Source organism: Thermobia domestica, chromosome 9 (genome assembly GCF_964235325.1).
Source record: "Thermobia domestica chromosome 9, izTheDome1.hap1.1, whole genome shotgun sequence".
In the NCBI taxonomy this organism is placed as follows: Eukaryota; Metazoa; Arthropoda; class Insecta; order Zygentoma; family Lepismatidae; genus Thermobia; species Thermobia domestica.
The window spans coordinates 170,684,555-170,972,912 of record NC_137462.1 but is presented as its reverse complement, the minus strand read 5'-3'; the positions used below and the strand labels follow the sequence as shown (position 1 = coordinate 170,972,912).

General features: G+C 35.0%; 2 protein-coding genes across 2 annotated transcripts in view; both read right to left on the bottom strand.

Moving 5' to 3' along the window:
* LOC145695208 (glutamate carboxypeptidase 2-like) overlaps positions 1 to 94,156 on the bottom strand; it is a 120,003-nt gene extending 25,847 nt beyond the window's left edge. Inside the window, exons 1-13 of the mRNA XM_081772194.1 lie at positions 94,061 to 94,156; positions 74,862 to 75,070; positions 54,725 to 54,881; positions 44,458 to 44,578; positions 39,409 to 39,542; positions 34,784 to 34,973; positions 32,343 to 32,433; positions 21,784 to 21,968; positions 20,986 to 21,105; positions 14,905 to 14,987; positions 10,627 to 10,755; positions 5,392 to 5,477; positions 2,280 to 2,370 (exon numbers count right to left, since the gene is read on the bottom strand). Of these exons, the coding sequence (XP_081628320.1) occupies positions 2,280 to 2,370; positions 5,392 to 5,477; positions 10,627 to 10,755; positions 14,905 to 14,987; positions 20,986 to 21,105; positions 21,784 to 21,968; positions 32,343 to 32,433; positions 34,784 to 34,973; positions 39,409 to 39,542; positions 44,458 to 44,578; positions 54,725 to 54,881; positions 74,862 to 75,049 (1,575 nt within the window). The 5' untranslated portion in view covers positions 75,050 to 75,070; positions 94,061 to 94,156. The remainder of the gene's footprint in view (positions 1 to 2,279; positions 2,371 to 5,391; positions 5,478 to 10,626; positions 10,756 to 14,904; positions 14,988 to 20,985; positions 21,106 to 21,783; positions 21,969 to 32,342; positions 32,434 to 34,783; positions 34,974 to 39,408; positions 39,543 to 44,457; positions 44,579 to 54,724; positions 54,882 to 74,861; positions 75,071 to 94,060) is intronic.
* Positions 94,157 to 121,309: 27,153 nt separating this feature from the next.
* On the bottom strand, positions 121,310 to 277,323 carry LOC145695203 (uncharacterized). Its single transcript, XM_081772188.1, has 12 exons — positions 276,758 to 277,323; positions 235,863 to 236,195; positions 227,029 to 227,107; positions 223,442 to 223,647; positions 168,967 to 169,144; positions 147,761 to 147,880; positions 140,584 to 140,644; positions 139,432 to 139,562; positions 129,931 to 129,991; positions 126,160 to 126,290; positions 122,020 to 122,262; positions 121,310 to 121,644 (listed from the first exon to the last, which is right to left on the bottom strand). The coding sequence occupies exons 1-11, from the start codon at positions 276,827 to 276,829 to the stop codon at positions 122,033 to 122,035; spliced, it is 1,602 nt and encodes a 533-aa protein (XP_081628314.1). The 5' UTR covers positions 276,830 to 277,323; the 3' UTR covers positions 121,310 to 121,644; positions 122,020 to 122,032.
* Between the last annotated feature and the right edge of the window lie 11,035 nt (positions 277,324 to 288,358).

The following is a 288,358-nucleotide window of genomic DNA, read 5'->3' as shown; positions in this document are numbered from 1 at the left end:
CAGACACTGACATATGTCAAATCGGATTTTACAGAGCGACAGAACTATACACACACGAGTTTCAGTCCCTCAATTGTTGTATAGCGTAGCAAAGATGTAATGGGCAAAACACCACTGAAAAATACCGGTTTTAGGAAGAATACTTCATGGCTTTCTCCAATGCAACTCTAACATTTATCGCATAGTATGTCAGAGGAGTGTTAGAACAATGATTGTATGATAAAACGGAATACTACTAATGTTAAAATTAAACGTCATGCACAACAACACATGCCACATCATCAACGAAATTGCTTTCAAAAAGGGCGACAGTGAAATTCACAACACCTATACTCAGGAAGATATTGGATTTGGCAGCGTGTAAGAATCTATTACCACAGCGTGTTAACGCCGGGTGATTACACGTGTCCCAATTAAAAGTGAGTCATGGAATTTAGCACAAATTGAGGCTGGAAACTATTTTTTGTACATCAACGAAAAAGCAAGGGTAGAAGGCTGTGCAATATTACTTAGGTGGTGACCGCTGCAAATTTGTTGTTATAATGGACGAAGCATAGATTTATCTGCGAAATGACTAAAGAAAGTTAGGGCCATTACCTTCATAAATGTTCGTGGAAAAGACCGATGTAACTTTGTATGTCAATGCAAAGAAAGTTTCTTGACAGGTTGTTACTAGCTTTTATTGTAGAGGAAATCTTAAGATTTGTAAGATTGAAAAAATGTCAAAAGCAATGCTACTTATTTCCAAGGATATGTCCTATCCTAAGTTTACACAGACAAGATACCAGCCTTGAGAACTGCACAAAGTCAAAACTCCACATCACACGGTCACAATGTCGCCGGCCTTCTACCGAAACATGGGAGCTGCAATAGTATCCATGCTATTCCGTTCGAAGATATTTTTCCCATTAAGATCTCAGATACTAGTACCATGGATTTCTGTGCTTTTGGACTTTATAAACGTCACCTTTCTTTACATCGGGTTCACGCAGCAAATGGCTTCTGAAGAACATGAATAAAAGTTAGAACAACATAACCCTGCATAGCTTGCACGAAATCTACTGCAGTGGAAACTGTGATGTCGTGTAATGGTCCGTACTGGTGGCCATCACACCGAACATGATCGAAAGTTGAGGAGTGGTATATCTTAGGTAAGCAAGAACTTCAACTTGTTAGGATGGAAATGGATCCGTCTTCGTAGAACCATATTTGATTTCAAATAACAAAGCTAAACAAAGCTTGATTTCAAATAACTTTTCTACTGTCCTGTTAGTTTTGTTAGTTTTAACCAATGTTTGTTAGTTTTAACAATTACTTTATTTTTATCACTTTTGAGAACAGAAAGCCACTAGTGTTTCCACAAAGTCTAAATATTATCTCTAGACTAGACAATAAGGAAAAACATATTTATAACTAGTGTATTTAAACATCCTACATCAAAATTCAGGGAACTTACAAGTGTAAATTTTAACTAGAACGACTTTACTTTCTTTGTTAATAAATTATAGGTACATATTGATTATTGAAATCACTCTAATTACTTTAAAATAAAATCTTACACTACAGGAACTCATAACGAACATGTTGCTCTAATGCCTTCTAAAGATTAATCCACTTGAGCATTCGCTACAACTAGGGGCACACCCAGAAATTTTTATTTTAGGGAGTCTAATACTACAAAACACTATGTTTATGTAGTATTGAACTGGTGTTATTCTGCATCCGAGAAAACACATTCTCAACTAGCGATGCCCATTCCCCTGGAGTACTTGATCTAATTCTGCAAATTTACCGTCCCCCTGGAGATTGAAGTTGATTGTGATAAAACGAAAATCACTTGACTTGTAGACTAAATTTTATTCAATTTCAAAAGCATTATTACGGTATAATTAAAAGTTCGATCGTAATATTTCAATGAAAATTTATATTGTCCCAAAAACTCTCATTCGCGCAACCTAAAACCTGCCTGTGGGCACCCTTGACTTCCACCTATATTACCAAAGAAAACATGATCGAATTAAATTGTTAGAGATGTAGTATAAGATCAGTGAGTTACAAAGATGGGACGGGGTCTGGAGTGGGAGGATATCCCATGATTGCGCCCCTGATGCAGACAAAACACAAGTATTAAAAAGAGTTACGAAGGTTCTTTTGGAAGGTCAAGTCCCCGTGGGCCTCCTCCGTGAGTGCGTCCCTAGTTACAACCTTGGGGTTGATCTTCGAGATAACAGAACTTTCACAAAATCACGAAAACTTCTTATCATTACACTCGTACTTACCTCATTTCGAGTAAACCAGTAGTCGATAGACGGAATCCCTGCATAAAAAGCAAACGCTGTGTGATCACTGGCAGATCCTAAATCAAATACCCTACCAAATCAAACAAATTATAATCAATAAAGGATGAGAGGGAACAGTGCAGAGTTTTCACACAATATTAAAGCAATTAAACCCTAAAAATTCACAAATATGAAAGTCATTCATCTTATCTGATAATGATTTCAAATCTTTCAAGACACACTAGGGAGAGTTCCAAAATATTTTTAACTCGTGATTTATTAATGAAACGATACACAATGATATTAATATTTTAACGTAATCCCGTAGTTTTGAAGTAAGTGAATACCTCTTGACTTAGTGAATTCTTCTTGTGTAAAGTCTCTTGACTTGGAAGTACGAGCCACTCTTGCATCAATTGTAGCACTTCTTCGTTGGTCTTAAAAGAATTAAAGTCAATATTTATTTTTATTCATTTATTTACTCGTATTCTTTCGGACCCCATTTACATTGCAAGAAATTAACAGTGAAACAGTGGAAGATGTGCGGAGAATCAGTAGGGCCTCTACTTAAAGACATCGTTACAACGCTTTCTTAGTAAATCTAACAACAACTACTTTAATAACCTGGCCAGAATAGGCAGAGCTTCAAGATTGTTTACCCATAATGCTTAGTGTCCAGCCACGCTATCTTACATACTCTATTCAAATAATGTGAGGGATCTTAGAGGAAAGGCCTGAATGTCATATCATCCAATGCCACATTCTTCCTGTTTTATCATCACACGTTAGGTTTCTAAAGTACTTTTGCTGTCCAAGAAAAATGTATCAGTGTATTTGATCAAAGATTCAAAATTGTCTGAAGAATAAATGTTTCCAACTTGTTTCCAGAACTTTGTCAACAGGATCCTTTATGTCTCATATCGTTTCTGCAACTGCAATTACGAACGAATTTCTTAACTTTTCATCATGATACCAATCCAATTATCTATATAAAACTACCAAAATGAGTAATTCTAAAACTTGAAATCAATAGTTTGAGCGCCCTCATGCTTTTAGGATGAGCCCATTGGGTCATCTCCTGATTATGGAACTGCATCCTATATTCATGTTTTCTTGTCATTAAAAACAATTGAACAAATTTTAATACAAGATTCTTTGCCCAAATCAGCGTTATTTTACTTAGCTAACTTGATCTACTCCTTAAATAGTTATTGAGAAGTCAGCATATAGAATGTAGGTATACGCTTTTACTTAAGTTTATATCAGCTACATATTGTTTTATAACGAAATTTATTTTCATTAAATGCATTAGTAGAAACTGAATAATAAACACCCAGAAATCATCCCATCCCACATAGCACTGAGTCACCCCTTAGATGTTAATCCTGGGATATTGATATGTCCACGGGATGATCCATTGTTACCAGTGGACATCCTATGGACAACCCATGCAAATTCAGACGGCCTCTTAAATCCCAGAAACAAGATTTCTTGTGGGATATTTCTTGGCTCGTTGCGGGATAATCACAGGACGACTTTTGGATACCCACATATAGTCCCGTAACGGGAACGTCCCATTGACATTCAAGGGAAATTCAACTGGATATTTGAGCTCCTCCGTGGCTAAGCGGTTAGCGTACGCGCCTTTGGCGTGGGAGAACCTGGTTCGATTCCCGGCGGGAGCTCATGTGGTTAGGATTCCACGTTAATCAGTAGGTCCACGTCTCATATAGCCTCGCTGCTGAAAGGGACGATAAACTCAAAATCAACAACAACAACATCAAGTGGATATTTCTATTATCCTTGAAGTATCTAGTGTGAGAGCCACATCCCATTGAAATTCAAGGGAAATTCTGCGAATATTTCTATTATCCCTGAAGTATCTACTATGACAAATACATCCCGTTGAAATCCAAGGGAAATTTAGTGGACATTTGCATTATCCTTAACGTTCTTACTGTGACAGGTATATTATACTGAAGTCCAAGGGAAATTCTAGGGATATTTCCATTATCCTTAAAATTTCTACTGTGACAAATACATTCCATTGAGATCCAAGAAAACTCCCGTGAACATTTGCATTATCCTTAATGTTCCTACTATCGCAGGCTCACCTTATTGAAACCCAAGGGAAGCCCAGTGAATATTTAAATTATCCTTAAATTTCGTACTATGTCAGACACTCTCATTGAAATCAAAGGGAAGTCTTGAGGATATTTCCATTATTTTATAAATATCTACTGCGACTCTGAATGATGCGTTATTAGACATCCCACGGACATGTTACGCTATGTGGGATATAATAGACGTTTATACTCAAATTTCTTAGGGAGCGCGGTGGCTCAGTGGTAGAGCATTCACCTCCGGTGTTTGGGGTCATTGGTTCGATCCCAGCTCGCGCCGTGTGAACTTTGTGGTGGACAAACCTCGTGGGCTTTGTCAGGGTTCTCCCGTTTCCTTCCACTTTCTTCATTCCACCATTTCATTCATTTCTCATCATCACCGTCTCCTTTAGCCTTCCGGAGACGGTGTATTCCGCAAATGATTATGCCCACAGAGTTGTACACCTATGGACAGGGTATGTCAGAAGGTCTTATCAGTACGTTTGGTACTTCAATAGCAACTCATCTGATGTTGATGTCCAGGAGTGCGTTTTGATCAGCGCTGATGTGCGAATTTCCATTCCTCGGAACAGTGGCACCAACAATGATTAGCACCAAATACTTAATGTGTAACGTCTTGCACAGTTCGACGGAACAACCATCCGACCTCTCTCAGACCAACAAGAAGTCTTCTCTTGAACTCCCTTAACTGTACGAACTGAGTTCATCTATGCCGTTCTGGTTTGTCTTCAAAGTTCACTACCAATTTGACGCATAATAGAGACTTGGCCACTCCTTTGGCACATCACTAACTGCTACAAAGACATTGGACTTTGTATTGTCAGTACTCGTTTCCTATTACATCCGCAGCGTGGAGCTGGTGGTAGTCGCGTACACGTGTTTATACTAGTAGCCGATACGAATATGTTATTTTTATGTCACTTCTGGATGTTTATATGTTTTACGTTCTACTACAGTATATGTACTAGCAAGGAATTTGGAACACTTACTTCGGTTCACTATCAGAAGAATGTGCTATCGTGTCCTCTCTCCAATATTCATAAAGAGATACTTTATCATCTAACGGTGACGGTACCTGAAAGAAAATCTTAAGTGAATATCTTAAGTGTTTAAAAGTCACATTTGGTTAGATTCTAACATCATATAGAGCCTCTAACTTAGATAGTATTAAATATTGTGTGAATCAGACTTTGTAATAAAAGTAGCATAATTATACAAGAAGTTGCATGTTAGGTTCATATTCAAAAGCTAGTTTAGCCAATCTGAGCAAGATTTCTACTTAGGCCTTCGTATTGAATGCATTGTGGATCACTGGTGTTTGGTTGAAAAGTATTAAATTCTCACTGGTCCACTTATTCTGATTGTTAATGATTGTATGAATTTCGGTCTTCATTCTATTTCAGTTTGTCGGAACTCCAAATTGTGACAGTGTAAAAAGCAAAGAAACTACAACGTTTGGCGACAGAGGTATCCTGAGCACAATTGTATCAACAAAAGTTAAACAAAACAGAATAAAATATACGTGCTATTCGAAAAAAATATGTATCTGGCCTGATTTTAGATAAGGAAGAGTAAGGAGAGTAGATCACTTAAATACTGAAATATTCGTAAGAAAATTTAGATCAGAAAGCCAGTAATCGAAGAAAAGTAGAGAAGAAAAATTGAATGCAGACTACAAAAGTTCTTCACGTCGAAAGATATCAGTCAACCTGAAAAGCTGGTTAGACCACCAATGTTGATTGATTAGTTGGTAAGAACAACAATGATGAAAGATTTGCTCCAGTTTGGTATACCTGAATATAACTCAATCGATAGAAATGAGAATACTTAAGTGAATGTGTAGAGTAACCAAGAAAAACAGAATCATTATCAGACATAGAACCCCTACATTTTCTGACGTTAGTCAGTTTTCCGCTTTGACACTTTGTTTTCAATTTCTAACAAAACAACCATTCTCATCTTTTTCGTAGAACATTAAATTTCCCACATTTTTTATGTTATAAAGGATTTGTAAACCTTTTCAGTACGAAAATACAGAAGAAAAATATGCTAAATTGTGATTTTCTAAACTTAGGAAAAATAAAACTCGCTAGTTTTGCATTTTATGACTATTTCTCAACATTGCTTCAATTTCTGGTATGATGAAATAATGTACAGAAATTGAAAAAAGATACAATTTTGAACTTTTGGGTTCATATGCCACATCAATATCATGACTTTCTCCAACAGATGTAAGTCTCCGATGCCTTCATTTTCTTTGATAAAATTGAACCGATCATGGACATATCTTCATCCCAGTGTCATTTTCGTTTAGATCAGTCTCAGGAGATTTTTAGGCATGCCTAGGACAATGCTTGAATATATCAGAGCACTTCAATCCATCTCATTTTGCAGCTTGATTCCTTATGTTTGAAAGAAATTAGTTGAAGTAAAGGTTCTAGAGTTACATTTTTGTTTTTGTACTCAGGATCAGTATTTGTGTGCTATACGTCTAGATCCAATCTAAAATATTACTGTATTTTCTCTTCTCAACAATGCCTGGACTTTATGGTAGGTGAGAAATACATGACACTGTGCTGCGTCTCGTGTAGGTGTCCTACTTGCGTTTCGTCACTGAATTTGTGAATAATTGGTAGCAGAGATAATCCAGTATCTCTACCGTACAAAGTGATGAGAAATCTTTCAGCTGTTTCAACAATTTGGTTTGCTATAATTTCTGACTGTCTGAAGATGCTTACTGTTTTAGATAAATCAGGGCGTTTCTGATAATAACTGCTGAATTTCTTCTTCCCTCGTCCAAACAGGGTGGATATTGTATCATACCCGGTGAAAACATGAAGAAAACGAATATCTTGTAGGGCATATTTGAACGAATGCCCTACAAGATTGGCGAATACAAACCACTAAATCCATTAACTCCCTCATTCTTCTGGAGATGTGTATTCTGATGAGAAGTTAGTGCTGTCAGCAATATCAGAAAATTTTCGTCTTCACCTATGATGGTAACCGTACCAAAGTATGTGGCCCTTAATATTACAGATTTTACTAATATCTCATAGGCGTCTTCTACTGCCTATTTCACATCGATATCCTTTGTTGCCATTTCAGTCATTGATATCCAAATATTTTTGTTACTGTCGTTGATTTAAAAAATCTTGTGACATTGTCATTATGGTTGTTTGCGAAAACATGAATTTGATAGACCAGTGTAGTGAAGCAAGACGTGATCGTTCTACTGCTTAGGTGCTTTGTTGAATGGTTTCAATAGATAACTATCAAACACTATATGTTACTGAACCCAAAATCTCTTTGTACATAGCCCACAGAAGTTTCAAAATTAGCATTTGCTGTCTTCATATTACCTTATGTAGAAGATATCAACCATCAATTACTGTACATTTTCTGCTTCCGAAGTGGACTTCTTTTTCTGTGGAAGTGAATTCCGCATACAACACAGTTTTTTGTACCCGTGCACAAACCTTCTTCAGTAAAGAGAACCATTGGATTCGGTACAAGTTCATACATAAATCTCTAGGATCTTCATCATGCTGTTTGGTAATGGAGACAGGTTGGAAAAGAGTTGTGGATCAATTGTAATTGATATGCCTGTAATTTTCAGAGCACATGTGATTGAGACAATAGTTACAACCTTATTCTTTCACTTTCAAGTTTACATCTTCAAAATTTCCAACCACCATTTCTTTTTTCATGCAAGTAATTCCAATTTCTTGAGCTAATTGACATCATGGAACTGTATTGTGGAACGGTGAATATTCAGTGAACCAACCACTGGGCTTTTCAATATCAGGGTTATCCCTGCTTACACTGAAAGGGCTCATATCTACTTGTTCAAAAGTTATTTCAGTGAGAGAGTTAATTGTTGAGATATGTATTTCAAATATAGTCCATCGAGCAAGCACATTATAAGTAATAGCTCACGACAAGTCAGACAATAACTCTTCATGGATCTCAATAACGTCTCTCTATGGTGATGCCTGACCAGATTTCAGGCTAGAATTTTTCAAAGGCGAATTGTAAAATAGCTACATGCCGTGAATGTGTAAAGTTCCTTTGGATCCATACTGTATTTTATGCTTTTTATATCCTGATAGCACAGGTATACAATCTTAGCATAGTAGGAATGACCTGCTGTATGGAAGTAGGGTACATTTCTTTTGCGGTTTCGAGGTGTAGGTTCCGATCCATCCGTTCTGCTTGAATAAAGTTTACCAATAGGGCACTCATGCGGAACTACTGTACCCATAGCTTAGCAATTGGTCCAAGATTTTCAATTGTGTCAAATATACATATATTTGAACTGATGGTGCAGTATGCCATACTGCATCTTTATGTTCCCTCACATAAAATAGTGTTACCTCTCTCTTGAGAGAATTTCGTTTCTTTCTCCCAGCGATTTCTGGGAATTTTTACACTACGGAACTCTATGATAAAAACGAATACGAGGGATTATACGGAAGTTCTATATTTGGGAAAGTATAAAGTTTAAAAAAAGACACTTTGTAACATGCAAATTGTGGCAAATTTAGTGCTCTACAAAGAAGGTAAGATTGATTTTTTAGACGGCACTTGGGGGGGGGGGGTAAAGAATTATAGCATAAAAATTGACTAACGTCAGAAAATGTAGCGGTTTTACAGACCTCGTAGAGTTAGCACGGAGTCTGGGCGGTTAAGTGCCTAGGTACATACAACATACCCAAAAATAAAGTTTTTATAATTTTTTCCAAACTACGCCCCCTTTTTTTCAGTATCTGCCGAATACACTACTAATCTTCAACTCGACAGAGAGTTGTACTGCACAATAAAAGACGGTGCGTGTCACATTTTATCCAGCTATCATCTCTTAATCCACTGCGGAAGAGACGCCTTTTACCACTATATCAATCGATAGATCATATCAAGCTGAACAAAATGATAGGCTTAAAGGATAAATTTTTAGGAGTAGTTTTCGAGAAAATTAACCAAATGTAATTTTTTGTATTTCTAAAAACTGTGTCGTTTGTTTCCAATAATTATTGACAATTCTTACTCTACTGAAGCAAATTGTATTTATTACTGTTTATCTTCCATTAACGGTGACACACATGCTCCTAATAGTTACGTATATATGTCGTGTAAATTAATGCTCAAAAATTGAATAAAGTTGTACAATAAATTATTTTAAATTTAAGCATTTAATTTGTTCATTTCTAACAGTCCGTAAGGTTATAACAAAGTTTCCCTTATTTTCACACGCACATATATTAATACAAAAAATAAGGTGGTAACCCAAAGTACTAGAAGACTAATTTTATGAAATGATATCCTGGTTACATCTGAAGTGCATTGTCTAGAAACAATTCAGACGCCTAGTATCAAAAACCGCCATTTTTTATATATTTTTAAAGCGAAATTGAGTTATATATCGCTTGTCTTGTCTTGTCTTGATCCTCTCTCGACAAATAAAGTTTTAGAGTCGCAGCTTAATCAAGCCAGGGTCCACTATATCACTGGTTATTGTTTTAAAATAAAAATGTATCACAAAATGGCCCATCCAATATGGACGATTAGCCGGTCAACAGTTATCTTGTTTTTTCAACGTATATTATGTATATAAGGAAGAAAAGTGGCGCCAAACACAGTGAAAATATTTGTAACACAGTAAAGATTGTAATAAAATGGAAATTGTACTAAAGTAAGAATTGTTTAAATTTAAAACGTTAATAAAAAAGGACAGCAAAGCTCCCAGCTACTTTATAGAATGGCATTCGTCTTAACTTCCCCTATATCGCTTGTTATACGAGGTATGTTTGATCTAAAGGAATTCCATGGAAACACAATTTTGTTTAAAAGCTTAATATTCTATACTGAAAAACTATTTCAAATATAGGACTTCGAGGATATGGAACTTTTCTGCACGTTTTGCAAGATTCCTCGAAACTAAGCGAAACTGATGTGGTGGATTTTGATACTGGGCGCCTCAGTTATTGTGTTTCAAGATTAAGTGTTGTGCTCATAAGGAGATTTAAACTAATAGAAAATCAGACTTTAAAAAACAGGTGAAAATTTTCTACCTTGTCATGAAATTTCTTCTAGTCCGCGAATATTTATATAAAAGTTGTAGCCATTAATTAAAGTATCTTATTTTTAACAGAAAAAAGGCCAGAAAAGGAAGAATATAACATACTAGTTATATGAAGCTACATATTTAGGTATACTGTACTTACAATTTTAGTGGCGTCCACGAACATATCTTTAAGAAGTGGTGACGCTGATGGCTCGAGGGATGGTCCTGCAGCACATGTGTCTGTATTTACATATGCAACAGCCCGATCAGACAGTTTTTTCTCGTGTTCCTGGAAGGAAAATAGTATATTGACAAAAATCACCCATATCTCTATGTGTAAAAGAAGTCCTGAGTGAGTGTGTGACTAACTGACTAATCAACCTCCAGGCCAAACCGTTTAAACTACAAACTTGAAATTCGGGCAGAACCATATGAGAGAGGTAAAGTTAAAGATAAAGAGAAAGAGAGAGATAGTAGATAGATATAACTCTCTCAGGAAACAAACCACACAAGGTAGACAAAAGTAAATTTTTTACTGGATATCACAAGTGACAAGTAGAGATCTACAGAGTATCCTAACACAAGATGGTGTGACGAAATTAGGTGTCAGTTTGAATATCTTGGAAACGAATTTTCCAAGATAGATGGTTGTCAAAAAGTATTGTAAAGACCTTAATCCAGCAATGGATCAACAATTGCTGATAATGGTATGTATGCGTTTCAAATGAAAATAATCCTCACCACTACACTCACGTGATCACAGTCCTCGTTCTTCATATGTGAGCATTTAAGATTAAGAAATAAACAGTTACATTTTGTTCTGAGAGATCATATTTTCAAGCCTGTACTATAAGAATTCCTAAAACCAAAGGTAGTTAAACCAAAATTTACTGTTCCTGGTAACTGGCTAAAATTTACTGATATGTTTGGGTATAACAAACGGTTCTGCGAACTCGAAATATTTTAACAACTGGTTCTAGCGAACCGGCTGAATAGCACCACTGGGCAGAACATAGGATATGTGACGTAAGTTGTCATTAAGAAAGGATTTTTGGACATGCTAAGAGGAAGCGAGAAAATATGGGGTAGTAAATATTATATTAAAATGTCAATAACTTCGAATCTCTGAAGGTTAGTGACACGAATTCGGTATATTATTTATTATTTTAAATAATTATACAGGCATTTCTGAGCCTTCTGATATTTCACCTAGAAGAGAAGAAAATGGAGATTACAATTATTATAATAAGACGTCTATAATATCTCGGAGTCTCTTAAGGTTAAATATATGAAATTTGGTATTTGCGTTTTTCATTCAAAATAATTAGAAACATGTTTCAGTGTTCCCTTTTTAAATATTTGACCTAGAAGGTAGGAAAATAGGGACAAGAAGAAAAGGGGAGATTATAATTATTATAATAGGATGTCTATATTTTGGAATCTTTTAAAATTAAAAAATGGTAATTAGTTTTTTCATTTAAAATAATACATTTCAGAGTTTTTATGTGGTTGTCCTAAAAAGGGTATGGGTTGCATTTACTATAATAAGATGTCCATATTTCCGAGACCCTTAAAATTAGACATGAAATTTGGTATTTAGACTTTTCACTTAAAATAATTGAACACTTTTCTCAGCGTTTTTAGTTGTTTGGTCTAGCAAAAAGAATAAAAAGGGAAAGGGACGGTTCACTAAGATACCAAGACCAGACGTTCGAATTTTGTGTTGAGATGAATTCTATAAAGATGCAGTAGAATGCCTAGATGCCGGAAGGATATTGTTGGCAATAACACGTGGCAGTATTTGCTAGTACTATGTATTTAAAAACAAGAATTTTAGAAAAAAAACGAAAAAGGGATCAAAAGATTGACATCTTGCCCAATAAATAGTTTTTGGATCAGGAGCCACAAATGTTTTTTAACTTCCCCTAAATCGAATTTTAGTATTATATATATATATATATATATATATATATATATATATATATATATATATATATATATATATATATATATATGGAATAAGCACATTATACTGAGTTAACTGATAGTTTGGGTTTGGCTATATTATATGTAGTTCTCCAGATATAAGGCTTAGAAGAAAATTTTTGATTGAAATGTATCGGATCTTTTGATCCAACAAGTTATTCTCGTTTCACAGCGTCAAACTACAGTAGACTTCCAAACCATGGGAATTAAATACTCAAACTTGAAGTAGTACATTTACCTAATGTTTGTAATAGATTAATAATATGACAGCATGTGTTCCTCGGACGCTGAAACCATATCAGAAAGCTATTAATCTTTATGACTTACTGATTTTGCTCAATGGAGGTAAAGCTTGAAACCGGAAATCATTAACTTGAACCACTTCTGGTTTGAATAGATGGTAAAGTGAAGAAATAGAAAATATTCTTGGGAAGCTGAATCGATTGCAAAAAAACTGCATCTCGATACCTCTTATCGTTTTTTTCTCTACGGAAATCAGTATTGAAACCGAAAGTAGTAGTAAATTTCAACCGTTTCTGATTTTGGTAGAGTGTTGCGGGTTGTGATGGTATATTCTCTTGACACCTTTAATCGATTGTAGAATATATCTTGTCGCTTGTATTGACATTTTTTGTTCCATGGTAATTAATGTTGAAACCGGAAGTGATTTATTTGAACCACTTCTCGGTTTGAATACAGGAATAATAGAAAATGCGGAACCTATTGTTTGAAAGTTGAATCAATTGCAAAAAAAAAAAAAAAAAAAAAAAAAAATCGAATCTCAATAACACAGTTTTTTCTCTACTCAAAATCAGTAGTGAAACCGGAAGTAACAGTAAATTTCAACCACTTCCGGTTTTAGTAGATTGTACAGGATAATCAGTTTATATACAGACTAATTTGTCATACTGTTTAACTGTAAAAATGAACTAATTCATGAACAATTAGAATTATAAGCAAAAAAGTTTTGTCTGTAAGATATGTATACATTATATACAGGGTGTTAATGAACTATACCGACAAACTTTAAGAGGTGATTCCTCATATCAAAATAAGAGAAAAAGTTCATATGGATCTATGGCGAAAAGTGCATCGTTTCAGAGTTAGGGCTGTCCAAAATCGCGAAAAAGCTAAATTTTAATAGGCTTTTGCTTCGAATTCCAGAAACTGTGGATGGTAGTTCTTATCAGCGTAAAGGAAGACAGGCATTCACAATCGAAAAGTGCATATTTCATAATTACCAATAGTTGTAGAGGGTATTCCCCACAGGGTATAATTCTCAGATATGTTTTCAATAGAGTTTTCAGATATACCCTGATTTCAAGAAGGGTCCAAAGTAGGCAGGAGATAAACCTTCCCAACAGTGGACATCGTGTTAGGAATCGGCAGCTCCATGTTTCTTTGTGTTCGGAATAACGTGTGATGATATGTATTTCGTGACGGTATATTTCACGTTTTCTTCACTTATAAGTGTGAAAGAAAACATCGCACCATGAGTTTTCCCGAGAACGAGAGACCATGCTGCTGACGATCCTTAACACTTTCGACATCGCGCCAAAGGATTCCGTGTTCACTACTATCAAGACTTATCGTTTGCCTAATTTGGACCAAGCATAAAGTCAGAGCATATCTCTAAATTCGGTTGATGGCATGTCTGGGAATTTCATCCTGCAGGAATAATCTGTACACCCATTGAACATCAATGAAATATACATTTTTGGATTGTGTATGCGTGACTTCCTTTAAGCTGATAAGGACCACCATCCACAGTCTTTCGAACTTGAAGCAGAGCCTCTTGAAATTTGACTTTTTCGCGAATTTGGACGGCCCTAGCTCTGAAACTATGCACTTTTCGTCATAGGTCCATATGAACTTTTTGTCTTGTTTTGATGTGAGGAATCACCTCTTAAAGTTTGTCAGCATAGTTCATTAACACCCTGTATATGATAGAAACGTAGTAATAGAGAAATACTATTGTGCATGGCAGCCGCATTGGCGTTTGGCTTTAAGTAGTGCTGTCACTTCGTCTAATCCGCTTACAGTAACGTTGCCAACGCTCTGTCAGATTCAGCTTATATGCGGAATGTTCTTAGTGTTACGAGAACACTGCCAATATGTCTCTATATTCGCCCATTCTAAATCAGATTCTTCACTGAAGCTTTAGCAATAGAATGTCATTAGCTCATTGGTTTATGCCACGCGATAATTCAGCTGCCGTCAAGTATGGAAATGATCTGCCATATAAAACAGAAATACTAATCTGTGTATTAAGAAGACTGTAATTGGACCAAATTACATAATATTATAACCAGGTTTAAATTTTAGGAAACTTCTCTGAATTTCTATAGACCTAGTGTCACTGACAATGCGGGTACATGTATATATGTTTAACTATGTCCTGAATTTCCTTTTCGTAAGCTCTAATTAAAAATTAAGAATCAGTTACTATTACCTCTACCCATTCGGTTGATCCAATCAGAGCAAACTCTTCGGCTCCCCAACTGCAGAAAACAAGAGTTCGTCGTGGTCTCCACCCTACAACAAGCGAATGTGGTTTCAAAATGTATTTCAGATTCATTATAATTACAATTTTTATGTCTACAATATATATATCCCGTCTTGCTTTCATCTTCTGCGTATGCTTAATACAGTTAAGGCTTAGAGATACAATATGGAGATAAAATTCTGCTACGCTTCGGCGCCGTGACTCTCTCAGAAGAGAGGCATTAGACGTAGCTACTGGGTGTGTCTGTGCAGTCTAATAAAGTAGTTTGATTCTTTTTTGTTTTCAATTGTTATTCGTTCTGAATTTTGTTACCTCTAATTCTTAATTCACCGAAATAGCATTCTAGTTAGTATCTGCTTTTAGTGCCCTTAAAACCAAACAAAAGGAACCCGTTAGAATGTCATAGTCAGTATGTGAGAGGGAGTTTTAATTACCTTTATGCGCATCCATATAAAAAGTTTTGCTTTAATTCCATTTGTGCTTACTAGTGGTGGGTTTTCTTCAAAACACGGTTTCGATTTTCTCCAAAAACCGGTTAGATTTTCAACCCTATCCGGTTTCAGTTTTCTTCAAAACTGGTTCCGGTTATTTCCAAACTTGGTTCTACTTCTGACCGGAATAGTGTTTCCTTGTTCTCCAGAAACCGTTTCCGTTTCCACAGAAATAGCTTTATGTTTTCCAAAAGTTTTCACCGTAACCAGTTAAAACCAAACCGGTTTTGAAGAAAACTGAAACCGGTTTCGGTGAAAAACCGAACCGGTTTAGTAGAAAACCGAACTGTCGTTTTTCGGGATTTCGGTTTTTCTAGAAACCTGTTTCCGGTTTCTTATTAAAACCGGTTTTGCCCATCCCTAGCGCTTAGCCATGTGTAAAGTACTGGCTACGTCTATGAAAGAAATGAAATCTTTAAGTTTTACGTCCCACGGTTATGCCGGTTAGGCTAAAGGAGACGGTGATGATGAGTAATGAATGAAATGGTGGAATGAAGAAAGTGGGAGGAAACGGGAGAGCCCCGAGAAAACCCACGCACACGGTGTTTGTGCACCACAAAGTTCACTTGGCGGGGGCAGGGATCGAACCCGGGACCCCAAGCACCAGAGGTGAACGCTCTACCACTGAGCCACCGCGGCCCCGTCTATGAAAGAGTTCATGCTGAGGAGTAGTAAGAATTGCATGTTCTCATTATTATTTCCAAGTCTTGTCTCGGTACAACTTTTCGTACAATCCTAACACTTAGAATAGAAATGATCATTTCATTTCCTTTAACCTTACTAATAATAGTTTTATCAACTTTTAATTGTTTTAAAGCAATAATTGGTTTTCTTGATACTTTCTACTTTACTTAAAAAAGATATTGGTACTAATTATGTCAATCAACTTCTCAAATAAAAAGTTACTTTTTCGACATCTTTGTCTAATTCTTCGACACTTTTACACTCTGATAAAAAAAAACGCAAGGACAAGAATTAATGTAGCTAAGTTCTCAAACGAAGAATACTTTGAAGATACATGTATTTTTTCGGTACTAAGATTTAATTGCATTGCATGTGAGAATATTTTCCTGGCGCATGAATGAGTGGTCCCGCGTAGCGTAGTCGCTAACGCTCTCGCCTTTGGTGCGTGGAGTCCGGGTTCGATTTCCGGTGGGGACACTCGGTCGAGAAAGTGTAAAATACTTTTTCAGGTATGTCATCCCGAGTGAGGTTTTCTTGGGTGTTCCTAATTCACACTAAGCAAAGGTCACGGTATACCTCACATAACAGTCCCAGCTTGTGACCTTCTTTCCTCTTCTTTTCTTGCCCCCCTTAATTTCCAGGGTAGTGTGATCGTCAAGGGACATCACTCTTCATACATGACAAGTTAACAAGGAAATAGATACCGAAAGCCCAGAAATCTAATTCTTAATCATAATAGCAGCTGAATGATTAACAGTTTTGTCTTTTCTGTGGGGAAATTGAGGTCAGTTCAAATAAAAGTATGTGATTCGAAATCCTCACGTTAAATAAATAAATGGAATCTTTAAGTTTAACGTCCCACGATTATGCCCTTTAGGTTAAGGGAGATGGTTAATTAAAGCAAGTGAATGATGATGGAAGAATTGGTGAAATGAAAATGTGGAAGGAAACGGCTGTACCCCGAGAAACGATGTTCTCTATCACAAACTTACTTGGCCGGGAGTCGAACAAGGGACCCTCGCACCGGAGATAGACCTTCTACAACTGAGTCACCATTTCCCCAATCCTGACGGTAAACAGAAGATAGATCTCATATGCCTTAGTGACTTTTTTAAAAAGAAAAGGCATTAGAAACCTAATAAAGAAACAAACAAAAACAAAACCAAGAATCTAGCATCATTCCTGTTTGTGCAATAGAAACCATATTTAATCACTCTTTAGTGTGGATTAATTTTCATTTCTTTTTCTTTCCTTTTTTCTAACCTCTGAATGTATTTAGAGATGTACGACAAACACAATAACATTAAGCGATAAATACAAATAACATTAATATAACCTTGCAGAACACTTGATGTGAAATATATAGATCCGCCAGAAAGTTATTGGGATAAATCAGTTGTCATAAGAAGTCAGTTTCTCGACTCTTGCTGGCGCGTTAGAGAAAGACCAAAAGTATTTTATAACTCAATTTCGTTACAAGTGAATAAAATATTGATTACTTACGCCAAGAAAATGTTCTATGAACTTTCTTTTCCAGGATTTAAAGAAGTAAGTTTCGAACTCAATATTCTTTTCTAAATCAAAATCTATGATAATAAATATTGGCAAGCTAGCCTTTATTCTCTAGAATTATTTTCAAATTTAAAAAATAGAGAAAGCCAGATATAATTAAATATTTTCTACCTCATCTTTTGAAATAAATCACAGAGCACCATTCTGAGCCAATAAGAATATGGGTAGCTATATCTTCTTTGCTCAGAGATCACTAATGTCCGCTCTATGAAGTAAGAAATTTCATTCTACTTTCGGTTGAAGATATCTGAAACCATCATATAGCGTATTCTATATCTTCATTTGTCGGGAACAATCTCCTCGACTTTAGTTGTTGTTTTATTTTTCCCTAACAACTAGCAGCAGGGTGCAAAATCATCACAGTCGAAGTGGAATGCTTCTACATAGAGAGCTCACATATTTGAACTAGGGATGGGAAAGCCGGTTTCAAGAAAAAACGAAATCCAAAAAACCGACATTTCGTTTTTTCCAAAACCGGTTCGGTTTTTTACCGAAACCGGTTTCGGTTTCCTCCAAAAACTGGTTCGGTTTTTCACCAAAACTGGTTTCGGTGAAAACCTTTGGAAAACACATAAAGTTGTGGAAACGGAATCGGTTTCTGGAGAACAACGAAAACTATTCTGGTCATAAATAGAACCAATTTTGGAAAAACCCGGAACCGGTTTTGAAGAAAACCGAAACCGGATTCGGTGAAATACCGAACCGGTTTCGGATAAAACCAAAACCGGTTTTGGAGAAATCCGAAACCGGTTTCGGTGAAACAGTTTTTTTAAAATCTCAAAAACCGGTTTTCCTAAAACCGAAAACCGGTTTTTGTGTCCACCACTAATTTGAACGCACACGATTATTAAACCATGTGGATTGAGGGGTACCGATAACTATAATTCGCACATTAATTAAATATGAAATACAGATATATGTTATGTATGGTTACTGTAATCAGTCTGAAAAACTCTGACAATAGTGTCGTTTTATTCATCTCCGGTGACAGTTGTAGGGGATATTTTATTCCAAAATATTAAGTAGGGTAAATTCCCTTCATTCCCTCGAGGATTTCGCACCTTGCTTCCCAGCTCTATAGAACTCAATTACTTAGTGGCAAAGAGCTAAAGATTTATTATATAAACCATGTTAGTTTGTGAAAAGTTCAACATTCCTAAAACTATATGAGACGGGATCTAAACCAGTACTCGGGTTTGTATTTGATGGAAGTGCCTCTAACGGAAATCGTGCCCAAGATCATGTGCTCAAAAAGCACGAAGGAAAAACAATTTGAGAAACATCGGGCCTGTAGGTTTCCTCTCCTTTTCTACCACGGTCTCCATTTAACCAATTTTTCTATCATCATTCGCTTACGTTTATTATACAACTTCTTTTTACCTAAAAGGCATAACAGTGGAAAGTTAAACTAAAAATCCATTTCGTTTTCTTTCATGGGCACTAATGACCATATGCGCACCACCCAATTTTTCGAATTTCCTCACATAATGTTCAATTTAATGAATTGATTCTTTCGTTTCTTGCTTCTTTCTTTTTTTTTAACATAGTTGTTTATTTTCTGTGACCAGGAAATAATGTGATGTTCAAAAATATTATACACCTTCATTTCAGTGAAGAAAGAAGTATTAAGTACTGAAAACGAAATTTAACATAAATGAAATTTTAAGCTTTCAGCACCCTCTAAAATTCAAGTTTTGGTAAGTTTTAATTTGATGAATATATACAGTTATCGTTGGACCTCATGAATATGATGGCTTACTTCCGTTATCAATAAGGTCGACACTTTTCTTCACAAATCGCAATGTTATCACTGGATTCGTTATTAGTTACTAATTCTTACATTTCTACTTCCGTCCGGTATTGTGGATAGTTATCACTGGATTCGTTCATGGTTACTAAGCCATGTATTTCTGCTTCTGTCAGCTTTTGCGGATAGTCGTCAAGGGATTTATTTGCAGTTTGGCTACTGGATTCTTCTATTTCTGGTTCAATAAGATATCGCGGATAACGAAATTTACTGCTAGATGCCATTAAGTTTAACAATTCTGAAACAGATTCCTCCAGCTACCATACATTGGTAGAGAACTTCAATAGTAGTACTGACTCAAACTATTGAGTTGTCTTTTTTCTAGATGCTATTCAAGGATAAGAACCGCAATTCTATTAGGTTTCTAAGATATGATTCTACGTGGTCGCGAAGCATAGGCGGCGCTACAGTGGGTGCAACTGCACCGACATTTAACTTCGATTTTCAGATTTCCTACAATAATCCTTCCTATTTTGTATATTTATTGTTTCCTATGTTTGGATATATTTGAGTAACTTCTTAAGTCTTTCATAAGTTACTTGCTATTATACCGTGTTTTTCTAGTTATTATTTTTGAGTAAAACTTAGGGATTATTTTGGAGATCTTAAGGCTCAATAGTGCAGAGCGTTCTGGCAACAATGTTACGATGTGTTGTCCGATCCTAGCCTGCACCCACATTACCAAAATCTTGGCGCCGCCTGTGTATTGAAGTGTACGTAAGGAATAAAAGTGAGTGGGAACGCGGGTGATGTTCTTCCTGAACTTATCTTCCAGAAACTATCTATGGCGTCCCTCCACTTTCTAAATAATTACAATGGACAAAGATAGACACGGAGGACGGCGTGACGTCATGAGTACCCCTGAGGTCAAGTAATATAAAACTATATTTTCGGTATACAAACAATAGCTGCCCTCAGCACTACGAGAGTTGCGTACCTGATACGAGAGTGTGAAAGAATTCAGAGAATATATTATTATGGCTTCAGCAATGACTTAATTCACGTAATTCAATTTTTGTCATTCTATGAGAAATCAAATTTAAAATTGTAATAAATTTATAGTACAATTAGAAATCTTAGTTTACAAAATTGTTTCTCAATCTTATCAACTCCAATTAAACGAATTGAATTTTTCTTGGCGATGTGATTCTAGTAATAAGTTTCCTCAAGCTACCTGCCAGGGAAAACTTACTACGGTAGATCCACCACTATTGCTTGCAAATGGAAAAGACTCCAAGTGATTATATTCTACATTTCTGAAAAATAAAGATGATTATTGACCAAGAACAGTCTTATTACATGAGCAAATTATCATCATTATCATTATTATAATAAAGGTGGAGGAAAGGTATAACATAGTATTTATCAAAGTTACCTCGTAGTTATCTTCTTTCCTTATGTATCTAACGTATATCTAACCTATGTAATTAACACATTTGGTTTGTGACATCATACCAGTCATATTTTGATTACCTTCTTTTTTCAGTTGGCCAAGAATACGCACTGTTTCCAAAAGTTGTGCGGTACCACTGGAAGGATCAACGGCACCGAATCCCCATGCATCTCGATGATTACCTTGTATAACATATCTATCTAGAATAAAGCAATAAAAAAAACGTAATTTTCGAAAAGATAAACCACTATTTTCTATCTTCTTACTTTCGTATATTAGACATTCTAACATTGTAAGAAATAATTTTTGTTTACAAAAATAATGCGTATTAATTTCACATTTATACTGAAGCATTAACATAGCCTACTTACTGTATTGTATTCTTTCCTTTTTTAAAAAAAGAAATACAATTACGCCTAAATTCTTCCGTTAAATACTGTGAATAGGCTATCAACAGTGGGTTACATGATTTATAACAGACAAATCATAAGTTCGATGCCGTTGGCTGGCCATCTTGTTTGTCTTTATCTGAGCAAATACTAAAATAATACTATCCATTAAATCAAGAATCCTAATTCTATAAATATATGAAAATACTAGAAAATGCTACAGAAATAGTATTTTAAAAGTACCTTTAAACCAGTGATGATTCCAGGGAGTGGCTCGGAGAGAGAATTTTCCTCCGAAGCTGAGAAATGTTCTCCCTTCCCAGCCAAATCTCTGATCGTGCTCAATAAGGATTACCAATATTATCACAGTATTACTTTAATCCCCAGTGTATTGAAAACACCCCGAGAGAAATTATCTAAAATCATCACTGTCTTTATCTATCCAATCTCAAGCAATTTTAAAATAGAAAGTGAATACATGGTTCTTACCTGGTTCTGTAGCTCCATCTATTCTACCAATTACATTATAACTCTTAACTTTTCGTAATTCGTTATTTACTGAGAGACGCACGGAATATCGAGGATGATCGGAATTGAAGCCAGGACCAGTATTATAAGTTATATTTGGAAATCCACCTTCCCAGCCTTTGGGAGCTTTATGACCACCAAGAATACTGAAAATAAATAGGAAATTTATTAGTTTTAGTATGGATCGTTTTGTAGTGCATCTACTGTGTATGCTACGTTGGTTGTTGTTTACGTGGTAATAAGTAATGCAAGCAAATCTAACATATAGTAAATCTGACGTAGTAAGATTAACTTATATTAGTAAGTTTGTAATGCAGTTTCTGTTAAATTTTAAGGTTAATATAAGATGTATGCTTGATATAAGTTCAAAGAGAAAATCAACAGTCATTGGCCACCAGAAAAACAGATAAGATCTCCGGTAGGCATATGCTTACAGGTATAACGATATCAGACCACCCGTCCCACGCATTTTTCTCAGTTTGAAATGCACGTAGACATTTCAAACAAAGTGACATAGTGGCAGTTTTCGACAAGATAATCCACTATGTCACAAGGCCAGGAGTGTGATGGAGTGGTTCGAGGAACACAGCGGCGAGTTCCAAGTGATGTGGTGGCCCCCAACTCGCCGGATCTGAACCCAATCGAACACATCTAGTATTTGATTGAACGTAACGTCAGAGTGCATCGCCTCCCTCCCCGGAATTTACAGGTATTTGCTGATCTGTGTATGCACATGTGGTGCCAACTCTCTCCAGTGACCTACCAAGGATCATTGCGTCCATGTCAAGACGCGTCACCGTTGTTATTCGTGCCAAAGGTGGACATACTGACAATTAGGTAGATAATCATAATGTTCTGGCTGGCGTATATTTTAACTCGTATATTTTGTCTCGACTCGAATTTCGAGGAGTTTCGTCTCGAATTTGAGTCGAGTCGAGACAAAACATATTTTCGAGTCGAGACAGGCTTAATCTCGACTCGATTCGACTCGTGCGCATCCCTAGGCTTGATTGTATTCATGTGGATTACGAGAGTAGTAAGTTTGAAGATTTGGAATGCATTTAAAACAAAGTAAGCGATTCGGAAAATTTGGGCTCTAACTTCACATGAGCCCCAAGTTATTTGTCCAGAATATATATATATATATATATATATATATATATATATATATATATTTTGCCCGTGTTTTATTTTGTTTGGTCGGATTGGGCTTATAACTTTAGGCGTTTAGGTTATTAAGATGCTTGAGACATCGCGTATAAAGTTTTCTAAAAAAAATTTAGTTGCCTTTGTCTTGAGTACTGACGAGCAAGCGTGAAACCAAGACCATGGTGGACTTGGTCGTAATCTTGGTACGTAATCGTATACGAGGAATCCTGTACTTTCATATCTTAATACGTCATTTTATATTCTACGTATCGTACGTGTTATGTTCTATTAAGAAAGTGTAATAAAAAGAAATTTGCTTTATAAACATAAATATTATTCATACTTATAAATTACTGATTCATACATATTGCGATGGTTGATTCTCAGTTCTAAGTTCGAGAATGCATATGTTCCGAGTATCAAAATAATAATAAAGTATCTAGTTAAATACAAGAGATGCCTTTAAAGAGAACTATACGCAGATATTTTTATTACTATCTGTAATAGTGGTACGCTTAATCAAACGTTTGCTAATTTATACTATTTTTTCTTTTTTTCTTTTTTCTTTTTAGTTCTTTGAATGATATTTACAATAGAAACGAAACTTGTGCTCACTAATTTAGAAAATAACTAACAAACCAGTTACTAAAAACCCAAATATACAATGTCTTCTTTCTCTTCATGTAATTCAATTTTGAAAATCGTTTCTTTTTTTCAAAACATTTTGTTTAGTGCTGTCCAATTTCCGGATATCCAGGTTTCAGTATTTCATTATCCGAAATCCGTTTTCGGTTCTTGACATTTCACTATCCGAAATCGGAATTTCGGTTTCTGATATTTCATTATCGGAAATCCGGATTTCAATTTCAGTTAAAATTCGATATCTATTATAGAATTTTCCAAAATCCGGATTTTGGATATCTGAATTTTTTAACAGCATCAATTTTGTCTAAGTAGTTATAAGCTTTGATCACATAAATTCACTTTTCTGCAAAACAATTAATATACTTAAATAAACTGAATAAAGCATTAACTTTACAATTGCAACGGTTATATATGGTAAACTAACCAATGAATAAAACACTGCTGTAAATTACTACGTACATAATTGAATTGCGTCAAACCTTGAAGACTTATGTCCAAATAATTTTTATATCCATCCATTCTTTACTTGTTACATAAGCCTTTTGTGTATACATGGATAATATACCTGTGTTTGATGGAGAAAGCCCCAGGTTTGATTCCCAGTGGGGTCTCAAGCATACAGTCTTCTAACTAGTCTCCGTTATATTATTATTATTATTATTATTATTATTATTATTATTATTATTATTATTATCAACAATTCATTGTAATTTTTAAGCCAATGTACTTATCCACATTATACAGTATATAGGAAAAGCAATAAGAAGGCAATCATTCTTTTTCTCAGTTCGGTTGCTTCAAAAGATTACGTTGAGCACTTCTTCGTGTTTATGGGGGAGTACTCGAATCCCTCTGAACCCCCTTGCTACGCCCATGGCTTAACCTGACAAAACGAAACGAGATACAGAATTATGAATTTGAAGTTTCAAGCTTTTTCCTATTTTTCGCCTATTTATAAAAGTATCAAGACTCTCGCAGGTAGGTAATGTTTTTGCTCGAGTCTTGGCAGTTTTGGTCATGTTCTTGCACATTTAGTCTTCGGTTTGGTCTTGCATAAGCATCCTCAGTCCAGTGGCGTAAATAGGCTAGTGCAAAAGGGGAAGTGCTCCGAGTCCAACGCGGTCAGCGTGTCCGCCGGTATCGTCGTGAACAAATGAAAATAGTAACTATATGACCTACATTTTAATGGTTCTGGGTGACCACGCCCAACCATTGCCAAATGTGATTTAAATATCGTAGAAATTAATAATAACGTAATACTGGGTCACAACCCCTGACAAGATATGTAGAAAATGGCAACATTGCATCTTTCTTCAGCATTCTTCACCTAACACTGTTTCAAAGGCAGTCAAAATCTTCAAACTTGCTACACTCTTGTCGACACAAAGTATATCCAATTCCAGTAAACATATTTGTCAGACCTGTCATATTAGTGAAGTTAGTCCCGACAAAAGAAGCACAAAAATCGCTTTTTAATAAATGTAATAGCCCAAATGCTAAAACTTGCTGACCCCATCAGCCCAAACGAAGTACTATCCAACCCAATGAAAACCTCGTCTGGCCCAAACATTTCGGAGGCTAATGTAAAGTTGGCTCCTCAAACTTTGTGAACTCCAAACTGTGTTTCAAATATACACCAAATCTTGAAGCTTCCTACGCTGCTAGTCGATGTAGAGTGCTGCTAATTCCAATAAATGTATTTATCAATCTTGTCATTTAAGGGAAGTTAGAGCCGACAAAAAAGTAGGAAAATCACTTTTTAATAAATGTAATAGCACATATCTCGGAAACTATAGTAGCCCAAACGCTGAAAGTTTTTGACCCAATCAACCCAAACGAAGTACTATTCAGCCCAATAATAATCTCGTCTGGCCCAAACACTTGGGAGGCTAACTTGAAATTGGTCACTCAAATTTTGTGAATCCGTAACTCTGTTTCTGACACAGATCAAATCTTGAAACTTGCTCTGCTAGTCACAAAATGTATAGCCAATTCCAATAAACGTATTTGTCATGCCTGATATATTACTGAAGTTAGCCCTGAGAAAAAAACAGGAAAATCGTTTTTTAATCAACGTAATAGCATATATATCGGAAACTGTAACAATCCAAACGCTAAAAGTTGCTGACCCAATCAGCCCCAATAAAAATCTCGTCTGGCCCAAACACTTGGGGGGCCAACGTGACCTTGGCCTCTCATATTTTGTGAAGGTCTAACTCCTTTACAAATATAGCTTAAATCTTGAAATATGCTACACTGCTAGTCGATATAGAGTGCTGCCAATTCTAATAAACGGATTTATCAAGCCTGTCATATAAGCGAAGTTAGCACCGACAAAAGAAGCAGAAAAATAACTTTTTAATAAATATAATAGCCCATATATCGGAAACTATAATAGCCCAAACGTTAAAAGTTCCTGACCCAATCAGCCCAACTGAAGTACTATCCAGACCAGTAAAAATCTCGTATGGCCCAAACACTTTTGGTTTAACGTGAAATAAACCCCCCAAACTTTGTGAAGCTGTAGCTTTGTTTCCAGAGTAATCGAAACAATAAAGTTGCTAGCCCAAACAGCCTAAAGGAAGTAAAGTTCCTGCCTCTCTGGCCCAATAAAAAACTCGTGTAGCCTAAACATTTCGGGGGCTAACTTCACACAGGCAGTTGTAACTGTTACGATTACAGTAATCTTCTTCGAAAATTATTTAGAAATTTTGTCTCATGATTATCTGTAACATTTGTCTTCGAGTCAATTATTGGTACATCTAAAGACTTTTCACATTGTGGATCTCTTAATTTAAATGTTTGATCGTCACTTGCTGAAACTAATAGGGATGCGCACGAGACAAGATTTGTGACTGTCTCGTCTCGAAAATGTGCTGTAAAAGTGATGTCTCGACTCGAAAAATGTATATTTCCCTATTGGAAGAGCTGTGTCTCGACTCGAATTTTGTCGGGTAAATCCTGTCTCGACTGGTCTCGTGCGCATCCCTAGAAACTAATCCGGAACTAATTTCGCAGGCAAAATATTTTCAATCAATCCTTTGATTAATCATGTTCTACAATATCAAAATTGCGTCTGCCTGGAACAGGAGTCCAACATATCTCAGCCATACTAACGAAGAAACCTTTAGGCTTATTTTCGAAAACTATTCCATTTTTCTCTGAAGTCATGAGGTTATCGATACACGTATCAGGTGCTTCATTAACATATTTTCTAGAAGTATGAGCAAATCAGAATAAGTGTTATCACTCAAAGAAACTGATATGGACTCATCGACACAGCATGTTTGGTTTGGTTCTTCTACCACACTTTTTCATATAAATCAAATCCTTATGTAAAGATATTTGAATGCTATTGTAGAACTTATCTATTTGTTTCTTTATCAAACTAGCCATGGATTCTTCCAGTTGAATCGTCATCTGATGTGCTAATAATTGCAATAAACTTTGCAACTGTTAATTAGCAGGAATAGGTTCAGATACATTAATTGTCCTCTGCAAGATGTATTTTTATCTAGTTCGACTACACATGTTTTATTAGATAGACTTGTAGTATTTTTTTTTAATCAACTGAAATGGAGTATGCTTACTTTAAGCTTCTGGAGAACTCTACAATCGATTGTTCCGGCACCGTTCACAACGATGATTTCATGTATCCTTATATGGAAATAATATACTTTTTTAGTCGTTGTAATTTTTCCCAAGTCTTCTTTAGTTTATGCATTTATAAAAATGAAATATTCCTTACAGATTAATTTATTCTGCAATATTGTATTTACACATCAACTCGTTATTAAGAAGTTTTGCTAAAAGTTTTTTTTCTAATAATTTAATTGGTGTTCCAAATTATTAAAAGAATGTGAATCAATTGATGTCTATATGTGTGACGTCCTTCATAATACAGAGCAGTCTTTCTTCCAGACATGTTTTTGGGGGGCACTGACCCCGGAGCTCTGACAGTGTTCCCCCGGATGAGACCAAAATAATACGTCTATAATATAATAGTAAATAAAATAGTACCAGCAGTACCCCCCCCCCCCTTGGAAAATTTTGTCTGAAAGAATGACTGATACAGAGTATCTTACAAATAGGTTTACACTATTTGAATGTTAATTCCTGAGAAGAACTAATTGTATTAATGATATACAGAGTAAAGGCCAATCTATGGACCTTTTTGCCAAAGCCAACAGTATATCAAATATTTACTATATATACAATGGCAGTAGCAGTAGCAACTTAACAGTAATTCTTCAAGGGAAGCAAAAAAAAAAAAAAATAATAAGGAGTAGATACAAATACATCTAAACAAAATAACGGAAAACTTATTCAATCATCCGGTAAACAGAGATGGTAATTGAAATATGCACATGAAAATGGAAAAGTGATCGGATATTGCCTACACAACTGCAAATTACTCTTTTTTTAAAATATAAATCAATTGTAAATATTTAATCTTATGCACAGGAACAAAGTATTTTATTACAAAGTCGCATAACTTTATTTGGGTTCATAAACTGCCTACAAAAGGAAGATCTCTTCTAATTCTTTTTTCGGTTGGCAAAGTTCCCAAAATAGCTGACACGTTCCTTCGTTGAATAGCTATACTAATTCGTTGTATTAGAAATGCTCTTGCTTGGGTATCTCCCGATTTTAGCGATATGCGTTGGCCAACTTCATTGATGAAATTTAGCCCTTCTTGTCCCCATGAACCACTTGATTCAATTGCTATTGTCACAAACCAATATTTGTCCAATAGATTGATGTATTTATTTCTTTTGTCGACCTCTCTTCGTGCTACTACGAGTCCTGCTCGAGTCAATGTATCTGAAATATTTGAGGGAACATAAGTATCTGCAGAGGTGAAATCCCACACAAGTGACTTCCCTTTTTTCCATGGCACTAACGTCATTCCGTCAGGCCGTTTTCCGTCATTGCGAGTGCATCCGTTTGTTCTCTCACTGATTGAACGCCTGCTGAAATGAGAGCTCTATTAGAATAATGTCATTTACACTGGTATGTCGTGAAATCCTGCCAGCACTGTTTTTACATGACAAGCCATGCAATCCTTTTCTATCTACATGGTCGTTACATGCGGAGCAACGGTGTGGCTCGCAGATGTCTACTCCTAAACGTAGAGCAGTGGCTACTCAAAAACTCTCGTTAGATAGATGTTATCCCAGAGGAGGTGAAGGTAAAGCTTGAAGCCATGTTCCGTTTTCAGGTGATGTGACAGCAAGAAGCCTGGCTTTATCTTCGAGGTTATCTATCAGTTGAACTTAGTAGTGAAGCTATATGATGCTTTATTATAGGTTCATCCCAGGCTGACTGGATATTTCTTCTTCCGAGTGCTGGGGGATCTAATCTTACTTAATCAGTCCATTTGGCCATGCAGTCCTGCACATCTTCATCCGTGTTTATATAGACTTCCCGCTTTAGCAGAGATCCTATTAATTGTTGAGAGCCATAGGTTGAAGCTATGAAAGATGGAATAGCAATATCTACGCCGCGACGTATGCCAAGACCTCCATTTCCAACTGGTAAAGAAGCTTGTAGCCATGCTTTGTCGTCTAAGGAACAGTTGAAAATTGATTCTAATCCAGTTTTTAATTTTTCATCGAACTTCTCTAGTAAGTCATTTTCTCGCCAACAAGGAGAACATCGGAGGAAGTACAATAACCTTGGAGTTGAAAGTGATGCTCGTAGTATATAATATGCAGAATGGGCTGAATCTTTGGCTAATCAGGAAAAAATTAAATCTAATTTGGAGATCTTTTCTGATAATATTTTGTTCCGTGCATCGGCCGAAATGGTAGCGCCTAACAATTCACCATTAGATGATGTTAGAAGCTGAATTCTTGGGCTGATTCATTAAAACTCTGATAGGATCATCTGTGGCGCCCAGAAAATTCACTTCGCATTTGAAATAATTCAAAAATAAGCCAATGGTTGATGCATTAGTTCGAATATTGTTTAATGTTATTAAGAAGTTATTTTTATATATATATAAAAAACCAACAACCACTGACAGTAATTCTCTTATTCTTCTTTTGTTCCACTAGTACAGAATAAAGAACACTTTTTGCTCCTTTAATATGTAACGATATCGTCATAGGCTTTGGGCATTCCCTTGAAGAACAAAAGATTTTGATACAGTTTTTCTCGTCTCTTTGATTTGATGGACTCACGTACTTTTGGTATAAATTCGACACGATACCAGCCTGTTAATGTAAGGCCACGTAGCAAATAATCAACAATCATTACCCCTTCAACTTTCCAGAAGACTGTACCTATCATCTACACAGCTGAAGTCTTGCATGAAATTACTCGTGTTTTCGTGTTGGTGACGATAGATGTTTCATACTGTGGAGTTCTTCTTGGTGTGAGGTTCAGCTGATGGATGCAGGTTACCCGCACTGTAACTATTCTGTACCAAAAGGCTTTAGGAAAGAGGAAAGATAAATTCTTAGCTTCAACTCTTACGCGGTGGCCAAGAACAGCTAGAATCACCTTCCAGAGACTTAAATATTCAGTTAAAATAGAATCGATGCTGTGATGAAATATGTCTATGTCAACAATGTTAATCGATATCTTACTCTTGTTCCAGCAGATCTCACAATGTGTGATTATTTCTGTTCCTTCAGTTGCCCTAGCCTCATTGAATGGTGTTTTTTTTTTTTTTAATTTAGTTATTAGAGTATTATATCTGCGCAAAGCATTCTGTTCAACGTAAATCCTTCTAAACTAAGAAAGGAAGACACTTGAATAAGGTGTAAAACTTTGTATTCATTTGCTTAAGTCATATGGGTAAGCTTCTGTTACAACAATATTGCAAGCTTATGAATATATTATTGTAATAATGGTAGTGTTTTCGCTGTTTTGTATGAAAGTTTAGAGATTTTTCCAACGCCAATGCCATATGAAACGTGGACCTATTTTTAGAGTGGAGTCCGATTTACTGCAGTGTGTTCCGTATTCTGTACCGGAAATAGAAGGCGGGACCACTTACTGCAAAGGAGCACACTGTAGGCACTAGATCAGAGTAGGTAGTTGGTGAACAACCTTTTTGATTTGCGGGCTACCTGTCATTACAGAAATCACTGATGGTCTACTTACTTTAATATGTACCAGCAATGACTAATTATAATGAACAGGAGGGTCATAACCTTGTTTACTATTAAGGTAGAGGGCGCAACGAAGAAAAAAATATTGCTGTTTTCTTTTTTCTTCCACTCTGCCCCGCACTCCATATGATGCATAATCAAGAATCTCATAGATTCACCATATTGACATAAAGGACAATGTGTTACCTCACAAAAAATACTAAATCTAAAAATAAACTTTACTAAAAAAAATAATGGGTAGAAAAATATTTTGTTTCATAGAAAGGAATAGGATTATCTTTCTTTTTCTTCCTTTCTTTTTTTTATGTAAATTTGTGTTGGATAACATCGTGTCCGTGGGTTTTCTCGGAGTAACTCCGTTTCCTCCCACTTTCTCACTCCACCAATTCTTCCATCATCATTCAGTTGATTTAATTATCGTCTCCCTTAGCCTAAAGAACATAATCGTGGGAGTTAAACCGAAATATTAAATTAATTTTTTTAAAATAGATACTTAAATTTAAAACATTTTATTACTCAAAACAGACATAAAATGATTGCAGAGTATAGAGGTTCCTATTTAAAGCGGTATTCATTAAAGCTGTACAACTCTAGTAATAGATTTTATACTGGTTACTGTTTAACAGGATTTATTCACTGAAATTACTCGCATTCGATAGTGTAAAAATGAAATGAAATCTTTAAATTTTACGTCCCACGCTTATGCCGGTTAGGCTAAAGGAGACGGTGATGATGAGAGATGACTGAAAGGGTGGAATGAAGAAGGTGGGAGGAAACGGGAGAACCCCGAGAAAACCCACGAGCACGGTTTGTCTACACGGCGCAAGCTGGGATCGAACCAGGGACCCCAAGCACCGGAGGTGAATGCTCTACCACTGAGCCACCGCGCCCCCTACATTGGATACTGTAAGAACAGACCATTCCGAGCTATCTCTCATAGTCTGCCGGTCGATGCGCTGGTCACTCTTGGTATAATATTAATGAGTACAAGAAAAAATACTAATTCAATATCTGAATAGATACAATAATAACGTATAAGATACAGTTACGATATTCAAAGTTCTGTGAAGCTTTACTTTAAAACAGTGATGGCAAATTTATAACACAGTGCGGGCTTGGCCAAATAAGAACCACATTTGGGGCCGTTTTCTTTCCATCCTCCCTGAAGTATGGTTCACTCAATGTGCGTAACTCATACATTTTATGAGTCTTCATTGGATTCTTTGTATACTGCATCTTGTTCCATGTGTCTAGGGTCAATTAGGACCTAAGCAACATATTACATTTTAAAGTATATGAAATTGCATTTTTTTAAAAAAAATCAGAGCAGCACCGACGAGTCTGCCTTGCAGAACGAGCTTGGTAACCAAACGACTAAAAAAATAAAAAAAAATAAAAAATAGTTTTACAGGTAAAAGTCAATCATACACATTTTCACTTTTATTCCAGACCCAGATGAAATATAGGGCTACTCGCGGGCCCCTATTTGACCATCACTGTTTTAAACTAAGGTAGATAGTATAGTATTATTCTTAGGATGGTCGTTTACCCCGATTTTATTCTTCGGAAATGTTATTTTAACAGAAAAACAATGGTTTTGCTTACCTTAAAAATTTCAGAGCATCCTCGTAGCCAATTGGCTGTGACGGGATTTTAGGTAAATTTGCTTCCTCAATGTTTATTCTATACGCTCCTTCTGGAAAGAAAAAACTGCAAAATTAACTCTAGTTTAATATAAATTAGAAAAATTATGATGTTTGACAGTCGAATAGGCGCTAGTATTAATACAATTTCTTGCAAAGTAAATTTTTAGACATACAGTTAAATTTAAGCTTACATATAAAAATTTAATATCTAATCAATTCTTATAACGTATCTAATCTAATTTATATCAACGCAGGATATGTCCTTAATCGTACGGAAAACAAGAGTTCGACAAAATGTAAAAGTTATATGATGAAGACGATCTGAGTGATATTATAATAATTTTAGACAGGATTTCTACTTGTGGAATCGAACCTTCAATTTTCTCAACATAAAATAACTCCAAAGGCAGCTTTGACTTAAGTCTTCATCTTGGCGAAATTAAAATACCGCTAATTTTAAAGTAATTATGTGGTATCTTCAAATAGATAAAATATAATCTAAATGTGGAACAAGAGCTCCTTAGACAATATTATTTTACATGAGAAACCGTTATCACGACTCACTTATCTGCTTTCGATTTCGAGCCATTTTGAAAATCGGCATTTATTTTCGCGTTTCTAAACAGCTGAAAACGGAAATCCGCTAGGTGACTTGTGATAACGGTACCTCACGCAAAATAATATTGTCTAGGGCGCTCTTGTTCCATATTTCAATTATCTTTTATCTATTTGAAGATATCACATAATTACTGTAAAATTAGCGGTATTTTAATTTCGCCGGGATGAAGACTCTTAACGTCCGAATACTGATGTTTTCAATGTCTGGATACGAATTTGTTCTTAAATAGTAAGATGTGCAGTTTAACTTAGTTATTTTATATTTTGAGTTCCCTACCACTAGAGAATGAGTGTGTAAACCATGGGGCTACATCTTAACGTGAGATTATAATCACTTATATTCCCGCTGGGAATCGAAACCAGGTCTCTCAGACCAAAGGCAAGGACGTCAATAGTTTTGTGACAAGCAAGTTTATGTAAGGTTTGAATTCATCTGTATGTTCGGTTTTTTTTTTTTTTTTAGTTATTTTCGTTTTCCTTATATTCTAAGTCAATGATTGTATGCATAATCAGCCTTTCATTACTATTATTGGCTACTATTGGCTGGTATTATATTGTAGAGCTCAAAGTTGAGTTAGGCTCACCGTACGAAGTGGATTTGAACAAGTAAATGGTGTATGTAAGTTCCTGAAATCGCTCCCTAAGTTTCATGAAATGATTATAGTTATCACGGGTCGACATTAAATGCATGACTTAAATATATAAAGAATAACGGCTTGTGTCCGTTACTGTATATAAAATGTAGAGGTTCTTGGCAGCTGGCAGGCATACATGTCGCTCGTCTTGTACTGTTAACAATCATTGTGCGGTGTTCTGGCCATATTATTCAAGATTGCTACTAAATATTTCGTACCTGGTATTTTGCATTATGTGCTTGTGGTTTCTGAATAGTTTCTATATCTGTAAACTCCGTCGTTAATGTGAATTTTGTCCGTATATGGAAAGAGTTATCATCGTCTGTCGAGAAAACCTGCCCTCTTCCGCCTATTGAACGTTCTCATACGAGGCGTGAAGTCGGTTATAGATAAAAAGATATATTAGTTTACTTCCACATTAAATTTACCGTTATTAAGTTTAGCTTAACTATGTAGTGTTAGTATATCGATTTATATTAGTATAAAAACAAGAATATACAATAAAGAAGATGGATCATATGCCTGTTTAGTGCAATTGATGTGAAACTTTGAAACAAGAGCCAAAGATTTAAACATGACCAAAATAATTCTTTTCAAATTGCAAGTTTCTAATCTTATCTAAACCAGGTTTTAATTAAAATTGCAATATTTTAACATATCACGCAAAATAGAGTTTATCAACTTTTCCAACGAGCATATGTATAAGTCCCGGGTTCGATTCCCGGCGAGGTCACTCGGTCGAAAAAGTGTAAAACGCTTTTTCAGGCCAACCACCCTGAATGAGGTTTCCCTGGGTTTTCCTCATTCACACCAGGCAAATGCCAGGGCGGTACCTAACTTATAGGTCCCAGGTCGCTTCCTTCCTTCCTCAATCCTTTTTTCCTTCTCTTTCCCCGGATTATGTGCTCGCCGAGGGACGTCATCCCTCAAAACTTGATGGGCTAAATAGCCTTAGATGCCGAAAGCCCAGAAATCTAAATCCTAAATTCTAAATCTCGAGCATATGTTTAAAATAAAATTGCATAAAAATAAAATTGTGCAAAAATAAAATTGTATAAAATAAAATATGTTACTTATGATGTATTAGCAGTAGTAATGTTAACCAGTCAAATACTTGCATGCTTTCGAACTCAGAAGATATGCTTACCAATGGATGGCCAATAAGGTGTTAAAGGGTCTCCTTGCCCCATGAAAATAGAACCACGCTGCATACCACTTCCTGGCAGCCATAATGTTTTGGGATAGATTGCCTCTGAGTTTAATCCTTCGAGAGCAACATCAGCTGGGTCACTATAAAATATCACCCCCTTGGCTCCTCTTTCATAAGCATTCTGCACCTACCAATACAGATATATACACAACGTTCGAAAGAAAAATCTTCTTTAATAGTTGAACATAGTGTAGGACACTGAATCAAATAACGGAGTCGAACAATAAACAGAATCAAAAGATTAGACTAGCAGTAATGTGAAAAGACCTAGGCTTTCAAATATTAATTATTGATATTATTTCTCCATTAATATATACCGTAATTAATTAACTATAACATAGATGAAACATAATATTGCCGAAATGTTCTTGCAATATTTCAGTGACTTCACAACTATGACTTTTAAAATATATAACAAACATTGTGTTGTAGAAATCTCCTAGACAAACATTATATTTGACTTAAATTTTCGATATTAATATAAACATTGTACACTAAAGAATGAAACAGCGAGTATGCACCACTTACAAAGTAATTAAGACCAACTATAGAGTTTAGAGGAATAAATATATGAACTAAAAAAATACTAAAATCTGAGCAGGTGCGTAGTTACATTTTGGCTTTCATTTTGGTAACACTGAAAGAATACCTAGTCTAGAAATATTCATGATTGCACATGATTGCAGAAACACAAAATGCCTGCCTGCCAAAATGTGGAAAGGTAGTTTCAAAATACATGATATTGTTAATGTGGTATAAATGTAATTTGCAGGTCGAATTACGTCCAGGAACAAAGTTTGAATCTTAAACATTTTTTAAAAAGATATATTTATCGTATTCTTGGATGCAATTGATACAAATAAAATTTCTGCTAAGTATCGAAAACAACTGTATTCGGGGATTAATTTCTTTTCGTTGCAAATATGTGTCTTTAATTTTATCTGTCTTAATTTTCTAGTTTAACGTCCTATGATTATTACCCTTAGGCTAAAGGAGACGAATGGTTAAGGAAAATTAATGGAAACGGATTATTAACGAAATAATTTGTGGAATGAGAATGTGGGAGCAAAGGGAGAATCTCAAGAAAACATACGGACACAATTTTGTCACCCCCAGACTTACATACCCTGGGATCGAACCAAGGACCCCTCGTACCAGAAATGAGCGCTCACATACCGAACCAGTGTGCTTCTGTGACCTGAACAACCAGTTTAAAGGAAAGAATTTGATTTAATAGCTTCGATTTCAAATATTAACTGGAGATATAGTGGCTCAATAGTAAAGTTATTAAGTACTGTTTGACACTAGGACGAACAATATCGTCTGTGGAACATTTCTCGGAGCTTCTTTTATTTCTTCGCACTTTCATATTTTATGAATTGTTTCCTCATCATCCACCTGCATTTACCACCTGTCTCTGTTAGAATTCAGAGCATAACAGCGGAATGCTAATCTAAATGTTTGATTTATTTCCAAATGCTGTTTTAACCCTTTTGCATGTACGAATGATGGAAATACTAGAGAAATCATTTCATCAAACAGTTTGAATGCTAGTATAAAAATAGGCAAGCATAAGCACTAATTCAAGTAATTCAAATTTATAATTGATTACAGTGTATTATAGATAATAATATTTAAGTGCATATTTTATTAATATAGATTCAAATCAATAGTATATTGCTCACATAGTATCAAATTAATGGAGAAAGTACATATATTAAGTACATATATGTGGACGCAAAATGTTTATCATTGTGTGAAATTATCATGATTTGTTTTTTAAAAAAATGCGTCCCCCTCCAATTGAGAAGCTGTGTAAATAAGATAGCGTTTAATTGAACCTCGTGGAAAGATTAGTAACCATTGATATTGATTTGTATTATTAGACTAACGTCAGTATATGGAGAGTTATTACGCTAAGTAAAAACATTAATGTATATATGTGTAATGTGCTTTGGCTAGACAAATGGAGTTTCATTGTTGTTTGCAAATTGTCTGTTTAATCTCATTTATCATATATTTCGGTTAATATCTAGAACCTGAGTATTGTAGGTGATCATAGATGCTCGTACAATTACGTACAGCGCAAAGAAAAGTCAATAAATCTTAAAATTTAAAAAGTATGTATTAAGTACATTGTCATCTACTTTACCTATTTAGACATTATTTCTCTGTCAACGTGGTGAATTAAGTTTTCTTTATTTCAATTTATTGCACACTACTGGAGGGAAAATATTGAGTTATAAGCAGTATGACTGCCATTATTATGAAAAATCATACAGCAATAGACATATGCTAATTAATAATATGCATTTTTCATATTCAGTACATAAATAAACTATTTCAAAGGAATAAAACTATCGATTGCATCAGATTGGCAATAAACAACATACATTTTAGCGCCCATAAAATGAGTTTTTATTGATTTTTCTCAAAATCTACGCATGAGAGTTCATTTTGAAGCATGTTATTTTGCCTTGCTTGATGTTACCTATCGACTGTTATATACGTATCTCATCTTTGGACAATGTTTCACTTTAATAGAAATTGAAGTTGTAGAGTTAATTATAATTTTGTGCTTTTTCTAATTAACCATACCATGTTCTGTCGTCTTGCTAGCATCATAATAAAGAGGTTGGTAAGGGTATATTTCAGCATCAATTTCACCTTAGTAAGTAGCCCAATACTTTTACAGCATCAATTTCATCTTAATAAGTAGCGTAATACTTTTACAGCATCAATTTCACCTTAATAAGTAGCGCAATACATTTACAGCATCAATTTCACCTTAGTAAGTAGCCCAATACTTTTACAGCATCAATTTCAACTTAATAAGTAGCGCAATATATTTACAGCATCAATTTCACCTTAATAAGTAGCGCAATACATTTACAGCATCAATATCACCTTAATAAGTAGCGCAATACATTTACAGCATCAATTTCACCTTAGTAAGTAGCCCAATACTTTTACAGCATCAATTTCAACTTAATAAGTAGCGCAATACATTTACAGCATCAATTTCACCTTAATAAGTAGCGCAATACATTTACAGCATCAATTTCACCTTAATAAGTAGCGTAATACATTTACAGCATCAATTCACTTTAGTAATTTCACCTTCCTAGCCGCAATGGTTTAGTGGTAGAGCATTCACCTCTAGTGCATAGGGTTCTTGGTTTGATCTCAACTCGAGCATTGTAGTGGACAAACATCGTTTGCGTGGGTTTTCTCGAGATTCTTCTGCTTTATTCCACTTTCTTCATTCCACCACTTCATTCATTTCTCATCATCACCGTCTCCTTTACCCTAACTGGCATAACAGTGCAACGTGAAACAAAGATTTCATTTCATTTCCTTTGTGGTAATAAAGAAGACGAAGTTAATGAAGATTATAAAATAGAAAACTTACGGAAGAATAAAGAAATTAACATTTACGAAAGAATTTTAAAATTTACAAGAAACTTTACAACGGTATGTTGTATGTTGTATATTTCATTATTATGTTGTACTATTATCTATCTGTACTGATCTTAGGAATAACATCAGAGGTGCAATAACGGAGCAGATTTTGTAGAAAGGCAGAAAAGGAAATTGTAATGAGTATTATTGTTCCTTAGTTACGGTATTGAATTAAATAAATACAAGGATGATAGATTGAAGATTAGGAAGTTCTCAGAACAATTGATGTTAAAGGAATTATAAGTTTGTATCCTGAACACTAAGCGAAGGTAAAAATAAATAATATTTACGTTTTAATGTTCTTTTATATATATTGTGGCTCAAGTGATATTTATTAAGAACCACGGGAAAGGAACAAAATATAAGATTATTGTTCCAACTTGCCTTGGAATAAAAAAGAAAGTTTCCAAGTTATGAAGGAATAAAGAAATCTACAGACTTGCGCGATAATAAAGAAATTTATGTGGGAATAAAGAAATTTAACAACTTACGTGGAATAAAGAAATTTACAAATTTATATCGGAATAAAGAAATTTAACAACTTACGTGGAATAAAGAAATTTACAAATTTATATCGGAATAAAGAAATTTAGAAACTTTCGAAGGAGTAAAGAAGTTAGAAACTTACATACAATAAAGAAATTTACAAATTTACGAGATAATAGAAAAATTTACAACCTCAGTGCAAATAAAGAAATTTTGGGAAGGAAGAAATTTACGAACACCCTTACATACAACTGAAAAACACTAACATTCTTTCAGCTTAGCTGTAGTTGAAAAGAAACATTTGTAAGCATGTAGGCAACGTGTGTGACTTTCACTTTTCAGACTTCTAGAGATTGTATGTTGCTAGTAGTGTCAAGGTGTACTGTTAGTTCTCAATTAAATATGTCCCAATTTGAAACGTAAGTCCAGACAAAATGTAAACTTCTACCTTAGTCTGTGAATTGTGTAAAAATTAATAAAAAACAGAACAAACTAAAATTATGTGGCTTGGAACTGAAGATGTTAAAATGTATGCTAAACACGACTACATTCTCACCAAACTTGCTACTGATACAAATGATACGATGAAACAGTTTGTCCTTTGAGTACTATACCTTATTTCCACGATAAATTCGTCCATAGCGACAAAGGCATATCTTCCCACTGACGTTGACGCCCAACTCGTCCAATTGGTTGAAGTCTTCTACACGTGCGTAATTCACATACACCAATTGCCCCACAACAGTTCCTAGTTTCAAAATCAAATTTTCGTATGAAATTTTGTCATTATTATCAAATGGACAAAAGAAAGAAGAAGAGATTAATCTTGGATTTACATATTTGTTTTATGAATATGTTGAATATACTGTATACGAAACTTATGGGCAAGCGTGTTATACCAAGAACATAACCATAGTGGCACAAAAGATAATTTACTATTATTACTTGCAATAAAAGACGTAATAGCTATATAGGAGAACATACATTTCATTTACATACCCTTATTTACATACCCTCATTTACATAAGAGTATAGAGCTTTTTAAAGTCCAGTAAATGACCATGATTTTTTATACAAGACTGGATATGTGTGGCTTTTGTATCTTCTGTGATGAAATACCTAATTAAATTATGAAGATCCATACCTTAATTTTTTGTCACCATGGAGACAAATGAATGAGAAAAGAAATAATTTAACATTACACTAATTATGAGCTTTAATATTTTATCAATGAAATATTATTGGTTATATTCACCGTTCGACGTACGTGCATATGTTCCGTGTAATATTGACGAAATGATGCACGTTCTGCCATCTGTTGTTTTCCCTCATGAACGAAAACGCATGTCACTCAAGAGCAGACAGCAATATGCTGCCATCTGTTGGTTCCCTTCTTATTACATGAAATTATGTTCAAGTTTTTGTGACACTGCCAAAATTGTTGCTTTGCTGATTTAAAATTACCGCTTCTCGCAGCGGCTGATGTGTATTTAACTCCCGGCTTAAGGGGTTAAAACGCAGTTTACGGTCGTAAATTTATCCAAAGAATTTTGACACCTAACAATGACTAAAATATATTTTGGACATTATGATGATTGCAAAATACTAATTCTATTTTGTTTTGGACACCGCGTAATAAAGGCGCAAGTGACAGAAATAGATACAGAAACTGTAAATGTAATAATGGTACCTAAATTAAGCAAAATGTTATATTTAATGACATACAATTTAGCTCCTGGCTAGCACGTGTTCTTTATAAGAAGTTTAGTTAGCCAAAAACTTTCCTTGTGTCCAGGGACGTACGCAGGGGGTGGGTCCTGGGGGTCCGGCCCCTCCCCGAAATTTCTACTTTTGTGTAAATTTAGCCTAATTTTAGGGGCAATTTTAGGAATTTTAATATAAAATACCCTCATATTGAGTTTGGACCCCTCCCGAAATAAATTCCTGTGTACGCTACTACGTGTGTACGTCTAAGAGACTCAAAATCCCAAGAACTGCTTGATGGATCAGTATCAATTTTGGCTATAATGTAGAGCAGCGTTTCCCAACCGGTGTGCCGCGGCACACTGGTGTGTCGCCAAAGGACCGCTGGTATGCCACGAGCAAATCGAAACAAAATTATTAAATCCATAGCAACCAAATTGCAAGACAGAAAAAAAATGAACATTTTTGTATTTCACACTATGAATTTCTACCATGGAAAAAAATTACTGTAATTGTAATATATTATTCTACATCTATTACTGTGTAGCAGACAGTATTTCGTCTCGTACACATTTTCACGGTTAGCTGCTATCTTACGCTTCAATTGAGAGCCACACTAACACCGAGAAATGGAAGCACTTGTACGGTACGCGTCAAGTGAACGTTCGTAGAACACTCATTAGCACGTGAATGACAGAACAACACTTTGTTCAACAGGTGTGTTTTGACTTCGACGCATCGTAAGCTGTGTGATTGCAATAATATATACCGGTTTTGGTTAAAACAGCAAAGTTAAAAGTACAAGACATTTGTTTTTTCGTTCGTTATTTAGTGATCTTCGTTCTTAGTGAAAGGCTGGAAGTTTTCGAAAAAGAAGGCGTATTTTTAAAAAATTGAGTCCTGTATTTCATTGCAATTGTTTTCTATTTTAAAATTAGAATAAAAAAATAACCATAATGAATTATCGTAAGGAAAAACCAGTGATCGAGCTTTCATCTATGAGAAGGAGATCAGTAATCACAGAAAAAAATACCATGATATTTTATATTTGCAAATAATAATAATATCTACGAGTGTGCCGCGAGAATTCAAGTTACACCCGTAGTGTGCCGCAAGTTGAATAAGGTTGGGAAACGCTGATGTAGAGGGTCGAAAGTTAACTATCGAGTTTGTTCACGGAGGTGGTCCATTCAATTCCCTCAAGCCATGGATAATCAAAATTACTTCCACATATTCCTATGGGAATATTTATGTGGGTTAGTATAATGCTCTGGGTGAAAAATACTAATATTAATATGTCCGTGGAATACAACGCTAAAATGAAACTACTTAAATATATTTCTTTTTCTACTGGACAAGATGCTATATTTAAGCCTAGACTGTTAAAAATTTAGCTTTTTATGGAGTTTGGCTTACCAAAAGCCAAACCAAGCTCATTGGCGTGGTGTACATTGGAACACTGTTACTTGGTCGTTAGTAATGTGACGTCGCACTTATCCTCAAGAGGTTCTTCCTGGTTTTCACCAACAGAATAACCTGTGTGTGCCCCACACTTCTAAATCAACATTGTGAAATGTATTTCTCCAACTATGAGTAGGTTTAAATTTGGAAGTGCCCTAACCATTCAGTTGCACGGAAGAACTTATTAAAATATTCTTGTAGTCAGTTACATAAATTTTTAATTTATCCGTTCTTGGCTTGACAAAGGCGAAAGTCAGAAAAGAATAATTTCACCCATACCTCACACATACTCTATGGTTTATTCATATGAAGTAGTGTTGGGAAGTAACGTAACGCAAGTAACGCGTTACTCGTAACGCGTTACTTTTTAAGTAACGTTTCCTAGTAACGCGTTACATTTTTCCAAAGTAACTGTAACGGTAACGCGTTACAAATTTTTAAGTAACGTGCCTAGTTTGTGTTACTTTTTTCGCGTTACATTTGGGATGAGTAACTACAATATATGTATATATTTTTTCGGAAACAAATGTTTTTCCTGTAAGTGAATTTCTCAGAATGAAACAATCGAGCATGAACTACGCATGTCAGTGACCGATAATCACAGACACACAGAGAAACAGATAAATTTGTAGTGCCACTTGCTTTTTTTTGAAGATGAGGACAGCCTTTGGGAAATCACGTGTACTGATTGCAAGCACCTGGAAGATTTTGAGGTAGATTTTGACAGCTCCAAATCAATGCATTCGGTGAGGGAACTAGGAGTGCAATGATACCGGTAGTCTATTTTACTTTAATTGGTGTTGTTTTTATAAAGATGGAAAACGAAAATATTTTACTGTTCGAACATTTGAAAGAACACTTTTTTCTTAAGAGCTGAGAATGATGGTGGACAGAATTTAAAAGTAAAGTGTCTGAAGTGCCCCGGCGGAAAATATTTATCAACAACTAGGGTGCCATAATTAACGATTTACAGTAAGGGGTTAATATGAATAAACTGTTTTGATGAGCAGACCTACTTTATTACTAGACAATAGTTTGCTGATGATATGTAATATTGGAGCTCTTTCAGATCAGTTTGCTTATCCTAGAGTCCCGTTGATTATAGAGTAGTGTAATGTTTCTCTATATTCTTTATTTTTAATTTTACATAACAACATTGTTATTATTATATAATTAGTTTAGCAGAATAATTATAAGCAACCATTTTTTCTAACGCATAGGGATGAGCACGAGTCAAGCTAAAGCTCGACTCGACTCGAATTCAAATCGAGTTTCGAATCAAGTCTAGGGTAATATCCTCGAGTCGAGTTCCGAGACGATTCAGTTTTTCGCGTCGAGTTTCGAGCCCAGTCGAGTTTGATAAATGGCTCGTTCGTTTTAAGACGTCTTGAAATCATGGCCTGATTACACTGGAAAACGAAAGCCATGAGAAATGTAAGCTAAACAGTAATATGGAATACTTTTAGTGTTGTTCACGAGATGGGACACTACTTGCATCTCGTCTCGTCTCGATAACGAGACCACAAGATATTTTTTTATAACAAGCTCGGCTCGGTTTGGCAGGGATGAGCCATTTGCTCGGTTCGGCTCAATGAGCCGAGGGCACTAGCCGAGTCAGTTGGGTGAGCTGTTGGCTCGGCTTACTTCTCGGTTCTGGTCGATAGTGAATGAACTGTGAGCCAAGCTGCTCGAGTCGTTGACAATTCTAAACCCGGGCCGAGCAGTTTTGAAGATATTTGGCCAGTGCCCTATAAGTTTTAACAGTATTCGGCTCGAGCCCGAATACTCAACCTAGACCCTCAACCCAAATTCAGAAGCTCGTGAACAATGTCCTTGACTCCTAGACTTCACGACTACCGAGGTTGGCAATCAACTATCTTTTTAGTATTTAAATACAAACCGCCTACCTTGCTTTTTATATACAGTATAATAATAATAATAATAATAATAATAATAATAATAATAATAATAATAATAATAATAATAATAATAATAATAATAATAATAATAATAATAGCGGTAGTAATAGTAGTACGGAAAATTGAAGTTATATTTTTTTCACATTTTTAAAGTTTCGGACGTAAAAGTAACGCGTTAGTAACGCGTTACATTTTAAGAGAAAGTAAAGTAACTTGTAAGGCGTTACATTTTTACAAGTAACTTACCCAACACTGATATGAAGTATCAAAGTTAAACTATAAGCACATGTAGTTGTATATACGATGTGAAACCTCTGTATTTATTAAGTCATGCAGTTTGTTTCTTACGTTACCAAGATGCTAGTTTTCTTTGCAGTTTTTTTTTTTTTTTGCCAAAATATGTTGGTAAGTAATGCGATATCTCAAATTGTAATTTTTTTTAAAAAAGTAGTCTTTATTGAACCCAAAGATTTCGGAAATTAATCATGAAAATAATGAATATCCATACATAAAATAGTAGCGTTCACATCTTAAACCAGTATCGCTATATGCATATATACTGTAGTTTCCAAAAGTTACCTTTCGGGGAATATCCATTAAATGCATGGACGAAGCTCTGATCCAAATCTTTGGCGAAAAGATCTTTCTCAACATGAGATGTTTCAAACACAATTTTCCCTTGTTCATTCAGTAACATCACCTGCAAACAAACATTGTGAAATCTGACTTTATAAAGTACCTAAACAACTTTAAAAATTACATGACAGTAGAGTGACAATTTCGTACAAGTTAAACCAAAAAGTAGACAGGTATACTCGAAGAAATAGATATTTTCACTTTAGTTTAAGTATATTTGCTGAGAATAGTAAATCTACTCCTGGCATAACCGCCGGTGGAAATTCGTTTCTTACATAGTCGTCTTTGATATGCACTCACTTATTTTAACCCTAGTATAACATTTTAATGGATTCACACTTGTAGCATTACATTTGTAAACAAGAAATACTGGTTTCCTACTTTCTGAGAAATTCTTCCAACAATGGAATTTAATACCCTACGCAATCCTTTTTATATGCACTTACCAACTTTAACCGTAAAATTACCGTTATTATGACGGACTATTGTTAATCAGTAATATTTAATCCACTCTACTAAACTACTCTAACTTACTCTATAATCCTATTTAACATACGCTATCTCACTAACCTAATCTACTCTATTAACCTAACCTAATGTACTTTACTAATCCAACCTAGTCTTCCCTATTCTACTTAAGTAACTTACCCTACTAACAACTTAAACTATTCTACTGACCTAAATTTATATGTATTACTAACCTAACACCCTACTCTATTAACCCAACTTAAAACCATAAAAGTGAATTCTTTTTTGACTACCTATTCTCAATCTAATTATATCATGAGGGACGTCCTAGAGGGTATGGTGGCGGGAAAGAGAGGGAGGGGGCGAAGGAGACTACAATTAATGGATGATATTAAAACAGAAAGATCATACGCGAAGACGAAAAGGTTAGCGAAGGACCGTGGAGCATGGAAGCTTCTCAGCTGCGGCAAGTGACCTGCCAATAAAGGCAGAATACCTATGATGATGATTCTCAATCTCACTTAACCCTTTCCGGATCCTGGCTTTTTGGGCTATTTTTTAGACTTTCAGTCAAGCAGCTACTGTATCGTCACTATTTATCCTAGGATCATGGTTCATACCTCATTCTCTTCAGAATAGAGCTGGCTTTCGAGTGGTACCACTTGCATTCTCATACCATATACCAGAAGCGGGGAAAAAATGTCAAAGTGAAAATTTCGGAGGGAAATTTTTTTTCTCGAACTTTGGCCCCCTTGGACCCCTCCTGTGTGATCGTAGCCATCAAAAAAAATCTGATAAATAGTACTTGGTATACTAAATGTGTGTGCCAAATTTCAAGTTTCTATCTTGAATAGTAAGGGCGGGATAATTTTTATCAAAAATTCCTACAATGCCCCAAAGTACCATAAAACACTATGATCTCAGGGGGAAAAAAATCCTGAGACATCCCTAATTACCCTAGGACTATAATCCGCCAATCATTCTCTTCAGAATAAAACTCTTTCAGGCGGTACCATTCACATGTCTCCACCATGTATCTAAGGCGGGAAATTCCTGAAAAAGGGATTTTTGGGGGCAAATTTTCCTTTTTTCAACTTTTGTTCCTCTGGACCCCCCTGTTTTTACGCAGAAATCGGAAAAAAACTTCTGGTAAATACTACTCGGTGGACTGAATGTTTGTGCAAAATTTCAATCTTCTACGTGAAAAAATAGGCCCGCCAGAAAAAATTTCCCTACCATGCCCCACTTTTACCCTATACAGAAGTATATTTGGATAAAAATTCACTGAGACGGCCCTAATTACCCTAGAATAATAATTCGACCGTTGTTCTCTTCAGAATGGAACTGCCTTTCAGACGGTATGACTCACGTGGTCCTATCATGTATGTAAGGCGGGAAAATGACGAAAAAAGGGATTTTTGGGGTAAAAAATCCCTATTTTTACTCCTTTGCCCCTCTGGTTCCCCCCTGTTTTAGCACTGACATCGGAACAAAAAATCTGGTAAATACTACTCGGTGAACTGAATGTTTGTGCAAAATTTCAATCTTCTACGTGAAAAAATAGGCCCGCCAGAAAAATTTCCCTACCATGCCCCACTTTTACCCTATACAGAAGTATATTTGGATAAAAATTCCCTGAGACATCCCTAAGTAACCTAGGATAATAATTCGACCGTCGTTCTCTTCAGAATGGAACTGCCTTTCAGACGGTATGACTCACGTGGTCCTACCATGTATGTAAGGAGGGAAAATGACGAAAAACGGGATTTTTGGGGTAAAAAATCCATATTTTTACCCCTTTTCCCCTCTGGTTCCCCCCCCCTGTTTTAGCACTGACATCGGAACAAAAAATCTGGTAAATACTACTCCATGGACTGAATGTTTGTGCAAAATTTCAATCTTCTACGTAGAAAAATAAGCCCGCCAAAAAATATTGAACATACGCTTAGAAAATGAGAAAAGAAATTTTTGACTTATGACGTCATCACCTCCTATGTCTGGACGCAGAACGGTCTGAAACCATACGTAATGTCTTCTGCAAGGCCTCTGGACTTGGAAAACAAACAAAAAAAAAAACCGGACGAAAAAGCTCAAATAGAAGAGAAATAACGCAATGTACCATGAAAAGTGCATATGGTACAAATTGTACCATAGGATCCCGAAGATATTACAGAAGAGTGGACACACAATAGGATCTGAAACTTTCAATATATAAAAATAGTGATGTATTGAAGATCTTAACTGGGGTGTGTACGAAGCTCTTAGGGTTTCATTTTAAAAGCGATTTGTGTCCCATTATTTTCTCGTATCTATATGTTAAAGACTTTTTTGCTGCCAACCCTAATTTGCCTCTGAATGAGAAAAATTGATCGACGAACTCGGTATTATCATGCTGTTCTATGAAGGTTGAAAAATGATTCGAGACAGGAAAATTGAAACGGGAAAAATGGAAAAGGAAAATTTCTCCAGAACCATGCCCTAACACAATACATACAGTTATTCTTCCTTATAACTGATCGGGGGTTATTTTGTCTTGTCTTGTCTTCTTCACCGTAACTGGTGTTGGTTGATCTGAAGATCTAGATGCACCCCTGAAATACTGTGCAACAAATGTGCTTACTGCTTGATGTTATTACTGATTTTATTAAGAATGATTGATGTAATAATTTTATTTTTTTTTAACTTTTTTTTTTATAGATTAATTCCTGTGTTCTGTAGAAATTAAATCATAGCTAGTATGGCCTTCCAGTTTTTTGATCCGAGAATACTTTTGTATGAGAAAGGTGAGTGACCCAGATGAAGATATAATTTGTTCAGTAGAGTTGGTCTTATATTCTGAAAGGATTCACATTCAAATATGTGATTTAAGGTTCCAATCCCCTTGTCACACCAACAATGATATGTCAATTTTTTCCTAATTTGATATAATTTAGTAGGAATCAAGGCAGTGCTAAATATGAGTCGATAATAAATTATACCTTCTCTTCTTGACCATAGTATTAGGTTTTTTAAATTATTATAGTTGTTGATTTTATTAATTTCCCAGTATAATTTTCCAGCTTTTGATTCAGTATTGGATGACCACTTACGAGATTCTTCTGTGATATATTTATTTATCAGATATTTGAAAGTAACTGGAGCCAACTTAATGTTTGAGATCTTTCCTTCTTTACAAGCTCGTTTAGCAGCTGAGTCAATAATGTTTAGATTATTATCTATGTCTTCGTGAGCTTTTACTGAAAATGAATGTTATCTTGAACTCATTTGTGACCATGGTTGAGTATAAAGATTTAATGTTTAAAATTGTCCACGATGTGTATTTATTCCAATGGGTGGCTTGTAAAGATAATAACACACTTAAAGAGTCTGTGCATATAGGCAAGTTTTTGATATTGTTTCTTTTGATGTAAAGTAGCGCTTGACGTATTGCGAATGCTTCTCCTTCGTATATGGATGTAAACGTTGGTAGTTTAAATTTTTCCAAGATTTTTTGTTCAGGAATGTAAAAAGCCGCTCCAACATGTAAGTTCGGATATTTTGATGCGTCCGTATAAATTAATAGCGAATTCTTATCTATAGAATTCAAAGTATTTTTCCAAATATTTTTATATATAGATTTTCTAAAGTCTGGATGGTGAATTTTTAAGAAGTTAGGAATTTTAGGTGTTATTATAGTTAAGTTAGTCTGATAATTCCAAACATAACAACTGATTGCTGGAACCTTATGAATGTAACTGCCTATGAATTTTAAATTGCAATATGCTTGAAAAAACCAGTTTTTTTTCTTTTTGTAAGGGATATTCCTTTTCCTCAAAAGAATATCTAAGTCCTGGAGTTTTTTAATTATTGGTGAACATGATTTTCCCATTGTGTTTAAAATAAAGTGAAGTGCTTTTTCCATTATAAGTAGATTCAAAGGTGTGCAACCAATTTCGTTGAGTAAGGCCTGTTTTGGGCAAAATGAAGGTTGCGCAAATATCAACTTTGCTAAAGAGTAGAAATTTTGTTCCAATTTATTTATTTGAGTTTGATTGAGCGTCGTGAAGATAATGCCATAAAACACCTTTGCTTGAAATCCTTGTTTTAAAATCGTAACCAAAGAAGAAGGATTTATGCCCCACTTTTTGGATGATAGACAACTTAACAACTTATGGTATTTCATAGCTTCTTCTTGCAGATATGTAATATGATTTGTCCAAGTTAGTTTTTTGTCCAAGGTTATGCCAAGGTATTTAAAAGAGTTTACTGAATTAATTCTCGTTTGGTGAATTTGTAAATTGTATTGGTTATAGTTTCTCTTTCTATTAAATATTGCGAATTTAGTTTTGTTCCAATTGAGGTTGAAACCGTTTTGGGTCATCCAATTATTTATTGATGTTAAGTGATGTTCCAGTGTAGATATGCCTTCATTTATGTTCTTGGATTGCATGGTTAATAGTATGTCATCAGCAAAGCTTATTATTTGACAGGGTGACCAATCTTTAGCCATTAAATCTAAAATGTAAATATTAAATAAGATGGGACTAAGCTTACTGCCTTGAAGTAGTCCCAAAGACGTTTCTCGAGAAGGAGAGTAGGTATTTTTAATTTTAATAAATATTTTCCTGTTGATTAGTGAATTGTGAATAATCCTGATCATTTTTCCGGGAATTTTTATGTGGTGTAACTTCTGTATTAATATATCTAAATTCACATTATCGTATGCACCTTGTATGTCTAGGGAGACTGCTCGGAGATGTTGTCTTGAATAAAAAGATTTGTAGATGTCGATGATGAAAAGAGACAGAGCATCTAACGTTGAATAATTCTTCCTGAATCCTGTTGTTAGGCGGGAAGATTTGATTGTGTTCTAGATACCATATAAGTCGATTGAGGATTAGGTTCTCAAAAATTTTCAAAGAGCACGTTAATAGCGCTATTGGTCGAAAGTTGTTAGATTGTTCTGTAGAATTGGGTTTCGGAATAGGAATTATTAGAATTTTCTTCTATTGTGAAGGTATGAATCCAAAGTTCCAGATATTGTTGTAATAATTCAATAAACTCTGTAAGCCAGAAGTAGGTAGGTGTTTATAATGGTTAAAACTTATTCCATCAATGCCTGGCGTTGTGTTTTTCTTTATATTGTTAAGTACTAACTGTAATTCCTAGTAAGGAAAAGTCTTTATCTAGTATGGAATTAGTATTACCAAATAAATATTTCGTAAGTTGTAATCTGTCATTATTAACCGTACATGGCGTAAGTTTCATGTGAAACTTTTCATACCATACTCCGTCAAAAACTGATAAAAATTTGTTGGCTTCAGTTTGATTATACTTAAATTGCTTCCAGAATTTCCAAATTTTGTATGAATTAGTTCTGTCAGACAGTGAATTACAAAATTCTTGCCAATGCTGTCGTTTGATGTTGTTTATTATTAATTTAGAATACGCCTTTTGTTCTTGATATTTTCTAAAATTATCTAAGGATTTGGTTTTGATGAAATTTTTAAAGTGCAAAATGCATTTGTTAATATTTTTTGACATTCTGCACTCCACCACCCAGGCTTTAAATTTTGTTGACGGAGATTAGTCTTTCTATTATCTTCGAGTTTATTTTTATTTATATGCTTTTCTACTAATGTTGCTGATGATGCAGATTTCTTTATTAACTTAAATATTTTCGAATCCGACGTGAGATTAAGGCAATTATCCTGAATTGTTTTATTATAGACAGTCCAGTTAATCGCTTGTGATACATGCTGTAATTTAGAGTTGAAACTAAACGTATTATCTGAAGTAGAAGAAGTACAATACCTAGTCTTACGAGTTTTGAAAATAATCGGAAAGTGATCACTATGACATGGATGATGATACGTAGTCCATTCTGTCTCTATGTAGTGATTAACTCTTGACAAAGTTAAGTCAGGTGCGCTAAATGAATTGTATTGAACTCTTGTGGGAGAGCCATTGTTTAAGAAAGTAAAAGGCGAGTTGTTTAGTATATTAAGGAAGAGGCGGCCAGCCGCATCAGTTCTATTTGCTCCCCAAATTTTATGAGATACATTAAAATCTCCTCCAATATAATCAATTTGAGGGTGATTGAGGAGTAAGGATTCCCAGAAAGATACATCTACTTTAACTTCTGGAGGAATATATATATTAACCAGTTTTATATCATTAAGTTGTATTCCCATATACTGGATGTGACTATGATGAGGAGGTAACGATAAATTAAATAGTTGATAAGACAAGTGATTTTTAATACCAATAGTGATCCCTCCATGAGAGTCTTGTCTGATGTGATTCAGATATTTATAGCCTGTAATTTGTAACGGAATTCGCGGGTTACACCAAGTTTCTTGAAGAAGAATTAGATCAGGGTGGAACACATTAATCAAAAATTTTAGATGATGAATTTTTCCATAAATGCTTTGTGGATTCCATTGTAAAATGGTTAGCTGTCTAACATTTGCCATTTTCATGAAGATGATAAGTATTTGAGCGAAAATGCTTAAACAATAACTATTTTTATATTTTTGTTTTGGAAAAATCCTACGTAATGACAAACTTTTTTTTAACTGAGAGAAGAAATTTCTTTCATGAATGCAATGAGTTCTGTGTTGTCGAGTTTAGAATCATACTTGTTCTGGAGTAGTGTCTGGAATATCGTTGGGAAACGTTGCATGACAATATTTAGTTGTGCTGAATTAGTTCGTAAAAATTCCTTTAACTCATCGTCTTCTTCAGAATTTTGTGTGTCGTCTATCGAAGTAGAACGTTTTGATTTATGTGCGCTGTTACTAAATGAGAAGAGTTGAGTTGTTTCCTTATTAACATTAATAGTGCTAGCTAATTCCTGTTTTGGGTTAGACGTACGACTGAATGGTCTTCTTGCTGACAGCGAATCTGGTTCCTTGCTTGTGGATGAAAATAAGCTTCTATCTTTTCTAATAGGGAGTGATTTTTGCAACCAAGATTTAGGAGAACAAGCTTGTTCCGTAACTGTATTTAAATCTGTTTTTATTGGCTGTTTCCTAGCTGTAGGGTTTTTTGAAAAAAACCCTATGACCCTGTTGGAATAAGTATTTTCATTTAAATTTTTCCGTTTCTTCTCTGGTGGACTACTTGTAATGTCCTCCCTTGATTTATCTGACGGTTTTGAAAAGTTCCTAGAGACAACAGTTGAATATGTATAAAAATTGGTACCAGAATCTACTGATGTTTTAAAAGACTTATTTGAATATCCGGGTGGATTTTGGGATAGCCCTACTTGTGAGAAGTTTTGAGCTAAAGGTGGCGGTCGTTTTATCATCAAATTAGCTTCGTTGAACTATATTTTCTCCTTCGCCATTAAAGTCATAATTTGTTGTTATCGAAGTCTTTCTGGACATTGATTGAAGTCCGCTCTATGATTATTACCACAGTTAACGCATTTTGTTGGATTTGTACAAGTGTCTGGAGAATGTGGTTGGCCACATTTTACACAAGTTAATTTTTTGGAATGACAATTGGTCCTTCTATGTCCGTACCTGTAACATCCCATGTTGCAATGTTTGGTGGTGGGAATATAAAGGTGAACATCTCTTTTTAAATAATACAATTTGACTTCGTTTGGAAGGAGTTGGGAGTCGAACGTTAGGATGATGGTAGAAGTAGGTTGTAAGACATCATGATTATCCTTTCTATGGATACGCCTTACTGAAGTTACAGGAATGTCACTTTGTATATCATTTAGTAAATCATCCGTAGAGATGTCAGTATCTATGCCATAGATTACCCCTGTTGAATATAGTAAGTGATTGGGTATAAATGCCTCCCATTTGTTTGTAGTTAGTATAGGATGAGTGAGGAAATTATTTGCTTCGGCACCAGATCGAAACTTGACTTTGATTAAGTTGCGTCCTATTTTGTCAATTACTTCTATACCCGGTATTTCTGCATAGTAAATTTGTCTACTTATTGACATTATATGTCTTTTACCCAATTCTTCAAAATTGGAACGAATGAAAACAATATAAGGAGCTAAGTGATGATCATTATATTTATTTACTTCTACTTGGCGTAGCATTAGTGTGGGGATTTGTTATATGTTTGTCATTATCGGTTAATGACTGGGTTACTGGCAAAGAAATCATGCTAGTCTGTAAAGTTTCTTTCTCCTTAGTATTACCGGTATTTGTATTTGTAGATTCTACTTCCATTGTGGAACAATCTGTGGTTTTTGATACATCTAAAGTCTCTGAGTTGGAAGTTTCCATCATGGCGCCTTTAAATTCCATGTGCTAGAACATGCATACAATCGAGGTTTATGTTACACATTATATACGTTATTTTGTAGCTACTGAAGTTGAAAATTGATAATAAAGAGAGATATTTACAAAACACCTGAATGTGATAGTATTTACACACTTGAAAGAATTAAAAACGATCTCACCTATCTGGTACAATAATCCTAGTTTAATAGTTCAGGAATGTTCTAGTAACGTTGATCACTACACTCTACACTAGGCGAATGTATTGTCTGTGATTTACGTTTTACTTCACTCCACAGTTTTATGATAACAAGGAGTCAATAAATCTTGTTACACGTAACACACAATGTCTAACACTTCTCATTAAATGTTTTCACTTTCAGTTCATTTTCTGGGGAATTGCACTCCTCCATATACACTCGACGCCATGTTCAAGCTCAATTCCCGGGGTTATTTGTAATACCCATGATTGCATATAGGCTATATATTACTCAATATTTGTCACAGACTGTTTATATTTTTTTTCTTCGACGACGATTTCAATATCAACAATGTTATGTTAATAATATCAACTGAGCCTTCGTGATGGAGTTCATAATTTAAACATTTATTTGGCAAACATAGATATTTGATAGAGTGAGTATTTGTGAACAGTCTTGTGGCACCCTTCCTACGTGTTTCTGATAATCATTTAAGAGTAGTTATTAGCAACGCACACACAGACAAGTATTACGAAGATCATATAAGTGCGTATGCAAGAAAACGTATTATACACCTTCTACAGATTTTCACTGGTAAAGAAACGTTCCTATATTCAGTCGTAAAAGAGATAGAGCACAAAACTCATATTTCATTTCCTTTAACTCGAAGTAGTCTAAGGTCAGCAAGTTTTTGTATATTGGATAATTAAATTAGCACCATCTTAGAAAGATAGGCTCAAATATATAGATAAGGTAACATTATCCAACTTCGTTCTTAAATTTCTTTGCTCAGTACGGGATCTGAATAGAGATGCAAACTGTTAACCATGTCCAGAGTTCTGTCCTCTCGCATTATTACAATTGCAATATAATATGGCTGTCAGTGGTAAAAACCACTGGTCCGAATTGGGACGCGGCGTAAGCCGGTATGATCACCAGTACTAAATTAAGATGCTAAAAATCGCACTAGCCGTAGAAATTTAAAAATAAACTTTACTATATTGAACTATACCTAAACCAGGTCTATGCATAAAAGTATACTGATGGTAACTTATGTTTAAAATTCGACCACTAGATAGAACTCGATACATTGCTTTAACTCACCTGCATAAATCAAACCGCCAAGTCTAAAGAACATTAGAGCAGGACAAAAAAATTTCAGAAACTATTATTTAGTTATTTTGGGCTAGGAAATATTTAGACTGTTTCATATATTCAAAAATGCCATTGCAACTTATTGACTAGATTTTGATTATTATACTAGTGTTAATGTTACGTAACAAAATAAATCAAGCTGGGAATAAATCTTACCTTATTTGGTTTTTTGGGATTTGGAAATGATAGTAACACCTTATATGGAACCATTTCTGCTGAATCTAAACCATAGAAAAGAAATCTGTCTTTAATCATATGAGCAAGATCCTCGTCTCTTTGGGATCCAGCAAGATGTGGAAATCGTGATAACTCCCTGGAAAATAGTATATTAAATATTTAGCACAAATAACATAAGCATGGTCGCATTTTACACTAGACGAATATGAAATAAAATTTATAATATCGTCACTGTACTTGTATTCCTGCTAGATCAGCTGCTTTCATTAAAAAAAAAAAAAAGTCTTCGAAAAGCGACAATCAAAATCCATTTGCGTTCAAAAACTTGCTGAAACTCCTACCTCAAAGAAGTTTATAATCCTCAACTTCCTCTACAAACTAAATGTTTATGTTAAAATACTACAGCGGAATTCACTATTGTATTAAAATACTTACATAATGTGAAAGTAAAATACTTACATAATCTATGTACTCAAATAATCTAAATTTAAATTTAAGTCACAGATAATAGTATAATTAATCTCGTATTACTTTCATTATGCTGCTTACCGAAGTACCGTAATTTTAACAGTGTTTGGAAAACACTGTTTGTACACTTTGTGTCTGAAACGTTTCTTCTGTCTTGAAGAGATACGTTATCATGTTTATGTAATTTATAAAAATATGATTCTTATAATCTAGAGTTCAATTAAGTTGTTGCAACATTATTGTAGGACAACAGATCAACAGGATTTGACTCATGATTGTGACCATAAAACATGCTGCCTGTATACCTGTTTTATATAATTTGAAAACTTATAGTATTTTTATTAATTATTATTCTTATAATAAAACTAAGACGCTTCAGTCTAGCAGTTACGTTCCTAATAGTTCAGAGTCAGGCTAAGAGTTGTCGCTAGCTACTCTATCTGTACCTGATGCCAATAGGTGTCACTAGTATCCAGGATATTTTGAAACGCCGAAGGCTTGCGGGGAACAAGTACTCTTCATTACCTGAAGCTGAGTTACGGCATTCTCAACTTGGAGCTCAAAATAATGCATAAATTTCGCAACAACCCAATACATGGCAAGGAAACAGGAGACAAGTTTGTCAAATATCTTAATAGATTCGATCCTAGTTGACTGATTTATATTAAATTTTGGATAAGGTAGATATTCACTACTATTGCAAAAGTCTGATAAATGATAAATGAAAAGGTACTATTATTTAGCCAATGCATGCAATGCATGCGGAGCCAATGCATGCTACGTACAGGGTGGTCCGGAAGTGGGAGTACCCCCCTTTAGTTTCAACAGTATAGTGTTAATTATAGTAAAATGTCTGTACACAGTTACCTTGAAGTCTTAAGAGTCTTAAGAGTCATAAACATCGGTATGATCACCACCCATGTCGTAATCAGGTGCATTCTGCGCCAAGTTCTCGCTGATGTTTTTTGCGGAGATACTCCGGAGTCACGAGGGTGAAGGCGTGTTCCACAGTTGCTCGTAATTCCTGCGTTGTGTGATAACGAACGTTTCTTACTTGTTGCTTTATAAAACCTCAGAGAGCATTGTCTAGTGTCGTCAGATCGGGACTTCTTGGAGGCCAGGCAAAGGGAGCTGGTGAAGATGCACAACCTCTTCCAGTCCAGCGGCCAGGAAACGTCTGATTCAGGTAATTGCGCACGTGAATCGCGAAGTGCGCTGGTGCTCCATCCTGCTGTGTCACAACAGTGTCTTTGATACCATTTTCTTCCAGTTGAGGCACCAACCACTCATTAAGCATCTCCAGGTAAGAATGTCCAGGTCTCCAGGTAAGAAAACATAAATTAGGGGTACGCCCACTTCCGGACCACGCTGTACATTGAAGCACTTGACCAGGAGAACAAATTAACCAGAAAGGACAGGGAGAATTGAGGCAACGGAATGAAACCTTCTGGGTGTCGTTTGATAAAGCTTTTGATTTCCTTACAAGATTAACGATGTTCGAGTCCATTCCAAAGCTGAGAGAATGGATAGTCATTGATGAACTTACTAGAGGCTGAAAATATACCAAAGAGTACGACCTCTTTCTGCCAGTTATGGAACATATATGGCAGAGCTTCCGAACTTGAGTGTCTAGTAGTAGTTTAAAGTGTATTCCCAAATCTTTTGCCGTAAATTCGGAATTTACAAAAGAATTAAATACTTATGATACAATAATAGTAAACTTCCTTCTTTTCATTCACTTAATTAACTGCATGGTCGAGATTTTGGTTTCTAGAATTTTGTGGGAATAACATTAAACACCTTCATTAGGTGTTTCCAACCTTAATTCAATACACTGATGCTACCCTCGGGGTTGTTTTATCTTTTCGAGTCTTCACACTCCAGCGTATTGTAAGAGTGCGATATTGTCAACATTTTTCCTTCAGCTTGTTTCTTTATCCGCAAGGAGTATAACTATTTTACTATTTGAAAGTGCTATACAGTTTACGGAAATCTCCAGAAATGACAGATTTGTTTTTAGAAAGAGACTATGGCAGTTTATGAAACAGGAGATGAAGAGGAACAGACAAGTTATGTGTATGGAACTTCAAGAGTGACAAAATAATGATCAAGTAGTGCGTCTGATACGTCTGTTTCATGATGTCACGTAGTAATAAGAATACGAAATCAAGGCTGTATAATGAACAGTACCTAAAAATGGGTTTCACGTGTTTTAGCGGTGAAGGATATCATATACTACCAGTAAGATTGATGTGTAGAGATTTTTTTAATGCGGTAATGATACCGAATAAATTACTGCACCATATTTCAACAAACACAAACGTTTACCTGGAGAAAGTATTGATTATTTCGAAGTAGTTCTGACTTTGTGAGACAAAAAATAAAATAGAGTGCTGAGTAAAAAATTCTTTTGCGCCCTCCAGCACTTTTGAACTTCAACTTATTAAGTAGGATGAACTGGCAGATCTAACGAACAGCACTTTAAAACTTCAGTAGCAAGAATCAGGTTTATGTAACTTCTGGATTCTACTCAGAAAGATTTTTTCTTACCTATCTAAGTGAAAGAGCTCTTGTGAGGTGCAGGTAGCCAGAGCCGAAACTAAGGTTACCAAAGAACACCAACACAAATAAAAAGAAATATAACAGGTGGAGTGGCTGGGAATAATCAAATCTAAAGTAAAATTTACATAAAATGCAAATTTCAGGTAACTGTATAGTTACGTCCCTTCTTGGAGATGAAGGTAATCTCCTGTAAGAGCCGCCACTGCCACATGTAAATTCGGTAGAGCATGAATAATTTCAGTTAATAAGAACAACAGATCTCAGGGTTATCTGTGCAACAGTCATGGCCTTGAAGTTACTATAGTGAGTTTATAAAAAAAATAGAAAAAGGTAAAAAAAAAAAACAACTTTAAATTAACAGGTAGCAGCCTGTTTTAAAACTCACTATCTCATGACTGTAAGCAATGGTTCTCTGAGCATAATACTCTCTGGGCCCCATTCAGAGAGCTGGTCAGACATACATACAACAAGAGAAAATGCTTCCTTGTCTCACACTCCTGAAACAGAACATTTTTAATTAGTAGTAGGTACTCACCCTGCAGCAAATTGAGATGAAGACAAATTCTGGTTAGAGATGGCGGTTTATTTTCATAATAATTGAACATCAAGATGAGTGCTGATGTTTGTCAACACTCCAATACACTTTGACACACAAACTTCCTTCTGTAGTGCACTACTAAACACATACACTAATTGATAGATTATTAGATATACAACACTTCTTTCTTTTCACTTTATAAGAAGAATTTTACAGAGGGGAGGACGAAACTTGATATTTGAGGTCTGGTTGACCTCAGAGAAAGAGAAAAAAATGAGAGGAAAATTTATATACAAATTTCTTTTACTCCTCATTTAGCGAGTTCACAGCCTCTGACAGTCTCAGAGAGGAGAAATTACTATCACACACATTTTTTGTTTGAAAACAACACATTACTGCAGATACATTTTAAAGGAAACAAAATTGAACTAATCAAATATCCTCATAGGTTCACTACACTGTTCCTGTAGCTGATAGGACACTCACGCAACAGTTCTCGCTCGAAGTTACCATGTCCTTTCACATTCCCATTCCACTGCAGAGGATAGCAGGTTCTTTACAATGTTTGATACGCCGGATGGCGAATTATCTAGATGCGGACATGTTGTATGTCCGTGAAAACAAGCAAATACCAATTGCTTGGAACCTTGTTCAAAATGTCCAAGGAAGGCACTGTGTTAGTGACGTAACAGGCCTTTTTAAAATATCTCAACTAGAGATATTGAAGGTTTACTTTTCCACTGTCACACTGGAAGTGTAAATGCTTCCCCATACTAAAGGTGGTGTTTTTGACAAGATGTCTACTTAGTTCTTCTCATACGAGTACTGGTAGCACTATGTCGTAAAAAAAATTTTTTTTTGATTTTTAAAAAATAACTTCCATTACAAATTGTCACTAATAAGTACGACTTAGTTTTCACTACTTCAGATATATGTGCACTGTTCAACAAATATCGTAAGTCACAATAGAAGGTGATATGCAGAATCAAAGTTCACAACACACACGAGTTTCCGAATACATGTCGGTCATGTATTTCTCAACAGGAATCTCCACGGGGACCGCTGTCCACACGTCTCCTGGGTTATAACTAACCGATAACTAAGGAAGTATAGAGGACTTCCTTCCGTCGATTTAACATGTGTTCTCTCCCAGCGCTATAAACGAACTACCTCTTGTTCACCACCGAACAAGTATATTTACTCCACAAAACTTCAGAAAAAGAAGGACTCGCTCCTTCTTGGTTCTTGCAACAAAAGGTTTGTTGCCCCAGGCAAATCTTCTGGGTGGTCTTTTGCAGAAATCCTACGAAAACCTGCCACTGTCTGCACGTTCTTTCCCGCAGTTCTTTGACAGGTGCTGCCATTGCTTCCAACTGTGGTCATTTTTGATAGCTTCTGCTAACCCCAGAAGTCTATGAAGTTTTCAAAACACATAATTGTTTTCACATATAAACAGTATTATGAATAATAGAAGACCAGGTTATCATACACAAAAATAAAGTAAAATACACATAGAATACATAGTTATAACTGACATAAACTGTCATCTCTCTCGGAACTGGAAATAAGCCCATTTTCCTGCGGCTGCCTTTCAAAACGTCTGCTACTAATTGGCATCCATGTTTGTAAGGAGAGAGAAAAAGGAAACATCTTTGGTTATTATTAATTTTGACAATTTCAAGATCCAAATGTCTTGTACGAAAGGGATACACGTTGACTAAAATAGTCATGAATTTTGAACGGTATTTCCAAGAACGATTTGAGCGTAATACGTTAATATTAATATTTTACATAGAAAAATGAGTCAAAATAATGTAAACATTTTAAACTGGTGTTGCATCTTGGGTAAAACTAATAGGTGCGCTCGCAGACGGTACCGGCTATGGGTGAAAGGGGGGTGGAAGTGACGCTTGAGCTCGCTGCTATCCAAAATCACACCTATAGAAATCCAAAACTCACATGTTGACGCTAAAATTTTTACAACTTTTTCAACAATAGAAGTTGTGCGTCTGTTACCACTATTTCCAAATCAGTGTTGTTTCACTAAGAAGTGAGTAGGATCCTTCCTGTGTATAATAAGTCTTATTCTGTCCCTCATATAGTGATTTCTTGAAACGGTGAGTTGTGAGGGACCTCCCATCTAGTATGCTAGGCGACGATGAGTCGGGAGAGAAAGAAAAAAAATTCTCTGTCAGCGCTAGCTCCGTCTTCCATGATTCTAAAATCAATGCATGATTCCCATAGAATATGCCTATTTCTTCATTAATTAATCCAACGTAGAGTATCTTAATATCATTCTTCCTTCATCCCCATGTATACTATATATTATACAGTAACCCAGTAATTAGATGCAAGCGTAAAATACAATATAATTAGCCTCTAAAGGAAATAACACAAATGACTGAATAAATACAATATAATACAATATTGTATTAATATTTCCGTACTACGCTCGGTGTTTTAAACATCTTTAATCATACTAACAGAATAATATTCACTATGCATACTAATTAATAAGCAATTAATTTGATCACAAATTAAGCTATTTACATATTGATATGTAAATGTACCCCTCATCTGCATATTCATATGCAGATGATGGAGAAGGACATTGGCCTTCTACACTCTCATCGTTTTGATGCAGTTTTCCACCCCACATTCACGTGAATGTGTGTGTGCGATTTTTTATGATTAATATAAAAAATAGTTACATGTAGTAGTCTGAAAATTTTAGGTGAGAAAATGTGTGTAAATTTATTTTCCATCTAACCCGATATACGACAGATTTTTAACGGTCACCAACTCAATGAGAGTCATTGAATTATTACGTGAAAATTCAACTTTTCAATATTATTGTGAACTAGCATCAATTACCCGCTGTGCTGGGTTAAATTAAGATAAATACTAATATGTTCCGTTACTCAGTGATTTTTTACTATTGCTAAAGCTCTCTGTGATATCGGTCATTTTCGATCATTTTTATATTTCTCTCCCCTCCTCTCCCCCTTATTGCATGGCTGATTTTAGATTTAAACGGCCGGAACTATCACTGTTCATCACAGCGACCTCGAAAATCATGGATTCGACACTGATATTGGTCATTTTCGATCATTTATATATATATCCTTCCTTCCTTCCTTTCCCTCAAGTTGCAGTGCTGAATTTGGATTTAAACGGGATCGGATGTGTCACTGTTCATCTCAATAACCCGAAAAACTATGTATTCGACACATATCGGTCATTTTTGATCATTTATAAATGTATCTTACCAGGCGCGTATCCAAGGGGGATCTAGGAGGCCGGACCCCTGAATTTTTACTGTCCTCTTAAAATTTTTACGGTAGGCTTGCAAATGAACTAAAATATGTTGATGAACTATAATATGGTTGGGTCGGGCCCTCCTACATTTTTGGTCCGATACTGGCCTGTCTGCATACTGGCCTGTCTCTCCCCCTCCCCTCCTCCTCTAAGTTGCACCGTCAAAATGATATAATAAAAATCATCCCAGGCCCAAACTTCATCTATGTTGAAAATTTGATCGAGTTCGGTTGGGTGGTTCAAGAGATTAAGAGTTACAAACTTAGTCATTCAATTTTATAATATAGATATGTAAACGTAAGATTTTGTATCTGTGAAAAAGGTGTTTAATGTATACCTGAGAAATCCCCTTTAAAAATTAACTTTTCTTTAAAATAAACCATCATTGTTCCAATAGAATCTTTATTATTACATAATTAATGTCAGTGAAAGAGTGTCGTGTAAGATTGTGTGCACTAATAGGGTGTCGCCGTAATGAAAGGTTTGGAAAGCACCGGTGTATGGTTTTGGCCCTATTACAACAGCCGTGTCTGCTTTGTAATACTATTACTAAAAGTTCTCTTTAACCGTTGATCATTGAAAAGAAACACGAAAAAATTGGCCGCAATAACAAGTTGCTCTCATTTCCTTGTGAGTAATCCATTGCTTTGGGATATTATGTGCCATAAGTCGCGTAACAAACGATGCTTTGAAACAAAAAGTGGAAGGCATTGTGAATTTAACTATGAAAGTATAAAAAAATACTGATATGCATATGCATTCGAAACAATTACAAGTAGCCTTTAATTTCTTTCATGCATGAGGTTATACAATATTGCTCTTTTAAAACCAAATGCTTCAAAAAAAAGCAATTTAAACGAGCCTATTACCTGCAAACCGTAGGGGGAAAGTAATTATTTAATAGTATGTTACATTACCTTTACGTATTATTTTAAGAGTAGACTGGTTGCTTAAAATAGTTCTGAGATTATCTCTGAAATTATGTCTATCTTTATTTTGAAAGTATAAATATTTTTGAAACTAGTACAAGAATTTCCTGATTCTGACCATGAGTTACAAGGTAATAGCTAAAGCTAATGTTAGGAGGAATGGCTGCCTTCAGCCAGGAATGTAAACCCCCTTATCGTTCTTGAAGTACTATCCTCAGTACCCCTGTGCGGTAACGGATTCGATTCCCGATTTACACTCAGTCGAAAAAGTGTAAAAGCTTTTTCACTCCAGCAATCCTGAGTGAGGTCCTCTTCATTCACATGAGGCAAATGCCGGGATGGTACCTAACATATAGCTCCCAGACCGCTTCCTTCCCTCCCTTCCGCCAAGAGACGTCATTCTTTATACGTGACGGGCTAACATGGCCATAGATTCCGAAAGCCCAGAAATCTAATCCCCTCCCTACTATACCAGATGTGGAGCTGCAATTTAAAGTGGAATCCGAACCACCGTAGTGTGTTCAACATGTCAAGGCCTTTCCACCTGGAATAGAACTCGAAACTGTGCACTTAAAAAGATGCGCGCTATCCACTAGATCAGCGGGAAGTACGTAAACTAATTAGTGCTGCGGAGATTATTTGAATAAACCTTGTTCTGTTATTCAAATATTCATCCGAAAGAGCAATTAGTCGAACAATTCTTCATTATTCGAATAACGACTCTAATAATTATCCGTTATCTGAATAGTTATTCCAACAATTATTCGAGTAACGAATTTTATTCCAATAACGAATATTTAAAGATTCGATTTTTTTCGAATTCTAACAGCACTACCTAATACATATTCTTATTTGTTAACTAGTTTAAAATTTCGACTATTTCTTTTCTCATCGCCCTCAAAATGTCAATGATTCAATATGAATCATAGCTTTGCCTTCTGGATACTTCTGCTTGAATCATGTGTCTATTTTGGCTAACTTGGGACCCACAGCACTCAAATCAAGATAGTCTGCGTGAGACTCAAGTTAAAATGCATGAAATACCTATAGGACAGGCGGTAACCCGCCCAAAAATGTAGGGGGGCCGGTAGAATTTAGGGGGCCGATCTAACTATATTATAATTCATCACTAAATTATAGTTCATTTGCAAACCTACCGTGAAAATTTTAGAGGGGCCAGTAAAAATTTAGGGAGGCCCGGCCCCCATAGACCCCCCTGGATACGGGTATGTTACAGGATCTGTAAGGTTTAAGCCTTAATTACTCTGGTGAAGAAGAAAACTTACACTCTGGTAGTAATCTGTCAGATCCCAATTGTTTCTTTCACGAACATTGAATTTTATTTTATCCAGTGCTTTAGTTGTTTTGACATTTCCAAGGAAGTCGTAATTTTACATAGATACTCCAACATATATTTGTAAAGTGTCATCTCTGTACTTAAAATAATGTAATTTCATTCTTGTTTGAAGATGAGCTACCCGCAGACGGCAACAACTTCTCTAAGGTGAATGGAATCTGTTACGTCGTTTTGAGAGTTCTATGTAATACACATATATAATTGCGGGAACTAAATATATATATATATATATATATATATATATATATATATATATATATATATATATATATATATATATATATATATATATATATATATATATATATATATATATAAATCGAGTTTGCCAAACACTGCGTTCTATTGTACGTACGTCATTCTACGTACCAATAGAAAACAGTAACGTTTACACTCTGGTGGGATATCCCAGACCCCAAGTAACTCTTATTGCAAAAAGTCACGCCAAAACATGAGAGTAGATAAGAAACCAGCAGCATGTATGACAGCTTTTAAATTTAGAGAGGACTAAATGACTACTGGGATCTGTGAGACCCCACCAGAGTAGTAACGGTTAATTATGTGTCATTTTGAAACTGAGTACTATCCCCTACTCGTTCTTTCTTATCTCATGGTCTCACTGAAAATAAAAGAACCACAATCTATGATAACAGTACTCCCGATGGGCTTCTTCTCCCTATTTAAGATCGGTTTAAAAGATATATTTCTCTCCAGATCTTTCAACGTGTTGGCGTAATTTGTTTTGAAGTGCCGTGTTGCTTCCCACCCTGTTGGAATTATTTGGAACCATACAGAAACAATTCTCTTACAATTTTTTAAAACAAAAATGTTTTCAAGTGAGAGCTTTAGAATATAAATAATATCAGTTCGATCTCCGATTCACTATGGACTCACTTTAGTTAAGCTGTTCACGTCTTATATAAGCTCCGTGCTTAAAGGCATATTACTTTTTTTTTTTTAACTTTTATGTGAAAGGATTCAAGAAATGGTTGAGCGTATTTATACATACAGTCTAGTCTATCTATCTGTTTTCAGGTTTATAAGCTGCTACATTCCGTTTTAAAGAGTTTAGTTTACCAAAAACTCTGTCCGTGTGTCCGTCCGGGAGACACATAATTTCAAGACTATTTAATAGATCACCATCAATTTTGACCAAGATGTAGAAGATCAAAAGTTAGAAATGAAGTTTGTTGGTAGAGGTGATCCATCCAGTTGAACCGAACTCAATTCCTAATTTTATATATCTCGTTTGTACTAGTATACAACCCAATAGACTGAAATAGTCTGACGTCACATCGGTATCGTTGCTATGGTGATCGTAGTTTTATTTTCTAAACAACATGGCCTTAGAACCTAAGTACAAAGCGAAAATAGTGACGTGTTAACTTCCGGATTACAAACATCAGAGTAAAAGAAACACTTGTATATGTTTTTAAAAGATTCCAATGAATGAAACCACGGAAACATAGAAAAAGCAAGCAATTAGGTAAATACTATGTTAAAAATATGTCAAGCGTTGGAAGTGAAATGTTTCCCCTAATATCGCAGATTTTGTGTTTTATGCATTTGGATGTTACGTTAAGTGTCAAAATATATTTAGCTTATTTATTATCGGACATTAAATTTAAATAATTCTGGAAAATTTTTATTTAGTACCATCGGTATCACACATTACATTCCAAACGTGTAGGTCTACAAAAAAGTGTTTAAAACTTATGCTGAATCCCTCATAATTGGATGTTTCCTCGCTATTATATTTTTAAGGTAAGTAGGAAATATAAGGGAAGATCCGATGCATGTTAACCGACCAGAAATTGGTCCAGATTGAAAATTCTCAGAGCATATATGGTTACAAGCTCCGTGTTTTTTTTTTGGGGGGGGGGGATTAATTGTTTCTTTATTTTGTAGCGACTGTAACTATGTACTCATATTTTAAAGGGTGGGCGTAAAATATCTGAATATGCCAATATAATTAACATCAAGGATTTCAAAGTAGACTATTATTTTTTCTTGCAGACCAGACAAATCAAGTATTTGTTCTATTTTCATTGTGCTGACAGCTCATCAGTCTGTACCTTACGAGTATTTGCATTGCGTGTAGTTGCTTTTGTTTATTGTGCATTACCTGGTAATGGCGTTGGCATTACGTATGCAATTTCTATCTTATCACATTACCTAGAAATGTGCCCCCTGTAGAAAAAGGTTCCTTATATGTTACTTCGTTAATTACTAGATTTCACTCGTAAATTTTCTAAATAGTGGACCCATATTCTTAACCTGTATCTTTTCCTGTCAACTTTACTTTGTCCTCAAAATATTCTAAAATTATTATTAAATGTGTGTTCTTATTAACAGTATAGGCCTACTTCATAGTATTTCTATCGCTTCATGCATTTGTTTAGAAAACAACATGGCGATCGCCATGGTAACAAAGAGGAAATGACGACATCACTATTTCAGTCTATTACACCTTACGTCAGGTTGGTTGTATACCATTTAGTTACTTTTAATATAACCAAACTCCTTCACGTGGCGTACATTGTGACTTACCGGTATTTTCTCTGGATTTTTAGAACAGATTCGTATATAAGTCGCGACTAGTCTAGAATGACATGCTCCAACTTTATTGCTGTTTTCTTCAGCATATCGTATAACTTGTAGTTTAAAACAAGAATTGAAGTTAATTCTTTTGCTTCTCATTCTTTCTTTAAAAGAACTACTAACTATGAGGTTCATCCCATAAATAATGCACATTAATTTTTATTTACGAGTATTTATATTTTAATTTTTAATAATAACCTTTTACAAGCCTTCAATGTAGTCTCCGTGTTTTTCAATAACGGAGTCATAATATCCCGAAATCTTTATTGAATTGCTCGGATAATGGTGGTAGGAAGCTCTCTTAAAGATGGAAAACGCACGTCCGCCCATAGGTTGTTTTAACTTTGGGAATATATCGAAGCATGATGCACTCGTCTAGACTATAGGGAGCATGAAGTAACACCTCCCAATCATATTCACGTACCTTCCCACTTAGGATATTTCCAAACTGCGGGCGAGCGTTGTCATGATGAAAATAAATGGCTCTGCCTCGAGTAAATGAGGTCGGGCTTTGTGCACTTTTCCGCGTAGTTTTTGCAGGAAGTCAGTTAGCACACTGTTCTCACGCTTCTTCCATATGTAACTCTATTTGTTATGATTCTTTGGTGATCTAGACAAAAACCATTTGTTTGATGATTGATTTAGCTCGTTGATATTTTGTTGGTCGTGGGGAAATTGATCTCTCCACTTGTTGGACTCCTAGGTTATGCTCAAGCTCATACTACTACTTCGAAAAAGAGTTGCCCAATAAGACACAGTACTACGGTCTACTGTTATATCGCCGTAAACTTCGCACAAAACGCTGTGGATGTCCATCGAACTTTTGCCACGTAAGATTTCAATCTTAACGTATGACTTTTGATCATCAACAGACAAAGCACACCAAACACGTGCAGCCTCAAATTCCAAGACTGTCACAGCCAGAATAGGCACATTATAGTACTCGCAAGCACACGTTTTACATCTTAATGAACTGAAGCTCAACTGGCATAAGGTTTACTGTGATTACATCAACAACTAAACAGTGTTAGCAACCCATGTCATTGTTTATGTAATGACCCTCGTACCTGCACTCAATTGAATGATAACCATCATTAACCCAACAACAATGATGAATCATGCTTCAAGTATACCCGTACCAAGTAAGTATTGTTGTGATGCCAGATACCGGTATTCATATTTCTTGTTATTTTCATGTGTAAGTCACATATTTAACTTATACAGTTCGGTCTAAAAATATCCCTACCTACATGTTTTCTTGAAAAGCTTTGTTCGTGACTTTAATGAGAGGCTATTTACTGATATTATGTAATATATCTTCATGTTATTGTTTTACAATATAGTTTACATTAGTTAACATGAAAATTAACAATGTTTTAAAAAATCTGAACTCTTTCTGGCAATGATGTAACAAGTTTCTTACATGTACCTCGCTCGATTTCCTTACATGAACATTTTTTCCATTATTTCTGTTCTGTTACCACAAAGTACTTGCACAATTTAGAAGACATAATAGAAACAAATTTTCGATGGGGTTCATATCAGGTGAATTAGCCGGCCACCATAACATCTGAATACCTAATTCTAACTACACTGTTGGATTGTCCTAGATCGGTGGCACGATGCATTGTCATCTTAAAAAATGAATGGCCCAATGTTTAAACCACTGAAATGGTTCCTACTTTTATTCAAAAGCTCCTTCTTTTGTATCTCACAGTATAATAAACCATCGTTTGGACCTGTGCAAACTAATTCTTCGTACACATTTGAAACACGTTCCTCCCCATAGAATTACACTTTCACTAAAAATTTTTGTCTTCATGATGCACTCTTGTATTAACATTTCTTGCGGCTCCATCCACAGTTTTACACCACTATCATGACCGAAAACGTTGGATTTCTTCTCATTTGAGAAAAGTACCGCTTTCCATTCATCAACTCTCCACTTTACAAAGACATATCCGTGAGTTCTTCCTATCCTTCAGGAGCTTCTGTGTCAAACGAGACTTCCTTACAGGCTGTTTCTTTTAAATATTCATGTGCGACTATTTGGTGTAAAATATTTCCACTTAAGTCCTCCCTTATCTTCGCAGCAACCTACCTTTCACTTAATTTTCTCTCTTGCTTCGCAATCCTTTGAGATTGCCCTGCACAATCTTGGATTTGCCTTTTCTTTAAATCTACACCGATGCCATAGACTTACAACTCAAGTTTCTGTTTGACGTTTTAAAACATTACGCAGTGTTTTGTGGTCAATGTCTAACCTTCTTGCGATTTCTCTATTCGATGTTTCTTGTGACTTCAGTCCCAAAATCAGACTGTAAAAACTTGTTAACACTAGTGAAGAGTGGTAAGACAGCTTGCATGAATAGCAAATAAATCTCCGTCATAGGGTCAGTAAAAACTTTTTTAATATTTTAAACCTTGCTTGTGACTCGTCAGATGATAAAAAGAAGGACTTCAAGGCAACATACTGTTTCAAAGCCCTTTCAACCGCTACTTCCAATGTCAGCCATCGAACAGAAACAGGATTTAGGATTTTTCTGTATTCTACATCACAAAATGAGCAGAACTCGTCCAGGAGTCCCTTCCTTTTAGTGCTGTGTTCAAACCAATAGAATAAATCCACCCCAAAATCCTCAATATCAAAACCAAGAACAGACCCAAACTCTGACATAGCTTTACAGGCCGTATTGTGCAGACTGTGGCAAGGGCATTCCATAAAAAAACACATGAGCATTTTCCCCCAAACTCTTGTTTTGATTGAGTTAGATTTCCCAACATTTACGCTGGTGTTGTCAACAGAGAACCCACTCTTCATTCTGTGTACCAAACTGGTATGGGAAAATGGAGCTAAAGCGCCGTTCAAAATACAGGAAGTCTTAGTTCTGGCACACGTATAGTTCTTAGCAATATTACTATCAGCAAAAATTTGCCTAATAGCAGTAGTTAGGTGATCAGAAAAAGAAAGCGGGATGTTTTCTTGCACCATCAAATGTACCATTTTTACTTCGGTATTAATTACTTTGTCATCCTTAGACTTGGCAAAATTAAGTTTAGGCGGTTTTTTAAGAGAAGAAGCCAACTTTGCATGGATTGAACTTTCAATATACCGTATTATATGTTTTCTCCCTTGGTGGGCACAGCTGACTTCGGCACACTGTACACTTAAAAAAACAGTCTTTACCAGGGGCAGGGTGTTCAAAAGGCCAATCAGTAGTCCTTTCTTTTTGGAATCTGGTTTTATGTTTAAAAGAGCCCGCGTGTTTGCTTATTTTACTTTTGTTTTGAAGGGTCTTCTTACTTTTTGATTCATTTCCACTGATGTCGGTGTCGTCCATATTCATTGTTTAGGTTAGTCCTACTTTCTGAATTAACCACAAATTCTAACTTCTTATAACTGAAGTTAATGAAACAGAAACAAGGCCTACTAATTAAAATAAAAGACTATTAGCAGCACACAAAAAACATTTGCATTGAAACAGGTCACTAAGCGATGTAAACAGCACAGTCACGTAAACATAATGGAGACAGGATGTAGTTCACTGACTGCTGCAGTGGAAGGCAGCATTGCAAGATCTACTGAGTTTGCAGGAGATCTCCTGAATTTTAGACAATCTACTGCTCTACTGCAATTAAGCACGAAAAATTAAGAATCTCCTGCTTTTTCTAACTTCGAGAATTATTTTTGAGTTAATTTTGCTTTTATTAAAATAAGAAAGTATGAAAATGCTCTGAAAACGTTCGCAAAAATCTTGGGAATCTTGAACTAATAAGACATTCGGTCGTTTTCCGTTGAACTGATGTGAATTTCCAACCTTGTCCGTAATAAGTATTAAAGAGAATATAGTAATAGAGCGCGCGTGTCCATATGAAAACCATTATTCACTTTAAGTCGGGAGTGGAAGGCACTGTTGCCACACTTGGTACAATTGTACCAAATTCAGCCCTTTTTGTCATTCGTCGGCCCGTTGGTACTACGGTGGCATTTTCAGCCCCTTTTGTGAAAAAGTTGGTACAATTCTACCCAATTCAGCACCATTTAACAAATACATGTCACATTTTCAAAAATGTCAGTAAGACTTTCCCTACATCTCTTTCTTTTGATGTCTTTCATGGAAGGTTCTAGGACCCTGGACCGGTTTTACATTTTTTACAAATGTCAGTTAACTTACCTTATATTCTTCTTACAGTCTATTATCCTTCTTTGGTCATGAAATAAGCGAGAATAAGGTACAATAACAGTGGTCGGCATGAAAATGCTCCCACGAGGGTGAAAGGGTGTGCCGGATAGATTTCGAGAAGCTGATTACGAATATCTCATCGAGAAAGTTCCAGCACGTAAGTTTTTTTTTTTTTTTTTTTGGCGGGGTCCTGTTTCCACAATTGACAGAAAAATCGTATTTTTCGTATTTAATATGTGTTTTCCGTGTTTGGAGTGCATAATTCTGAATTTTTACGAGGGTGAAAGGCTGTACCGGATAGATTCGAGAAGCTGATTACGAATATCTCATCGAGAAAGTTCCAGCACGTAAGTTTTTTTTTTTTTTTTTTTGGCGGGGTCCTGTTTCCACAATTGACAGAAAAATCGTATTTTTCGTATTTAATATGTGTTTTCCGTGTTTGGAGTGCATAATTCTGAATTTCTATCTTAATCCAAGAGCTGTTACTAGGCTATATCCCAGGAACATTCTTTTCTCTAGCTCACGACCCCCCAGAAACGTACCTCCTCCCCTTGAGTTGCAAAGATTTATTGTTCCACACTGCATACACTAAAACCTAGGCGTTATTGACGGAGAAAGATTTCGTAATCAACTTGCGATCTTTCGTCGGCTCCCTTTTGTCTAGACGACAGACAGATTGTTGAAAAAAAGGCGCCAAGACATACGCCACGTTGCCGCGTGAAACAAATATTTAAGTTTCGAGTTGATCTTTGTGTTAGAAGGTGGTGTTACGCTGTGTCTGTGTATACTGTAGGTGAAAAATATTTCTGCGTGAAATATTGGCGTTTGTGTTAAACGAACATGCCTAGAACTTGCAACAACTCGACAGATTCATTCTGCTACATATGTGGGGAAGTGATTTTCAAGGGTCAAACTAGGCCATTGTCACCGTTCCTGAAGACAGTCTACCATCTGTACTTCGGGTGTAAAATCGACGACCAGGATCGCGTTTGGGATCCGAAATAAAGTTGCAACTCGTGTGCGGGTACTCGCACAGGATGGTTGAAAGGTACACATAAGTCGATGCTGTTCGCCGTACCTATGGTTTAGTGCGAGCCCCGTGATCATGTTTCAGACTGTTACTTCTGCCTGACTAATATAAAATGTTCCTCAAAAAACATGAAGCATAAAATACAGTATCCTAACTTGGATTCCGCGAGGAGACCTGTGAAACATGATGTTTGTCTGCCTGTACCCGTACCACCAGACTCATACACCCTGTGCAGTGTTTCATCCGATGAAGAACCTGCTGCTTGTGAGGATGTTGCACAATCTTTGAATACACAGTCAGATCCCAATTACGCTCCAGTGCCTGACACTAATGAACCACATGTGATAAGTCAGGAAGAGCTGAATGATCTGATCAGAAACTTAAACCTTCCCAAGTCTAAGGTTCTGTTGCTTGCATCACGACTTCAACAATGGAGTCTACTAAACCAAGATGTGAATATATCGATGTATAGGAAAAGAAAAGTGAACCTAGTTCCTAATTTTACAAAGGATAGTGATTTGGTGTATTGCAGTGACATTCCATCGCTTATGGGACAACTGAAGTTGAACTACAACACTGAAGATTAGAGGCTATTTGTAGATTCCTCTAGGATAAGTCTCAAGGCAGTGTTACTACACAATGGCAATGAAAAGCCAGCCATCCCTATTGCTCATGCTGTACATATGAAAGAAACATACGAGAACATGCGAAACCTATTGCAGAAAATAAAGTACGAACATTTCCAGTGGTCTGTATGCGCTGACCTCAAGGTTATTGCCATCCTCACCGGCTTACAAGGAGGTTACACAAACACTTCTGCTTCTTGTGTCATTGGGATAGTCGAGCCAAAGATCAGTACACCATCACAAAATGGCCGCCAAGGAAGCAACTGGTTCCAGGCGAGTTGAACGTGGCTAATGAACGTCTTGTGGATCCGGAGAAAATATTCTTACCACCCCTTCATATCAAATTAGTGCTCATGAAGGTCTTCGTCAAGGCCCTGAACCGGGATGGTGAAGCATTTAATCATCTCAGAAAACTATTCCCAAGACTCAGCGAGGCCAAGGTGAAAGAAGGTGTTTTTACGGGACCTAAAATCAGAGACGTTTTAAAGGATACTACATTTTCTTCTAAGCTTAATGAGGTGGAAAGTGAGGCTTGGGAGGCCTTTCGAGAAGTGTGCAGTAACTTTTTAGGGAATCATAAGTCACCTGATTACAAAGGCATTGTGGGCAGGTTAATTACTTCATTTCGTAACATGGGATGCAATATGTCCCTAAATTTACACTTCCTGCATTGCCACCTGGACTTCTTCCCTGAAATGTACAGCTTAGGGGAGGTCTCTGACGAACACGGAGAAAGGTTTCATCAGCAAATAGCTACCATGGAAAGGCGCTACAGTGGTAAATGGAGTGTGAATATGTTGGCAGACTTCTGTTGGAATGTGACACGCGAGACACCCTGTAGTAATTACAAGAGGAGTAGGAAAACCAAGTGACACGTAAGTGTTAAACTTTTAACTTTTTATGCAATTTTATCTGCATGATTTATATTGATATTTAAATTATAACGTGCAAATAATTATGGGTAGAGAATAGCACCTTTGGGCGGATATTGAAACCCCCCTCCTCCCTGAAAACTGTACGTCCTGGAGAAAAACGGGTTATGGATTCGAACTCAGGACCTCGAAACGTATAGGAATCACCTATTTTCGTTCGTGGAAGCGAAAAAAATGTTTCATTTTGCCGACCAGTGTAATTTATATTTTAATATATTATTATAACGTACTGTTTACACACGAACTCGGAGCTGATTGATTTGTTCCTAGTTTTATATTTTTTCATATATGGCAATAATACTTTTTTGGTTTATTGGTCACTTTGAAATAGAGGAGCGTTTGGTTTCGTTACAATACGTACCGAAGATGATAACTGTTTTCCCTTTTAATTTGCGGCCTCTGTTATACTTCGTACGGTACTTCCAAGGTTGTTCGGGTTCCTCCTATTTAGATGTTTTTAAAAAATAATTTTTAAAAAGAGCACTTTTTTTCATTTGCTCTCTTGGAAGAGGGGGTGGGAGTGTTCTAGAACTTAACCTCTTTTAGTTTCGTGTTATAGGGTCAGGGGCGGATCCAGGGGGGGATCGTCCCCCCAGAAGAGGAAATTTTCTTATTTTATATATATAAATAAAACCCATCCCAAAGTTTGGAGCCCTTAAAAGTAGCAGTATGTCAACCCACCGTTCCCCTAGAAGTCGGTCCTGGATCCGCCCCTGTATAGGGTCACTGGTATAAAATAATGAATTCAGCCCTTTTTGTTTCAATTTGGTACTATTTTTCAGCCCACTTCAGAGATAGGACTGTGGCAACACTGGTGGAAGGTGACGGTCTGTTCCTATGGATGAGGAACAGGTACAAACTATTATTGTAGTTCATTGTATAATTTATTTCAGCCCAAAAATAAATTAGGTGAAATTTCACCGGTATTTTTTTTTTTTTTAAAGAAAAGGTCTGTTAAGCTGTTACTTTCCCCCCTTCCCCATTTCGTCTATGCGGGAGTTTGCTACTTCGTTGCGCGAGAGCAGGAGTGAACGTCGAAATGCGGGAGTTGGTAGGTCTGCTCTGCCTCCTAGTAAATAGCTGATTCAAAAATGGCGGGAACCGTACAATGGCGCCATTTAGGGCAAACACTTTGGGACTTCAAACATATTTCTGCCATATAGTTCCCACACAGTACACTAAATGTCATGTCTTTGATCTAAATACGCTTCAGTTCTCTATTTAATGAATATTTCCGAGCATTGAAAACATTGTAGATTAAATACATTTTTCCCCTAAACGAACACACAACACAGAAAATAAGTTCTACAAATCCAGATGTCAGTATAAACACGTACAAACGATTTAAGAGTAAAATGCCGTTACCCAGTTACCAAAACAGACCCTGTAGAAACGCAAACTTGAACGAAAATTTTATTGAAAGATACCTTTCAATCAAAATTCATAGTGGGGATATTTTTCTGGACCAAACTCTCTCTATACATGCATACATACATATATTGAAAAAAGAGCGTCACATACACGCGAGTATATGGTAAATGGATTAAATTAAGAAATAATAGAAAACTTACCAAAGATTTTTTCGAAGATTTGTAGTGTTAACTTCAGTCAGCAGTTTTTTGACAAAATAGGGATCCTTCATGGCTTCTGGCTTGCTCTCAGACTGGGCTAGCGCAAAACAACCAACAGTAATTCCAATTGCTAGTCCAAGAACAAGAAGCAGGAAAGAAATACAAGCCACAGTCTTCTTCTTTAGCATACTGCAGAGACTCACAACCTACTATGGATTAAAAACAACAAAGAACAAATGAGAAAAATACATTTTATTTATTACACCACTTCATATCATTTAATAATTTTTTTTTTTAGATATCTCATTGTTTCACATAAGCGAGAGCGGTCAATTCAACTTCACATTAGATAAGGAAGTATACTACCATTACTAAGAATTTAAAACTTACATGTAGCATGAACTTCAACTAACCACTTACTTTTTTTATATAATAGGCTATAAGAATTACTGTACTGTTAATAAAATAATTCGTCTAATACAGTGTTCCTTCTTTCCCTTCAACTTCTACTTTACAAGGGTCACTACGAAAGCTTTGAGATGTGAAATAACTTACATACTTAAAATCAATTTAACACTAACATTTTCTCAAAGTATTCACCATTACACTGTACACACTTTTGCATACTCGCAAACCACTTTTCGAAGCAGTGTTGCCAGTCTTTTTCTTCAAGTGTTGAAAGTTCATTCTCGTAAGCCACTACAGCTTCCTCAGGGCTGCAAAATCTCTTCCCACGCATGCGATCTTTGATCCTGGGGAACAAAAAAAAAAAAACAGGGCCAGGTCAGGGCTATACGGCGGATGAGTCATAAGTTTGACCTCCGTAGATTCTAAAATCTGAATTGTGATGTTGGCCGTGTGTGCGGACGCGTTGTCATGATGAAGCAGGATCCCACGCAATCCAGTTCTTGGACGCCGTTCCCGAAGCTTCTGGAACACTTTTGTTAGGCAAACAGTGGTGTACCACTGAGCAGTAACAGTCCTTTGTTCTTCAAGTGGAACAGCTGCAACATGACCAGATTTGGAGAAGAAAGTTGCGACCATCTTCTTCCCCACACTTCGCGGTCGCTTCACTTTCGTGGGTGGATTTTCGTCTGGAAAGATCCAAACTGTAGATTGGCGTTTATTTTCAGGGTCAAATTGATAGATTCAGGTCTCATCACCAATAATAATGTCAGAGACGCGTCGAGAATTGCCTCCATCTTGCAAGCATTTCTTCACTCCATTCCACACGCATGTGCTTCTGCTGTTCAGTCAAAGTGTGAGGCACCCAACGAGATCAAACCTTCCTGAGCCGAAGATGATCATGAAGAATTTTTGTTACTGCTGGCGATCCAATGTTCACTGTAGATTCAATGTCCTTGAAAGTTGTTCGAGGATTTTCTCGAATCATTTGTTCCACAGCGGCAATGTTTTCATCTGACACAGCTGTTGTCGGACGTCCAGCTCCATTCTAGACAGCCGAATATTGCTCACATCAACAAACAATTGAAGGCGATACGGCCACGCCGATAAGCGAGGCGAGTTGAAACTTGCTTCGCTTCTTCGCTCTGGATACCACTACCGAACGCAATTGTTGGAATTCAAATACTGTGCGACAACAATGCGTATCTCAAAACTTTCGTAGTGACCCTCGTATACCATACTATTCTGCCCAATAAAGCAATTTCTTTTTTATAATGTTTTGCCAATTTTCTTTGTTTTTAATAAAGAAAAGGATGATGTTCTCAAAGTAACTCGTTTATGTATAGTGTGTATTTTTCTATCTATGTTCACGCATAACTTCAACATAGATGCACTGATTTTAATTATTCTTTTTTAAAGCATGTTTGAAAGAGCATCCTTTCCCAGTAGTCTTCAGATCAAGATATAATATTAATCTTTAGAGTTAGCCCATGGAACATCTGAATGGATGTAGTATGAAAACCGTAATTAATCGATTTTAATATGTGTATGTCCACGCAAAACTTGAACATAGGTGCACCGATTTTAATGATTCTTCTTTTATTTTACGAAACACGCTTTCTTGGTGAAAGCGTGTTTCTTGGTGAAACACGTAAATTTCATTATTATCTAACAATAGTCTTATGGAAGTGGCGGATTCACAGGGGAGGCGCTGGGAACGACCACCCCCTGCACGATTATCCGAGCCCGAACAACCGAGTTCCCACTTAACCGAGGTGGTCCTGAAAGAAAAGAAGTGCTGAAGCGCATGAATCCAGCAACACAACTAGGCTAGTTTTCACCCGCGGCAAGAACTCGGGTTTCCTTTTCCGGAGTAGATTGCTTTTTAAGAGAAAGAGCACAGATTTAATGTATATCAAATTTTCATGTTATATCAATAATTTCCTTTAGTACGCTTAATCACTTATTACAGTATAGTGCATACAGCTCTATGTTTCTGTAGAAGCAGACTATACTTTACTTACATTTCTTAGCATTTCTCAAGAACAGGTAATTGCAGTCTGCTGTCCCAGATTCAGTGAAAGAAGGATGCAACAATTTGTTTACCGGAGGTCTTAGGTCAAATACGGAAAATAAACAAGCGCCGTCGGATCACTCTTCATCAAGACAATGCGAGCATTCACATCTTGTCTAACAAACAACTATTTGAACAATCAAAAAATCGAATCGATGGGTCATCCGCCGTACAGTCCTGATTTCGCACCCAATAACTTCTTCTTCCCGAATGTCAAGAATAAATTGCGTGGACAACGATTTTCGTCGGCGGAAGAAGCCGTTGATGACCTCAAAACCCATTTTATGGAGGTGTCTCAAGAAAATTGGAAAAGATTCTCTGGCAAATGGTTCGAACGAATGCAAAAGGGTATTGATCATAAAGGAGAATATTTCGAAAAAACAATAAATCAATTTTCAATGACAAATTACTGTTTTTTCATTGTTAGGTTCAAAATATAAATAGTGACCCTCGTATGAAATGAAATCGTTGAGTTTTACGTTGCACGGTTATGCCGGTTAGGCTAAAGGAGACGGTGATGATGAGTAATAAATGAAATGATGGAATGAAGAAAGTGGGAGACCCTCGTATAGAGTGTGTGATGGTTAGGAAGAAAAATAATAATAATAAAGAACCAGTTTATTGTAAGAATTAGAGCTGCAGGCCGAAGGCTCGGAGGGAAACAAGTAGTTTAAATAAGGAATAAACGTATTCTTCGGAATTTATGGAAAGAAATTGAGACAAGTGATTAAATTTTAAACAAATGTTTGTTTATAGCCATATTTGTATTTGATTGTTGTAATAAACTATGTACAGTATTATTCAATCATTCTTCTAGTTGATAAAATCAGTTTGTCATTTTTAGTCTCTCTTTAAAAAAAATTGAAATTGTTGAGCTAGAACGGAATGTGTTATATATCGTTATTTGTCTTTTCATAGGTGCTATTTATCAGTTTAATGTGTTTTCACGGCAGACCCGCCTTCACCGTTTAAAAAAAAAAAAAAAAAAAAAAAAAAAAAAAAAAAAAACGCTGCAAGAACTATCTGAGTGAGCTGTACAAATCAACGAAGAGTAATTCTAATAATTATTATTATTTTGCTCATAGTACATTCCTCATTTACCAAATTAAATGCTGTATTTAAAGACAAACCTTGAATATCTAGTGAAGATTCGCTTTAACGACTCCATTGAAACCACACTCAACTAAGAATTTCTTGCTCATTTCATACTTACTACTGTAACTTGAAGAATCAATTCTGTACATAAGTACGTATGATTTAACTAATTTCTTACTTGTCATTAATTAATCTCTTTGAAATGGTCGTAGATCCGAGAAAATAATGTATTCTCCCCTTATTTCTTTCCTATTCCTTCAGATAATTCTATTTTACTTAAGAGCAAAATTTTTTAATTTGTCGAAAATGATCCTAATAATTTTTTTGTTTCATAAATGGAGATTCATTAATCATTTTAATCTCATTAACAAAAATGTATTTTTACTCGCTTATCTCAGAGAAAAAAATGTACAAAAGTATTTTCTATGAGGGCAGTAAATATAGTTCACAGTTGAGAATTTGAGTAATCTGAGTAGAGTACTTCAGGGAATCGTTCGTATAGTAGATGTTATTTATTTCTTTCATTTAAAATATTTATTCCTCTATTTAATGTGCAATTTTATTACTAAAATATCAAGAAGCGTATTCAATGCAATCGTTAAAAAAGTTTTACTGCAACTACCCTAAAAATTAACAGATTTTCATTAAACGTGGTATGTGTCTGCTTTGAAACTTTCCTGTAAAGCCTCTTTCTTGGGATTCAGTCAGGACAAAGGGGTGAATCCACTTCATCTTAAAGATATAGAAATAAAATAATTATACATTTATTACAAATCATCGGATTTACATGCAGAGGATGTTTTTTTTTTAACTTCCCGATACATACATTTGGAGTTGACATCATTCAGGGGCAAGGATGACGCGATTTCATCTCCAAGTTAAGAATATGTTTTACGATAACTTAAAAAATAATTCATGAAACTGCGTACGTTCCCTTGGAAGTTTAAAAACTAGTACTTCTACTAGTTGAAGTTCGTTATGGATAAGAGAGTGAAAATCTCCTGCTTAAAGGAAAAGAAATGCTCGTTTTTACACTGCAAAGCACCACTAGTATTTTGGTTTTCTATTTGAAATTCGAGCCGGAAACGAATAAAATTGTGTTAGAAATGGTAGGAAAAAGAGGAACAATTTTAGATATTATTAAGAAGAGAGAGAGAAACTGATTGGGACATTGGATAAGAAAGAACTCTATCATAAGGGATGTTATAAAAAGTATGGTGGTAAGAAAGAGAGAGAGGGGGCGAAGGAGACTACAATTAATGAACGATATCCAACAGAGAAATCGTCCATGAAGACGAAGAGGTTAGCAGAAGACCGTGGAGCATGAAAGCTTCTCAGTTGCAGCAAGTGACCTGCCAACAATGGCAGAATACCTACGATGATGATAGATATCTTCAAATCACATAATGCGCAGTCGATCTCGAGAATATGATTTGATCAGTAAGTGTTTTAATTTTATTCAATAATTTTTGAGTTCAATTTTTTAATAACTTTATCATCATATTTTGCATCTCTTTTAGTACGTTTTAAATTTTTACAGAGGACTAACTTTCTACATAATTAAATTAATTTACTCTAACTTACTTTATTTTCAAAGTTAATATGAGTGCATTTAGGTTAGATAGATTTCTTCTACAATTATTAAATTTAGTACATATACTTAAAAATGGTATTTAATAAAAATATGTAATCTCTATCACTTGTTTTACTAAAACATATTTATTAATACTTTTTTAAAAAAATGAGCATTAAATTTTATGAGGCAACGTAGGACGAAACGCAATCGTGGGTGCAATCTTGAATTTACTATATACAGTTTAATGTAGGGAAATTTTAGGCAAATAAGGTGTTTGTTTTCTTCTTTATTAGTAGCACACTAAGACGTGGTCCTATCTCATCCTGTTATATTTTCTTGCCAAACACACACACACACACAATTACATTTCTGCATTTTAGCTCTCCTCTTGAGTCATCTTCGCGAAGCTTCAAAATGAGTGTTATCGACTAATCTCTCTCTCTCTTCCTCTACGTAAAAAATTCAATTAAATCTAACAACCTGTGAAGCGAGTAGTGAAATCTTCTGGTCGTTCCCGATTATAAGATAAAATTTAGATGAAATTCCTTCTTTGAGCCAGAAATGCCGGGAGCAAACATTACGGCTGCTAATAAGACCTAGAATAAAAACGATAAGAGATATCGAGAAGCGTTTTTTTTTTTTTTTTTCTTTTTGGTAATTAATTCAGCGTTCCAAAGATAGGTTCTATCTTTTCCGTTAAAGTCTATTGAAATCGGAAGTGATACAAACGAATCGCTTCTGGTTTTAACGTCAATCTCCATGGAATAAAATTATAATAGATAGCAGCAAACGGTTTTCTTGAAATCGATTCCATGTTTCAAGGAAACTTAGTATTACTACCAGTAACAAAGTTGTGAAAACAGAAGTGGTTGAAATTTACTAGTACTTCCTGTTTCAATAATGATTTACATAAAATAAAAACAGTAAGATAAATCGAGAAACGATTCTTCCCAGTCTATTCAGCGTCTCAAGAAGAGGTTAAATGTTTTTCGTTAATTATATATTGAAACCGGAGTTGCTAGAAATAAACCATTTCCGGCTTCAACATTGATCGACATAGAAAAACACGGTATAGGTAGAGACCAGTGTTTTAATAAGTTTCATTTCCTACGTTAATTCTTCATTCAAACCGGAAATGGTAGAAATCAACCGTTTCTGGTTTCAACCTTAATCGCCATAGACAGTGGCAAGCAATTTTTGAATCGATTCAGCATCTCAAGTGAACATACCATGACCACATATAACACTGTACCAAAACCGGAAATGGCTGAAATTTACTAATATTCTACTTTCAGTTTCAATATTGATTTACATAGAGCAGAAATCAAAAGAGATAGCAAGAACTTTTTTTTTTAATCGATTCAACGTCTCGAGAATAGGTTGTATCCTTTCCTTTAACCCTCGAGACAAAATGGAGGTGGTAGAAATCTTCCATTTGTCGTTTCAACCATTTTTATCATAGAAGAAAAACCTTTTTTTTTTTAACAAATAGCGAGAAATAGTTTTTCTTTTTTTTCAATACGCTGCTGAAGTCGTCTGCTGTAAATTTTACTGGGCTCAGCCATATTGGTTACAAACTGTTGTTAGGGTGGTTGTTAAGGCAGTTTCAATGGCGTCGTATGCAGCACTTGTGAATCGTAAAATATGAAATTAAAATTATGAAAAACACCGAAAATTTTCACGAATAGCAGTGAATATATTTACTCTATGCGTATAGGAAGCCTAAATTTATCATACGTAATATGAAACAAAATGAGTCTACATTTTAATTACTGTAACATCCAATAGCTTGCTGGACAACAAGTGACAATCCCAAGCAAATACATGAGCGCCACTTAATAATAATTTTAGATTGAGTTTAATTAAAATTATTGAAAATTGTTATGCTATATACTTTTGTCATATTGTTTGTTTAGTTTCAGTGATAATGTTTCATATGGAAGAAACTTGATTTTTAAAAATTAGTGATCAGATATTCGGAGCTAATCAGTACAGAGCTAGAATAACCAATGCATTTTAGAACATACAATTACTAATACTTAATCTCAGAAACTTAGCATCCCTCCGTGGAAATAATTTCCTAATTTATTCTTCATTCTTTTGTTAGAGGGTACTAATTACCTGCTTGGTGCTGGTAAAGTTGAAAAGCGTCACCAGAAATAATTATTTAAAAGGTATAATTCTCTACTATGTACTATCCTATCTAATATCCTAATGTTTTTTTATATAATTATTTTCTTTGCGTCTGCCACGAACTGCGTACAGATTTGTCTTGACTTGATTTTTAGTTTAACGTCCCTTCCAGCAGCGGGGCTATATGAGACGTGGACCTACAGATTAACATGGAATCCGAACCACATGAACTCCCGCCGGGAATCGAACCCGGGTCTCCCACGCCAAAGGCGCGTATGCTAACCGCTTAGCCACGGAGGAGCTCCTGCGTACAGATTTGTAACATGTCAGCATACACATGTTTACTTGACGTAACACTACATCTATGATGATTCAGGGGAGCTTGAAACTCCGTCGCATGTAAAGGTAGAATTGTAGGGAGCAGGCGGATCAGTGAAATTGCGTACGCGTGCAAAGAAAGTCAGGTACAAAATGCATACCCCAGCCTGGGCTAGTAATCACTACAAACGGATTTGCATTTCAATTTCTTAGTGACCATGACACATTTTTAATGCTGTTTCAATGTTCTCCCTTTACATAAATAATTTTCTTGTGCAGAACTATTTTTGTAGATTAGACGTAAATTTCCAAACAATTATCCCGTATTTTTCATGTGCACATGTAGCGTAAATCAATAGGATGGAACAATTTAAAGTTATGCCAAAAGAAATTACACAAATTAACAAGTCTAGTTTAAACTTTACTATATTGGCTGTACTCTACTCTTATCAACATTCATATGCGGTGAGGTACGGTTAGGTTAACTTGTGCTTACTTAAATGTAGTTGTCTTACATATATGTGTAACGCCAATTTACTAATTTTAAAATCATCCATTGCCTGCAAATATCAGTTGTATCAAGAGTTTAAAATTTTAACATATGTGCTACCACAAGAGTAAAATTGTTATTGAACTTGCGCTGGTGAGGCTTAGAAAGAGCGGAGGCAGGCGACATACTCAATACTGGGACAGACACTGTTTGAAGATTATAGTATGTCTTTAAACGTGTGATTCAATTATCAGTTTACTAAGAAACGATATTACAGTGTTCTGAGTATTAATAAATATTATACAGTTAGCGAAATTAGTCTAAAATGTCACAAACAAACGAAAAGGCATGGAAAGGGAGCTTTTGGTAAAAATATGTGAATTTTAATTTCTTTCTGGCAGAATATACAAGGAGAGAAAGTGTCCTTCAAAAAGATTCAGATAAATCTGATCTCCCAATAAATAATTAATCATTATATCGCTTCTTGTACGGTGTGGCTTTGTTATTGTTTCTTTTTAATATATTATATACAGTAGTGCAATATTTCTAATTTCATTCTTGGGAAAACGAAAAAAATGCATGTATCTCTTAAACTGTTATGGTTATCGAAAGCTAAACAAACCATTTTCAGAGGCGAGTACCACGTAAACTTTTTTTTATAGCCCGCTCAAAGTTGATTTGTTTGTAATTAGTTAGCTAAACGAGAAGTGGAAATGACGTTTACTTCACCAGCGTATCGATTTAGCGTTTCAAGAAAGGATTTCATCTTCTCCTGTATCTCTCTACTAAGACCGAAAGTAGTAGGAACTTAGTACTTAATAGGTTTTGTCTCTCATTATCCTTCTATTGAAGTCGGAAACTATAATTCTGTTTCAATATTGAACTTGCATTGGGAAGATCATTACCAGCCATTCTGAACAGGCGACTGGGTAGTAAGATAGATGAGGGGTTAGAAGAAGATCAGTTTGGATTCCGGAAAGGAAAAGGCACTAGAGATGCTATTGGATTGATTAGCATTATATCAAAAAGAATTCTTGATGTAAAAGAAGAGTTATGTTTGTGCTTCATCGACTGGCGAAAAGCTTTCGACCGAGTCAATTGGACGAAACTTCTGAAAATGCTTAAAGAAATCGGAATCAACTAGAGAGATCGACGACTCATTCAAAACCTGTACACAGGACATCGAGTGAAGTTGCGCTTGAATGAAAGAGAAACCAATAGTGTGGAGATTGGAAGAGGAGTCAGACAAGGATGTAGTTTGTCGCCTCAATTATTCCTCTAACATTTACAGTGAATGTTTAATGAAGGAAACATTAATGGGAATTGAGATTTTAAGATTGGAGGGCAGATCATTAACAAGATCAGGTATGCAGATGATACGGTTATAATAGCTAAAACCGAAGGAGAACTACAGGAGATGATTGACAAAATAGTTGACACTGGAAAAATGTATGGAATGGACATTAACATCGAAAAGTCGAAAGTCATGAGAATATTGCATGGAAACACGCCCTTACGGATCAGAGTAGAACAAAGAGAACTTGAAAAGGTCGATAATTTCAAGTATCTGGGAAGTATTTTGACGAGAGACGCTTACTGCGCCAAAGAGATCAGATCAAGAATTGCCATAGCTAAAGAAGCATTCAACAAGAAAAGATCACTTTTAACTACCAGGCTCAATATTGAACTTAAGAAGAAGTTTGTCAAATGCTATATATGGAGCATTGGACTGTATGGTTCAGAGACTTGGACATTGCGGAAGTTAGAGAAGAAATATTTAGAGAGTTTGAAATGTGGTGTTGGAGGAAAATGGAGAAGATAAAATGGACGGACAGAGCAACAAACGAAGATGTTTTAAAACGGATAAGGAAGAAGAGGACACTTCTAGCCATCATCCTTCGTAGAAAGGCCAATTGGATTGGACACATCTTGCAAAGAAATTGTCTTCTTCATACCGCCATAGAAGGAAAGATGGAAGGGAAGTGAGGAATAGGAAGAAGAAGAACACAGCTGATCGATTATTTGAAAGATAGGAGAAAAGATTGGGAGTTAAAAGAGGAAGCTGAAGATCGAGGAAAGTGTAAGAAACATTTCCTGGTCCAAATCTAAAATTGAAAAAACTGCCGAAAGGCAGAATACTTAACAATAATAATAATAATAATAATAATAATAATAATAATAATAATAATAATAATAATAATAATAATAATAATAATAATAATAATAATAATAATAATAATAATAGTAGCAATGATGACGTTTGAATGTCTACCATAATTTTACAAACGTGAAACGAAACTCACTCACTATATCTACAGGGGCTTCCCAACTGAGAAACGAAACTCACTTATTATGTCGACATTAGTTTTACAACTGTGAATCGAAACGCCTTTACTATTACTATTAGTATTAGTATTATTATCTTATTTGTAAAAAATAAACATGTCAGTGCATCACAGTAATTTCTAATAGTTAACAGTCACGCTAATAAATGTCGTTTGTTGCGCTGCCTGAATGTCTAATGGCAATAGATTTCGTTAGCTTGCAGGCAGTTTGTTGATCTGAAACTGTGACGTATGGCGATTTGCATTGCAGCTTGGAAACTAGATTGTTACAATTTAATTATTCGGAAAACGAACAAGGATCGTAACCATTTATATTTGAGAATTAATATTTGTGTGTTTCTACAGTAATATTTTGTAATGATTTAATTTAAAGTTAGTTTATTGTTTCAATTTGCTTATTTGAAAATCGACAATAATAGTTTGAACGTACTTCGCTGTTTATTATTAGGACAAGGGCCATAACCATATATTTAGATTTGAACATTAATATTTGCTGGTTGGTTGATTAGAGTTTAGAATCCTATTCAGTTGCGAGGCTATATAAGACGTGGACCTACAACTTAACGTTGTGTTTTGAAACACATGAGCTCTCATCGGGAACCAAATATGGGTTTCCAGCGCCAAAGACCCCTTACGCTAACAATATAGGCACGATGAACCTGCGTTAATATTTATATAACCACATGTTAGATAATGCGCGAACTCAATAATAATAATAATAATAATAATAATAATAATAATAATAATAATAATAATAATAATAATAATAATAATAATAATAATAATAATAATAATAATAAATTCGTTAAATGTAAACAATCAGTACTTTTAATTATTAAGCACAATTTTTACCTATAGTGTACAGCTTGTAATCCGGTACATTATATTCGAACCGAAATCCGGTTTAATATAGCACCAGTCTCAAAAAATAAATATATCGTTGTTTTCTCACGCTTTTTTATTTACTAACATGAATAATTTCCGTGTATGGCGAATACCTGAGTTTGCTACCTTCAAGATATTGTCGTTGCTTAATTACCTTGAACTGGTTGCCATGCGTGTGAATTGAGTGACATTGCCTTGCCACATGCGTTGTGATCTTCCAACTGTAACTTCAATAATCAAAAAGTGCATTGTCCTCTGGAGTTTCTATGACAAGTAATTCATGTATAAAGTGGATAATTATTCAAGGTTTAAGTTTGTGACCTCAAGCCTTTTTAAGAATATATTCATTTATCCAAATAACATGAAATTTTGTATTTCAATATTAAATTAGGAGCTATTTTACTGATTAAATGTAATGCGTGTTTTACAACGTAAAAATAATAGATTTATTTTCCCGTAACAGCCATCTTCCTGCCTATTCATGAAGTCCCATTTGGAACGTTTTCATACTTTTCTCGTACTTCGTTACTTTGGAAGATTGCATTTACTGACGCTTGAAATATTGTCGTTTTCTTAGAGCGTATATTTTACTGGACGATAATGTTATAATGAGAAAATCTGTTTATTAGCACACACGCTTAGGTACAAATTTTATAATACATTAGCACTTTGAAATTCTAGAAGCATTTGTATCCCACCCAGGTTCATTGTATGATGCGACTTTTGGAACATTTTGTTTCGAGTCTTTGCTACTTCTTTTAATAATCGATTGTTTGATTCTTTGGAGTTTAGCATACCTAATCAGCAACGAAGTTATCTGAGACGTGAGTGTATACGTTGTATTCAAAGATATACTCCCACCGGTATTTTAATTCCGGTCTTCCAAACCAGCGGAGAGAACGTTGAACGTTTCACTACCGTGTTTACTTTATTGTCAACTATCCATAGGTTTTCTCAGGGTACTCCCGATTCCTCTCACTTCCTCATCCCACTAATTCTTCCATCATTATTCACTTGCCTTAATCATCACCTCCCTGAGGCTAAAGGGCATAATCGTGGGTCGTTGAACTGAAATATTTCATTTCATTTCATTTTATTGTCAACTAGTGAAGTGTACGTTCTTGCCCGACAAAAGATAAGAAAAATCGAAACAAATTGAAACGTTATATACAGCTTCTCGAGTTTTGGCTCGAGAAATCCATTAAGGAGAGCTCAAATCCTATAAACTGTAAGTCACATTGAATTCTTGAAATAAATAGAGTCTACATATAGTATTGTTCAAAAAATCTTGGCCACCTACCTTGCTTTAAAAACCCATGTTAACACTTTAACTCTAATTGAAAATCTCATTTTTCTAATAATAAAATCCACATTTGTTTGATTTACTTTAAATTGTAAGTAAGAGTGCAAGGTTTTCCAAAGATATATAAAAGACCAGATTCTTTTGAACAGGACTGTATATTTTTTTTCTGTATCAAAAGGCCCTTATACAAGAGTTCGTGCTTCCATACTTAATGATTCGGAAGAAACGTAATAATTACTATAGTTCTCTCTAGTTCTTTGCGGGGTTAATAACTTAATTAATTCATTAAAGTTAATTCGATAATTTAATTTAGTGTATCATGCGATTTTGGTGTACTGAGTCCCGAGTTCAATACCCGGTGGGAGAGCATTGAAATTTTAATACAATGCAGTGGTTCGGATTCCATTTTAAACTGTTTGTCCACGTCTCATATACCCTCAGTGTTGGAAAGGAACGATAAACTTCAATAAAGAATAACATTAAATATTTGGTATGTTTTGTGGTCATATGAAAAATCGTAGCTTCATATACAATCAACATATAATGAACCCTCTCCTCCATATCTCCATATTGAATTTAATCCATCCCATCACGTGAAATTTCCAAAATGGTTGCATGTGAGTGAAGTGCAACATGTAGAACTCCAATGTCGTTTGACTAGGGGAACCAGATTTGATTCCCGGTGGAGACTCATATGGTTCGGATTTTACGTTAAGCTGAAGACCTCGTCTCATATTGCTTTGTTGCTGAAAAAGAAACCTTCAAACTAGTTCGTTTAGAGCATGATGCTTGACAGTTTTCTTAGAATTCTCTCATTTTGTTTAACTTTTTCTTTTATTATGATAGCGATTCTTTCATAATAATCTATTTTTTATTTATCATCTATCACATCTAACACTACAATGACAGTCATTCCTGTAAGACCGTTTCGGTCACTTTCAGTGGTGCTGCTTTCAAATTTAGCTCCTTTCTTACGCTTACATTTTTTCTTTCTTTCTTTCTTCCTTGAGTTCCCTCGTGACTAAGTAGTAGTTAACGTACGCACTTTTGGCGTGGAAGACTCGGGTTCGATTTCCTACGGGAGCTCATGTGGATCGGATCCCACGTTAAGCTGTAGGTCCACGTCTCATATAGCCTCGGTGCTGAAAGGGACGCTAAACTGAAAAGCAAAAAAAAGTATGTCTTTTTTTGTTTAATAGAACTTTAGTTATGAATTAAAAAGGTTATTACAACAGCAATCTCATCATTTACATTTTTATGACAAAAAATAATGTTTAATAATAGTTTTGTTTTCATGTATTTTTACTCTAAATAGATTTTTTTTCTTCGAAAATTTGACTAGGTAAAAATCATAATTTTGATGGAGCATAACTCGGGAACCAAAGACACGTGCTGTGCACCTGCATTCAAAGTTCGTCAGTCTACCATCATGCCAAATTTTGTCAAGTGCTGTTGAGTTTCAACGGTTGCGTACGATTTACACTATCCTTGTGACATACGTAGTTATATATTTATTAGAAGTATATAATGTAGGACGAAAGTGTAGGTACACAAAAGCAAATCCTTTGTGATTTGTGCAATTTAAGAGTGTGTGTGATACCTCCAGAACTTACTTATGTGTTCTCAAAATGCTTATACAACGTTAAAATGAAGAATTCAATTGCAATCACACACACCCTCAAATAAGATAAGCAAACCTGGCAGTTAGACATTCATTAATAACTACCTCCATAAACCTGAGTCATAATGTCAAATCTGAGAAGAATGTCCTAGATTTGAACACATGATCTCTTAATCGTATATTTGAGTAATGGGTAAATTTGGATAGTAATTAAGAAACTATATGAACAAAAATGAGTTAAGAAGTGAATACACGGGCAAATTCAAAATGTGAGGGAACTACACTAAAATACTATTTGCTGAAGGACGTGCTGTGCCAAGAGTAGCATAAATCACAATTTAACATTTCAACTGCTTCGTAATGTCGCCATAGTTTTGATTCAGAGGCCTAGTGACCCATCGGTGGGTCACACACCAATTTCACGTTGGTACCTACGTAGCACCGGTGGGTTAACTTTTATTCAGTTGTATATTATGATCATATAATTTTCGCTGGCCTGTAAATCAGTCTGTTCAAATTGGATTCCGAATATGTAACACTCCAGGCCGCTCATGCAATTTATTCCTGTATGTGTCGACAGTTAATGTTCCATTTTAGATTCAGGAGTGGTTGCACAACTTCAAAGTAAGTGCTCGCCCTCCTTACCGGGAAGGATGCAGGGACGGCACTAAGGGTGGGCGAGGGTGGGCGACCGCCCACCCGATGAATGGCCTTGCCCACCCATCCGCCCACCCCAACAAAAGTAAAATGATGAAGGTGACATCCTGTACTTCAAAAGCAACAGGTATTACTATTGATTGTAATGTAATAGGTTCTGGGACCCTGTTTAACTCTGCAATGAACAACGATTTTATTTACAAACATAATTCCAGATACAGCTGAACGCCAATTTACACTGGAATAAGCAGTCTTCACCCTAAAAGGGAACATTTCCTCTCAATTGAGAAAATTGAACCACCTGCACGCGTCATTATGGACGTGATGTCGATTGAAACGTTATGAGGAGGAAAAGCAATGCAAAATTACCTCCGTTTGTCAGTTTACTGAAATGATGGATCGTTTCAAAATTGCTTTTCATGAAATTCACAAATTAGCCGTAATTGCTGTCACCATTCCTGTATCTAGGTCACCATGTGAACGTTCTTTCTCGTGTCTTAGACGGGTTAAAACATATCTACACTCTGTAAAGAAAAAATAGCGACACCTCAATTCTCAAGGTAACTGATACAGAAAACCATAGTTGCAACCCGCTAGAAAAGAAATAGAAGGAAACAAACAGTGGGATAGTTTATTTGCGTTATATGTGATACTTGTGGTATACAACGGCGCTTGCTAATTTTTTATGTATTAGTAATATTCTCTTCAGATGGCAAGGAGAGCACCTCGCAAGTTATTGTAGGAAGAATTCTGCTTTGAATTTGAGATGTGTAGGTCCAGGTAAATAGTATTTTGTGATTGTTTATTGGTTTCTCAATGTTTGGACAGTGTCAAGTGGCAGTATCCTTGTCGTGCAGTGCTGTTTTTGTTTGATATTGTTGATATATATATGGACTGTAAACAAATAAGGTGGGTAAGAAATGTGATTTATCGCCATGTGAACAAGGCATAATTCTTACTTTGTTCAGCTACAGTAAATCTCGAAGGGAGATGGGTGGAATACTCAAAATCCATCACTTGACGGCAGGAAGAGTAATTCACAAGCAAAGACAGCATAACAATCGTCTTTTCGTCAACAATGTGATACAGAAAAGAAAGCATCAACCACAGCAAATGGCCAAATAAAATCAATAGCATTGCATAATGAAGGAATGAGTTCCCGACAACTCGCTTCTCTAATTTGAGATGACCTGGGAACTGCAGTTACTCGTACAGCTGTATTGTCTTTACTGTATGAAGAGGATATTACGAAGAAGAACCTGAAACTGACAAAATCAGAGGGCATCAACACGTAGGTGTGGGAGCCGATATGCAACTTGGACTTAAGGCAACTGGAAACACGTCAATTTCTCCGCCAAAAAGAAGTTTAGAATAGTGGCAAACGATTATAGTGTGAAGTTGTGGATACGCACGAGCGTGGAACTTGACAAGGATTGCGTGTAAGAGTTGCAAATATTCACTCACTGAGTGATGGCGTGGCTTTGCTTCACCGCTAAAGGTGTCAAAACGATTGATATATGTGAAGGGTCAGTTGATGTACGAAAATATCTTCAAATTCTGATAAGTAAAGTTTTTACAACAGTTAAAGATTTCTTTTGTGAAGCAAATATGGACTATTTCGTTTTCCAGGACGATAATGCTTCATGTCACCGAGCGAAAATCGTTAATACGTGATTCAAGAATATAAGTATTCAGAGACGCATGTGTCTTCCAAACTCACTTGACATGAATCCAATCGAAAATGTGTGAATCAATATGAGCAGAAGATTGAATAGACAATTATCTCGAATAGAATTGAAATCACGGAACAGGTATTCCGGATGTGATTCTACGAAATCGACGCTGGATTTTGCAATAACCTTGTTACCAACATGCCTGGATGATTCGCTACACTGCAGAAAGCCCCTGTTGGACATACAAAATACTAGTTTGCTGTATTGTACTTCCTGATGTTTGTACATAATATATCTTACGCTTAATATATTATTTTTTTTGTTTTGTCTGCTCTTGTTGACCTTTCTTATTTTTATGTGTTACTCTTTCTACAAACGATCTGGTACAAAACACACGTAGCTACTTACACATGCATATAAATTAATTATATTAATCTCAATAACCTAAATAGTAGCCCCGCGTAGCGTAGTCGCTATCTCTCTCGCGTTCGGTGCGAGCGGTCCCGGGTTAGATTCCCGGTGGGGCACTCGGTCGAAAAATTGTAAAAAAAAAAACGCTTTTTCAGGCCAGCCACCCTGAACGAGCTTTTCCTGGGTTTTCCTCATTCACACCAGGCAAATGCTGGGGTGGTACCTAACTTATAGGTCCCAGGCCGCTTCCTTCCTTCCCCAATCCTTTCTTCTTTCCCTCTTCCCGGATAGTGTGATCCCCGAGGAACATCATCCCTCAAACGTGACGGGCCTAAAGGGCTAAATGGCCTTAGATCCGAAAGCCCAGAAATCTAAATCCCCCCTCAATAACCCAAATATCTGGCGCAAGTATTAAGGATGAACTGCTCATTGAGAATATGCATTGTAGTGTCATCAGGAATTCATGTAAAAAATAGTTTGGTTAATGTATTTTGTGAAAATCATATCCGAGCAAGTGTCTTTACAGAGTGTAAGAAATCGAACTGTCGCCTAAGCGATCTTTGTTTCCTTTCAGTAGAAAGAAAACTTGTAATGATTATTGCTGTAGAGAATGTGGTAAAATCATTCGATGTTGGACATAACAATCAACGCAATGTACTCCATTAAAGTGCAAGTATAAAAGTTTATTGTAAGCTTGTTCGTACCATGTGATCAGCTCTTCACAGGCCCGTAACCAGCCCGGTGAAAGTTAGGGGGGGCCCGATCCAAAAATATTATAGTTCATCACAACATTATAGTTCATTTGCAAGCCTGTGAAAATTTTAGAAGGGACCAGTAAAAATTTAGGGGGGGCAGATCCCCCTCATCCCTCCTGGATACGGGCCTGGCCCTTCATAGTTTAAAATACATTGTTGTTTCTGTGGATTATGATAAAGTTTTGTTAATTGCTATTTACTTTTTTATACAATTTATAATTGTTTTATTATTTTTTTTCAACTTGAGTTTCAATTTCAAGGATTTCTGTGTAAGGTATGATCAAACAATTATGCTGTCGAATTCCCCTATTCTTTTAGTAACATAAATCTTTGCTGTTGCATATAGATAGAGATCACGTCAAAAAATCTAATGTGCACAAATTAAGGATATACGAGAAAAAATATAAATGATTTATATTTTTTCTCTTGCTTTTTTGTAATAAATGCTTCAAAAATAAATGTTTGCAATAGCCTATTTTATTCTTGTTTTACTTTACTTACTTATTGTGTATTTTATGATATTAACGAAAGGTAGAGTATTATCTGTTAGTCTGTGTTGTTTGAACCTTCTTTTATTTCTATGCATTCATGTGCATTCTTGGAGGGAGAGAAGGTAAAGCTGTCTTGAACTTCATCGACTACACAGTACACACCGTTACTATTATTAAAAAAAAAAAAAAAAAAAAAAAACTGGAAGTATAGGTACTGTGTCTGCTACGCAGAATTCGGTAGGTCGAGCATATAGCCACGAACTCCCGCAGCCCATCCTAAATTCTGCATTTCTTCAGTCCCACCAGGCGAATGCCAGAATTGTACCTTCTATAAGGCCAAGACAGCTGTTTCCCACATCCTTGTCCCTCCCCTATTTCGGTCTGAGCCTTAGCTAACTAAAGATTTTAAAGATTGAAACTTAATTATTGTCAAAAAAATGTCTACAGTTCTTATTTTCATTGTCCGCCCACCCAGAAACTAGGTCCGCCTTTTTCCGCCCACCCCATCAAACGTTTCTGGCGCCGTCCCTGGAAGGATGCCTGGAAGTTACACTGTATATGAAGGTATGCTAAACACTATAGGACAAAGGCATATTGTCGCTAATAATTCGCACTAATGTTCATATATAAACAGGAGCGAAGAACAAATTACAAAAAATAATAAAAATCATTATGGAAAAAATTAACTATTTACCTAAATGATTCTCAAAATAAATTATATTCAAACTAAATAAAGATCGTGAAAAAACAACTCACCTTCTACTAGGCAAGGATCAGATTGGAAATTGAAAAAAGGCGCTTGGCTGCGAGTAAAGAAACACAAGTTCTTTGAACGTGTTTTTGGCTTACTGTGCAATTAAATGTAAATTCTTGAAACAATAATGTAAGGTGCCGTTAAACTGATTACACCCAGAAGACTACATACAATATATGTGTTGTTATTGTTGTTATTTCTTTTCGTACGCACCTGTGATGATCTCAAGCGATAATAAAGGAGTCTTTTTTGCGTGTGATTTTTCCGAAGTCTTCCGGCAGCGCGTTCCCTGAAGAAGAGGCTTTTAGAAAGATCGTAACCAAAATGACCCTCACATGATCCAAGAGGTCTTTTTTGGCCAAGCGGAGCAAGAAAAGAAAAGAACTGTTGTTACATTTGAAGGAGAAAACAAATACTAGTGAAAACGCATATATGAAGGTCGTCTTCGAGAAACAGTAAACGTCGTTTGAAATAAGAATCATTTCGGTGAGATACGAAAGAAGTAAAGGAAAATAACATGAAATGATTGATTTTCGGACGCCAGGAAAGCAATCATTGGTGTCTGGAAAGAAGAATTCTGGGCCACATACATGTTTTTGTGAGAGATCGCACGTTTCGCGGGACCACAGAGGTTACAATTTCGGTCCATGTTCCAAAGTTCTAACAAATGTGTAACGACAGAAAATGGCCCATCAAACTGTTTGAGGAAAATAAACAGATGCATTCACGCTGAGAACAGACAAACCTCACACCAACCTCCTAACATAAATTGAGACATCTTTGAGATTACTTTCCAAACATGTATGTTTACTCGTATATGTCATGAATCTCTGCAATGTCTGTTATTAGCTCCTGCTATTGCTCCATTTCTCTTTACTGAAGCGATGATGTGTTTTGTACTTCTCTAACACGTTCAAACAAGAAAGCTACTATTTGTCATTAAGCAATTAATTATATGTAGTTTTTTTTCTTTTTGAAGTACACACAATTAATTACATATACTTCAAAAGACAGAAAAATCACATACGAATTCTTTAAATAGGTCTTGCGAAGATCCACATAAACATTCTTAGCTTCCACAAATCGTAGAGCTTTACGTTTTCTACTTTCGAATAGAATGTAACTAATAGTACGGTACGTTCTTAGCAGCCTGAAAAGAGATTCGTTAGCAACTTAGGATTTGGATTGCTTATGAGAGCGTTCATAGGTTTTCTTTTACAACTTCAAAGGACGCTTTTCGGCTCTAATATCAACACTTACCTAGTAAAATAAACAATGTAATAACCATAAGTAATGAAATAATCAACTCATAACTTTGCAAGTTGCCGTCCTAGCAATAGAGTACAACCAAAATTTCAGCAGATTTCATGAAAATTGTCTAATCAAAATTGTTTAAAATATGTTACTCAATTTCAATAACTAAGGTAAACTGAAGATTTGAATGATTTTTTTTTTTTCATTTGCGAAAGAGTGCAGAAGAATGCAATGTTCAGAAATATCACAATCGGTGATAGTCCCTTGGGTCCATATTTCCATTAAATCTGTAATTTGTTGAAATTTACTTGCAGCTATAAGGTAAACCTAGACTTTACAGCTAAAGTATTATAGCAGTGTAAGTTGAATCTATTCATGTGTAGAACATATTCCATGCATATTATATTCAACAGCCTCCGCATTACTTCCTGTATTCATTAATAATAATTTGATTGTTACTGTATCTCATGAAAAACTTCGTGGGTGACTTAGTTGCGTGCTGTTCACTACTAGAACACACACTTTTGGTGTCAATGGTTTCTGGTTCGATTCCAGGAGATGTGAATACATGGCCGTTTATATTGTTGAGTTGATTTTAGTTTAGCGTCCCGTTCAGCAGCGAGGCTATATGAGACGTGGACCTACTGATTAACGTGGAATCCGAACCACATGAGCTCCCGCCGGGAATCGAACCCGGGACTCCCGCGCCAAAGGCGCGTACGCTAACCGCTTAGCCACGGAGGAGCTCGCCGTTTATATTGTATCTATGGGTTTCCTTTCCTCAACACATACAAGGCCATCTGTTTTTTTATTTATTTTATTTTATAATGCAAAACAGTCAGACACTACCAATCTCAATTTTTCACGTGCTATCACTTTCATTAGTCAAAATGTTCTACAGATCACTCTATGTTTGTTCCCTTCATAAACATATATATATATATGAGTGTGTGTGTGTGTGTGTGTGTGTGTGTGTGTGTGTGTGTGTGTGTGTGTGTGTAATGTTTTAAGCGTGTGTAAACATCACTATTCTTATATTTTCAAAATTAATTAAAATTATCTTAATTTTGTGTTGGTATTACATGAAGAAATTATGTATTATTACTATTTTAATCACTGAAGGCTGGAAGGAAACTCTTGCATAGACCCTATATAATTTCCAAATTTTGAAATCTTTAGTTTATTAATATGAAGTTCACTTATATTTTCTTTTTCTGACTTCTTTTTGCAGTAACACTCTATCTAAGAGGAGCGCTTATGGTTCGCGTACCACAGTTTGAGAGAGGTCGAGTTAGTTTATTGAGATAAAATAAGTTACCTAAAAAATGTTTTCTTTGTGCTTTAATGGAATCAAGCCAACAGCGATAATAAGAATAAACACTTAAAAATTCTAATAGCTTGGAATGCTGGAATTAAATAGATATCACGAAGAATGATTATTTCTTATTAGAAGAACTGCTTATTCTAATCACACTTGTCACTATAAATTGTAATGCACTTTATATTTAATGCGTAATTTTTAATATTTATTTTTACATGTTTGTGGATTTTTTTCAGTGTTCCTTCGTTAATCCCGTTCATATACACAAGCCTAGAGGTCACACCGAGATCAAAAAGATTACTATGCAATTCTCCAGGGGATGTTTTGGATTTTTTTTAAAAAGGAAATAATTTACTGTACGGCGAAATGTTGTTTATATTTCATATATCAATATATCATTAACACTGCAAACAGGCATACGTTATTCCTCTTCTAAAAATTCACAACGTGTAATTTACAGATGGGGTAAAAAAAATTCGGAGTCGTTTTCTTTAAAAAGGGAAAACCTTCAGGCGATTTTGTTTATTTAAAAAAATATTTCATTCGGAATCCTATAATAAGAATATCTGGAAAATTACAGAAAGAGGCTTTTTTTTCGGAAATTGTTCAAACGAATATGTTCAAGAGTCGTAAATTCATTTACAATCTTATGTTATGAGGTGCCATTTAAGTTGGAAAATGCTAAAGGGAAGTAGCTTGCTTGTGGAGTACTTTATAGATTTATTTAAAAATGCTTTAGATGATTTTGTTCGAATTAAAAAAAAAATGAGTATTCGTATCTACCTAAGGTTCGGTTTTCTTAAAAAGAAAAAAAGTCAGAAAGGGTTGTTTACTAATAGAGTGAGGTTTGTCTGAGTAATATTCACGAAAACACTTTTTTTTTTAATTCTCATAAATACATAAATACTTTATTTTCAATTCTATATTCTTTCTTCAAAAAAAAAAAAAAAATAGAAAAGTGATGGGGTAATTCTTTCGGAAAAGCTATTACATCTACCTACTGATGAATTGAGTTCTATTGCCGAGATTTGAAAACCAGCTCTAGTAATTCTATCCGCATCATAAATAAATATTTCGTTAGTAATTCTACAATGACGTAATTTTAATTCGTATTTCATAAATAAATATTTAATCCACAATCTTAGAGTGTAACACCATTCACATTTTCTTTCAAAATTCCAGGACAGTATATCATTGGGTATGATTTTGCTGCCTAAGTAAACTGAATGTTTGTAAGAAAAGTGAATAGCTTATGAAAATACTGTACTTCATAATGTTGCTACAATAATATAATCTTACATTCTGTATTCTGGGAACGTGAACAAAATTTTGGAACTGATTTTCGTATTACAACATTCTTCAGTAACCCATGCATAATAGAAAAGACGAGTATTAGTATTTACAGTACGTTCAGTTGTAAGACTTCTGAAAAATCTGCGATTTTTTCTCTAACTTAGGCCTACATCAGTTTAGAGAATGCACTTGAAACGCTGAGACATTATACTTTCATTGTATTTCAAAATGACAAAACTGAAAACGTGTTGTGTAATAGTATACTCATTGATTTATACTGAATACTGCGTGTTTGCTAGTATTTATTATTTCTTTCCGTAAGTTCCAGTTAGATATTGTTAACATTTTTGGTAGTTATAAGCTCGACCGTTTTCAAAAGCATAGCTTAAACCTTTCCTTACACCTCCATTACATTCATGAACTAAAGTAAAAATATGTTGAACTATAAAAATAGTAGGTGGGTATATGCAGTATACTCCCATGCACCCTCCATTACATCTTTGATATGTTCAAAGTGTTAGATTTTCCTAAAATACTCTTGCAATACTAGTGTTTCAAGGCCTGTATGACACGGGAGCATTTTTCGGAAGATTTCTCATAGCAAAACTCTTATCGTCACTCTATTGTGTCGAAGAATTTGTTAAGTGGTTGCAAAATAATGTACATGGTAATTCAAAAGCCCCCTGAGATAGGGTAGATCTGTTATTATCAGAGTTACAATAAAATGTAAGAGGGGAAACCGTCTCCAAATATGTTTTCAATCTAAAGTGAAGGATTTTTTTAAATCGGTCGAGCTATTTGGGCTGTACGCTCTTTATTTGCCCAATGGTAAATGAAAATGCAACGTTGCCATTTACCTGGAATTCGGGGAGGGAAGGATTGGTCGAGAGGTTTACAAATTATGTATGAGTATGGTGAATGGGGGCATGTTTGAAATGGGGGCTGACCATTGACACGTTAGCGTAACAGATAATAACTTCATTCACTTATAGTGTGGATGCATGCAAATGGCAACATTTCATTTTGATTTAACATTGGGCGCTTAAGGATTATATAGCGCAAACGGCTAGTCCGATTTAAAAAAAAAAAAAAAAAAAAAACTTTAGATTGAAAGCGTCATATTTGGAGACGGTTTCTTCTCTTACATTTTGTTGTAACTCTTATAATAATAGAGTTACCGTATGTCAGTGGGCTATTGAGATACTTTGTATATCATTTAGTGCATTGACGGACTGTAAAAGATTAGAAAAATGTTAGGATAATATCGACCAAAGTTAAAATATCATCAGGAGATGGAAACTAAAATGTGTCAAAATTTAGGGTCTAAAAGTTGATTTTAGGGAAAGAATAAATGACTGACAAGATCATGAGATGAAAACATCATTGTTTTGTTTTCCTTGTCTGTTATTTGAAAGGAGTTAACGGTGGACCTGAAAAGTGTAATATATATATATTGATTGATTGATTTTTAGTTTTACGTCCCGTTCAGCAGCGAGGCCATATGAGACGTGGACCTACTGATTAACGTGGAATCCGAACCACATGAGCTCCCGTCGGGAATCGAACCCGGGTCTCCCGCGCTATATATATATATATATATATATATATATAATATACATATATATATATATAAATGTAAAGAAACGTGAGAATTGTAAGAAACACATTACACTGAATACTGAATTTAACTAGTGTGAGCACCAGGAGCGCGGGAGATCTACCAGATCCGGATTTTCTCTCAAAACTTCATAATTCGACATACATTTGTGCACTTTCACAATAAAACTATAGCTGTTTAGTGTAGAAATGATTGATGTAACCTAAAGACTTGATATTACACTTTGTATTATTTCTTTCCATATGAAAACAACCTGTTATCTTTTTCTGAGAATATACCTAGGTAGATGACAGAACTTAGTAATTACTTATCGTTTTTCGGGACCGGGTTACATAAACGTAGTTACTGCTAGTACTGGACCTCCCATTCCCCCCGAAACTTTAGACCCACCCTCATAAAATTTTCTGCGTGCGCATCTGGTAACCACGACAAATTTTCTATATCAATTTGTTCGAATTATTATTTCTATTACGGTTCATAATCTTAAAAAAAAAAGCCACATTCGCTCATTTTTGATTGATTACATCAAATTTTGGGTGTTTTAATATTCGTATGTTTCCATTACGAGTCCGAAAATTCAGGCAATTATCATGTTTTAAATGGTTTGGTTGAGTTCATGAAATGTCCTGACATCCTCTTTTGTCTACTGAGTAGTACATGCTACGTACGAATTCAATCTACAGTAGGGAAGTATTGAACACATTACAGTAATTTCATTTTTAAACTGTAAATCTTGTCATATGTAGTCTAATCTCTAAAAGAGAACTTAAATACAAAATAAATATCGTGAAATGTCTTGAAATAATACATGCGCAAAGCGGTCGTAATAACAAGTAATAATTGGGTACATTGCATGTTGCGTGTTCTGTTAAGAGTTTAAAACGTAATTCAAGTATACGAGACAGCAGACGTTTCGAGTCTAATGCAGATACCATTAATGTATCGTCGTGAAATTCATGATGAATCCGTCGAAAGACATTGGAGTTTATCAGGCCGGTAGCCAGCCCAAAAATGTAGGGGGGCCCGGCTGAAGTTAGGGGGGCCCGATCCAACCATATTATAGTTTACCATCGTATTTAGTGTTGCCACGAGACGAGACATTTTTCGTGTCTCGTCTCGTCTAGTCTCGTAAACGAGACGAGACACTAGACGGGACAGAACCCTCTTAGACGAGACACGAGACTAGATGGGACGTCTCGTGAAATGTCTCGTCTCGTCTCGTGTCTCGAAAATGAAAACGCTGGCGGGAATGGACAAGATTGAAATTGCCAGTGGTCATATAGATTGCAAAAGGAAAATCCCCTTTGTGAGAAAACATGTTGAAAAGCCTTCATAGAAAAGTGTCCTCTGTCTATTGAATGAAACAATCGTGATACATGAGCTTCCAGGAATATCATCCTTAACCCGTAACTGCTGTTGTGGGTCTCACAGACCCGTGAAGAAAATTTTACGTTGCGTAGTACTACTTTCTAACACGTGAGCGTTGTTGTCTTCCGAGTAGCTGCATATCAGTGTGAACTGAGACTGGTGGCAGAACAGTTATGATTGTTTAACCTTGCAGTTAGATCTACACGTTGTGGGTGGGTCTGTGTGACCCACAACAGTGGCAGCGTAACTTTTTTCATTTTGCTGTGCAATCTATTTTAGTGATATTATTTGCTGTTTATGCAATGGAGAGGGAAGCAAACGCACGAAGTATTTCAGTGACAGATCCACGATTTCAATCGTACATTCAATCTGTTATAGACGAAGTTAGTGATATTTCTGATAACGATCCAGATTATGTTATCTCACATGTCCCAAAGAAAGGTAAAGCAGTAATTTTGGTATCATCCATGCACTATACGAGGGAGAATGTGGACGAACTACCAGAAATAATAAGTTATTACAACATGACGAAAGGTGGAGTGGACTCTTTAGATGAAAAATGCAGTGTCTATTCAACTAGTCGCCGAACACAAAGATGGACCATGGCTATATTTTTCGCATCCTGGATATTGCAAGGGTGAATGTTTTTATTTTGTTCTCTGCATTCCCACAAACTAAGACACTTTCCAGATTAGACTTTATGAAAGCTGTTGCTCGTGAACTTGTCCAGCTCAACATCAAAAACAGACTGTCAAACCCTCACATGAGCTTGGAGTTACGAACATCCATGTGGAGAGTTCTTGGTATTACCGAACAAGAATCACACCAACAAGCCAGGGAGGAAAGCAGATTGGAAAAAAGGAAGAGACGTCAATTCTGTGGCTCAGCAAAAGACAGGAAAACACAATACCAGTGTGTGCCATGTTTCATACCTTTTTGCTTAGAATGCGCCAATACAATGTGAACTCCACGTCTGAATCTTGTGAAAAAATTAACAAAAAAGTGCAGACATGTTTACCTCCTCAAGTTTTAGTTATTATGGAGTGAATTGTGTATGTATTGTAATATTTCTTTTTTTGAACACTATTCCGACAAAAGAATACGATTGTTCTGTCACAACCAGCATTGTTGTGCACAGAAAAAAATATAATTGTTTAACTACTTTATTACAAACAAAAAAAAAAGAGCCATTGTAAAGTCGATGGCCACCCCCCAAAAAATCCTGAAACGGTGAGGCAGATGTCAAAACAGGAAAACATGTGTGTCATCATTTCAAAAGTATAATGATTGGAAGTAAAAATATTTGTCTCAGGGTCCTCCACAATGTCCCAGGCGGGGTCATGTTCAAATTGTTCAAATGGCAAGGGAGGTCAAGTAGCACATCGTTTAAAGCTGTTATTAAATGAAAGCAGAAAGAACAAGTATGGACGCTCTACCATAATACTGTGCAAACATCTTGCATTTTAGTTGTTCTTACTGTAACCGGGTTTTAGTTTATTTTCACTTTAATTCATGTACTCAACGGAAAGAAAGGAAATGCCCCTACTGTGAGATTCTGCTCTTTGAGCCCAATAATATCTAAATAAAGAAAAAATAATAATAATAAAATAAAAGCAAATTAAGACATAAAGAAAAGAAACGACAACATTTGACATCTTTGAGTATAGAACTGACTAGTTAACATATAATGTACTTCCACGAACATAAATAAGTAGAGGTTGGAGCCATCAGAAGTAAAGACTCTTACCTCTACTTATTTATGTTTATGACTGCACAACAGTGGTACTTATGCTCGTTATCTGGTTTATCAATTATAAAATGATTCAAACGAAAGAATTCCTTGCACCAGGAAGAGTAAATACGTACAAATGTCTCAGAATGAAAACAAGTGCCGATTGCAAAATGGAAAGTGAACGTGCTCAGAAAATCGAAATGAAGATGTACATTTTGACCGGCCGCCATTTTACACAGGGTAATTTTAGAGGATCGAGACTTGTTCCGTGTTCTTTTATTTCTCAACAGCTTTATTTGACCATATTTGCCATTTGAAAATTTTGAATACGACCCCGTCTGGAACCTTGTGGAGGACCCTGGGACAAACATTTTTACTTTCAATCATTGTACTTTTGAAAAGATGACACACATCTTTTTCTTTTTTGACATCTGTCTTATCGTTTCAGTTTTTTTTTTCTTTCTTTGGAGGGTGGCCATAGACTCTACAATGACATTTTTGCTGACAGTTTGACCGGCCGCCATTTTGCACAGGGTAATTTCAGAGAGTTGGGACTTGTTCGTCTTCTTTCATTTCCCAAGAAGTTTCGAACGATATACTACTTGACCCCCTTACCTTTTGTAATTTTTGAGTTGGATCCCGCCTGGGACTCTGCGGGTGGCCCTGGGACAACAATGTTTGCTTTGATACATTGTACTTTTATAATGATGAAAAACGTGTTTTCCAGTTTTGGCATCTGTCTCATCGTTTGCGATTTCAAGGGGTGGAAATGGATTTTCTGGACACCCTCTATATTCATATAACTCGCACAGTATATGCATTCGGAAAATTTTTATTACAGTTTTGTAATAGGCGTCATTAGTGCTTTCGATTGGTATATAAACCATCTTCCACTTCGATATATAATCTCCCTCTCTTCCCTTGTTAGTTGTATCTTGATTAGCATGGTGCAGCCTGCTACATTTTACTTTCGTTTCCATGGTATGCTGCTATATTTTTACGAGACAAGACGAGACAAAAAGAGACAAACGAGACGAGACGGGACAGAAACCCTCGAGACGAGACACGAGGCGGGACGAGCACATTTTTTCGTCCCGTCTCGTCTCGTGGCAACACTAATCGTATTATAGTTCATTTGCAAGCCTACCGTGAACATTATAGGGGGCCAGCGAAAATTTAGGGAGGTCCGGCCCCCCCAGATCCCCATGGATACGGGCCTGGAGTTCATGAACCTTCCAGCACACAACAAAACTTGTGAAATCCATAGCAAATATTTCGATGCCCATTTCAGAAACTGAAAGTTATTTTACCATATCAGATAATATAAAAACATTTAAAGAAATACTATAATTTAGAATTGTCTCAATGTATTACCTATAGTATCAATAGAGAAAAATGGTAAAAATTAGACTTCAACATAGTTGTTGGTTAGTTGGCTACCCCAAAGAACAGCAGAATTGACTTCATATAGGAATGGAATGGGTCATTTTTTTAATGAATGGCTACTTTTTATTATGTATAAGTATATATGGCTACTTCATTGATTTTATTGTTTTACTTATTTAGAACACTGAAAGAATTCTAGGATTAGGATTTTCTAACTGTTCTGAACTACCGAAAAACTATGTCACCAGACGCCACTGTATAGAAAGTGAACCATTTACATTGGTACGTCCTTGCAATTCTAAAACTAATAGTCAAATAATACTAAAATCTTGTACCATGCAAATAACTGCAGAAGGACATTGTTTGACATATTCTATTCTATCACAAGGTTGACAGTGTTGCCAACTCATCATAAAGTTACATTTTCTCAAACGGCACTAGTCAGGTTACTACGCATTTCAAGTTAACACGTTAAACGAACACTTACAATACCAAGCTAATTATGCAGCATTGCAAACTGACATTACAGTCTCACAAACATCGGAAAACAAATTTTGGAAGGTACTACAACAGTAATAATGCAAGTTTACGAACGAGGTAAAGCACATCTAAAGTACCTTAGTGTCGAATACTGCTTTCATCATATGACGTGTTTCGAACAAGTAGAAACAAAGTTACAAAAAATTGAAAATTTGAATTTATTCAAAGAATATACTTTATTTTTACAAAGTGTTTTGATAAGTATCACATCCAATTATGAACCGTGGACGCTTTTCAAATAGGCATTAAGATCATAAAGTGATGTATTTGTCGGAACTTTTAAAGCAATTTTTTATTCACTTTTCCTCTATAACATTATTGCAACGCTTTTAGTAGATTTAATCACAAGTTCTCAGAATTACATAATTTAAGCAGTGTTTCAAACTTTACCAATGTTTACCAAATCTTCAAAGCGGTTTGAGTTATCGATTTGCTCTATATAACATTATGATTTTCACATCCACTGAAGCTGGATGAGAGACTTATTTAAGCAGTGTTTCGAAATAAAGGATTTTTTAAAAAAAATTTCAGTCCTTTTTAGCTTTGTTCATATGCACTCAAAATTATCCATATCATGATCATAGAATCAGAACTAAAGTACTTCAGATGTGCGTTGTCTCGTCCATCTCACTTGCGTTCTTACTGTGGATATTATTATTATTATATGGATATTTGTGATACGGTAGGGTACTTAATTTGCAACACTGAATAACAAATGAGATATTGTAAGATTTCGTTGAACATGTAGATTTGAAATATATAATAACATGACGTAATACTATTTGAAAAATAATAAAATTTTATGTTGGAATGACAACAGTTCACCTAACGGTATAACAACGTACGTCAAACAACTCTCTGCAGATATTTGAATTGTACGAAGTGTCATTGTTTCTTGTCTATTAGTTTGAAAATTGCAGAGATGTATCAAGATAAGTGATCCACCTTGTATATTTAATGTTTGGACAATATTTTAGTTAAGCAGAATTTTAAGTGTAAAAGATATACTAATATACTATATGTCTCGTTAACCGTATTGTTGTCGTCGTGCTAGGTCGTAATGAAGAACTGAATGGAGTTATATTTTAGTATCAGTTTCATTTCAGCAAATGTCGTGGTTCTAGTACGTCTACTTCTAGATTTGTGAAGAAATTCTCCCCCAAGTTCTTGAAAAATACAAACGGGCTTTTAACACTCCCGCATATTATATGTTCAGCTCAATAATATATATATTTCTCACCTTTGGACTTTTCTTTTGTTAAATGCTAGTCAAATATTGTAGAATTAATGAATTATTTATGAAATCGAAAAATGAACTTTTGTGATGCTAATTCATTCGTTACTAATAAATAATGATTGACAACTTTTATTTTGCTGAAATAAATCGTTATTTATGTATTGCATTTGTCCCAAATTACACCGTTAACTAACGGATTCTATTTATTGTTCTTATTTCCCTAACGATCACACAGATATTCTACCTCATTACGCAATAACCGTATAATACGTTGTAAATTATTTTCCTCTAATCATTCGGAAAGTTTACTCTACTTGATAGAATTGTGTACTTTTTCCGATTAGATTTTGTTAAATGTCTACAACTGTGTTGCTCATATTTCGTTACTAACCTTACAATATAATATATTCCCTTTTCATTCTTCGAAACACAGTATTGATCAATTATAAAGTTAAATTTTACGTACAGTACGATATCTCCTTTTTTCTAAGTGCCAGGAAAAGTTGGTTTGCTGCTGAACTGACAAGGAAAGGACATGAACCTGTCATCCGGGCATCCGAATCAATGAGTCCATTCGATAAACATGACAAAGATATGTTCATGCACAAAAAATTAGGGACAACGGAATAAGTCCCTGGCGTCCATTAACCATGTTAGTATAAAGAAAATCATAGACTCACAGTGAACTGCATCAACATCGTTCATTGGAAAGTCATGGTTTATAGTTCATTCTTTTCAGCATGAAACAAGCTTTCCAGAAGTGCTATGTATTGGGGCCCATAATCAGTGATGAAAATTTTCCGATTCATAAAAACATACTCCACTTATTCCTACATCGTTGTTTAGCCGTGATGTGAGGTGGGAAATTTTCTTCTATATTTTCCGGAAAATTTTCCGTTCTTAATTATCAGTGATCAAGTAACAATTCCTCAGTATTCATAAAATTGATTGAATTCATGTATAGAAATGTTAAAAATTGAAAGATCGTTTAAAGAATCTCAAAGTTTGCATGGCTGAGACAATTTTCAGTACTATGTAAGAACAAGTGAAACAATTTTTCATGAATCGAAAAATGGTCTGTCCTGTAAAGTGATGAAAATTTTCCGGAAAATTTTGAAACGGGAAATTTTCCGATTCATAAAAACATACTCCACTTATTCCTACATTCTTAATTAGCCGTGATGTGAGGTGGAAAATTTTCTTCTATATTTTTCCGGAAAACTGTCCGTTCTTAAATATCAGTGATCAAGTAACAGTTCCTCAGTATTCATAAAATTGATTGAAATCATGTATAGAAATGTTAAAAAGTAAAAGATCGTTTAAAGAATCTGGAAATTTTCATGGTTGAGACAATTTTCAATACTATGTAGGAACAAGTGAAAACATTTTTCATGAATCGAAATATTTTCTGTCTTGTATGGAAAAATTGAAGAACTTTTTATGAGTCGGAAAATTTTCATCATTTTGAAGCAAAAAGTAAAACAACTTTTTGTAAATCGGAAAGTTTTATTGCTCTGTAGAAACAAGTGAAAGGAATTTTCATAATCCGACAATTTTGGATATTAAGTATAGTGATGTTTGGTGGAAAATTTTCCACTATATTTAACAGCACATTCAGCTATAAAATTCAATTCCTGTAGAGGAAAGTCAGACAGCAACAAATTATAATTTTTCCAATTAGCTTTCGGTAACCAGAAAATTTTCTAATATTTCAAGTTGGGAAGTAAGTGTTTCTCTCTCTCTCTCTCTCTCTGTCTGAGTGTGTGTGTGTGTGTAAAGTGCAAGGAACATACATAGAGTTCGTAGAGTACAAATATCCCATTCCAATATTTAAAATGTAACAAGAAATTGAAAAGAAGCCTTTGTGAATTTATCAATTTCAGAAACAGAAAATTCCACTACTTTTTCACATGTAGGCCTGCCTATGTAATGAAATAACTACATAAAAGTTCCGTATGAAGATTATTTTTGTAACAGAAAATAAGAAAAAAATGATTTTATTGTGTTTAACACTCGGAAATCTTAATTTTAATATTGGAATTTTGTATAATCAACATCCTAGAACAGATATATATATATATATATATATATATATATATATATATATATATATATATATATATATATATATATATATATATATATATATATATATATATATATATATATTAGAAATATGTTTTTTATTTTGTAAATTAAAATGAAATTACTTGTTACTTTTAGAACGTAGCGCTAATAGTGCTGCTTTTTATGTTTCTTTTATTATTTTATTGGAAGAACAACTACACAAATCAGCTTCCTTATTAGTTATATTTCACTTTCTCTTCTGAATAAATATATGAATAAATAAATGTTTATTTCCAGAAAATGGTCAGTATTTCCTTTCATGAGTTACTTAAACTCGAATTTTGGGTAGTCAAAAATTTACAGTAGGCACTTCATATTATATCTACTTATTTATAAATGTTGCAATATGTAAATCTATAAAAGTAGTAAAGCTATGAGAAAACCGTCTTATGCGTATTAAACTGACGAAATCTTATATTGTAAGATCAAAGGTGGATTCTGAGGGAAGAACGCATTGAAGTTTTTGAAACATTCTTGAAATGAAGAATCATTAGAATTTCACTTCATGAAACTTTTTAAGACAATATTTATTGCCAATAAATTTTAGGGCTATACAACGATATATTAATAAGTGGAGTAGGCTTTTATAAATCGGAAAATATTCATGACTTTTAGTAAATTAAAATTTTAAACAATAGAATGGGGTATTTGTACTCTACGAACTCGGTGTATGTTCTCTGCATTTTGCATACACACACACACACACACACACACACACACACACACACACACACACACACACACACACACACACACACACACACACACACACATACATACACACACACATAAAGAGAGAGAGAGAGAGAGAGAAAGAGAGAGAGAAAAAGAGAGAGAGAGAGAAAGAGAGAGCGAGAGAGGAGTTGAATTGATTTGACTTTGAGTTTAACGTCCCTTTCAGCAGCGAGACTATATAAGACGGGACCAACTGATTAACGTGGAATCTGAACTACATGAGCTCCCGCTGGGAATCGAAACAAGGTTTTCCATACCAAAGGCGCATATGCTAACCGCTTAGTAACGAAGGAGCTCACAGAGAAAGAGAGAGAGAGAGAAACACTGTGTAAAATTTTACTTCCCAACTTGAAATATTAGAAAATTTTCAGGTTCCCGAAAGCTAATTGGAAAATTATGATTTGTTCCTGACTAACTTTCCTCTACAGAAACTCAATTTTGTAGCTGAATGTACAGTTAAGTATAGTGGAAAATTTTCCACCGAACATCATTATACATAATATCCAAAATTGTAAGGGTTATGAAAAGTTTTTTTCTACTTGTTTCTACATCGTGATGAAAATTTTCCCATCTATGAAAATTCCTTTCATTTGTTTCTACAGAGCAATAAAACTTTCCGATTCACAGAAAGTTGTTTTACTTTTTGCTTCAAAATGATGAAAATTTTCCGACTCATAAAAAGTTCTTCAATTTTTCCATACAAGACAGAAAATATTTCGATTCATGAAAAATTGTTTCATTTGCTCCTACATAGCATAGTACTGAAAATTGTCTGAGCCATGAAAATTTTCAGATTCTACTTTTTAATATTTATGTACATGAATTCAACCAATTTTATGATTGCTGAGGAATTGTTACTTGATTACTGATATTTTTTAGAACGGAAAATTTTGCGGAAGAATATAGCGGAACGGAAAATTTCCGCGGAAAATTTTCCATCTCACATCACTACCCATAATATACTTGAACAGGGAAGATTGGGAGAATGTAGGGAAAATTCTCTCTAGAAATTCCTACCATCAAGTTTGGACTCCTCTGGAGTGGCTCCGGGTAGAAGCACACTATCCAAATGTACTTCTGAAAACACTATAGGTGTTAGGAAATGAGTGTACCAAGTTTTGTATTGATAGACGGAATAGATATGAGGGAAAAATGTGTATTGTTATATTAGCTTTTTTCTTTTATCTATTCCATCTATCAATACAAAACTTAGTATACACATTTCCTAACCCCTATATATTTTTAGAGATACATTTGGATTGTGTGCTTTTACCCAGGGCTACTCCATAGAGCTCCAAAGTTGATGGGAGGGATTTCTAGAGAGAATTTTCCTTACATTCTCGCAATTTTCCCTGTTCAAGTACCTTATAGACCCAAATACATATCACCTCTGGAAAGCTTGTTTCATGCTGAAAAGAATGAACTATAAGCCATGACTTTCCAATGAACAGTGTTGATGCAATAGCTATTTCACTGCGAGTCTACGATTTTCTTTATACTAACATTGTTAATGGGCCCCAGGGATTTACTCCGTTGTCCATGGCACCTAATTTTTTGTGCATGAACTTATCTTTGTTACATTTATCGAATGATCTAGGTTTGATTAGGATATTCGAATGACATGTTCCTGTCCTTTCCTTAGTTTATTCATACTTTTTTTTTCGGAAATAAGTTTTAACGATTTTGTTATGTTCATAAATAAAAAAATATCTTAACAATCCTCAAACTTTGCGTAATTCTTTTCCTTGGAAGAAAAATCCAGAAAGAATGGTTTATTTTGGTGGTGTGAATTGTTTCTGAAGATCCTTGTGGTTACCAGTTATAACTATTTTCTTTGTGTATCACAAATATTTCGCTAAAAATAATATAATATTGTATAATTCATTTTTTGAAAGAAAAATACAAGAAAGTTATTTATGTTTTTAAACGATTTTCTCGAAAATTACTTTAGGGATTTAAAACAATAAATATGACTTAATTAACTATCTTCAAATCTGACAGAACTAATTTTTCTTAAGAGGGCGCGGGGCCTCAGCGTTCACCTCCGCTGCTTGGGATCCCTGGTTCGATCCCAGCTCGTGCCGTGTGGACTTTGTGGTGGACAAACACCGTGCTCGTGGGTTTTCTCGGGGTTCTCCCGTTTCCTCCCACTTTCTTCATTCCACCATTTCACTCATCTCTCATCATCGCCGTCTCCTTTAGCCTACCGGCGTAACCGTGGGACGTAAAACTTAAAGATTTCATTTCACTTTTTTAAATTTTTCTTAACAGAATTTCAGAAAAAGAAGTTTACTGCGTGGAAATTTTGAGCGATTTTGTTGAAAAAACTCTAAAAACGCTCTTTTTTATTTCATAAATAAGTATTTATTAACAATTTTACCTCGAATAACATACGAGGGCTGATGAACAGAGACAGACTGATTGTTGTATCCCAGTTTTCTTTGTTGCCGAATGCCGGCACGTTTTACAGTTGAAAAAATTGTGTTTCATGTATACTCTCACTATTATAGGTGGCAGCATTGTCGTATTGGAAGGTTGGGAGTAATCCGCCGATAGACACTGCTTCCATTTCGCCTCACAACGTGCTGTGTATATGCATACAATGGAAGTTTACACGAGAAGAACAGTATGGAGCAATAAAGCTTTGTTTTCGCTTGAACCATACAGGTTCTGAAACAAACGAAAGGCTCAAGCAAGCTTGTTCCGGAGTCAACAGTCGTGGTACCCAACGGACACAAACACGGGACATATGGAGGTAATCGTGCATTATTGAAAAAAAAAAGAAGAAAGAAAGAAAGAAAGAAAGAAAATCACTACCATATGAAATTCCCGACACTTCACTTAGTTTACGTATTGGTGTCCTTCGATCGTCACGGACAATCACAGCAGCAGTATTGATGATTCTTTCTGTCACAACAGAAGCCGAAACGCCAGGTCTACCTTGCTAACGCATGAAACTCGTCTTTCTTTGAATTCTTTGAACCACCGAAACACTGTTCCTCGAGTAATGCACTTTCACCGTAAGCTTGCTTGAGCTTTTCGTATGTTTCAGAAGCTGTATGGTTCAAGCGAAAACAAAATTTTATTGCTCCATACTGTTCTCGTGTAACTTCCATTATATGCATATATATAGCACGTTGTGAGGCGAAATAGGAGCAGTATCTAAACGCAGCGGATTACTCCCAACCTACCGATACACTAGCGCCGGCATTCGGTAACAAAGGAAACTGCGGTACAATAATCAATCTGTTTTTGTTGATCAACCCTCCTACAAGAAATGCTAATGTGTTACTTTTGGAAAAGATTCTATAAATCTTCTGCTACAGTTTTGTTCATATTCCATAAACAAATAATTAATTATCAACAGAAAAATGTTTCACATTTCATTTCTCTTAAAATAATCCTGAAATAATAAGCTTTTGTAGGACAGTTTTCTGGAAAACAGTTCTAGAAATGTTGTTCATATTTCATAAATGAATATTCATAAATATAGCAAAGGATTTTTTTTTAAAAAAAATGTAACTTCACGAAGAACTGCTTACTGAAAAAAATGAAAGGTTTGTTTGTATATACAATTATCGTGAAAATGGTTCTAATAATTTTCTTCAAATCTGATAAATAAATACTTTATTTATTTATGTAGTTCCAAAATTGATGTGGTCTCGATTAGTTGCTGGTGCAAAGTGCCCAACTGAGAAAGAATTTTTCCGTATTTGTATTCTTTGGCGTGTAATGTCCCTTATCAGCATTAGATTTCTATAAGATGCACACTTAAAGTTTAACGTTGGATACAGAACCACATACATTCATAACGGTAGAATCAACACCTCATGTACCAGAAATGATAACATTACCGTAATTATCACGAATTACTACGCAATTTACGCTTTTGGGAAACATTGTCCCCGAGTTTTCTGGGGCTTCTCTCATTGTCTCCTCTTCAAGCGTCAACAAAGAGCTCGATCAAAAGCATAATATTGTGGTTCTCAATACTCTGCTAAAGTCGTCTTCTGTGAATTTTACTGGGCGCAGCCATATTGGTTACAAACAAACTGTTGCTAGGGTAGTTGTTAAGGCAGGTTTAATAGCGTCGTTTGCAGCACTTGTGAGTCTTGCGAACGATTAACCTAAAATTATGAAAAAAGGTTAAATTGCATAAGAAAACCATATAAATATGCTTTACTACAACAGGAACAATGGGGTTCAGTTTAATTAAAATTATTGAAAATTGTTATGCTAAAAGGTTTTGTTATATTGTTTGTTCAGCTTCAGTGAAAATGTTTAATATGGAAGAAAGTTGATTTTTTAAAATTAGGAATCAGATATTCGGAGCAAAAGAGTACAGCGCTAGAATAAGAAATGCATTTTAGAACTGTACAATACTTGATCTCAGAAACTTAACATCTCTTCGTGAAAATAGTTTCCTAATTTATTCTTCACTCTTTTGTTAGCGGATGTTCATTCCCTGCTTGGTACTGGTAAAGTTGAAAGGCGTCACCAGAAATAATTATTTAAAAAGCAAAATTCTCTAACTGTGATATCTAATGTCCTAACGTTATCTGAATTATTATTTTCTTTGCGTCTACCATGAACGACGTACAGAATTGCAACATGCCAGCATACACATATATTAAAACCCATAAGGAAAACACGTACCAACTTACGCTGGCACTTCACGTAACAGTGTATGATGCTTCAGGGCAGCTTGAAGCTCGAGAGCCCGTAAGGATGCATCTGTAGGGAGCAGGCGGATCAGTGAAGTTGGCTACGCGTGTAAAGAGAGACAGGTACGAAAAGCGTACAACCTGGACTAGTAATCATTACAAGTGGATCTGCATTTCAATTTCTTAGTAACCATGACACTTTTTAACGCCATTTTTATGTTCTCTCTCTACATATGTTTTCTTGCACAGAACTATTTTCGTAGATTAACATATTTTAGACGTAAATTTTCAAATAATAATAATAATAATAATAATAATAATAATAATAATAATAATAATAATAATAATAATAATAATAATAATAATAATAATAATAATAATAATAATCCCGTATTGCTCATGCGCACATAGCGTATATTGATAGGATTTAACAATTATAGTTTATATCAAACGAAATGAGACAATCTAACAAGTCCGGTTTAAACTTTACTATATTGCCTGTACTGTACTCTTACAACATTCATATGCGGTAAGGTACTGTTAAGTTAGCTTGTGCTTACTTAAATGCAGTTGTCTTACATATATGTGTAACGTCGATTTGCCAATTTTAAAATCATCCATTGCCTGCAAATCTCAGTTGTACGAAGAATTCAAATTCTTACACATATATGTTACCGCAAGGGTACAATTGTTATCAAACTTGCGCTGGTAAGTCTTGGAAAGAGAGGAGGCAGTCGAGTATCACACTCCATGTTGGGGCAGGCACTATTCGAAAATCATACTATATCTTTAAACGTGTGTATCAGTTATCAGTTTACTAATAAACGATACTACAGTATTAAACAGCGAAATTAGCCTAAAGGTGTCACAAACAAACAAATTTTAAAAAAGGCAGAGCAAAGGGAGCTTTTGGTAAAAAAAAAAAAAAAAAAAAAAAGTGTATTTTAATTTCTTTCTGGCAGAATTGCGAAGAGAGAATGTGTCCTTCAAAAAGATGAGATATATCTGTTCGCTTAATAAATAATTAATCATTGTATCGCTTGTTGCACTGTGTGGCTTTGTTATTGTTTCTTTTTAATATATTATATAGTACAATATTTCTAAGTTGAATTTGATTTGATTTATTAATAATTCTGCAGTCAATATTGCATATACTCTTTAACTGTTACGGTTATATCCGAGAGCGAAACAAATCCTTTTCAGAGGCGAGTACCTCGTAAACTTCTTTACATAACCCGCTCAAAGATGATTTGTTTGTAACCAGCTAGCTAAGCAGTAAGCGGAAATGACGTTTTCTGCACCTACGTATAGACTGAAATAGTGTGACGTCACATCCGTCTCGTTGCCATAGTGATCGTAGTTTTATTTTCTAGACATGGCCTAAAAACCTAAGTACAAAGCGAAAAACAGTGACGTGTTAACGTCCGGATTGCAAACATTAGAATAAAAGAAACAGTTGTATTTGTTAAAAAAAAGAAAAAAAAAAAGAAATCCAATGAATAAAACTACGAAAACATAGAAAAAGCAAGCAATTAGGTAAACAATATGTTAAAATATGTCAAGCGTTGAAAGTGAAACATTTCCCTTGACATCGCAGACTTTGTGATTTATACATTTGGAGGTTAAGTGTCAAAATATATTTAGCTTATTTACTATGGAATATTAAATTTAGATAATTCTGGAAAATGTTTATTTAGTATCATCAGTATCACACATTACATTTCAAACGTGTAGGTCGACACAAATAGTATTTAAAACGTAGGCTGAACCACTCATAATTGGATGTTTTCTTGTTATACTGTCAGTATATATTTTTAAGGTAAATAGGAAATATAAGGAAAGATCTAATGCGTGTTTTAACCGATCAGAAATTGGTCCAGATTGAAAATTCTCACAAGGGAACATCTTATATTGATAGTAGCATTGTCCAATCAAACAATGTGCAATCGATAGAGAAGTGAAGAAAAGTGAGAAATCCAAAGTTTTACGGGCCGACACCCAAAAACACAGGAGATACAGAGGAAAGAAGAATCTAGAATCATGTGAAGATAGCAATTCAAAAGATACACTGACACAGAAAGAACTTCAAAATGATTCAGTAATCAAAATGGTATTTACACAACAGTATAGTAAACGAACATTGTACCCACAGATATGCTCAATAACATCATATGTAATGCAGTGTTGCCAACTGAGCACAAAATGAAGTTTTGTTAAATGGAACAGAACACAAATTATAGCATGTAGAAAATCTAATTATGATTAGAACCATACCTGTGAAGTCATGATGTTATATAGTTTGTTTATTTTGTAGCCACTCTAACTATGCAGGGCGTAACACAGCTAAATATGCCAAATAAATAACATTATTTTCAAAGTAGACAATCATTTTTCCTTGTAGACAAATCGTATGAGTTTTTACGTTGCGAATAGTTGCTTTTGTTCATTGTGCATTACGTGGTAATGGCGCTGGCATTATTTATCCAATTTCTATCTTATCAGATTACCTAGACATATGGCCACTGCAGAAAAAGGTTCCTTATATGTTACTTCGTTAATTACTATATTTCACTCGTAAATTTTCTAAATAGTGGACCCATAATCTAAATCTGTAATTTTTCCTACCAACTTTGTCTTCAAAACATTCTAAAATTCTTATTAAATGTGTGTTGTTATTAACAGTATACTTCATAGTATTGCTATTGCTTCATGCATTTTAGAAAAAAAAATAACATGGCGATCACCACTGTAACGAAGAGAGAATGACGACATCACTATTTCAGTCTTTATAACAGAGCTGCTGCCATGTTTTATGGTTGGGCAGGAACATACGCTCTTTTGTGTGTCCGTCATACAATAACACGGCTCGTAGTTTGAAATAAGGTGAACAATGATTTATCCGAGCATACATTCCCAATCATAAAGCGGTCCATGTTACATGTTCGCGGCACCATCGGCGTCGTGCTAAAGCGCGATAGTCCCTTACCTGTAAAACCCGACCTCGTATGTTCATTGAGTTGAGTTCATTTCGCGTTTCACGTCCCGTTCAGCAGCGAGGCTATATGAGACGTGCACCTACTGATTAACATGGAATCCGAACCACATGAGCTCTCGCCGGGAATCGAACCCATGTCTCCCACGTCAAAGGTACGTATACTAACCGCTTAGCTTACAAACGAGCTCTCGTATGTTCATGTCACGTAACTCGAGGCTGAATGTGATTGTCAACACAAAATGTGGGAAGTGCTGCTTGAGTTCCTCCATCACTTGCATCGCAATCACATGACGTTTCTGATTGGCAATCCCCTTTAATACTCGCCGGGACCTGTCACTGAAGATTTTCTTCTGACCACTGTTCCTCTTTGCCGATATGGTTTTGCCGTGAGTTTGCAGGCCATCATCAGCTTGAACACTGTCCCTCGCAACATAACAAACACACTTCCAATTTCGTAACACTCGCACCATGCATGAACAATTTGGCCTCTTTGAAAATCAGAGAAGTCACCGGTCTTACATTCTTATCGTCTTCTCAGTTCACTGCACACTGCTCTTCTACTACTCTTCAGATAGTACAGAGTTTTCCTTAACACAACACCACTAACAACTCGATCGCCGTCTGGCCGTTACTCTAACTTGTTTCCAACTCCAGATTATCCTGTTAAATTAATAAGTATATATTTTAACTAATGATTTTATTAAAATAAAGACTTCTGTTTGTCATTTATTATCTGATTTGTATTAGAAAATTATGCTGACAGGTAACTCTATATATGTTTTTCAAATAAGTTTAAATAATCAAATTATAACCAGTAAGATATACTGAGAATCGGATCTGAAGAACAATATGAGAATAGGAATATTTTCTCTTAAGTAGGGAATTCTACCTCTAGATGAAAATAACAGCTAACTACATACAAAATGTTACGTTAATTGTAAATAGGCCACTGTTTAAATTCACGGTTTATGAATTTAAAGACCATTTAAGTTCATGGTATACGAATTTAAAGATTTCATTTCAAATCATTGAACGTACAGTAGAGGTAATTACCTAGGAGAGAATTTCCCTATTCTTTATTATGCTTTTTCAAAATTGCCAGTTATTTTAAATCTAACTCTAATTTATCTTCGTTTCCAATTTAGCTCATAGACTATTTTAAAGCTATTTTAAAAATAATTTTTAAAGAAATATTTCATATCATATTCTGTAGATACCAAACTAGTTGAGCACAAAGTTGAGCACAAAGCTAAGAAAAAGTCAATAATTCGTCAGAATTAGCAGTTGTAATGTGTACGAAACATTTATTGATCATAGGTGTATGATTTAAATTCAGAAATCATTTTTCTCTGAGAAAAAATCTGTTGTCAGTATTATTTTGAATAAATTGTTCCTTTAAAATAGTTTTCTTTACGTACGTTACACTACCGAAAGTTATAAGAAAAGCAGTGTCAAAAAGAATCAATTATTTGTTCACCATGCGTATAGAAGCATTGAGATACTGTAGATACTGCTGTAAAGTAATTAGTGTTAATTACTATCTGAGAATACAATAATTATATTATCTAAACTGAGATCGCATGACTACAATGTTCCTACGTCTTAAAAACAGGAAGTCTTTGACCCAGCTGTTCTAGGGAAGTCCTAATATGACTGTTTCAACTGAAATCCTCATATTCTAAGTTCTTTATTATTTTCTCATGGGTAATCATCTACAGAGCAGTCGTAACGTAGTCGAGAAGATGCCTACTTACCAACTAAGCGTTACGTCTTTTTCTTCTCTTCTCGATCTGTATCTGCCTTGTAAGTACATTTTTACCTTCAGTTTTCCATGTAAAGAGTTCACAGCACAAGAGAATCAAGTCCAGTTACCAAATTTGTGAGGAAAACCGTTTAAATATATGGAAAAGTGAACACTGTTTTTTACATTATAAGAGTTATTTACAATATCTGAACATGGACATTTTAAGTTGCAAAAGGAGCTTCAAATAGAGATTTTAAAGATATAATAAGTCCAAAATGATCAAAAAGCGGACTTAATTGCCTTGTGCACTGAATGTGTATATGGTTACACTGTCTCTTTGGTAGTAAACTTTATGAATACACGTTTTCGCTGTTAATGTTATATACTCTGGACGTTTTGGTTATCGATGTTCTGGTTGCCGACGTTTTGGGCGTTGATATTGTGGGTATCAACTAATGTACCATCGATATTTTGGCGTTTGTGTTTTGATGTGGCACCGTTCAATTTGATTCAGGTTTTTAGAATCCACTGCTAAATGGGTACCTGAGTAAACCTGGGGTATAAAGGCAGCCAGAGAGTGGTGCTTGCTACTGCATCATCTCGTAAATGAAATGAAATGAAATCTTTCAGTTTAACGTCCCACACTTATGCCCGTTAGGCTAAGGGAGACAAATTATTAACACAAGTGAATGATGATGGAAGTAATAATGGAGTAAAAATGTGGAAAGAAATGGGAGTGCCTCGGAAAAATCCACTGTCACGATTTTGTCCACCACAAATTTACTTGCCCGAGAATAGAACTAGGGACCCCACACACCAAAGGTAAGCGCTCTACCACTCTTTTCTAAAAAGTTAACTGATCTACCGAACGTTCCTCAGTAACTTAATTACCTAATTATCACTATGTTTTACTTGATTTTTACTTTTTCTTACATTAATCTATAAGGAACAGGGACACAAACACACAAACATCGAGGACAGTTAATATTCCAAAGGCTCTCCCACCGCGAAGCGAACCCAGGACGACGTACATCAAAGGCGCACACGCACGCTAGCCACTAGAGCAGCCAGGACAGCTCCACTGACCCACCGTGTCCCTCTACATCATTTCATGTATGTGCTGAAGTCTTGAAAGTGTGGAGCCTTATAGAGTATTCACCTGTCCTTAGACCTCTTATGGCCTTTACCTTTAGCAGTTTAAGTGTTATGTGTATACAGTATGTTTTATGCACACTTAATCTATTACTGGAAGCCATGTGCATATATGTTATATACACTTCACATGTTATTCAATAGGCCAGTGAACACTGCTGATCCCGGAGTAAAACATCTGACTTTGGAGCTGGGGGTTTAAAGTGTCAATCAACGAAAGACTTGTTTCACAGGAATTTGATAACAAAAGTGGGAATTTTCATTCTCATTCAACCCATGTAAGGTTGAGATTAAGTGAGGTAGTACAGCCGAGAGGGACATAAGACTTGAGTGAAGCTCAGACGTTCTTAAGTAATTTGAAGGTGAGACCGAGGCTGAGAAGTTTAGAAGAAACTACAAGCTATGGTTCGTAGTTGTAAATTATTGAAAAGACTCAACCTTTCATTACGTATTTTAATTAAGACTCTAGGAGCTCATAAAATCTTACAGATTATTATTTGCTAGCTATAAAATATAATATTCTATCATTATAATCATAAAGCTGCAGCCATCCGTTGCAGAAAGTTGATAGAACACCACAGCAAAAAAGTTAATTGTTTCAGAGATATACGGATTTCTCCATCAATATGTAATGTAGTTGTGTACAGTTAAAGCTTTGGGGAATATTTCAATTTCTAACAAACTCTCCAGTCGATCAGGGGCCGCGGTGGCTCAGTGGTAGAGCGTTCACCTCTGGTGCATGGGGTCCCGGGTTCAAACCCTGCTCCCGCCAAGTGAACTTTGTGGTGGACAAACACCGTGTGCGTGGGTTTTCTCGGGGTTCTCCCGTTTCCTCCCACTTTCTTCATTCCACCATTTCATTCATTTCTCATAATCACCGTCTCCTTTAGCCTAACCGGCATAACCGTGGGACGTAAAACTCAAAAATTTCATTTCATTTTTTCTCCAGTCGATCACCATCACATACAGATAAATACAATTTACACAGATACAAAAAAAGAAAAGAAGAAAAAACTTTCCAAACATCAAGTAATTTGTATTAACTGGCAAATCATCTGGCGCAAACTGAGAAACTACGGTCCACAGCTAATCTCTTCGTCTTGATATAGCAATTATTTGTATTAATACTGTACATTAATTATAACGTATTTTTCCCTTCCTCTTTTTCCTTGTATCACATTTTTCAAAATACTGCTCCTTCTCAGTCAATTTCCTAACTAGTGTTTCTTCCTCTTTTCAAATACGTTTCATATTGTTCTTTTCTTCTTTTACTCTTCCAGCACTTCCTCATTGGTTCTTCCATTAACTTACCTTATACTCTTTATTCTTCTCCACATTCACATTTCGAAAGCTTTTAATCTTTATCCGGCGTATTGACCATATTTTTACAGTATACAATACTCCACACGAAAAATAATATGAGTCTTTTCTTAACTCTTTTATTCAAGGATCCACAACATAAACTTTTCTTTTTCTAAATGCTTGTTCCGCCATTCGTATCATTTTTATTTTACATTCGCGTTTCATCAAGAGCACCTATTCTAGAGATGCTCCGTGCTCGAGAAGAAAAGAGACAAAATAGAAAATAAAAGAAGAAAAGAATAAATTCTAATTTGTCGCCGTATTTCTTAAAAATATAATATATTATCCAGTTTGTAAAAGAAAGAGAGATAAAGAAAACATTTTTAAAAAAAAAACTTCATTTCCATTCAAAAACCCTAAAACTACGTTTTCAGCAGGGTCAATTTTCAAAATTATTCGTGAGGACTCCTGATCCTCCGTTAAGACTGGGTGGTATTCCCATACCCATAGATCCCTGATTGCAAACTGTTAATTAGAGTACCTTCGCTGATTTTCGAAACCCTTACCCGGCGCTCCTACACTTCATGCTTTTACCATAGCGAGTAGAAGAGTATAAAAATGAATATAAAAAAATATTTTTATACTTCTACTCGCTATGCTTTTACTAATAAACCTTGTGCTTACATTTGCATCTTCTATATTTTTTTAAGGTAAACAACAATCTCTATAAATGATAATTTGTTTGTTCCGTATTACTTTGTAAATACAAATAATCTACAGTTTTCTAAAGTGTAATATTCTTCATTGTTTTTCCGCTAATAAAAGAAATAAGGAGAAATATGAACGTGAGTATATAACTGTTGGGGCCTATAATGTTAATATGAGTAAGTCTTTCCGATGTCTATTTCGTAAAAATGCTACTTCAATGCATTTTGTTAGATGAGCGGATAAGAAGGGCAGTAATCTAAATTATATATAACAAACACAATAAATATATTTCATGAAATTTAATTATAACAAATAATGCAATAAATACATAAATTAATTTTAGGAATACTTTGGTTATAAATACTCCAAATTGCAACAAACAACACACAAAAGTGAGTGATTTTTTTTTATTGCTTTTCATTCATGTATCTTCTTCAACATACTGTAGTTACCTCATATAACTTCCTCTTGATCTATATATTATTTAAAATATGAAAAGATGAATATGTTAGGTCACAAGCTATCGTACAGTCTTTATATTTTATGACGGATATGGGATGCGGGTATATATTTGCACAACCGATAATCTCCAGAATTAGAGATTAACCAACACTTAGTTTGCTGTAAAAAAAAAAAAAAAAAATGCAGAAAAATCGTAATATTAATTAATCCAAAACTTTTCGTATCATGACATTTACATCCACTCGTTTTTACAGTTGTACTTAGAAAATGCACATCGGTTGTTTGATGCTATTTTATTTCTCACATGTTTTGGCTATTCTTAAATAAGCTCTAAAATACAAATTCCCAAAAATGATTTCTTCACTGCCAGAGAAAAACACAGATTACTTGCATACTATCATTTTTTTTGTTTCTTTGTCTATTCTTTGCATCACAGGGAAAGGAACAATAAATAATAAACTATAATAATAGTAACAAATAATAACAAACAACAAATAAATTAATAAATATACTTTTTAAATAAATAAATTTAACCTAAGAGAGTTTGTTATCCTCTCCGATTCTTTTTCGTCGTTGATTCAGACGTGCTGCTCTCTAGCGTTGACGACTCGCTAGTGGAGGTGCTCATCATCTCTGTGACCACTTTGTTCACCTCGCAATTTCTACCTGTGAATCCTTCAGGGCACAAACACCGGTAGTTGCCATCTTCTTCTGTCAAACTCACACATGTTGCTCCATTCTCACAAATTCCTTCGTGGTTCTCACAATAGGTCAATTCTAAACAAATAAACCAAAGAAATTTTTAATATCAATTCCACAGAATAAATATTACATCGAATAAAAATTTGGAATACTCATTTCTATCATAAAGAAATTAAGTAAAATATTTCACAGCTTTACTATTTTGCTAAAATATGATTTTATTTATTTATTTATTTATTATTTTATTTTAGAATTTTGTTTGAATTTGTCTTACTTCTATTTAAAATCTGTTCTATCAATGAATTCTACAATCACGCAGTAAGGGTCAAATTGATTACTTTACCATTTTTGCTAAAATCACTTTTTTAGCTTTTAATTTTATTATTATTATTTTAGTTTAAGATTAATATTCCAAGATTATGCACCGAGGCCAAGGGAGACGGTGATGATGAGATGTGTGATAATGGTGGAAAGATGAAAGTAGGAGGAAATGGAAGAACCCTGAAACAACCATGCATACATACCACAAGCCCACTTGGTGGGAGCTGAATCGAGTTTTTACAATGTTATTGAGTAAAATTTACTTCTATTTGGTACTTGTTTTGTTAAGTAAAGCATATAGCCGATTACTATAACCAAGGGTAAAAGTGAATCTGAAAAGGTAGGGAAAGCATGACGTCACACCATCCCTCCTGCATATCTTCGCCCATTTGTATTTTTAGGAAGTGGAGGAACGCCATATACATATTTGGAAGTATAGGAACGACGACCTCCGCGTTCTCTTTCACTTTTATCCCTGACTATAACAATATTGTTAAAATATGAAAATTTATGTTGGGATCTTGGAAATTTGTTTAGTAAAATTTAGTTTTATTTGTTATCTGTTTTTTGTCAAGAAATTTTGTTTTCATGAGCTAAAACCATACTAAAGAATATTACTTCAAAATTTTGCTAGAATAGAAATATTCAAGGGCTTGATGAAAGGTAATGGTAATACTATTATAATTCGTAAATGGCTTTATATACAAAAGAACGAGTTTCTGGAAAAAGGAGACCTTTTTCAAAGAAATGATATCGAGCCAATTGATACTCAGAAAACCAAGATAATCGTTTCGAATATCGAAGTCCAACAACTATGCAAAGAGCAAACGGCAAGAAAGGATTGCACACAAACAGGAGCAAATAGTGCTCGGTGCTTTTGTATAATAAATGATATCAAAATACCTGCTACATCCTGAATTCAATACAAACTGTTAAGAAAATGATTCGGAAACATCGGTTATTCAATAAACAACTACTGAAGAAAATGTAATTGTAAGAAACTTCTTAGTAAGTAAACTAATTCTAATTTCTAAAGCTTTAAAGCTCCTACCAGCGTTTGTAATGGTACTGCTGAGTGCTGACGTGGCTTCTATTGAATAGCATTCTGATACTAGATTGAATGGCAGCTGTGATATACTTAACCGGACGGCTTAGTTCATTTCCGCATAATGAAGATTTTCAGATACCGCAATCAAAGTATTGAATTACATGAATCTATTAAACATAAATTTTAAAATATTTGTCCACGCTAGTTCACTTTTAAATAGGCTGATGTATCTCGAACCGGTTAGGAATATAACGTAATTAGGAATCATATACAACAATATACAAATCACCAGATATATATTCTGGCATAACTTTATCTAACGAGACTTGAATGAAAGTAGGTAAATATTGCCATCAAAAATAGTTGTAATAACTTTCAATTTTCATTCTGTTAAGTAAATTTGCATTTTTTTAAAAAATAATATAATGTGATCCGAAAGGAAACAATATGATGCCTAACTCTTTCGACATATGTTTTAGTTCATTTAAGTATTGTTTCGATTGTTATCTTATTTAATATAATTCTAATAATTATTTCATTGCACAAGAAATAGCGCATTATTTTATTAAATTTATATTTAATTTAATCCATTGAATGCGTTTCAGTTAATGCTAATCCTACCTCATTCACTGTTGTTAAACGGTTTGAATATTAATGAAAAGTTTTTAATATATTTAACTTAAGATTGGTAATATCTTATTCTTGTAACTGTTAGTTTGAGTGCTTTCCCGTAATCTATATATTACTTTCATTTATTGTGGCTTGTTATAATTTCATGTTACAATAAAACATCTAGTAACGATTTCTATTTTAAATTTTCTGATATTATGATTAAAGTTTAATTTTGGAGCCCGAATTTTGCATTATGATTTTTCGTTATAAACTAACATATTTTTTATCTTTATAGTTCCTTATCTGATGAAGTGAATCTAAAATATATTATATCCCGCGACCTTAGTTAATAATAATAAATATACATAATTTGTTAATTTGTAGTGGCAATATTCAAGAAGAAAAAAGGCAATTAGTTGTTACGAAGAATATAGACAAGGAGTAAAATGAATAAATATCAAATAATATACGATAAACAATGAAAAATAATATGAATAATGAAAAATTATTGGTGAATATGACATAAACAAGTTTCTTGTATGTTATTCATACATACATATAGCAAAGTTAAGAAAATAAAATAATTTATGTAATATGATATGAAGATATATGATATACGAGGCTCAAGTAATATATCGGAACTATATAACGTAAACTATGTTTGTCCAGAGAATTAGGTGTCATGTATGGTCCAGAGATTATTTACAAAATTGGAATGAACATTTAGAACTACAATTGATATATTTCTCATTAATTTGAGAGTCATTATATTATAATAAGAAATAATTAAATATTTTAGACTGCCTCATACGTTTGACATATACCAAAGGAAAAGAAGTATGAAAAGAAAGTACAAATTGTTTGTTATACGAGCACGTATATGGCGCGTTCAGTGTATAAGGGAATCAAGTCCGCTTTTGGTCATATTGTATATATTCCATCCTTTAACATCTCTCTGTGAATCTCTTTTCAGAGGTTAAAAGATCCATGTCCAAATATTGTAAATGACTCATTAAAAAAAAAAAAAAAAAAAACAGTGTAAGAGTATCATACAAATTTTATGTCTCTTTCGCTCACAAAATGGATTTAATTTCCTTGCGCTCTGAACGCTCCATATAACTGCTGTTTGCCTCTGTTACAATTAAATAGTTTTGCACTATGAAGTTAATAAATAATTTGAAAAAATGTATAATATTGAAATATAGAACCAAGTAATGCTGAATATAATTTTTGTTAAACAGGAAGCAATATAAAATATATTAACAGACTGAAAGTTTTTGTATTTATAATCGGAAAATTATTGTATAATAGAAGTCACATATTGTTGTCTTATACTATGAAGTTTGATTCACGACACTATCATTCAAAGATCTTTGTATAAGTTAAAATTTAGTACAAAATAAGCCTTGGTTTGACATAATTAACACATGCATATTTTGTCACTTTTCACATACCTTTAACCCAATCATTTTTATTAATTCTGTGCAGTTTAGGATACTATTTATTATTTCTTACATTGGTATTTTAGTGTTCTCTCACGGCATAGTAAAGTTCATGGACACTTTTGATGATGTCTTGCGTGTGCGGTACAAAATATTTCTTTCGTTACTATAAACATATATTTTATGATACGAGTCTCAACACTTGCCTAAAATCTATCTATTATTAGGTTAGTCACGCAGTAGATACTTGTAAATATCAGGAATCATGCACTAGGGAAACCTCCAAATTTTGTATGGAACAATGATCCTTCATCTATTTTATCTTTGATATATTTTATTTAAAATGTTTATTGCTCATATAATCTACAGTACAATATACTTAATCATATGTTAATTCATATTTATATTTACGTTAACGCATATTTAAATTATTAATAAGGTATACTATATATATATATAGTACACAAATACAAAAAATATTTTTAAGTTATCCATGCAGAAAAGTACTATAATTTACGAAAATAAATAATTTATAAAATTAAATCATACCTTGATCACAGAGAATGCCTCCCCAGCCAGGTTCACAGTTGCACTCCCAAGGTCTTGTACAGTTTCCATGAACGCAACCTGGGTAAGGATAGCACTGTTCACATGTATCTCCCCACCAGCCTACTTTGCACCTAAAAAATTAAAAATGTATATATACAGAGTACTTATGAATAATTTTAATAAATAATATGTTTATGTACCTATAACTTTCAGATATTTTTCATTGATATTTACTTGACAGGATCCACGTGCACTTCAAGTAGTATTAACTAATTTTCTCGAAATTCTTTCTGTAATAATCGTTATCCCGCTCTTGTTAACCATTTTGAACTACGAAGTTAATAAAAAAGTATCAAGATAGAAACACTTAAATGGCAGAACTTTCAAACCAGTATTAAATATTTTTTTCCTATTTTAAAATTGTTCTCTTGATATTTTATTCGGCATTACACATGCTATTGAAATGCGTTTACTTCAATATTTGTAATATATCTTTAACACATCATAATTGCATCATAAATAAAACTCCATAAAACATTGTATACTGTAAAGATCTTCAGATAATAATTTACAAATTATCAATTTAAGTTTTCCTGTAACAGATTTTAAACGGAAATAAGAATTGTATGTCTAAAAATACATATTTATCTCAGTTACAACCCGGCATAATATAGTTTTCAGGTTAGTTGGGAACACTATGAAACTTCTAAAATAATATTGTAACTTCCTGGTGCTACAAGAAACATGTCTGGATTGCCGGACAGCTTCTAATTTAAGTGGTATGGCTCCTAGCGTTGTCATATTTGTATTTCTTCATATAAATATACTACATTTTGATTCAAGTAAACCCTTCATAACCTTAACATCAAAAGATTTCTTCTTTTCGGAAATCTATCCTGGTACCACGTGCACTAATGACATAAGAGCTAATCATAAGGAAATTAGGCGAGAATATTAAAACATAAAATAACGAGATCGATGAGTTAATTTGTAATATCGTTTGTTTTATGATATATTACACTATTCACAAAAATAATACCGTATGCATATGATTCTTCCCGTTTATCATTCTTTCTATTATTATAACAGTCATCAATAATTTGTATTAACCATTCTTATACATCAGCATAGTAATTTAAATATAAGCAGTTATTTTTAAGTTTTCCACTATATTTTATTTTGTTTAATGAAATATGACTAATGAGTCTTTTTATACTAAATACAAATAATTTGGCTTCTACTACATTATATGATGGTAGAAACAATCATTTTGTACGGAGTCGTACTGATCTAGCATATTTTAACGTAATATTGTCTCAATATGTCCCTTAGCAATGTGTGGATTTAAATACATCATATTGACCAATACTTACAATGCATTATCATCGACGTTACCTGAACTTCAAAACTTATTTTCACTGAAAAAAAATTAAAATTTGAAGAAAATTATATGGATATTTGGCGCGTTTAGTGCACAAAGAAATCAAGCCCGCTTTTAGCCATTTTCGGCCTTTTTCATCTTTAAGATCTTTATCAGAGGCTTCTTTAAGAGCAAGGGATCCATGTCCAGACATTGTAAATAATTCTTATACTGTTAACTCATATAATGTAATAAGACAGTAATAACTTTCCATGTACTTAAGCGTATCATACGAACTTTTTTGTCTCTTTTTCTCATAACTTTGGTACTTGAACTTGATTCCATTGTACTCTGAATGTCCCATATATGAATCTGTTTAGTAAATTTTATATGATTGTCAATCTTGTAGTTAGCATCAAATTTTCGAACAGGCAATAAAGTTAAAGGGATCGTGTTTTATACCATTATTCGGCATAATACGGAGATTTCCGAGGGCCTGATTTCCACCCTGATAATTATAATAAACGTACTGCTTAAGAATAAGAAGCTTCTTGAAGAGCACTGTTGTACTAAATCATTTAGTAGCTATTTAACAAATCGAATTGTAAAATTGTATTAATTTTTAATTTTCTCGATATTCTAAAATGTATAAATATATGTAGAAGGATTTAGCCAAGAAATAAAACCAGGAAAATAATGCAGATTAAACGAAAAGAAAATCTCACTAAATTTTACCACATTACAAATTTTGGTTTCTTTCCATTTTCCGCGTTAATTTAATAAATTAGTTTAAAATTGCCTTCACATTTGTTTTATTGCCCTCAATTACTTTTCTAGGTGGCAACAAATTCATAAATTGAAAAACTAATATTGTACGTACTTCCGAAATATAAAGTGAAGAAATAATCTTCAAAGTGCTTTTGTTAACTTAACCCTGAAAACCATGCGCGGATATACAGTATTAAATATACTCTCTCTCTCTCTCTCTCTCTGTATATATATATATATATATATATATATATATATATATATATATATATATATATATATATATATATATATATATATATATATATATATGGTAGTAAATTAAGCTTATAGCATAGTGACTTTAACTCTAAATTTTAATTCCTAATGAAAATTCACGTGTTTCGGGTTCAATATTAAGTTGTGTTCATGTCTCATATACCTCACTGCTGAAAGGGAAGATAGACTCCATTCAAACCAAATTATGTAATCTAAATTTTATATTAACAATTCGTATAGAAAATACTTTGTTTTGCTCTTGAAGTGAATATTGTTAGAAGTTAATATAACTAGAAATTACCAGTATAGCGTTCCGTATAGATTTATTAGTATAATTATATTTTCCTCGTGTTATTCTCGAAATCCTTTTTTTTAAAGATAGATACTTCCATATTTAGTATAAAAATTTACTATTTATATATTATTAACTTATGAACTAGAGTTACAATATTTAATTGATACAAAATAAAATAAGTTAAAGTAGCCAAAAAAGGAAGTAAGTAAAATTAGAAGTTTAAAATTTTGTACCCTTAACTCGAGAAAAAAAATGAAAATGTATTTTCTAATATAAAACAATCAACTAAAACTCACACAGTGTTGCATGTGTAATTTTTAATTCAGGATTTCTATATTAGGAATAATTTGATCATGTTTAGCAGTTTGTTTAATAGTAGTTTGTAGTTATCTCGAAGTTAAGCAGTATTATATATATATATATATATATATATATATATATATATATATATATATATACTATTGAGATATTATGTTTATGTTAAATGATACAGTATATGAAAATTTGATCATAATCACTGGACTTCGTTAGCATAGCCAGAAACTCGAACATGGCGTTATATCAAATGAAGCAATGAGATGTGAAAAACTGTCAGAGGTCTAAACTACATACTTTCTTATATAATATTATTTGTTTAACTAAACACAGGCTAACATACTTGATATAGTTTTCGAAAATAATTAAAATGAGATTCTATAAGATGAAGAAAAATATAACACAGAACAAACTTAGAAATGTTATTACCAGATATTCATATTTTCTTTAATCTTTAGAGGAAACTGTCAGTAAAATTTACATGATACTTGAATGCAAAATGGTGGCAGGGTATCTCAGTTGTAGAACGCTTACCTCTGAAGCGTGGGGTCCCTGGTTCGATCCCTGGTCAAGTAAGTTTATGGTAAACAACATCGTGTCCATATGTTTTTTAGTTATAGTCCAATTTCCTCTCACATTATCATTCCACCAATTGTTTCATCATCATTCACTTGCCTTAATCATCCCTCTTCCTTAGTCTAAAGTGCATAATCGTGGGACGTTAAACTGAAAGACTTCATTTAATTTTGAATGTGAATATGAACGTGAAACTTACCTGCATTCTCCTGGTTTTCTGCAATAACCTCTTTCCTTATGACAATTGTCCGCACAGATGGCTGTAAAGAATATTTACCAATCCATTAATATACAAGTTATACATAGATATAGCGCTTAACGTAAGTTCATACCAGAGGTGATGCCTGCAGTTACATTATACTTAGGTATAAGTAAAATGGAAGTAACAATAGTTTTCTCTTAAGGGAAAGGGAGACAGGAAAAATATGTTTGGGAAACTTAATTCATATGCAAAAGAAGGAAATATAATAGAAAGTAAGAGTTGCTCCTTTCTTTGTAATACTATAACTGAATCAGGACCTATATACTATTTTTGTTAGTCTACGTTTTCTATTATAAAATATACAGTATGTGATGTTTAAAATTAGAAATATATGAAAAATTAATGTTATAATGGGAAAAAGTAACCAAAATTAAGCGCTTATATATATATATTTGTGTGTGTGTGTGTGTGTGTGTGTGTGTGTGTGTGTTTTAATACGTTTGATTCGCATTGTTGAAAAAATGATAATACTTGATCTAGGTGATATGGAACCTTTGCTAACTGTGATGAGTGTAAGTTAGTAACATGCAAGAAGAAAACAACTCCGTAGTTATTTTACTAGAGCCTAGCAGGATTGCAGAACTTTCTGTGACATGTCCACTGACCTAATCTTCTTAATCCTTTGTGTCTAACCTTGTAAGACCAAGATGCTTCAAGGTTAATGACCAATGTTAAGGCTTAATAAATATTCCGAGACTTTACCACATATATGATCAAACCCCGCCCTGCCCCATCTCCCTTAAAATCTCCCTAAATTATGTGTTATCTTATAGTAAAACCTTACATGTCTCCAAATATATATTTTGTTGTTTGAATTCAGTTTTGTAGTATGAAAAAGGTTTTTCATAATGTTCAAAATGCAACTACGGAACAATCTTGATCACTTAATCATTCATGTTCGAAAATGTAAATGAATTTGTGTATTACTTGCAAAAGAATTTTGAAAAATTTAATTTGAAAAACAAAACTTCATGTATATAAATTTTGATTTCTTAGGCAAACAGAATAATATATTGAAAACTACTATAGAAAGTGTCTACGTATAATTATTTATTTATTGCTTTGGAACTTAAGCAAATATAAATTGGATCTTCTATTACAATAGGGTCTACTGATTTTTTTAAATTTTTGGAACTAATATTTTTTTCCAGTGTAGTGAAGCAAAGAGAAGGCATGACAGTCGGGATTTAAATGGGGTTAATTTATATGTCATTTATTAGTATTATAAATAAAGAGAGAGATTGTTCATATATATATATATATATATATATGTATTGTATGGGAATTGTGTCCAATTTCGCAGTATATTTTATATTTTGATGTATATTATCAATTAGAAAGTTAGGAAATAATAACAGACTAGATTATTTGATATGTTCATTCTAACAGAGAAACACATACATGTGTTGTATTTTTTCTTTTAGAAATATAGTAATTTTGTCTTGAATTACAGACTACGATTGGTCCTTATTTCACAGTAGTCTTTCTTTATTTTGCAGTAAACTTTTCTAATTTCGCGACATGATATTTTTGTTACTGATTTTATGATATATGATATGTTTTACATACTTAAGATAATTACAAAAAAATTTACTTATGCACAGGGTTCCCAAATCTTCCGGTTTAGCCGGGTAGTCCCGAATTTATATAATCTATCCTACCCCCCCACACACACACAAATTACTCAAAATTTCTAACATCTCGGCTTTTCTACAACGCATAAGTTAATATCATTCACACGAATATTATAAAACTCCCGGTTTTATATTAGTCATTGATTCTCAACTAACAGGAATAACCTCCTATCTGTCATTATTTTAAGTGAGAAATGAATAAAGTATTTTACACAAATGTTTATCTTCCCCACAGTCTCCCTATCACTTTCTCCTTACTATAAAATGTACTTATAACTTTAAATATACTACATATAGGGCTATGTGCAAGATTTAGAGTGCAAATTCAAGAATTGTTTGAAGTTTGACAATATGAGCATTCAATGATTACCGCCTGGTCTTCCCCACCATCCCATCCTTCCTTTACTTAGCAAACCTGTTAAATGTCCTAATAATAATAATAATTTTAAAAATATTTATAAGCGTTTATAGACTTCATATTTCCGCAACAAAAATCCGACAATTGTACATGCTGTATTTGAAATGTTACCTGTGAAAGAGCTATCAGCAAAACACATTGCCCGCTTTAATTCGTTCCGTATCTTAAAAAAAGACTTACCGAATGTAAGCCTGTAACGTGCTTCCAAGTATGGCTACGGAAATCTTGAGTATTCCATTAACAATCTTTGCCATTTCTCCTCTATATTTGCATAGGAACAATATACTCTTTAGTCTAGGTACATATACCTGGTGAAATGAGGAGCTGCATATCAGGTCCTAATACACAGAAAAATGACATACTTTTTATATTTTATCTATTTTCTTAGAAATGCTCCAGATGACAGAGAAGGAAAATATTCCTCCATATAACGAAATATATGTCTCCAATTGTCAATAATGAGAAACACATCCTCAATCTTTCATAAGTTTGTAATTTTATGAGGTAGTGCGAGATTAGTGGTACTGCGAAATTAGGTATACTAGCGACACTGCATAAGGGAGAAATATAGAAAGAGACCTATTTTCCATCAACAGATTTCGGTAGGTACTTTGAAATTTACAATGCCATCTCAAATAATACTCGAAAATATTATTTCAGAATCTTTTTTTTTAAAATAAATAACGCCTTGAAATTCGTTTCTGCGGCAATATGAGAGATCTCTAATTACATTTCTACAACTTCGATAAACTTCGTATCCACTTACAATTTCACTCATAATGAAGCCTCCTATTTTTCCTCCACGAATATACGTTATGTATTTGCTTACAGCAATATTGCAAATAAAAGAAGATACTCTTATATTACAATTTTCCATGGAAAAAAGTTTGGTGGACTTCCTTAGTAATTTTGGGACTTACGAACCAGTGGCGAAGCGTGCTGTAAAAAACTGGGTAGATAGACACACACACACACACACACACACACACACATATATATATATATATATATATATATATATATATATATATATATATATATATATATATATATATATATATATATATATATATATATATATATATATATATATATATATATATATATATATATATATATATATATATATATATATATATATATATATATATATATATATATATATATATATATATATATATATATATATATATGTGTGTGTGTGTGTGTGTGTGTGTGTAAGGTGTATTTGCTTTTTACTTCGTACTGTATAAAGGATGCTGATATACACTAATCACTATTCCAAGTAAGATGACCCTTGATAATTCATAAATATAGTATTAATGTTTGAGTTTTCAATATTCTTTGCAATAAACGCTTACTCTGTTCCTTTAAGTATAAAATTTTATAATTAATGAAATTTGGTGTATGGTATTTCTTTTTCCGAAGTATAGATTTCTGAATGGTACCACATTTGCTAGAAATGGGGCATTAGTTCCCCATACCCTCTTTAGGGATAGTCATTTCTAAATACCTTAGAAATGAGCTGTAAAGTAAAACCAAAAGAAAAAAACGATAGTAGTAAAACACCTTACAACATCTAACCTAATATCAAATAGGGCCTACCTTACCTAATACCTTACAGTCTTGTAAATGAGCTCCATACCCTGTTGTTCATTTCGGCGAAAATATTAATAGCTCTTTCTTTGAATTCAAAGCTTCCACACAAAGTTCTTTATTGTAAGTAGCCGTAATTCAGAGTGTCCGTAATTCAGGAAGTGATCATAATTTGTCATGCTGTTCGTTAAGTAAGTTTTCACTCTTTTCAGGCACTCAATGAATATTTTCAAAAAACTGAAGTTGATGGAATTCTCAATACCATATTTAGCAGCTGTCTCCCTGATATACGCTTTGAAGTTCATTACTGAGAATATATTTCAAGTATTCGGGAAGAGAAATGTGTTGGTTACTATTGGAACATAACTTGATAAGTTCATTCTTAAACTGATCTGAGCAAAAAGTGTTAGGAAAGGTGGATATCAAGTCATTCCGTTTGCCGTATGGAAGAATTTGTTGATATATACTAAACTTTCTATAATTTATTAGTTCTACAATGACCAGATTTTTGTATTTTTCAAATCTTTCATCTGCACAATTATTGAGCGAAAAATCTAATATAAATAAAATTGAGTTTGTGTGTTTATCTTTGTGTATGTGTGCGGCCCGGCGATCAGACGAGTGGACCGAGTTACCAAAATTTGGTCACGGGTACCTTGGTCTAGGCACCAAACCAAGTAGGGATGCGCTTGAGTCGAGACATGTCTCGAATCTCGACTCGACTCGACTCGAATTCGAGTCGAGATTCGAGTCGAGACACACTTTGTAAAATTCGAGACGAGTCGAGACAAACGTATTTCTCGACTCGAATTTTCGAGTCGAGACACGAGTCGAGTCGAGACGGCTCTTAAAAATCTCGACTCGACTCGAATGTCTCGAAAATCTTTCTATAATTTTTAATATTATTTTGAAGAAAGTATTCACTCAGAAACAGCCTTGAAACCAATTCCAGCTTTTATTCCTTTAGAAAGGTACAGAACGCATAAAATTAATAGTTAATCTTTAAAGATCAAGATTTAATTTTCAGCTCAATTCAGTTAATTAGAACTGATAGTTAATGTCGTTGTATTTGGTTGTACTGCAAATATAATGATAATAATAATAATAATTGATTATCTAGTTTGTATAAAACTATTATCCGTAGTCTAAATCTAGTTTGTATAAAACTATTGCGATAGAGTGAACTTCATAAATTCTCTGAATGAGCAGTTGGTAGTCTATAGTAATTTAGCATAGTTATAATTATTGTGTTTTCCTTCCCATGAACGCAATAGGGTTACGTAACTTCTGGATTATTCACTTGCCCAACTATTCTGACGCTTTAATATGTTGCAGCATATCACGAGCTACGAATAATATATAATGTAACATTTGTTGTACATCACATATTATGATACGAGACTATTTTACATAGTATATCTTATCTAATATAAATAAAATAAAGAGTTTGTTTGTGTGTTTGTTTGTCTGTCTGTGCGACCTGGGGACCAGACGAGTGGACCGAGAGTTCCCAAAATTTGGTCACGGGTACCTTAGTCCAGGCCCCAGATCAAGACGAAGCGTTTTTTTTTAAATTTCGAACCAGGAGGGTCTCGTGGGGGACGTTTACTGGGACCGACCTGGGGACCAGACAAGGTGACCGAGACTTACCAAATTTTGGTCACGGATACCTTGGTCCAGGTCCCAGTCTAAGGCGAAGCGTTTTTGTCAAAATTGGAACCAGGGGGTCTCAGGGGGGCGTTTAGCGAGACATGTAGTAAAAGTAATCCAAATTGATCGACATTAGTGTCAAATCCATAGTTTTCACGGTCGCTGAGATCAATGGTGACACTTCCATCAGCGATGACTTGCAACCTAACCGGCATAACCGTGGGACGTAAAACTCAAAGATTTCACTTCATTTTTTCCCTCGAAAGCGATATCTTTCAAAATTATTTATTGTTAGATATTGTAAATTTACGGTATCTATTTTAGTGGACGGGAAATTTTGCATCTAATCGGATAATTTCATGGCTTCTAACAGGAATTCGCAGTTACGAAATTTGCATCACTGTCTTTTGAAAGGATGCCTAGAAAAAAAACTACTAGAAAATAACTGAAAACACAAAATGGATTTGATAGCCAAATTCACGTCATCTTGGTGCGTCATCATTTTTCTTTAAATATTTGTATTTAGTATTAGATTAGAGTTTAGTGTCCCTTTCAGCATCAAGGCTATATGAGACGTGAACTTACAAATTAACGTGGGTTCAGAACCACAGGAGTTCCCATCGGAAATCGAACCTAGGTCTCCCGCACCAAAGACGCGTACGCTAATCATATGGACAAGGGTGTTCGATATTTAGTAATGTGTACATAAAGTTGTGAAATTGCGCTTGTATAATGGAATGCAATTCCTTCTACTGACATAAACCTTCACAATACTTAGCTGGACAAAGTATCTTTAAAAAGAAAATGTCACTCTTTATGTTTCAGTTCCTGGTTCGACTGAAGGATGGAACAAATTGCAATGAGCGTTTTTGGATCCTACTTTGTGTAGTTGATTCATCATAAACTTGGTATTTGATACGGATATGAACTATTACACTTATTTGGTGTTTATTTCTAAATAATAAGTCCTAATACAATTTCATAAAGTTGTAATTCTTCTTTAGTTTGTATCACTTTACACAATGACAAATCCAAAAGGTGTGTTGTATCGGTGCAGTACCAGTTTTTCACGTTTTTCAAAATGTTCCAAAACCCAAAGAATAATCTTTAATTTCTGATATTTTAGTCGTCACAAATTACAATTTTATAATGTAGTCAATGTTTATAATTACTGGGCAGTTGGGCGTTTAAACTAATGACATCATAATAAAGTCAAAACCCTAATTTTGAGTTGAATTGATTCTGATTTTAACGTCCCGTTCAGCAGCGAGGCTATGTGAGACGTGGACCTACTGATTAATGTGGAATCCGAACCTCATGAACTCCCACCGGGAATCAAGCCCAGGTTTCCCACGCCAAAGGCAAGTATGCTAACCGTTAGCCACGAAGGAGCTCCACCATAATTTTAGTGGGCGATAAGAAATATCTCGCCAGTGCTTTTACAATAAATAAAATTTTATAAGTATTAAAGAATAGTGGTAAGAGATTTTATAATAACGATTTTATTTATGAGATATGAGTATTTTGAAAAAAAAAACTAAAGAATAGGTTGGCGGAACCACAAAAGACTCGTAAAATAAACTTTCTTATAAATACATACGCACCTTACTCAACTTTTATAATTGCTATGCTTACGTTCTCCATAAAAACAGAAATTCTCTTTTAGTGATACTTTACACAAGATCATGAAGTGGGTTCAAATTTAATTAAAGGCAAAATACAGTACAATAATCCACAAATATTGCCTCAAGTGAGTTTAAAGATTTCTAAACACTAGTGCGAAACCGGGCTCTGCCGTTGCGATCAATTTACAGGTCTTGAGACGAAAGTAAGAAGGGTCTTACGCACACAGTAAGTAAAAACAATTAATATGCCGGTAACTTTCCCCCAAATGGGTGTATCTTAAAACTAACCTCACCATTATTTTTCTAATTAAATTCTAGCCCGAAATTATGTATCATATTACCCTATTCCCATTTTGAAAACTTGACCTTAATTCAAAATGGCGGATTTCAAGATGGCTGCCATCAAGGTCATATCTACCATACGACTTCCCCCCAGGACTTATATGTATCCACATGGTTTTTCTTCACTTTTCTTCATTAACGCTCCGTTTACAAAGGGTAGTAAGGGACTTCTGTGGTAATCTCTAATAACCACATCACAACTCTTAAAAGTTATTTAAAAAAATAGAAAACATGCACCATGGCAAAAATTTGTCATCACAAGTAATGATGCATACATGCCTTCTATCAGCAAAAAAAGTTTCATTGAAATTGGAGCCGGACATTTGAGTGATGTCGCTTGTGGAATGTGATTGAACGTGACGTCAGAACACATCGCCCCCCTTCCCGGAATTTACGGGAATTAGGTGACCTGAGTGAGCACATGTGGTGCCAGCTCTCTCCAGCGACCTATCAAGGATCATTGCGTGTATGCCAAGACGTGTCGCCGTTTTTATCCATGCCAAAAGTCGACATACTGACAATTAGGTAGGTAGTCATGATGGTCTGGCTGATGTGTGCGTATATTTTAACTCGTACATTTTGTCTCGACTCGAATTTCGAGACGTCTCGACTCGAATTCGAGTCGAGTCGAGACAGAGACTGTCGAGTCGAGACACGAGTCGAGACAGAAACATATTTTCGAGTCGAGACACGAGTCGAGACAACATTTTCTCGAGACGAGTCGAGACAGACTTAAATCTCGACTCGACTCGACTCGAATGCATCCCTAAAACCAAGACGAAGCGTTTTTTTTAAAAAAATCGAACCAGGTGGTTTCAGTGGGGGGCGTCTACCGGGACATATAAAAGTACTTGTCACTCTCGCGTAAAACATAAAAGTGATACAATTGCCAATACGTCTCAACTTTTCGTTAGGGAGGTCTTTTTTTTTTCTGATGTGGGAGACACATAATGTTCTTCAAGGGTACGTTATAACAGTTTAACATTTTATAGAGGGAGATCGAAAGATGGTTTACAATAAAAACAAATAAGAAGAAATAGCGGTCTGTTTCTTTCACTTACAAATCCAGCTTAAAATAAACAAGATAGGCAACCCTCTAAACGTAGACAAAACAGCAAATGTCTTTTCGCAAATACTACTACACAGCTCGAGTCTTTGGATTTCAACTTCTCACGTGGCTTTTCTCCTACGCTTCTATAGGTTGATGCAAGTTAAATGGATGCAGCAGAGAAATAATGTTCAAGGTTTCGCGAGACACTTTGTTTTCTGTCTTTCATATGGAAGTATTTAAAACAAAAGCTCAGAATAAATTATAGGAAATTTTAAGTTCAGAATCTTTAAATTACAAAATTTTAAGTTAGTAGTTTAGGCTTAATGGCTTAATACATATAAAATTCTAAAGGGTAGATGCTGTCTACCCTGTCTCCCCTCAAGCCTCACCACTGTTACGAACTCTAACTGGGTTTTTGAAAATCATTCTTGTCTTCTTCCTTATTATCTTGTTCACATTGCATATGTTAGTGGAACTTCCTGGTCACCAAACATTAATTACGTTTTCTATCTATCCTTTCAACTTCAGCAACTAAGAGGTCCATTTGCTTTCATGTGCAAACACTTTAAATTTTATATATATATATATATATATATATATATATATATATATATATATATATATATATATATATATATATATATATATATATATATATATCTTTAGAGCTTATGATATTTTGTAACATCACGATGAGATTCACATTGGCAAAGTATATATACATTGTACTTCACCCTGCTGAATAGCATTTATACTATGCAGTTTATAAAGTATTGAGTACTATATTGAACGTTCGAATATTTAATTTTTCAACGATTTTTAGGATCTATTAAATGTATTACTGTTCTAGCTTCAGAAGACTAAAATTTCGTATCATACGTATTAATTTTTGGAGCAAATAACAGTCTGTTATGTTGAGAAAGGAAAATTTTTATTTAAATAACATTGGCATATGTCAAATTTTAATTTTATTGTTAGAAGTGTGAGTTTATTTTTTTTAAAATAGAAAGATTCACTAGAAAAGAAAAACTAAATCCAAGAAGAATGGAAAAAAATCATCTTTTTAATTTCTCGAATATTATGGGTCCTAGTGTTTTATTTGATTTTAATAATTGTACTTACGTGTCTGGCATAACAATCCAGTCCATCCATCGTAGCAGCGGCATTCCAGAGGCTTAGAGCAAAATCCATGCTGACAACCTGGCAACACTTGACAGTCAGCACATGTATCTCCTGCCCAACCCAGACGACATCTGATGATAAAGCAAAAAATTATAAAATACTGTTTTTATATTAATATATAAAATTTTGTTATACGGTTATTAGAAATTCCTCATCTAAAAATTGTAGGTTAAATCTTGCCTACATTATATGCTGTGTACAAATATTGTATATTATAACTCAATAGCTCAGGAATGTTCTAAAACTTTGAATCGACTTTGTACATCGAATGTCTCAAATTTCACTTCTATTCTTGATTAGATGTAAGGTTGTTAAGATATTGCTTTTCAAATCTTTATGTTACAATGCAAATGGAATAAGATTTTTTAAATAATATTTTTATTTACTTAGTAATTTAATGAAGTCATATAAATCAATTCAAATAATATCCTAGTTTTCATAAGAACGCAAAGAACTGCATTACCTGAAGTCATCAACAACTTCTGCGATACAGTTTTTTTTTTTTTTTTTTGGCTTACTTCTCACTGTTGTAATTCAAAATGATATGTATTGTATTTTTGGTAGTACGTTTCTATCTTATACGAGAATTACCCTACAGTTAAAGAATGCTTCATATATTACAGGCTATCGTGCACTTTAATCAACCTTATGATATAAACTCGAATTTATAAAATGTGACCTATATTTTAACTCTGCACATAGGTACCGGTATAGTTCTAAGTCCTTGAAATTGTGGAACTTCGAACATTATTAAGCAATAACAGTTACTGTTGTTTAAGTTTCTGTACTTCTATACGTAATGTGTTTCTTCCATCAATATTTGATTATTTGAACAATCAGTTATATTCATAATAGTATTGATTGATATAGAAGCATATTTAGGAAGGAAAGAAGCGTATCCATTGAAATTCCACAATCCAGAACCAATTTATAATAGTTTCCAAGACTACAATAGTTGACATTGATGAATGTTATTAGTATATTTGTATATTTCATCTTCAAATAATAATGAAACAGTAACTATTCAGGTATAGTTATTGTTATTGAATATTATACAGTTTCTCATGTCATTAACAAGGAATATGTTCTTACCTGCATTCACCTGGATATTCACAGTAGCCTCGAGTAGAGTGGCAATCAGACTTGCAGATGGCTGCAAAATAATTATTCATTTTTATTGAATGTTGTAAACAAAAATTTTAATAAAAATAGAATAATAAATTGTTATGTGATACCAGTCTTGTACTAAAAGCCCCGTCTCCCATCTTGTCTTTCAAAAAACATCACTCTTATCTACAAGCGAGAATAACACAAATAAATGTGAAGTTTCTTTGGCTGTTTAAGACTTAGATTTCAAACCAAAATATTTAATTGACTTTCGCACAGTTGTGAGTGTAGCATCTTCTAAAGCAAGTAAGGAGCTAATTAATTTATTAAGACTATATATAATTACCAAGAAAATTGTCTCGATAATATTAATTTAACCTGTACTACAGTAATATATATATATATATATATATATATATATATATATATATATATATATATATATATATAATAAAAGAATAACGGGATCATAGACAACCATACGTAAACTGATCAAGCATTCCGCTCTAGGCAGAATGATCTTGTTTCGGTCAATGTGTCACTTTGTCTCCAAAATATCACAGAAGACGCATACTCGTATTGTTTAGGAAATGCATAAACTGTATTTTACAAAATCTAGTTTAAAATAGATCTTCTAAATATCAGAGACCTTATCTATAGTTTTGACAAATTTGATATTGGATTTCTCTGTAATATGTTTCATGAACAAATTAGAAAATTACTTGAGCTTACTGGAAAAAGTACTCATCTCGTTAATGTAGAATATAAATACTTTAAACCGATTGCACTTTTCTTCTGCAACTTAAAATAATCCTGATCTTGTACACTCCGCATAAAAAAAAATGCGACACCTAACGCCGTGCAGCTAGGCCACCCAATATACACCTTCTTATCCCATAATCGTGTCTGGTAGAGAGGCCCCTTCCTCTCCTCCTTTCTTCTCTCCCATACTAAAATTAGCTAATAACATGAACGCAATTCTAATTTCAAACTACACATGTATTTGTATCGATAAAATGCAATAAAAAAAACTGAGACGAAACAAGATTCATAAGTTAATTTAGGCAGAAACTGAAACACACACAATAAAAAATTGAAACTAATGAATGTCTATTACACAGAGGTTCAGAAATGAGTCAGAGAGAGAAAAAGAGAGACAAGGCGAGAGAGTAAGAAAAAGAAAAGGGAGAACAAATAAAAATGTGGAATTTTAAACTTAGCAAGAAAAGAACCAAACATTATAAAGTTCCGTTACCATAAATCCAACAGTTACATAGAAATAACGTTTGCTTTTGTATTTTTTTCAGGACTCTTCGAACATATAGAGGATGCTTGAAACATTCATTAAGTCTCTTTCATAAAGGATAGCATATGCAATTTCCAGTAGAATTATAGATCTCACATACACATCTAAGATAATGTCAACAGTTTAACACATATGCTTTGTTTCTGCATGGTTCGCTTGTAAATTCGGTAGTGTTCATTGGACGTACTGATGCAAACTACATTCTAATAAACCCAGTAGGTAGCGTAGGTCATATCTTCCATTTCAGACTACTAATGCAAAGTGAAAAAAAAAGATAAAAGAAAAGAAAACAAAAAGGAAGAAAGATAAAATTGAATGAGTGCTATTTTACTGGTAAAATTTTATCAGAAACATCCTATATTAAAAGTCCAAACCGTATCATAATGAAAAGTTACAAATGTTGAAATTTAAAATTGGATGTTCCTTATACATGTAGCAGACCTTGCATGTTTCAAACTTCAGCGTGAATAAATCACATTGAATTATAAGATGGAAACAAATTCGTGTCGAACTAGTATAAATGAAAGTTTGTTTTCAAATAACCAAAGAGATTATCATTTTCTAGTCTTTTCCGAAGATTTATCTGTACCGAACATCCAGCATCACTTTCATCTCTTGCGAATATAAGGTTGTAATTTGCACAGAGAGAATGAAGACGCTAGAAATAAAACGGATCATAGTGTCAGTCGGATGATGTTGGTTAGCTTATGGACCACAACTGGATCGAGGATTCAAACCCATAGTGACCCTGTAATTCGACTGAGACTCGGTAACACAGATGATAAAAAAGATATTTTGCTTATTCCCTTGCGTTTAAACAATATTTCTTTCAGAGCTGACTATAACTGGAGATGTTATGTCCAGAGCACGAAAAGCTCGACGCTGAAGTTGCCAGTTAATTACATTCTCCAGACCAAGTCTATCATTCTCTTGCTCCGTTTTAACTTTGGAACACGCACACGCAGATGGAGTGCGTATGTACGTGAGAGAGAGGGGGGAGAAATGAAAGATGCAACGACAGGATAGGGAAACGACAAGAAAGAGAAAGAGAGAGAGATAGGAACGAATATAAATATGAAACATACTTATCATTAAAGTGTATGATAAAGAACGCACACACTGTTTATTCGAATTTTCGCCAGTGATGCTTTGTAAGTTCTCCAACAGAAGATAAATCTCTGTTTGCAGCCATTATTTTATGCGAAAAAGTTATACTGCCTGGTGGGGAATCGAACCTAGATTTTCTGCTTGGAAGTCTGGTATTTTACCACTACACCACCGATTGCTTTAGCCAAACTTTGTTAAACAAATGCTGTAATATTTATTTCTGAGAACGATAACACGAAAAGTGTTTACTGCAGATCAATGAAGTGTTTCGAATGTCCTGGTAAATCCCTTGCCCTTTCCCAACCAACATTCGTAAATCGTCTCTATCATGACAAAGGTGTTTGCTTCCACATTCTTAAGCATTGCACGTATAATATGAGAAATCGATTCTTCACTATCGCTTTGTAAAAAATGCAAGTTTGGTATGAACATGACTTGAACCCATGCTGGATACCTTTACTAATCGTAACTCCATTACGTTACCGCTACACTACCATGCCACCTGAAGCTAGAAGGCAAATATTACTTACTTTAGCCTTGATTATTAAAACGATCAAGCTTCTTGCTGTAAGGTTATTTGCACCTAAGTGCACAACAAAATTTATTTATTCGACGACCTAGAGAGAAATTAGTGCCCACTAATAAGGAAACCACATTCAATCCAGGAAAAAAATACAGAAATAAAAACATATTATGCAGTAACTTCGCCGTGCAAATTCAAAAGAATGCCAATAATAATAATAATAATAATAATAATAATAATAATAATAATAATAATAATAATAATAATAATAATAATAACCTATATTGTAAAATTGAAAGTGACTGTGACTTAGTCTCTTGAACCACCCGACCGATCTCGATCAAATATTCAACATTGATAATGTTCGTACCTGGGAGTATTTTTATCTATTCGTTTTGATGGTGTTACTGAGGGTAGGGGGAGGATGGAAAATTATAAAAAAGAAAACTTAATAAGTCTTGAATCAAACGACCGACGTGGATGAAATTTTCAACATAGATTACGTTTGTGCAGTGGAATGCTTTTAATCATTGCAGGACGGGAAGATATAGAAAAAACAATTTAAATTAAAATAAAAGTGACTATGTTAATGAGTTAATATGTCTTGAACCATCGAACAGATTTGCATCAAATTTTCAACATGGATGAAGTTCGAGCCTGGAATGATTTTCATCATATCACTTTGACGGTAAAACTTAGGGGTGTGGAGGGTAGGGGAAGATATATAAAAATAAATAAAACATTATGTCTTGAACAACGCGACCTATCTCGATCATTTTTTTAACATAGATGAGGTTCGGGCCTGATATGTTTTTTTATTATTTCACTTTGACGTTAGAAATTAGAGAAGGGGAATGCGAAAGGGATATATCTATCTATCTATCTATCTATCTATATATATATATATATATATATATATATATATATATATATATATATATATATATATATATATAATTTCACAACTCTTGAACCACCGTACCAATCTCGATAAAATTTTCAACCCAGGTGAAGTACGAACCCGAGATGGATTTCCTCATATCATTTTGATGGTGTAACTAATTGAAGGGGGAAGGATAGCAATATTTAAAAGATAACGAAAAATGGCCGATATTAGTACTGAATCTATAATTTTTGGAGTCGCTAAGATGAACAGTGACACATCTTATGCCGTTTAAATTCAAATCCAGCCCGCAACATGGAGGACGGGGAGACATATAAAATGTTCAAAATATCATTATGAAATATAATTGGACTCTAAATGTCATTGTGAAATTCATAGTTTTCCGGGTGGATGAGATGAACAATTGCACTGAAGATGCCATGCTCCGCAACATGGGAAGGGGAGAGGATATATAAAACTCATCGAAAATGACCGATATCAAAGAGCGCTTTAGTAATAGCAAAAAGTGACAATAACGGATCATATTATTAATTTCTCAATTTAGTCCAGCAAAGCGGACAATTGATAATAATAATAATAATAATAATAATAATAATAATAATTATTATTATTATTATTATTATTATTATTATTATTGGCATACTTTTGAGCTTGCACGACGACATTAATTCATAATATGTTTTTATTTCTGTAATTTTTCCTGGATTGTATTTTGTTTCCTTTATTAGTGGGCACAAGTTTCTCTCGAGGTCGTCGAATAAATTAATTTTGTTGTGCACTTAGGTGCAAACAAACTTACGGGAAGAAGCTTGATCGTTTTAATAATCAAGGCTAAAGTAAGTAATATTTGCCTTCTAGCTTCAGGTGGCATGGTAGTGTAGCGATAACGTAATGGAGTTACGATTAGTAAAGGTATCCAGCATGGGTTCAAGTCATGTTCATACCAAACTTGCATTTTTTACAAAGCGATAGTGAAGAATCGATTTCTCATATTACACGTGCAATGCTTAAGAATGTGGAAGCAAACACCTTTGTCATGATAGAGACGATTTACGAATGTTGGTTGGGAAAGGGCAAGGGATTTACCAGGACATTCGAAACACTTCATTGATCTGCAGTAAACACTTTTCGTGTTATCGTTCTCAGAAATAAATATTACAGCATTTGTTTAACAAAGTTTGGCTAAAGCAATCGGTGGTGTAGTGGTAAAATACCAGACTTCCAAGCAGAAAATCTAGGTTCGATTCCCCACCAGGCAGTATAACTTTTTCGCATAAAATAATGGCTGCAAACAGAGATTTATCTTCTGTTGGAGAACTTACAAAGCATCACTGGCGAAAATTCGAATAAACAGTGTGTGCGTTCTTTATCATACACTTTAATGATAAGTATGTTTCATATTTATATTCGTTCCTATCTCTCTCTCTTTCTCTTTCTTGTCGTTTCCCTATCCTGTCGTTGCATCTTTCATTTCTCCCCCTCTCTCTCACGTACATACGCACTCCATCTGCGTGTGCGTGTTCCAAAGTTAAAACGGAGCAAGAGAACGATAGGCTTGGTCTGGAGAATGTAATTAACTGGCAACTTCAGCGTCGAGCTTTTCGTGCTCTGGACATAACATCTCCAGTTATAGTCAGCTCTGAAAGAAATACTGTTTAAACGCAAGGGAATAAGCAAAATATCTTTTTTATCATCTGTGTTACCGAGTCTCAGTCGAATTACAGGGTCACTATGGGTTTGAATCCTCGATCCAGTTGTGGTCCATAAGCTAACCAACATCATCCGACTGATACTATGATCCGTTTTAGCTCTAAGCGTCTTCATTCTCTCTGTGCAAATTATAACCTTATATTCGCAAGAGGTGTAAGTCATGCTGGATGTTCGGTACAGATAAATCTTCGGAAAAGACTAGAAAATGATAACCTCTTTGGTTATTTGAAAACAAACTTTCATTTATACTAGTTCGACAAGAATTTGTTTCCATCTTATAATTCAATGTGATTTATTCACGTTGAAATTTGAGACATACAAGGTCTGTTACATCTATAAGGAACATGCAATTTTCCATTTCAACATTTGTAACTTTTCATTATGATACGGTTTGGATTTTTAATATAGGATATTTCTGATAAAATTTTACCAGTAAAATAGCACTCATTCAATTTTATCTTTCTTCCTTTTTGTTTTCTTTTCTTTTATCTTTTTTTTCACTTTGCATTAGTAGTCTAGAATGGAAGATATGACCTACGCTACCTACTGGGTTTATTAGAATGTAGTTTGCATCAGTACGTCAAATGAACACTACCGAATTTACAACCGAACCACACAGAAACAAAACATGTGTGTTAAACTGTTGACATTATCTTAGATGTGTATGTGAGATCTATAATTCTACTGGAAATTGCATATGCTATCCTTTATGAAAGAGACTTAATGAATGTTTCAAGCATCCTCTATATGTTCGAAGAGTCCTGAAAAAAAATACAAAAGCAAACGTTATTTCTATTTAACTGTTGGATTTATGGTAACGGAACTTTATAATGTTTGGTTCTTTTCTTGCTAAGCTTAAAATTCCACATTTTTATTTCTTCTCCCTTTCACTTTTCTTCTTCTCTCGCCTTCTCTCTCTCTCTCTCTCTCTCTTTCTCTTTCTCTCTCTCTCTCTCTCTCTCTCTCTCCCTCTGGCTCGTTTCTGAACCTCTGTGTAATAGACATTCATTGGTTTCAATTTTTCATTGTGTGTGTTTCAGTTTCTCCCTAAATCAACTTATGAATCTTGTTTCGTCTCGGTTTTGTTGTTTCATTTTATCGATACAAATACATGTGTAGTTTGAAATTAGAATTGCGTTCATGTTGTTAGCTAATTTAAGTATGGGAGAGAAGAAAGGAGGAGAGGAAGGGGCCTCTCTACCAGACACGATTATGGGATAAGAAGGTATATATTGGGTGGCCTAGCTGCACGGCGTTAGGTGTCGCAATTTTTTTGATGCGGAGTGTACAATCCTTGTTTCCAATATGTGCGTCTTCAAAATAAAAATAGAGAGCCACTTTTAATTCAAATCGTACCAGTCACCAAAGTCTAAAATCTCAAAATCACTAAGTGCTATATTTCTTGTATTTTATCAATACTATGAAGTTGTACTCTAAAATTACGAGTTGTACTCCAAAATTACTAAAATAAAAATATATATCGCCAACTCTGTTTTGCTGCTCATACACAGAACAGATGATACAATCTTCTTCCCCATTATTGTTCATTTATTATTCATAATGTATAATAACTAGCATAGTAATTACAAATGTTTATTGTATAATAACTCACGCTCAGAGCAGAATAATCCATCCCAGCCTCTTTCACAAATGCATTCAAAGCTGGAGTTGCAATATCCATGTTGACATCCCGGAAGAGCTATGCATTTATCACATTTCTCTCCGTAGAAACCTAAAAAGAGAAAACAGAATCATAAATAAAATCATTGTTTCAAAAAACAACAATAAGATTCAATGTTGCATACGTAAGTTATGTTTCCTTCTTTCTTTCTTTTTTTCTATTTTTCTTTCTATTTTTTATAAATTTATTAGATATAAGCTCCTCGTGAGTAAATAGTTAACGTTATCGTCTTTAGTGTGGGAGATAGGACTCGATTCCAGGTGGGAACATAATCGTTCGGATTCCTCGTTAAGACATTTATCCAAGCTGTATGTATTCTCGGTGCTGGCTAAAAATGGATGCTAAAAAAAAGAAAAAAGAAAAGAAAAAGAAAAAGAAAACTCCTAGACGTTAAATAATGTTCGTATAATAAATACTTGCACTTTTGCCAAATCTCATGCCGATGCAACGTTCATCAAACTGTCAGCAAATGCGTAAAATAAAAAAGAGAGAAAAACCGTCTTGTCATTTACAAATTTTATTGGGCAATAATTTCTCGCATAATAAACACATTGAGACTCTTTTCCCCGGCACTCGATTCTCGTAACCCAGAGTCAAGACTTTTGTGCTTTACAGGGCCCAAATCCGAAGTTATCGCTAGAATTGACCACGAGACCAGAAGTTCATCGTCTCGTCTCAAAAACAAGATGAGAAATACATTTAAAAAAAAATCAAGACAAGATGAGAAACAAGACAATTTCCGTCTCATTTTTGAGATAATGATCGAAACGAAGCGGGAAATTTTACAACTCTCGTAGACAAAACTATTTCACCAAGTCTTAGATCTCAAACATATTTTAGTGTTATATAATTCATAGTATATAAAAAAAACTATAAATAGATAAAATGATTATAAGGACACAATGAAGTGCATTTATCAACGTTTAAAGATACACAAGTCATTACACAATATACTCAAATAATAAATATGGTTTTAAATAGTGTTATATCACATCTTTTGTGGGGCTTTCATCACGCGAAAGGATTCTGACAACTAACTAACTCGATGGTCTATGGTTCAATACAGGGTTCAGAAAAGCTGTCCATTGACTTCTGTCCTTAGCCAAATGGATTCAGTTTCTATTTTGTATTTCTATTTCTGAGAGATTCATAATAATGTTGTCCTTCTATCTGCGTATAGGTCTTCCTAATGGTCGTTTTCCGATTGGATTTCCAATTAAAACTTTTGAAAGTGTTCCTACTTTCTTCCATTCTGGGTACACCTGCCCACTTGATCCTCCTAGACTTGATGACCCTAACAATGTCTGGTAAATGGTATACATTATATAGTTAATCGTTATTAAGTTTCCGCCATTCCCCATTCCCGTTTCTCTTAGGTCTGAATATTCGTGTCAGAATTTTATTTTCAAATACTTTCAGTCTGTATTCTTGCCTCAGAGCGAACGACCATATTTCACAGAGTTCTAACAACTTCTAGATTAAATTTAAAAGAGATGAATTTTGTACATAAGTTTATAAAACGAGACGAGAACAATTTTTCGAGAATCGGGACGTAACAAGAAAGATTTTTCTTGAACAGAGACGAGACTTGTACAAAATTTACAAGAACAGACTAGAAAACTTTATTGCTTGTCTCGTCTCGTCTCGTGAGTAACACTAGCTAGAAATCTGAACAAAAAAAAATTGATTGAAACATTTGACAAACTAACAAACGGAAGAACCAACTTGAGACTTCCATTATTCTTTTCAGCTCCGAACTATGGTTCTTAAGAGGAGAAAATGAAATCTTTAATTTCATATCTTACTATCCTACTATCCTTTGTGGTAAAGGATATGGATAAATCAATTAAAGTGAGTAATCACTTGCCATTCAAATAATAATATTTCAGTTCTTATGTATTTTTGTGTATTTAACTCGAAAACAAAATAACCTAAATTTTATAGCTAAATATGATTTACTATTTGCTGAATGTTTATTTAAAAAATCATTTAGATAAGTTATTTTCTTTATTGTTGTAGGAACTACACCATGTTTTAAGTCACTAAATTAAGTTATTCATCAATATGATCTATGAGAATACACACGACTCCCTGATTTTTAAAAAGAATCTCATACATTAAGAATTAACCACAAACTGTTAAAAAAAAAGTAACTCCTTCGTCTAAGTTCTTGGAAAGTATACTTTGATAAGGCTGTGTTGTAAATATATATATATATATATATATATATATATATATATATATATATATATATATATATATATATATATATATATATATATATATAGACGAAATGAAACTGTAGAAGGAAATGAAGAACCGGGTTTTTCAGAATTTAGAATATCTATCCGACAAACCTTCTTGTTCAATACTGGAAGAACATATTTTGGTGTTGAGGAAATTTTTTTCTTCGCACAAAAAATAATGTTAAGGACCAGTAACAAACTGTGCATATATACTGTAACAGCTATATACGTATGCACACACACACACACACACACACACACACACACACACACACAATTGAAATTCGGAAACAACAACCATTTCCGTTAAGTGTAAGTATGTTTCTTTCTTTTCTATATGTAGTTAGAAGACTGAATATCATTTAAATAATGAATGAATGGACCCATTTACTCTTATCTCTTTTAAGAAATGTCATTCATTTTGACATTGAAGAATAGTACTAGATAATTTTCCAAATGAGCAATTCTTACATGAAATGCAGAACTACCAGAAAACCGTACCATGATTATTAAAGATATTATTAAATATCTTTCTCTGGACTTTATGGGAATACAAAGACAATATAAATACAATGATATATACATCAATGTATAAAAGTAACTCATTTGATGTGTTTCCGGCTGAAAAATCTTCATTATTTTTGTTTATCATCACTGACATGTTTTTTCTCCTTCAAATCTGTATATTACTTCGATTCATTATACTAGCTTATGTCTTATTACATTCTTCTTCTCAAATACCAGCATTTCCGGCCAGGCTACATATAACCGTCAGCATATAACGGTTTGATTCTTCCTGTTTCTGTGTATCTCTGAAGACAAATAGAATGTCAATGGACACAAACAAGCAAACTATTTTCAGTAAATTCGTTGTGAGCGTCTTTCATGTCAATGTTGAATTTGCATTGTAAACGATAATTTAAAGTATTCTTGGATGTAAGAGAAAGAAGCATTTAGGAAGAAGCAAATTTTATTTTATAGATCCGTAAATAAAGAATTAGTTTTAAAGACTCGCAAAATGTTTCGTATGGAGTATTATATTGTATGGGGCAGTAACATATATATCACACAAAAATAATGAAAAAGCCTGGAGGCTTTCGAAATGTGAGTGTGGAGAAGGAGAAGAGAATTAGCTAGGTTGGATGGAAAACGATAAGGATGTGTTTGGAGTCATAAGGAAAGAGAGAAAGAAAAGAGGAATTGAAATTGGTTGGAACATTGGCTGAGAAAAAAAAAAGGTGTCATAAGGGTCATGCTAGAAGATACTGTGGCAGGAGAAAGGAAAGGGCGAAAGAGGCTAGAGTTGATGGATGGTACTAAAACCGAAAATTCCTATTTGAAGATGAGCTGAAGACCATAATAAAATATGGAAGCTTCTTAGTATGCGACAAGTGACCTTCCAACAACGGATAATACATATGATGATGATGATGGGTCTAAGCAATATCGCTAAGGCATTTGAAATGAAACTCTCAGATTACAGTCAAAATAAATATTGTTATTTGGATCTTTCTCAAAAATAGAAACATAAAATCATTTACATACACACATACCGGTATTAAATGTAAACATATTAATGATACTTACTGAAGCATTTATCATTTCTTCAATTCTTGTATTAAAGTAAAAGATTTACTACAAAAAAAAAAAAAAAGTCTGGCCAATTACGTTCGATATTTTGCGTTAAAGAACATGGATTTGTTATTCTCTTGCATATATTCAGTATGATGGATGAATGAGAGTGAATAAGCTTTAGTGGACAGTTAGACAGAGGGAACTTTAGGTACGGGAGAATGAGAAACTCCATTAAATTGGAATTAGCATCAGCAAGTTTCCCTATGCAGAAATTAGTATATGTTTGAAGTGCATTCCATTAATCTCCTCTTACTGCTAACAAGCAAAGAGTTATTTGGTGAATCACTTTAATCACATCAAGTCGAATCTGATGTTTGTCAGCACTTCTAGAGCTAAAATACCTTAGGGAATATCATAATAGAATAACATAAGTAGGAACACATGAGCTCGACCTCCAAGTAACCTCTCAGGAGACGCGTTTAGCTTGTAGCAACAACCTGCTTGAGGCTCAAGGAAGCTAAACTTCATCCAGACAAAAGAAGCGTAATCTCTCTACTGGTTACGTCGGTAAAAGAAATCAAGTCTTTTCTTTAATTGCATATATACTAAATTCTACAAGAATTTTTATGTTTTTATCTATGTAATTATAACCAGGAGTAGATCTCAGATTTAATCAAATGACTCTAGGCACGTCTATGTCTTCTTCGTTGTAAAATATGATGAAGTGCTATTTTAGTCCGAGTAAATTCTGTATTTCAAGAGGAGCAATAGTCGCCACTATAATGTTTCTTGAATTCATGCTTCTTTGCTACTAAATTATTGCTACAAAATTTTGAAATATGAGTTCGTATTTACAAACGAAGACTCTATAATGGGTTTTAAGAACATCTAATATATATATACTTTTTCCCCGTTTGTATTTTTTTCTTGGAACACCGGAGAATATTATGAAATAAAAGATACGGACCCCCGCACTAAACTTTCTCCCTCTCGCTTATTAAATTGAATCATTTCAAGCTGCAGTTCTCTCGTAAACGTTTATTTACGAAATAGGAACAATATTATAATAGGCGCTTTCTAAAAAACCGTATCGAAGGAAACATCCCTAACAGCAAACCACCTTTTGAGGACTTTTTATGAGAAATTATTCACGCCATATTGTAAGATTCTAAAGCAAATGTTTATTTATAAAAAAAAAATAAAAAAAAGTGCCAACAAAATTGTGTAAATCATTCTTGAGAAAATTATCCGTAAAGAGTATCCCCAAAAATGAACTACCACATGTGGAGTTTTTCATGCAAAATGATTTATACCGCATTATAGATTATTTGTTAATTAAGAATTCATTAATGAAGCAATACTAAACCAACTGGACAGTTTTTTTAACAAAATGCCCGAAAAACAACTCCTCTTCAAGGGTAAACTATCCTTTGTGAACTTTTTAATTTAAAAAAGATTATTCTATAGTGTAGATTTCTTAATGGAATATACAGGGCGTTTCAAAACAACAACGACAACGTTTGGGAGGTGATTTCTGACACCAAGATAAGACAAAAAGTATAGACCAACCTGGATGTACAAATGCTTCCTTTCGGAGTTATAGGCTGTTGAAAATGTGAAAAAATGAACTCTAAAGGTCCATAGCTCCAACACTATCGGACCTACCGTAGTCAAGTCAAGACTTTACAAAGGAACTAATATGTGGTCTATCCAAACATACATGCTTCAGAATTCTGCAGTACTTCTGCAACAATTTTTATAGAGGTAGTTAGTGAGTACCGTACTTCAGATTATATGCCCGTAACCAACTGCCTGTACAAAAATTGTTGCGTGGGTATCTTAGGATTCTGAAACATGTATTTTTGGATATAGCACATATTAGTTCCTAAGTGAAATCTTGACCCGACTACGGTAGGTCCCGTAGTTTTAGAGCTGTGGACCTTTAAAGTTAATTTTTTTCATGTTTTCGGCAGCCTATAACTCCGAAAGGAAGCATTTGTGCACCCAGGTTGGTCTATACTTTTCGTCTTATTTTGGTATCCCCTCCCAAAACGTTGTTGCTGTTGTTTTGAAACACCCTGTATATTTATGAAAATTATTTAATGAAAAATGATTTATACCATATTTCAGGTTTGTTAATTGAATATTTATTTATGAAATATGAAAAAAATTGCCTCCCCAAGAAAACTCACCACCCCTAAGAGCAAACTACCTATTATGGGTTTTTCCTATGAGAAATGACTTAAACAATATTATAGGATTGTTAATGAAGTATTGGATTATGGAAAATAAACAGTGCTAAAGCTTTTTTTTTTCTTTACTCTTCACTAAACTACAACTACTTTTGTGTAGGAAGGAAACTTTTAAGAAAAAATGAAGAATGGTATAAAAACCTGAAGTTTAAAAGTTGGTTTCGATAAAATGAACGGTCTGAACGGACAAACGAACAAACAGATACAGAAAAGCCACTTTTTTGGTTTGTAGGGGTTCTGAGACGTGCAAATCTTTTGAAATCTCGATTTCGATTTTTCCCCACTATCACCATACTTTGTTTTGTGCTACCATCACTAGAAAGTAAAAATCGAAAATGCTCGTAGACAACAACATGCAGCGAATTTTAGAGAGTTGTTTGTAGGAGATATATTTACCGTACCCAACCCTACAGGGAATATACTGCAATCTATAGTATTAGTATATTGCACGACGGAGGACGCTATGCATTTTTGAAATGAAAAATGAAATGAACTCTTTAAATTTTACGTTCCACGGTTATGCCGGTTAGGCTAAAAGAGACGGTGATGATGAGAAATGAATGAAATTAAGAAAGTTGGAGGAAACGGGAGGACCCTGAGAAAACCTGTGAGCGCGGTGTTTGTTCACCACAAAGTCCACATGGCGCGAGCTAAGATCGAACCAGGGACCCCAAGCATCAGAGGTGAACGCTCTACCACTGAGCCACCGCGCGCCCTAGGTAATTTTTTAAAATGTTGGTAAGAGCAGGAATCGAACCAATCGTTCCACGCGTCAGAGGCACACTTTCTACCACTTACCCTTGGTGACTCATAATGAAAGGGATTTTTAAAAAGCCGGTACTTCTAGGCGTACACCTTGTCTCAAAAAGGTTGAGCGCATTCTTTATTGGTGTTTTGAGGCAAAAATTTTCTAAGTCCAGCTTCGGGTATCTTCGGGAAAAAGTAAGCCAGGTTCGAACCTCCAAGCCAGCCTTTGCAATCGGGAAAAAGTTTGCAGATGTGTTTTTCTTCTTTTAAATATAATAAGACTTGTTACCAAGTGTTTAAAAAAGCAACATTGATTGAAATACTTAATGATACAATATTTCGAAACCTTGCACATGCTTGTTTGTCATTTAGCTCTCTATACGTAATGGAGCATTTAAATACGTTAAAGAATCTTTCCATATGTAAAAGAATGCTCAAAGTTAAGAAATAGAACATAATTATCGCCTGAGTACTAAAATAAAAGTCAAAGTAGAACAGAAACAGCGTTTGTCATGGATATGAATGTCATAATTATCTTGAGATCCGTTATACATCGCTAGAAGGTTAGCTCTAGAAGTCCTTGTGTTAGCTCATTGGTAAGCTGTCGGATTTCAAATCATAAGGTTGTGAGTTCGAATCCCATCTGGGTCAATACTTTTTTTAAAATTATATTTTCCGCAATGCATGAAAAATTATATAAAATAATTATATTAAAATACATAAGTTGTTTATATATAACATAATAATTGCAGAACATAGTAATTATTATGTTTAAAATATAACATCTGAGATAATTTTCACAGTAGGTCGGTATTATATATGAGGATGTAAATACAAGTTAAGAAACTCGTTCAATAGCAATAAATAAATCATGTAGTGTATTTATTTGCAGCTATTTGTCATATAGAGAGTAATTCTCAACATTCATAATATAGAATGTCATTTATGTTCTTGAAAAGTTATTCGATGCATAAACAGAGGGTATAAACAGAGAATCCAAAGTCGGAACGCTCGCAAAAAAATTCATGAACCCCAAAGGTCACGTGAGCAGACTGGAATTGTCCTTATGAAGCATGCCACAGCAGAAAGTCTTTACATAGATTTTCAATTCAATTCCTGATATATGCTTTTGCAATGTGGAAGTCGTGATGCCTTGAGTCGCCCTCTCTCTCTCGCTCGCTCGCTCGCTCACTCTCTATTTATACAGAATATAAAAGTGGATTTATGTGTGTGTTTCAACATAATTCTGATATATCTAGAGCAATTTTAACTATATTTCTTACAGTCTGGAAAAAGAGTACTGTCGGGATACATATCAAAAATGCTAGAAACGGGTCGATATTATTATTGAATCCATAGTTTCGTGGCCGCTTAGGTGAATAGCTCTACTTTCAATTCAAGTCCAATTAAGCTCCCATTAGCACCCAGGGTGGTTACGTAGCGACATAAAGATATCGAAATCAACTGATATTAGAATCGAATCATAAGTTTTCAGCGCCGCTAACAGTGCAGCATTTCCCATTAGTCCACATTAGTTCCATTGCCTAGAGGGCAACATATTTGCAGAGTGCAAATTTTAAAACTTGAATAATATTTTAATTTTTTCCGTATGAAAAAGTTAAAAATCATGAGCAAATATACTAACACCAACGTAAAATGTTATTTCACGAACAATCCTCTTTTACTATTCTAATATGTTTAATAATAGCGTAAGAAATGTAATAGTAATTCAGAACATGTTTCACAGTTGTTATTTTTTCTTACATAGTTGTAGCTGTAGCATGTAGTGAGTGGAATTTAACTGTAATAAATTCACTAATTAACCATATTCGAATTAAGTTTTATTTTTAAGTTCGGAATGAAGGGGCGGAGAAATATGGAGTTATTGGGGGCACCGAGCTTTTCTACATTTTATTTTCAAGATCTCCATTTTTCTTTTGTCATTTGTTCCTAATAAAAAAAGTTCAGTCACTTTTAGATTGTCATAGGATAGTAGGAGTTGGATTTTGGGATGCAGCCTGTGAGATTCTAGAGGAGCTAACTGCTTGAAAAAATATTTTTGAATCATCTGTAACATATGAAATAAGGATATGTATCATAAAAAATTGAAAGTAACTATGTCTGCGTAATCATCACGGTCAAATTGCAAAGTCAAATGAATTGACGTTTGGTATATAATCAGGCTCCAATCCCAACTGGGAAGTTGTCATACGCGTGTCACTTTCATTATAATACATATCCTTAGGGGGAGTAGAAGTCCGAATTCTTGCGAAAAATTTAGTATCTCACAAGCCGTTCAACTGAGAGCTGAAATTCAGCATATAACTCTTTATTAAAAATAAAGAGAATATGCCCTGGCATTTTTTTAAATTGTCTTTTATGAGCGGGGGGACGGGGGTGCATTTTCTATATATTGGAAATTGGTAGTGGGTTGATTTGTAAAAATAATCGAAAACGATTGATATTAGTTGAGAAAAAAATTGAGTAATGCAAACTAAAGTTCTTTTTGAATTTTATACCCACTGCTTTCTATTTATAATTGCTGAAGCTGGTGTTTAATATATGGAGCGTTCCGAGCATAAGGCAATCAAGCCATAAAGTTAGAGAAAAATGGCCATAAAATTTGTATTCTAAACTTAATTACATGGGCATTTCCAATTAGTACGGCATGCTTAATTATATAGAAAATTAGTTTCTCTCTCTCTCTTTTTTTTTTTTTTTTTTTTTTACGTTGGTCTACTTTTCCTTGATTCGAAACTTTTAAATTTCACCCTATTTTCTACTGAAATGTGTCTGTAAGGCAACGAAGGAATACTTACATATGGTAAATTTAAATTCATTTTAATTCGGAAGATGAGAAACACTTTGCCATTATATATCGTAAAGGTCAGACCCACCAGTATTGTAACAAAGAGGTGCTTGAGCCAATGACGGTAGAAATTCAAACTCCGATAAGTGATAATTTCACAGTCTTGTTTTATTACAAGTGTAATCTCTTTAGTCAATGGAGAGGAGGACGTGGGTCATCGGTCAGAGTTGATGTCGATGGGTTTTGGTGGGTCGGAGTTGGTCGCAATGGTTCAGAGTGGTTCATAGTTGGTGGTGGGTCAGAGTGGATCACGATGGTTGATGGGTCAGAGTGGGCAAATGGGTCATTTGGGTGGTGGGTCATAGTGGGTTATGGTGGATCGTGGATCAAATTTTCATTGACCCACACCATCTCTGGTTAAAATTGTACTAAAGATAAGAGGCACCGAAGATGCATGTCGGCTATTATGCTCAAATTTTGCGCATGGATAGTACTCCACCAGAAAGCAATAAATCTGAAACGGTTCACGGTATGACCTCCTAGAACTCGAGATGTAGGGGTTTGTCTGATTGGCTAAATTAAGACGTCAATGATTTATCCTTCAACAACCAAGCTTTTTATGATCGTTTCCGTGGGGAAGTCAGAAGAACACGTGCCTAGTAATCGTAATATTGATAGTTCGCGTCCACCCCGGGGTATTTGTTTTGTGTTTTTTTGTTTCACCTAAATATAAACAAATCACACATATAGGCATTTTAACATATTTTGGGAGAGTAATTTTGTGGTTCGTTGGCGTTTCATCGCGTCTCTGCCGCTGGTAGTAAAGTTTTCAATATGGAACTTGGGCCATCACGGATCGTCGCTGCGGGGCCACCAATTTCTGGCGAGAGGTTAATAGTTGACCATCTGTAGTCCACCGACGCTTACAGCTTAGGGTAATGAACGATGTCCTTGCCTTGTAGACTTCATGACTACCGACGTCGGCAGTCAACTAGCTTTTAGTATTCCTTTACTAACCATCTATCGTTCATGTTTGTACACGGTGTTGTCATAATAATAATAATAATAATAATAATAATAATAATAATAATAATAATAATAATAATAATAATAATAATAATTATTATTATTATTATTATTATTATTATTATTATTATTATTATTATTATTATTATTATTTGTAGTAACAGTAGTATAATTGATGATAGAATAATTATTGTCTATGTATTGTCTAGGTAGGACTACACACAGGATTTGGCTCGTTTTGGTTCGACTTGACTCTAATCCGAGTCGAGTTGGAAGATATTTTTCGCGCCGAGTCCAAGAGTAGACCTCAAAGATGTCTGTTTCGAGTCGAGTCGAGTTTCAAAGAAAAGTCGTTCGTGCCCATCCCTACTAATGAGAGCTTAATCGGAGTTAAGCGAAATTGAAAGTCTCACTATTTATCTAAGCGACCCCGAAAACTATGAATCTAATATCGATCATTTTCTAGCAATCTTTAATATGTATCCCCCTCCCATTCACCATAGGTAACCCGACAGCACTCTTTTTGAAACTATAAGAAATGTGGTTAAAATTACTTTAGGCCAGTGGTTCTCAATCTAATTCCTATCACGATCCCCTTTTATCACACGCTCTTGCCAGCGACCCTTTTATAATTTGTTTTATAATAAGCTTGTGTGGGATTTTTAACATACCTATTTCTATAATAGTAGAATCCATTTTTTTTGTTTATAGTGAACAGTGCCATGGAAAATCATTGCCTGGGGCGAGAGTATAGTACGATGTCACCGTATATATGAGTGACGTCGACAGACTAGCTACGAAGCGCCACCATGGTTGGCACGAAGCTCAATAACATTTTCAAAATAAACCCTACCTTTCCTTAATTTTGAGCACATTTTATTACGTTTTTCCTTCTATTTTACACATGTGCACATGCACTTTCCTAACTTGAGTAACACACTTCCTCCGAAATGTGTGGCCCCTCTTTTCGGCGCCCGGCACTGACAGTGGATACAGTAACTGTAATATCTATATTCCCAACGACGAAGGTGCTGGTTCAAGATGGATGTTAAACTCCTTCATTGAAGAGGCCATTAACGTATCCGATCTAAGCCCACAACTTCTTGACCAAATAATAGAATGATCATGCGACAAGTCTTTGCAACTGGTTTTCTGTAACGAAGACTTGGACAAGTTCTGCCTGATGAGGAGAGAAGAATATCCTGGTCTGGTGATTGCTGCTTTAAAAGTAATAATTCCATTTGCTATATCATACTTGTGCGAAAGTGTTTTTTGTTTTTCATGGTAAACATTAAAACAAAGATAAGAAATCGCTTATCAGTTGAAAACGGCTTGATAATATTCGTTATGAAGATTGAACCGGGCATTGCTGCACTAGTGAAATTACACCATGCTTAGGTATCTCATTAGGTTTTAATTTTAATTGTATTTCAATGTGCAGCTTTTGTTTCATGTGTATTTTTCTAGTATTTCTATATACAGTTCTCATTAGTTTTATATCATACCTCTTTGATTTAAATTCATTTTTAAACAACTCTACTAACTAACTAACTCTATGGCCTATGGAACCCGGAGGTTCAGTGCCGCGTTCACAAAAGCTCTACACTGACTTCTATCCTTAGCCAATTGGATCCAGTTTCCACTTTGTATTCTTATCTCAGCGAGATCCATCTTAATATTGTCCTCCCATCTGCCCCTAGGTCTTCCTAATGGTCGTTTTCCGTTCGGTCTTCCAGTCAAGACTTTCAAAGCGTTTCTACTTTCTTCCATTCTAGCTACCTGACCTGCCCACCTAAGCCTCCTAGACTTGACGACCCTAACAATGTTGGGTAACCGTATAAATTATGTAGTTCCTCGTTATGAAGTTTCCGCCATTCCCCATTCCCGTTCCTCTTGGGTCCGAATATTCGTCTAAGGATCTTGTTCTCAAATACTTTCAGTCTATGTTCTTCCCTCAGAGTAAGCGACCATGTTTCGCAACCATACAGAACAACAGGCATGATTATCGTTTTGTATATTTTAAGCTTCAAATTTCTCGACAGAATTCGCGACGACAAGAGACTTTGAACCGAATAGTAACACGAATTCTACACCCTTTGAAAATGTTCAGTAGACTTATTTTTTATTGTTCTTTACAGTGTGTATAAAAAATAAAAGTATGCCTATCAGAACAAAATTAAAAATATTTAAAAATAATTTCTGGTATTAGATTCTAACTATATTTGTCTCTTCCGCCTATCTTCGCGATCCCCTAGGGGCCGCGACTCCCAGGTTGAGAAACCCTGCTCTAGGCATACATGAGTTATGATGGAACATACATACATACACTTTTATATGTATAAATGCAGATAAGAGAGAGTTGAGAGACAGCGATTAAGGAATTACCGCTCTCAATCTCTTCCCTTTACTTTTGCGATTCGTGAATTTCTTACGTGACAGTTTGGGGCTAGCTAGTTTTTTGTCTTGAACCACGATCCGATTTTCGATATGCTCTACCTAAATGCTGTAATGCGAATATTGAGAAGTTATCTGCGATGAAAGTAGCTGCAAATAAATGCATTACATAACTTATTTATTGCTATTACACGATTTTTTAAATTTGTATTCAATATTCACACATAACACACCGACGTTCTGTGAATACCTCAGATGTTATATTTTAAAGATAAGAATTACTTATGTCGTGAAATGATATGAATATATATATTCAACTGATATATACAACTGATGATATGAATATATATATTCAACTCATATATACAACTGATGATATGAAAATATATATACAACTGATGAATTGTAATGTAACTATTTTACATAATTTTCATGCATTGAGGAAAGTAGAATATTATAAAGGAATCTCACCTGAACGGGTATCGAACTCACGATTTAAACGCTCGGTGGTGTACCACTGAGCTAATATGACCGCTTTTCGGAAGCTGCTTCTGAAATATAACTGAGCTCATACGTAAATGCTCTTTTCCGTATGGAAATCACAATGACGAAACGAGAGTGTGAATACATAGTCTCGAAATATTGTATCATTAAGTATTTCAATCAATGTTACTTTTTTCTACACTTAATACCATTTCAACATGTCTTATTATATTTAACAGAAGGAAAAACATATCTGTACATCTTTTCCCGATTACTAAGGTTGGCTTTGGAGGTTCGAACCAGCAGCTTTAGTTTACTGTTTTCCGAAGACACCCGAAGTTGGACTTCGAAAGTGTTCGTCTCAAAACAGCTATAATCATATCGCTCAATCTGTTTGGTATATGGTATATGTTTTTATACGTGTAAAGTCAGTATAACAATTCATTTTTTAAACAGCTTTTCGTATGTATTAATATTCCTTTATAAAAACTGTTTTTATTATTATTATTACGGCGCACCATTTTCAGATTTCTTTCGCGAGTCGTTGACCAAGTCGTTCGCCACCAGCGTTGCCAGCGTTGCTCGGAATTATTCCAAAACCTGATCGAACTTATGCTAGATTCGGTCAAATTATGCTAGATCCTCATAATTACTAATTCAGGAGTTTAAAAAAAAACAAAGTTGAGATACGATAACGTAACTTAAAATACACAGAGAGCAAGAATGCATGGATAGAACTCAATACTTCACGCACCAAAATTTTAACTCAACTAAATTACTGCAGTCGTTGCCAAACTCAATGGCGTATATATCGTATAAATGAATGCAAAGTTTTTGTTTACATATTTTGAAAGAAAATTACTTCGCAGCATAAGCGGAGTTGGGAATCGTCTGCTGGGGGAGGGGGCAGATTTTTGGTCGGTCTCGAAGCTGTCATTTCAGGAATAAATATGATCATGAAGTCAGAAGTAAAGATGGTGAAGTTGTCAAAAAGTTGGGGGGAGAATGGCCCCCATAGCTCCGCCCATGCCTCGGAGTTAAAGGATTAGAAAACCCTGGGTGGAGCCACAAAAAAAAAAAAAAAAAGCCCAAAGCCGTTCCGAACTTACTTAGGAAAATAAGACTGCCTGTATGGTTTACCGAGTGTATGAATCAATGGAAGAGGATACATTTCTGCCGTTCTTTTTCTTCCCACGACCAACTTCTCCAGGTTTTACGGCTTTTTGATAACTTGCTGAAATTGTGCTAGATTTGGGCAGGATGCTAAAAGCAAGATGCTAGGTGCTAAAGACATGCAAATTATGCTAGATCTAGCATCATTATGCTAGATCTGGCAACGCTGTTCCCCACAATAGGCGTGTCGTGCAAGTAACCAATCACACGTCAGGTACTAGCTTTTACCTATTGCTTTCTTCTCACAGCTCAGAACATTGGTAACTATGGATAGACGTACAGCAGTAATTACTTTATGGGAGTTGGAAGGTTATTCTGCAACTGCAGCTAGCAGGCGAGTAGGTGTCCCGGCCTCTACAGGAAGGCAATGGATTCGGAAATATGGTGCTACAGGTCAGACTGGTAATTTACGATCTCCTGGTCGTCCGCATGTGTCAACCGAAGCCCAAGATGCGAGATTAGTAAACGAAGCCCGGTTAGACCCACTAAGGACGTCTAGACAGATAAGGGAAGCTTCTCTCTTTCCTGGTAGTAAGCATACAGCTCTGCGAAGGCTTCGTCATGCTGGGTTACGTGGCCGTGTTGCTGCCGTGAAGGAAAAACTCTCAGACGACCACAAAATTTACCGTCTCGCGTTTGCACAGGCGAATGTGGGTCTCAATTGGGAAAACGTAGTTTTCTCAGATGAATCCATATTCACAACATCAAAGGAGGGACGCCGTTTTGTGTATCGTCCGAGAGGCACCCGATATGACCATGGATATGTGGCTGCTTGCAATCGCAGTGGCCATGTATCTATTTTATGTTGGGGTTGGATTTCCAGTCGCGGAGCAGGACAGCTTCATAGAATTGAAGGACATCTGGACAATGCTCAGTACTTAGACATTATCAGTAATATCATGGTGCCATCTGTTTCAGCCTGATGGTGTAATTCAGTTCCAGCAATACCAGTCGCCAATACATACTTCCCGTGTGGTTCAGGAATGGTTCGCAGGGCACCCTGAGATTGATTTAATCGACTGGCCGCCTCGTGGAGCAGACCTCAATCTCATGGAAAATATGTGAGCAGAAGTGAAGCGTACTCTAAGGGAAAGTTGGCCTGAGGCAGATCCACCAAGAACTCAGGATGACCTGTGGCATCTTGTTTCCGAAGCATGGCTGGAGGTAGGGGAAGGAGATAGATTTGTCACCCATGTAATAGATTCCATGCCCAGAAGAATGGAGCGTGTAATAAATTCAGAAGGGTCTTGGACACAATATTAATGACCCCGCCTTAACTCCCGAAAACAGCCCTTTTCAGGGCTACCTAAACGCTTCTGAAAATATTTCTAGAAGTAAACCACTCCTTGTATCCGATTTCTGTGCAATCCTACTAACAAAAGAATGATAATTAGCTGTAGGCTTTGAACTCAAGACCTCTTCAGTGGCAAGTCCGTACTCTACCAGTGAGCTAACATGAACACGCAAATCTAACCTGAAGAAACACGACTTTCAATTTCTGGTATTCGATGACAATGATGCTCATATACTTTGCAAATGTTGTATTCAACTTGGGATATTCTGCAACACACACACACACATAAACAGAGAGAGAGAGAGAGAGAGAGAGAGAAAGAGAGAGAGAGAGAGAGAGAGAGAGATGAATACACAAAAGCATATTCAACGTATTCGAATGAGACTCTAAGTAACAACATTCCGTTCTAAAGAGAATTTGTGTTTCTTCCCGTGACGTTAAGGGGATCGGGAAAAGCTATGTGTCTTGAAGCAGGATACGACTTTGGATACTCTGTTTATACACTTTCTATATCCGTAGGAATATACTGTATTTCACGAATATAAATAACATACTGTAATGAGAATATTGAGAAGTTAAATCTGTATGACAAATAGCTGCAAATAAATACACTACATAACTTATTTATTGCTATTAAACGATTTTCCTAACTTGTATTTAACATTCTCATATATAATAACGACCTACTGTGAAAATTATCTCAGATGTTATATTTTAAACATAATAATTACTATGTTCTGCAATTATTATGTTATATATAAACAACTTATGTATTTTAATATAATTATTTTATATAATTTTTCATGCATTGCGGAAAATATAATTTTAAAAAAAGTATTGACCCAGATGGGATTCGAACTCACAACCTTATGATTTGAAATCCGACAGCTTACCAATGAGCTAACACAAGGACTTCTAGAGCTAACCTTCTAGCGATTTATAACGGATCTCAAGATAATTATGACATTCATATCCATGACAAACGCTGTTTCTGTTCTACTTTGACTTTTATTTTAGTACTCAGGCGATAATTATGTTCTATTTCTTAACTTTGAGCATTCTTTTACATATGGAAAGATTCTGTAACGTATTTAAATGCTCCATTACGTATAGAGAGCTAAATGACAAACAAGCATGTGCAAGGTTTCGAAATATTGTATCATTAAGTATTTCAATCAATGTTGCTTTTTTAAACACTTGGTAACAAGTCTTATTATATTTAAAAGAAGAAAAACACATCTGCAAACTTTTTCCCGATTGCAAAGGCTGGCTTGGAGGTTCGAACCTGGCTTACTTTTCCCCGAAGATACCCGAAGCTGGACTTAGAAAATTTTTGCCTCAAAACACCAATAAAGAATGCGCTCAACCTTTTTGAGACAAGGTGTACATTGTATTTGTCCAGAGCACTAAAATGTATTTAATATGTCTAAAACGCCAGTAGCATGTGACGCAGATTACAAAACTTACTCGACACCAGGCAACACCTAATAATCACCGTGTGCAAACGCCAGTTTCACAATTACAGCTGTTCTGTGGCGGTAACAGCGGAAAAGAGTAGGGGTAGAGAAACTATCTGTAGTCTTTGGACATATGTATACATACATACAACGCCTGTAAGAACAGGGTTTTGGGAGAAGGGGACATATCTGCAGCAGCAGGTTGGCGACTCCATCTCCATGTTTTGTGGCATACTGCCAATGTATGAAACAGGAGGGATTACGCATAGTTCTTACGGAATCCGGATAATTATCCAGCCAATAGGTGCACAACATTTTTCTCCGTGATTCCAAAATTGTGCCTTATGAACCAAAAGAATATATCTAATTTGAATAGTAATATTGTTACAATAATAATAATATGATAATAAAAGTACTGCAAACTTTGCTCCTTCCTGCGAAAAATCCTACGGACATCCGTAGTTGTACCTACCATTGTTTAGTTTTCTTCAGTCATTCTTCTATTATTAGACCCTATTATTTAGAAAGTCTTCAGCTCTGTGTCACTTAAGTTCAGTAGACAAAATTATTTCTTTTATTTGATAACTGTCGCAATCACATAAAGTTTTACACTGCACAAACTACTAAAGACACGCATTTTCCAGCATACAATCGCATGGTATAGGATCGAAGGAGTGACCTTTCATGCCAGAGATGACAGCTGTGCTGCGAATTGGTTAGAACTGTATATGTGAAATTTACTTTGGTTTCTGATATTGATAATGATAGTAAGTTTTTAGAAGCGAAACAAAAAATTGATTCTAATCTTCTATCAAGGAATCTGCTCACAAACCTATTTCCAGAAACTATAATCATCATCATAGGTATTCTGCCATTATTCGCAGGTCACTTGCTGGAACTGAGAAGCTTCCATGCTCCATGGTCTTCCGCTAACCTCTTCGTTCTCACTTATGATTTCTCTGTTTTGATATCGTCCATTAATTGTAGTCTCCATCGCCCTCACTCTCTCTTTCCAGCCACCGTATCCTCTAGCACGTCCCTCATGATACAATTCCTTCTTACCCAATGTCTCACCCAGTTCCTCTTTCTTTTCTTAATTATAACTAAAGTGTTCTTTACTCCCCCGCCATTTCTAACACTTCTCCTGACCAAGTTAATTCTTTCCATTCTTCTCCACACCCACATTTCGAAAGCTTCAAGTCGTTTTTCATCATTTTTGCGTAATGTCCATGTTTCTGACCCATACAGCACAATACTCCACATGAAATAACTAATATTTTGACTACAAAATTATGTCTTTGAGCTTTACGTCCCACAGTTAGGCCTTCTAGAATAAAGGAGACGGATAATTAATGAAAATTAATAATTATTACGAATGAATTAGTTGAATGAGAATGTGGGAGGCAACGGCAGAATCTAGAGAAAACCCATGAACACAATGCTATTCATCTCAAACTCACATGACTTGAGATCGAAACAGTGATTCCTCGCCCAAGAGGTGCGAGCTCTACCACTAAGCCAACGTGTCACCGTTTTGACTACGAGAACTTTCCTGTCCTTTTTGTTCGATTCAAGCGAAAGCCATCCTCATAATAATGTTAGCATCAATATGGGAGGCCACTTGCTGAGAATGACATGTCTCCAACGTTGTACTACGCTCAGAAACTAACTCCTATATCTTAAGAAGAAAGCATCTATATCTCTAGTTATTTTCATTGTACTGTACCTTTCATCACACAACTCGGAAAAATAATTTCTTCTCAAATAGTGTGCCCTAGCCACTTTTTCTTTTCAATCTGTGAAAGACTCCTCTTCCTAACTTTCTCCCAACACTTTGTCGTTGCTTTTGAATCGCGTCTAACTACTTTTCTCCATTCTTCATTACACCATAATTTCGAATATTCCTGGTGTGGGCCATTTTTCACTGCTGTTGCGTAACGTTCACGTTTTTGCTTCGCATAATACGATATAATCAATACACCAAACAAATCGGCTTTTAACTCTATTCAAGGATCCACAATTTACACTCTTCTCCTTGTTAAGGGTTCTTTCGGTATCCCAATACCGTTTTATATCAGTATTATCATATACCGCGGACGATACTTTTAATCTCTTCCTCCACCTGCACTTTATTCCTCTTCGTCTTTGATATTTAATGCAAGTTAATAACACAAACACAATTTTAATAACATGGTACTGCACTCAATAGTTTCGGTTATCTGCTGAAAAAAAAAATTCCATTCGTTTCCTAAGGTGTGCATTTGCAAACTTTCATGTAATCTAAATTCTTGGATGCGAGAAAAACATTTCTACAAAATTTTAAGGTTCTACGATTTATAGTTTCAGAGATCAGGAGAATGTAAAAAGAACATTTAAGCCCTCCATCACTCCTAAGGATATGCCATTTCCAATAATTCGTTTTATTTATAGCCTAAGAGGCAAAGAAAACATTTATCTAAAATTTCTACGTTCTATACCCTGTATTTTCGGAGATCTGTTGAATAGCAAAAGTTATTCAAGGCCCTCACCATATCCCCTTAGGATATACAATTGTCAAAACCTTGCCTTATTTACAGTGTGAGATGTTAAAGGAACATCTATAACTTATAGTTACTTCAGATCTGGTGAACGGCGAAAAGAAATATTTAAGCCTTCCATGCCCTCTTAGGAAAACCAATTCAAAAAATCTCGTCCTACTTGCAACTTAAATATACGTCCCGAAAACAAGACATCTGATCACTGTTTCAAAATTTATATTTGAATATAATACTGCTGTTATTGAAGAAAACATTGTGACAGAAAGAAACTACATTTTAATAACCAAATTACTGATATTATTTTCCACTAATGTCAGTGCTGTGCTTTTGTGTGGACTAATTGTTAGAGTTCTAGGCTTAGATGTGTGTGGGTCGGGGTTCAATACTCAAGAATAGTAATCAATTATCGGTTTCGAACCTGCATAGTGAGGCAATGGGTAACTATGTAAAAGATAGTGTTGTGGAACCCTATGTAAAATCAGTTATAACGACAGTGAGGGGCAATGTGCTGATCAAACATTGCCGAAGTGAGCGACCAATACCCTTCTAGGTTTGGTGCCATGGAATTTATTTGTTTACAATAATTCCGTCAAATAATAAGTAATGCTTTAAGCAACCTACTTCTACACCTCTTTTTTATCTGAAAAGAGGTAAAACGATAATTTCCGTTTGATCATTTCTGGACAGTAAAACAGAAAATAATGTAAGTCATGATGGACAGAATTGGAATAAGCCTCCGAATCTTACGATTATGAAGCGAGTATGTATCTTTATTTACACCTGTGTTTCCTGTCAATTTCGGTCAGTTGTTTTGATCAGATTTCTAAAGCATTTGTGGCACAGTTCATATGATATAACTGTGTGTTTGTTACTTGGTAAATCTCTTTTTCTTCCGATCCTAATAGTTGTTAATTACTCACAGACGTTCATCTATGTCAGTTGGTGAATGAAGAAAGACTCTGTTGGCATGGAATTTCCCACGAACAAAAGGTGAATGCCCTTACGAGATGTTTCATGACACACAAACACACATCTTGCATTCAAAAGAATCAACTTGAAAAATACTTCGGCGGAAGAAAAAAACACAAAAGTAGCTGTCATCTCAATTCAAACACAAAGACGTTTCGTGTAAACAATGACTTACCAAGTTTGCATCTGCATTCTCCAGGTCTTTTACAGTATCCTTGCAACGGGTCGCATCCCTTCTTGCAGATTGGAACATCGCATAAATCACCGGCCCATCCTGGTAGACATTTCACCTCACCATCGTCATCACATGTGTAATGGCTGTTCTCCGCTTGATTAGAAGGTAACTCACAAGCCTGTAATTAAAAAAAAAAAAAAAAAAATGATCAATACAAAGGATAAGAATGCTTCCTTTGACATTCATGCTTATCACAAAAACGGCGGAAACATTATCGTGTACTTGCATAAAATAAGTAATTATAAAATTGTTTATTTGGGGTCTAATGTTCCCTATCAGCTCTAAGAACTGAACATTCAATTCAACATGAATCCGAATGATTTGCACTACCAGCCCTTCCTGTTGGTCTAGGGGCTAGCGCGCGCAATTTTCAACCCGTTCGATTTCCGATCATGGGTTCCATTTCCGGTGGGAGACATTGCGATGTTTCGGATCCCATCTTAAATTATAGGTTCGCATTTCATATAATCTCAGCGGTAAAAAATAAAAAAAAAAAATTGAGACACTAAACTTTAACAAACAAAACATTTGCATTACCAATGGAAACTCGATTCTTTCGCACAACTAACAAAAATGTAACAATCACACCTTTCCCCCCTAGCTAGCTGAGATTGACATATCTAGATAATCATTATTTGGATAATAGATTTAAATTGATCCGATAATTGATAATACAACAGATTATAAATAACAGATTATATCCAATGTATATCTAATTGCAATACGTTTTATGATGCCCCTCTTCGGGTACTACCTAGATATAAGGAACATCTGAGCAGGAAAAGGGCAGTGCGTATGTAGCCTATGAAGAATAACGTATTCTCCGTACAGATTTCTGTAGTAAAGATAAGGATTCCGTATATTTTTACAATATACCACTGTCCGGATAACGGATTTTTCTCAGTGTAGACGCCTATGACTTTCAGTGCGAAAGATGAATGAGGCCGGATTTTAAACCTGTCTTTGGAACGTTGACTACATTGTTATCTCGGACTGTTTTTCCCTTTATTCCTGCAGACGGACAAACGAACGGATAGACAGACACAAACGTTCTATAGAATTTCCCATACTAATACATATAATAGTTTGGAAGGCTGATAAACGGATACTGATATGTATTTTGCTCTTCCGCAATTCCGAATAAATTACTCAACACACTCACGAAAACAAATCGCAGATTTCACTAACAGATTCTCCGTTAGGGTTATAAAAATAACTGACACTAATATCGCTACAGAAGTAGAACAGTCTTAACACTTTTTTTTTTTTTTACCCTACTTCTCTTTATTTTCATTTCTTTGTTTATTTTGAAGAGCACGTATTGGGCACTCAATGTGAGTTCCGTAATTACTATACACGCAATGACTGAAATTATACCTTGTCATCAACAGGAAGAAATAAGGAAAGAAAAACTCACAAAAACCTTGCGGCGTTAAAAAAAATAAATACTCGTCAAAAAGATGGTTTAGAAGTTTCTAATGTTAGTTCAATTTCATGTGTTAAATAGAGCTTAAGAGAGGGTGTTCCTTTTCTTATTATTGGTTCTTGGGTCTTGTCTTCTGTCTAATTTAAAATAAAGGAAATAGGAGTCTCTGATTTCAGCGTTACCAAGGAATTAATAGGAAACAATTTGTTGCCCACGCCCAAAAAAAATCAGGTTCTACTACTGGTTAGGTACTGCAAATAGACGGACTTCTAAGGCACAATGTTTCTCATCTCATGACTTTTCTCACTATTGTGCTAGCTGATATTAGCACGTTTCCTTTTCTATATATGTGTTCCTAGTAGTAAATTATACATTTAGAAAATCAATTCATTTAATTTGAGTGAAGTGTAGGTGGCACTGGTCCATTAGTAGACCACTGTTATTTTCTTTTGTTTTCACCAAATTGTGACTAGTTTATCTTATAAATACGCTTTGCATGCAACAACATTATTAATGCTTAAGAATAATGTGAAGCGATTGAATATATTCAAAATGTAGGTGTGGAGAAAAATTCAGAAATTCTCCTAACTGGAACGGTAAAGCAATGAAAAAGTTATGATATAATTTGGCAAGAAATTGTCTTTTAGGGATATAATATAGTAGTGCTGAGCTGTAGCAGTAACACGGTGCTACTTATTATTGCCAATTTTGAGATCGCTTATACACTACTTACTTAACCTAATTCCATCAATTTAATGTTTTGATAATGGTGTGCTTTTTTAATTTTGTTTCTTCGTACTTTGCAATGACGATAGGATTGGAGGGTCTTGTGATTGTAAAACAAAGTTGATTTATAGAGATCGAAAAGTACTTTCTGAATATATGTGTTTTCTATGCGACTCTTTGTATATATATGTAGAGGACTAGAGATTGCCATAAGAGTGATTTCGAATTTTCGTTCTACTTGCAAAATACGGATAATTTTCTAGATCAATGATTTCCTCAGAAATGGCTTTAACGATTTTATACACATGTTTTGGAAATAAATATTTTAATAATAGCATTTTAGTAATAGCATGGCACTATCTGTTCTTCACGGAAAAGTCTGAAAGTGGTAATGAATATTTCATTAACACTCCTTAGAGTTTGGGATAAATCTTCTCCTTTGAATAGATCTAGAAACTATATTACACTGCTAGGAAGGCTTGTTTTGAACGAATTTTAAAGATTTCCTACATCGTTTATATATTTCATAAATAATAAGACAGGTGCGATGAGAGTAAAGAAAAATATAGTATAGCCTATATAATTAACTATCTTTTCTATGACAATCATCAATTTCATTAAATTAGTTTTATCAAAGTTGAATCCCTAGCTAAATTATTTTATCTAAGCTGAAAACGGTATTCTGACTTTATTTCGTGTAAGCCAATTCTAAATAAGACTGAAGATAGAACTGCTGAACAAAATATATTGGAACTGAATTGAATTAATATTAAAAACCATATCAGAGAGCACCAGAGAGATAGTGTAGTGAAGAATGGTCTATACTGTGAAGGCTGATCTAGCGTAATATGTGCATACACCAACTGCACCAGATTCAAGCCCCGTTGCTATGGACCCCACATTAATAGTAGGTACTGTTCTTCATAATCTCTGTGCTGCATACGGACATAAAACAGAAAACCATACTTCACTTAGTGTTAAATATCATTAATATAATTTCAGTCTAAATTCAAATTTCATGTAACCTGAGTGTCGTAAAGACATTTTTTCAAATATGCAATCTAGCTTACGTAGGTAGCTAGGTAGACCTATAGTGTCAGTTGGTGAATAAGATATTTGTGACAAAACCAAATTTTAGTAAATAAATATGATGTTAATAACCAGATAAAATTATTAACCCCAGTAAAGTTTTATTTACATATTTATTTCGTAAATTTAATATTTATCATCTTGTTGTATTTTATATGTTTGTATTGTACAGTCCGCAGCAAAAAAACCCGCAACATGAGCATGTAAGTTTATTGTGAAACTACGTCTAACAGCCCAGGGAATCAACATAACGTCTAAGTGGCACGAATCACGCCAGAAGAAACATCGACGTCTTCCCCTGCGCACTTATGTTGGAGCAAAAGACTTCGACGTATTTTCAATAAAATTAAATATCCATGTTGCAGTTCTTTTTTTTTTTTTTTTTTTTTTTGCTGCGGACTGTACATGTTACATAATAATGCGATTAAATATATAAGCTTGTTTTACGTAACATCGTCTTTGTATGTAAATATTTTGCTCCAAGTAGCTTTTAATCTATTTACCTCACGATGCTAACATTGCTAAAATCAATATTGTAAAGGTTAATGGGAGTCTTGAACCCGGATCGATAACTTAAAAAAATAAATCCCTTACCCTTAAGTGTTCATGTTGCAATTTAAAGAAAACTGAACACAGTGTATGCAAAACAGAAAATCTCAAAACACAAAGAGTAAGGTTTCAGGTTATGTCAAGGAAGGGGCGAGGAAGATTGTCCACCGGTATAAAACTTTCATGTCTTTTAGTAGTATATTAATAGTTATTTTTGTAGTTATTTTAAAATTAAGGTACTTGTAATTTTTTAAAAATATTTTACATGAAAATGTATAACACTATAACATATTTGAAAACTAACAAGAAAATTTATCATTCATTTACTTTTTCCTAACCTAATGATTTCTCTTGGATTGCTCTTGTCGAGAGAGCATCGGCATATCAGATTTTATCATGGGCATTTTGAACTTAAATCGGTCTTCACGATGCACATATCTGTGATATGAGTTCTCAAAGTATTATTAATTTATCGTGTATTTCATATTCCTTATAAAATTTAGCATTTTTAACAACAGGTCCAGAAGGTTGTAGGTTCCCTAGATTTGGGTTAGGGTCTGAGATTTTTCTTCCAAATTTGTCATTCTTCAGCTTCCTGCTTTAACTCCCAATCAGGGCCGTATTTACACAAGAACCAACATGAGCTATAGTTCGGGCCAGCAAGTTTTGGAGATAGGTAAATATTCTCGGACCTGATATTGCCCGAAAAATGTATTATTTTCTATTTTTATTTGTATATTATTAAATGATATATTAATGTTAGAATATTACGGTATTTATGTATTATTTTATTACTGTGTGTAGTACGTTTTATTTTCTTTTTTTTTCAGCTCACTGTCTCAAATTTTCTGTGGCATTTTTAAAAATAAATGTTAAATACAGTTCTACTCAGAATGTTTCCTTCTATTTCTCAAATCATTAATCAATTGCTTTTTTTCTTCTTCGTACTCATCGCTTTCCTTCCATCTTTCTACGTCAATAATTAATACCGTTTAGGAAAGGGATCAGGAATTTTTTGTCATTCCACAACTATTCGCAATTTATCCGCTATCCGCAAAGGATTTTTAAAAAAATATCCACAAAAAACTTTGTAGACTTACGTTGACGTGGGTATTCGAGAATATATCCGCGAATCCGCATCTGCACAGTCCTTTGCCTATAACTGCTCCAGAGGTAGAAAGTTTGCCACTGAGATCCTTTAAACCCCCTTCCCTCACATAAAAAAGCATTACGTTAGTAACATCAAGAGCTCATCCATTGAACACTTTTAATATCCACTGGTTATTTATTGAACTCTATAGCACTTCAGGGGATACGGTGGCTCAGAAGTAAAGCGTTCACCTCTGGTACATGGGGTCCCTGGTTCGATCCCATCTCGCGCCAAGTGGGCTTTGTGGTGGACAAACACCGTGTGCATAGATTTTCTCAGGGTTCTCCCGTTTCCTCCCCCTTTCTTCATTCTGCCATTTTCGTTCATTTCTCATAAACACTGTCTCCTTTAGCCTAGTCAGCATAAATGTCGAACATAAAGCTCAAAGATTTCATGAATAGTGTTCAGTGTTATTTTACTGAATATATGTTTGATTCGTTCCTGAATATGTTGAAATATGCTGCGTATGTACCCCTAAAGATTAAAACCACAGATATGTTCTCCAAGTTATATAGTTTACAGTGCTCTATTACTGATCTGTCCCTGATGATATGATTGGTATTGAGTAGATAAATAATGTCCCATTATTTTATAATGGTTTACCTGGTTTTTCGAATAAATTTGAATACTTCGAGCATTCGTTATTCAAGTTTGAATAACGAATAATTATTTATACAATTTTTCGAATATTGAAAACGGACATTCGAATAACGGCAAAGAAATTTTTCGAATAACTAACAAATGTTCCAAATAATTTTAACAGCATTATTTTAGAAAAAAAATGTTGTAATTGGGCGTTATAAAAAACACGAGAAGAATTGCTATTTTCAGATTATTTTACAGAAGACACTAAAACAAAAAATTCTGAAATAAATTAGGGTCATTCGGAAGCAAAAATCAAATAATTTATGGCGTAAATTATAATAGAACGATTGGAGGGGAGGAAAGTGATGACAAAAGGAAAAAAATGAAAAATCACCAACCTGTTTTTTCCACTTTGGTATATAACGAGCTGGCAACACTGTTGGCAAAACACAAGCACAACATATTAGGAATAAATACGTCTTCATGAGTGCAACGTGATGTATTGTGAAAGACAAATTAAAATAACCACCGATGCCTGGCTTCTTCCTGTGGACGACGACTGAGTGACTGAATGACCGCGCGACGAATACTTCTTCGGATGGCCTCGAATGAAGCGTGACAAGGCAAAGGCAGGCAATACTTCCAACTGTTGTTGTTCACTCTCCTCCTATCTGACCGCACTGTCGACTGCTGAGGACTTTCAACCTAACTGTTCCTACAACCTACTTCATCACTTACTTCATCTGAGCGTTTGTGTTTGCTTTTCTGCATCTTCTTGTGCAAAATTAGCAGCACAATCGGCTTCCTCTAGTTTTTTCGTAAGAATTGATGGCTCTGTTTTACACTTCGCCCTTCAGAATTCCAAAATTGCACCATATATCATTGAATGATGTTTCCATAGCAATTAGGATTGTAAAATATGCCGAAGACACTTCAGTTGAGTTGAGTTTGATTTTTTGAGTTTAACGTTCATTTCAGTAGCGAGGCTATATGAGACGAGACCTACTGGTTAAGGTGGAATCCAAAAAAAATGAACTGCTATCGGGAATTGAACCCTGGTCTCCCACGCCAAAGGCGTGTACGCTAACCGTTTAGCCACGAATGAGCTCGAAAACACGTTAGCATTTGTTACAGGTTTCGACAGCACTTGGATAGGTGGTCATTGAAAACGCTAGATAGTGTTGATAGGATTCGCAATGTGCTGATCACACACATCTCGTGATGTAAATGAAATACTTCAGTTTAACGTCCCATGTCTATGCGCTTTAAGCTAACGCAGACGATGATTAAGGCAAGTGAATAATGATGGAATAATTTGTAAAATGAGAATGTGGGAGGAAATGGGAGTACTCCGAGAAAATCCACTGATACGATGTTGTACACCACAAATTTACTTGACCGGGAAACGAACCAGAGACCCCACGCACCAGAGGTAAGCTCTCTATTATTGAACCACGTGGTCTTCTCGATTTAAAAATTGCTGACTAGTTTGCCTATGCCCTTCGGGATTTAATGCCAGAGAATTCGTTTTAGTTACGACCTTTTACTCTTATTCGCAAAAAACTATAGTTTATGTTTATGACAGGTATATGTGCTGAAGAGGGCGACAAAGTATCTTAATATGCAACCAAAACAAATAAACAAACGCAATCGTCTACTCAAAGATTTTTAAACAATGAATAGTCTAATCCTTGAATTCCAGTGTTCCTTCTGGAAACGAATTATTGGTTGATTGTTTAGAAGTAACACCCCTTTTCAGCACAGAGGCTGAGATCCGAACCAATAGTTATTTTCTTTTTATCCGAGGCTTAGAATCCCTGCAGGCTTAGAATCCCCCGGGACCACTGGACGTTTAACCGTCAAAATGTTAGATTGCATTTTACAGAAGCCTCCACCGTCCCCTTTAGAGCATAGGATTGCGATATTTATTAAAGATCCCGTCAGAGAATCAAAGTTTTCTAGACGCCAACCGAGATGTTTTCATGTGTATAAATTTAATTCATGATCTCCCTACAGAACATGTTGTAGTGGAGACTTTGACTCAAATCACTAGCAATGAAAATAATGAAAACAATACGTTAATTTGCGTATGTTTGTTTGTAGAGTTCTTTTCTTATTCTAACAATATACTACTGGACACTAAAAATGCAACGTCAAAAAGGAGGCATTAAATTGACCACTTATTTACAGATTGGAAAGAAAAAGATTAATAGAACTCCACGATTCATCACATGAACCAACCCCCTCTGGAAACGGTAGACGGAAGCAAGCCAGAAAGTCATAGTTCAGTAATGACCAAGGTGACTAGAATTTTTACTTCCAAAAACGGGACGCATACGAATCGGCGACAGGGGAGGCGGGAGGTAAATATCTGACTTCCAGATTGTATTTTGGGACTCAGCAGTGTTTTCAATTTACACGCAAGTAAGAGTGATAATCCAGCGTTTCTAACTTAAGTATTACCCAACAATACTTTTAACTATTTGAACACTCAGAACTCCCACACAATTTCCACTTGAACATTCAGAAGTTACGGACACGGCTGAACATTGCCAATGAGTGTTGGTATGGAAGAGTGTAGAATTTGCATTTACTATTTATACTTTGAATAATAATTATGGGACACCTGGGTCATTTTTTGCTTAAAAACGGGACATTTACGCGTCCCGTTTGAGAATCAGAAAAAAATGGGACAACGGTTGGAAAAAAGGGGTTGTCCCGACTAAAACGGGACGTCTGGTCACCTTGGTAATGACCGAATGTTGATGTGAACACTGGAACCCTCATTCGGGGTTGTTGCGCAATGATCAGTGTTCCCTCGAAAATTTGTACTTTGTCTGCTAGAGTGGGGCATTTTTGCACAGCTCTCACTGCTGCAGCTCCATTTGACTCCACATCGTTCGACTATGTGGATACAATAGTGCCACGAACGTCATGTATACTGTATAGAGGCAAATGGCACGATCTAATTTCCGGAAAATTCATGCTTCTGTTTACAGCGTCATTGAGGCTACATGTATATTTAGCGGTACCTTGGCAATAGATTTGACTATGGCTACATTCTGCATCACTATACTTCTACGGTACTGGTCATTAAGGTATGGGATATTCGATTCCATGTCTCCTAGCGTCTAATACACACTGACTGGTTCTTGTAAAGTCAACGGTACACAAGGTCTGTTGACTCAGTCCGATCCGGCTGTAGTCCGCGATCACTTCAGTCCTGTATGGAGCTATTTTCTAACAGGAAAATACGCGACTGCTTCTGGGAAGCAACTTCTCACACTTATTGAATGGACAGAATAGTCCACTACTTCCTTGGCTGGATCGCTCACGCGATCCCTCGCCAATTGAACACTTCTCGTGCATTATTAGCAAAATCTCGCACAGTAAAGATATCCGCCAACAACAGCTGAAAAGGTTCTGCAACATGTTATAGACATATCGGTTGTCATATCCCAGAAGGATGTCTGAAGTATCATGCTCTCTACATCTTGTAATATCACAAGAATTAAGGATGGCCATGGTGGAACCAAGGGATACTAACCACTGAACTTTCTGCTGTGCCCTCACTGTGCTTTCACACGTCCTACAGAGCAATAAATATAATTATATCACACTTGTACCTTAAGCTATCTACCTGCCGCATTTGGAGCTGCTGCCCTTTTCCTTCTTGATACTGCATTATTTTTGTAGAGCAGTGTAGATTTAAATCAATGTAGTGTAGATACTATAGATTTAAAAATCGGTATATACAGGGTGGGCCATTTTAATTAATCCACGGAAATATCTGAAAAATGATAAAACATAGAAGAAATGTTTCAAGTACACGTTATATATTGCTAAGGGGGAAACCCAATTCCGCCAAAAGTACCCCTCCTTGCCCCCCCTAAATGGGGGTAACGGGGGGTAATTTTGAAATGTCAAATGGGAACATGGGTCAAGTAATACCTCGTTCGAAAGGTCTTGGAAAACTAAGTAACGCTGTACCAAAAGATGTTTCATATTCTACACCGGTTTCAAAATGGCCGCCATAATATGGTTCGGAAACTCCAGTACCCGTATTTCAATTTTGTTCCATTCATTTACCTTCCATGGTTTTCATACTACGGGTACTGGAGTTTCCGAACCATATCATGGCGGCCATTTTGAAACTGGTGCACAATATGAAACATCTTTTGGTACAGTGTTACTTAGTTTTCCAAGACCTTTCGAACGAGGTATTACTTGACCCATGTTCCCATTTGACATTTCAAAGTTACCCCCCGTTACCCCTATTTAGGGGGGGCGGGGAGGGGTACTTTTGGTGGAATTGGGTTTCCCCCTTAGCAATATATAACGTGTACTTCAAAAATTTCTTTTATGTTTTATCATTTTTCAGATATTTCCGTGGATTAATTAAAATGGCCCACCCTGTATAAATTAAATGAACCAGTGGCGGATCCAGAAATTATTTCGGGGGCGGGGCTGGAACAAAATGATTTAGAAAAACAGTGGAACTCATTTTTACTACTCAAATTTGATAGCAATATATAATACACTTGCATATAGTTAAAAATAGGCTAGTTCATGAAACCAAAGAAGTGGCATTATCTGATATTCTACTTCATCTATTTAAAAAGTTTATTTTATTAATATTATTACATTGTTCAATGTATCTCACTGAAATGCTTTTTCTGTATTCTTAATGAGCTAGGATTAAAAAGAAACCTTCGGGAGATACATAAATTATTTTGTAACAAAGAATACATATCACAAACTTCACGTCAAAATAGAACTAAAAAATACAAAATTGATATATCTTTGTTTCAGTCATACAGAACTTGCAATCTTCATGAATGTTTCTGAGCGAAGAAATCCACTACTTCAGACACATCAATTGTAACATCTTTGTAAATATTCATTAGGGCTAACCTACTAAGTCTGTCTTGACTAGTAATGGGCAGTGGGAATATTACCGGTGGGAAGGAAAATAAAAATTGGGAATATTCCCGGGTTTTTTCCCTGGCATATAAATTCCCGGGAAGAAATTTATTTTCATTTCTTTATTTTATTTTCTAAATTATAAGAACTATATGACTAATTACTATATTTTTATTTATTATCATTTACTACCAGGTTTTAAATAATTTCTAGGTTAAAATATTGAAATTTGTTGACTGTATTTTTATAATAGCTAATAATATGTTTTTTTTTTTTAATTTCCATTTCCATTTGTACTATAAAGTAGCAAAACACTAATTTAAAATGAAAAGGAACAACTCAGTAAAGTAATCTAGAAATTCTGTGGAGATAGAGTTGAGGTACTATCAATACATTCCGAATCACCGTTAGTCTGTCCGTTGACTCAGAGCTTCTGAATAGGTACTCAGGATTCTCTTACATGTGAATTAACTAGGGATGGTACCGAGACCGAGACCGAGACGGCCTTTTACATACCGAGACGAGACCGAGACCGAGACGGCCTTTTATCTACCGAGACGAGACCGACACCGAGACGGAGCTCTATAAATCGAGACGAGACCGAGACGAGACTTAGGTCAGTCTCGAAAGTCTCGGTCTCGTCTCGAATATTGATTTAGACAACTGTTAAGATTGACCTTTACTCAAAATTTCTTTCGTTGCTGTATTAGATAATATTGGAACAGTTGACTAATGTTCAGTGGCGTATTTAGGGGATGGCTATCGGACTGAAGCCCCTCCCGAAATAGATTTGTGATCATTTTTTCGCATTGCACGTACAAAAAAAATATTTCTTACTCGTTCTCAAGCCTCTCCCGAAACAAAATCCACTGCTGATGTGTATAGTCATCTCTGTCTCTCTCTCTCCCTCTCTCCCTCTCTCAATATATATATATACCAGCAAATCCAGGATATGATCGAGGGAGGGACAAAACCATAGTTTGACATTTTATCCAGTGTAAAGAAAGAAGCAGGATTGAAGCCCATTTTATACAGTGTGTAGCTGAGCGTCAAGGGGAGGTATAACCCCTTTAACACTCCCCTTGGATCCTCGCCTGTATATCATATCTAATATAAGCAAAAGGAAGAGTTTGTTTGTCTGCGTGCCTGTCTTTCTGATTGCCTGTGTGCGGCCTGGGGACCAGACGAGAGTCCAAGAGTTACGAAATTTGGGATGACAAGTATCGTGTCCCAGGCCTCAGACCAAGAAGAAGCGTTTTTTTTTTTTAATTTTGAATCAGGAGGGGCGTTTACCGGGACATGTAAAAGTAGTAGAACATGACCGATATTAGTGTCGAATACATAGTTTTCGCAGTCGCTGAGATCAATGATGATACTTCCATTAGCGATGACTTTCAAAGTCAGCTACCAGTGCATGCGGGCCGTGGTTCACTTGCGTGGGAGGGGAGTACCGAGACGTAAAAAATATACAAAATGACCGATATTAGTGTCAAATAGTTTTCGCGTTTTCTGAGATCAATGGTGAAACTCCGATCGCATTAACCTCCAAATTCACCCCATTCAGCTGCGGGCCAGAGTTCACAGGAGGGATACCGAGGCATGTAAAAGTAATCCAAAATGGCCGATATTAGTGTCAAATGTATAGTTTTTGCGGTCGCTGAGATCAATGGTGTCACTTCCATTAGCGATGACTTTCAAATTCAGCTACCAGTGTATGCGGGCCGGGGTTCACCTGCTGGGGACGGGGTACCGAGACATGTAAAAATAATACAAAATGACCGATATTAGTGTCAAATACATAGTTTTCGCGGTTGCTGAGATAGTGATACTCCCACAGGCCTTGACTACCAAATACTGGTCCCATGCGAAAAATGGGTATTTCATCTAGTTATATATAATAGTCATATATATTAAAAATGCTGAATTTTTTTAACATGCTGTGTGAAATATAGAAGGGGAAATTCTTCCAGAAACTCTGAAATACCACTAGATAAACAAGCAATGTTGCTAACGCAACATAAAGTTGTAATTTCTCAAATTGCACTACGTTTGATATTACATATATCTGTTCAGTTAATTTAGTTTAGTGCGTGGGTTTTCCGGGGTTTTCCCGTTTCCTCCCACTTTCTTCATTCCACCATTTCATTAATCTCTCATCATCACAGTCTCCTTTAGCCTAACCGGCATAACCGTGGGACGTAAAACTCAAAAAATTCATTTCATTTTTTAATTGAGTTTAACGCCTCTTTCAGCAGTGAGGTTATATGAGACTGAACCTACTGATTAACGTTGAATGTAAACCACATGAGCTCCCGCCGGTAATCTAACCCGGGTCTCTCACGCCATAGGCTAACTGCTTAGCCACGAAAGAGCTCTACATATTTCTAATTTAGATATTAAATTAAACCACAAAAGCACATATATTATTCAGTGTAACAAAGGACAATACATATCACTAACATCAACATTTTGGAGATCTCTAATAACTCAAATGGCAGGATCATTATAACATTAGTGTTCAGTAGTTTTAATTAGGCCTACAACAAGTCGCAGTTACATTATTTTAAGCAGTGTTGGGAACTTAAATAAATTGCTAAATATTATTATAAATATAGTGCAAATAACGTAGCTAAAGTGCAAAATATTTTTAAATTACTCGTAATTTGTTTTATGGTGCAAGAATGTTTTCAAAACACGATGTTTTTCATAGTCTTTCGGCTACTTATAATGTTAATGTCAAAGTTTTCGTTCCAGCAATACAGGTAAAAGCAAATTGTAACTGAAATTAAACGTAACTGACAACTTTTCAGTAGCACTAGTTGTTCTCCCTACGCCTTAGGCCTGGTGTATTTTTTAGATTAAAACACTGCTTTATTAAAGTTTTAATTACACCCTAACTGCATTTCATTTGTTATAGTTTGACCACCGACCACCTCAAACTCGATCCATACCATATAGCTATATGCAATTATTCAAAGACTTACAGTTGATTTTTGGTTTGTTTTGTTTTAGTTTAACGTCTCACGATTATGCTAGGACGGCTAAAGGAGACGTGGAGTTACTGATCATAGTGGAATCCGAAAAACTTCGGCCGTTGAACATTACCGCCACCGGGAATCGAACTCGGGACCATGCGAACCAAAATCAAGCGTACTAGCCATTACAGCAAATGGAGGTTCTTACATTATGTTGATTTAAATAATTGAGTCAGTGTTGCCAGATCCGAAGATCAAAAAGTAGCGTGTCTGTGCTCCAAAAGTAGAGGATATGAACTATTTGTAGCCCAAATATATAGAAATGAATTATTTGGAAACTAATGACTGGCAAGACGAAATTATGATCGATAGACGAAAACAATTTTAGATTGGATACCACGTGACAAAAACAGCCTAGGAAATGTCCGCATACAAGAAATTGTGACAAAATCAGGAACCACTGGGAAGTAACCTGGAAAAGAATTACCCAAGATAGATAGTTGTAGAGAAAACTTGGGAGGACTTCATCCAGCAGTGGATTGATAATGCTTGATTATGATGATGGTGATGATTTTATATCGAGACCTCAGAGGTAAACTAAACCAAGTCATAATTTCGTAATTTTACAGAAGAAGCGAAAAACCGGTTCTTTAACTAAGATCTATAATACTGTTTTTCAAAGTATACTAAGTAGTTACAAAGTAGTAAGATGGCTTTAGACTTACATTATTACACCACTAGAAAGAACATAATCTATTAAAAAAAAGTATTCTAACTCAATTTGAACAAAAAGTGACTTAACATAGTCTACCACTAATGTTCAGATATATATATATATATATATATATATATATATATATATGACTATTTAATACTTCATGTTGCTGCAAAACTACGAAAATGAATACAAAAGAAAAGTAGAAAGTTAAGAATCACTTGTTTTGGCGAGAGAGAGAAAATAGATACAGCTAGCTCGAATTACCTATATACTTATATAATATATATGTATGTTCATGTTTCGCAAGTAATTTTCAATCAATATAAAATTTCAACGTAATGAACGCACGATTGGTTTTCTCGAATAAAGATCACATGCACCGCTAAGAGCTCAGGAATAAGCTTAATCTATGTTACGGCAGTGGATATACGTAGGCGTATGTAATGCATTACAACTTTAGGAACTTGTATAAGAAACAGAATGTACTTAAATTTAGACGCGAACTATGTGAAACATCTGACTTTGAATCTAACTTGTTTCGTGATGCAACCCGAGGCCACACATAGCAAAGATGAGTGCCGTAGCTCCTACCACAAAGTTCAGGAATTTCGTGTTATAAGGTGTCAATTAAACACGTAGATGTGAAACGGTAATAAAGCATTTGATCAATTTTAAACAAAATATATTGTAGTAATAATTTACCCTATTTGTTCTGATAATGAACGTTCTATTATGTTTTTAAAATGACAGTCAAAACAGAATGTATTGGATAATAAATGAGAAATTGTAAAATTTAAATTTCGGTTCGATTAAATACATTCATGCTGCTATGTGTTGCGTTATCCGTTAGAATGTATTGAACAATTCTTATTCTAAAGAAGGAAATAAACTACTGTATAGTACTGAAGTTAATTTAATAGAGTTTAATTGTATAGGCAGTACTGAGGCCATATGAGAAAGTCTTTTGCTGAAAGTGAAATATGGGTTACTATTAGAATTTTGTCCCAGATATGATATACCCACTGACGATTGAAACTGTAACACACGCATGGAAGGCATCATCGCTAGCAAATTACCTCTGAACAAGTACACCATACTATAATTCTATAATTCTAAGTCAAGAATAAGGCCAAAAATAAGAAGCAGAAACGACAGACTTTACAATAATAATACTTTTAAAATGTTAACTTCACCTTTTTATTTCGAGACTTTCGAGACGAGACCGAGACGAGACCGAGATTTGGCCCTCGAGACCGAGACCGAGATCGAGACAAGCATTTGTTGACCGAGACGAGACCGAGACCGAGACGGCGATTTTTGACTCGAGACGAGACCGAGACCGAGACAGCTATTTTTAAACCGAGACGAGACCGAGACTGTACAAAGTCTCGTCTCGTCTCGTCTCGATACCATCCCTAGAATTAACGCATGAAATATCGAGATATGGGTAGGAGGAAAGGTCGTGTGTGTCAATGTTACGTCCAAAATTCTGAAGATAAGTCAGTATCTTGCAAATATTGTGGACTAATATATATGCGCAAATGTTGATAAAATGGTGAGACATGTGTTTTCTGGCTGTTGTCCAACTTAATTTGTTTATAACATTTAAAAATTTAATATATTTATAACATCAGTAGTAGAGTCAACTTTAGAAAATCCACTTACATATAAATATAAACTGTTTAGTTCTATAAAATTATGTACACTTCCCATACCAAATATTTTTCAACATATTTACTCCCATAAAATACATTGTAAGTAAATATACATTTGTGCGTACTCTCTAAACATAATAAAATAACATAATAACGTTCAGAATATACATTTTAAAGAATCCTCTGGAGACAACAGTAATAAATATACTATGATTTAAAAAAAAGGAATTTGATTTTTTAATGAATAGAGTAATAGAATGCAAGTTTCTTTCGTTTACACATAAATTCCTGGAATATTCCCATTTTTGGGAATTTTCCCTGGGAATATTCCCAAAAAATATATTCCCGGGAATTTACCCATCACTAGTCTTCACCCATCGTTGTTCTCAAACAGAAAAACTTCTTTCTGCAGAACATGTTGTTACTGGTAAAACATATAGAAGATGTAGCAGTTGTTTTATGTTAGAAAACAAATCACAAGATGGATTTTGATAAACTCCAATGTTCCCGCCACTTCACTTTTTAGTTCAATTTCACTTCCACATAGATCATCACGGTAAATTTGTGAGGATTTCACAACGTTTTCTTCATGTAATTGTGCCGTAAATGCTGGAATCAAATTAAACAAGCATCACTTAATAGTTACGCAACCCGAATTTTGTTTTACGGATATGAATCCATATTTCTCTTCTTGAGTTGTATTTATGAACTTTTTCTTAGCACTACTAAAAACTAGTGATTTGTCTGGTTTTCGGCAGACTAACACTCTAGGCTCTTTTCCTTTGTCTGCGTTAATGTTTTCTAGCATGACCTAAACATGAATGTTAGCAAAAATCAAATTAGCTTAAAATTATTAGTTATACTTTTCTTTTTCCTTTTTTCAATTTGTGCAATTGTAATTGCTCAATGTGTTTCTATGGTAGTCTTTGAACCTACTTGTATGTACGAGACAGACCAGTTTTTAAGATACGAGGTCTGACAATTAAGTTCGCGAACTTGTTCCTTAAAATGTGCTACATACTAGTGTGATCGCCTTCAAAAGACTCCCCTTGGGGAGCTATACACTGATGCCAGCGCCTACTTCACCCTCCGAAGCATTTTTGGAACTTCATTTCTGGAATGGCCTTGACAGGTGCCGTTGTATTAACCTTAATATTATCAATATCATTAAAATGCCTCCCATTCAAGACTATTTTGATCCTTGGGCAAAAAGTCATTGAGGGCGAGATCAGGTGAGTACGGCGGGTAGTCTACCACAATTATTTGCTTTCTTGTTAAAAACTTTTGTATGGATAGTGCCATGTGGGAAAGTGTATTGTCATGATGAAGAAGCTATGAGTTTGTAGAGAAAAGTTCTGATCGTTTGCATCTCACATTCTTACGCAATCTTTCCAATACTATCAAATAGTACACTTGGTTGATTGTTTGACCTCGTGACACAAACTCATGTTTTATGATCTTATGGATGTAAAAGAAGTTATTAACTTGGTTTTGATTTGTGGTGTTGATTCCCTAACTTTTTCGGTCGTGGGAACACAGCTGTTATCCATTGAGCACTTTGTCGCAGGGCCATACGCGAATACCCAGGTTTCATTACCTTTGATTATTCCGTCCTAAACTTCGTCCCACCTTTCTAACAAGTCTAGGCACATTTCCTCCCTGCTTTGCTTTTATTCATTGGAGGTTTTTTTTTTTTTTTTTTTTTTGATCATTTTGGCACACACTTTGCGCATAGAATTTTCCGCACAGTTCCTCTATCAATGTTGACTTCGTCTACTATGCATCGCACAGCCAGTCTCCGATTTGATGAACTTTGGCAATGTTTTTGTCTGTTCTACACGCTACCGCACCGGTCACCCTGCCCTCTCGTCATCAGTTACTTGTTCCCTCCCCTCCGAAAAATGTTTAACCTTTTTGTATACTACAGTTTTCTTCATGGCATTCTCGCCATACGCCTGCTCTAATATTTCCTGTAATAACACGCGCGCAAGCACAAACAACAATACACGTTAGTCAGTACGAAACTGTCACGGGTCAACGTGAACACTGCTTGAGACACTGAAATAATAGGCTTCTGGAAAAATACCTAATTGTTTGTATAGTGCTGCCCATAATCACACACTGTTGCAAGTTCGCGAACTTAATTATCAGACCTCGTATGAAGTTACATCTGAAGAGAATATAATAATTACTATTGCTATGAAGCACATAATAATTTATCTAAAGTAAGTATCAGAACTGGAAAATTATGATTACTAACATAATGCATTACTAATAAGCAGGGCCCGGATCTTGTTGACAAGTCAACTTTTTTCTGTTACGCATAGCACAAGGCAAGTTCAAATAAAACCATTATCCATCAACTCTTAGTTTTAAAAATATATTTTTTTAGGGTCAACTTTTGGTCACTTTTTGCCGTTTTGAAGTTTCAGGTCAATTTTTAATATTTTAAGGTAACTTTTAGGTCACTTATGGTCTTTTTATTCTTTTTCTTCTACATAAGGAAATCTTAAAATAAAACTGTTTACGGATTTACAAACACGAAGTTAAATGACCTTTTTTCCTGCTTCCTGATTATTGGGGTGGAAAAACTGCATTCCTAACAAGTTAATGTAGCTGGTTGATGAGGGCTGGTGGTTCGTAAGTGGCCAAAGCAGATGGTTGTAGGTTGTCTACCACAAAGGATATGACTACGTGAATAACTAAGAGTGATAATCCAGCGTTTCTAACTTAAGTATTACCCAACAATACTTTTAACTATTTGAACACTCAGAACTCCCACACAATTTCCACTTGAACATTCAGAAGTTACGGACACGGCTGAACATTGCCAATGAGTGTTGGTATGGAAGAGTGTAGAATTTGCATTTATTATTTATACGTACAAAGATTTTAAATAGGGTTTTTATCTATTATCCTGGTGTATACAATCTACACTTGCGAACTTTTATTCTTTAAGTATGCTTCCTAGTTTCAACTTGAGAGTGAATTGATGCTTTCAGTATGTAGAATGCCGAGGCCTAAACCATCTACAACTTCTCATTTAAGACAGATTGTTTCTGAATTTGGTGTGGATGCTTTTAGTACTGACGGTACAATATTACTTTGCAAGGTATGTGAAGTAAAAGTGGCAGCAGAGAAAAGATACACTATGCAAAAGCATATTAGAAGAGAAAAACATTTACGCGCAGTTGAAAACAAAAATAGAACCAAGTGTTCGCAGTTGTTACTTGTGGAGAGTGCTTCGAATAGTAAAGGCAAATCCTCAGTTTTCAAAAGAGTTGTGTGAAGTTTTTGTCTTCAAATATTCCTCTTTGGAAACTCAATAATGTGAAATTGCGGGATTTCCTGGAGCGTCATACAGGTCGTTCCATTCCAGACGAAACGAATCTTAGGAAATATTACATGCCAAAGTGTAACGAGGACACAATAAGAAAAATAAGAGAGGAACTTTGGACTCAGAAAATTTTTGTTTCTATAGACAGACTAGTGATGTGAAGGAACGCTATATAGTCAATATTATTGTTGGGGCAATGAAAGCCGACGAACCTAGCAAAATATTTTTGCTAACTGGTGAAGTGTTGGAATCTGTCAACCATTTTACAATATGTAGACTTTTCGATAAATCGATATCCCTACTTTGGCCTGAAGGTGTCCAGCATGACCATGTTGTTTTTGTATCAGATGCTGCTCCGTGTATAATTAAGGCTGCTAATTCAATAAAATCGTAACAATGTTTACAATTATCTACTGCAATGCTGAATAAAGTATGAGCTAAATTTTCTGACGATAGCAAAGTTCCAGAGTTAGTTTGTTGTATCACAGCTTATAAAATGTTTATATGTTGTTTAACTGGATATAGGCCTATATATCTGTAATTCAAATATGAAATGCTTAGCTATTTACTAAATTGGCGAAAGTTTAGTTTTAATATTATTGCTTTTTTTTTTTTTTAACCAAAGACACAAATGATCAATTGACTGCAACTAACTGAAACAAAACTTTTGAAAATGAGTGTAAACGGTAATTAAAATCCAATAGATATTCAAAAAAATGTCAGTGTTTTAATGAAATAAACGTTTAAAAAACTGCAAGTTTTAAGGTCAACTTTTGTGAATTTTAGGGTCATTTTACAGGAATTTTAGTGTCATTTTATAGGTAACTTTTTAGAAAATTTTAGGTCAACAAAATCCGGGCCCTGCTAATAAGTAGTTTATTCTCGGTATCTTGATCAAGGAAGAAGTTTAAGTATTCATCCAAATACAGGATTAGCCTAAAAGAAATATATAAGTTGTACTATGTATAAAATGTTATGTATTTTTTTTAGCAAAAAAAAATACCTGTGGTACATAAGTACATACTTGAAGTTTAGCGGCTGACAGTTTTTCTTTTGTTTCAATGACGGATGTGTGACGTAAGCGGCCTTGCCCTCGAACTTGACCTTGAGTTGAGTTGATTTTGAGTTTAACGCCCCGACAGCTCAAGGCCGTTCAGCAGCGAGGCTATATGAGACGTGGATCTACTGATTAACGTGGAATCCGAACCACATGAGCTCGAACCCGGGTCTACCACGCCAAAGGCGCGTACGCTAACCGCTTAGCCACGAAGGAGCTCCGAACTTGACCTTGACGTGGCTTGGAGGAATGTAGCGAGTCAAATTGAGAAGGCGTTCTGTGTTATGGAATACTCCAAGACAAATTCAGTTACTGTTACTGTAGTGCAACGTCATTTTAGGACAAAGTATTTGAAACAACCATCCACACGGCAGTTCATTTATGACTTTGAAGAAACAGGTTGTCTGTGTAGGAAGAAATCCACGGGAAGACCTCCAGTGTCAAATGAAATAGTTGAGCGCGTTCGTGCGAGCTACGCTTGCAGTCCAAGGAAATCAACGACACGTGAAAGAAAGGAACTTATCCCTCAAAAGACTGTCTGGAACATTCTACGCAAACGTCTCAAGTTCTATCCATATTGATTGCAATTACTGCAAAGTCTCAGTGAAAGTGACAAACAGCAACGTTTAGAGTTTTGTGTGTTCATACAAAATCTTTCTAAAGAAAAAAGATGACTCCTTCAGTTGCTTTCATTTGGGGACGAATCAACCTTTCACATTAGTGGTGTCGTAAACAAATCTAACTTGCGTATATAGGGAAGTGAAATCCCTTACGAGATTGTGGAGCAGATTAGGGACTCCCCAAAGGTTAATGTGTTTTGTGCTGAATCGCCCAAAAGGGTGTATGGAACCGTTCTTTATCCAAGAAGAATCAGTTACTGGAAGAACGTACTTGTATATGTTGCAACTTTGGTTGATGCCACAACCTGAAGAAGATAGTGACAATTTCATATTTGTGCAGGATGGAGCCCCACCACACTGACATTCCGGTGTAAGGAGTTACCTTGACGAAGTTCTTCCTAGGCTTTGGATTGGCCGTTCAACTGCTGAGAAAATGGCTATGACTCAATGGCCGCCACGAAGTCCAGACCTCATACCGTGTGATTACTTTCTGTGATGTTTAATAAAAGATAAAGTGCATGTTCCCCGCCTAACTCAGAGTCTGGCGCAACTGAAAGAACGAATCAGAGATGCTGTTGCATTGGTGGACAGTCAGACTTCGATGTATGTTTGGGAAGAATTGGACTACAGACTAGATGTTTCCCGTGTAACCAAAGGATCACACATAGAACATCTGTAGTTGTACCACAAAACTTCCAGATGTACCCTACAGCTCATTTAAGTTATGTTACCATGTCATTAACGGGATGATCTACCTTTTCTCGGCACAAAAATTTTTATATTGGACCTTATGGGGAGAACATGGCTACCGAATTTCCTCAGTTTCTAAGGAACTAGGTATCTCTAATGGGAAAGAAAAATTTTGCAGCATTCTACAGAAGTTTATTAACGGGTTGAAATACTTAAATTGTATATTTGTCTGCTAGTTTAGCAGAAATAAATTATTAAAAAATAAATAAATTAGTTTCTTTTTATACAAATTATAATATGTCTAACTTTGGAACCAATTATGGTAGAAAGACCAACTTTTTTTTGTTTTATTCCTTGAGAAGAAACGACTCTAATAGTTTTAATCACAACCATATCTGATACGCCAATTAAAAAATAGTATTTTAATATAAGTATTAAAGTCCACCTGTCAAGAAGTTTGACGAGGGTAAGGCATCCGCGCCCACCCTTTTCTTTTGTTTTCTTCCCGAGAGATATGAAGGGGCCGTTTTCACAGCATGTGTCAATGCGAATGTAAATATCCTGTCCTCACTTTCAATAGCCCAAGTTCGGCCACATTCTCTCTCTTTTTTTCTCTCTCTCTTTCGAGGAGGTGTTTCTAGTTTCTACCCTGTAAGAAAATTATAGATATGTAGAGAAAATGGTGATCAATTATTTCTGATAGCCAGATGATAGACAAGCATTCTAAAATGCCTTGGAATTCCAAAAATGTATCGACCATAACTTTACCATCTGTTTATTTTCAGAAGGCAAAAGTTATATTATTATTATTATTATTATTATTATTATTATTATTATTATTATTATTATTATCTCAAGAACAGCAACAGGATAATATTCCAAAAAGATGTCTCAAAAGTATCAAAGTTCTGAACAATTTTTACAGCTGTAGTGGAGAAATGAAGTTATTTAGGACATTTATTATTTTGTTTATTTCTAACGACAACTAAAAAGTTTATGTACATTGTGCAAAATTAATTTAACTTGCAAAAGAATCTTTTGTAATGAAATTTAACGAGTTAGTTTTTGTGTGATCTGATGAGACTTCAATTGAGACTCCCCCACCTCGCTCCCCTATATCACTTCGTTTGACATTTCAAAGAAAATATTTTTCATTACTGTTTGTTTTTGTCATCTCAGGAAATATTTCTAGTTCTGCCTCAGAAAATATGTTGTATGTAAAGAAAGGATGAATATTTTCGAGAGTACATTAGTAAATCAAAGAGTTAAAAAAAAAAAAAAAAAAAACTTTTGGCACAGGGCAACAAGAGACAGCTTTCCTTGAAAAATTGAAACGGCTATCGTTTGTACTTTTTTCTGGATCATGCTGGCGTTCACATTGAAGTAAGGCAATTTTGAACCAAATTTGGTTTCATTTCTGACTTTCGTGTGTGTGTGTGTGTGTGTGTGTGTGTGTGTGTGTGTGTGTCATACGTATTGGGACAGTTTTGAATGAACAGTGCGGGACACATTTTAAGCAAGGTTTAAATTGGTTAAATCGGTGTCTATAAGATGAACTAAATCAAAATTAGCGAACAGAATGCTATTTGGTCTATTTATTGAGATTTGAGGGTCCTTCAGACCGAGTCCAGAACATTAACTTCAGGCAGTTTCCGGGCAAACCAAACTAAAAATCGAATTCTAATAATTCAGACTTGATAGCATATTGTTTTCAACCACATTGAGTGATATATATTAGCAATTAGTTCTCTACGGTAAAAAGTAGCCCTCTGAAGCGGACCACCATAATTATCCTTTGGCTCATATTATTGTTTGCTCAAACCTTCCCTACCCTTGTTTAAATCTACCTCCCAAGGGAATATATTTGAACGATATCCCTTATGGGCTTACGTCTCATCGAAAATTTGAAAAAGTTCTCCATTCTCTGGTCACATTGGTATATCATATTCAGCACATTGATGCACTTGTATAAGAAAATTTACTGAGTGTGAAGGAGAAAATAAGAATTTCGGGAAATTTATTGTTCAAATGCCCTCCGCCCTCTACTCTAAATGTATTACTTATGGTATGTGGCCATAGGGTAGCTAGAAGTTATGCCGAGCTCCTTCTTGGCTAAGCGGTTAGCGTACGCGCCTTTGGCGTGGGAGACCCGGGTTCGATTCCCGGCAGGAGCTCAGGTGGTTCGGATTCCACGTTAATCAGTAGGTCCACGTCTCATATAGCCTCGCTGCTGAACGGGACGCTAAACTAAAATCAACTCAACTAGAAGTTATGCCATTCAACTTACATAAGGACCACTATAGTTGCGTGCCTCCCAGGCTTGATAAACTAAAATAAACATTGATTATGGACTAACACTCTTTTAGCATGAAACGATTCAGTTCTAGAAATTAAGAATTTTTGAGAGGTTCAAACGGCGTCTTTTCAAATTTTCAATTTGGTCATTCAGGTTAACGAACTCATCCAAGATCATTGTACAAATCAGTTTGTGTACCAAGTTGTTTTTTTTTTTCATTGAAATCAAGGCTGTTAGCTCGTTCACAAGAAAAAATCATATTTGATATATGGGGGCGTGAGTGCACAAGGAATTCAAATCCCACATTTTTATTTTTTTTGATACAAGTGTCACGAAAAAGCATTGAAATATGTCCCTTTTTAATACGAAGATAGTGCAAACTCTCTGCCGGTGGTTAACCCAGCCGGTGATGTAGGGGAAAAGCGGCCGCCTGCTATGCCGCACTGAGTAGGTTGAGTGTGGGTTCAAATCCCGCTTATGCCGATCATCCTGGCTGAGGTTTTCCTCAATTTCACCAGGCGAATGCCGGGGTCGTACCTTCTCTAAAACGGACAGGACCACGACCACTTTCTTTTCCGATGTGACCTCGAAATTGGAGGCCCGACCCCTTCCTATTGTCTTCTCGTTCACAAATAAATAAGAAGTAAATAAATTGAATCCCTTGTACACTGAAGGTACATTTATCAAACATCTGATTTTCAACTCTTTAGGATAAACGATAAGACTAACTGACAGTGCGTAGTCTTAGCGGGGTAAGCGCGGAAAACGAAAAAGTCAAAGAAAACAGGGCTTTGCTCCCTTGTCCCCATATAACAATGCACAGTATGGACACCGTTCCAAATGGGTCTTACAGGAGTTATCATGGCAACATTTTTGTATAAGACAATTGGTGTGTGTCGTCTGCATGGTTGTCTGGGGACAAAAAAGGGCAAACATGTTTTTCAATAAATAAATAAATAAATAAAAGAAAACGTGCATTTTTCAATTCCCATATCCTCGTCCTAAGAAGGCGCTTAGCGCAACGGGCCTAAACTTTAAATGCTTTGAAAGTTTGTTCTTTTTTGCGTATCCTGCTTCTTGTTTCAACTCCCTAGGACAGTGATGATTTCAGGGGTGATTCTGGGGGGGGGGGATTCTCCCAAGAGCTACGAAATTCACCCTCGAGTGCTTGAGATCTTCGCAGAAATTTCTGTGGAGCACGCAATTTTTAATCGGTTTTGCCCTGTGCGTGGTGCCTCCGGAGGAAATGATCTGAAATTAACACTGCTATAGGATAATTGGAGATTGGCTTACAGTGCTTAGTCTTAGCGAAGTAAGCACGAGAAACCAGAAATATCACAAAAAAACAGGGCTTTTGCTCCGCTGTTCCCCCGTGAAAATGCACGGTTTACACACAATACAGGTTGGATCTAACAGGGCTATTTAGAGAACGTCTTATAGAGCATTTGGTGTGCAGTGTTGTCTGCGGACAAGGAGGCAAAACCGTGTTTTTCATTAAAAAATTGAGTATTTTAAATTTCCCTCGCCCCCTCAGGAGACGCTTCTTCAATGAGACCGTATCCTGCCTCTTTCTCCCATTCTCTAGGCTCTAGGCCAATTAGGACTGACAGGCATTTGATTAAGTCCATTACCTGGTTGCCTAGTAATTAGCCATCATATTGGCTGCCATATTGGATTTAGACAATGTTCTCTCATGTTACCATGTAAAATATGACTTGTCGTGATGAAAGCTACCAGAAAAAGTAGGTTTCGTTTACTCCTAAGGAAGTACGCTACATCCTAGAGTAATGCGTGCATATACGCATTTGTAACTTTGTACAGTTAATCGTTAGACAACAGTGTTGCCAGGTTGTAAGGTTTCTAAGTGGCAATAAACAATGCCATATTTAAATTCATCGGCCTCAGAAACCTATAGTTTGACACCAAAATTATCTTTCTAAGTGCCTTGGTTCACGATCTCTCTCTCTTATATATATATATATATATATATATATATATATATATATATATAGAGAGAGAGAGAGAGAGAGAGAGAGAGAGAGATTTACGTAGGGCGGTGGCCATATTGGAAAATGACGGCTACCAGGAAAACACCACAAATTTGAAATATATTCCCAAGACATTATTTTTAAAAGAACTTAGGGGACATTTTTTTACGGACACCTATATATGGAGGCCAGGACTCATTGTCGGAATCCTGTGGGGGCACCCCTCTGTCCCCCTTCCCTTCGCCACTACTGTATGCTATAATATTTGTCCGGAAGGGAAAAGTTCCCAAAATAACAGCGTTTTCTGATATATACTGTTCTTCCCGCGCACTCTAGAATGCATCTTGATGAACTTCCAGAGGTAACGGGAAAAAGAGGATACTTCACACCACATTGTCCAGTCTCTTAGTATGGAACCATTGAGGGAGACAAACTCTATAAAGCTAACAGTATTTGGCAGCTGACAGGTAATCTCAGAAACTGGTCGAGAACCTGTTTCATTCAGACATCCATCCCCTTCCCCCTCCATTTCACCAACCCCCGCCCTTTCCGCGGCCAAGCTTAGAGTGGGGCGTGACTTACCCTCGTCAAACTTTGACAGGTGGAATTTAATACTTATATTAAAATACTATTTTTTAATTGGCGTATCAGATATGGTTGTGATTAAAACTATTAGAGTCGTTTCTTCTCAAGGAATAAAACAAAAAAAAAGTTGATCTTTCTACCATAATTGGTTCCAAAGTTAGACATATTATAATTTGTATAAAAAGAAACTAATTTATTTATTTTTTAATAATTTATTTCTGCTAAACTAGCAGACAAATATACAATTTAAGTATTTCAACCCGTTAATGAACTTCTGTAGAATGCTGCAAAATTTTTCTTTCCCATTAGACACACCTAGTTCCTTAGAAACTGAGGAAATTCGGTAGCCATGTTTTCCCCATAAGGTCCAATATAAAAATTTTTGTGCCGAGAAAAGGTAGATCATCCCGTTAAAACTCTTCATTTGGAATACCACTAAAGTTGTCTATTTCTTTTAGGTTAACCCTGTACCTTATTCTATACTTATTATATGCCACTTAAAAGATATATTAGTAGTGTTACAAGCATCAAATACTTAATATATGGAATTTATGTACTACTGATAAAAAGCAAACGTTTCAGTCGGTCTGTCTGTGCGTCAGTGTTGAATTCAGGCATGTTCAAGGGAGGGCTGAGCCCCCCTAGAATATATATGCGATCTCTTACAATATCTATAATTACACATGCATTGAAATATTTGATTTGTTCTGTTTACTTTTTTTCGGAAATAAAAGTCTTAAAAACAAGGACTCTTTTAAAAAGAAAATTAGTTTATTCTTTTGCCTAACCTAATTGTTCTATCAAATCGCGTTCTCGTATGAAGTCGAAGTTAGGTTTAAATCAGATACAGACGCACACAAACGGTTTACAACGTTAGTTAGTGAAAAAAAATACAATATGTTGGTTATTGCAACCGACCAGACAATAACAAGTCGCGAATTCTGTTGCGATAGATTTCTGCTGCTTTGTTGCAATCTGGAACACAGACCCCTTAAATTTTTATTGCCCCCCCCCCTTGTACAAAAGTCTGAATTCAACACTGCTGTGCGTCTAGGTAATTCCTAATTGCATATAGTCATTAAATGCATGACTATATGCTATTGCTTGCTATTCAATCAGCACTGAGTAGCTACAATTTAACCTACAGTATAAACAAGACTAGAACAATAATTCCGATTACTTTTTCGTTAACACTGGATCTATTCAAATCTGTGTTCTTTTCTTTATTCTGTTTGTGTAAGTAATAGCAAGTTATGACTTGATTTAAGTGATTGGAGTTAAACGTTCCTTTTTAATATATGTAATATAATAGGGCCTACAATTTAACATAAGGCACAAGTTGCATGTGACTTAGTTAAGGCTCAAACCCAAGACCTCCTCAACCCATAAGTAGCCACTGGAAAATCTCAATCTTATATATAAAAGAGAACGCACAAATCCTTTGTTACCTCATCACGCTAATACGGCTGAACCAATTTATTTTATTTTTGGGGGGTTATTAGGATTTGGACCCTAGATGGTTTTTATCATATCACTTTAATTTTTAATTACCAGTGTCTTGAGATAATTGACCATTCAAGTGTCCATAACGTACAAATCCTTTGTTAGTTCATCATAGGTAAAAATAAACGTATTTATATGCAACCCGCATGACCGTGTCACTCGGTGGGTTAACATAAATGACAGGCGATATAATGTTAACATTTACTGCAATCTACTATGGTTTTTATCATATCACTTGAAAGCGAAAACTTCCGGGGTGACCGCAGCGAAGCGGGGCGGGTTAACATAAATGACAGGCGATATAATGTTAACATTTAATGCAATCTTCTATGGTTTTTATCATATCACTTGAAAGCGAAAAAGTAAAAATTATCTAATTAACAAAGTTTATTGCGTTCCGGGGTGACCGCAGCGAAGCGGGGTGAACGCTGCTAGTCTTATATATAAAAGAGAACGCACAAATCCTTTGTTCCCTCATCACGCTAATACGGCTGAACCAATTTCTTTCATTTTTGGGAGGTTATTAGGATTTGGACCCTAGATGGTTTTTATCATATCACTTTAATTTTTAATTACCAGTGTCTTGAGATAATTGACCATTCAAGTGTCCATAACGTACAAATCCTTTGTTAGTTCATCATAGGTAAAAATAAACGTATTTATATGCAACCCGCATGACCGTGTCACTCGGCGGGTTAACATAAATGACAGGCGATATAATGTTAACATTTACTGCAATCTACTATGGTTTTTATCATATCACTTGAAAGCGAAAAAGTAAAAATTATCTAAGTAACAAAGTTTATTGCGTTCCGGGGTGACCGCAGCGAAGCGGGGCGGGTTAACATAAATGACAGGCGATATAATGTTAACATTTACTGCAATCTTCTATGGTTTTTATCATATCACTTGAAAGCGAAAAAGTAAAAATTATCTAAGTAACAAAGTTTATTGCGTTCCGGGGTGACCGCAGCGAAGCGGGGTGAACGCTGCTAGTTAGATATAAATAAGATATTTAAGTATATTGGAATAGAAGTGTACGAAATAGGTTTTTATTATGAATGTAAATTAACCTTCTTCGAACTGTATTTGAAACGCAATAAACAAATACTAAAATTAGTGCTTACTTTGAGTTCTGCTTTTGTTTTTTCGGTCTCATTTAATATTCTGAACGTGTGTATATAATACAGGCTTCTGTCATGTTCATTTTACTTATGCGCAAATGTTTGAAAGTTTCCTCCTTGACAGACGATTGTATCGCCCTAGTGATCTAATAAAGGGGATCTAAAGGCTCATGCTAATGAGCGTTTCAAAGAAAGAAAGATTCTCACCTTTGAAAGGTATTAACAATAAAAGCTAGTTTTGCAGTCATAAATCCATGATTGGAATTCTCGTTATAGTCACAATATAAACTTCTGCTGTCCTAAATGACTATGCAGGAATTAGTTGTTTTACATATTGTATTTCACAATACTTCTGTGATGACACACAAGACCTAGTTCCTGGTTGACTTTCGATTTTTCTTCTTTTTTATGTAGATATATTTATATTTTGTTTATTTAGGTTCTCTCTCTATTAGACTAAGATGTTCACAGTGTGGTGTTTAGGGTTTTAATGAAACGTGGCTATTTTAATCCAATTAATGGTAATAAAATAACAGATTCAATCTACTTGTTCGATGGCCCATATTAAATTATAAATAATAGATGGAAGATTTTTTAAATAAATACCCCAGCAGCACAGACAGTGGGCCAAACAGTGGGAAATGGTAGGCGAATCAACTGCCAACGTTGGCACTACATTGCAATTGGTCGCTTTGCCGAACATTTGCCAACATAGCCCCCCCCCCTGAAAAACAAGTACAATGGAGACTGGAAGTGTGAGGTCGAAACTGTTGAATAAATGGTTCGTTGGTCAATTGAAACTTTAAACTATGTTCGGCCTAGTAACGTTATTATAGCAATTACCAATTCCCAATTATCCCGATCATTATCCTACATAGGGCCAAAGAAAAGTAATTCATTTCTTCCTGCCACCAAGAAGTTGTCATCCACTCGCCCATAATTTCGTTACGCAAGAACCAAAACCATAACATAAAACTCAAGAGAACTGGAAGCTCTTTATATGAAGGCAGCTCCCTAGTTTTCTTCATTTCTCATTTTTTCTATCTTTTTTTAATTATTATTATTTTTTTATTTCGTTATCTGTACCCAATAAAAAAAGGTGAAGTCATGTCTTAATAAAATAAGGGTTTAAATTCAGGAGAAGTCCAAGGGAACTAAGTTCTGCATCAATTGTATAGGGGTGCAATCCTATACAATTAGGATTCCCTTATCTCCCTTACTAAATCGCTCAGTTAAAATTAAAACATAACTTAAATATGTATATATAACATACAAAAATACGTGGCTCACTTGTCAGTAATAAAGCGCTCGCCGCTAGTACGTGGGGTCCATGGTCCAATTTAAATTTGCGGCAAGTGGGCTTTGTGGTTAACAAACGCTCTGTGCGTGGGTTTTCTTGGGGTTATCCCAATTCCTCCGACTTCCTTCATTCTATTAACATCAACTATCTTACTATTTCCGTTCATAATCACATACTGTTAAGCTCAAAACAAATAAAATAAATAAAAGTAAATGAAGCAAGCAATGCAGACCTTCAAAATATACGTAAAAGCGTTAACGAATATCATGCGGATAATAAGGGTGAGATGAAAAACAAATTAAATGAACTTTTAGTTTAACGGCTCATGATTATACCCGTTAGAGTAATGAAGACGGATGATTAATGAAAGTGAATGATTTTGAAATTAAATTTTTGATCTTCCACACTGGGAATCGAGCCTAGGGCCACGTGCACAAAAGGCAGAGGTGCTAGTCATTATTATTATTATTATTATTATTATTATTATTATTATTATTATTATTATTATTATTATTATTATTATTATTATTATTAAAAAGTTCGTCCCAGCCGGTGGTAATTCAAGAACACGAACACAGAAATATCGAGGACAGTTAAAAATCTCGACCATGCTCTTTAGAAGGACTTGAACCTCCAATGGATTGCGCCTCTTGCTCTGAAGCCGAACGCGCGAGAGCATTCAGCTATTGCCACAAGTTAAGTCATAAGACCAGCGGGGGGACTGTCAGGCCGAGATGTTTGATAGCTACTTTCATCAAGATTTTCATTATTATAAATATTCATCGTATTGAAATGAAAGAAATGCTTGTCCTTATCGGTGGTCCAATGCCTGCCTGTCGGTTTGATGTAGTTAAGCAGTATGAGGCGCTAAGCTGAAGGAACGCATCAGCCAGCAGTCATCAAAACCCATCGGAGGTTCGTATCCCTCTGCAAAGCATGGGTGCATTTTTAACTGTCTTTAAAGTTTCTGTGAACTTGTTCTTTCGCATTGGATTTAGTAGAAAAGACAAAAAACTAACTATCAAGAGTAATGAGTCGACTGAGCGAATTAAAGAAAAAAAGAGGTAGCACGTATGCCTTTGATTCATGTGGTCCAGGGTTAGATTTCTGGTAAGAGAACATTAAAAATTTAAAACTATTATGGTGGTTGAATTAGATCTTAAACCGTAGATCCACGTCCACATAGCCTCGGTGCTGAAATGGGGCGCTAAACCTCAATTAAAAAAACGGAACAAAGAAATAATTCAGCCTTTTTTGAATGTAACAATAACTTCTCAGCAAAAATTAGATAGAATTAACATTGATAAATCCCAGAATCGAACCAAGATCCCTCAGAGTTTAAAAAACTGGATTTTAACATTCATATATAAATCATCCCACGGACTTCTACCGTTGGAAAAGAGTAATAAATGACGTAATCTTTGGATGTGCAGTACATAAGAGATGCATTGTGCAGTGGCCTTGCATTGCTCATGCAGTCAGCAATACAAGTAAAAGAAGTTTACATCTGTGAGGATGCGGGCAATGCCTTCGACCGTTAAGTTGACTCGCCCTACCTTGAAGACAAAAACTGTGCAAGGTCAATAACATACACGAGGGGATCCCTTCCCAGGGTTTCCAGCCCATCGAATAAAAGACCAAATAATTTAATTTGCAAAAGGAAATCCTTTCATCCGGAGAAAAAAAAAATGCGGATGTCATTCTACTGAAAGAAAAAAAGTATCGGTCAGTAAAGAATCCGGATTTACAGTTTGAGAGTCAAAAGAATACACTTTAATTAAATACACTCGAAGAAAGAAATCTCCGATTTCTTAAGCGATTATTTTACTTTTTTACCTTTTTAACGAATAATTACACGTCATGACTCAATGGTAGAGTATTGACGTTCTGGTGTAAGGGTAACTGATTATCGGAATTCTACCGTTTGTTGGCACCATAAGCGTAGCCAGAACTTCTCACATGGGTCTGAACAGAGATAATGAAAGCCCACCCTCTTCCTCTTCCTATGAAATTCTCAAGTAGTAATTTTATTGGACCTGCACTGAAATTAAATCAAATACTATTTCAATGAATTGAAAAATTACAGATAAAATTTTACAATTAGACTGCTAAAGAAAGAAAGAATAAAAACATTTTAACCCATCTACCGGAAATGTAATATATTGTTGATGTTTTTGAGAAAGTTTTATTAGATTGTGTAAATGTAGACCTACATCAGGCACAGTCATGTACTCCTATGCCTGACACTTCATCTTCATTCCATATTTTCATAAAATTCATATATTATTCATAGTCAGTGGCGTATTTAAGGGGTGGGCTTCCGGGCTTAAGCACCTCCAAAAATTTTATTTACTTTTTTAAAGTAAATGAAATATCTTGTTGAATTTTCAGATTTTCAGGAATAAAGTTAGGAAAGCCCCTCGAAACAAAATTGTGAATACGCCACTGTCTGCCACCATACACTCTAGCACGCCTTTCTAGCTACAGTTTCTTATTAGCCAATGTCCCAATCATTTTCTCTTCTTTGAAGTCAACAATACTTCAATACAATATATTTTATTAGTTCCTAAAAAATTAAGAGAAATTTCTAAACACCAAATACCAAAGTTGTATTAAATTGTTTTTTTTTTTTTAAAACTCAATAGTATGAAAAGTAGCCACAATAAAGTACTTAAGGCACTTCCTTTCCACTGGTAGATTCCAAAATAAGATATGTTCTCAACCTTTTTTTGATTTAAAATTGATAGTGTTAAGATGAAAAACTTCAACTCCCTACTCGTCTAAAATGCAATGTTAATTCAACCGAACCCTATATCGACAAATTTTCTTCAATTTTTACGTGGAAATAGTAGGCCGCATTTATTTAACTTTACCTTTCATTTTCATGTAACACATTACTTATAAAAGACAACAAAAATTTCTGATACCCTTATTTCTAATTTATACATTACCAATTAAATTTCATCACTCTATGCTTAAATTTTAAGTCTTCCTAGCCTCCAATTACACTTGGACAATACTTCTTTACTATTCCATTTTAATTTTTCCAAGTTCGATTTAACTAAAGGTATCACATATCACAGGTTACAAGGTCTGATAAGGTTATTTTCCGTTATCAGACAAGACAGTTAATAAATGATGAAAATTGTTTGATAAATGTATATTGTTACGTAACAATGTGACAGTTTTGTAATGGTGTGTTGTCATAACAAATTAACAATACAAGACTTCATATTTTTCATCTTCTGAAAATTTCACTTCCATAAGAACAAAGGAAGATGAGCGAAATATTTTATATATATATATATATATATTCTTTCAAACAACGCACTCTGATTCATCCCTGGCCTAGACGACCTAGGATTGAATATAATTCACGAGTATATAGGCCTATGTCTTTGTTTTTCTGTATATTTGGTTGGTATATTCTATAAGTACAAGAATTTTGGAGTAACGCTAACAAAACACAAATAGAGTGATACACTCAAATTTAGATTTTTATTTTGCTGGTAAAGTCACTACAAATATAAATCCCGGGGGAGAAGAGGAGGACGCCCCGGGCCACCAACAGCAAACCAAGTTTTTATTTCAGAAGATAGTTATTTCGAAGGAAAGCAAACAGGAGAAGCAATAAATTGGAAACTTGAAGAGCTTCTGAAACATGCCTCATATGCTTATGTGAGGAGTAGTCCCGTAGTGGAGGAGGAGACTTCACTAGACCTGTAAATAATTGTAAATATTTGTACATTTGTAATATATTTGTAAATATTATTGTGGAATATTTATAAATAATGTATATTATCTGTAATATTTGTAAATAATGTACATATGTAGTTACGAGAATGTATATAGTACTTGTAAATATTTGTACTACATGTAAATATATTTGTACATATGTAAAATATTATATTATTATATTTGTTGAAATTATTAGTAAATAAAACTAGTTTAACACGTTGTGGTTTATAGATGACAATAATTGAAGCTGAATGATAATTAGTTGGCTGCAACAGTGGTATTAAGTAGTAGTTCTAAGGGTTAATCCACTTATTTTGTACGAACTATTCGTACATAGTATGACAAGCTTGGAAAACAAAAAATCAAACTGCAGCATTCAATACTATACATTTTGGTAGTGGTGCTTGTGGTAATCATGAAACTTTGTGAGAGTGCAAAACTTTTAGGCTGTAATAGAAAATAAAACCGGTATATGTCGTTATTTGGTGAAGTTTTGCATCCCTTTACAGCACGGATATAAGCATCTCGGACAAAATATTACAAAGTATCGGCATTCAAGGGGTGTTGTGGAAAGTGACCTAGCATAACAATATGCTTGTGGGTACCACGAATGTGTGTATTGTAAGTTATTTGACAGTTTGGGGCTAGTAAAACGTGCATGCTGATGCGGTATCTTTCCATTATAGGTTGAACCATGGGCCGAAAAAAAACATGTGACCGAGTGGCAAAAGGAAGACACTATCTTCGAGCGTTAACATAAACATACCCTGTGAGAGGTGGCGCAGTTCGTTGAGGTGTCCAAATTCACGGTCAATACTGTCCATACGGAGTGGGGGACGTCTGGCAGAAAACAATCCTCTCAGAGCATCAGTGGCAGGAAACCCACTATGTCCGATCGCGACCGTAGACGTCTAGGGAGATTAGCTACCTCTAAACGGTTCCAAATCTGACAAAAGCTGCTGCAGGAATACAATGCAGGACCTAGTTGTTAGGAGTAAGCGAACACTGCGACGACAACTGCATGGTGTAGGCATATTCAATCGCATTGGCAGGATACGCCCAAGACTGACTGCCATACAGAAGAATAATCCCCAGTCGTGGACGAGGGAACACCACCACTGAAGTAGAGACGAGTGGCGAAAAACAGTGTGAGCAAAGGGCTCTGCAGAAGGGAGTGGTAGTGTCATGTTGTGGGAGTGTATTTCAAGTTCTGCTGTAGGTCCTTGACATAGGTGCTCAACTGCATGGAGGCTGTGGATTACGTGTCCGCTCTGGATACTGAGGTGTTGCCATTAGTCTAGTTCCTGCTAGATGGTTACATCACAGAGTCCTAGTATCAAAACTATAACTGCTCTGTTCACCAAGCCAGGTTTATACAGTAATGGTTCACTTGGACATCCCGCTTCTCACCTGGACTGCGAATTCACTTATTTCAACATTATCGAGAAAATTTGGGGAATATTGGAACGAACTATGAAGAGAAAACATCAACATCTCCCCACGTTGGCCGCTCTGCAGGACCAGTTGGTCAGGGAATGGATCAAACTGGACTTAAACGTTATACTCTCCCAAGAAAGTACACACTTTATAATTTTTTGTCCTGGGTGCTTATGAAACGTGGACCTACAGTGTCACAGTTAAGTTTCTATTCTATTCTATTCTATTCTATTCTATTCTATTCTATTCTATTCTATTCTATTTATCGACCCTTGTAGGTGATTATGTAATATAATCGCAGCCATAAAGCCCAGTCGACTTCTTCAGTAAGATTGTTTCAAGTTACAATTGATATAAATGTATCAGTATAGAGATGGCCCATGCACGTGGACAATTAGCCTGTTCTAACTGATATAATTGTAAACTAATACTTGTAAAAATAGTATGGGGTAGAGGCGCCGAACATAGTTACGTTATACTATATACTATATGTCAAGGATTGCTATCTAAAGATTAAATTGTTTAAATATTAAAAGTGAAAAAAAAAGTGAGAGCTTGACACTCATATAGGCTTACTTATGTCTGGCGGCCATCTTGATCTCCCATGTTAAGTTTTATTGTGCATAGTAATTTCTCTTTCTTTTTAAAAATGGTATGAATGTTTGATTAGAATATTATCTTTTAGCGTCCTTTTTCATCACAGACTATACAAGACATGATTCTACAATGTCATATTCTAAGTTTCTAAGCAAGTTTATTGTATATAGTAATTCCCAGTTCTTTACATTATGTGAATATTTGATTGTAATATAGTCTTTTAGCATGACTTGGGTAATCATAATTCAGAGGACTGCTTCTGGGTTGCTATAATAATAGACTGAGCTTACATAGATTCAGTTTCACAGTAGTGTTGTTCTGTCTACTTTATAGTATTTTTTAAGACTTTATTCAATATGCTGTGTATAGATAGTGGTTCAAGACAGTATCGTTTAAACATACATACAGAAAAGTAAAGACCTTAGGATGGTAATTGGTGGTACTCCCTACACAAGGGAAGAGATGTAATAGGGGGTATACCTACCTAGTATTTTTACCTAGTCTACCGTATTCTTGCCTTAAATTCCCAAAAGAACCAGGTATACGAGTATGGGTATACGTTATATTTTTGAAAACTTTCTTGAGTACATCCAAATATTTTAGCATTATATCCCTAATCAAAACCAGGCCCGTAACCGGTATTTTGTTAAGGGGGGACACAGACAAATTCTTTCTTTGATTGTCTCAAACATATAAGCTTTCTTAATCGAGTTATCAACACGCTTTCCGCACTCCGCACTCCGTACGCATGTTTCAGGGTTTAGTTCTCGTTAGAGAATCAAGATTTTCGGCGCTGAGACAGTTTAAGAGCTGCTTACAAAAAGAATTCACGGATTCCAGTTCAGAATACTAGAAAATAACGGCTTAGTAATTACAGTTATTTTTATAATAATAATCGTCATCATCTATATTTGATTTTACGTTCAGTAAGAACCGTTTTTTTTTATTGGCATAAGAAAATATTCTCCGAAGTAAATGTTCTTACAGAATCCCGTGAATAAATAGCCTGTTGTATGATTATTCGGTCTTAAAACCTGTTGGGATAATGAACTAAGAAAAATATTGAATAACATTTAATATTTGTACATACCTGACCAATATTTTTAGTCAACCAAATTTAGTTTTTCAGTCCCTAGGAATTACAAAAACAAAAACAATTACCGGATTCGTCCAATTTCCAGTGCTGTTTCCCATAAAAATTGCAGGAAAATTTTTATGAATCAACTGTCCTATACACAGTAGCTAGGGCTTCCAGGTTTTAATCCCTTACCGAAATTTTATTTACTGTTTTAAATTAAATGAAATATCTTGCAGAATTTCACATTTCCAGAAATAAAGTTGGCAAAGCCCCTCCTGAAACAAAATCATAAATACGCCACTGTTCGTAGTCATTTGTTCGCATTCATCATCCATCGTATTAGTATTCATGGCATGATGGTGGGATATGAACTATTTCATAAAGATTGCTAAGTACAACTTTTTTTTTTTTCAAATACAAAAACTTAATACGTGCTACCTCTAGAAAGGCTCAACGTATGATATAAAGGTAACCAAGAAAGTTCTCTCGCTTTTTCACCTTCGAACATCTATATGTCAACTAAGACGTACCTGAAAGATAAAAATTAGTCCCCATCAGCATCGACGTCCTTCTGTCAACGTTCAAAATGGATTTCATCGCGGTAGGACTTCGTGGGCCTTGAAGCGAAGAAGGTATCAAGCACATTTTGCACCTCCACTAGGGATTTGAACTGGCATCATCTAAGATGATTGTCCAAGGAATGGAACAGATAATAATCGGACGGTGCAATGTCCGGGGAGTATGGCGTATGCAATAGTGTTTCTCATCCAAGGCGTAGAATAGCTACGTGAGGCTTAGCGTTGTCCTGTAACAGGAATACCCCTTTGCAAATCAGAAGTTCTGGCTCCAGAGTGTTGAGTTTTTCTTGAACACAGTTCAACTGCTGACAGTACACAGTTGTATTGATGCTCTGACCAACTAGTAGCAGTTCCTGATGCACGATGCCGCGAGGAGGACTTTCTTCTGGTGCAGTGCTGGTTTTGGCTGTTTTGGAACCAGTTCATAGGATGCTAACCAATGATGACGGCGCCGTGGAGCTTCGTACAGGACTCACTTCTCATCGCATGTCAACGCCCTGTCCAGATATGGCTTCTTCCTCAGACAAGACAGCAAAGAAACACAGGTGTCTGTTCACGTTGCCTTCTGGCCCGGAGTCAAATCATGTGGGACCCGTCGACCCAACTTGTGGTATTTCTCAAGTTGATGGAGGTGCTGCCGAATAGTTTCTCGACTCGCACTGAATTGTAGTCCCAGTTCCTCACATGTCTGGCCACTGTTCGCCTCAATTGCTGCCTGAAGATCTTCATTTTGTACATGTGTTGGTCTTTCTGCACGTGGTGCGTCTTCGAGTGTTTCGTCACCTTCCTTAAACTTGTTAAACCACCGCTGGACTTTCCGCGTAGTCACGAGACCCTTACCAAAGACCTGGCGTGTCTTCCTCCCCGCTGCAGTGGCGTTTGATTCTAGTTTGAACTCGTACAGTATACACGCCCTTATGACGTTCTGTGGGGACTCCATGCTCACTCTGTCCTTACGCAAGTTCACGGTGTAAGTGAACTGCCACAACCAGGTAGTATGTTGGATATACCCATATCAACAACTGACCTTCGCCGTATCTCCATTCGAATTCAACTCACAGTGTGAGGACCAACTGAACACAGACCTTCATAAAAAAAATTGATAGAACTTTCTTGGTTACCTTTATATAAAGTAGGAAACTCGTTCAACAGAGTTCTCATGTGTGAGTGAATGAATGAAAGAGTGCAAACTCACGAAGCATTTTAATAATGGATGGATCCATTTTCTTTATTTCCTTTTTTTTTTTACTTTAGTCATTTCCTCTAAAATACTAAGATACCTGTAAGATATTCATAATAACTGAAATGACATAATAAGAAAGTAACTTTTGCTAAGTTTTCCATTAATCTACGTATCTATTCACGTCAGAAGCAAAGTATTGTCGGTAACAGCTTTTACTGCTCCTCTCGCTTCTTTCCTTTCGTTGCACAGCAAACAGATTAACTTCGAACAGAGAAAGAATGAAAGTGAGACACAGACACGTTGCAGTTTTAGTATATACAATGAATGGAATAGAATGGACTGTCATAATCAAACCAGCCGATGGAAAATTATTGTAGCTGAATTTTTGAACTTTTCAGCATATTAAAAAAAAATCTTCGTGAGGCCTTACTAAGCAAGGAGTGCTATCACACCCACAATTTTGGCAACACGTTGAAGGATGATTATAAATAAAAGTTTAGGTGCACGAAATACGACTAGTTCGAAGGAATAGCATAGATATGAATTAGGGATGCACAATTCCGGAATTTTTACTTTTCGGAATCCGCAAAATAAAATCGAAAAAATCCAGATTTCGGAAAATTCCAAAATTCGGAAAAATCCGGATTTCGGAAAAATTCCAGAATTTTTCCGAATCCGGATTTTTTCCGAACTCCGGAAAGTGAAATTTCCGCCAGATTCTGGAAATTATTTTCCATCCCTAGTATGAACCAAATCCACACCATTCTAAAATAAACTACAACGAAAAAGCGTAAACAACTTTTCTTTCCTGGTGTAACAAAACATTAACAATATTTCGTTAAATTTCTTGGATTACGGATTATCAATTTATGTGTCGGTGCGTTCCTAACCAAATCGAAACACAAAATTCAGTTGCCCTTTTGTAGCCAAACGGCTAAAGTGTATGGTTTGGGGAAAGGTAACACTACTTTGGGGAAAGAATGGTCAATTTGGGGCAATTGCGCTAAAGGACTTCGGGGAGCAGGGGTCGTTGTTACCACGATATATCTATTTCATTAAAAAAGAAACTAGCTGAACCTGCGCTCTCTACGCAGCGCGTCATTCACATATGAACATTAATCTCCTTAACATTCCTCACAACATCTGTACATGTCCCGTACAGACACAAGTGAAGGACGTCTTGATAAAATTCAGCAAGGGGTACCGTAAAAGATTGCCACCATTTTTTCGATTTTTAAAAAATATCTTGAACCATTTGCAAGATTTAAGCCTACTTCCAGTTGGAGTTTTTAATTCATGTATGATCAGTGTTTTCTTCCTTCTTGCATGCAGTATGTAATAAGCAATACACAAACAATTAATTATAATGTCAGTGATATATATGTTCATTGAGCAAAAGACTCCAAACAATAAAGATTCGTCTTAACCTGGAGAAATGTCATCCTTCATTTTTCAGTATCATTTGGTCATTAAACAAACGCCTGAGAGATATACAACCTCTGTATACAACTATATTGTGTTGGAATGTATAACTCATAGGATATCATGCTTTACTTTTAAAAATTTCAGCACTTCCAGTGTACCCCAAAAAATGTAAAATGAAGAAGAAGAAATAACGGCCTTTTCTAAATATTCAATTAGAACTGGACAATCTACACAAAATTTAAAATCGACCCGAAAAAACGGCATGTGTCTACCACTTGTTGTTTCCGAGATCTTATTATCGAAAGGATGGAGACAAATATATAAACTTTTCTTTGGAGACAGACATATAAACCTAGCATTTTAATATATACCGTAGATGTTATTTATATCATATCTAAAAATTGTTTCCAAGAAAAACATTTCAAAATGATTTATTGAAGGAATAGAAACGGAGATATTTTAATACTAAAGTAACAGAATTGTTATGATGACTAAAAACAGAAGCTTTCTTGAGATGTAGGTGGCAGCACTGGCGCATGCAGTGATATAATTAGCGATAAAGCTTTCTTTCCCTTCTTCTTAGCATGGCTCTACATTTGATAAAATGTCGGAAGCAGTTTGCGTTCTTTTCTTTCCAGTGTCTTGTTTTCTTTATTTATTTCAAGTTTTCATTCATTCATTTGGCTTCTTTTGTCATTCCGTTATTTTAACTTCAATGCAACTGAAGCTTTTCACAACGACTGGCTTTAGCTATTCAGCGTAAAGAATTAATATTGTATAATTAACATTACGAAAGAAAGCATATATATATATATATATATATATATATATATATATATATATATATATGCATAATTCATGTAGAACAAATTAGCATCTTTGTTGAACTTTCTTCGGCTCCTTGGAAGGTCTTTGTATACTTTTTGAAAAGCTCTTTGAATAGAAGATATTGAACAAAAATGGATTCGAGAAACCTTATTTTGCTGTTTAAAAAAAAAAAACTGTTGTAAAGGAAAATGTCTTTTATTATTTTCCAATTCAAATCCTTGATATCGACACATTTGCTAAATCTACCAATAATTTCACACAACAAGAGTGGAGGTCATAAAATCAATGATATAACTTTATCAATTCTCAATTATACCTCCAAAGGCTCAGCACTTCTTAGACAAATCGGCACACAAAAGCAATTGTTCACGAACACTAGTAGAACTAATACGTAACGTATTGATTCTATATTTCACTGAGGGCGCACAAATCCGTTCCACGAATTTTACTATCTTTAGGGTTATTGACAGTACATTCACTGGAATAACAAATTTGGATGCTAATTCAGTCGAATGTACCATTTCTGATATTTTCAACTTTTACCCTAATGTGAAGTACGCAAATATCTTCGACAGATCGACGAAGGCCAATTGAATGGCCACCACGATCATCAGAACTCATCACCTGCAATGGAGTAATCTGTGGGAGTGTTGTCAGTGATTTTCGAGAAAACCACGCACTATTGACGACATGACTAATTTCATAAGGGAAGCGTGCCAAGAAATTAATAACAATAAAAACCTCTGTGCCAAAGTGTGCTTGAGTTTCTATAGAAACTACCTAGACTGGAAAAATATGTAAACTTTGCAGGCCGGCACTTTGAAAACCTCAGAAATTGTACTTAATTGTGATTTCGAATCCTGTAATTATATAATTTTCAATGTGACCTCATAAAGCTATATATTTTTTCATAATCAAGAACTTATTATGTACTATTGTACATAATAGATCCTACTCATAAAAAAAGGAACTGAAACAACTGTAAACCTACTTTTGCACCCTCGCTGTATATTTTACAATCAAAAGACCTTTGTAATGTGCAATAAGCGTACTATGTCACATATTCCACCAGCTATGCAAGAAGAATTCGAGAGTTTCCAGATCTTCTTTTAATGCAATTGCTTTAAGATCGAACTAAAATCGAGTAAGAAAGTGCCTGAGACAACTGATAGGAACCTGTAAAAAGAATTTTTAGGTCTCTTTCTGTCAACTCCGAGAAGTCCAAAACGTCTGCTGATGTGATTTTTGTGGAAGAGCGTATACATCTGTCCCAACCATGCTCTTCTACTTTTAATCCTAATGTGTTCTCTGCGGTGAACTGTCGTTCCATTTGTTGAACTTCCTCGTCGAGGCCATCGTCAGAATTAAGACGTGTTATGAAAAAAGAAGCTATCCGTCATACCAATCCAACTTGAGGAAACAACTTGTTGTCCAATTAGTGACGTAGAAAACGATACTTTGTCTAAGAATACCATGAATTGCCTCAACAATCGAGCGATTTTTGTAATATAGCCTCAGTCGTAGTCAATTGCCTGTGCTTACCTTTCAGTGTAGGTATTAGAACTAAATCCTCTTTCTTTCAAATATTCAGCTCTATCACGAAAGCCGCGATTCACACTATAAATATCACCTTGTGCCATGAGAATCGCTAGCCCGTTTGAGTTTTGAAACACACATTTTACTAATGCTGCGCCACTTGTGATTGCAGTATATGGTCCCAGCATAAGTACAATATAACCAGTTGTAGTACATAAATAGTAAATGGCTTACATAGAGGCAACTTATTTTGTCTAAAGTACGATTTTCATTCATTCTCATTATTCGACCTCTTACCGTATCGAATATATCTTCCATCAACGATTAGTACCAAATAGTCAACAATATTGTGAAGTTCCGTTTCCGTAATAGCTTTTTTCAATTGCCATGAGCTCTTCTCGCAAACAGGCAGCGACTCCGAATTTATAGAGTAAAATGTTTTTCTCGAAGGACGTCATGACAAATACACACATATCCAAAACTTGCAGTTCCTTGGTGTTCAACTGTAGTCTGGGATTTAAAAAAAAAATGCGACTGCGTTCTCTTTGATTTTATAATACATACTCACTTATTAGTACAGCCGCTCACAAAAGTATCTCCCCCCTAAGTGCTCTAATTCCATTAATTGGGGTCCAGGTCGTTTGCAGTTGTGAGAACGCCTAGACAGATGCAACCCAACTTACACGTAACTTTTCTCGGCACTGACAGCAGTTGGTAGACCTGATCCAGGTGTTTATCCAGGTAAAATGGTAAAGTAGGTCACTAACGAAACAGTTCGTCATTCTAAGATGAATCTTTATGGTTCGGATCGTATTTTCCAAAGAACACAATATATTTATCTTAATATTGCTGTGTATGTAATGTATTGTTTCTTTATGTACTGTATGTTTAGAGAAATAAAAATACTGACCACGCATGAATCAGAAAATGCTTGAAAGTAGCTGAAAATATCAAATCTAGAACAATTGCTGGAAATAAGTTATTAAATGATTGCCTTCATTGAGAGACCTTGTCCAATTTTCCTCATTCCAACATCTTTTTCTTTCTGGAGAAGAGAAGATCTTGCTTGTGACACTGAGTACGTATTGAAATTTAAACATTTGAAAAAGTTAGATTTGAATTCAGGTCCGCCGAATAGAAGTTCAATGCGCTAACCACTTATCTACCGTGTCACTTCATCTTCCATCTAAATTATTAGTTAGTTAAAAGCATTGTATGTAAGACTATACACAAAATACTCGTACTAATACTCGTATAAGGAGACGTTCCTTCGAATGTCACAATGACTTACTCGAGGTTTCCCTCTTTAACTCAGAAAAAAGTGATAAAGATCTTCGTCAATGAGGAAAATATCACGAAACGTTTTTCAAGATGAGGCTACCTCATCGTTTTTAACTGGTCCCGATTTACATTACTGCAATTCTTCCTCACCGTAACTTCTAATTTCTCAAGAAGAATAGCCGGCAGATATTATTTTCGAATTCTTTGAATTACATCAACACGTGTAGAAATAGTGTGTGCTATGTTTATCTAACATAACTACTAGTTTATTTTCATATCTTTGTATGAGAAATTGATGGCAAATTCTGAAAATAAAGAACTGCCATTTCCGTAACCCGGGTTCGAGTCCCGGCGTGGCATTCATTATTTTTTCTTTATTGGAAGGTATTATTTACGTAATTGATATTGTAATTCTGTTATTCCTTTACTACTACTATTATTATTATTATTATTATTATTATTATTATTATTATTATTATTATTATTATTATTATTATTATTATTATTATTATTATTATTATTATTATTATTATTATTATGAGTTTAGAAATGCCAGTTCATATGTATATTTATACAAGATGCTTGCAAGATCAAAATTAGAGTTCGGTGTAGTTATTTGGAATAGTATAGGTATAACATTGGCAAACAAATTGAATCAGTACAAAAATGTTTTATTAGGTTACTCTGCTATTAAATGAATAAAGATTACTACTCACGTAATTATGAATACTGGTGTCAATTTTGGGGATTGCAGGCATTGAGCGACAGGAGAAAATTTATTGAAAGAGATTTTAAGAAACTACTAGACAATAGCTATCATAGTGAATATTGCTTCCATAATATAGGTATAAGGGTACCAATGTATAATACAAGAAATATATCAACATTAGTTCCTTTGAATCCGAAATCTGTAATTATAAGAATATTGACCAATTCTTTCAATTTAGTTTAATTTATTTTTATCAGTATAAAAGCATGAATTTTAGAGCTTGACAAATACTATTTTTAGTATTTATGACGACTATTTTGAGACTAAAAAAATTGGTGTTAATTTGACAAGGAATTATTAATCCGATATTATTTTACTTTATTTTATCATTATGTTTTATTGTTTTAGTAAGTAGCTTACATTGTATGTAATATGTGTTTATCTTGTCTGATAAAGTGCTGTATTTTTGCCGTTAGGCTGTTCATGGCAGAGAAATAAACATTATTATTATTATTATTATTATTATTATTATTATTATTATTATTATTATTATTATTATTATTATTATTATTATTATTATTATTATTATTATTATTATTATTATTATTATTATTATTATTATTATTGCAAAGTCGAGACATGGCTACATATTTTATATTTTATGAATCTTCTGATTGGATTTCAAGTATTTTTGTTGAATAATCAACACACTCCACTTTAGGGGGGTTTGGGGGAGGGAAGTATTATCCTGTTGCGTTTCATTTGTTTACTTACACGCTACACCAAGCCTGGATACTATATTTCACCTTTCTATATCTACGGGAAGTACCCTAAAGGTTTTGATGATCATAAGAGAGAGAGTAAGTGAATAAGTGATGAGATCAATAAACTTTGCGTATTAACAAAATTTAAAGTATCAGGTTGTCGGAAAAGTCATGACATATTTCGGTAAAATATGACAAATGATGATTTGTGGATATACTGGAGTTATTCGGATCATGCAATAGTTATGTCATGAATTGCTAAGATGTTGAGCGTTTTGTGTATTAATATTGCTCTTTGTTTGGTTTGGTTTTACAGATTTGACAACACATAGAAGATGGAAGACCAAAAATTGCATGTTCTCCATATTTTATTATTTTACTTCAGGCAAGGGAAGAATGCGCGAATAGTGTTTGTGCTTTTTACTCTCCTCAATGTTTCTGTGTTTTTGCCCCTGTTCTTAAAGAATTACTGGAAAAACTGTAAAAGTGAGTAAAGGGACATTCCATGTCAAATCAACAAGTCATCAGACTTCACCATCTCAGATTTTTATTTAAAAAAAAAAAAAAAAGTTGAACAACTTTATTACAGTGAGAGATGAAAAATCCCAAATATTACCTCGCACCTTCTGAAAGTGTCCCCATACAGGGTGTTGAAAAATGTCAAAAAGGGATTTTTTTCAGTTACAGTGATTATTAAAAATTGTCATAAAATGGTTAATATGTGCACTAGAGACATGGAACAAACACCAATAGAAAGCTTAAAGATTGCTCTACAAGCTGTATTATGAAAAAACCTGTAAAATAAAACGTAACGATTGAAAAATTCAAATTAAAATGTGAATTTTGCATTTTGCATAGAAACCCCATGTCGTAAACGTCGCCAACACCTAGTGGCCCACTTTCCGGTAAATGTCGATCGTCGCTATAGCGTCGAAGGACTGTTGGTAGTATGCCACTGGCGGCAGGGTTTCGTCGAGTCGAAAGAGATATCTCGAGTCCGGGTATTGAAGTTACCACCGCATAGCAGCAATGACTACATTTGGTCCGCGCTTCTTCGATTTATCGCGGAGAATCGCGAAGGGACCAACACGAACTATTGCCAGTCATGTATATACATGCGGTTATTATTATATATTATTTTTTCCTGACGAATTGTTCCTAAAGTGAGCTACGGGGTCAAGAGTAACCCTTGGCTCTACATCATGGAGTGAAAAATCTTGAGATGAGTGGGTATAATTGTATGAATTTAGATGACAACTGTAGCCGATCATTTGAAAGTGAATATGGGAGAGCCATGAAATAAAGTAAATAGACGCATATCATTTTGTTATAAAATTACATGAGGAACGGACTTTATCTGACCTCAAACGGTTATCGTCGAATATACATGGTTATAGGAGCACTCTGATTAGCCAAATTAAAAATACCTCAAGGATTTATGTCTCTACAAGCGACTTTTTGTTCATCGCCTCCGTGACCAAGTCGGAAGAGCATGCGCCTAGTAATCCAAAGGTTGGTGTTTCGCGCCCACCCCGGAACACTTTTTAAAAACTTTTTTTTTTAGGATTTTCAGACTCTCCTTAATGTAAACAAATTACGCATATTGGCGATTTAACATATTTTGGGGGAGTAATTTTGTGGTTCATTATACGATATGAAGTTCAGATTAACGTGAATCCGAACCACATGAGCTCCCGCCTGGAATCGAAACCGGCTTATTTCTTCTTTCTCAACTTGCTTCTCAACTAACATCAATCGTTTTCGATAATTTTTACAAACTAACCCACTATCTATTTACCACATGTACAAAGTGCACCCCTCCCCATAAAGGAGAATGTCAAAAAATGCTAGGAGACGTTCTGTTCATTTTCAATAAAGAGTTAATATACTGAATTAACCCATATTGAATTCTCATAAAATTCCAACTCATATCGTTAGTTTACGTTAGTTTTGCTAAAACTATCGTTAGTTTCGCAAAAATAACGATTTTATTTAAGAAATAAAGTCTCACGATAAACTGTGAATTAGCCCGCCCATATTGAATTCTCATAAAATTCCAACTCACATCGTTAGTTTATCGTTAGTTTACCTTAGTTTTGCTAAAATTATCGTTAGTTTTGCAAAAATAACGATTTTAATCGAGAAATAACTGGGCAGGCCAACTACACGGTTCTCCGCCCAAAAACGAATTTCAAAAGTTTTTCATATCACATCGTTAGTTTATCGTTAGTTTACGTTAGTTTTGCTAAAACTATCGTTAGTTTCGAAAAAATAACGATTTTATTCAAGAAATAAAGTTTCCCGCCAAGTGTGAAATAGTCCGCCCATATTGAATTCTCATAAAATTCCAACTCATATAGTTAGTTTATCGTTAGTTTACGTTAGTTTTGCTAAAACTATCGTTAGTTTCGCAAAAAAACGATTTTATTCAAGAAATAAAGTTTCACGCCAACTGTGAATTAGCCCGCCCATATTGAATTCTCATAAACTTCCAACTGACATCGTTAGTTTATCGTTAGTTTACGTTAGTTTTGCTAAAATTATCGTTAGTTTTGCAAAAATAACGATTTATTCGAGAAATAAATGGGCAGGCCAACTACACGGTTCCCCGCCTACAAACGAATTTCAAAAGTTTTTCATATCACATCGTTAGTTTATCGTTAGTTTACGTTAGTTTAGCTAAAACTATCGTTAGTTTCGCAAAAATAACGATTTTATTCGAGAAATCAAGTTTCCCGCCAAGTGTGAATTAGTCAGCCCATATTGAATTCTCATAAAATTCCAACTCATATCGTTAGTTTATCGTTAGTTTACGTTAGTTTTGCTAAAACTATCGTTAGTTTCGCAAAAATAACGATTTTATTCGAGAAATAAATTTTCCCGCCAAGTGTAAATTAGCCCGCACATATTGAATTCTCATAAAATTCCAACTCATATCGTTAGTTTATCGTTAGTTTACGTTAGTTATGCTCAAACTATTGTTAGTTTTGCAAAAATAACGATTTTATTCGAGAAAAAATGAAAATGATATTAAATCTTTGAGTTTTACGTCCCACGATTATGCCGCTTAGGCTAAAGGAGACGGTGATGATTAGTGATGAATGAAATGGTGAAATGGTGGAATGAAGAAAGTGGAAGGAAACAGGAGAACCCCGAGGAAACCCACGCACACGGTGTTTGTCCACCAAAAAGTTCACTTGGCGGGGGCTCGGATCGAACCCGGGACCCCAAGTACCAGATTTATTCGAGAAATAAATGAGCGGGCCACTTTCACGGTTTCCCACCCGGAAATGAATTTCAAAACTTTTTTCTATCACATCGTTAGTTTATTGTTATTTTACGTTAGTTTTGCTAAAAGTATCGTTAGTTTCGAAAAAATAACGATTTTATTCGAGAAATAAAGTTTCCCGCCAACTGTGAATTAGCCCGCCCATATTGAATTCTCATAAAATGTCAAACTCATATCGTTAGCTTATCGTTAGTTTACGTTAGTTTTCTAAAACTATCGTTGGTTTCGCAAAAATAACGATTTTATTGAAGAAATAGTTTCCCGCCAACTGTGAATTAGCCAATCCATATTGAATTTCCTTAAACTTCCAAATGTAAACCCTAACAGCACATTTATAAAACAGGCATACGTAAGAAGTATATAAGGCACGTACTGAACACATTCTCATGTACTTGAGAGAACATGATAGGTGCATGCCTGCTATGTAATTGTGTTTACATTTGGCGGGAAGTTTTATTTATCGAATAAAATCGTTATTTTTGCAAAAAAAACGTTAATTTTAGCAAAACTAACGTAAACTAACGATAAACTAATGATATGAGTTGCAAGTTTATGAGAAGTCAATATGAGCGGGCTAATTCACAGTTGGCGGGAAATTTTATTTCTTGAATAAAATGGTTATTTTTGCGAAACTAACGATAGTTATAGCAAAACTAACGTAAACTAACGATAAGCTAACGATGTGATAGAAAAAAGTTATGAAATTCATTTGCGGGTCGGGAACCGTGAAATTTGCCTGCCCATTTATTTCTCGACTAAAATCGTTATTTGTGCGCAATTTGCTATAGTTTTAGTAAAACTAACGATAAACTAAGGATGTGATATGGTAATTTATAATAATTCTTTATTGACGGGCTAACTTTACATTTGGCGGGAAACCTTATATCTCGAATAAAATCGTTATTTCTGCAAAACAAACGTTAATTTTAGCAAAACTACCGGAAACTAACGATAAACTAACGATATGACTTGGAATTTTATGAGAATTCAATATGGGCGGGCTAATTCACAGTTGGCGGGAAACTTTATTTCTCGAATAAAATCGTTATTTTTTCGAAACTAACGATACTTTTAGCAAAACTAACGTAAACTAACGATAAACTAACGATGTGATTGAAAAAAGTTTTGAAATTCAATTGCGGGTGGGGAATCGTGAAGTTGACCTGCTCATTTATTTCTCGAATAAATCTGGTGCTTGGGGTCACGGATTCGATCCCAGCCCCGGACAAGTGAACTTTGTAGTGGACAAACACCATGTGCGTGGGTTTCCTCGGGGTTCTCCCGTTTCCTCCCACTTTCTTCATTCCACTATTTCATTCATCACTCATCATCACCGTCTCCTTTAGCCTAACCGGCATAGGCGTCGGACGTAAAACTCAAAGATTTAATTTCATTTTCATTTTTTCTCGAATAAAATCGTTATTTTTGCAAAACTAACAATAGTTTGAGTAAAACTAACGTAAACTAACGATAAACTAACGATGTGAGTTGGAAGTTTATGATAATTCAGTATGGGCGGGCTAATTCACAGTTGGCGGGAAACTTTATTACTTGAATAAAATCGTTATTTTGGAGAAACTAACGATAGTTCTAACAAAACTAAAGTAAACTAACGATAAACTAACGATATGAGTTGGAATTTTATGAGAATTCAATATGGGCGGGCTAATTCACACTTGGCGGGAAACTTTATTTCTGGAATAAAATCGTTATTTTTGCGAAACTAACGATAGTTTTAGCAACACTAACGTAAACTAACGATAAACTAACGATGTGATAGAAAAAAGTTTTGAAATTCATTTGCGGGTGGGGAACCGTGAAGTTGGCCTGCCCATTTATTTCTCGAATAAAATCGTTATTTTTGCAAAACTAACGATGGTTTTAGTAAAACTAATGTAAACTAACGATAAACTAACGATGTGAGTTGGAAGTTTATGAGAATTCAATATGGGCGGGCTAATTCACAGTTGGCGTGAAACTTTATTTCTGGAATAAAATCGTTATTTTGCGAAACTAACGATAGTTTTAGCAAAACTAACGTAAACTTACGATAAACTAACGATGTGATATGAAAAACTTTTGAATTTCGTTTGTGGGTGGGGAACCGTGATGTTGGCCTGCTCATTTATTTGTTGAATATAAATTTTATTTTTTCGAAACTAACGATAATTTTAGCAAAACTAACATAAACTAACGATAAACACGATGTAGATAAGAAAAAGAAAAATTCATTAGGTGGGCGGGACAACTTCACAGACGTATCCCCTATTAAATTTACATCATAGGCATACGCCCTAACCCTGTAAATACAATTCTGTTCTAGGACCTGATTCCTGTCTTTGATTTTCCTTATAGTGTTCTCCAGCACAAGTTAAATAATAATCGCAACAATGCATCTCCTTCTTTCAGGACATTCCCAACGTGAAAGCTCGTGAGCAAGAATTTCTCTACTCGAACCTTACTTTGGGATTCATTTAAACATACCTTAATTAATCTACCTTTTTTTCGGTATTGCAAATTCTGTAAGCATGTTGTACAATGTTTCCCTCCTACCCTAGTCTAAAGTCAATAATTGATATACCAGAATATTGTATTCAAATTTCTTTTTCAAGTATTAGTTGAGTAGTAAATATCTGGTCGATAGTTGATCGATTACGTCTAAATCCACACTTATAATCTCCAATAATTTCATCTGCATATGGAGTCAATCTCGCTAATAGAATGTTTAAGAGAATTTATTGGATGTTGACAGAATAGAAATGCCTCAATAATTATTAAATCAGCTTTGTTGCTTTTCTTCTGAACTAGAACAATGATTGATTCTTTTCAGTCTTGTGGTAATTCCTCCTTGTTCCAGATAAGGAGAATGAGTTTGTGTATCTCGCTCTACAATATTTTCTCCTCAAGCTAAAATTAAGTCAACCAGAATTTCGTCTACACCCGGAGATGTGTGTTTCTTAAATGTTTAATAGCGATTTCTATTTCTGTCTGGTTAGGTTCTGGAATATACGGTTATGCTGTATGCATTTCACTTTCTCCAGGCACATTAGTTTTTGGCTATGTGTTAAGCAAATCGTCAAAGAAATCTTTCCATCTATTTAAGATGCTATCCTGATCAGTGAGAACTGTTCCTTTAGTTTTATTTAGTATATAAGCACGAAATTGATATAGCCTTTCTTAATTCCGTTAATGTATTTATACATGTCCCGAATGTTTTTATTTTTACTATTATCTTCAAGTTAATTAATTTTAGCTTTCAAAAATCGCGTTTCTTTGTTCTAAAAGTTTTGGAAGTTTTCCGGCAGATGACAGTGAAATTTTATGTAGTTTTTTTCGTTCGCATTTTGTAGCCAACGCCTGTTTTTTTGTGTTTTCTCTTCTTTGCTACTTTAGTGCATTCCTGGTTGAACCATACTTTGTTCCTACTTATTTCTGCGTGTCCCAATGTTTCTTTTGCTGAAATCTTAATGTTATCTCTAATTTCAACCAAGTATCCTGAACACCAGTGCACTCCGAACCTTCTCAAACCGAGAATCTATTCGACACTTCAATCTAGCTCCCATTTCATCTGACTCTCCTCTAATTTCTTTAAATTAAACCGCCCCGTTTTCAGATATTGAATATTCAATAATAATATTGAATATCTGAAATAATTGAAATTCTTCTTTGGAAATTAGAAGTTATGGTAAAGGCGAAATTTAATATATATTGGGACAATCTCTGCAACCGATGACCAGCGCCGTAACTTAGATTTTTTCGGGGGGGGGGGGGGCAAGCATTAATAAGCTTATTTGGGCCCCTAGAAAAAGTTGTTTTTCTAATTCTTGGGCCCCCTCTTTCCAACTTTCTCTTAATCTTTATGGCCCCCCGGAGCCTTTGGGCCCTCCCGCACGGCAAGGTCTGCGGTTCCGTTAGTTACTCCCTGGGGCCAATCCATACATTACAAAATTATTAAGGGGACAATATTGATAAATCTCAAAGCCATACAAATAAATATTATTTCTAGAGCCCCTAATAGTAGACTTTTTTACTGAAATGGACTCACGACTCATTTTTGTTTTATTTACCTTTTGTGTGCTGTTTTGTTATGTACTGTAGCGATCCTATTTGTTGCTTCATTTCTAATTTCGTGTTCGTATCGTATATGGAGTAAGAACATTTTGTCCCAAAATGGGCCCCCTCGAACGCCGGGAGCTTCTCTGGGGGAGTTGCCCCCTGCTACCCCACAAGTTATGACTCTGCCGATGACGTAGCCTCAATTTGAAGAACGTTTCGTGATATTTTCCTAATTGAGGAACCTCTATATAACTTGTTTTTGAGCTAAACAACGAAATCTGGAGTAGGTCATTAAGACACTCACACAAGTTGCTTATATTTTCTTGTTTATATTTTCCCATGAAACGATTTTAACTAGGTATTAGTTTAGGCGGAAGGTTAAGTAGCACGGTAGGTGAGTGGTTAGCGCATTGAACTTCTATTCGGTAGACAAGGGTTCCAACTCCTGCCACGCTGAAACTTTTTCAAGTGTTCCTGTTTCAATTTCAATGCATACTCAGTGTGACAAGCAAGATCTTCTCTTCCCTAGAAAGAAAAAGATGTTGGAATAAGGAGAATTGAAGACGGTCTGTCAATGGAGACAGTGATTTACAAACTTATTTTTAGGAGTTGTTCTAGATTTGATATTTTCGTCTACTTTCAAGCATTTTCTGATTCATGTGTGATCAGTGCTTTTATTTCTTTGAATATACTGTATATAAAGAAATAATACATTACATACATAGGAATATTGAGATTAACATATGACGTTCATTGGACAACACGCTCTGAACCAGAGAGATTGATTTCAGAATGGAGAAATGTTTCGTGAGTCATCTACTCACAATTTTACTTGCATAAAGACTTGACTCAGTGCTACCAACTGCTGTCAGTGCCGAGAAAAGTTACGTGTAAGTTGCGTTGCATCTGTCTAGGCGTTCTCACAACTGCAAATGACCTGGACCCCTGGACCTGGGGGGAGGTATTGTGAATTTTACTCAAAATTACATTGTTTTGTGGGGCGGACTAGGGAAAATTCCAACAAGTCTGCATAAAATATTAGAACTTGTCAAATAAGTTGAATTTTAAACTACAAGAGAGTATGAATATTCCATATTGATTAATGAGTAAAATTAGCAAATCTATCTCGATATATCCTAAATCGCTATTCCTGATTAAGATATGAATGTAATAACCATTGTAGTCTTTAGCCAACCGTGTTAGAGGACAATGTGAATTTTAAAAGAAAGAGCGAAGTATGGTGTACGTGATTTTATAATGCCTAATGTTTCAATGATGTAGCAGGCACCCAATTTGTCTTCCTCTTAATTGGTGTTATTGATGGAGAAAATCCTTGTTATCTGCTACTTTACGCAGTCAAATAAGCTTAATTTACAGTTGTGAGATCATACATTTTTACCCATCGACTCAAATAAGCTAAATTTTCAACCCTGCTGGCTGCTTGTTAATCTATAAACATTGACGTTACAATAATCCCAATTCCAAAATTTTAAATTATCGTGCTTACTGGACAAGTTACTTCATATTAATAGGACTTCCCTCCTGCACTCTGTGGCACTCCTAAACTTTGTGAGACTATGAAAAAAAAACACTATAAATATACAGTAATAAGTTACTTACTTGAGAATTGAAAGCCCCTTCATGCACTGGACCAAATACATGCGACACATCGTCCGCCATTACATTGACATCAGTTCTTGTGGGTTCCAATCGTATCATATAGCTGATCCTCATTTGTTTGTTTACAACGAAATTCCTTAACCAATCGTCTTCGGGTCTTAACCGATGATGGCGTTCGATTCTCATGATTAGACGTGCAACAGTGTCTGCAATGGAAAGAAAATAGAAGACTAAGATTTTATAATTCTTTAAGTGGGAAAAAATATTCATTTGATTTAAGTAAGCTTACAAATTACTATAAATTTTGTTCAACCAGAGCTCGTTCATCACTAGATTTTTTTTAGTACATTACGAAAGAATATCATACTTTTCTTTTTTCAAAAGAATTAGCATTTTTACAAAAATGAAAAGAGGTTTCTTAACACCATTTTCAAAATAATGGTTTAGTTTTCATTCAACGTAGTACGGGGTTCAGAACACGGAAATTTTCAACTACATATGCTATCTGAATTTGTATGAAAAACATGTATAATTATAATATATATAAATCATGTATGTATAATATGTATACATTTTTAGTTTAAAGTTAAGACTTTCAAACTGAACTGGTTGCTCAGGATCGAGAGATGACTGTGTACTATATTTACCCGATGATTTTATTTGATCTAAAGCTCAATTACTAGAAAATTACACATTTCTACGTAACATCATTTTTCAATGAAGCATTCTATTTTATTACCTAAACTTATCCCGAACCAAAATTTCCTACCTTGTGAACTAAACTCTCACATCTAAGCAATTGACCTACTTCGATAGTCAAATAACATTTCGAACGAGATAGTTTGAATTAAAAGTTAGCTAACTTTAAAGCTTAGAAACATTACTTAATTTGCTATCATTTAATAGCATTTAACTTAACTTCGCAGCACGAAGTCTCCAAAACCTTTGGCCGAACATCCGATTATGTTGGAGAATGTGTAAGTTGGTAAATGGTGATTTTCTTTAATAAAATCCCATACAAAGCCCCAACTTACTTTTTAGTTGTTCCCACGACGCTGGTTAAACGATGAATTGACAATGCCGTCAATTTGATTTATTATTATTATTATTATTATTATTATTATTATTATTATTATTATTATTATTATTATTATTATTATTATTATTATTATTATTATTATTCACTTATCAAAATACTGATCAAGCCCTGTGTTGTTCTCCATGGTTAATATCACGGAATCGATAAATCAGCATAGGTTTAGTTTCTTTCATCTTAATAAGTTTTCATACTTTTTGTATCCATAATGAGCAACTCTTTAAACAAATAGTCCTTAATCTAATTGAACAACTGGTGGCGATATCCTCATATGTGGACCACTCACGTAGCATGAAATGGGACTTCTGCTACATCGAGTGTTTTAGAAACCTGCTACCAGATCATATTTATTCCTTTGTTCGTATCCAGCACCCTGCAGGCGATCTGTACCTACAGCACGACAATGCCCTAGTGCAGCGTTTCTCAAATGTGTACCGCGGAACCCAGGAGTTCCGCAAAGAGTTCCTATGGGTTACACAAAAATCTTCTTAGAGGGCTTTCCTCCCCTTTTTGAGTGAGAAATTTCAACTTTTTGGACTTTTTTCGATGTATATACAAAGCAATATCAAGGAAGCGAATATAAAAACGAAGTCTCTATCTCATTTAGAAGTGGGTTAGAATTTAGAAGAATCAATATTATCGTCAAAAGATTGGCATTACTATTACAAATTGTCGAATAATTTAATAATATTTTCGTAGGTTCCACCATTTTATTCTGGAATTGAAAGAGTTCCATGTTTGGCATGGAATGGAAAAGTTTGAGAAACACTGACCTAGTCCATTACTCCTGACTTGTGTCTAACTCGTTCCCTGAGCACTCCATGGATATGAAAATGCTTGCCTAGTCCCCGAGGAACTTAGATCTCAATTCTATTGAGCGTCTAGGATGCTATTGAAAGGTAAGTACGTGCGTGCTTTGACCTACTCCGACCAATCTTCGCGGACTGTAGAAGGTTGTGCAGCGATCGTGGATCGGTATCACTCCGGTGTCTTGTGGAGTCCATGCCACTCTGGATCGCCGCCGTCATCAAGGCAAAAAGGGACGCTACACACTAGTAAGTCAGGTCTTTCTAATTCAATTGCTCACGAATGTGATTTCATTTGTTAATTAAATATATATATATTAAGCATAAATGGGGACAAATTTTTAACATTTTCCATTCTCTTCTAATTATGTATATTTATTTATATTTATTAACTTTTATAATAATTATTGGTAGTTTAAAGCCTAGAGTAGAATAAACCGTAAAATGTATGTTTGGTGTCAATATAATATTTTTCATAGCTAACTATCAAAACATTTAAATTCGTCATATGTAACTTGCATCAGTAATTCCCAATCGTTTTTAACTGACGACACACTTTATCGAACACCTACAACAACGTGATACTCAAGTTTGACTTTTATTAATGATAATTTGAATTATAATAGTGAAAGCCTATAAATTTCTATAAAGTAGAGATCCTATGTTGTACTGAGCAAGGTTGCTGCCCCTGGAGGCATTTATTGTTACAATATGTCTCGAAATTAATTTTAATACGTTATTAAATGCTTCGTGATTTTTAAATTCTAGAATTTCATGACACTGCTTATGGAACTGCGCGGTACATCGGTTGGGAACCACTACTCCACCTGTATATTAAGGTGGATCACCACCCGGAAGTCAGTACCTATTTTAGCTCATTGCCTTAACTACTGCGCAACGAAACGTTACATATTATAAATATTGTACTATAAGATAAAGTTATGTTTCGGCTACAATACAAGACACTGATTCAATTAGTTCTGTCTTCTAATATCGAAAAAGGTGCTCCTTTTTATGAAATATTTATTTGTATGTGTAAAGTATTTTAAAGTAATAACCTCATTACGAAATACGTATATTGATTGACTGTTTTTCGTGTTATGTTTCATATTTTATTTAAATATTAATTTACATTTAAGGAAATAGATTTTGAGGCCAAACTTGCACAGAACGCCATAATGTGTTGTTGCCAAATTTGTACGTTTACTGAAGTAGTCACAATAAGAAAATTCCTGGATTCTAGCGTTGCGGTTCGAGAAGCGGAATTTCGGTAAGTGTCGAAAACTAATTTCTCTAGTAAGTATCCAAGCAGAATTTCATGATTACTTACTTTATTATCTGGAATTAGTAAATACTTGACTCTATCTGGCAACGCCACACTAATCAAGCAGCGTTTAGCATAGCACTGGGAACACATAGTGATCCACCTTAATCAATTCTACGAAATTGTCAACAAACATGTGATGACTTCCGACAGAAATCGTAAAAGGACTGGTTTAATAATTGCGATGTTTTTTTCGTTTCTCAAGCGTTTACGTAGAGACTTCTTATTTTCATTGTACTTACCTCTTTACGGGAAGTAAATCTAGTTGCTCAGTATGACTAACAAGTGTTTTGTATTATCATTATGATTTCATCCATAAATTGGACATATCAATTGGAGCTAAAACTCTTCGTAAACTTACCATCGATATGACGATCTCCTTTTGAGAAAAGTTTCCCACTAACATCATGCCACGCTTCAATGATCAGCAAAAACTTTCCCTGTAAAGAACAAGTAAACATTCGGTGTTTTACTATGCAATAATATGTAAAATTTAGTGAATTTTTTTAAGAAAAAAATTGTTCTATTAATATTAAAATTTGTGTTCAATTTAAACATAACACTCGTAATTTCCACAATGCACTTCTATCTTCAGAAGAAAGTGTAAATTCAGTTTTAAAAAGTCGATTATGATCATAAACCATGCTCAATAATAAGTACAAGAAATTATTTAGGGGTATACTTTTTACTTCTTACAGGCTGAGAGAAGTGAAAAGAGAAGAACATGGGAAGTGTGACGATCTGTGATGGTACTAGTATACTGATGTGTCGAAATAACAACTTTGTATGGCACAACAACAATATTATTATTAGTAATAATAATAATAATAATAATAATAATACATTATTATAATAGTAATAATAGTATAATAGTAATGCGTTTTTTTAAATTTGTATTAATGTTTGCCTTTTTATGTATAGCACATTTGAATTTTATGTTCTCCGCATGTAATCTTTATACATATATTTCTTAATTGGAGATACTACTTGTTTTTTTTTATTTCTATATTCATTTATTATTATGTATTTAGAATGTTTCTTTTATTACTATGATTTTATGAATGAACTGTTTATTTTATAATTTTGATGCAGTTTATTTACTGTACTTTGTGGTATTCTGCGAACTAGTGGCTGTCAAGCTGTTGTTGCCAATAAACTACTTTATCATTATTATTATTATTATTATTATTATTATTATTATTATTATTATTATTATTATTATTATTATTATTATTATTATTATTATTGTGATACAAGATCGCAGAAGAAGAACCACTGTCAACGTAAGTGGAAAGAAAAGTTCACCTTTTTTTAGAGAAGTATGCTCGTATCCCTCCCTATCTACCTATCTTGTTTTTCATTCTTTTTTCGGTACTTTTTCATATACTGTGTTTGATCACGTAATTTGCACCATCACGTACTTTGAGTACCATAAGTACTGTATGTTGCATATCTTACAAGATTGTGCTGATAGTATGTCTGTTCATCCTAGGGATGGCCAATTCCGGAATTTTTACTTTCCGGAATCCGGAAAGTAAAATCGGAAAATTCCGGAATTCGGGAAAATTCCGGATTTCGGAAAAATTCCGGAATTCGGAAAAATTCCGGAATTCAGAAAAATTCCGGATTTCGGAAAAATTCCGGAATTCAGAAAAATTCCGGAATTCAGAAAAAATCCGGATTTCGGAAAAATTCCGGAATTCAGAAAAATTCCGGATTTCGGAAAAATTCCGGAATTCAGAAAAATTCCGGAATTCGGAAAAAATCCGGATTTCGGAAAAATTCCGGATTTCGGAAAAATTCCGGAATTCAGAAAAATTCCGGATTTCGGAAAAATTCCGGAATTCAGAAAAATTCCGGATTTTAGAAAAAATCCGGAATTCGGAAAAATTCCGGAATTCGGAAAAAATCCGGATTTCGGAAAAATTCCGGAATTCAGAAAAATTCCGGAATTCGGAAAAATTATTTTTTCTTTTTGTAATCCTAAGAATTTTGTTCAAATGCAAACGAACAAATTTCCTTTTTGTAATCCTAAGAATGTATGATGCAAGTTAAGCTGAAACTTACATCCTAAAGTATACACTACTCAATCTTCCCATGGTTAATGAGATGTAGTCCAAAAGTACGATGCACTCCTAATATTTAATTTTTGTTTTACTGTGATATTGTCCAGAGGTAATACATATATCACACTGAGATAAACAACTTGACAGAATGAAGATATCATACGTAGTTTTCCAGAAAATCGTGAGAAACGAATTTTTATGAAGTTAAAATATGCGTCGCTTGTTGCCAGTGTGATGCAATTGATAACTTTTATGCTGGAATAGTCTTATTATTATTATTATTATTATTATTATTATTATTATTATTATTATTATTATTATTATTATTATTATTATTATTATTATTATTAATCGTTTGTGTACTGTAAAAGAAAAATATGAACCGTTAAGTAGTAGATTTTATCTGTTGTTTTTTGATATCTTCTAACAGTAATAACAAACTGCTTGTAAATACGCAATGATTATCAAGGACAATGGCATATTAATGTAAGGACTACTCTGCAGACTAGCAATAAACAATAAACAATAACAGATAAACAATAGTTCCAAAAAAAAAAAAGTAACTAACTTGGGCACGTCAGAATGTTCGCGAGAATATAGGGACCCATTGAGACTATACGTGGTGTAATTATTACTCAAAGGGCCGTACAATGGAGGCATTAACGTTAATGTTAATGGTACTAATGAGTACTTACTTGCTCTAACGGTTAACCTCATTTTTGAGATGATTCTTAGAAGTGGGCGTGTTGGCATGCAGTTGGAGTACTAACGATTTGCGTCACTATCGAACACTAACGTAGCACTAGCGACGTTTAAAGTCGAAATTGGAGTCTGACATAAGTGGCTTGTCAACTTCACGGACATTATATTTCCCTTGAATGCGAGAATTTTGCGCCCAGGAAATTTGCGCCCTACCACAAAAATAGGAAAAAATGCGCTCGCAATATATTTGCACCGGGATGTTTGCGCCCTACCGCAAAAAGAGGGGAAAATGCGCCGGCTATATATTTGCACTGGGATGTTAGCGCCCTACAATTCAACTTATTTTTGTACTGTGTAAAGTAACTTCCACTCACACTTGAACTAGGCTTGCCTCTCATCGTCTCAGTGAGTTACTCCATCCGTTATAATATTCCGAACAAATGAAAAAAATACAATTTTAGTTCACTGAAGGGCAATCCATACAAATACAATTTTTCATTATACTACAAAATTTACAATAAAAGTATAAATGACTGATATATAATTATTTATTAATATAATCAAAGAGTATAATTTAATCTACAAAAGGCTGTTTGGCTCTACCCAGATATCTCTGTTCACAATCCTTGCGAGTTGTTTGGCTTTTTAGGACACAAAATATAGAAAAGAAAATGTAAAGTGAATGTAAAATCAGTTCAGTAATATTATCAAGAAAACTATGTACAGTGTGTTTACTTGCTGGAATTACACTTTAAACACACAATTGCGTTCAGTCGTTCTTTCAGAAAAAATGTTCCGGGGGGCACACTTAGTATTCCGGAGGGGGTCACTGCTGGTACTATTCTATTTATTACTATATTATAGACGTATTATTTTGGTCTCCTCCGAGGGGGCACTTTGAGAGCTCTGGGGAGGCCAGTGTTCCCCCAAAATCATCTCTGGAAGAAGCAGTGATTGCGTTGATCCGTTGTGTTCTTTTGGCTTATATTGAAGTTTATTCTCCCCTTATATAGCCACAATGAAAATAAATCACAAATGGCATGGTTGTGGGGGGAGGATTGTTTATGCTGTAATGTCAGCCCTTCCGAGCAAATGCGTAAGCTCGAATAGGTTCTTTTATTTCGCAGGGCTCAAACTTCCCGGTGGAGGTACATTGCAGGCGCAATTTTCCTTGTTCTTGAGGTAGGGCGCAAATTTCCCAGACGCAAAATTCTCGACACCGTTCGAATGACCTCGGAAGACTATATCTTTTTCAATACTTTTTTTATAATTTTTTACTCGAGATATCTTCATAGCTTCTTATTAAAATACTTACTAATATATCCTCATTTTATTGTCCTAACCAATCAATATGGGTATGTTGTCAGTAAAATATTTAGATTGATCGAGCCTCTGGTGTGTAACCACAGTATTTCATATCATCCCTCCATTAGAAATCTTGGCTAAACGAACTAATATATGTTGCCAATAAAATAATTTAGAATGATTGAGTCCCTGGTAAATAACCACAGTATTTCGTGACAGACCCCCCCTTCCTATTACCATATTCTAGCTACGTGCCTGACTCAGCTAATTCTCTACATTCTTTACCAAGCACACATTTTCTAAAGCGGAAAATGCTCTCTAAATACCTAAGCTCATTATTTTCAGCAGATGCACAAATTGGGTAACATTCTATCTACATGAATGTTATATATGTCGATTACTGGAAACCGTTTCTCGCTATCTATTAACATATTTACTATATAATGATTAACGTTAAAACCGGAAATGGTTGATTTGTACCTCTTCCGGTTTGAATATTACATTCATCAGGGAACTCGATTCTTAACTATTGACTCTGTACATCGTGGCCAAAATTGATGGTAATCCATCAGATAGTACTTGAGACTGTTTGTTTCACTGACGGACAGAATGAATATATGGCTATAGAGTTTTGATAAACTAAATTCGTTAATGAGTTATGATGGAACAAATATAAGAAAGGGAACCAAGAGTAGGCCTACCACCGGAAAAATTTTCGAACACAAAATTAGCCATCGAAAACCCACATGTCCTGGGTTAGAATACCATAGATGAAAACTCTACCACTGAGTCATCAATCACCCGCTTATTAGTTTTATTAATTATTATATTAATATAAATTAATGAATGCCTGCTTATGTTAATTATTGAACAATTACATTGTATACTTCGTAAAGTCAAAAATTATAAATTTGTATTTACTGTACATACAGTGAGCGCAGAAAGTGTTCGTACACCTATGCTATTGAAACGAGAATGCTTGCGAAAAAGAAACAGAAAATTTAAGAAGTGTAATAACACACACAATATGAATAATGAAAACTAAGCTTTATGAATATACCAATAAAGAACAAAAAGACAAGTTTAATGGTCAGAAAGTAAATAAATTCCGTAGAAAGTGTATAGAGTAGACGCAAAAAGAGATCGTACACCTGACGTACGAATACGAAACAAAGATACCACAACTGGGGTTCACTAGTATTCACCTGATTATACACCTCTGTTTATAGCATGACGAATAACAGAATGAGTTTAGTTGTGAATAGGAGTGAAAAAACTGCACGGTGGGCTGTAAAACTGGGAAGCAACCGAACAGAAACAAATGAGGAGACAAGAAAAGTAATTATTAAATTGCATAAGAAGGGTAAATCTTTGAGAAAGATAGCAAACCTTGCAGACAGACCTCGTTCAACAGTACAAACAATAATTGCGATGTATAATGTTTCTATCACTGTGCGGAAAAAAAAAAATGGAAGACCAAGAGTGTTGAGTGAACAAGATAAACGTTACATTATTAGGGAAAGAAAAAAGGTTCCGAAAAGTAGTGCTGTGCAATTGGCAACGGATCTGGAAACACGCGGTGTTAAAGTATCAGCCAGTACAGTGCGGAATATTTGCAGGGTATCATGCTCGGATAGCCAGGAAAATGTTATGGGTGAACAAGACAAATCGTATAAAGAGACTAAAGTTTGAAAAAGAGTATAAAGATAAGGGATCAGGCTTCTTTCTGGAATAGGGTCATATTTTCGGACGAAAGTAAATTTAATCTTATCGAATCCAATGGGAGGCGTATGGTATGACGCAAGGTGAATACAGAGATGAATCCTCAAAATCTCGTCCCTAAAGTAAGACACGGAGGAGGGTCCGTGCTCGTCTGGGGTTGTATGAGTGCCTCAGGAGTGGGTCGTCTCCACTTTATCGATGGAGTGATGATCCACAAAGTGTATATTAACATATTAAAGGAAAATCTCCATACTAGTGCGCAGAAAACAATTTATTGTTCAGCAAGGCAACAACTCCAAATATACAGTGGAAAATACTCGATTGTGGCTACTCTATAATACCTTGAAACAGCTTCGCACACCTCCCCAATCCCCAGACATGAACCCCATAGAACATCTATGGTCTGTTCTGGTGACAAGAATCAGAAGGCACAGCTTCTCTACTAAAGAAGGCCTGAGAAAAGCTATTCAAGAAGAATGGGACATATTCAGTCCCGAAGCTACTAACTAACTAACTAACTCTATGGCCTATGGAACCCGGAGGTTCAATGCCGCGTTCACAAAAGCTCTCCACTGACTTCTATAGTCCCGAAGCTACAGAACTACGAACTACTACAGGTGAAATCAATGCCACGAAGACTACAGACAATCATTAACGCACAGGGTAATCCCACAAAATAATAAATAACGTAATATACTTTATAAGCATTAATTCAATCATAAGTGTACGGTGACTTTTTGCGTTTACAAAAAAGGAATTCTCTCTTTTCTTCTGAGCAAAACAGTGATTGTCTTTGTTTGGCCTTTCTCTTGTATATAGAAATAAAATGTATGAATGTGTAATCTTAATTCTGGTTATATATATATTTTCCACCTCCCGTTCTCATGCTAGCTGTTTTCAATATAAAGTATGCATGGTGTACGAGCACTTTCTGCGCTCACTGTAGGTATGTTGACAATAAGCGAATGTTATTAGAATATTTGTTGAGATTTCTTTTCCTTCACTGCCTTTCGCCTGATTAAAAAGTAGTTTGCAGTGCTTTGGAGCAGCTGCAGGTGGGAACGCGATAATGGTTGAGACATACCGGCGACTTTTTTGTGTATGAAAATAAGACCTTCTCATAAAGCAGTAAATAACTGCAGTAGCAATTGTCTACGTAAGTGATAAAGACATATCCAACTACAAGAAACTAATACAGTATATATATTCATTATTGTGTTTCTCTTTTAACAGCTACTAGCTAGGGATGGCCAATTCCAGAATTTTTACTTTCCGGAATCCGGAAAGTAAAATCGAAAAAATTCCGGATCTCGGAAAAATTCCGATTTTTTCTAAATTCCGGATTTTTTCCGAATGTCGGATTTTTTCAGAATTCCGGAATTTTTCCGAATTCCGGATTTTTTCCGAATTCCGGATTTTTTCCGAAATCCGGATTTTTTCTGAATTCCGGAATTTTTCCGAATTCCGGAATTTTTCCGAAATCCGGAATTTTTCCGAAATCCGGAATTTTTCCGAAATCCGGAATTTTTCCGAATTCCGGAAAGTAAATTTTCCGATTCCGGAAAACAAAATTTCCGGAATCCGGATTCCGGAAAATTTTGGCCATCCCTAGTTCATCCATTAGTCCATATGAGAACTCTTGAACAAAAATGATTTTTATTTTATTTTATCCTATTTATTTTATCTACGTGACGTTAACCGTGGCTGTCTATATCTCTTGTAAAATCTGTAAGAGTCCCATAGAGCTCCATTGTAGCTATGCAGATATCGTACTCGACTTTTGCGCAGAAGACCCGTGTTCGATTTCCGGTGGGAACTCATGTGATTCGGATTATACGTTAAACTACAGGCCCATGTCTCATACAGCCTCGTTGCTGAAAGGGGCGCTAGACTTCAAGACAATCAAATTCCCTAGCTTCGATGCAACCAGCACAGTAGCAATGGAATGCTGGTTGCCTATAGAAAAATAATATACAATTGTGTTATACAGATTCTCTTTGCTGTCTTTACCAGAGTTTACTTTCAACTTGACTTGCTCCATGTATTTTACACACTTTTCAGTATAGCATTATTTTTTCTTCCCTTAGGATCTAACACACAGGTACTTGTCTATTACGCATTTATTATGATAAGAGAGTAGGTGTAATACATTATTATTTAATAGTAGAAGTGCCCGTATTTCGAACTGGAAGAATAACAATTTTGGAAAATCTTTGAAAGTAAGGCTGCCATACACTTTAGGATAGATTCCAGAAAATCTCTTACGATTTTTCCTAGAGTCAAAATCTCAACGTGTATGGCATCAGATCGCATGTCATTTTCTATATTCTGAACGATCCTGTGAGATTTTTCTTGTTTAGCGTACGCTCTATTTCAGAAAGAAAATTCGTAAAATTAAGCGACATCAGGTGAGAGAAAGTGAAAACAAAACATACAAAACGCAAGCGGCTCTTCTATTTGTAGTTCATTTTCCACCATTTTCAATTTCGTGTTGGTAGTGTTGTTGTTTCTGCGAAACAGCCACAATTTTGTTTAAAAAACGTCTATTTTTTCTATTTGCTGTCATAATTAATAGTAGACCCTATTATTCACACTATTTCCACACTACCAACTGCTTGTTCAACTGTAGGCGCTAGACGCCATTCGGTCAGACAGGAAAAATCTTCACATGTATGGCGCAAAAGGATGGGATTTCTTACGACATATGTCGTAACATTTGTCCTAAGATATTTCCTATGATTAATCTCATAGTATAGTAGGCCTAAAGAAATGCGTGAAATGCACAACAACGAGGAATGGGTTTACTATTGCCCCAATCGGTTCTTGGGCCAGCAACGTGGACGACAGGGAAACATTCGATTGCCTACCTCATAGGTAATGTGGTTCACTGCATATACTTTAAATTTTTACCTCTCCTCGAGTCGGAAATCGATAAATAGCTTCGTACGCAATTAGATCTGGTCAAGATCTATGTAGAAGGCTCTGAGTGACTCCCTTCTATGCGAAAGTCTGATGACACACACTCGCACAAACACGTTGTTATCTTTAGCATATAACGGATTATTAAAAAAAAAAAAAAAAAAAAAAAAAAGCTTATAACAAGTTTGAGTATATAAGCGTACTGCTAGTAATTTATTTCCATTATGACAAAAGTACTAAACAAATCCATATCAAAACATCTATTTAAAACTTCGCATATTTTATGCGCTCCATTATTTTTCTCACTGTTCAAACTAGATTAAAAATTGCGCAAATTACTTGAGCAAATATAGTGAATCTAGGCTATAAATAAATTACTTTGAAAACTATCAATAGAAGAAATCATTAAGAATATATCTTCTCATTATGGTTCAAAATAAAAGGTTATATTATTATTATTAGGTCTCTTATGATAACTTACCGGCCATTTTGTCTGGAATGGAAATTTCATGGCCAAAATTCCATCTTTGGTAGGATCGAGCGTATTGTTGACAATGGGCGTTGTTACCAGAAGTCCCAATGGGCAAGCTGGACTGGTGGGTCCTCCTCTGTAGCCAGCAAACAACGGAGCGGGCTCACTGACTCTTGTTGCACAGACACGGAAGAATGTTCGGCAGACACCAGCGCAAGAGCGACGATAGGAATTCCGTGTTCTAGGAGTACTGGTGCAACATTTCCCAGTGGCGTCTTTCCCTTGTGGATTGTGGAAAGAGTCAATGTGCACCTGAAGGACACCATATCCTAAAGCTATGTCCTGTAAATATAGAAAACGAGTTTTTTTAGAGTTGTTTAAGATACAGCTATAACGTACACTGGTAACCAAATTTAACGTTATGGTATACTTCTGGAGCAACAATAATATTTAAGGATGCTGCCTACGACTTTAATAATAAACAGTCAGCTTAAAAATTGAAAGATAATAAGTCACTAATATTATGTAAAATAAAAAAAATATATTTAATTACAACTAAACTGCAATATTACTAAATTCTGTAAATTGAAATGTTACCATCCACCAAAGATCAATGCAATATTAAGGTGTAACACAAAATATATTTTCCTCAATTTTGAGTGATAATAACGACTACTGATAACAATTTTAGCATTTGAACTGTAACAGAAGGATTGTTTTGGATAGCAAGAGAAAGGATAAATTGGTGTACGTGAAGGAAATAAGTGAGGCATCCACTTCCAAACGGCTTCTTGTCTACATTACATAATTTTCAGAAATCAGAAGTATCGGATATCAGAAATTTGACGGATATCAGAGCAAAAACCATACGAAATAACGAGAAATGGTTCTGCAATTGAGCGTTCCAACAAGAAGGCCCATCTACACTGTTAACCCTCTATTCAAAGCGGAAGTAGTAGAAATTAACAATTTCCAGTTTCAATATTTATCACAATAGAATACTGTAATAAATAGCAACAAGTACCGTAGCTTTTTTGGGGAGGATAGATTTAGATTCTTAAGTAAAGATGTTGCCTTCACCTTCTTCTCTCTCTCTACTAAAATTAAAAGTGGTAGAAATTTGCTACTTCTTCTAATTTGAATATTGAATTCGCATAATTTGGAAGTCTATTGTAGTTTCACACTGGGAAATGGAATTCACTTGTTTCAGTAACAAATTATGAAGTTTGGAGCAACATAACCTTTTAACGAACGTATCCTTGATTGATATGCACCGTATCCAATGGGAATGATCAGAATATCCTATATAAAAAATATACACTATGCTTGAACAAAATCGAATATCTACCTAGTTAATACTGGAAAATTTTTTGTACGAATAAACATTTGTAAATTTGCAAGTGGCGTGGATTCTACTAGTTTTTACCCCTTTATTCTTGATGGATTCCAACTCCAAAGAATAGGATTTCGGAAGGTGGAAGGAAGACACACACCAAGTTTCACTAAAATACGATAAGTTTTACGAGAGTTATCGTGAAATAAACAGACTGATGAACACGTAAAAGTCTGTTGAGTCAAATGGTAGAAGCTTGCTTTACTGATTAAGTACGCTCAGTTCAGTAAGTTATAATAACTGAAATACCTAGTATATACAATAGTAAAAATTAGTTTGGCGATTATAAATGTAAACTTTTAAAGAACTTATCAAAATGGATTATTTTGCATGTCTTTTAAAGAATACAATGATAGTTTCTTTTAAAACTGAATGAAAGATAAACCTTCTAATAGCTAAAAACTTGCCGGCATCAGTAAGTAAAACCATCGGTAAAAGTGAAATGGAACGCGGGGGGACGCCGACCCCCACCTCGAAAAAATATGTACAGCGTCCCCCAAGTTTCTAAAATATTACAATCGGCAAAGATAGGCAGGAGGAACGGCGTCACGTCATGTCGCTACCTACCGTCCTCCTACCTTTTCAGATCCACTTTTACCCCTGAGTGGAACTAAATATTTTCCCTGAATTTCATAATAGCTTAGCACGTGATTGAACCTTTAGGCATATCAATCTCATATTAGCTGTTTCATACAAGTTGAATTTTTTAATGATTATCTCCGAAGTTCATTAACTCTTAAATACATGTAGAAAATGTGTATTACTTGTACTTAATATTGGTAATTGAACGATTTAACAAATGTAACAAATTATATCCTCAGATGAAGCGTAGTGTTATATTAAATATATTGTTTGATTTGCTATTGAATTTGCATTTCATCTGCCAGTAACTTATACTATATTTTGCTTTGTTTCACTCACCTTAATGAGGTAATATTGGAATGAAAAATAAGAGGAAAATCATCCAGTATATGCAATATAATTTTGAGTTCAGTAAGATTTGTTTATCCGCCTAAAATTAATATATATATATATATATATATATATATATATATATATATATATATATATATATATATATATATATATATATACTCTTGAAACTAACAAAGGGCATTAAAAATGCCTAAAATGATTGGATACGTCTATAAACAATTACTGTCACATTCACTGACCAATTACTGCCAATTCTGGCTGCCAACGGATTACTCTAAAATTTACGGTATTGCTGTAAAATTTATGGTTATAGGCAGTGATTTATTTGTGGATTTTGTAGAAGGGGGGAATGTAAGATTGTGTTCCGTATAACAGAACAACTTTAAAGTCGGGTTAGGACAACGTTATTTTTAAACCTACCTACTTTAAAATAATGGTACTAGTTTGATAGGCGGTCCCCAAGTTCTTCATTTTTTCACCTTTTGAAAAACAATTTTATGATAAATACGGGTAGGTACGTTAGATAAGATTTGGTTAGGTAGATTTTAGTTTACATGTATTACCTTGCTGCTTTTCATCCTACTGCCGAAGACAAGTGTGCAGCATCCAGTAAAAGTCCTATAGTTACATTGCAATCTGCACAATTTGTCGTAACAAGTGTCACACTCCTACGTAAAAGTTTTGTTATGACAAATAATTCTTTAGTCTGTTCTAGTTTGGTCTTTGAAAACCAAATTCCTCGCCCGAACAATAAGTACGATAAAAGGTAAGAGTTTACTTTGGGCAGAACAGTAATAGGTGCACATACACTTGAACCTGACTTTATTAAATAGAAGGGTAAAGACGGTATTAAATGTCATTCCTCATATCATAAATGAGTTTTTGCACTTGCTCCTTCTACTTAATAAAATGAGATTCAGGGGCGTGTGTGTGACGCTAGCACTGTTCTGCTGAAAGTAAACTTCTGTTCAACAAAACATACTGGTATTAAAACGAATCCAGAATTGAACAAAGACTGTAATCTGGTCTCCGAAGAATCATGAACATGTATTAAACAATTGCCAATATGATGCTACCTAGGGGGAAAAATGCTTTACCTTTTCTTTCACTTTTACTCTCGAGATTGAAACAGCCATTGTAGCCTACAATATTTACAGTTTTTACAACACAATCACAAGAAAGGATTGACTGAAAGCTGAAGCATGACTTACGGCGTGTTATCTAACACTGTCTTTAGAAATTAATATTTTCACAGCGTACCTCACTTTAGAATAGTGAAGCAATAGGAGGTTGGTTTACATCAGATACCGTCTTTTTCAGTTGGTTTGTCGGTAGCAATATGATGTCCATGATCCAATATGATGCTGAAGGCATACTTTTGTGCATTGAAAGAAGTCATGTCTGGCCCATTAATGTTTATGGAAAGAAGAGATTCGAGGGTTTTTACAGATAAATGATTTCTAGCGTCTGTATGCTGTAAGTTTAAGTTGGAAAAGCCTCTCTTACACTCTGCAGAAGAAACTGAAAGCAATTCTATGAACAATTCTTCGGGAAGCAATTTTATAAACAAGACCAACATAGCTCGCGACAATAAACATACTGAAAAAAAATGAAGAATCGCTACTAAAAAGTGAAGTTTAATCATTGCACTTATTTATAGCTTAAGAAAGGGGGAAAATATCTTCCCAAGCTGGGAAGATTGAATTAAGCCTAGAGACAGGGAAGTCAAAATTTAGAAGAGGGGAAATTCCCAGGCTTCCCTGGCTACAAATAAATCCCTGGTTATAGGCTGTAAAAAGGCCGTATTTATGCCCTATTACCATGATTTTAACACTAATACCGTAAGTTTTAAGGTAGTCGGTTGACAGCCAGAATTGACGATAATCGATCAGTGACAGTAACTTTTTATAGTACAGGAGTACCAATAATTGAGAGGGTTATGACTTAAGATGCATCACTGAAATTTTGGGGCGCCAAGAAAATGTTAAAAGATTCAAACTATTTTTCAACTAAAATACGATGGTAAATGTGATACATCGTTGGTAAATCCACGTACAGTCGTATCTGTATGTTTTTAATTTTACAGGAAAGCGATTTGAAATGCTTTGTATAACGTTATACCTTTAATACTATCTTCAGAAACACTAAGGACAAAGCTATCTTGGTACAAACTTTCGCAACACTGTGTTGAAAATGAAATGAGTAGTCCCATAATGTTATACGAAGCAGGCCGGTAGCCATCCCAAAAATGTAGGGGAGGGGGGGGGCGCGATCAAACCATATTATAGTTCATCACAATATTGTAGTTCATTTGCAAGCCTACCGTGAAAATTTAAGGGGGGGTAAAAAATTTAGGGGGACAGGCCCCCCTAGACCCCCCGTGGATACGGGCCTGATACGAAGAATTTCAAAATTGCTTTTCTGTAAAATTTAAAAAAAAAAAAAAATGCAGATACGCATGTACATGGATTTATCGACGACATAAAGTACAAGACCGTAGCAAGGAGGTATCGCACATCAGGAAAAGCTTATTTACACAACAGATTGTCTGACTTTTGTCATCCCTCTTGTGGCTCAGGGAAGAAAAGAGCAGCTTCCATGAATACTCTTTTGTAAATCGCCTCTTGTCCAGATACTTAGACTGGTACAGTAAAGCCATAAGTGTTCTGAAGGACTAATATGTTAGAACTGACACTTGGCATATCTCGCAAATACAGAGAATGCAGAGTAATGTGAGTACAGAAAAGAAATAACTTCTATTTCCAAACAAGATTTTCTTTCTTTTGTGTTTTACATCAAACAAGTATTAGAACATGATATTTGCAATCACAGTGGGTTTTCTCGTTATATTCTCCCGTTTCCGTTCACTTTCTTTATTCCATCATTTTATTTATTTCTCATTTTCACTGTCTCCATTAGCCTACATGGTATACCTGTAGGACGTAAAACTGAAAGATTTGATTTTTCCAATAATCTATACTTGACTGTTACTGTAATTTGAAGCGAGTGTAGGCTTGTGGTTAGCTGAAGGCAATAACCGCATAATCGTGAGGTGAAACCTCTTGGAGGTTCGAATCCCTCTAAAGACAGGAGCGCTTTTAAAAACGCCCTCGAACTTTGTGTTTATATCCCTGTCCTACTTGATTTAAGTAGAAAAGTGAATTAGATTAATTAGAAGACCGTGGAAACAAATTATTTGCTTAGAAGCAAAATTTGAAAAAGAAAGAAACTATTCAGCGTTATTGTTTCGTATTCAGAAGGTCCCATGTTCGAATCCAATGTCCATCTTTTCTGACTGATGATCTTCCAGTTATTTTTTATTAGTTTTATCAGCGAATGCTAAGAGAAGCGTTCTAATCTTCTTCCTCCTTGCGTTTGCTTTCTCATTTCTCTTATTGACTATTGGTGATTCTAGCGTAAATTATTCTCGCAGAATGTTTCTGTAAGTTTGTTGAATATTTTTTTCTAACTCCTGCGTTTCACCTCGTTTCTGTTGTTTCTTCTCAGACACACAATTATTTCACACAATTTAATCAATAGTGTATTGTGAGAGCCTTGAATGGAAGTTATTACTCAGAAGAGAAAATATCTTTACTTAAAAGAAAGTTGGTGATCCGTATCTGTGTGATGATGACTCAGTTAATTACTAACAACACTTTTGTCAGTTACGTTACAACGAGAGAATATGATAATGATGACGCTTTTGCTAAGCTCATGAAACCGGTTTCTGCGATCTAAAACGTTTTCCTGGAATGCTGCACCCGCTTGAGGTCACTGAGCCAGTTGATCCGGTAATTAAGAAACAATCCATTAACGCATCCGCATGGGGAAGATGGACATTTAAGGGACCTACTTTTTACACAAATACATATACACATTTTTTTTTAAAAAAACATATCTCATCATTTTCTTTCTTCTTAAATGAAATAGTTAAAAAGAATGACTTTTAAACTATGAGTATGTACGAAGACAATAGTGTTTTCTTTCTAGAATCAACCACGAAATATGAACAATTCGCCTCGCCTTTAACACTGACATTAAGTGAGGAAAAGGCTATTGTACAGATATAAGGAGGAGGAGTTATTTTCTTTAAACTGAGTAACCTTGAAATTATGATGCCGTGAGAGAATTTCTCACAATAGTAGTGGAGTGCGATTTTGTTCCGACGTAAATATATAACAAGGTAATTTCTAAGAACGGAAGTACAAGCAAAATAAGTTCACTTCCTCGCATTATAGGTGTTTTACTGTAACAGGAGTATCATAATTAGTGTTCTAAAGGAACTGCAATCCAAAGATGGCTACTTTGCAATCGTGCTCACTCAGGCTCAGCCTCATTATCGTAAAGAAAGCTCGCGACAGGGACTCATCCACGGGAGGGGTCAACCGAGTCCGGACAAGACCCAAAGAAACTTCCTAATTCAACATACATTCGTAAACTTTCTCAATAAAACTATATTTGTTTAACAGGGAAATGATTGCTGTAGCATGGAAATTTAATCTTACACTTTATCTGTATTCTTTCTGTTATAATAACAGTCTGGTCTATCGCCTTTTTCTGAAAATGTAGGTAGAAGTATTTTTACAATTACTTATCGTCTTTTCGGGTGCAGAATAATATCAGTTTAACATGGGGACGCGGCAGAAGTCCTAAAAGGCAGAAGTCCTAAACGGCAGAAGTCCTAAAAATCATTTCGCGGCACAAGTCCTAAACGGCAGAAGTCCTAAACTGCAGAATTCCTAAAAGGCAGAAGTCCTAAACGTCAGAAGTCCTAAACGGGAGACGTCCTAAAAATCATTTCGCGGCACAAGTCCTAAACGGCAGAAGTCCTAAAAATCTCTTGTGGCGCTACCATCGCGTCCGTAAGAAGAATACTGTCAATCTGTTAGTCAAAGTTTTAGATATACTGTTTCAAATTACAGAATCTTAGTTCTTACAAGTTATTTGTATAAATACATATTCTATCGTTCTGAAATAATAAATAAATAAATAAATAAAGCCTATTGTCCTTTCTTGCTCTTTCCATGATATATTTCTATGTTGACAAAATTTTAACAAATTTTAACTTCTTACCAAATGTAATTCCCAGATCTTTCATAATGTCTGTTTTTCTCTATTTCCACACCATTGACCTCATATCAGTAACATAATATTGTGTTTTAGTTATGTACGTCATAAAATTTGCTTTCCTTGTGTTGTTTTGAAGTAAATTATTTTTACACATATATTTCTTGTACAGAAGTCTTTCTGTAGCAAATAATTGTCATGCTCGTAATTAACTACTCCTTACTCGTTATCATTATTAATAATAATTTTAGTGTTACTAACATAGTTGTTACCGTTGGAATTAAATACGTTCATATTGGTATTGTGGCAACTACTTACTACTGAAATGTCTAGTGAGCTTTTGTCCTAATTAAGTAAACTTTGGTGGATTTTTGTTCTACTCTTAATAAAATACGCTCCCCATAGTATATATTGCAATTCTGAATGTTTGCTTGGTTTCGGAAGTCTGGTAAAATATGCTTTTTAAACATTTTTTAATTTTTTATTTATTTATTTTTGTTTTAGGAATTTGTCTTGGGATTCTCGTATCTCCATTCGAAAGAAACTAATTTCTTAACTAATTATGTAATTAATTCTTAGAATGAAATAGGTTGTATTATGTAACTCGTGTATAAGTGCAGAACAGATAGTGATAATAATAATCTTAGTAGTACAAATATAGATGTTACTGTTGGAATTAGCTACGTTCGTAACATTATTGCCAACTAGTTGCTGCATCGTCCCAATTTCGTGTGGTGGTGGCGGATTTCAGAACTAAAGCAAGTGAATGAAAAAGGCAGAAGTCCTAAACGGCACAAGTCCTAAAAGGCAGAAGTCCTAAACGCCAGAAGTCCTAAAAATCATATGGCGGCACAAGTCCTAAACGGCAGAAGTCCTAAACTGCAGAAGTCCTAAACTGCAGAAGTCCTAAAATTTAGGTTTAGTGCCTATATTTTTAGGACTTCTGCCATTTAGGACTTCTGCCGTTTAGGACTTCTGGATGTCACAGAGTAATGGTTCGTAGTATTGAATCTTTCCCCAAAAGCTTGGACCCCTCCCAATACAAATTTCTGGGGGACACACCTGGATCGCACTCACTAACCTCATTGAGGCTCAAACTCGCACTCACCTGAGCTCGGACTTCCTATCCTAAATTAGATTTGCGCTCACTAACGAATCAGGCTGGCTATTCTCAATTAAGCACGCGCTCGCTAACGAGTCAGACTCGCTGACCACAACGAGACTCGCACTCACTTGTGATCATGGTCACTAGCTTTATTAGAACTCTCGCTCTTTCAGAAATAATAACAAAAATCCCACTAAGCAAACTTGTCCACGAAACTACAGACAACACAATAGTTTAACTAATACCCAACTTTTAAGTATTAAGAAATCAATACAGATAGTAAAGATGCTTTTACATGAGATTTACCACTCATTCTTAGTGTGTTTTTGCCATGTAAATACTTGACCATGCCCATGACCAATAAAGGTTTTTTTTCCTGGACTCCATGTGTTTCCCATGTTTTTTCCTCTTACTACCAAAACTAATGGTGAGGTGAAAAAATCTTCACTCGCTTTCCTGTCTCCCTTTTCTTTTTTCTTTTTTTTATCCTTCTTTCTTTCTCTAATACACACTGTCCGGTAAATGTCTTAGGATAAAAACTGCGACTCGACATAACATTCGACATGCTCCTTTACTGTTCTAACTGCATGTAGCTGATGCATGTAGATATAGGTTGACATATTCACAGGGCAAGTTTTCTTGCTAAGAGGCCCCCTCTCATCACTAGTTAATTTTCTAATTTTCGGACTCGGGCTCTGGCTCACTGTACACTTACCTATAGAACTTGTACTCACACGTGCTTGCGCCTATTTATTGAGGATGAGAGCCAAGGTCATGAGTTAAGACACCTTAGTTGCCATTCGAGTATATCTGCTCAAAGTTTGTTTGACCGCGTTTTGTCCTTCTAACGCCCTCACCTTCCATATACATAAGAATTACCTCTGCAATACCATTTATCACCTATAGAGCAGATTTTTTTTTTTTTTTTTTTTTTTAAGTTTTCTCTACTTTTAAATGAGCGACTTGGGGAAACAACCCATATCTCACATACATTAACTTCAATTTCTGGGGACGGATCAAAGACGTTGTGTATATGGAAATGCCAACAACAACAACAGCAATGCACTATAGTGAATGCTTTCCGAAGCATTACCATTGCAAAATTAGACGTGGTTCACTGCACATATAATACCAGAAATTCACGTTATACTGAAGCTCATGGATATCACTTTGAACAATTGTGACAAAGAACGAAACCCACAGGATGTTTCAAAACAACACCGACAATGTTTGGTGACACCAAGATAAGACAAAACGTATAGACCAACTTGTGTTCACAAATGCTTCCTTTCTGAGTTATAGGCTGTCGAAACATTAAAAAAAAAAAAAAATTAAAGGTCCATAGCTCCAAAACTAAGTTACCTAATATAGTCGGGTCAAGACTTCACATAGCAACTAGTATGTGCCCTATCCAAATATTTAAGTTCCACAGTCCTGCGGTATTCACGCAACAATTTTTATAAAGGTAGTTGGTGAGTACTTCAAATTATATGCCCGTAGCAAAACTCTCTCTACAAAAATTGTTGCGTGAGTACCTTAGGATTCTGAAACATGTGTGTTTGCATAGCGTATATATAATAGTTCCTAAGTGAAGTCTTGACCCGACTACGGTTGGTACCATAGTTTTGAAGCTATGAACCTTTAAAGTTTTTTTTTTTTCATGTTTTCGGCAATCATTTGTGCACCAAGATTGGTCTATACTTCTTGTCTTATCTGGGTGTCAGGAATCAACTCCCAAACGTTCTTGGTGTTGTTTTGAAACACCCTGTGTGAAAAGTAAATGGTTAGTGGAACATCTGTGTGCCGTCCATGTCGGTATTAGTATTTTTCTTATCTGTGTTCGTATTTCGCTCCAGTACCTATGTGCTCTTTGGCACTTTCGACGCTTTGCTGCACGTTAAACCATGCGATTCCTGGCTCACTTCGCAAAATTATTTTTATACCATACACCTGCGCGTGATGGTCTGAAGTTTGTTATGGTATCTGCATTGGTCATGCATTTTCCTCCTGTATCAACAGCTACTATGCAATCACATAATTGAATGATAGTCATTTTGTAAACGGTGTTCCATACGAAAAATATCATTTGTTTTCTCATGATTCTTTCAATAATATATACGATCATGTATCTTCCCATTTAAACTTTTCCAATGACTCAGCAGTGTTCCATGATAGAGAAATTGTGGGGAAAACAGCACGCTCCATTCACTGCGCCCTAGGAGATTTCCCTATCTCAGTTTCTATCTGATCTTACATCCAACAGTTTTTGATTACAAGCACTAGACGTTTTATTTGATGAAGACCCACATGAAAGAGTTTTTTTTTTTTTTTTTTTTTTTGCAAAACAGTTGTTCTTTTTAAATGATGTTTTTAGTGATACATGTAGTGATATACCTTCCCATTTAAAATTTTCGAGTCACCTTTCACTTGCCGATAGGGGTCCCTGTGGGAAAAACAGCACACTTCATTGAGTGTGTCCTATGATATTTTCCTATCTCACTTTTTGTTTCATCATTTTATCTTCGGCCGTTTGTGATTTGTGGGCAATGGATGTTTTATCTGAAACAACCTGTACATTATTGGCTTTCAAAACGATACTTCGTTGATCAAAAGTTTATAAAGACATAAAAGCACACGTTGTGTCAAATAAATAAGAAAAAAAAACTAACATAACGGAAATTAATTTCGTACTTTTATATGGTAATTCCTAATAGATAGATTATGAGTGTTTTCTACCTTGTGTCCCAATTTAAACCCAATTTAAAATGACTCAGAAACTCATAGAATCCAAAGATGGAAATTATACTTGTAAGTAATACAGTAAAATCTCTCAATAACAGAACCGATAAATCATGAATATTTGTCGGTAAATAAGATATGTTCGTTACAGAATAGTTATACAAATTTAATTTCTCTTAAATCGTGTGGTAATTGAATGCAGTATACAGTGAATATATTAGTTATAAACGTAAAGATAAGGCAATATGGCCAATATGCAAATATTGCATGAAATCGTTGGAAGAATGAGGGGGAAATAACCTTGTAAAGAAACAAAAGTAAACTAACACTGGAGGTGTGCATTACAAAATAATTATAACACTTATATGATTTATTTTCTCAAATACAAGTCATATCTCTATAGAAATTCCTACATTATAGAGGAAAACTGAAAACGTAGGCAGAAATACGCAACCATGACGGTTTGTGATTTTTTTCGTGGAGGGGGGAGTCTGTAATATTTTTCTGCACTGTACAACTGCGGACAAACGTTTCTGACCGGAATTTGCTGCTAACTGCTTCTAACTTGCTTCGAATTGATCAACTGGGAATTTATTTCCAAATTGCAGAAATATATTTTCTGTACTGAATACAAAAAGTTTTCTAAATGTTGGGGTAAAAGAAATTATTCGTATTCGTATCTGAGAGTGTCCGTAAAAATGAAGGATTTTCTTCCATAATACATACATTTTTGACGGTACAAAATTATTTGTTCATATTGTGGAGCTATCCCTTAAATGAGGTAAACAGCGAAATATATATATATATATATATATATATATATATATATATATATATATATATATATATATATATATATATATGTAATGAACAATTTGAGCACAAAAACGTGAAGACACACAATGCATCTTTAAATATCTTTCTAGATTTCCAAACTACGTTGTGTATAAGTGGGGAAAGTCTTACATAACGACTATGTCCATCGGTACATCTGACCGTCAATCTGTCTGTCAATCAGTCCATCAACACGTTTCAGGGCATAAACAGTGAAGAAGCAGTTTCTTCATACAGTCTTCTTACAGTTTCAAGAAGCAGTTTTTTTTTAAATAGATTCAAGCTTTCATTTCCTCCGTTAACCATCATCAATCCGAAAGTGATAGAAATCAACCGTTTCCGGTTCAACTTTAAACACCTAATACAGAAACTATAATAGATAGCGGCATATGTTTTCTTCTCATCCATTCATCGCCTTACGCATCTGTACTCATAACCAAAGATGTTCACCCTCGCGAGGGTGGCCCTCTCGAAGGCATCCTCACTCTCAAATTCCCTTGAGCACAATGACGCGAGGGCGAGGAGAAATTATCAACACGAGGGCGATGGATAACTCCCTTCGCGAGGGTGAGGATGAACGGGAGAGAGGGCCAACTGCCACTGAGAGGGCGAGGAGAAGTTTCCAGGACGAGAGCAATGGTGAGCGAGGGCGATGGACAACCATCCTCGCGAGGGCGAGGGCTAACTGTCAGTGCGAGAGCGAGGATGAGTGAGGTCGGAGTAAAATGAACATCTATGCTCATAACATTGTATTAAAACCGGAAGTGGTCGAAATTTACTAGTAGTTTCACTTTCGTTTTACTAGTAGTAGTTCATAGAGAAAAAACTATAAAAGATATCAAGAAACTTTTTTTTAAAATAGATTCTACGTCACAAGATTAGTTGCCATCTCCTTTGTTAAAACTCTGTTCAAATCGAAAATGGTAGAAATCAGTGATTTTCGGTTCAACGTTGATCGCCATAGAGCAAAACTGTAATAGATAATGACAAGAGTCGAGTCGAGTCGAGACAGGATTTTCCTGACAAAATTCGAGTCGAGACACTGCTCTTCCAATAGAGAAATATACATTTTTCGAGTCGAGACATCACTTTTACAGCACATTTTCGAGACGAGACAGCCACAAATCTTGTCTCGTGCGCATCCCTAATGACAAGCTGTTTTTGGAATAGATTCAGCGTTTAAAGAATATGTTATATTTCCTTCGTTAACTCTTTATTCAAACAGGAAGTAGTAGAAATAATTTCCAGTTTCAACCTTTATCACCATAGAAAAAAAACGGTAGCTACTTTTCTTTAATCCATTCAGCGCCTTAAGGAGGGGTTCTGTCTTCTGATGTATCTCTTTATTAAGAGCGGAAGTGGTAGAAATTTACAACTTAACAGGTTTTATTTCTCTTTCTCCCTCTATTGCAAGCAAAGTTATAAATCTGTTTCACTATTGAATAGAATCGCATAATTTACAACTCTACCGCAATTCCGACACGTAAAATCATAACATACGTATGTGGCCTAATCAAAATTATGTACTTTGTTTTAACTTCCCAGCGATTTTACGCGTTACTTGGGTAGCCTGAAAATAGACACAATATAAATAAAAGCTAATGATTAAGAATTAATGGAATGAGAACTTAATTTAAGTAGAAACAGAAAGACCCTCCGAAAACTTAGGTACACGTTGTTGTATATCGAAACAGCATATAGCCTAGAATCGAACCAGGGATCCCTTGTACTAACGGAGAGAATTCAACATGTGAGTTACAGAGTAAAGATTGGTTAGTTGGTTGATTTGAAGCTTAGCATCCCTTTTAGCATCGAGACGTATGAGACGTAAAAACCCCAGTTTAACGCGGGATCCAAACTACAAAAACTCCCACCGGGAATCGAGCCCGTGTCTCACCACAAGAGAGTTCCACAGAGAAAAGAAATTAAGAACGTATTTTAATGTTGTTTAGTGCAAGAGACAGAAACTGCGTCGGTGATTGTTTCAGATGTCCCGGAGAAAAATGTCATCTCCAAAGCCACTTCTCCGGTTCTTTAAAGGTAGGGATGTGCACGAGACGAGTCGAGACAGGATTTTTCTGACAAAATTCGAGTCGAGACACGGCTTTTCCAATAGAGAAATATACATTTTTCGAGTCGAGACATCACTTTTAAAACACATTTTCGAGACGAGACAGCCACAAATCTTGTCTCGTGCGCATCCCTATTTAAAGGGGATTATTAGCCTAGTACGTATATTCACAATAATATTTTTCGCTCCTCGTATATTGAAAGTTCCACTTAGAGAAAAGCTGAAATCACAACTAACCAAGGTGTAGGCTGGCGTTTGGCCTATTTGAACAGTAATATGCAACCTTCATATTTGTCAGTAGCGTTGTCCCACAGATCGCACTAGTGTGAAACGAACTATCTTTATTTTCAAATAATACTATTCTGAGAAACTTTTCTAATTTAAGATTTTGTAGACATTCTATTAGAAATGTTGGAACAATTAAATGTTATAGAATAGGTAAATTTTCAATGCGTAGCCGCATTTAGTAACGTTGCCCACAAGACGAGAAATAAGATTTTCTCGTGTCGTCTCGTAAATTTTATCGTTGTGTCGTCTCGATTCTTAAAAAGCTTTTGATGACTCAGTTTTAGAAAGCTTTTCTGTCTCGTCTCGAAATATTTCTGGTCTTGTTTTGTAAATTTGTGTACAATATTTATGCCCTGATTAGTTTTCTTAATCTCACCTAGAAGTTAGTTAATCTCACGAGTAACCCACCTATATTAGTTTGTTAAGCTTAATTAGATCTACAGATTGGTATGTATGTCAACTTTGAAAATTTTTTTCCTCGATAAATGCTAATCGTATTATGGAATGTCTCTTTAAGGAACAATTTGCTCTGAATATGTTTGAAAGTATGATGGCGAGAGATCTTCAGCTCTAGTTTCTTTCTTTCTTTCTGTAAAGTTGAAAAAGAAGTTTAAAAAAAAAGTTCTATGTCAGAGGAAAAACGAATGCTGTGATTTGAAAAGATTTTTGTGAGAACTGTTCAAATTTCAAAGAAGTTGTAATTATACATTTGCCTTTGAGAACAAAACTAAGCTAAAATTCAGATATTAATGTTTATCTTAAAGTAAGTCATAAACTTTTTATTAATTTTTAATATTTCACAGTATCTCATTAATATTCGCTTGAAGTCACTGCTCCACGAATGTTATGATATGGGTGTTTGCTTTGAATCTCCATGAACTTGATTAAAACGCTGCCGTTGAGATAGACTCATGTTAGTTGCTGAAAATTTTCTCTTTGTACAGAAATTAATTAAAAACGTAACATGTCACTACATGTAACATTTAAAACAGTAATCTGTTGAAATTCTACAGGAAAATTAACAACTTTGTTATGTAGAAATATTACGTTAATTGCTGAAAAACTGTTTACAATCTAATGTCTACGTAATACATAGCTTATCATTTCTCATTAAGATTTTCCATGTAAACATAGAAAGCATGAGTTGAGAGTGGTCAGACAGTGTTTTGGTATTTCTTTTCACGAAGATGGAGAAGGGGGAAAGGAACTTATGGCCCTGGGCAATATACATAAATATCTAGAAGGAGAAGTTGGAAGTATCCAAGACGGCTATCAACCTTTACTCCCCAATAAGAACCTAGAAGATATAATAATGTTGGAATAATCAACTGACGCATTTCCCCCTTTTTTTATGTAGTTTTGAGCCTATATGTCGATTCTTATTCCTCAGATGCTATGCTTTCCCGGAGTTTTCAATTATTTTTTTTTTCAAAAAAAATGTTTATTACTAATTTCAAACAAGTTCTAGAATAAAACATTATTATATCAATAGTACCTGTTAAGTTATTTGACGAGAGATGCATCCTGTACCAAAGAGATCAGGTTAAGTATAAACATAGTCAATGAAGCATTCAACAAGAAACGATCGCTCTTAACTAGTGTGCTTAATATTGGACTAAGGAAGAAGTTGGTCAAGTGCTATATATAGAGCAGAGCAACTGTATGATTCAAAGACTTGAATGTTACGAAAGTTACGAGCTTCGAAGTGTGATGTTGAAGGAAGATGGAGAAGATAAAATGGACAGAGAGAGTAACAAACAAAGATGTTTCGAAACTGATAGGAGAGAAGAGGACGCATCCTTCGTAGGAAAGGCCAGTTGGATTGGACACATCTTGCGAAGAAATTTCCTTCGTCATACCACCATAAAAGAAAAAATGGCAGGAAAGCGAGGAATAGGAAGAACACAACTGATCGATGATTTGAAAAATAGAAGAAAATAGTAGTTAAAAGAGGAAGCTGAACATCGACAAACGTGGAAGAAACATTTCCAGGCCCTAATCTAAAATCGAAAAAAAATTCATTAGTCCCAGGACCTGTCACAAGACAGAATACTTAATAATAATATCAATAGTTTGTAGACAACTACCCCAACTCTTCTCAGACTGCAGATTAATAAAATAAAACGAATTTAACAACAGCAGGAACTTACAGTAATCTTTAGATGGCTCAATAATTTATATCTTTTACGGTTTTTGAACAATATCTACGTAGTTTTTTATTTTATTACTAGCAGCGTTCACCCCGCTTCGCTGCGGTCACCCCGGAACGCAATAAACTTTGTTACTTAGATAATTTTTACTTTTTCGCTTTCAAATTGCAAGCGCCTGTCATTTATGTTAACCCGCCGAGTCACGTGGTCATGCGGGTTGCATATACATACGTTTATTTTTACCTATGATGAACTATGGAGACTTGAATGGTCCATTATCTCAAGACACTGGTAATTAAAAATTAAAGTGATATGATAAAAACCATCTAGGGTCCAAATCCTAACAACCCCCCAAAAATGAAAGAAATCGGTTCAGCCGTATTAGCGTGATGAGTTCACAAAGGATTTGTACGTTCTCTTTTATATATATAGATTTTGTTACAATTGCATGATGTGAAAATAGTAATCAGAATCTCAACAATATCCTTACAAACTCTAACAAATAATAAAATTCTCGTAAGAATAAAAATATCGTATCATATCGCACACAGAACTCCTGGCAAGAGATCATCAAAGAAAATAGTTATGGAGAGCAAGTCTAGGTAAAAGAGATCGGCGAAAATTGCTGAAAATTGTCACAAGGAATTGTAGGGTTAAGAGAACTGCCACAAAGAGCCATAGAACTAAAAGAATTGACACAAAGACCTATAGAGGTAATAGAATTGTCACAAAGGACCGTAGAGCTAAGAGAACTGTCAAATGAATCATAGAGCTAAGAGAACTGCCACAAAGAACTATAGAGTTAAAGAACTGTCACAAAGTCGAGGAGCAAAGAGAATTGACACAAAGAACCGTAAAGTGAATGCGATACAAACAGCTAAAGAAGTGAAACAGCATCTGGAGTGACCTGTTTCTACAGTCACAGTAAGAGAGTTGCGTAGTCTCAATATCAGCTGTTTCATTGCGATTTCAAAATATGTTATCATGGCCACCAACTCGGTAGACCAAGAAAAGCGGTGCCATAAACATAAAACATAGACCGCCGACATTGAAAGAGAAGAATATGGTCTGAGTCACTGCCGATGATTGAAAGAGAAGAATATATGCTGATGAGTCACATTTCCCTTTGTTTATAACAGGCTGACTTCACGTGTAGCGAAAGCACAAAATAATATAGTACGCATTACTTCTAGTGATCATGTGAAAGTTTTTGAGTAGTCAGGTGCGATCTATGGTACAAATGTTGTCCTGTAACAACGACACAATCTTATTCGGGACCGGAACGTTCAGAAGTGGTTTGAGGAAAATTCCAATAAAACTCTAACATTTACTCCTGGCCCGTTCAATCTCCTGACTAGATTATCACTGAGCATCTATGGCCGGTCTTAGGCTAGTGACTCCGACTAGTTTCTCCTGCTTCATCGCTGACTCAATTGAGTACTAAACTACATTACAAATGGTCCATAATTCTTCTGGAAACTTTCACGAGTGCATGTCTCAGTTTAGCGATGAATGCAAGTTGTACTACAAGCTAACGGTGGTTCAACATTATATTAATCAGAAAATTACGTTTCAGTGAAGCGTTTCCATTATTTTCAAACGTGTCTCTCTATATACACGCAAACAAATAAATGTAGAAGGAAGTGGAAGCAATTTTGCAAAGGTTAATATTTTCTGCTCGAGTTAATTTGTTCAGCTGTAAATCAAACATATTGTCTTACTAGCAATTCAAGTTTGCGAAAATGGTAATGACAAAATTATTCTCCACGCAAGGCCATTTTTATAATGCATATTGTTTCCTTATGTAAGTATATATTTGTGCTTCGTTTTACAAGAAGACAAGGAATAATTAATACATTGTATTGAAATTGTTAAAACGAACAGATTTTTAATTACGTAACAAATATTTACTTTGCATTCCTATGATTCATAGATTTAAAGAACAGACAATTACAAAAGAATAAATAGAAAAAAAAGAACACGACACTTCTCGAATTATCTGGAAATTAATTTTCTGCTGGAGTGGAAATAAACCTACCACAAGCACTAAATACATTGTGTACATTACTTAAGAAATCCAAAGTTTTACAGAAACTGAAAGTAAAGTTCACAGTAGTATCTTCTGATTTTTAACGAGGAGTTTATACTCAAACATTCAACTTAAGAGACTGATGAGATACTCTATTTCTGATAATTTTAGAACCCCCTTCTCTACATAAACAATAGCACCAGACCAAGAATGTTGTCATCTTAACATAAAGAAGTTTCTTTACAAAATGCCACTATTGGAAATTATTATGTATTTCAAATCTACATGTTATACGAAAACTTACGATACTACATTTACAGTATTATTCACAATAACAAAGGGCATTACGATATCACAAACATTCAAAGTTTTTAGCCTTCTACAGAAGTAAGAATATAACTGAGGCAGACGGAGAAATTCACATCAAAAATACCTTCGTGCGAACAGGGTATTTGCCAGAAACTTTCTTCAGGAAGGGTGTAATGAATTGGGGAGGGGGTGTGGATTGTACTGATATGTTTTTTTGTAAGACAGGTCAGTTTGTAAGCGTACCTTTTCTTAATACTACATACACATTACAAATTTAGCATAACCTCGGTAAAAGATTGCATTATTTGCTTTAGTTATAAATAGGAGAAAAATACTTTCCTTTTACTTTTACTTGCTATTGTATGAACATATTTTGTTATTCTCGCTCTCACCACACACAGACATTGAGTCGTTCAGTTCCAAAACGACTGTTGTCCATTTACCGCAAATCCCAGAAAACTATATATATATATATATATATATATATATATATATATATATATATATATATATATATATATATATATATATATATATAAAGGTCGGATCTGCATGTTTTGTAGAACTGGGAATACTTCAGAAAAACTTGAACATCCTCAAATATTTCCAGCTATATAAAACGCATCGATCCTACAATTTTTCTCGGTTTTCTGGGATTTGATGTAAATGGACAAGAGTTGTTTTGGAACTTTACGATTCAATATATTGCCCTCATACATATCTTTTGTTCTACCAAAGTTGCAGCACGTTCAATCATTCTTCACGTACCTTTATCCATAGTAGTTATCTACACATTTCTATGAGGTTGCTTTGACAAGATGTTGCAAGCTTTACCTATCAGTTCATTTAGCCTTTGTTCTTTTTCTTCAGAACCGGAGCGAATATTAGGAATATAGGGGCCTTCTATATATATTTTCATTAAATCGTTTACATGTTCACAACATCGGCATCGTTCTGAATATAACACTCTGTTCATTGTAGAAAATGAACGCTCTACTTCTGCTGTGCCCTCAGAAAGTCGTAGAAGAAAACTTGCTACTTAGGACAGAGTTGGGAACATAATTCTTCTTTCTTCTTCATAGGCAAGATCCAGGAGTTTTTGGTGGATGTTGATGTTAGGACCTGCAGGAACTCTTTTGTAAATGTTATACTGTAGTTTGAGTTCAGATTTATTAACATTACAAATGTTAATAAATCACCCACGTCAGTTAAGTCAGGTGAGTCGGAGGTGTTTTTGAGCACACCAGAGAAGTGAGACAGTTGTTTGAGAGGACCAACAAACCTTTCCTTCATGTTGCTGATAATTTTTGATTTGTAATTGGAGAGAAGAGCCTTGACTTCTTGGGGTTTCAAGTTTTCTTCCATTCTCACACCCTCAGATTTTGCCTTCTTACAACACTTTCAGCACGCCCTGAAATCTTTTTAAAAGCGATATCTTCCAAATGTGCAATGACACCTTCTGCGCTGTAACCATATCATTTCCATTTGACATTTGCAGACTTTTCCTTAGTTTTGCGAATTGATGCAAAAATGTATTTAAGAGTTCTAGTGTGAAAGTTATCGATGTCTTTCTTAGTTCCAGCAATAGGCACCAGCATCTGATGATATGTCTTCTGCATCAACATAGATATGCGCTAACGCAATGCATATTGCAGCATAATGTTTAATTACCACAAAAAAAAATATATATATATCTTCATGTGAAAGCTACCTAGTGGAAGCAGGTTGCACCAATTTGTGAGAAGTAGCGTCTATTGAAGATTCAACTTTCTGCAGAACTAAGCCGCTTGTGACTCCCATGAAATGCTGTGTACAGTTTATTCACTACATTTAAAACCTTTTGATTCCTTTTGAAGTTCCACACGCTTTTATCAAAGCCAGTTGCAAAAGATGGCTTCTGCAATGAACGAAAATCAATCTAGGCAAATCTTCTTTGAGACGTGCCTGAACTTCGGATTTTTCACCCCTGAAATTTGAACCACCATCAAAAGCCACAGCAATCAGTTTTGCTGTACTAAGCCCTACTTTATATACAGGTAATTCTTGAATAACTGTCTCTTTGATGCATTCTGCGTTAGTAGATTAAACTGAAACAGTACAAACTAAGGTCTCTTTCACTTTGCAAACCTCTATGTAACGCATACAAATACTCAGAATTTCTCTTCCATTTATATCTGTGCAGTCGTCTGCCATGAGTGAGAATTCACTAATTCCAGAGAACTTGGCTTTTGTAGATTCAGTGGTGACAATACCAAAAGATTCTAAAACAGAAGTAATAGAGTAATGCGACAAGTGATGTGCATTCTCTGGAGAGTTTCTCATATGCTGCTTTATTGTTCTGAATGGTCTAGCGATGCAATTGTACTAACTAGAGATCTTTATTTGGATATAAGCCTATGTGGTATTTCGTCGGAAAATAGGAAATATGCGATTTTGAACAAATCTTTAGTTTACTACCGAAACACCTTCACGCTGAATGTTAAACTACTGATGACCTGGAGTAGCAACACTTAGGATAATTATCACGGATAGGTTTCCTACTGCGCGTTTGGAGTTACCTAATCACCTTTATTTTATTGATTATAGTGAGTCAGTTTTTATATTGTTTTGGTATCAGATTTCAGTTCTAACATGGATTCTCAATCAGTTCTTTGAGCCCAATACTTCATACAATTGGATGAGTAGAGAAATTAAAATATAAAATCGAAGCTAATATTTAGTTTGAAGCTATTGAAGCTAATATTTATATTGTTGAATTTCGTGCCAGCTACTCACCAAAATATTATTTATTGAGCTATATTTTATGCTTATGGCACCGATGATAGTAATAACGTAAAAAATTGTACACTCCCCTTTGGGGGATATCGACCTGTTTTGCCAGAAGGTGATATCGCCTAACACAGGGAGGGTGTAAGGGTGGTGTAAAAAAAATTCGTTTTGTTTCACCAGTTAGAATTTATTATATAGATTTTAAAAGCTATTACTTCTGTCTTCCGCAACGAAACTGTAAATATATTTTTCATAGTATTGTTAAAGGGACAAAAATTGTTTGCTGCAAATAGGTGCAAACAAAGTGACAATAATATTGTTTTATTGACAATATGTGCGTTAACGCGTAGAGTTATTTTCGAGTTGTGGAACAACTGTGACGAAAGTGCACGTAATGAAGGCATTTGGCAGTACGTAAAAGAACAATTTAATTTGCACGAATACCCTGAAGATATGCAGAAACTATTGAAGAACAGTATAAGCATTCTGCGTGCGAAAATTAGATTCAGATTAACAAAATATGGTAGAAGTAGGAGGATTTTTTTTTAAATGCAATGATCTACGGTTAAATGGGGATGCCAGTCTCGATTTAGCAGTACATAAAATAGCGTCATGTTCATTGCAACAGGGTGCAGGTGATACACTCAGCAGCAACAGTCGTGGACGTCTACAGAAGCGTTTTGCAGAATCAAGTGCAAGATCTACGAGAAGGAAAATTAAAACTCTTGTGGAAGAGAGATCACATAAAGAAATAGTGGCTGCAACCGAGAAGAATTTACGTGATTCAGGAAAAAAGGACGCTGCCAGCATAGTGGGAAAGATGTCATTTGCCTCCAGAACGCGCAACGAAGCTAAAAAAAGCACGACCATTGTTCGTGCAAGGTAAGTCTGGTATGCCACCTGATGATAGATTTACAACTGACCTCTAACCAGTATAAGGAATTACGAGGCAATGCAAAGGCGTACAAAAGTAACTTGTATCTACCATATTATTTACTGAGTCAAAGTAAAGAGAACTGCTATCCAGCTAACATTACCGTTTCAGATATATTCGCAGCAGTACCTCTACAAGATCTACTTGGTCATACAGTTAAACGTTTGTGTAAAGTTCAACAAGGTATTTTGACGAGTTTGCCACATCAACGACACAATCTATTAACTAAGTGGGGTTGGAATGGTAGTTCCGATCAAAGCCGGTATAAACAAAAATTCATGGTGGGTGAATTAGCGAGCGACGGATCTTTGTTTAGCATTTCTCTTGTGCCACTCAAGCTTGTTGCCATTGGCAACGGAAAAAAATCCTAGACCTTCATGCCTAGTTGTTTGGCAGAATCCTAGACCTTCATCACTTTGCTACTGTCGTCCCGTAAAATTGAAGTTTGTGAAAGAAATTGTGGATATTGTGATTGGGCAAGCTTAGTGAAATTAGAACAATAAATAAATATTGAGTAAAGATTAATAATATGATTGATAATATGTGCACTGGCACATTGCCCCTTTTGAATTGGATGAAGTCATATTGGTGACGAAGAGAATTCACGAAATTATGAAATAAGATGAATTAATTAGGGCATTTTATACTAAATATTAATTAATATTGATTACATATAAATAAAGACTTATATATTTAAATAAAGACAATTTTAGTGAATGTAGATAATTTTATGGTTAGTAAAACATTTATGATAAACTACCAAATAGAAATTAAAATACCATTATTTTACAATACAATTATTACTGTATTATTAAATACAAGATAAGCTATTTTAACTTTAACTAATGTAAATGATGCATGGCATAAAGGATTATATTTAGTAAAATTAAATTAACTACTTTACCTTAATATTAAATTTACTTTTTGTGATACTTAATACAATGCACTATTTACTTTTTTACTATACGAAGATAAGGTTTAAAATAATAATAGTATTATTAAATACACATAATGATTAATGTGTTAGTAAATACGATTATGCTACTTTATGTTTGTATACATATTGCTAATCTAATATATTGCAGAAATATAAACAAAATGGGAAGGCACTTTGCCGCTAATTATATTGATATAGTAGCACTTAAATTAGTGTTTTTTTTTTTTTTTGCTTTTTTTTTTTTTTTTAATCAGTGATTGGTTTTATATAATGTTTTAGGTTTTTAACATTTATTGCTGCATAGTGAATACCCTTTAGTGTTTCTACATGGTAGCAATTGTTACACACCTTTTTGCTTATTTGAAATGGACCCTTGAAAAGAAAAAAGAATTTTGCGATTTTCTTATTAGCAGCAGAGCTCTTTGGATGATTGCGAATGAGCACCTTTTTTTTTTATAGAAAATTTAATGGATTTTGCTTTTTTTTTTAATTTTTTTTTTGTTTGCTTTTTTTTTTAGTTTTTTTTTAACGAGAACTAATTTAGCATTGTGTGGCATTTTATTTTTTGGTTGTATTTTTAGCAAATTATGTAATTTTGTTGTTATGGGCCTTTCATAATGAATTTTATACGGGGAAAATTCATGTGGCCCAATAGACATATTTAAACACTGGGTTACAAATGACAGTGCATTTGGCCAACCAACATGGTGGTCATGAATGTAACTTTGAAGCATTTTTATTAGATTACCTATTTGTTTTTCCGAAGGATTTGACTCCGGATGATAGATGGACGTTTTTACTGCTTTTATCTCATGTTTTTTTAGCGTGTTGGCAAATCGGGGCGATGTGAAAATCGTCGCGTTATTTGTTAGTACTATTTTGAACCTTTGTACCTGTGGGACATAATAGTGCAGAATTTTATTTAAAACGCTGTTTGTTGTAGCTCTTTTTAACGGATATGTTACAAGGAATTTAGAAAATACATTTACCATGATGAGCGCATATTTAAATGCACATTGTGCCCGGGGCAAAGGCCCTAGGAGATTTAATGCTATAATTTTTTTTTTATTTGGAATTATGCTCATAGGTGGAGCGGCAAATTTTCTGTTTGGGGGTTTTGCCCGTTGACACGTCACGCACGAAGCTATAATTTTTCGTATGTTTTGATACATGCCGTTCCATGCGAATGTGCGGGACATTTCGGTGAAAATTTTTTTATTGGAAACGTGTCTCCTTAGCGTATGAAAATAAAGTGTGAGTTTTACCACTAGCGTTTTGGGAACACACACTTGCCAACTATTATTAACTGGATTTGTTTTTTTAAAGAGTAGACCACCTGCAATTTTGTATTTTTGTATGATTTGTTGTTTTTTTTTAGTTACGTTTGACTGCGGCTTTTTTAATGCAATAAATATTTTTTTTAGTTTTGGATCTTTGCGTTGTTTATTAATAAAAGAATTCGCATCACACAGAATGCGATCGTTTATGTTCAATGACACAGCAGCGATAATTTTAGTCGTTTCTGAGTCATCTTGACAAATAGCTTGATTTGTTTTATGGTTCAATGGGAATCTACTGAGAAAATCTGGTACTATATTTGATGATTCGGGGACATATTTTACAGTAAAAGACAAGCTCTGCAACTTAAGAAAATACCTTTTAATTCGTCTGTTGCGAAATGCACAGCGCCAAAGGTGTTTCAAGATTTTGTGGTTTGTAAGTACAATGAAATGTCGCGCCTCTAAAAATGGTTGAAATTTCCGACATGCGTACAGAACGCTAAGAAGTTCAAGTTCACTTGTACTGTACGAACGTTCTGTAGGAGACAAAGTACGTGATGCATATGCAATAACTCGGTGGTTTTTTTTTTTGTTTATTTGAAATAACTCGCTGCCGATTCCGTAGCCACATGAATCGGTTGCTACGTAAAACGTCTTATTTGGCAAAGGAAAGTACAATATTACTTTATTTAAAAGACATCTTTTAATTTCCTCGAATGCAGTTTGCTGTTTGTTATTCCATTTCCAACGAACGTTTTTACGTAGTAATTTTGTTAAGGGAGCTTCTAGAGTAGCTAGGTTTTTGATATATGAACGATAGAAACCGACGAAACTGAGATATTTTTTTAACTGACGTTTTGTACGAGGTGGTGTTAAATTTTGCATTGGGGCAATTTTTTTAACATTTAGCTTAGTTTCCTTTTCATTTAATACAAATTTGAGAAATTTTATTTTTTTCTGTTTGAAACTGCATTTTTTTAATTTTATGTGAAAGTTTGCTTTTTCCAATTTTATTAAAATGTTTTTCAGTTGCTTTAACATTGATTTCCATGTCTGTCCGCTGATTAGGACATCATTTACATACCAGGATACTCCCTCCGAGTCTGGGCCCATAATTTGGTTTAGACACCTTTTGCACGCACTACTAGAATTTACCATACCATACGGGCAAGTAGTGTGCACGTATGTGCGCCCCTTGTACGAGAAGGCCATATATTTTTGACTATTTTTGGAGAGTGCTATGCTTAGGAAACATTTAGAAATATCTAGGTTGCAAAAGTATTTTGACGTTTGATGTTTAAGGATTACGTCATACATGTTTTCATTATGATCGCCATCTTTAGTTATTGCTAAGTTTACTTTACGAAGATTTGTATAAATTTGTACTTTTTTTGTTCCTCTTTTTCTTACTACGACAAGGGGAGAAATATATTTAGAAAACCCTTGTTTAATTATTTTTAAATTTTTTAATACTTGAATTTTTTTTTTACTGCGTTTCGCAATTCATATGGTATGCAATTATTTTTGGCTTGGAAGGGTTGCAAATCTTTGACTTGGATTTCGTACTGAAATCCCTTTACACGCCCTGGCTGATCATTAAAGACTTTTTTGTATTTAAGTAATATGTCTAATAGCTCTCCCTTTTGCTCGTTACTGAGGTGTGATTGATTGGACATAAATTTACGAATATTAGAATTCGAATATGTCCCTGTTTTTTTATTCCTTACTTCCTGTTGGGTAACTTGGTTACATTTCACTGTGTGGGTGGTTGAAATGTCACTAAATAGCGTATTTGCTTGGATGAAATTTACGAATTCAACATTACAAATATTCTTTTGTCCACAAAAAGGGATTTCATGCACAATGTTGTTTATTTTAAATGAAAATAATTTTCGCAAGAAATCGAAGTGTCCTTTATATTTGTAAAACAAATTAACTCCTGCAATAATGGGAAAAGACAGACCTGCTACTACAAGAAACGGATGGACAATGCTTGTTTTCTGAAAACATAGTTTTAACAATATTTGTTCTTTCACTTTCACGCCTTTATCCCTAGTTGCCGTCTTAATAATTGTATTAGTCACAGGGATGACGTCAATATTTATGCCCGCTCCCAACATTTCATTGAAATATTTTTTCGACACGAGAGACGACGTACAACCTGTATCCAACAGCATTTTGACACCTTGCCCACATATTTGTACCTCTATTTCAGGTAAAATTTTTACTGGTGGTCGTAACAGTGTTTCATTCTCACAAATTACGTTATCAAACATCGACGTTAAATTTTTTCGGACCTCGAGATTATGACTTTTGTTTATTTTAGTTTTAATGGGATAAAGTGTATTTTGTTTTAAAGAACAATTATTTAGGCTGTTTTTTACGGACAAGCTTGCTTTTTTTTTTATTTTATTGACCTGCTTTTTGGGGGTAGAAATCCCTTTTGTGAAAACTTGCTGGTTATTTTGCTTACAGGAAGAGTTCTTCTGACCACCCTCGGGGGCTTTGCCGCTTTGATTGTTTACCACTGACCTGCTGTATAGGGGAAGATTGGAAGAAGAACTAGCCTTTTCTTTCTGTAAATTTTCCCTCACCGTCCCCTCTAATGAAGAGGCGGTGGTCGTTGCGCGTTTCCCTGATATGAAACATTCGCTCCAGTTGCAGTATTTATATTTCGGTTTTCGCTTATTTCACTATTGTCATTCCTTTGAAATCTAGGAGCGTTGTGATCGTTTTGCGGATAGTTATGATTGTTTGGTGGATTTTGTTGTCTTCTGTTAGAATTATTGCCGTGTTGAGATTTTGATGTTGCGTTAGCGTAATGTTGTTGGCGTGGTTCCCGGCGTTCATCTCGGCGGGGTGGACGGGCTGTGCCCCTCTCTTGTTGGTTTTTTTTAATTTGCCCCAAGTTTCTAACGAGTTCTAATAACTCCGATAAAGTTTTTAGGCTAGCTGCAGCTAATGTCCTTTGTATGGGAACATTGTATTGCTTGCTAATGACCTTTACTAACTCATGCTGTGGTAATGGAGGGCGAAGCAATGAATTTAAATGCGCTATGTGCATAGCATGATCATAAAATGATGATTTACGTGGGTCATGTTTTGCAGTGTACACTTGCAGTTTTATGTCGCTCAGCCTCTCGTCAGAAAGATATTCATTCAAAAATATTCTCTTGAAATCCTCAAGTGTTTTAATTTCCGACTCCATCATCTTGAAAAATAATAATGCTTTCCCGCGCAGAGTTGATCTGATTACTTTTATGTGTAAATTACTGGGGACTTGCATTAGTGAAAGGTAATTTTTTAAGGAACGCATATATGAGTGAATTTCTAACTCATTTTCTTTTGATGTAAATACAGGTGCTTGGATAATGCGGCTATCTATTAACGCTTTTTGGACGTTGCTTGTTGTTTCCGTGTCCTGATATTTGTAAGCTTTATGCCGATGCAATCGACTGTCATACTCAGGTATGACGTCATTATCAGGGATATTTTTAGCCACATTATTAGTGTTTAAAGTATTGTGTTCCTGTGATAATTTTCTTACTCGCGTTTCTAAATTTTTTATTGATGAAGTCATATGCTCGCGTAAGTTTTGTAATTTTTTTGTGAGGTGGTCAATATTATTTACGAGACGTCTTTCAAGCTGCTCTGTTTTATTTGCATTATGAGCACTGTCTTCGCGGAATTTATGGAATTGGCGTGTCGTAATGAAATTTTGAGTGCGCTCTTCTAGATTTATCACTTGAATTTGTACGGTTTCCAGTGTAACACTATTTGTTTGTATTTTGTCTTTTATTTCTTTCATGTCCCTATTTATAGTAAGTATCGCATCCTCTTGTTCCGACAATCTGTTTGATTGTAAATCTACTAGTCCCTCTAGTTCTTTTGACCTAGCTTCTAACCTTTTGCACATATTTATTTCTGACTGGAATATTTTATTTTCTAAGTTTGACTGTAATGAATTGATCTTTTTATCTAATCTACCGATTTCGCTCATGATTGTTTGGTTGATTTTAGTGTTTTGGTCCTGCATTTCGCGTGAAAGTTTTGCTTTAATTTCAGAGCACCTCGCCTCAAAACGGGCTAATTTCGAGTTCAATAATTTTTCTATTCCCCGAAGGAGATTTTCATTGGGTTGTACGACTAATGCTGGTTGGTTTTGTGATTGAGTTTCGTTTTCAATAAGGGCTGGCGAAGACCCTTCCGCTAGTCCTGTTTTGACCTCCGCGGTTAGCGGGTGGAGGGACAATTGCCTTTCCATTTCTATTATTTTCAAAAGTCTTACTTGTAACCGCGTTACTACAGGCATAAAGCAGCACAATTGAAAATAGATACTATTATTTCCCAAGCAACAAAAATGAATCTAAATGCACAAAACATATGACAACAACAACATAAACCGAAGATTCAAAATAAACAGGAAATACATATATTTCAACTAAATTCTAACGATAAAATGGCATGCACAAAAAAACTTAAATGAATAGACAACTATGCATCATGCACTGTTAATTTTCAATTCTGTTCTGCCCCTTTCTAAAATAAAGGATAAAATTAGAATGGTCTGCCCCTTTCGAACATAGTTACATTTTCTCTTAAGAAATATACTAAAACGAAAATTAGTCTTCATATGAAAAGATTTGGCCAAAGACAGTAAATTCAAATGAATAAAATTTTAAAGGATAATTTAGAAGTCTCAGGATGAATAAAATTGTGTAAAATTCGAGCCCCACGCTGGGCGCCATTTAATGTGACTGGGCAAAATAAAGGTAAAAATGAAATTTGAAAAATTTCATGTTAGCCACTTTATAAAAAAAAATCATATGTAAAAAAAACATTACAAATAAGAAAATTTTCCGGCTAAAATTTTATATGTTAATAGGAATAAACGTGAGCTCGTACATAGATAAGATTTGCAAATGTTATTATTTTTTTTAACATAAATTTTATTAATGGAACAGTCCAACTGTTATTATTTTATTTTTTTGGTAGTTGTCACTTAATAGTCTTCCCTTAATTCCCTTAATAGTTTTTGGCCGTTTTATAATGAAAGATTTATTATAGTTTATGTATGTTTGATTTTACCGGCCCTCTCCGCATGGTTTTTTGATGAGTTTTAAATGTTTTTATTAAATGGTTTATTTAATGCACAAATTATTTACATTTAGCACAGTTTATTATTTGCATTTACAATGTTGAAGTTTGTATGCGGGTCCTGTTGATAACACGTTTATATTACTAATTGCTTTAGCATTGTTTTTTTAATCATTGTTACTGAGAATACTTATACACTACACTTTTTGTTTTATTAATTAAACTAAAAATTGTTTTTAAAATAATGAGAATGGACGCATTCCTTTTTTTTTTTTTGCACTGATTGTTTTGGCGTCCCCTTTCTTTTTGTTTTCCGTTCACACTTTTTGGTTTTTTTTTAGAAACATTTACAAATTTTTAAATGCAAGCCCACCCTTGTTTTTTATTGGTTGGAAAAACTATTTAACATTTTTAAACTGGACAGAAGAGAGAAACAAACAGGAAACTTCGTTGGTGGTGACTTGAAACATTATCGGGTGGTTAGTGGATGAAGGACAAGAAAGTGTAAAAGGACAGAAAGTTAGGAAAACGAGAGGGGAGTTGGGGTGTGAACCTTTTTTTTTTTTTTTTTTTAAACATTGTGAAGGGTGGCTGGACACAACTGGTAAGAAAATTGTTTGGATAGGATGAGCGCCTGAAATAAATGGCTAAATTTACGCTTAGTGAAATTAGAACAATAAATAAATATTGAGTAAAAATTAATAATATGATTAATAATATATGCACTGGCACAATATAATTAGGAAAGAGTTAACAATTATTCGCTCAGAAGAAATGGGTTTGGAGCCAACAGAGGTAGTTATGAATGATAAAATTGATGTTGATTGAACGTGAGCTGCACTTAACAATGGTGGACGGAAAGATTTGCAGTGCCTTGTTTTCCCAGTCATCTCAGAGATGTTACTTGTATGAGACAACTCCGAAAGAAATGAATAACATTAATAAAGTGACTCATAGAGAATATGACTCTTCTATTTTGAAATTTGGGATATTGCATGCATAGATTCGATGTTTCCAATGCCAGCTACACATAGTATACAGATTAGATGTACATAAGTGGTAAATAAACGGGGACAGGAAAAACAGAACTGATACAGAGTAACTTCCACACAACAAGAGCATAAAAATAACTTCCATGTTTAAGAATTTATAGCTGCAATGCAACACGTGGATGTATGGAGCAGTGGGTAATATTCTTACCTACACAGCAAAAAATGAGATGTTGAAGCAACACAAAATGACTACCACTTTAGCGTGTTACTTGTGTGTCAATTTAACACAAAGCACATTGACTTCAGAGCATATCAGAAATACCTCGTTACTGACTGTGAGTATTTGCATTGTTTTCTATTGTTTGGTATGAGCAAAGCTTTACGAAATATATTTCGCTTTTATGGCAAGTAACTAATAACATTCTATGTTTTCTGTAATCGGTCACAATAATATTGTTGTAAACCTGTGAATCATCTGACAACAGTTACACAGATATCTGTTTTGTTTATCTGTTATTCTTGTATCTTAACACGTATGAATAGAATATGGTAGAACTGTTGCCTATGTAACTTTTGTCAGACGATTTACAGGTTTACAACAATATTACTGTCACCGTTTACAGAAAACATAGAACATTATTCGTTATTTGGCATAAGTGCCAAATATATTTCGCAAAGCTTTGCCCATATTAAACTATAAATACCAATGCAAATTCTCCCAGGTAGTAACGAGTTATTTCTGAAATGCTCGGAAGGCAATGTGCTTGATGCTGAATTAACACACAAGTAACACGCTAAAGTGGTAATCATTTTGTGTTGTTTCAACACCTAATTTTTTACAGTGTAGCAATAAGTTCATCCATGTTCGAATCTTCATCAAGTACACTTTTATTTCCTATTCATTGAAAAAGCAGCTATTTAATGAAGTAGAGTTTTAGATATGGTTTCATTCCATTAGATTTTGCTTATTTTTTTCTAAGATAATAATACACGTATAAGGCTACAAGTATGATTTTAGATCAAAAGTAAGGGTGTTCTAGTCTTTTCCATTATTAAAATATAGATATAAGCTTACTTCCGAAACTAAATATACATGTAATTGAAACAAAACTACCAATTGACTTAACCAGCATTTGTGCTTCTGGCTATCCGTCTCTGTTCACCATAACTCTAGTAAAACATTCGATTTTAATGAAACTTGGCATATGTCTTCCTCCAATCTTTGAAAACAACCTTATTATTTGATGTTGCAAGAATCTATCAAAAATAAGGAAGTAAAAAGAATAAAAAATCCTCCCCATGTTGCAACTTTTCACGTATAGAAAATAAATTTCTAGTGGGAACTATGTAAACATGATTTGAATTCGATAAAATGTAGTGCATACATTTTGGGGGGAATATCCAATCATCCGCAATGGTTTCGGTTGAAACCGATCAATTATAAGTTGACAAAAGATGTAAGTTTCCAAAACTTTGAAGTTTCATTATTGAAATAATATGATAGGCTATTAAGAAAATAATTTTATTTAATAATTTTACAACAATGACTCGATTTTTATGCAACACAATGTATACTTTCTTTTAGGCTTACGAATCACCCCACTGCATGGAGTCCAAATCTGTCAAGAATTTAAGAATGAGTCCCCAATGAAATACACACACACACACACACACACACATATATATATATATATATATATATATATATATATATATATATATATATATATATATATATATATATATTGTAGCACCATAGAGTATATTTCCTTTGCGGTTTTCCATGATTCCCCCTCAAGATATAGTTAAAGGCAGTAAAAAAAAATAAGTAATGGATTTACTTTACCAATCAAAAAATATTCCATGACAACATTTGTATACGGTTTTTGTGGAAAATAGGATACGTGTATCTGGGGCTTTCCGGTCGTCCTCCAACGTTTGGATATAAAATCAGTCAAGGGTAGAAAAATGAAATCAACATCATCCCTGCAGCTCGGAAAATATGTCTTACGATAGCCATTGTAAAAATATTTGGATTTTCATAGTATATTTGAACTGACGTAGACGTCTTATGGCTTGTCTTTGCAGACAGATCAATGACGCAAAAAATGGTTCCCTACTTCTTGAACCAGAACTGGATCTTGAGCCACTGATGTTGCTTGCAGTCTTCTACTCTCTCCTTCGCGTGACTTCCAGCCGCTTGCTCACAATTCTAGGATCACAATCAAAATATCTAGCAATATGAGATAACTTCTCACCATTAGCAGCACGATCAATAATATCACTTTTTTGAGGGTCAGTCAAATCGTAAGAGCCGAAGGTGACCAGATATCTACTTTTAGTTGTTGTTCTGTTTTTATTCTCAACCAGAGCTGTTGTTCTGTTTTCCTTTTTTGAAAAAAAAAATATTAAAGCATGTTTTTTTTTTAGTTGTAGTAGCAAACACACTTACTCAGTGAGTCACTACTGAATGCTATAGAACAAAAGAGTAAAGCGATGTTACCTGAGTCGTTCTTTGAAATGCCTGTCTTATGTCTGTCTTAACTATGAAGTGAAAACACTATTTTGTAACAAAGTTTGATCAATTAAATGCTGGTCTGTGTGTAAAAACATAAAGAGAACCACAAAATAATTGTTTTGGTCTTCATTCTCTGTATTAATAAAACATCTCTCATAAGGGGAGGAACCGGTCTGGAATTTTAGGTTCGAATGATCATCATGTGGATGCAGGCTCGTAGCCAGCCCAAAAACTTAAAGGGGGGGGGGCAGAAGTTAGGGGAGGCCCGATTCAACCATATGATAGTTCATCACCATATTATAGTTCTTTTGCAAGCCTACTGTAAAACTTTTAGGGGGCCAACAAAAATTTAGGGGGTCCCGGCCCCCCTAGACCCCCCTGGATACGGGCCTGTGTGGATGTGGTGTAACTTCTCAAGTATTTAAATATATTGCGCCTTATATTGTATGTGCACTATGCAACAAGTTACAAGAGAACAAGTCCCGAAATTAAATCACTTAAACACACATCACTTTGTGTCAGCTGAGATCATTACAAAGACTGTAATGTTTTAGATGTATGAGATTCAGAGCTACACCCTTTCAATTTTTGATAAAATAACCCTCATAGGCACTGTATTATGAGCATTAGTAAAAATAGATATAGAAACTGGAAATCACTACCCGCACGAATCATTGGGCAATGGATAATAATCTACTGCATCTACCTCGAGTCTGCAGGTAAATTGAGTTTGAATTTCAACTAACTGTTATGTTTCTCTGTGAAATAGCATGCTCATCTGATGTTTATGAAAATTTTGAAATGAAATGTGAGAAGTTATCACAACTTCTTTTGGATGTTGTGTAAAACACTTCTCTGTCTCTTAAGTATTTTATACAAAATGGTTCCTACATTTTGCAAGAAAATCCTATTTTGTAACTAGTTTCCATGCCACAGTCGGTGCATCTGGTTTAGTGTTCGATACACGATGGAGCCAAATGGTTCGAAACCCATGTTAAACTGTAAGTTCCGTCCGCTTAGGGCGAAAAATGTAAAATAAACGAAATAAATTATTCCAAAGTTTGGTGAAAACGATTCGAAATGTTTTGAGAGTTCCAAACGACAAGAGACTAAATTAAACATTACCGTATTGATGATTATACAAACTTAATTTTCATCATCACAATTCTATCGTAAACAATAATAATATATCTAAGTTAATTTAGCGTAAAATATTAAACCGCTGTTCTAATATAATTTATTTGATAATATTTTATTTGCAATCGGAGAGAATTCACTCCTTTATTATTAACTCCAGTAGAGATGAAATGGAATTCTTAGAAACATAGAAGGAAGGGTTAAGTGAGTCCTCATAATTTACTGACTTCAAACCCCCAAGCAATCGGGATTATTTGAAAGGTTCATGTTATGTCAAAACCGAATATTTTTACGCAAGTTACTATGAAACATACTTTTCAAAACCGGACTAAGGAGGAAGATAAGTTCACTCTGTGATTCTCCACAATTTTAGACCCAAGTACTGGATAGACCGCGAAACTACAAAAGTTATGTACCATACAGCATCAAAATCTAATATTTTTTTACGAATGATAATGTGGATCATGTATTTCTTTTTTAAAAAAATAAAAATAAAAAAGGAGCATCTCTTCTCACATTAAGAGACTAAATTTACCCTTTCTGCTTGACTTATTACTATAACCCAAGCACTGAGGATTATGAAAAAGCCTCAAAAATCATGCATAATATTGTATCATACCTAATAAGTTTTACGAAAGTTATCACGGATTTTTTTTTAAATTGTAGAGGTTCTCGCTTTATTCTTTACTAATACTTTACTAATATCAACTATATCAGAAGAGATGATTGTGAAGCCTCAAAGCAAATATATTATATATTGCATCAACATCAAATATATATGTTGATGCAATATGTAATATATATTTCCTTTCCAGACATCTCATTATTCGAATCGCATTGTGTAATTTTATCAATTTTCTCCATTCAACCATCTGCTAATGTGTTATAGCCAAGGGCGTCGATCCTGGGGAGGGGCGGACGCGAGCCCCCCAATGCTCATATAATCCCTATATATTTTTATGAACATGTATTTTTATTGTTATACGTACTTCTAATGAATATTCAATATTTGGCCTAATTTGAATTCAATTTATCTTAAAATCCTCATATATGCCTTCTTAGACCCTTGTCTGCAACGAAACACACACCTGAATGGGTCCCTTCAAAGTTACAGAGAAATCAGCGCCCTTGGTTATAGCATAGATAGTTTTCCTCTCAAATTTTGGTTCCGTCTTTCAAATTTAAGTTTTCTTTTTTATAGTATAGCTATCATATATTGTATCTGATCCATGAAACTCGTCCTGTCTTGGCCAAACTTCGTACGGTAGTAGACCTTGACGAGCTTAGTAGGCATGTAAAGTATTTTGTTCTGCAGGCCTTCGAGCAGTTATGAGCAATCCAAGTTTGAGTTTCGACTTTGTCAAATTGTTTCCTCCCCCCTTCTTCCACATAAAAATATAATTGTTATTAAAACACAAATATAAGTAACAAACCAATATTAATAAACATTAATTTCAGGAATAAGAAAATAAATTATGAAATGTTTCATTAACTATGGTGTAAATCCAATGTGTACTTTATAATAAATTTTTTCTCCCTAAAAGAATCAATGAAGAACGAATATTTCCACAATAGGAAAACTTAGTAGTTTGTATTCTCTATGCATTCCAGAGAATGAAATTCAAAAAAGAAATATTCTTTACCATTCAGTTCAATTATTATGTATCAATAACAATAAAACAATACAAACTTTTGTACAAAATTGAGTTTCTGCATATACATTTTGTTTGTTTGTAATATATATACAGCCGCGAATCCAGGATAAGTTTATGATCAAGGGAGTTGTTAAACCATAGTTTCCGCTTTATCCAGTGTAAAGTAGGATTGAAACCCATTTTATCCAGTGTATATCGAGCGTCAAGGGGAGGACTATATTATATATACAGGGTGTCTCAAAAGTCCTCTGACATAAGGTAACTATTGTTATTAAGAGTTGCAACAAAATGTAAGAGGGAATACCGTCTCCAAATATGATGTTTTCAATCTAAAGTGAAGGAATTTTTAAAATCGAAAAAGCCGTTTAAGCTGTACACTCTTTTTGCGCCCAATGTTAAATGGAAATGCAACATTGCTATTTATCTGGACCCACAACATAAAGTGAACGGGGGCATATTTGAAATGGGGGCTGGCGTAAAAGACAGTAACTTCATTCATTTATATTATGGGTCTAGGTAAACGGTAACGTTGCATTTTCATTTAACCTTCGGCTCATACAGAGTGTACAGCCCAAACGGCTCGTCCGATCTAAAAAAATCCTTCACTTTAGATTGAAAACATCATATTTGGAGACGGTTTTCCCTCTTACATTTTGTTGGAACTCTGATAATAACAGAATTATATATATTCTCATTAGGGATGCACGCGAGACGAGACGAGATGAGAAATGGAAAAGTCTCGTCTCGTCTCGCAGCCTCAAATGTTGGTCTCGTCTCGTCTCGCGTCTCGTCTTCTCGCAAATGTGAAGTCTCGTCTCGCGTCTCGCATGAAATTTTGAGTCTCATCTCGCGTCTCGCGCGAGACTTTCTCCCATGGTCTCGCATATATTCTGGGTCAAAATTTTGCAATGTGTTATTCTATGGCTGTTAATGAATAATGATGTGATATTCTGTCCGAAGGCAGGTATTTGACATAAAAAGTCCCTTGGCAAGGTGAATCCATGGTGGTTTGCCATTGCTTTCCATGGGATGAGTGTTTATAACATCCTAAGGAGACGGAACCTAGAGTTCAACATGGTATCCGAACTTGTGTCCCCTCCGCTTCAAATTAAAAGAAAAGTTGTGCTGGAATTTGATTGCTGGACCATTAATTTTCGTCAAATTAATCGCATAACTTACAGCAAAACCAGCATAAATTGTTGCTGGATCCAACATTGTTTTCCAGCTTAGAGGTCTCCAGCAATATTTTCCAGTATGCCATGCGGGCACATTTTTGCCCCGAAAAAATAGTCGGTAATGTAATTAGGATATAAAGAATATAACGTTTCCGTATATGTTTTTCTGAACTCATTGAACCAAACCCGGATCCTTTTACTATATCTATATGTAAATTTCTTCGTCTTTATTTAACCGGATTTCAACCTTGTCTTTGCCTGCTTCTAGTCCGAGGAATGCTCTAACATCACAATATCCAAAATTGGCACGGATTGTTCTCTTAGAATAGGTTTGAACTTTCTTTTCAGAAAGTTTAAACTCTTTAGCATTAAATTTGTGGAAGCAGCAGAGAAAACATAAAAATACGGTACTTGTGTAGGAGAACAGTGCTGCCATCTATTGTCGCCTATCCTTTTTACACCAACCACCAAGGAATAACATTACTTGTGTCAACGGACTTGTGAATAACTTTGACGAGAGGGGATTTCCCCGCCATCCCCCAACATTAATCGCTAGTAGTAATGTGAAAAAGACAGATACAACAGAAATATCACATTTCGCAGCAATAGGGAATCTTATTCGCTTTTTAGACCAAAAACAGAAGTTCATGTGTTCGTGCGCGCCCGCGTGTATGTGTTTGTATCGCAAAATAAAGTCCTAAATCGATGCTGTAATAAATTTCCAATTTACAAAGCTTTTCTTTTCTAATGATGTTTAGAAGCTAAAGAAGGCTTTAATTCTGAAAATAAACCTTAAATAATAATAAATCTCATAAAATGTCTATTGCCCCAATCACTTTTTCGTTCCTGGAGGCATTAACGCTCAACTTAGAAAACTCAATAAATGTAAAATCACTAAATATACAATTAAATGTAATTCATAAATGTTGCGAGACTGCGAAAAGTCTCGCGAGACTTAACCGAGTCTCGTCTCGCATAAAATTTTCACTTTCGTCTCGTGTCTCGTCTCGCATTTGCGAGACGAGACAAGACGATACTTCTCGCGTCTCGCGTGCATCCCTAATTATCATACCTTCGTTTTACGGACCTTGAATTAACGAGCTCCAGAAGCAATGGATAAAATCTGGATCATCCGATTCTGGAAGTTTTGACTTCAAACTAAAAATGTTGAATTTACTCATTGGTACTGTAGCGTGTATTTACAGTGTATTACGTAATTAAAATGTATGATTATAAAAGAATTCAAGCAGTGAGAACGTGAGACGAAATGAGAAAATGTACAAACATGATGGTGTTCACAGCAAACTCATATGCCTGGGATCGAACCAGGGACTCGCGACCACATTAGCAAGACGGCGGAGGATACCTGGTGGACCTCAACCGACGAAATGACGGACTGCTGTCAACTGCTACTGGCAGATCTCCAACGAAATTTGCACTTATACAGTCAAACGATCCGTCGCTTTGAGTCCGCGACTACTCGTCAATGGTCTCTCTCTGAGAAATATGTATAAAGCTAAGAGAAAAAGACTTCCCGAGATGGGTTCAAACCACCGACTCCATGATCAGTAGCACTCTGCCTTTACCCACTCGGTTATTTCCATTCTAAATCTGTAACGTTATTCAAAGCTCATATTTGTGGATTTTACAACTAAAAATTTCCTATAATAAGTAAAAGTATTCTATATTACTTCCCGAATTTAAATTCCATCTACCTTTTATGCAGATGTGGATTTTTACACGATTTTTTAAATACCAAAATCCGTTTCAACATGCCCCCTACTAGTGACAAAAACTATAAACAAAAAAAAAATCCACCTGAAGAGTCTAAATTTAATCCTTAAATATAGTTATATCCTATGGAACGAATTTTAATTCAACAAATAATATATATATATTCTAATGTGTGTGAAGACATGAATAACAATTGACAAACGCAAAGCGAACAATAGCCAACCGAAGTTTAAGAAACAATTCGGCAAACCAGTTCCGGTCCACTATCATAGTGTCGCTTCCTAGTTGGAAAAGGTAAGTGCGATTTCGGTTCCAATACGAAATCGAGCCGCATCAGCGACAGCAGCCCAAATATCAAGATTGATCCGAATGTGGGCACATATTCGAGTGGCCCTGCACCCGTTGTAGATGGAGGATCGAAAGTACTTGGCGACATCTGCTAACGCGGGACTTAATCAATTCATTCCTTTACATTGTTTTGTTCAAATTTTGGAAAAAATATTGACAAAATTTGACTTGAATTTACTGAAAATACCTATTTCCAAAAACTGAACAATGTGCGTTGATAGATTAATTATTTCACTCTTTGATAGACGTATTACAAATATCTATTCTAAAGTTTTCAGAAAGTATGTTATTTATTATTATTATTATTATTATTATTATTATTATTATTATTATTATTATTATTATTATTATTATTATTATTATAGTAAATTAATGCCTTAATTTCTGATAAGAGTTGCATCGAAGTTACAAATACTGTACAAATCGCGAACTAAAATCATTTTGTCTTTAAATCAAGTTAATGTGAATTATATGTAATGTCATTAATCCTAGTATGCTCAATTGAATAATTCTAGAATTCAGAACATAACTATGAAGATGATAACTGCAGAAATGATTGACAATAAGTAAGCAATGATTGCCAATTACTTTTTTGATACTGTAATTCCGGAGTCGTTGGATATATATACACGGATAAGATTATCCAGGAAGTATAATATATAAATTTTGGTTATAGTCTAAGTTGCTCTTTAATCAGAAATTCTTTAATCACAATGTGATAACTTCGGTATATCCGTTCCAACGAAAGGTTGAGTGCTCACTTAACACAAAATGCATGTCTTAACTCTTACGGCGAGCATGTGAAAAATTGGTTGAGCCATTTTAACAAGCTAATAACTTCTTTTTTTAAAAAATAATGTAATTTATATAAAAAAAAAAATACCGGTATGTCTTTAGTCTGATCTACATCCACAGCGAGGGTTATTGCTGATCGGAATCATTGACTCACTTTAAAAGTTGTTTCTTTTTGAGGAAAGGAACATATGGCATGTTTTAAGAATTTAGTGAGATATGTCATGGGGAGAGATGAGCATCCGTGACACTGATATAATTATTACTATCAAAATAATCTGTTTAAGATAGAAAAAAAAAGCGTTGATATGACATCATCGATTCAATTTGGAAACACATTTAAGTAAGAATATACGTTTCTCAGTAAGCAAATTCTGTGTTATGAGTGATATTAAGAAATAATTTGAAATCCCTTAGGGAGAACTCTAGGACATATATTTTTTTTCTACTTTGGTAACCGAGCAGGGTTAATTTGTTTATCGTAAGAATAATATTTAGAAAGTTATACAGCGAATTTGCAATATTAGCTATATTAGTTCAAGGTATTGAGAATGTCATACTTTTCTAACTATTCTTACATTTAAAAAAGTACAAATGTTACGTAACGTTACTTACAATTTCAAGGGCCGACAACAGCAGCAACAGAAAGAGGAAGTAAGATTGCAACATTCCATGCGAATGCAGCATCTCCAATTGTTGCTATAGGCACATAACGCTTATCAAAACGAACACACGATCACATTCATAAGGCACCAGCTGCCAGAACAATGGAAAGAACTGCGTTGATAACTGAACTGCCCACTGAACGTACTACTTCCTGTTACCGGAAGAATTTAAATGGCATCCAAAGTTCTTGGTTGGTCATCGTGGCTAGTGAGAGGAATAATAAAGGCTTTTACACAGGGCAAGCTCAAAATATGAACGAGAAACTATGCCTGTCACTTTTTCGGTTATGACGGATACTTCTTTTGTATTTTTGTTCAAGTTGTGTCACAAATTTCACGTTCAAAGGGAAAGCACTTTTGCCAGAAGCTAAGAAATCTTTTTCAAAAGGATATAAAAAGACAGGCCTCGAACTAGGTTATCCAGCCTAAATACTGACTGTCCTAAACAACTCTCTGGCTGGCTACTTGATAAAACATTGTGTTACTTTCTTCACAAAAGAAAAATATAGCTATAGAAGAAACGCACGTAAAGGAGAATGAAAAATGCTCCTCGCTTCAAGGAGCAAAACGTTCCTTAACACTTTCAATTGTTTTTCTTGAGTACCACGCCCCCTCAGTTCACTTCCGAAACGAGCTAATAAGAACACTGAAGATTGACTTTGAAAAGAAAGCGCGAGCACTTGATGTTCATTCGTTGTGTTTTTTTGGGTAGTTGGGCGCAACCAAGGTCGGCAAGTGAATAGCAGCTGAACTAATTAAGGCAATGACCCACACAAACACACACATAACGCATACTGAATGTAGTCTTCCAAAACCACAAGATTCTGATGATACCGCTTTACCACAAAACTGGACTCATTTGCTATATCTGTCATAATAATGCTTCTTCTTCTTCTTCTTCAACAGCAGAAGAAGAACCAGACTGCATTCTGGAAATAAATCTTTGTCTACGAACGGAAATTCTCATCGCTGGCTTAGAAGAAATCACTTGATATAACTGCAGAATACACCTACGACTTTCATGCGAAGCGATTGTTCTACTACTTTGTTCTACATCAATTTTAATCTTCCCACGAGAAATGTCTCTATGTTGAGTCCTCCTTCCACAATCATGCACAATATCTTTATTCTTGTTTTATATAAGTGCTACTACGAAAGCTTCTAGAACGTGTCAGCCACTTATTACCTACATTTGGCTTTGATCTTCAGTAGATATATCTGCGAAAAAATATGAGAATTAATTTCCATTGTCACGATACTTCTCGTGTAAAGTGTGAAATGAATATAGAACTCTAATGTCGATGTTCATTTAATGATAAGTTAAATGATTCATATTTATTTTTGTGGTTACGAATTATGGTATAAGATCTCCTGCAATTGAATCTGTAGTTTTAAAAAGGTCATGAGTCAGAAAAGTAAAGTTATGAGAAAATTTTAAAAAAACTAATTTTTGAAAATCCTGATAGACATGAAATGATAGACCTCTGTTCGAAAAAGTAGAGTCCTCTTGACATTGTACGAAATGAGCAACTTGTTGTCAGCAATTGGTGTTGCAAAAGAAATAAATAAAACGTTGGACTAAAGCAAAATCTAAATTTTCTGACTCACGATCTTTTCAAAACTTCTAATTCAATTGATTTTTCAACGGTACTAAATACGTCGATTTTTCTTGAATATTTTTTTCTTCATTTGTCTCAATGTTTGAAATTAAATTAGATTTTATTGTTGATTCAAATAATTTCCCTAGTAGCACACTTGGTAACCGAATGGTCGACATAGATGGGAACTGATTAATTCAAAAATGACGTTTAAAAAAAAATCGTTGGCCTAAAGTAGTTGAATGTGCAGGTTGAACAACCAACAATTTCCCGTCATTTATCCAACAGGTTCGACTTTGCACTTCCAATCGCAGTTAAGGATTTATATTGGCAAATGCTCTACAAAGCGGCCAATTACAATGTAGGCCAATTACAACGTAGGCAAAATTTTGATAGTTGGCTAGCTCACCATTCCCGATTGTTAGCTCTACTGGCTGTGCTGCATGGAATAGAGAGGGACGTCTTTCACCTTCTAATTTAAACGGCGTGACAAACATCTTGGCATTTGAAGGCGGCGCTCCAAGTCCCCTTTAAATGCTGCTAACAAATGAGAGCCCAGCGGTATTGCCACGTTTATTCTGTACACATCCACGTCTATCCCCTATCACCTGATCGCGCTATAGTATGTCTGTTTAGCCATAGCCACACCCCTTAGCACTCGACAACGTCGCGTCAGAGCTTGCGTTTTATTCGTTTAGCTGAAATGCCAATATGTTTGTTAGGCTTTAGTTAGGAGTAAAATACAAAGTACACAGAGAACTATTTGCCTGATTGGTATCTTCCTGTTTGGCATGTTCCTGTTTTACCTTCAGCCGTGTCGGAAATGAAATGAAAAATTGGGTCACGTGTTTAACTTCAGCGTTTTAGAGAAAATAGAATAGATATGTAATCTTATTATCAATATATTAAGTGTTTTGCATATTTTGGTTCCATATTTTACCTTCCACTACCTAACCTATATTAATCTTCCCTTATTCTCTGCAAAGCACATTATATTAACAGTACAGGAAATGGAAGTATTATTGGCGGCACTTTGTTCCACTTTTCCTCCGTTAAATTTTGGAGAGGATGCACAGAAACACTTCTTAAATATTGGAAATCGTCATCTCTAAAAATTTAGTAGGGTTGTATATATTACCAGGGTATATACCTCTGAAACATTCGGTGGCCCATCTCCTGTTCTAGTGTGGGTAAAAATTGTCAGAAATTCAAATTTTGAGTTTTTTAAATCCTATTTTAATCTCTAAGATGAGATTTTATTGTGTCATATGCTCCTATGTTTAGGTACATGGGTCCTACACGGATACATCTTTGCTGTACCTTTCTCACATTTCGGAAGGAGTATATTGCCTTAGACCCTACTTCTCAAATGAGAAAGACGTACACTCGCTCTAAAGTTCCACGTACACTCAATTGGTATCTTGTCAAATCCGGCAAATTCCCGAAAGATGCCTACAATACTAAACAAGAATTTTAGGAATGATCCACATAAAATGGAAAAAAAGATTGCGACCTTGGCCAAGAATTTTAGGAATAATACAAAAAAAAGCATCAAAATATTACGATCTTCGCTAATAATTAGTTTTCGGATCATCGGCCACAAAACTTTTTAATTGCCCCAAAATCGAGTTTAAAATATATATATATATATATATATATATATATATATATATATATATATATATATATATATATATATATATATATATATATACACTCAGTAAGCACATCATACCGAGTTAAGTGATATTTTGGCTTTAGCTACACTATATGTAGTTCTCCACATATAAGGCTTACAAGAAAATTTTTGCCTAAAATATATTCGTCTTTTGATTCAAAAACATCCAACAAGCGAAAATAGATTACTAGAAACTCTATTTATTTGTTTTCACAACTGACATAATTTCCATTACAGAAAAAATAAAGAAGATAAGAAATGTTAAAAGAGATCGAACAAGTTGTTAATGACACAAAGTGAAAAATTCCAAGCAGAAACATTCAGAACAATTTAATCATAAGCCCCAATACGGTGTAAATGAAATGATGATTAGTGGTGTTAATATTTTTCGAAAAATTATTCGAATAAATTTTCGGCTGTTATTAGAACATTCAATATTCGAATAATTATGCATTATCCGAACAATAGTTTTAAGAATTATTCATTATCCGAAAAGTTGTTCAAATAGTTATTCATGATCCAAATAATTAATATTGTTCAAATATTCGAATAATGAATATTTGAGGGATGCATTATTCGAATAATAAATATTTGAGGAATCCATTCTTCGAATATTTGAATAATGAATGAGTCGATTATACGAATTTTAACAGCTCTCCACTGACTTCTATTCTTAGCCAACTGGTTCCGGTTTCTATTTTGTATTCCTATTTCTGAGATACCCATCTTAATATTGTCCTCCCATCTGCGCCTAGGTCTTCCTAAAGGTCGTTTTCCGATTGGTCTTTCAGTCAAGACTTTGGACGCGTTTCTACTTTCTTCCATCCTAGCTACATGACCTGCCCACCTAAGCCTCCTAGACTTGATGACCCTAACGATGTTGGGTAAACCGTATAAATTATGTAGTTCCTCGTTATGAAGTTTCCGCCATTCCTCATTCCCGTTCCTCTTGGGTCCGAATATTCGTCTCAGGATCTTGTTCTCAAATACTTTCATTCTATGTTCTTCCCTCAAAGTAAGCGACTATGTTTCCCAACCATACAGAACAACAGGCATGATTATCGTTTTATATATTTTTAGCTTCAAATTCCTCGTCAGAATTCACGAAGACAAGATATTTTGAACTGAATAGTAACACGAATTCCCTGCTTCGACATTTAATTTCTTCGTGAATATGATTTTCGTCTGTTAATATTGATCCTAGATATCTGAAAGTATCCACTTTATCAAAAGTATTATTCGATATTTTCCGTGTTACGTGGGTTCCTGTCACCACGGCATGGCGCGTCCTCAGGTTGCGCATCCAGAAGGTCTCTAGATATAGTGGTTAGCTGCAAATATGCTGAATAAACAGTCGCGGACAGATGATAAGGAGTGGTCCTCCAGGTTGGGAGTTTGGGTGAAGCTAACAACCTCATCCTGTAAAAAAAAATGTTCAGAAACATTCACAGAATCCTCGGACAAGGACTGATAACTTGGCACGACCTCAGCAAAAGAAAATGGACATGAGATTTGGAACATGGAATATTAGAAGTTTTTATACGGCAGGCGCGTTAAAATCCGTAACGAGTGAGTTAGAGAAATATAGGATAGACCTAGTAGGAGTTCAGGAAGTTAGGTGGGAAGGAAATGAAACTGTGAATTCCGGAAATTATACGTTCTTTTACGGGGAAGGAAACAAAAATCACCAATTAGGAATAGGGTTTCTCGTTCACAAACGAATAATATGAGACTTCCTCGGACCCCATGTCGCCAATAGGCGACTTGTGTATTATACATGATCCAAACACCGAGAACCCATGTTGCCTATAGGCTAGGCGACATGCTCTCAACGGGCAACTGACAAAGATACGAAAAAGAATAACTGAAAATTGGCTAACAGGATATACAACCGAAGGTAATTATAATATTGGAACATAACATTTCTATTTAAAAAAATTGCTGGGCCCGAGGAGGTTAAACGAGTTGAATTAGTTACTGATAGACATTCTTTTATTACTCTTAAGCTTCGGCGGTGTGATGTTTTTGTTTTAAATCAGCATGCCCCAACAGAAGATAAGAATGACGACATGAAAGACGGTTTTTACGAAGAAGTGGAACGGATATTTGATCAACTCCCGCGATAGCATATGAAAATTCTATTAGTGGATTTCAATGCGAAGGTAGGACGAGAGGATATTTTCAAACCGATTATAGGAAACAAAAGTCTGCATAAGGCAAGTAATGACAACGGTGTTAGACTCGTGAACTGCAACATCCAAAAACATTATCGTGAAGAGCACAAAATCCCCACATCGCGACGTTCATAAATACACAGAGAAAAAAAATTGTAGGTGGCGTGCTTAAAAAGATAGGTTACATGCGTAATTCCTATAGTTTTTGGACTTAACGTACAGCAGACGTATAACTGAAAACGCATGTTTCATAATACTTTCTGCATAAGTGTTCCATCTATACTTATTTTCCGTGTGAAACAATGTAGGCGGTCAGGATCTCACATACAAATGGATGCATATAACATATAGCTGACGAAGGTAAGATAAGATTTCCGCGACATCCTGCAACGGCATGATGAAACACCTAAGGGCAGTGCCTATGTAGCATGCGGATAACGTATGCTCCGTACTGATTTCTATAGTAAGCAAGAGGATGCCGTATATTTGTACAATATACCGCTGTCCGGAGAACGGATTTTCTGTGTATACTAGTACCTTACCAGACGGAAAAACATATAATCAAATTGATCACGTTTTAGTAGATAAAAGAAGACAATCTACCATAATTGATGTGCGGTCGTTTAGAGAGGCTGATTGTGACACTGATCATTACCTGGTAGCAGCGATAATAAGAGATAGATTATCGTTAAACATAGGAAATATTCAATGTCTGAAAACGGAGAGGTTTAATTTTAAAAAATGAGAAGAGAACCAGGTAACAGAGGAATACCAGATTGAAGTTTCGAATAGATTCTCGGTTTTAGAAGACTAGGAGTGCACTAATGTTGAGGATATTTAGATTGGAATTAGAGATAGATTTAAAATTTCAGCAAAAGAAAAATTGGGACACGCGGAAATATCTAGGAACAAACCATGGTTCGACCAGGAATGCATTAAACTAGCAGAGAAGAGGAAACAAGCAAAATTACATTGGCTACAAAATGTCAATGAAATAACTACACAAAATTTCGTAGACATCAGGCGGGAAACTTTCAAAACTTTTAGAACAAAGAAACGCGATTTTTGAAAGCTAAAATTTAGGAACTTGAAGATAATAGTAAAAATAAAAACATTCGGGCATGTAAAAGGGGATCACGAATTTAAGAAAGGGGTATCAACCTCGCATATATATTAAGGAAAGCTGACGGAACAGTTCTCACGGATACAGAAAACATCTTAAATAGATGGAAAGACGGTACAATTCTCACGGCTGGATTGACGATTTGCTTAACATGCAGCTAAAAACTAATATGCGTGGAGAAAGGGAGATACACACCACAGAACCGTATATCCCGGAACCCAACCGAATAGAAGTAGAAAACGCTATAAAGAAATTAAAGAAACACAAGTCTCCGGGTTTAGACGAAATTCCAGCTGAGTTAATTTTAGCTGGAGGCAAAGAATTGTGAAACAAGATACACAAACTCATTCTCCTTATCTGGAATAAGGAAGAATTGCCACAAGAGTGGAAAGAATCAATCATTGTTCCAATTCACAAGAAAGGCGACAAAACTGACTGTAATAATTATCGAGGCATTTCTCTTCCGTCAACATCCTATAAAATTATTTCAAACATTCTATTAGCTAGATTGTCCCCTTACGCAGATGAAATTATTGGAGATTATCAATGCGGATTTAGACGAAATCGATTAACCGTCGACCAAATATTTACCATTCGACAAATACTCGAAAAGAAGTGGGAATACAGTTTATCTATTTATTGATTTAGGAAAGGCATACGACTCGGTTAGGAGAGAAACATTGTACAACGTCCTTACAGAACATGGAATACCGAAATAGCTAATTAGATTAATTAAGGTATGTTTAAATGAATCCCAAAGTAAAGTCTGGGTAGGAAAATTTTTGTCCACGAGCTTTCACGTCGAGAACGGCCTGAAACAAGGAGATGCGTTGTTGCTATTATTGTTCAACTTTGACCTAGAACACGCTATAAGGAAAATCAAAGATAGCAACCAGAGCCTAGAGTTGAACGGTGTTCACCAGGTTATGTCGTATGCTGATGATGTAAATTTAATAGGGGATGATGGGAGAACAATAGAAAGAAATGCTGAGATGTTATTAAACGCTTGCAGTGACTTCGGTTTAGAAATAAGTGCAGAGAAAACAAATTACATGGAAGTGCGTCGGGACCGTAATACAGCAAGTTATGGATGCATTAAAATATTAAATAATACTTTTGATAAAATGGATAGTTTCAAATATCTAGGATCAATATTAACAGACGAAAATCATATTCACGAAAAATTAAATGTCGAAGCAGGGAATTCGTGTTACTATTCAGTTCAAAATCTCTTGTCTTCGTGAATTCTGCCGAGGAATTTGAAGCTAGAAATATATAAAACGATAATCATGCCTGTTGTTCTGTATGGTTGGGAAACATAGTCGCTTACTTTGAGGGAAGAACATAGAATGAAAGTATTTGAGAACAAGATCCTGAGACGAATATTCGGACCCAAGAGGAACGGAAATGGGGAATGGCGGAAACTTCATAACGAGGAACTACATAAGCTATACGGTTTACCAAACATTGTTAGGGTCATCAAGTCTAGGAAAGTTAGGTGGGCAGGTCATATAGCTAGGATGGAAGAAAGTAGAAACGCGTCCAAAGTCTTGACTGAAAGACCAATCGGAAAACGACCATTAGGGAAACCTAGGCGCAGATGGGAGGACAATACAGTGAACCCTTAACGGACACCTCTCAATAACGGACTCCTCTATAATACGGACAGATTTTTTTGTCCCGGCAATAATATATGTTCTCTTACGGAACAAAACCCTCCCTTTTACGGACACTCTCAGATACGGACGCGGACAGTCCCCCCCCCCCCAAACGTTTCAATAACCTCTTCATAACGGACAGGAATTATTCTCGGTTCTGCGATATATTACAGTAGACAGAAAAGTCTTTTCCCCACAGGTGTATCTATCATGAGTCTAGACCGGTGAACCATCAAACAGAACAGCTTCAAGCTGAACTTATTTTTTTCTGCCCTCAATAATCTACTTTCTGGTGGAAATCATAGAAAACCTTCAATAAGTATTAATATTCATGTAGGGTCAGTCGTATGGCCAAGAATTCTATACAAAAGATCTTCCCTTCCCTAACAAATTTAGTCCTTTTTCCTCTGGGCCTTGAATTTTTCCCGACAATTTCATAGATAAAACAAACGCTGTTTGCTTTACAATAACATTTTCAACGAACAATATTTCCTCTTACTTTTTTGGAAAAGTAACATTTTTCTTTTACTTATGATACTGGAACAAGTCTGGGTTGGAGTTTTCCCGGCATCCTTTTTCACTTTTTGTAAGAAGATATTCTTTGTGATTGGGGCTGAGTCAATAAACATATGTAATCACAATAACTTGTTTTTTCATCCATTCCGCCAGTACATAAACATACACACACACACACATTTTTCCTCCTACTGTGCTGAGGATTTTCAGAGGACACTTGCTAATGAGTTTAACCGGTTAGTTGATTCCAAACGCATCTTTTGAGAAGGTCCTGAGAATTTGAAAGAAATTAAAAACGCTTTCCCTCCCATGTAGGAATAAAATTATTACCATACACGCATTATCTTTTGCAATATACGAATATATTAATACATCCCCAGCAATAATACTATTTAACAGAAATCAATTTCTTCTTCATCCCTCCCAGTAATTCAAATAAATACTAAATAGAGTATTTTCATATTGAATTTTACGTAGTTATGCTCATACATAATGTATTTACTGTTTATTACTGCATACAGTTACCGTTGCGAGGAATTAAATTACTGTAACCTCTCTGTAACGGACACCTCTCAGTAACGGACAAAAATTCATGTCCCATTGGTGTCCGTTATTGAGAGGTTTCACTGTATTAAGATGAATATCTCAGAAATAGGAATACAAAGTAGAAACTGGATCCAGTTGGCTAAAGATAGAAGTCAGTGGAGAGCTTTCGTGAACATGGCATTGAACTTCCGGGTTCCATAGGCCATATAGTTAGTTACTTAGTTATTATTCGATTTTTTAACGCATCTATAATTTGCCGTATTACGATGCCGACGAACTTCCATGTATTTAGTTTTATCTGTATTTACTTCTAAACAATTGTTCTTGCAAGCGTTTAATGACCTCTGCATTTCTTTCTATTGTTCTCCTATCATCTCCTATTAAATTTACATAATCAGTATACGCCATAACTTGGTGAACAACATTTAACTCTAGGTCCTGGTTGCTATCTTTGATTGTCGCATTCTAGGACAAAGTTGAATAACAATGGAGACAACGTATCTCCTTGTTTCAGACCATTCTCCTGTACAAAAATTTTCCTACCCAGACTTTATTTTGGGATTCGTTTAAACATATCTTAATCTAATTTGCTTTTTCGGTATACCAAATTCTGCAAGAATGTTGTATAATGTTTCTGTCCTTACCGAGTCGTAAGCCTTTCCAAAGTTAATAAGTAGTTGATGTACCGGAGTATTGTATTTCCACTTCGTTTCGAATATTTGCAGAATAGTACATACTTGGTCGATAGTTGATCGATTTCGTCTAAATCCGCACTGATAATCTCCAATAATTTCATCTGCGTATGGGGGTCAATCTTGCTAATAGAATGTTTGAAAGGATTTTATAGGATGTTGACAGAAGAAAAATGCCTCGATAATTATTACAGTCAATTTTGCCGCCTTTTTTGTGAATTGGAACAATGATTGATTCTTTCCACTCTTGTGGTAATTGTTCCTTGTTCCATATAAGGAGAATGAGTTTTTGTATCTCGTTTCACAAGTTTTCGCCTCCAGCTAAAATTAACTCAGGCGGAATTTCGTCTACACCCAGAGATTTGTGTTTCCTTAATTTCTTTATAGCGATTTCTACTTCCATTCGGCTAGGTTCTGGGATATACGGTCTGCTGTGTGTATTTCCCTTTCTCCACGCACATTGACTTTAAGCAAATCGTCAAAGAAATCTTTCCATCTATTTAACATGCTATCTGTATCAGCGAGATTAGTTCCTTCAGCTTTCTTTAATATATAAGCACGATGTTGATAGCCTTTCTTAAATTCGTTGATCCTCTTTTACATGTCCCTAATGTTTCTGTTTTCACTGTTATCTTCAAGTTCCTTAATTTTAGCTTTCAAAAATCGCGTTTCTTTGATCTAAAAGTTTTGAAAGTTTCCCGCCTGATGTCTACGAAATTTTGTGTAGTTATTTCATTGACATTTTGTAGCCAATGTAATTTTGCTTGTTTCCTCTTCTCTGCTAGTTTAATGCATTCCTGGTCGAACCATGGTTTGTTCCTAGATATTTCCGCGTGTCCCAATTTTTCTTTTGCTGAAATTTTAAATCTATCTCTAATTTCAATCTAAATATCCTCAACATTAGTGCACTCCTAGTCTTCTAAAACCGAGAATCTATTCGAAACTTCAATCTGGTATTCCTCTGTTACCTGGTTCTCTTCTCATTTCTTTAAATTAAACCTCTCCGTTTTCAGACATTGAATATTTCCTTTGTTTAACGATAATCTATCTCTTATTATCGCTGCTACTAGGTAATGATCAGTGTCACAATCAGCCTCTCTAAACGACCGCACATCAATTATGGTAGATTGTCTTCTTTTATCTACTAAAACGTGATCAATTTGATTATATGTTTTTCCGTCTGGTGAGGTTCAAGTGTACTTATGAACATCGCGGTGTGGGAATTTTGTACTCTTCACAACAAGGTTTTTGGATGTTGCAAAATTCACGAGTCTAACGCCATTATCATTACTTTCCTTATGCAGATTTTCGCTTCATATAATCAGTTTGAAAATATTCTCTCGTCCTACCTTCGCATTGAAATCCACTAATAGGATTTTCATATGTTATCGTGGAAGTTTGTCAAATATCCGTTCCACTTCTTCGTAAAAAGTTTTTTTTTTTTTTTTTAATATCGTCTCCCTTATCTTCTGTTGGAGCATGTGATTTAAAACAATAATATCACATCACCGACCCTTAACAGTAATTAAAAAAATAGTCTATCAGTAACAAATTCAACCCGTTTAA

Excerpts from the sequence above, each read along its gene's own strand:
- LOC145695203 (XM_081772188.1), bottom strand. The coding sequence starts at position 276,829 with ATGCTGCATTCGCATGGAATGTTGCAATCTTACTTCCTCTTTCTGTTG. Across the intron at positions 126,291-129,930 it reads AGAAAACCAGGAGAATGCAG|GTGCAAAGTAGGCTGGTGGG; the intron begins GTAAGTTTCACG and ends TTAATTTTTTAG. Across the intron at positions 122,263-126,159 it reads AGGCATTCTCTGTGATCAAG|AATTGACCTATTGTGAGAAC; the intron begins GTATGATTTAAT and ends TTATTTGTTTAG.